Here is a 226637-nt window from a genome sequence, read left to right on the forward strand (position 1 = left end):
TTAATTTAAACATTGATCTAGGGATTTCCACCCATTTAACACGTTATTTTATTATATTTTATTTTATTTTTTATTTCATACATTTGATTTTGTGATGTGATTTTGAGCGCAGGTGCAACCCAACAGGCCCCAAACGTTCCTGGCAGCAAGTAAAAATGAAATATAAAAATATAGTCCAAACAGGTAAGGTGTAATTGTATTATGAGCCATAGTGCTTGGTCTGTTTGTCCGATGTAAATCAATTGCAGTTAGAGGCTACATTAATTTTCTTTCTGTAAGCACTTATTGAAATTATCTGAGCACATTACAAGTACATATTTGCTTACTCTGTATGCTCAAATGTGACCCGTTATAGCCAACAGAAAAAAAGCGGAGGCCCGATAAACAGGTGGGGGTCCTCCACCACCACCACTCACAGAGGCTGAGCAGTTGGCTTCCACATTTGTGATAATGTTGGCAGCATCACATATGATCTTCACAGTGCAGAGAACACAAATTAGCATCCATTACTATAATGAAATAATTTGTTAGTTTGAAATGCTACAGGGAACTATGTACCTGCACATTAATGCTGTGGAAAGACTTCCTGTTCACATAGTCTCCTTCATTTACTGAAGGAGCAATGATTGGAATGTGATTGCCATCTATACAGCCAATCACGCCTGGGAACCGTGAAAATAAATGTAAAATTTAAGTAGTAGTTCAAGTATCACCACATCATGAATTAAGTTTTGTTCATCCTGATACCTGCAATTTTGTGGAATCCCTCTTTGATAAATCTTGTGGGTCTATGACCGGGGAAAACCACAAACGAGTACAGGAGACGTTTCAGTGCAACTGTAACATTCCTGACTGCCCGACAGACGGTAGCCTTGGAAACGTGCTCAGCGTCACCAATATTATACAGAAAGCTCCCGTTTGCAAAAAACCGAAGTGCAATACAAATAATATGTACAGAACTGAGAGAATGTCGGCGATGTGTCACATGAGCAATATTAGGCCTGAGGATGTTATCCAAATCAATTATAGATTGTGCTGAAAAACGGTAACGTTCACACAGGAAATCAGGAAATGATAAAATTTCCAAACGCGCTCTAATCACTCTCTCCCGGCGGAGAGCTCTGTGGAGAATTTGGGCTTCAACATCTACTGGCTCTTCAAGGAAGGGACACGCCATGTCTGACACTTCCTACAGTCTGGTTTCCGACAAAGAGGCGGAGAAAGTTAGGGTTAGTTGAAGTAAACCTGCTAGGGGGCAGGTTAGCTTCACGGAGTGTGTTGTCATAGTAACTCGCTCAGAATTAATCTGAACTCGCTTTGTGAAACCGAAAACCCAGAGTTTTCGTTAACTCAGGGTATACTTACTCAGATTTTGCTCTAAACCGGCTTCCTGAAATAGGGCCCAGGCCTCCTTCTGTCGTCTACAGCTCGTCCAAAATGCAGCTGCTAACTGGAGCACGTAACTGCAGTTTTAGCCTCTACACTGGCTCCCTGTTTCTCACAGGATCCAATTTAAACTCTTACTTTTGTTTTTAAGGCACTTACCAGCCGAGCCGCCTCTCACTCGTCTGAGCTCCTGTTTATTTATGCTCCAGAGTTCAAAACAAATGCTATTCATTCCACGGACCAAACCTCAGTCTCGTGGTGACAGAGCCTTCTGTGTGGCAGGTCCCACACTTTGGAATAATCTTTATGGGATCAGATCTGCAAAAACTCTAACAGTTTAAATCATTACTAAAGACACATGTTTATGCTCTGCCTTTTAACACACTTTGACCTAAATATTTTGGTTTTGACAGCCTTGGTTGTTATTTTAGTTGTTTTTATTGACTTATTTCATCTACTTGTTTGTTTGTTTTTTCTATATTTTTCTACATCATTGTTTTATTTTTTTGTTTTGTTTTGTTTTAGTGGCATTTTACACTTTGAAGCACTTTGTGCAACATGGACTGTTTGGAAATGTGTTGTATAAATAAACTTGTCCTTGACCTGTACCTTTTAATGAATGTCCATCTATTTGTGTAGAAACTGTCACGGCTGGCGGAATGAGCCGTGTGGTGTGGAGGAAAGGGAGGACCCAAAATGCAGCAGTGACTGATGATACGAGTGATGTTTATTTACAAAGTGACAATGGCAGAAACAGGCAGTGAGGCATGACAAAACGACTGAAGAAACCTAAACTGGGAGAACTAAATGACAAACCTGAGACCATACAAAAGGGGTGCGGGGCAGAGAGACGCAGAGACAGGAACACCATAGAACGCAGACGAGCCGACAACGAACACAGACCGACACCCACTATACACACACACACACACACACACACACACACACACACACACACACAGGTAATCGGGTAATCGCACACAGGAGGGAAGAACAGCTGATCTGAATACACATGATGACTGGAGGACACAAGCTGAACACAATGACAACAGACACAGACTTTCAGAACAAAACAGGAAATCTAGAACCCGAACCGGACACAAGGGGGGAGGACACAGAATAACTAGAACAGAGGGAAATAATCACAAAACACAAAACGCTGGGTCAACGACCCAGGACCATGACAGTACCCCCCCTCCAAGGGCTGGCTCCAGACAGCCCAAAACAAAAACAGACGACCAACCCAGGGCGGGCGGCGGGGGCCCAGGACGGAGGGACCAACACAAGCTCCAGCGAACCGAGAGAATTGTCCAAAACAAAAACACACATGCTGGAGCACGAGAACAAAACACAGTTCAGGAGGCCGGCCCGGAGGCTGACAACTCAGAAGTCCAGGACAGTTCATCTTCTGAGGCCGGCCACGTCGGCGACGTAGATCCATAAGCCGACCGAGCGGAAGGCAGCGGTGGCGGAGTGGAGGCAGTTCAGGGGGCCGACCGTGCACACGGCAGCGGCGGCAACGGGGAAACCGTTCAGGCGGCCGACCGTGCGGACAGCAACGGCGGCGACGAGGAAACCGTTCAGGCGGCCGACCGTGCGGACAGCAATGGCGACGATGACACAAGTCTGGAGGCCGACCGCGCGGAAGGCAGCGGCGGCGTCTAGGAGGTCGTCCATATTGACGATGACGCTCCACCAGCGGCCTGGTAGATGACCGCCGATGTCGAGGCGGCAGTTCGGGACCCGAAGGTGGCGTGGCCGTTGCAGCACCAGACGAGACCGAAGCAGAGGCCGGACCAGACGAGGCTGAAGCAGAGGCCGGACCAGGCGAGGCTGAAGCAGAGGCCGGGCCAGGCGAGGCTGAAGCAGAGGCCGGGCCAGGCGAGGCAGATGACGATGCTGCAGCCGGGCCAGGCGAGGATGAAGGCTCGGAGGCTGCAGCTGGCGAGGACGATGAGGCTGCAGCAGGCGACGGCGTGGAAGCCGGAGACTGTAGCGCTGCAGGCGTGGAAGAAGCTGCTGCTGCCCGTGGCGTGGATGAAGCTGCAGCTGGCGAGGATGATGAGGCTGCAGTTGGCAGCTGGACGGGCTCCTCGGGCCCTCCAGCTGACGAGGCAGGAGGCTGGCTAGGTTCTCCTGAACCTCCAGCTGACGAGTCTTGAGGCTGGACGGGCTCCTCGGGCCCCCCAGCTGACGAGTCTTGAGGCTGGACGGGCTCCTCGGGCCCCCCAGCTGACGAGACAGGAGGCTGGACGGGCTCCTCGGGCCATCCAGCTGGCGAGACAGGAAGCTGGGCGGGCTCCTCGGGCCCCCCAGCTGACGAGGCAGGAGGCTGGACGGGCTCCTCGGGCCCCCCAGCAGGCGAAGCAGGCGGCTGGACGGGCTCCTCGGGCCCCCCAGCGAAAACAGTCTCTGGACCAGTGGGCACCGGGGCCCCTGGAACACACAGGTCAGAACCAGTAGGCGCACGGGCCTCTGGCAGGCACAGTTCAGAACCAGCAGGCGCACGGGCCTCTGGCAGGTACGGGTCAGAACCAGTAGGCGCACGGGCCTCTGGCAAACACAAGGCAGACTGCAGCTGCACAGAGCATTGACCCAGCTCGGGCAGCGACAGCCGGATACAGTCCTCAGCTGGCTTCTTAATCTCCAGGGGTCCAGAGTCGGCCGGGGGCTGGGACCCAGCCTCTGGGGAGGCCCTGGAGTGTGTCACAGTCTCTGGGCTGGCCAGCTTTTGAGGACTGATTACAATATTATGTGGTGTGTCTCTCTGCTTGACATGAACAGGTGAAAAATAGTTCTTTCCGGGTTGGATGGACTTAACTTGTTGTGCAGGAGGAGTTGGTGACAACGATGGCTGAATAGGTGATAATAAGGCGGATGAGTCTCTTGTCAACTGAGCTATTGACTGAGCTATGGATTGTAACCAAGTGTCTAATAGGTCTGGCTGTGACTGTAATGGGGGTGACGGTTGAGTGGCTAACTGAGCTAGTGGCTGCTGGGCAGCTAACTGAGCTACCGGCAGGGCAGCCGACTCAAAAAAACACAGCCCCGGAATAAACAGACACACAGTCCAAAACAGAAAAAGGGTCCTTTTCACTCACCACAGCTGGCAGTTCCAAAGTCCTAGTCTTCGGCTGTGGGGTGATGCGCCGACGGCGCGATCGTCGCTTCCTCCCGGGCAAAACCTCCGGCGGGCCGGGCAAAACCTCCGGCGGGCCGGGCAAAACCTCCGGCGGGCCAGGCAAAACCTCCGGCGGGCCAGGCAAAACCTCCGGCGGGCCGGGCAAAATCTTCGCCGCCGGGCTGAGTTGGGAAGCGGTAGCGGCTGGTGGGTGAAGGTGCAGTTCGTTGAGTATGAAGTCCTGTGCGAGCGGGTGAAGAGAGTCCAGCAGCCAGGAGTGAGCAGAGATGAGCTGCTGTAGCCTGGCTTCTACAACGCGGAGACACTCTTCCCCCTCATGCTCGAGCCATAGGTTAACAGAGCCAATTAGTTCCTCCCGAAGCTCCTCGGGAGGTGCGGATGCCGCTGGGTCCATGTTTGGTCGGCTCGTACTGTCACGGCTGGCGGAATGAGCCGTGTGGTGTGGAGGAAAGGGAGGACCCAAAATGCAGCAGTGACTGATGATACGAGTGATGTTTATTTACAAAGTGACAATGGCAGAAACAGGCAGTGAGGCATGACAAAACGACTGAAGAAACCTAAACTGGGAGAACTAAATGACAAACCTGAGACCATACAAAAGGGGTGCGGGGCAGAGAGACGCAGAGACAGGAACACCATAGAACGCAGACGAGCCGACAACGAACACAGACCGACACCCACTATATATACACACACACACACACACACACAAGGTAATCGGGTAATCGCACACAGGAGGGAAGAACAGCTGATCTGAATACACATGATGACTGGAGGACACAAGCTGAACACAATGACAACAGACACAGACTTTCAGAACAAAACAGGAAATCTAGAACCCGAACCGGACACAAGGGGGGAGGACACAGAATAACTAGAACAGAGGGAAATAATCACAAAACACAAAACGCTGGGTCAACGACCCAGGACCATGACAGAAACAGAGTAGAAATATTCTTTATTGTCCCTCATTGGGGAAATTGGCATGTTGTGAAGCGCTCCGACTGTTCCGGGAGAGCAGAAAAGTCCATTTACACAGAAGGAACGAATAAAGAACGAGAACGAACTGGGCAAACTTACAACATGAAAAAATGAATACTTATGAATAGCTTAGTCTGGGCCAAAGAAATGTGAAGCTTTTCTAAAGCGCTTAAAAGCAACAATAACTACTTACAGAAAATGGAAAAACTGCAAATACCAGCAGGATGTAAACAACTTATTGTGTTTGATGGTTATAAAGTCTAACAGGTACTGAGAGGAAGGACCTGCAGCGTGAGCATCAGGCGTGGGGTGGAGACACTGCCCGACCCCCTGCACTGGGTTGACGGGGCATCCAAGGACAGAGCCGGCCTTCTTATCCAACCGCTTCCTCTCAGCTGTAGACGAGCTGCTGTTCCAACAGACAACACCACGAAGGTAAAAAAAAAAAAAAAAGTCTTCAGGAGCGCCCACTGCAGTCCAAAGATCTCAGTATCCTCAGCAGGTAGAGTCCACTCAACACTTCCTGTAACGAGCATCAGTGTTTTACTCCAGTCCAGTTTGTTGTTCAGGTGAACACCCAGGTACTTATTAGAGTCCACTATCTCAGTGTCAGTTCCCGGGATGTTCCCCGGTGTGGGTGTGGTGGGTGTGCAGAAATCCACCGTCACTAATAAAGCACATTATCAAACAAACAGGCTCGTTATAAAAAGCTTCTGGTGATCTATGAAGTGAACAGCTGATAAATGTTAAAGTCATATAGCTGCTTGCTAACACAAACATGCAATCAGCCAATCGCAGAGCAGCAGTTCAGTGTCACTCCTGTAAGAACAGGAACTGAGGCTGAGGTTCACACAGGCTGTGTCCCAATCCAGCGACCGCACGCTTGAAGTACACGCACTTCGTGGACTACGTACGGCGCGTACTACGAAGTGCGGAAGTGAGAGGCTTGTGAAATGGGTCTGGCCTGCGTCGCGCTACTCAGGTTGCCTAGCAACCATGATACTAACAGCTGGAAACGTTTCATACAGCTTTGTGTGACAGAAATGAAGGAGAACAAAATGTTTTGTTGTTCGTTCATTTTTTTTATGACATCACTTTGATTAGTTGAGTATCTGAGGCTGAGACCACAGGACTGTGAAACATGATAGTTGGGCTTCATTTCTGTACTGAACAGTCATTTAAGATTAGTTAGTAAATAACAATTAGCTAATGTTGTTCATGAGACTAAAATCATCTCACTGTGGTAATGTAAATATAATATGGCCAATATTATAGTTATTGTCAGATTATTATGATATATTACAGCAGTGAACATGAACTCTGTGCCAAATACTGAGCTTCAGTAAAGATTCAAGTTGCAGCTATTTATATTTCCTGTCACCTTAAATCTTCACTCAAAGACACTCAAGTATCTTTGACAGTGTATCTATAGATGTATTATATATAAGAGACAAATGTCGTTCCTTCAGTATGCTGGCATTACTGAATTTGGCTCAATGCTTACATATATGTGTAAAAAGAAAATGTACGAGCTGTGATAACTGTGTCTGATAGAATGAAGAGTAGACTGATATATGAAATATTCCTTTATTGGGTGAGAAAATCAGACCATGTCATAACTGCTTTAAGTCATACAGAATAGATATCAGAGCCTTAAACAGGCTGACTTCTGCTAAATGGGTCAAACTGGGCAGAAAGTATCCGAACACATAACATCCTTATAGAATGTGATGTAACACTATAGATCAACTTACCTCAGAATATATAAAGCATATAAACAATTACAGCAATATGTATGTGAGGACTCAGGGCTGTGTGTCGGACAGGGTCGTCTGCAGCACGCGGGCCCCACAGGGAACGGTTCTGGCACCGTTCCTTTTCACCATCTACACTGCAGACTTCTCCCACAACTCCACCCAGTGCTTCCTGCAGAAGTTCTCTGACGACTCTGCAATGATGGTCCACTCCAGAGTTCTCCAGCTTGTCCTTCAGGACCATGGGAAGAATGGTGTTGAAGGCACTGGAGAAATCAAAGAACATGATTCTCACAGTGCTCCCAGCGATCTCGAGGTGAGAGAGGGAACGCTGCATGAGGTGAATGACAAGTTTAATGTTCAGAAACCTAAAGTATGTATCAGCAGCAGAATGGAGCTAAAAATAAATGTTTGTTTCAGTTCTATGAAGCTTTGAGTATTTTGGATTAGTAGCACTGCTGTGTTTGTTGCATGCGGAGAGTTCCGCCGTTTAAATAATGCCACGGAGAATGACCGTTACCCCATCCCCCACATTCAGGATTTTTCTGCCAATCTCGCCGGAATGTCGATTTTTTCTAAAATTGACTTGGTGCGGGGGTATCACCAGGTTCCCGTGCGCGCCGAAGACGTTCCTAAAACCGCTGTCATTACCCCCTTCGGCTTGTTCGAGTTTTTGCGCATGCCGTTTGGCCTGAAAGGTGCCGTCCAGACCTTTCAGCGGCTGATGGACTCCGTTTTGCGTGGGCTGCCATTCGTTTTTGTTTATCTGGACGATATATTGGTGGCCAGCTGCTCAGTGAGCCAGCACGAGTCCCATCGGCGCCAGGTTTTCCAGCGTTTGGCAGCACACGGCCTGATCATCAACCCTTCCAAGTGCCAGTTTGGGTTGCCTGTTCTGGATTTCCTCGGGCACCGCATTTCCGCTGAAGGTGTGGTTCCGTTGCCCGACAGAGTCCAGGCTGTTTCGGCTTTTCCACGTCCCACGTCGGTTAAAGCGTTGCAGGAGTTCTTGGGGATGATAAATTTTTACAGCCGCTTTCTCCCCAGAGCTACCCACCTGCTACAGCCACTCTATGCTGCCTTGAAAGGTAAAACAGCCAAAGATCCGGTTGACTGGCTGCCGGAACACGTCTGTGCGTTTTCCGCAGCCAAGTCTGCGCTGGCTGACGCCGCCCTGCTGGCCCACCCGCTTCCGTCGGCGAAGATCGCGTTGACCACCGACGCCTCTGACGTGGCAGTGGGTGGGGTGTTGGAACAGCGGGTTTCAGATCTCTGGCAACCGCTCGCCTTTTTCAGTCGTACGCTCCGGGATGCTGAACGCAAGTACAGTGTTTTTGACAGGGAATTGCTGGCCCTGCACCTCGCGACACGACATTTTCATTTTTTCCTTGAGGGTCGCAACTTTACTGCGTACGTTGACCACAAACCTTTGACGTTTGCGATGTCCAAGGTCTCTGACCCATGGAGCGCACGCCAGCAGCGCCAGTTGGCAGCCATTTCAGAGTTTACCACAGACATTCAGCATGTGGCTGGTAAGTCCAATCACGTCGCTGACTGTCTCTCACGTGTGTTGGTTTCTCCGGTGTATGTCGGCATTGACTACGCTGCCATGGCCGCCGAGCAACGTGCTGACCCGGACGTCCTTGCCCTTCAGTCAACAAAAACGGGCCTCGTGCTGGAGGACACCCCGGTGTGGGACGGCGGTCCGCACCTTCTTTGCGACGTTTCCACCGGCCACCCCTGCCCGGTGGTTCCCCTTTCGTGGCGTCGTCGTGTTTTTGACTTGGTGCATGCCCTCTCTCATCCCGGCGCCCGGGCTTCGGTCAAGCTGGTCAGCGTCAGGTTTGTTTGGCTGGGTCTTCGCAAGACGGTGAAAGAATGGGCGGCGGTTTGTTCAGTTCAGCCGTTCCAGCCGTTTGCTTAAGCCCCGGGTCCTGGACTAGTTCTGCTGGGTGTTCGGGGGGGGGGGGGGCGCATGTGTGGTGGACCACTAGAGGGCTCCACTCACACCCAGTGTATAGGAAGTATGTCCCTGTGTTTTGTAGCGCGATATGCGCAGTTGATGTTGGAGACGAATAAAGAAGGAGTGAGAACTGAGAGCTCTGTGTCGTTGATGCTTACCTCCACAAGCTCAGTATTTGACACAGAGTTCAGGCTCACTGCTGTAATATATCATAATAATCTGACAATAACTATAATATTGGCCATATTATATTTACATTACCACAGTGAGATGACTTTAGTCTCATGAACAACATTAGCTAATTGTTATTTACTAGCTAATCTTAAATGACTGTTCAGCACAGGAATGAAGCCCAACAATCATGTTTTACAGTCCTGTGGTCTCAGCCTCAGATACTCAACTAATCAAAGTGATGTCATAAAACATGAACGAACAACAAAACATTTTGTTCTCCTTCATTTCTGTCACACCAGCTGTTAGTATCATGGTTGCTAGGCAACCTGGCCAGCGCGACGAAGGCCAGACCCATTTCCGCGAAGTGCGCGTACTAGGAAGCGCTGCGGTCGCTGGATTGGGACACAGCCTGCCTGCCCATCTCATCCTCTGATGTGTCAAAGCTCAGATGGCCCCCTCAGTCACGGATCTCAGCCCAGCAGGATGTGGAGGAACGGGAGAGCCGTATTATTGATGCGGCAGCTCTCTGATGATGTCTGCAAGCAATGTTTCTACCAGTTTCTGGTGCAGGACACACCCGTTCTCTTTAACGGCGCAGCGACCCATTTGGGATCCCCTTTCCGGCGTATTGCTCGCGCTTCATAAGCTCGCATGCTTGGTGGGACGTCACCCTTTAACTGAGTTTTTATTAAAAGGAAGTGAAATTCTCCATCAGTAATAATAAAAGGTGTTTCTTTACCAAAGAATTTTCTCAGGTGGACCCGGGCGTCTGGTGGGAAGGAGAACCAATCAGCACGCAGGAAAAGAGAAGTTTGACTGCTTCCTAAATATGGGACGAGAGATGTTCATCTGACAGCTGGCACAGGCTGAGCAGTCATTAGCGCGGAGCTTAAACCACAGAGGGATTAACAGCCTTCTGCGTGTTAGTCTTCAGCATTTAAATAGACAGAAGAAGAAGACTTAAGATGAACTTCCTGCCGCGCACCGCACCTCAAAAATCAAACTTTACTGACTTTTCCATTACTGTCAGATCAGCTGGGCCAGTTAACATGAAAGGATCATTCTGTTTATTATTGATCATCTGATTAGGTCCTTCATTAGTAGTTTATATTGATTACAGCTGAGGAAACGGCTACTCAGACACAGAAAACATCTGGAAACTTCCAGCTGTTAACTCTTCACACACACACGTTTTGTTTTAGACGTCTTTAATAGCTGTTAATAATTAATAATCAATCAACCGGCTGCTGACATTTTACAAAGCATGTTTCTACAAGGTTAACTAAACACTTGCACTGTTTTCTCTGTCCATGACTGAGTGAACAATAAAGTTTGATGCAGTCAAACATGGCACCGGTCCTCTTCTTCAGTGTCGTGAAACCTGTCCTGTCTCCATGGTGCTCTGGAGGTTTGGATTTCTGGGGGGCGCTGTGAGGAGTCCCGGCTGCTGTAGTCTGGTTTCTAGCAGCAGCAGAAGCAGCAGCTGTGGGAAGTGCAGGGGTAAGAGGGGCGGAGCTTCAGCCGAGCCCACCTCCAGGTGAACCTCACAGATCCAGACTCTGCATTGAGGGTTCTCAGGCAAACTTCTTCTTTGTGGCCGTGAAACGCTCCATGTACTGAGGAGGAAACAGAGCGTCATCAGAGACCGCAGGAGGACTCGCAGCCTTGGACTCGATCTGGTCTCAGACCGCAGCACTGACCTGATCGTATCCCTCCAGGTCCCGGAGTTTCTTCACCTCAAACAGGTTTCCCTCCACCGAGAACAGGGACACCTGGGACTCGTTCAGGATGGACTGAGGGATGGAGGAGAGCTCCAGGCAGTTCTCCTCCAGGCGGAGGACCTTCAGACGGGGACAGCGGGAGACCTCCGCCGACACCACCGAGATCTGGACCGAGAATAGAGGACCGGGTTAGTACAGAGGAACAACACCAGACCCGGGCTGGGATTATCAGAACCTCCTTGGAAGTCTGTGGGATAGAAAGCTGTGGGAGACGTCATGGAGTGACCGATCAGTAATTATTGATAACTGATTGATTAAGCACCTTTGGAGAACTGTTGTTGTGGTGCTTTATAAGTAAAACTGATATTTAATACTGGGTGAATTGACAGCACAGGGTCAGCCCTTCCAGGCTTTCCTCCTGGTTCTGGTTCTTTGGTGGACTTACAGACCTGGTTCTGGTTGAGGTTGATCTCGATGACCTGCAGCTCGGACACCTCTGCAGGGACGTTCTGGATCTTGTTTCGGGACAGATCCAGCAAGTCCAGCTGCCTCAACGTTCCGAGTCCGGAGGGGAACTCTGAAATCTGGTTCCCGGCCAGGCTGAGGGTCCGCAGGGCTTTGAGCTGGCCCAGAGTGGGGGGCAGCTGCTGGATCCGGTTTCCATTCAGACTCAGGGTCTCCAGCTTCTTCAGCTTCCCGATCTCAGAGGGAATCCCAGCTGAAAACAGAACCACAACACAACCGGGTCTCACAGGTCTGAGCATCGGGGTGGATCCGGTTTGTTCTGCAGCTAAACCGGATCTAAAGACATACAATCTGGGGATTTTTAAGTCGTTCCAACCCTAAATTAAACTAAAAAAAGCATCCAAAGAGAACAAATCAAATGCTGAAACAATAATGTGGTTGCTTTTTGCTTAGCTTTAAAACACAGGTGTAAAGGTATAACTGCTGCGGGTGGAACACTCACCGAGCCGGTTAGAGTTCAGCGTCAGACTCTTGAGCTGGGGGAAGTTTCCGATGGTGGCAGAAAGGACCTCTATCTTGTTCCCGGACAGATCCACCGTCCTCAGGTTGGCCGTGAGCCTCTGCAGCTCCTCTGGAAACTGAAAGCAGACCGAGACCAGGACAGGCAACTCAGGACAAGCGGGACAGGCGACTCGGGACGCTGTCTGTTTTGTATAGGTTAAGCTTGGTATGATCAGGCCCTGGGGTGTCACACTCTAATGGTGGCGAGTGTAGGGCTGCTCGATTATGGCAAAAATGATAATCGCGATTATTTTCACTGAAATTGAGATCTCGATTATTTGACGATATTTATTTAACAATAACAATGTATTGAATAATGACTTTAAAGATTGTCAAAAAATAATATAAAATAGTGTGCAAATACTGATAACAGTGCAAATGTTTGCAATATAAAAAATGAATGAAAAATGTAAACATCTATGTTTAGTGAACTTTGCAGTGTTGCTCTGTGGTGCAGCTACTCCACCATAGCAAAGTTTACACACTGTGTCTACTTGATCCACGTCTGACTCCGCGAACCCATAATGTTTCCACACCACTGAAGTTTTCTTTACCTCTCTTTTCAACCAACGGCAGTCACTCTCCTCTCCAAATAACTTCTGCTTAGCTTTCCGAGCTTCCCTCGGGTCCTCTTAATTGTTGTGAGGCGTGTTCGAAATGCAGAGAGGTACGCTCGATTTGCCACACGGAGCAGCGCAAGAGTAAAGCACGAGGGAGGGGCTAATAATCGGCTCAGTCATTTTTAATGATCGTTGAAAGCCCAGATCGTAATCGTGATTAAAATTCGATTAACTGAGCAGCCCTAGGCGAGTGTACGCCTACATGCTGCAGCTCTGAGCTCTCCAGTTCTGTGTGTTTTTTTTTTTTTGTCATTTTGTGTTTTTTGCTTTGTGATTTAGACAAAAACAAATGAGGAGGTGCCAGATAGCGATCCACAAGATGGACGAAATCGAACCGCAGCTGGCCACCAACAGACTTGTCTGAAACTGCTGTGTATCGATCATAACGGAAACACGGCTCCCGATGCTACCATCCAGCTACTGGACTGGACTCTCCATCATCAGGACCACATAAAGAGTCAGGAAAGAACCAAGCGGAGGACTCTGCATCGTCACACATAACAACTGGTGGACACACAGCTGAGTCCTCGACAGCTTCAGTTGCCCGGACTTATCCTCTGTCAAGTCGGCTGCAGAGCTTTTACAATAGTACACATAGCTCCTGTTGCTAAGGTCAGCATGGCTCTAAGCTGCACAGTACCAACGGATGCAGATACATCCGGATCGGGCCGTCATCATTGCTGGTGATTTTAACAACTGTTTAAAGACGGTTCCTGACTTCTCACAGTAGGTGGAAAGTGCCACCAAAGGGAAAAACACAGCAGGCCATCTTCTTCTGACCATGTGGACAGGATCCAGGATTCCTGACTCCCAGGAACCCACACAGGAGCATCTCCTGGACTGCCCACACCACCACCACGGTGAAGAAAGCTCAGCAGGCGAAACAGGTTACAGTCGAATCCTTCAACCACTCCGCCATAGAAGGCCTGCTGTCATATTGTATCACAAGCTCCTCATACACGCACAAAAATAGACTCCAACGCATCATAAAGACTGCACAAAAAAGTTACAGACCCAGCTCCCACCCCTTCAGCAAATCGCAGATAAACACCATCTGGGCAGGTGTAGAAAAGGTGATCACCTGCTGATTCATTCGTTTTTATACATGTGTGAACACGTTTCTGTGTGTGTTTGTTCTGCATCCCGGCGATACCACTCCAGTTTCATGCAATGACAGTAAAGGCTCTGAACTGAAAGGAGAACTGTCCAATCACAGGCTGCCCGGACTGAGACGTCTGACGCGTCAAACGGGTGTTTAAATCTTTCTGTGCATGTGTGAGTCAACTCACCTCCTGCAGACCTTTCCCCGTCAGCTGAAACACTCCCGTCTTCTGGGAGGTTTCAAGGTGAGACTTCAGCGCGCTGTTCCCCATCTGCACCCGCAGCCAGGTACCAGCCCTCCACTTGCAGGGCCACCCGAAGTCCTTCCAGACAGGCTGATGGATCAGCTGACAGCCGTATCAGCGCTCCTCCTCGTCAGCAGGTATTGATGAGATCAGACAGTGAATCCCTGCAGGTGAACAGTCTCTCAGGTGTCCTCGCTCACAGACCTGTGAACATGTTTGTGTTTATTTATTTTTATTTTTTTGCCTTAGATACCGAAATAGTATTTTAATTTACATCCGAGTCATAAAGAGAGAATATTTACAACTATAGAAGCAATTGAAACAATCACATAATCCGAAATAAGAAAAACAAACAAAACCAACAAACCTACAAACAAAAAAAAAACCCAAAAAACCGGATGTGTTGGTAGGGGGTGATCCTATAAATATATACTCTCATACATCACAGTTATTGGTTTGTAAAAATAAAATCTGGCCTATGAGGCGTGATATATTTGACCCAGTTTTCCCAGTATGATGTAAATTTCTCCAGCTTGTGGTTAACAGAAGCTGTTATCTTTTCCATGTTATAGATTTCCATTGTGAATGTTTGTGTTTATTAGTGAGATTTGAACAGAGGCAGCGTGCAGATGTTTCACTCTGAAACTGAAGACTGAAGAACAAAGTGAATATTCAGAGAAAAGCTCTGCATGGGCTGCTGCTGAGCTCACAGACGTGCTTTGTCTCCACGTCCCGCAGCATCATGCCAACGTAAGGCTCCGAGTTTGGCTTGAAAACCCTGATTCTTTTCTCTAAGCGACCCGTCCTGACCTGAGCTGAGGGAAACAGTATCAATATCCACCTGTGCTGGGCGGCGTAGGATTTAAACTTTTTCCCATGTTGATGCACAGATGAACAGATCAAACACTCCCTGTGGATTAAAGGTGTTTTATAACAGAGAAGGCCTGCAATAACTCATTCACGTTAAAAATCCTCAGCTAACTAACATACAAACCATTAGCATCGTTAATAACTGCACTTCACCAAGCACCACGCTGACTCTGGCAGGCAGGCTTCCCTAAATTTACAACATTAATCTTCTAAATTTGCCGCTTTATCCCAATTTGACCATCAGTGGTCCTGACCCAGCTTTGTCAATAATGAGTGTGAGGGAAGAAACCGACTTATCATTGGCTTTCTACAGCACACCCCAGTAATGTGTAAAATGCATTAGTGTTGAAGCCTGAGCTCAGTAAACGCACTTGTGGGAAAACCTCCTCCTCTGTAGTGTTAAACACACCTGGAGTTCTCCACGGTCACCACAGGGGCCGCCAAATCCCCCAAACTGAGGCGTTCCAGATCAATGCTGTGGCAGCAGAGAGGGGCTTCAGCTTTAAGGTGGACTTTAAGAGGTATTTAAGGTGGTCAATTTCTTGCAGCGGGGCAACCTGATGCACACCCACACTCACACACCTGTCTCTCTAAAGCAGGCTAACGCTCACCCTTCAGCTGTTACAGGAGGTAAAGGTGAGTCACGTGTTCACCTGAGACCTGAGAGGTGACACACTCACCGTCAGCAGCCTAATCGGCCCCAGTCTCTCCTCACTGTAAACACACTGTAAACATTGATGCCACCGCCACCCTGCTAACAGTTGAGATAACCGGAAACGGCTCTGTTTACATACCGACACAATGTCGCCCTTTGACCCCAGTGTGCAAGTGTCGCGTGTCCAGGTGCTGTGCTTAAATTTATCCGATAAAAGGACAAAAAATAAAGATCAGTAGAAAAGTGAAGCTCGGAAGCCGCCCTGACTCTGCGCTCCTGCTTCTTCTTCTTCTTCTTCTCTAATGAAAGTCCCGCTCAGGGCTGCAACGCCGCCACCTGGTGACAGACGTCACTGAAATCCTGAACGACTTTCTTCTTGTCATGTGACCTCAGCAGGGTGTGACGTCAGATTTTGGTCCAGGATTAGGCAGAAAGACACGTTAGTTAGTTCCATCCAACATGTACATTTCAAGATTCTGCGACATTGATAGAAAATGTACCTTTTGTATAACTGAACTTGAAAGTGTTACTCATTTGTTTTATGGCTGTTCATATAGTGCCACATTTTGGAGAGAGCTTGAAAATTATATACTGTGCAAGACAACATACGAAATCAAAATTGAAGGGAAAAACATTATCACTTATTTTGAAACTAAAGGAAAAAAAATATGTGCCATTGTCAATCTTTATATCTTATTAGGGAAATTCCATATACATAAATGTAAATTTCAAAACTCAACCCCATCATTTAATTTGTTTTTGATTGAAATTGAATATTATTTAAAATCTCTTAAATTAACTTCCAATAAAAAAGGTTTATCATTGATTGAAATTCATTCAGAAATGTTTAACAAATGAGCTGTCACGACTTTCAAGTACTAAATTATGAAGTCTGTCACATTCCCCCCCCCCCCCCCCTTTTTTTCCCCTTTATTTATTTGTCCTTCTTATTTCATTGTACTGTATATTGTTACTTTTATTTGCCTTGTATGTCTACTGTTCACGCTGAACTGGAATGACTGGCTGTTCACTTTGTAATTTCAATAAAGTTTGAGAAAAAAAAAGATCTCTCTGGATCCTGAGGGGTCGCTGTTGCGGTCAGCAGCCGCCAAACGTTTTCGCTGAAGAAGAGAAACAGCAAAAACAAACGGTCGGGCGGGCAGCGGTGAGGTTCGGTTCTTCGGTTTTAACGGTAAGAAAAAGCTGGTAACCGACACTAGACTGTGTTTAACCGACCGCCAGAGGCAGCTGAACGGTGCCGGTGTGTCCGTTAAAAAAAGCCTTTTAAAGCTGCTTCAAAGTCCGTTTAAAAATGTGGAGATTTAGTTTGATGGCGCTTGCCTTCACACGCAGAGCTGTGAGCTGGAACCCAACAGGGTTCTGGTTCGGATAGATCCGGTTTCAGGTTTGAACACCTGGTCCAGGTGAATATCAGAGTCTGAGGCTGGTGTGGTTCAGGTGACGTTCCTGTCTTTCAGATGCATCAGTGGGATTTGTCTCCGTTCTCCGTGACTCCAGCTGCCAGCCTGCTTTCTAAGTGTGTCTCCGTGGGAGCACTGTCTCAGGTAAGGACACGAACAAGTGTTTAGGAGGCTGAGGCGGTCTGTCAGAGCAGCTTTACACTAGGGCTGCACGATTTTTTGGCTTAGAATTGAGATCACGATTCTCTTTTCCAGTATAAATATTTATTGCACTTATTAACTGCACATCAACTTCGTAACAGTTGAGACCGAACATAAAAACAATAAATAAACATTAAAAACAACAAATGTCTCACGTTTTGTTGTCGCCGCTAAATGTTGTACTGCTTGAAATTCCGTCTCCACCGTTGCTCGACACTGCGTGTATAGAGCAGGTAGTGCAACAATAGAAAAATAGTTGCGGGACAGCACTGTGTAGCGTTTGTCTAGGGTGTTGATCATTTTCCTAAATCCCTCGTTTTGCACAGTGTTGATGGGAGCCATATCTTTGGTCAGGTGATAAGTGATAGCCTCCGTAATTTCTTTGTGCCTGCGGGAGTTCGACGGGTATAGGGAAGCGCTGTATAAGGTTCCCGTTATTGATGTTTGGGTGGTTGACCGGTGTTCCAGATCTACTGGCGTTTAGATCAACTGGCGTTGGTCGAACAGATGTGTGGCAGTCTTGCGTTTCAGGAGCTCCTACCGACAAACCAGCAAAAAAAAAACGCCAAATGTGTCATCTGTGACACTTGTGAGGTTATCGCAAACACACTCCGTCAGTCTTGATGCTGTTGAACAACAAAATGTATAAAAATGTGGCGAGTTTACCTGGTGATATCCTCATGCGCGACGCGATCGCGAAAACAGCAAACAAGTAACACCACGCCGATGTTGTTCACAGGACAGCAAGAGTAAACGATCGGGAGACTCTTGTCGTCGTTATCGTTCCCCTCGCACGGTTTATTTCTCCGAATTCAGCGTTTTTGCTTCACAACTAAAGCGAGCAGTTTACTTTGTGCACTAACATGGAGTCGGGTCAACCAGCGCCACCTCTGGCCAAGTGCCACAGCCTACAGCCAGATCAACCTGTGACACATCTGCACCACGTTTGAATCAGTGTCATGCACATTTGTACCTTTCAATTGTGTCTGTTTGTGCGTCATGCAAATAAACCTTTGGAAAGAATGAAATGATATCATATATTCCTTATTGGCCTACATTTGTACAAAATTCCAAATTATATACACAAAGTCATAGAAATCACCACTCCAATTGGTCATCATGATTTTGATATTCTCTTTTTCCATAACAATGAAATACGCCTTGGACAAATATGACACATCAATATTTCATTAGTGTTGTCACATCACATCCTGTAAGCATCGTCTGTCTGTGTCTTTTCCCTGAAAATGAATATTTCCAGCCAATATAGGCAATTCATCAACATGGCTGGAGTTATATACAGTCTGTATAAGTGTGGTTAATCTAATGAAGATTTGTAAGGAGACGGCAGTTACTGTGAATTCACAGCAGTTACACAGTGATTAGTAATAAACAGAGCCAGTGAGAGTGAGTGGATTTAAGAAAGTCAGTGACTCAGGTGTGTTGCTTGGTTTGTCATCTGTTTGTGAGACTGGAGGAGACGTAGAAATCATTTGTTTTAAATCTTAGTTAGGAAGATTCCTGTTTGAAAACAAGCACTTTCTGTGAGGAATGCAAGAAGCACATCTGCAGAAAGCACATTTTGTCCAGCATGTGGACAAAATTGAAAATGTTGAGCATTGAAAAACTGAGAACGTTGGGCAAGTTCAAAATACGTGTTTGTAAGAACGAAAAACCAAATTGTTCCTAAAATAGTTATGGAAAGTCTAACTGTTGTATGTCTGTGTTCTACATGTTTATCTGATGGGAAAAAAAGTTGCTATTGTTTTATTGCAGTTTTTGGATAATTCTGAGTGGATTTACACAGTATGGATCTAAATGACCTGCAACAAAATCAATGTCAATTGTTTGTTCTTCAACATAATACAAGGGTTAATTTCCAAAACTTGCTTATGATCTTCAATTTGTAGCAGATCCACTATCACACAGCAGCTGGAGCAGTCTCCAATGGAGGTCAGTCCACTACTACCATAGCCTACTACTAGATTAACTTGTGACACATCTGCACCTGCTGCTATGATCACATTGAGTAGAGGCTGAGTGGCTGCACTAACCCCTGGTACATCCAAATCTGCCCACAAACATGTTGACAGGTGCAATGGCAGCAATGTGGATTGTCAACACTAAAAACAATCAGTAAGCAAAGACAACAGGGATCACTTTTTACTGTTTATTTAGCACCCACAACATTTGTCCACAACACTGCGTGGTACCACTTTCCACAGAAGGTGCATTCAATCTGCAAGATTGAATGAGATTGTCAGGGTCATTGTCTGACTGTTTATTACTAATCACCTGCAGTACATTCACAGTAACTGCCATCTCCTTACAAATGTTTATTAGATTAACCACACTTATACAGACTGTATATAACAACCAACTCTGAAATGTTCGTTTGCAGAGGGAAGACACAGGCAGACTATGCTAACGACATGTGATGTTACAACACTAATGAAATATTGATGTGTCATATTTGTCCAAGGCGTATTTCATTGTTATGGAAAAAGAGAATATCAAAATCATGATGACCAATTGGAGTGGTGATTTCTATGACTTTGTGTATATAATTTGGGATTTTGAACAAATGTAGGCCAATAAGGAATATATGATATCATTTCATTCTTTTCAAAGGTTTATTTGCATGACGCACAAACAGACACAATTGAAAGGTACAAATGTGCATGACACTGATTCAAACGTGGTGCAGATGTGTGTCACAGGTTGATCTGGCTGTAGGCTGTGGCACTTGGCCAGAGGTGGCGCTGGTTGACCCGACTCCATGTTAGTGCACAAAGTAAACTGCTCGCTTTAGTTGTGAAGCAAAAACGCTGAATTCGGAGAAATAAACCGTGCGAGGGGAACGATGACGACGACAACAGTCTCCCGATCGTTTACTCTTGCTGTCCTGTGAACAACATCGGCGTGGTGTTACTTGTTTGCTGTTTTTGCGATCGCGTGGCGCACGAGGATATCACCAGGTAAACTCGCCACATTTTTAAACATTTTGTTGTTCAACAGCATCAAGACTGACGGAGTGTGTTTGAGACAACCTCACAAGTGTCACAGGTGACACATTTGGCGTTTTTTTTTGCTGGTTTGTCGGTAGCAGCTCCTGAAACGCAAGACTGCCACACATCTGTTCGACCAACGCCAGTTGATCTAAACGCCAGTAGATCTGGAACACCGGGACGGATTTTCTCCTGTCACTCTCTCGTCATCCCTGACGTGCTCTCCGTTGTTTTTTCCCTGCTAATTTTAGCATCACACGGCACCGCTTCTGTATCACGTGGTATAAGGCTCCGCCCTTGTCATTTGTTGAGCAGGAAGAGTGAGCGCTTGTTTTCATGCAGATTACGTCCCGGATCAAAATGCGGTACAATCGTCGTCGTCTTTTTTTTTGTTTTGTTTTTTTTAATCGTTGTCATTTGGAAATGAGATGCACATAAGTATGAATCGAGATCGCGATTTTCTAACGATTAATCGTGCAGCCCTACTTTACACGGTTCAGAGGTGTCTGAGGACAGGTTCAGATCTGAGTGAGAGTTGACCTGTGTGATCCGGTTCTGATCCAGACTAAAGGTTGTGACTAAAATCTGAATCTGCTTCTGTCCCACCTGTCCTCAGGAGGAAATAGACTCCGCCTCCAGTGGTACAGGCCCCGTCTTTTCCTCTCATCTGCAGGAGGCTGAAGACCAAATCAGAATGCAGAAGCAGCTGGATGAGGTATGTGCATGCAGCTGTCTCGGGGATGTGCTGGGACGTTATGTCAGAGTGCAGAGCCCCGCCTGCTTCGATGCCTGAGCCGGATGTCGGCCAGATCGGATTTTTTAATTTTCTCAGGAGAAACGTTGTTTTGCTCTCCTGCCTGCAGCTCAGAGTGAATGATGTCATTCCTGAGGGATGACATCATCCACTCTAAGCTGACTGCAGTCTGTCACGCTCTGTCACCGTGAGAGACAGCCTCTGATTTGGGCCTAGTGCTGATGATGAGCACAGTCGTCATGTTTTTAAAGGCAGACTAAGAACCTCCACGGAGCAGCTTCGTGGATCCTGGTGTCTCTGATTGGCTGCTCACGGCGCCTTCACTTTGTTGTTTTCCTTTTCTAGTCGTGGTTAGCTAATTAAACTTTGGATTGTGTATCTTCTGCATTTTCTGAAGAAACTGCAGTGTGGATGCTGATAGCTGAATGTTAAGTTAAAAATGTTAAATAAACTGAAAAATACAGAATTTTTCACCTGAAAACAAAAGTTCAGAACTGCTGAAAGCTGACGATCACAGAGAAGAAAAAGTTGAAAAGTAGCCGAACATGTTTAAAATGTGCATTTGAAAAAGCCGAGTAATGACAGAAGAAAATTTAGAGTCAGAAAACATCTGAACGAATGTTAAAAGTTCAAAAAGTTTGAATCTGTTTGTTTTGAGAGTAAGTTGAATGAAAATTTGAAGATTCTCCCATTGAAATAGATTGTAAACTTTTGTTAAATAAAGTTGAATAATTAAACAAATATAAATGTTAAAGATGAGAAAAATACAAGTACACATGGTGGTTGAATGGTTTTTCTAAGTTGAGCGGCGTGAAGGAGATAGACGGCGAAAAACGTATGGAAGATGAAAAGTAGAAGAACAATACCGTGGATGCTTAATCAGCATCCACACTAATTACTAACTAGTCCCCTAACGCGCTGTAAGTCCCTCCTCTTGGCTTTGTAACTATTCCTACATTTCTGCAGCTTTCAGACTCATTCACAGGTTAATGACACCAGTAGCTAGTTTTGTATCTTGTAACTAGTCCTGTGCATCACAGCGGGTCTATGCTAGCATCTCCACAGCAGCAGTATCGCTTTATTAATAGATTCCTGTTTTGTACGTTGGCGTGCTCGGTGTGTCATTTATGAACACGTCTCACCAAACGCTTCCCATCGCAGAAACTCTGATTTGAGCACTGACGTCTTAAGCGCGTCGACTGCGGGCGGTGACAGGTGTGCGCTCGCTGTGGGTCCGGTCAGGAGAATGAGATGCTGTTGTGTGAATGAAACAGCTTTACCTGCAGGAGCTGTGTTAAAAAGACAGTGACTGCACCGGGGCTAGAAGTCATGTGACTGTGTCAGCTAACGTAAAGGTGTTTGTTTCCTGTTTGCTTCCTGTTCGTGCAGATGCGGCTGCGGCTGGAGCTGCTGCAGGTCGACGAGCAAAGCGCCGATGTCGCCCACAGCTTCCACCTCGGTGAGTCCAGGTGACGTCATCATCACATTCGAGGGGTCGATGTTTTTAAACCAACCTTCACTCCAGACCTTATTCTGAGCCACGCCCCCTCTGATCAGGTGCTTTTGTGTCCTGCAGCTCAGAGGTTCCAGATGCTGCAGATGCTCGGGGATCATATGCAGGAACTGCTGAGAGAGCAGAACAGTCTGAGGCAGCGACTCATGAAGCCGCTGGCTTGCACCAACCTGCCCGTGCACGCTCACCTGCACAGGTAATGCCTGATGCTCAGTGTGATTAAAGTGGTCCGTGGCACTCTGTAACGGTCTGTGGTGTGTTTCAGGTTCATGGTGGAGTCCCTGAAGCTGATGATGGACTTCATTGAGACTCTGGAGGAGAAGCTAAGCGCTGCCGACAGCAGGACCGCAGCCAGAGACCGTCTCGCTCTGCTGGTCAGTCACACGAACTCACTGGTTTGGGGATGGCAGTAGGCCACGCGGTACGCAGACAAACTAAAGCCGTGTGCCACTGTTCATTTGATACACCTGAGAGAATCTGTGTGTACCAGACTCCATTCACAAAAACAGGAAATTTACCTGAGAGAACAGGTGAGCTAGTGTCACCCTGAGGTCTGAACTCATTAGTTTGGATCATCACAGTCGAATGCAAACGTTTGTTTTCTGTGAGCTAAAAACCGATGTTTTATGAATGGAGTCTGGTGGGTTTGACATCAGCAATGTGGGGTATTGTACAGAAATGGGTCAGAGACGGGAGGCGGGGCTTGACTGAAAAAACTCTTTGTGCGATGCAGCATCAAGCTTTATTGATAAAAACAAATTAGTATTGTTGACTGGGCTCGTCTCTTGGCTCCGCCCTTGGCCACCTCCCTGTTCATGGTCATTTCCTGTCAGTCTCTCACACACTGAATAGCATCCTCCGATTGGCTGCAGAGTTCATCCCAGCTCAACTGTTACCTCTCTCTCTCTCTCTCTCAGGACTCCTCGCTCGCCCAGCTGCTGATCCAGGCCTCAGAGATGGAGACTTTGTCCAGTCAGATTCTTCAGTGGAAGTCAGTTGATGGATGCAACCTGGTGACCTCTGACCCCTAACCTTCATCATGTGTTGCACTTTGAATTTATTCTAGTAAACGTTTGCAATAAAATCTTTCACATTTTCCATATGCAGTTTCTGATTGGTTATTCAACACAGAAACAAGGTAACCTTTGACCTCTGCCTTGGTTTCAAAATGAGAGCTGAAACTCTGAGCATGCAGGAAGGTGTGGGAGGATCTGATCGGTTGTAACTGAAATGCATGTTTAAGCTGTGTGAGGTCATTGGGTGTGGGCATGTGATCTTCCTACCTAAAAACAAACAAACAAACAAACAAAAAAAAACGTGAGGGGGCTGAAGTTTCTCAAAGAGCCTGCACTGATGCTGCATAGGTAAAAGTGGACAGGTGAGGCATTTGTGGTGCAGACAGGTGTGTTCAGAGGGCTGCACTGATGAAATCATGATGCAATGATGAGATCATGGAACAGGCTCAGGTGGTTATCCACAGAGCCCCGCCCCCTCCTGTACACGTTTTTAAGTGTGGTTTCTGTCTGTCGTGGGAGCTGCTCACAGATCAGCTGATTTAAACCTTTAACGTCCATGTGGCTCGGTGTTACGCGATGACGCCACTACAGCTGCATTCATTTTAATCAATTTTAAACTAAACCATTATGGAAAAACTTCTAATAGACAACAAATTAAAGGGAAATGAAACATCTGATGTTCTGAATAAAGTTGTTGTTTTTTTTGTTTGTTTTTTTTAAATAAAGCCTGAGTGCTTCCGGTTGGGCTGGTGGAATGACGCGGTGTTTCCGGTGTTTTGGATAACGCGCCTGTGGTGGAGTCTTGGTCCTGCTGCCGTTTAACGAGCACACTCACGGACACGGTAAGACCCGCACCTCTCTCCGCTCCCGCGAGGCTCGGTTCTCCGTACCGGGCCCGCTGCCACGGCCGGAAGTACGTCTCTATCCGCGTGAGCGCACCGAGCTAACAGAGCTAATGCTAGCCGCTCGGTCCGTGCTAACTGTAAACAGCTGACGTGTTATTCGATAAACAGGCGATCGATCCGCGCGACTATCGATCACGTGATGAGGAGCTGATCGATGTTCTGATCAGTTCTGTGTGATCGGACAGGCCGAAGGGGTGAGAGGCACCGGTGAGGGCCCGGGGTCCCGCTCGGGTCATCCAGACCTCCACCTGAGTCCAGAGAGCCGACGTGAGGGGCCAAACGGGTCACCGAGAAGCTCCATGGAGGGGTTTCCTTTCATTTGTCACCTCCTGGCTCAAGCGTGAACATGTGTTCAGCTTCACATCTGATTGATCGGTGGCTCCAGGCAGCTCCTTTCAGATATCGGAACACAAAGAAAGGATCGACCCCAAAATCACAGATCGTGCGTCCGTGTACTGAACCAGGTGTGAGGACAGCCAGAGAGCTATGCAGGGGGCTGTTTTCCGCTCTTAGTGCCGGAGTCTCAGAGTTGCTGAGATGATGAAGCCCTCCATCAGCTGTTAGAAGCCATGAGACAGAAGCATTGATTGGACAGGCTGGGCAGCGTCCACGATGATGACATCTCGACCATCTCAAATTTAGCTGCAAATCTTGTGCTCCAGAGTTTGAACGTTTATGAGTTCTTCAAATATCAAAAACTTTCCAGGATGTTTTTAAAAACTTCCAGCAGGTTTCTTCACAACTGTCCTCACGGCTCATTCTCACCATCAGCATGAACAGCATCTGTAATCTGGGAGTTTGGCAGTTTCCAGATGTTTCTATAATTATCACTTAAAGCAGGGGTGTCAAACTGCAGGCCTCGAGGGCCGGTCTCCTGAAACTTTTCCATGTGTCCCTGCTGAAACACACCTGAATAACATTAGTAACAAGACTCTATAGAGCTGCATGCTGAGGTGGCAACCCCACCTCCACTCAAGTGAAGTAGTGCTTGGAAAAATGTACGTCTAAAAGTACTTTAAATGCATCGTGTTCATTCATGAGCGCCTGTCAGGTCTTGCTAATGACCTACTTGTGTCATTCAGGCGTGTTGCAGCAGGGACAGCGGCCCTGAGGACTGGAGTTCGACACCTGTGGCCTACAGCATTATTCTGTTAAATATGTGCATCATTTTCATTTTGAGAGCTGCTGCAGGAGTCTGAGGATTCACTTTAAATCATTTCATGCATTCAGATATATTTAACAAAATCCACAGCTCGTTCAGGGTGAGCGGGCGCAAAGGTCGAACTCAGAGCCAGTCTGAAGTGAGCAGAAACGATATGAACGAACGATCTGAAGTTTTGCAGTGTCTGATTTTTACAGTGAGCTTCGGGCGCTGGTTCAGATTTCAGAGTGGATGGTCTTCATCAAGGATAAATCTCTCAAATCTGAACAACTTTTATTTTCTCTCCTCTGGACAGGAAGAGTGAGGCTGCCACCACCACCTGTCAGCTGACTTGCTGAGCACGCTCAGTAGGAGGGGTACCCTCCGCAAAACTCTGATTAACACAGTAAGTAAGTGACTTGATGCATGCTCAATCATCCAGGTGAGGAAGTCCCAAAAAGTTGATTCTGTTCATGTGGACGTAGCAGCCGATCCCTACTCCCCATGAATGGTACTGATGGTCACCGATCAATCAGTAGTCATGACAATTCAGGATGATCATTAACATGATTAATGATCATAAACTGACTTCACAGCCTGTTGTTGGTCAGTGGTGCAGATGTGCTGTTTATAAGGTTGGAAACTGACGAAGTCACCTGATGATGATGAAACGTTTCTCCCACTGAAAACATCCTGATGAACAGAATCAAGTTTTTGGGAGTAAGTGTGTAAATGTCACTGACTCCTCTGCAAGTAAACCGAGATAAGAAGTGGCAGCGTGCCGCACACAAGCACGCCGTGACCACACTTTTTATTTTCAGGTCTAACTTGGACCGCCATCATGGTGCTCGCCGACCTGGGGAGGAAGATCACCTCGGCGCTGAGGTCACTCAGCAACGCCACCATCATCAATGAAGAGGTGAGTGGGTCGAATCTGAGCGCCCAGCTGACACCGCCATGGTCTGTGACTCACCATATGTGTTTCCAGGTGCTGAACGCCATGCTGAAGGAGGTGTGCGCCGCTCTGCTGGAGGCCGACGTCAACATCAAGCTGGTCAAACAGCTGAGAGAGAACGTCAAGTGAGTGTGATCGTCCTGATCCCGGCGTCCGAGTGTCCCGTCCAGGTGTGCTGAACTCTGCTTGTTTTTGTCCCTGCAGGTCTGCCATAGACCTGGAGGAGATGGCATCGGGTCTGAACAAGAGGAGGATGATCCAGCACGCCGTCTTCAAGGAGCTCGTCAAGGTCAGATCGTCTCGCTGCCAATGCTCGATCAGGTTAAACACCAACAGGAAGTTGTTGAGTCTAACCATGCAGTGTGTGTGTGTGTGTGTCATGTGACCAGCTGGTGGACCCCGGCGTGAAGGCGTGGACCCCCACTAAAGGCAAGAACAATGTCATCATGTTTGTCGGTCTGCAGGGCAGCGGAAAAACTACGACCTGCTCCAAGGTGACCCACACTCACCTGTCATAGACCCCCCCCCCCTTACACAGGCCCCGCCTCCTGCTGTGTTCTCACTGTGATTGGTGTGTTTCCTGCAGCTGGCGTATTACTACCAGAGGAAAGGCTGGAAGACTTGCCTGATTTGCGCCGACACTTTCAGAGCAGGTTAGCGTCACTTCATAGACTCACTTCCTGTCAGTCACATGACCGCCATCATCATCTCCTCTCCTCTCTCAGGTGCCTTCGATCAGCTCAAACAGAATGCCACCAAAGCCAGGATTCCCTTCTACGGCAGGTGAGTCTCGGACAGGCGGCGCCCCTGGTGTTACCTCTGGGTGATGAGTTCAGGGATCTGCCGAACGTGTGTGTGGTGCATTCACGTACCTCCTGACTGTCCGTGCTCCTCAGTTACACAGAGATGGACCCGGTGGTGATCGCCTCAGAGGGCGTGGAGAAGTTCAAAGCAGAGAACTTTGAGATCATCATCGTGGACACAAGCGGACGACACAAACAGGAGGACTCGCTGTTCGAGGAGATGCTGCAGGTCTCCAATGCTGTGGTGAGTCCCTGAACGCACCACCTCAGGTGCAGTCCTGCTAAGTAGAGCAACAGGAAGTGTTTGTGTGTGAAGGTGCCTGCCTGTTCTGGACTCAGGTGTGTCCCTGGTCCTGTTTCCGTAGCAACCCGACAACATCGTGTACGTGATGGACGCCTCGATCGGGCAGGCCTGCGAGTCCCAGGCCAAAGCCTTCAAAGACAAAGTGGACGTGGCGTCGGTCATCGTCACCAAACTGGACGGGCACGCCAAAGGAGGAGGAGCTCTGAGCGCGTAAGCCTAGCGTCCTGTGCTGCATGATGCTGTCATACGACTGTTACGGTTTACCTTCTTCTTCTGCTGTTTCCTGGCAGTGTGGCGGCCACACGCAGTCCCATCATCTTCATCGGAACGGGCGAGCACATCGACGACTTCGAGCCATTTAAGACGCAGCCGTTCATCAGCAAGCTGCTCGGTAAGCACGCGCCAGGGGGAGGGGCATATGCACGGACGCACGCTGAGCGGCTGTCATTGGTGGACTAACTGATTACAGTTAGTCCACTTTTTTTTTTTTTTTTTTTTTTTTTTTTAAATCTGACTGATTCTGGATATTTGAACTGAGCCGTTTCCATGGAAACCTGTCGACTCCTCTTCCTGTCAGGAATGGGTGACATCGAGGGCCTGATCGACCGAGTGAATGAGCTGAAGCTGGATGACAACGAGGAGCTGATCGACAAGCTGAAACACGGTGAGACGGCGAGCACGCCACCCACACTGCACTCTGGGTAACCTCACTAATCTTAACCTTTGACCTCTGACCCGCAGGCCAGTTCACCCTCAGAGACATGTACGAGCAGTTCCAGAACATCATGAAGATGGGCCCCTTTGGACAGATCATGGTACACACTCACCTGAAACTCACCTGAAACTCACCCGAGGCTGAGAGACGGCTTGATGACTGTGTGTGTGTGTGTGTGTGTGTGTGTGTGTGTGTGTGTGATGCGTTCAGGGTATGATTCCAGGCTTCGGGACAGACTTCATGAGTAAAGGCAACGAGCAGGAGTCGATGGCTCGACTGAAGAAACTGATGACCATCATGGACAGCATGAATGACCAGGGTAACGCGCGCGCACACACACACACACACACACACACACACACACAGCTGGTCCTGATGGATGACCCGATGTCTCTCCACTCTCTTGGGTTCTGCAGAGCTGGACAGCAAAGATGGAGCGAAGCTCTTTAGCAAGCAGCCCAACAGGATCCAGAGGGTGGCCCGGGGATCAGGGGTCGCCACCAGAGATGTCCAGGAACTCCTCACCCAGTACACCAAGTTTGCCCAGATGGTCAAGAAGATGGGAGGCATCAAAGGACTCTTCAAAGGTACCGACACCTGCTGAGGGGGTCTGAGAAGGTTTTCAGGAACATGTGAGAGGTCAAAGGGAACTGAGCGGGTCTGCAGGTGTACAGCGTCCTGCCACTGACGTGTTTATGGCGTGCTCGCTGTGTTTCAGGAGGAGACATGTCCAAGAACGTGAACCCGTCTCAGATGGCCAAATTGAACCAGCAGATGGCCAAAATGATGGACCCCAGAGTCCTGCACCACATGGGTAAGACCAGAACCCAGACCCAAACACAGGTTTGCTCGCCTGCAAGCGTCCTGGAGAGTAACACCTGTGTGTGTGTGTGTGTGTGTGTGTGTGTGTGTGTGTGTGCGCGCTCGCACGCAGGCGGGATGGCGGGACTCCAGTCGATGATGCGTCAGTTTCAGCAGGGCGCCGCGGGCAACATGAAAGGCATGATGGGATTCAACAACATGTGACCACCAACCAATCTGCTGCCTTATCTACAGGCTCCGCCTCCAGACAGTCGGAGGAGTGGGGCTTAGAGTTACCTGTTCTCTGCTGCTTTCAAAGAGAGGGGGAGAGGATGTTTCATTAATTTAAATGTGTAGGATGAAAATGGAGTGTCCTGATTGGACGAGCTAATGATGATGATGATGATGAAGATTAGTGATGTATTTTTGGTGTTTAATAAACGTTTGTATTTACACCATTTTACACCTGCTGTGTTTTGTTTGTTTGTTTTTTCACACAAGTAGTAAAGTCTGGGATTTTCAGAATAAAATCGTACTGTTTGCTTTGAGTAAAGCTGTAAAATAAATAAAGTGAGTTGTAAAAGTTTTCAGTAGAAAATAAAATGTGAGGTAAAAGTTTGAGTTTATTCCAGGAACTTTTAATTCAGTGAGAACAGGAAGTGTGTGGGCTGTTCTTCAGCCTGTTTAATGATGATTAATAAAAATATGAAGACTGAACAGAGACGTGACTGAAAACGGTATCAGAATTCAGGTAATAACGGGTAATAAATAACGGGTGATAAACAGAAGAGTGGCATCTGGTTTGGGTGTGAAGAGTGCAGACCCTGAGAGGTTAGAGCGGCTCCTCCCGGGCTGTGGGTCAGAGTTTCTCAGGTTTCAAGTTAAAGGTTGTCACAGTGAGATGAAACGGATGAGTCCTCCGGGCTGGAGCTTCATTGCGCCGCCCCTCTCGGGTCTGGTTCCGGGATTTCTGTCGGAGTGAACCCTCTGCCTGCGTTTTTCCTCTCTGGGTCTTGACGTGGCGGCCGCCATATTGTTTTGCTGTGTTGTCAGTGGAGAGCGGCGGCAGCTTCAGCAGCGGTGAGTCTCGTTTACCTGGAGCACGGACTCACCTGGGCCTGGCAGAGCTCCAACCTCAGCTGGCCTCTGTCCAGCCACCTGTGCTCGCGTCCCGTAACTGTCACCCGTGTGACGTCAGTGTCGCAGTTAGCCGTTAGCTTGAGTTAGCTGCTGTGTGATGTTGAGAAAACGGGGCTGACTTGGTGTTTGAGTCCTCGGGTTCGGCTCCAGGTGTGCCGACGCCAGCAGCTACCTGTGCCACACGGCTCCTGCTGTCACACACCTGCAGGTGTCCCACAGGTAGCTGCTGACGTCAGTTTTTTTTTTTAAAGTGTCGCAGGCGCAGCATCTCTGACCTGCTGGACTTTAAATCCTGCAAAGGTCGCGCAGAGTCGGTGGGTGCCGGTGAGGTCACGTGTTTAAGAGTGGCACTGTCTTGATGATGATGATTCTGGGATGAAGCCTCAGATTCAGGTGTGACGTTAGACACTCTCCCATAGTGAGACCAGAGCATCCAGCAGGACCACAGGGACCCGCAGCCCGCCCACCAGACTGTTCGGTTTTTGTAGGATTTTGTGTTCGGCTCGTTTTCGCGGGTCTCTGCTGGAGCAGCAGCTGGGTGTTCATTTCTCGGAGTTTCCTGCGAAGTTCGGCCTGAGCTGGACTCCATTGTGAGCATCGGGGCTGGTAGCTCAGTGTGCATTTTCTGCAGTTTTTACAAGAAATGAAGGCTTTCTGGAGCTTTTTCAGTTTAAGAGTGAAGTCTCACTGACCTTTGACCCCATATCAGCCTGTTTGTGTCAGCATCAACCAGACTAGGGAGAAACTTTTTTTCTGATTTTAATTCTTTCTGTTGGTTCGTTCTTATTATTGTTATTGTTGTTGTTGTTTGTGCTTTATGAAGGTTTAGCAGTGACTCGTTTTTCTGCAACGTGTTCAAAGAACATAAAATCATTTCAACGTCACCATAAAAATCCATCTCGCAGGTTCAGGCGCTGCCTGCTGTTTTTCTCTTTTAGTAACTGCTCACCTGGAGCTGTGCCTGTCTTTGGGTGTGATTTTTCTTACCTTTGAGACTCACCTGTGTTTATGTCTAGAAAGTAGAACCAGTGAGAATGTGGGTTGGGGGGACAAGTAAAATTGCTACCTGGTCGCATATAAACATGGACACCTGTTTGAGATAAACACCAGGATGACATCGCCTCTCACAGGTGTGTCAGTCTGGTGAGAGATAAAGCCTCACCTTTGAAACGGTGACGCAGGTGTTTGCACGAAAACATCACTTCAATCCGAACCAACGTAACTTTAGAAGAAAGTGGGCGGGGCTTATTCCCACGCTGCCAATATCACTGCACTACCCTCACACTGCCCACCCCCCACCCTCTCCTCCTCTCATCAGCTTATACCCAACAGTGTGACCCCCCCCTCCCACTTCCTGGTGGTTCCATGACGACCTTTCCAGAGTACATCGCTCAGAATGAGGAGCGCGACGGCGTCCGTTTCAGCTGGAACGTGTGGCCGTCGAGCCGGCTGGAGGCGACCCGGATGGTGGTGCCGGTGGCGGCTCTGTTCACTCCGCTGAAGGAGAGGACCGACCTGCCCCCGATCCAGTACGAGCCGGTTCTCTGTAGTCGCGCCACCTGCCGCGCTGTACTCAACCCACTCTGGTACGCATCACAGCCTCCAACACTCACCTGTCCGCCCACCCTTTACCTGTGTGCCCCGCACTCATCTGTCTGTGTGTTTGTAACTTTCAGCCAGGTGGACTACAGAGCCAAGCTGTGGGCCTGTAACTTCTGCTACCAGAGGAACCAGGTGAGTGCCGCAAGCCCCGCCTACCTGTCAGGTGTTCCGGGTGTCACGGGTGGAGTCTGACCTTGTCTCTGTCTCAGTTTCCTCCGTCCTACGCCGGGATCTCTGAGGTGAACCAGCCTGCCGAGCTGCTGCCTCTGTTCTCCACCATCGAGTATGTGGTTCAGGTGAGTCCTGAGGACAGGTGAGACAGGTAACGACCGTGCCGTCAGGTGTGTGAGCCGCTGTGCTCTTTGTCCCCAGAGGGGCCCTCAGATGCCGCTGGTGTTCCTGTATGTGGTGGACACCTGCATGGAGGACGAGGACCTGCAGGCGCTGAAGGAGTCTCTGCAGATGTCGCTGTCTCTGCTCCCGCCCACCGCGCTCGTCGGACTCATCACCTTCGGACGCATGGTTCAGGTGCACGAGCTCGGCTGCGAGGGTATCTCCAAGAGCTACGTCTTTAGGGGGACCAAGGATCTGAACGCCAAACAGCTGCAGGTACGTCACCTGCATGTCCCTCTGGGGTGGGGCTGGGGGCTTCCCGAGCGTCAGAACTCAGGTGAGTTAACAACACCTGTGCTTCCTGTAGGAGATGCTGGGTCTCACCAAACCTTCGGCCGCTCAGGGACGAGGGCCGCAGGCGGCGCCACAGCAGTCATTCAACAGGTGAGCCTCCTGTGAGCCTGAGTGGGTGTGGTTTAAGTAAAGGTGCTGTCACAGCAGCGGCATTCCTCACTGTGAATTTTCCTGCAGGTTTCTGCAGCCGGTGCAGAAGATTGACATGAACCTCACCGACCTGCTGGGGGAGCTGCAGCGCGACCCCTGGCCTGTGACGCAGGGCAAGAGACCGCTGCGCTCACTGGGCGTTGCCATGTCCATCGCCGTGGGGCTTCTGGAGGTGAGGGGGCGGGGCTTTAGGCAGACAGAACATGGCGTGGATGTCTCAAAGACTTTGATCATCGGTTTTGTTTGTGTTCTTTTACCCACAGTGCACCTTTCCCAATACTGGCGCACGCATCATGACCTTCATAGGCGGCCCGGCAACGCAGGGGCCCGGCATGGTGGTGGGAGACGAGCTGAAGACGCCGATCAGGTCCTGGCACGACATCGAGAAGGACAACGCCAAGTTCATGAAGAAGGCCACCAAAGTGAGTGCACGCCATTTACAGACCATGTGACCCGTTTTTTTTACCTGATTATTTTCATCATTACTTTATCGTTCTTTAAGACTTTTAATGGTTGTTGTGAGCTTTGCTCTCGTTGTTCTGATCGCTGGCTCACAGCACTACGAGTCTCTGGCCAATCGAGCGTCCAGCAACGGTCACATCATCGACATCTACGCCTGTGCCCTAGATCAGACCGGCCTGCTGGAGATGAAGTGCTGCACCAACTACACCGGGTACACACACACACACACTCACTCCTGAACCCTGTCAAAGGCTGGTGGGCTGTGTAGTGCCCTCTGTGGTCGTATTCGTGCGTGACGTGTGTCTCTGTGTCGCAGCGGTTACATGGTGATGGCCGACTCCTTCAACACGTCTCTGTTCAAGCAGACCTTCCAGAGGGTTTTCACCAAAGATGTCCAGGGATCCTTTAAGATGGCCTTCGCCGCCACGCTGGAGATCAAGGTATGAAGGAAAAGCACAGAAGAACAGGGAGGCGCCGCCCCCAGCACATCTCTATCACAGGTTAATGACCCCTGCTGTGTTTTTCCCATGCAGACGTCCAGAGAGATCAAAGTGTCCGGTGCCATTGGCCCCTGCGTGTCTCTGAACGCTAAAGGACCCTGCGTCTCCGAGAACGTACGTGAAGCTAAGACAGCGCCATTAACGATGCCCCCTGCAGGCAGAGACAAAGGGGGTGTCCAAATTCATGGGCTGCATCCTCCTGAGGCCGCATTTGTAGACCGATTACGTTACAGTGACGCGATGAAGGCTGTCCAAATTCGTAGACTCCTCCGAATGCAGCCGACAAATGCGTCCTCCTTTTCCCCGAATTTGAAGGATGGGTCGGGTGTGTCCTTCGTGGCCTACCATATCCCAGAATTCATAGCACGGCCCAGCCAAACTCCAGTTTTCAACAATGGCGGCCGCTACTAAGTTTTTAATATTACTCTTACTAATCTTTCTGGGTCACAAAATAAACTTTTAACATATGGTAAATGGCCTGCATTTGTATAGCACTTTTCTAGTCCATAGGACCCCAAAGCGCTTTACACTACATTCAGTCATCCACCCATTCACACACACATTCACACACTGGCGATAGCAAGCTACATTGTAGCCACAGCTGCCCTGGGGCGCACTGACAGAGGCGAGGCTGCCGGACACAGGCGCCACCGGGCCCTCTGACCACCACCAGTTATATATTTTCAGGCGAGAAAGTAGCTGTGTAAACATCAAATATCTGTTCGGTTTATCAAGACATCACATATTTGCAAAAGTGCTCAGACGTTTTCGGAGACGTCTGTTACCCACCAGCTTGATAGCTAGCCGGGAGCTCGAGGGTCACTAGAGCCGCCAAGAACGGCACAACACATAATTTTCAGATCACTGCGGTCTTTTGCTACTCGGGTTAAACGTAATGTATAAGTCACTTAGACAACCTAAAAATGTTATTCTTTGGCTTTTTTCAGTGTTTTGTTTGTTCGTGAGTAAATCGGTTTGGCTGAGATTAAAGTTATTAGATTAGATTAGATAAAATAAAACTTTATTAATCCCCCGGGTGGGTTCCTCCTTGGTTTTCACACAGCTGAATAAACATCAAACAGAAAACTGATTAAACAGAAGTGTGAGACAGTCGAGAATTTACAATAGTGTCCTGTTATATTTTAGTTCAATTCAATTCAATTTTATTTATATAGCACCAAATCACAACAACAGTCGCCTCAAGGCACTTTATATTGTACAGTAGATCCTACAATAATAGGAACAGGAAGAAAACCCAGCAATCATATGACCCCCTATGAGCAAGCACTTTGGCGACAGTGGGAAGGAAAAACTCCCTTTTAACAGGAAGAAACCGGCAGAACCAGGCTCAGGAAGGGGCGGGGCCATCTGCTGTGACCGGTTGGGGTGAGAGAAGGAAGACAGGATAAAGACATACTGTGGAAGAGAGACAGAGGTTAATAACAGATATGATTCAATGCAGAGAGATAGCAAGGAGCAGACGGCTGAGTTTATTAAACTCCACCGAGACAGCGGTGATGCTAATCTGAAGGCTAGACCGTCCAATTTCACAGCCGTTTACTTCCGGCCTACCCGACCTTCTGAGGACCCGGCCTTCGCGTTCTACATGGGCCGGGTCCTCAGGAGGATGCAGCCCATGAATTTGGACACGACCATAAAGTACACTAACACCGCCCCGTGCAGGCAGAGACAGGAAGTACGCTAACACTGCCCCGTGCAGGCAGAGACAGGAAGTACACTAACACCGCCCCGTGCAGGCAGAGACAGGAAGTACACTAACACTGCCCCCTGCAGGCAGAGACAGGAAGTACACTAACACTGCCCCCTGCAGGCAGAGACAGGAAGTACACTAACACTCCCCCGTGCAGGCAGAGACAGGAAGTACACTAACACTGCCCCCTGCAGGCAGAGAGAGGTAGTACACTAACACTCCCCCGTGCAGGCAGAGACAGGAAGTACACTAACACTCCCCCGTGCAGGCAGAGACAGGAAGTACGCTAACACTGCCCCCTGCAGGCAGAGACAGGAAGTACACCAACACTGCCCCCTGCAGGCAGAGACAGGAAGTACACAACACCGCCGCCTCAGAATCTTACTGCTCATATAAATGCTGATTGTGTGTTTTTGTCAGGTACAGGTGAACCCTCAGGTGGGTGTAATTCCTGTGTCCGGCCTGCAGGGGCAGAATTGCTTAGACTGTGACTGTTTGTGTTCCAGGAGATCGGCACGGGAGGAACCTGTCAGTGGAAGGTCTGCGGACTGGATCCGAGTACCACGCTGGCGCTTTACTTTGAGGTCGTCAACCAGGTATAAACACCTGACCTCTGACCTTTGATTCTGTCACTGTCACCATGAAGCTACTGAATTATTGATATCCACCAATTAAAAGAAAGTTCAGTGATCTGCAGTGATGTCATGGTACAGGATGATGTCATAGATCCTGCTGTTGAGAAAATAAGAGCTCAAGCTGACAAAATAAAAGCCCCACTGATGTTTTGATAGTAAAATGTTGGTGTTTAAAACAACAATTAGACCAGTGATCATCTGTTTGTAGTTAATTTTTTTAGTTTTTATTTATTCGCTCTAATTATTTTAAAAGTAATATCATTTTATTTTTGCTGTTTAGCGGGACAGCTTTCAAAATGAAAACGGCAAAAAACTAAAGCAGCCAAACTGACAGTCTTTCTAAGAGGATGCTCAGTCATAATAAGCAGGAAATGAGTTTGAATTTGAAGTGCACACATCAGGGCGGAGATGCTGACTTCCAGGCTCCGCCGAGTTTGTCCATCATGCTCGATCCTGCTGGGCTGCACAAGCCGCTCGTCACTCCCAGAGTCTCCGGCTGTTTCTCAGCTCTGTTCACGTGCAGCACGGCGTCCAGCTCAGAGTTTATACGCTCAGTGTAACTGAGCCCATGGAACAGTTTGACCTTCGTCCTCCGTCTACTCTGTGCTGATGTGGTCACGTCAGCATAAACACACCTCTGCTGAAATGGAGCTGAAAGAGCTCGGACTGTTTGTGACTCTGAGTGGATCAGGAAATGTTTCGTGTTCTGAGACTGCGGGAGATCATCAGCTGAACATCAGTGTGCGGTCTTCGAACACAACGTCACGTCAGAACTCGTCCACGCTGAAGAAGAAGATGAGAAGTATGGCCTACATTTCCCAGAGTGCACAGGTCCAGTGATGGTGATGGGAGGGTCATGGTCTTGTTAGTGTTTTGGGAGAAGATGGAGGATGTGTTGCGGTCATACTTGTTGTTGTTGTTGTGCTAGGGCGATTGGTCGCAGGTAGATGGAGGGCGGAGCTCTGGGAGTGGGACTCCAGGAACATCCCGGCACAAGGAACGAACCTGCGGAAACTTCGGCACACCGCCGCCCTGTACCTGCTGGAGTCACAGAGAGACAGACAGGAAGTGACGTTCCTGTTCACTATGACATCATGAGCGCGTCATAGTGACGTTTCATTACTGCTTCAAAACTGATCGGAGCCTTCGATAAAGAAAGTCTGACTCACGTCTGCGTCATGCAGGTGATCCACGGGTTGAGCGCGGCGCTGGTCAGAACCAGCCAGGAGGAGAGGGCGGCGGTCACGGACGGACTCTGCTGACCGCTCAGCGTCTCGTACAGACACACAGAGATGTAGGGCAGCCAGCAGACCAGCAAACACACTGCCAGGAGACAGGAAACAGAGTCACATGACTTCATCAGCAGCCCCTCTATGAGTGAGCTGGTGTTTGGAGACTAGTTATCTGTGGACTAGTTAAAGAGGCGTAGGGACTAGAGAACGGCCTTGAAGTTGCAGATCTGTCTACCAATCTGAAGGTGGGCGGTTCAATCCCTGGCCGCTCCAGGCTGGAGACACTCTCTGCATGAACAGGTGGACGTGGCGTGTAGAGTGGATGAGTGCTGTGTTAGAGCCAGTAGCCATTCACTCGTAGCGCTCTCATTGACCTTATGGCGAAAACATTAACCTGGTTTATCGGTCACTCAGACCATCTGCAGCCGGCTGTGGTGACCTTTGACCCTGTCTGTGTTTATGACCTCAGTGTTTGTCCCTATAATGAGAGTAATGGCAGTGAGTCACAAAGATAAACATGGACGCTGATCCTCAAAGACGGCCGCTGTGACGTCGAGGTTTTAGTTTAGAGGGTAAACGGCTGCGGCCCCGTGGTCACATGGTCCTGCTGTTTGGTTTGAGATTATGAGGACATTGGATCTGCCCGGCTTTACGAACGGGGAAATGTTTTCTGTCGAAGGAACAAAATAATTTCATGCATCAGACTGTTTCCCGTTAGGCAGGATGTTCAGTCCCAGTGGAGAAATACTGGAACTCCATATGAAATCACTGGTAATTACTGGGACTGTTGCACCAATTAAAGAATCTAGAGGACAAGTTTCAGACTACTTACTGAAGTTTAAGAGACTGCAGAGATTTTTAGACTAGCTGTAGATTTTGAGCGTTTAACAGGAGTTGGAGATTAGTTAGTAACATCTGTGTACTGAAGTTTGTTTACTAGCCTGAGCATTACTTTCACACAGCTGTAAGTTTGTAGCTGATTTGAGGAGTTGTGGAGATGTTTGTGGGCTAGTTACAGAGGTTGGAAACTAGTCGTCGGACCTCTGTGTGGGGGAAACTTGGAGTAAAACTCAGAGGACGAAGTTTTCACAAAGAACGTGAGTCGGTGAAGTGGAGGTGTAACCCATGTCCCTGCAACGTCAAGGAACAGCTTGAGCTCACCTGAGGTGGTGACCATGACGATGGAGCTCCTCAGGTAGTTGTTGGCAGGAACGTAGAAACAGTGCAGCTCGTTGCACATGAAGGTTCCCCTCCTGGCCTGCTTCCTGGCCACGTACACGATGTATCCGTACAGCGAGCACATGGTGAGGATCGGCGCTACGATGCCCGCCCCCATCCACAGCAGCACGAAGTACCTGTTCTCCGGGGTGAAGCTCGGGCAGCAGAGGAACCGTGACTCGCTGTAGGCGTAGCTGCCGAAACCCAGCAGTGGCATGGTGGCGTTGGCCAGGCAGAACAGCCAGACTGCGATCAGCACCGCCCGGCTCCGCCCCGCCGTCCAGATGCTGTGGAAGCTGAGTGCAAAGCAGATCTCCGTGAACTTGTAGATGGTAGCCCAGGCAAGCGAGTGCAGGGAGGCGGTCTGCAGTAGGAGGAAGATGAAGCCGCCGCCCTGACAGACGTCGGCCTCACTGGAGTGTCTGACAGGCTGGGAGAGGCTGTTGTACGCACTGAAGGGGATGGCGGAGAGTCCGAGAGCGAGGTCGCTAAGGCTAAAGCTCAGGGTGAGGCCCAGCGTGTCGGACCGCAGCTCCTTGTTCAGCAGGAGCACCAGTAGGAGGAGGAGGTTCCCACAGGTGGATGCCACGCTCGTCAGCAGCATGAGAGCGGCGTACAGCGTGCTCAAAATGTCCGCCATCTTCACATGGACTCGCAGGACAGGAACGTGCACCGTGCCGAAGTGATCCAATCACCTGCAGGCTCTCTGATCAGCTGATCGATCAGCTGTTGGTTTCTTCTGAAACGAGGAGCAGAGGACAAGCAGCTTCAGCAGGCTGTCGCAGCTGCTGAGAGCCCGCCGTCACCACGGAGACTGCTGGGATTACCTGAGGCTCTGTGAGTCACACCTGAGCTGCAGTTGAAAACAGAGAGAGCGCCTTTCAAGGACGTTTCCACCAATCAAAAACAAGAGCCAAGACCAGAAGAAGAGTCCACCTGAACCTGCAGCTGACCGGACCAATTGGGAGGAAGAACCATGCCGTCACCTTCATCGATTGATTATCAGCGCGGTCTGTGGTCTTCAGAGGTTAAAGGTCACACTGATGTTGGCTGGAGTTGATCAGTCGGTGTGTGTGACTCTGATCGCAGTCCAACGAGTCTGATCGGCTCAGTCTGAGCGGGGGAGGGTGGACCGCAGGGGGCGTGTTCTCCTGGGGGTGTGTTGCCATGGCGCACCTGTTTGACACCTGCTGTGACGATGATGAGCACACACACACACACACACACACACACACACACACACACACACACACACACACACACTTACCTGCTGGCTGTAAAGTAAACAAGATGAACATCCAATATCCTGTGTGTGTGTCAGTCACGCAGCTTGACTCAGGTAATAACAGGTGTGCAGGTGTGTAATCACCCTCACCACCTGCTGAACCTCAGACCGCTGAGGAGCTCAGGCCGGGGTTGGGTGTGAAGCAGCCAATCATAGCTCAGCTTTGTTAAAGAAAGTGACCTCTGAGTCACGTCTGGAGGCAGAAAACGAGCGTCAAACACAGAAACACACCTGAGCAGGTGCTACGGAAATAAACAGTCCAAGGGGTCGTGACCCTGACAGCGAGGTCTCAGGGGCGGGATAAATGCTGGAGGTGGGGTTAACGTTCTATGATGTTGATACCTGATTAACCTGACCTCTGACCTCTAACTTGCCTGTTTGCGGTCACTTCCTGCAGCACAACGCGCCGATCCCTCAGGGCGGCCGCGGGGCGATCCAGTTTGTCACGCAGTACCAGCACTCGTCAGGCCAGCGACGCATCCGGGTCACCACCACCGCCAGGAAGTACGAACACACCTGCCTCCACCCCATCACTACACACACACACACACACACCTGAATTAATCCCGGTCCCTTCTCTTCCCCTCAGCTGGGCCGATGCTCAGACGCAGATTCAAAGCATCGCGGCGTCCTTTGACCAGGAGGCGGCGGCCATCCTCATGGCGAGGTTGGCAGTGTACCGGGCAGAGACGGAGGAGGGGCCGGACGTGCTCAGGTGGTTAGACAGACAGCTGATCAGACTGGTAGGAGAACACACCTGCAGAGTGAGCGCCACGATTGATCCGAACAGGAAGCAATTGATACCTGTGTTTGTGTTCAGTGTCAGAAGTTTGGCGATTACCACAAAGACGACCCGAACTCCTTCCGGTTCTCCGAGACCTTCTCCCTGTATCCCCAGGTGACCCGACTCCCGTAACGCTCTGCGCAGACACACCTGTGACACGCACCGGGACACAGGGCTGACGTGTGTTTGTGTGTTTCAGTTCATGTTCCACCTGCGGCGTTCGCCGTTCCTGCAGGTGTTCAACAACAGTCCTGACGAGAGCTCGTATTACCGACACCACTTCAACCGGCAGGACCTGACGCAGGCGCTCATCATGATCCAGCCGGTGCTCTACGCCTACTCCTTCAACGGCCCGCCTGAGGTACCTGTACACCTGTGTGCACACAGTGCAGAGTAAGCAGCTGGATGTGCAGGTGTTTCATGTTTCAGAATCTGAAGCTCTCATTGGGAAACAAACTGTGAGTTATTGATCACTGATCGATTAACTGATCAGACTGTGTGTGTGTTTCTAGCCCGTCCTGTTGGACAGCAGCAGCATCCTGCCCGACCGAATCCTTCTGATGGACACGTTCTTCCAGATCCTCATCTACCACGGAGAGGTACACCCGACACCACCAATCACACCCCAGCACCGCGTGACATCACAGCTGTCTAAGCCAATCAGGGTCCAGTAATTTAATTAGGATAGAGCCACAATTATCATTCAGATGGTTTCTTTAAACATGATCCAGCTGTTTCCATCACACATGTGACGCTGAGCTGAGTTCCCACCTGATTTCAGTCCAACTCTCAAACCTGAACGTGCTTCAATCAGCTGTTTGCAGTTTTACCTGCTGAGCTCGTTCATATCCTCTCGTTAACTCAACAATTCACCTCACATGAGCTCAAAACACACAAATCTTTAAAGAACCATGATAATGAGCTGACCCGTGCAGGTGTACAGTTGTGTCTCACTGCGTCTCTCTGTTAGACTGTGGCTCAGTGGAGGAAGGCCGGCTATCAGGACATGCCCGAGTACGAGAACTTCAAACACCTGCTTCAGGCTCCAGTGGACGACGCCCAGGAGCTGTTGCACACGCGCTTCCCCATGCCGAGATACATCGACACGGAGCACGGCGGCAGCCAGGTGAGGGCGCAGGCACACACCTGAGAAACACATCAGCTTTATTTACATCACCTCAGATCACGAGGCGTGACATCAGCACAGCGGCAATGTGACATCATCAACAATTTCCCGGTGCAAACTCTCGTTTTTGCACCTGTGCCCACACCTATACACACCTGTAGACATGATCAGCAGGTGAAAGGTTTTCTTCTTCTGCTGTTTTCAGGCTCGCTTCCTGCTCTCCAAAGTGAACCCCTCCCAGACCCACAACAACATGTACACCTGGGGGCAGGTAAGACTTTAACCTGTAATCTTTAACCTTTAAATGTGGACCAATCAGACGCTGTGTTTACACAAGTCCGCCCCCCCCCACCGCAGGAGTCCGGTGCTCCGATCCTGACAGACGACGTCAGCCTGCAGGTGTTCATGGACCACCTGAAGAAGCTCGCTGTCTCCAGCGCCGCCTGAGTGTGCCATCGGCTCACCTGTCCTCATCTGTTTGCTTTTTATTTGTTTTCTTGCTGCCTGTGTTTCCATGGCAACAGTTCACAAGCACCATCAACCAATCAGCAGCAGGTTTAGAGTTGTAACCTCACAGTGTAGAGATGCTATTGTTAATTGGCCTTTTTAAAAAAAATTAAGTTGCATTTGATTGGTTGATCCTCTCAGACAGCGGCAGTGATAGCTTTCAAAATAAAAGCCACTGTGTAGTTTTAGTCTGTGAAGCTTTTATTGTGAAACAACAGCAGGAAGTGGTGGCCGTCGGGAGTTTTTCCCCCCTAAAAGGTTTCAAATTGATTTTAAAATTTTAACATGTGATTTTTTTTTTAATTTAGGAACAGGAAACAGGAAGTGAGGTGTTTTGTTTTTTTTAGAAAGCATGTGATGTCACTGAGCGCGCGAAGCTGTCTGCTTGTGTTTGAACACTAACCAAGAACGAGCGCAGAGGTTCACCTTGCCACTGTTCTCGTCTTTCTAATAAAATCTGCAGAATTTTACAGAGTTTGTCTTCTTCTGAAACGTGAAGCTCTGATGTCATCAGAGACGCAGCACCTATGCATGTGTGACTGAGCCCAGTGTTTTATAAAGCACTGTCTGACACCCTGCAGACGGTCTGTTTGTAACTGTAATCGGCTGTAGACAAGATGATCACAGGACTGAGGTCGCCTCCACCTCTGCTCAGACACCATCAGTCATCCCAGCAAATAGCACCACCCCATATTTAAAAATCCACTTTAGGGTCACACTTTTCCTTTAAAGTGTGAAAAGGAAAAGAAACCTAACAGACCCTCGAGGAGCTTCTGCTGTCAGTCGAACAGAGTCCGACTTTTACCCTGAATTAACCTGAGTGACCCGCCTCACCATCTGAGCATTCCCACTCACACAGGTAAAAACAATAAGCCAAGCTGTGGGGTCCTCAACATGTGCCACACCCACAGAAACAGACACCTCTGCTAAAACGCTGCAGGTGAGCAGGTGGAGTGGAGCTCAGCACTGTCTCAATTCAGGGGCTGCGTCCTCCTAAGGACCCGGCCTTCACAGTCTACGTGGGCCGGGTCTTCCAAAGACCGAGAAGGCCGGAAGTGAGAGGCTGTGAGATGGGACGGTCTAGCCTTCAGATTTGAGCCACCAGTGGAGTTTAATAAACGCGGCCGTCTGCTCCTTGCTATCTAAAATATAACAGGACACTGGAGTAAACTCTCAGGCATCTCACACTTCTGTTTAATCAGTTTTCTGTTTGATGTTTATTCAGCTGTGTGAAAAAAAAATTGGCTGGACCGCGCTATGAATTCTGGGATAAGGTGGGCCACGAAGGACACACCCGACCCATCCTTCAAATTCTGGAAAAAGGAGGATGCATTTGGCTGTATTAGGAGGAGTCCACAGCCTTCGTCATGTTGTCGTTGTTATCGGCAACGACAACAAATGCGGCCTCCGGAGGATGCAGCCTTGGAATTGGGACACAGCCACTGTCTGGGTCTGAGCTTCCTTTACTCAGGAGAGGAGACACAGCAGCATCCTTCTTGAAAGGAGGGGAGAGGTAAGTATAGTAAATTTGTGGTCCTCCTACCTAAACGTGGGACACACATACATACACAGAGGTCTGCTGCTGTGTTTCATAACTGAATCTGACTTCAGATCAGCGGAAAGATGAACAAATGTTTAAAATAAAATCTAAATAAAAAGTTTTTTTATTATTTGTGAAAATGAAACTTAAACTTTGATAATTGTTTACTACCGTTTTTATTCCAAAGTATCCGAGTACTCTTAATCAGGAGGCAGAGGATGAAACTACCTGAACTATGAATCCCACCAGCAGGTGGCGGTCATGCGCAGTGAGTAGACACACAATCCACGTGTCAGTCCAAACGAAACGGCATGAGACTGGAATCACATTTATCCAGTGATGGGATACGTTTGACGTTTAGCGTGTTTGGGGTGTGTAGTTAGTGTGTAGTGTTGTGGATAGTTTTGTGTTGTGTGTCAGAACAATGAGGCGACTGTTGTCTCCAGGTAGAAACAGGAGTGATACACCTGCTGCTGTCAGACCTGCAGGTATCAGGCTGTGATGTTCTCCTTTGGAGTGGCACAAATAATTTGTCTTATTAAATGCAGAACAGCTGATTGTTCTGTAAACAGTTTCAAGTGGTTATAAAAAAAGGGTAAAAGGTAAATTGCTGCAAATAACTTTGTTTGCAAAACTTGTGCATATGATTTTAAAACTGACAAATATTTGCATTTAAAGTTATGAAATATGATTCAACGAACTCTCAGATTTTATGTTTTTTGTCTGATTCTAGATCAATGTTGTTAATACAGTTTGTCAAAATGAAAACATGACTGTAAATTCAGACATGTGAGGTTGTGCTGAAAAGGATGAGACCAAACACGGCAAATAAACAGTTTTTAAAGGTGAAATGTGGAGGAAACATCAAAGTGGTTAAAATGGCCAATTATACCCTGGACCTCAGAGGGTTAAACGTTTATTTTAAGTAACACAATAGTTACTTTTCAAGTAATTAATTACTTTTAGAATCTTGTAACTCAGTTACTAACTCAGTTACTTTTTTGAAGAAGTAACTAGTAACTATAACATATGGAGCGCCAGGACTGCCATAATGAATTAATTAAATACACCATTAAATAATTAATTAAATGTGGCAATAATTAATTAAAATTGGAATTAATTAATTAAATAGTTATGATACATGTAATTAATTAATTATTGACACATTTAATTAATTATTGACACATTTAATTAATTATTTAATGATATATTTATTTATTTCATTTTGGCAGTCCTGACGCCTGGCTCTCATCATGAAATAATTTTATCTGTCAGCCTCACCCATCAAACTCAGGGGGCGGGGTTAACGCTGATCGAGTCAAAACCATTGCTTTGGCCTGGTGGCCATTGTTTCTAGCACACAACAACCGGCATGTGGAAGCTAACAGAACTGAACTTTGAAAAACCCTGTTTGTGTGTCACCAAATACCGTTTTAATATTTTTTTAGCCGAGAACGTAGTGGTTTAATCTTCATGTGTCGGTTTGTCAAGATACAGCCTCTTTGCAAAAGTGCTTCGATGATTTCGGAGATGTCTGCCCAGTCTCACGGCAAAGCGTGGGATAGACCCGTTGCCTCGCAAGCAATCCCACCGACAAAGCGCAGGCCCCGGTACACAGCTGTAGTAACCCCCGCTGACTTCTTTTACTGAGGTTATATTTATCAGTGTTTTATTTCCTGAAGTTCTTATGTGTCCTACGTGTTTCAGCCGCCAATTCTGAATTATAACTAACATTAAAAACATGTTTAAGGAGGAGAGAGAGAGCAAATAAATCTGTTTAACATCTGATCTTTGGGTTTTTGTTCAGTAATCAGCGTGACCTGTGTATAAACACATAAAAGAGATAACGTTGGTGTTTCTGTCATGTAGTAACTGCTGGCTTTAACTGTACAAAGGTTGTTCGACACTATGAAACACATACAGACTTCATGATGTTCGGCTAATATTTTTATTGTGAATATTAATCATGCTGACCTCGCTCTGTACACCACGCAGCGAGGTCAGCATATCCACGATATCCTCAGCTCCATGAGTTAACACAAAGTTTCCCAGCTGACTATCTAACTGCCAACTATTCCAAAGACGTGAAAATATACAGCATAAAGAAAAGTGTAAGAGACTCAGCAGCAGATTAGAATAACAGTTATACATTTAATAAATCACCAAATGAATCCAAGAAATGAGCAAACCTGTTCCGACAATTTGAGTTTGTATTCCCTCAGCTGCAGACTCGCTGCTGTTTAAATGTTTGAAAAGGAAGATTAGATATAAAAAACGTCAAACATAGACTCAGTCTGCCTTCACATTTGATATGAGGCCAGCACGTATAGTGGCTGTGTCCTGTTTTAAGATCATACATGTAAAATTGTCGTCTGACCTCCATCGATCCAGCCGCTCAGAGTCCGTGGTTACCATGGTTTCTGCATAAGCAGCTATAATGTTAACAGCTGGCACTGAGGAAACCTCCCGGCAGCATGGGTGTTTATGTTTTTCATCGCAAAAGAACTGTCTGAATGGTTAACTGAAGTTAACTTGGATAAATTATAGTTAAGGAGTATCACAGATAACACCTACGTGAGCTGTGCGACTGTTCACCACTACACTGAAATCAGCAGGCTGTTACTGAAATACACGTGCTATATCATAAACTATGATATAAACAGGGAGGTCCTATTAACATGTTTAGTTTTAAAGGACACCTTCCTGCCTTTAGTCTCCTTCATGAGCAGTATTAGTTTTCTTCTAACATCCAGAAGTCTGCACAATGTGTTTCATAGTTTGTAACAAGCCTTTGACAGGTAAACATAACATGACCGAAAAAGCAAAAAAAAAAAAAAAGAGAGAGAGAGAGAGAGAGAGAGAGAGAGAGAGAGTATTGACATAAGAAGAGAAAATGCTCTCAATTATGGAGACAGGCAAATGGTTCATTTATGTTTGATGTGTGTTTATTCCTCCCTAAATATCGTCGGTGAAGTTCGCCATGCACGTCAGATTTTCCTGCGCATTTTTATACGTCTGCCAACAGAGAGAGAGAAAAAAATCACATTCTAACAGACAGCTGGTGCTTAGAATACAGTTGAATAACTATTAAAAAACAGATGATATTTAGATGATAGTTCAGTCTAACACATGTGCCAGTGAACCATTAAACGTCTGTGAAACTATGCAGTTATGAAACGTAACTTTAACCTCAGCCAAACCGATTTGCTCAGTTGTAAATAAAACAGCGAAGTAAACGTGACCCGACAGACAGAACCTGAGTGAATGAAGTCCAGCGTTTAACCACTGAGAGCTAAAACTCAGCTGAGGTTTGAAAGCTGTGTGCTGGTGATTGGACATCAGCCGCTGATGAAGCTGGTTCGCCTATAAAGTGCTCTGTAAGGAAACAAGCTCCAGCAGCTCTGCGCTCGGGGAAAACACTATATTTACTTATCTTGTGCAGAAAAATGCGCTGACATTGCGTTATATCGAGCACCGGCTGCCCAGTTAAACTGTGACTATCACCAGGTAACTAGGCGTGTTTCTTGAATTAGCAGCAGGTGTTAAACAGCTGACAGATGAGGAGGATGCAGCATGCAGGTAAACTGAGGGTCTGTTGAGCTGATCGCTGGTTTCGTGAGAAAAATGTCAGCTCGTTCTTTATGTTACAGAAGCACAGAGACACAAGACCAGGCAGAAAGAGACGATCGTTCGGTGAAAATGAGAATCTGCGAATGCAACATGTGGAACACGGAGAGTGGAATATGTAAACAAACCAGTTAACGTAACCCCCTGGGTGCACTCTGCATGCTAATTGTTAGCAGAGCTAGTGAAATCTCTGAAAACATCTGAGCACTTTTGCAAACATGTTCTATGTTGACAACCTGACCAGACATACGTCGCGACATTCGCGGCTAAAACACTGTTAAAAGTGTAGCTGGTGACAGAAAAACGGGGTATTTTAAAACTACACCACCACCATTGCTGCGTGTGATTTGATCTGCATTCTGGGATACCTGGCTGCCCCAAGTCTACACAAGCAATCGATTATCTAGGATCGACCTGTTTTGACTTACTTTGCACGGCAACCAATCAAATGTTAGAGAAGCTGCATGGGCAGCGTTAACCCCGCCCCCTGAGTTTGATGGGTGAGGCTGACAGATAAAATTATTTCATGATGAGAGCCAGGCGCCAGGACTGCCAAAATGAAATAAATAAATATATCATTAAATAATTAATTAAATGTGTCAATAATTAATTAAATGTGTCAACAATTAATTAAAATGTGAAATACATAAATAATTAATTAAATGTGTCAATAATTAATTAATTACATGTGTTATAACTATTTATTTAATTAATTAATTCCAATTTTAATTAATTATTGACACATTAAATTAATTATTTAATGGTTTATTTAATTAATTCATTATGGCAGTCCTGGCGCTCCATAGGAACAGACCAAGTCTGGGGTTCGCAAACCAGATGAAAACAGAAACGTCCACAAACATTAAACCACAATACAACACATGAAACACATATTTATATTTGTCCTATAACTAATTCAATAACACATAGATGTCAACCACACTATTTAAAGTAAAACTCTCCCCTAACTCACACTTTGGTTCGCTCCAGGAGCTCACGAGCAGGTGATTGGGCTGCAAAGGAAAACACCAGGGAGGCGAGTACTGTTAGCACACTGCTCTTAAAACACAAAGAATTTTGGTTACAGACCAATGATAGAACTCAGGTTCTTCTTCCTGACACAAGTATGATGTCCACTCACTCTGTGTATTCACTTAGGCTACGTTCACTCTGCAGGTCTTAATGCTCAATTCCGATTTTTGGATCAAATCCGATTTTTTTTTTTTTGTCTGCTCGTTCACACTACAAAAAAATGCGACAGCAAATGCGCTCTAGTGTGAACGCTCAAAGCGGCCCGCATGCGCAAAACAAGACGTCACACACAGCGCGCTCTGTTTAGACCCAGAGCAACAGTATGTTTGCTGATGGCCTTAATATAAAGACTTCGGACTTTACGTTTCCCAATTTTTGCTTTAAGGTATAAAGTTATTTTGTTATCTACATACGTCCTAATAATGATCCTTATTGCTGTTTTAGAGGAGCGGTGCTTCAAAGGATAGCTGCAGATTTCTGTCTGAATCTGCAGGTTATACAGTACAAATAAAATGTTCACGTTTCCCCAACGTTGTCTTCCCAACAGTTTCACTGACATCTACACTGGATGGCCAGGAAGCGTTCGCGATGTCTTCTCGGCGCTGATAATCGGCGTCTGTCTTGTGTCAGTGACGTAAAAGACGGATTTAATGCGACATGACCATCAAACAGCAGCCGCTTTATAAAACATCAGATATGTATCGGATTCAGGACCACATACGAAAGTGACCCAGATCGGATTTGAAAATATCGGATTTGTGCCGTTCACACTGTCACACCATGATCGGATATGGGTCGCAGAGGGTCACAAAAGTCGGATTGGATGCGCTTTCGCCTGCAGTGTGAACGTAGCCATAGATACCAGCTAATGTCCTAATAAAGAATCACTACCACAAATGTGTTTCTTTTTTTATTTAGTTGTTAAAATATCAATCACTCAAATGAATACAAATACAGGTGCGTGATGGAACCCCTGGCCTCCGTTACACACCTGTATCATCTGAGCTTGTATATGAGGAGCAGGATTTTAAACTCAGGATTTAACAGGGAGCCTCAGTAAATCAGTAACAGTCATCCCAGCAACACTTCTCACCCTCCACTGAGGACAACTGCTTATCCAGACTCGTTACTTCCCCCAGGGAGCAACTGCATTAAAGAAAAGTAAGTCATTATATTACTTTGGTGCTACCGTGTCCATCTCTTCACGTCCACACTCCTACAGCTGCTCCACTATCGCCCTGCCCCTGCACACCACCAAAAACCAGCTGAGTACGTACAGATAACTGAAGAGCCTGTAACTGTAATGTGATTACCTAATCCATGCAGTAATCACATTACTGTTTTCAGTAATGTGATTACTGTGATGTGTTCTGTTCCAACACTGTATGAGTAATGAAATTAAATTAAATGAATGTGAAACTGAAGTCACTATTTTTTTTAACAGGAGAATAAAATTTGGATGAAAAAGTAAAACTAATGAAACTAAATGGAAATAAAATTAGTAAAATTAAAAGTGACATGAAAACTTTTCCAAAGGAAATTGAAATAATTTAGCAACTATGATGTCAAAGAAAACGGTAAAAAAAAAAAAACCTGAAGCAAAAATATTGCAATGAACTGTCAAAATCAATCGACTGAAACACACTGATCATTGATTAAAGCCGTTATTCCAAAGTATCCGAGTACTCCGCATCAGGCGGAAACTACCTGAACTCTGATGTCACACCAGCAGGTGGCGGTCATGCGCAGTAAAAAAACAAAACCCCACACACACCACCGGTATCATCTGTGAAACAACTGAAAGTCAGCTGCACTTCCGGTTTGAATCCCACTGATATGATTAAATATAATGACGCCCATACATATTTACTAGAAAAGAAATAAAGAAAACAACAACGAAACAAATGGAAAAATGTGTCATAATAAAAATGTTAAAAGAAATATAAGAAAACATGGAATGGGCTGAAACAAAGTAAAACAAAAATTATTTATAGATTAAAAGCAGAAAATATGAACCAAACTGAAGAAAAAGTAATTCTGGTGTTTTTAAATAACATCTGTAAGAATAATGCAAAAAAAGGTGTGTTTAACAGAGTTATTGTAGTGCCTAATTAGTTTTTATTCCGTTTTGACTCAGTTTTCAGTCACTTTTAATTTTAGTTCATTTTTATTTAATCATAATAACACTGCTATTTAATGAAACTGATTATTTATTTTAGTTAATTAGAATGTGTTTTTATTTTCATATTTAGTTTTATTTAACTATAATAACCCTGCTATTTAATGATAATGAAATTTTAGTTTAGCGTGTAACTTTTATTGTGAAGGCGCATCCGGCCCGCGCGACCTCGCGCTGGGTAAATTGGCGGGTCGGAGTTTGTGGGAAAACAAACGGAGGAGAAGTTTTCCCGGAGTGTCGAGCTATTCTCCTTTGTTTTCATGATCTTCATCAGTCACTCCTCCTCCTCTTGGTCCGCTGGGCAGTGAGGCTCCCGTGACGGACAGACCGAGCCGGAGGAAGAGGAGGATGCGGAGATGAAGCTGCTGCTGTGGATCGTCGTGTTATCCCTGCGGAGCCCCGCGGGGAGCTGTGGGAGCGGTGAGTGTCCCGGGGGTCGTGGGCAGTTAGCACAGGAGCTAATGCGACCGCTTTACATCCGCCGAACTCCGCCCGAAAATTGTCAGATTTAAAGATTTTACCGCCTGTCAGACACTCACAGGGTTAGGCTCACCTGACGCTCCGAGGTGATGGAGCCTCTCAGTAAATCGGCAACGCGAGTCACACCAAGCAGCGTTTATCTGAAGCTGGTTCGCTTTTTTTCTAACGTACAGACCCCTGCTCTGACCCGAACCCGTGACAACTTCACATTTTAACCGAGTTCTTTCTGGTTTGTTGCGTTCGCGACGATTTACCTTCAGGCTCGTGACAAACTAAAGAGGTCATGCCATGAAGTCATTTACAGCACGTGGAGCAGCTCGCAGACACATTATATCGGGCAGTTCTTAAATGGAGTTTGGTGTGGGGACTCGTAAACAGAGGTCAGGGGGCAAAGTGCAGCTTTCCGGGCTGATACTGAAGCCGTGGGCTTCGGGAAGCTTTTATGGTCCCCGAGTCATGATGTGAAGCTGTCAGTCATTTTATTCAGGACCCACGTCACTGCGGGTGTGTTGCAACTCACCTGTAAACATGCGCGCGCACACACTGCAGAATAACCAGAGTTCCTCAGGTTAAATCATCAGACTTCTCAGCACAGCTCTGAGTTCATGTCCTCAGGTTTCAAGTAAAAAATAATCTAAACTCTTTTATTGATATCACGTCTAAATCCCGAAGTTTCAGGTTCACATGAACACCTGTAGCGCCTCACCTGTTTGTGTGTCAGACTGAACCACAGAGTTAGTCTGCTCACAGGGGCGGAGCATTGATTAGTATTGGTTATTGGTATTTTTACTGATGCTTCGCCCAGTGCACCATTACGTCATCCTTCCAGGAAGTGATGACTGCTGCCTTGTGATGTCATCAGCGCATAGAAAGGCTTTCACCTGGCTGCTCTCTGATTGGATCTGATGTTTGATTGGGTTTCAGTCAGACTTTCAAAATAAAAGCAGTTGAACTGTTTGAGCTCCTGTATTTTCATGAACCCTTTAAATGTTCAGATTATTGATCAGTGATCGGGGAGAGACTGAAGGAAGATAAAATAATAGATTCTCAGGCAGCTTCTGAATGAAGTTCTTATGGAGGACGTCAGTGATGATGAGGCTGTTCCAGAAAGTTCAGAGAAGTGTGTTAAGTTTGAGATGAAACACTGCTGCGTGGAAAACACACACACACACAGATCTGCTGATGAAAACGTGTTAAACTTTCAGTATGACAAAAGAAATGATTCAGACTGAAGAGCTTGGGTGAATGGATCAAGCCGACTCCTCCTACTCCAGCAGGTGTGGTGTTCACAAAGCATCCGTCCAATCAGACGGTGTCTCAGGGGAACGAGGTGCGGCTGGGCTGTGCAGTAGAAGGCGTGACGGAGCCGGAGATCACCTGGATGAAGGATGGCGAGAAGCTGTACAGCACAGATCAGGTGTTCCTCACACTGGGAGAGCAGCACTGGGAGACATCACACAGGTGCAGAACACTCAGTCGATCAATGTTTTTCTACTAACGTTTCGTTTGATTTCCTGAAAGTGCTTTTCAGACTGGGGGGCGGGGCTGCCAGAGTGCTGTGATGTCATCGTACTGTCAAACCACGTTTGTCTCTTCGTTTAATTATCAGCCAGCGGCGCTCACTCCGCGGCTGCTTCCTGCTGACTCAGCCGGAGGTTATTCCTTCAGTGTGAAGCATCACAGTCTCCCTTCTAAAAGGGAAGAAACACAATATTAAAGTTTTTAGGCTAAATCCACTGTAAGAAAGCAGCTGGAGTTCCACAGGGTTCTGTACTGGGTTCTTTAGTCCTGATGCCTCTGGACCTTGTTAAGGTTCAAAATATTGGGGATGGACACCAGAGGAAAAACCCACAATCTGCTACGTGAGGTGCAGATGTTTGAAGCAGAGCCCTCAGCTCGTGGATCCAAAGCTCTCATGAACCTTGCTCTGTGCTGGGCCGGTGCTGTGTGACTGTTATTGGGTCTGATGTTGTGGTCTGTTTCAGTGTGAAGTCGGTCCAGCAGCAGGATGCGGGTCAGTACTGGTGTGAGGTGGAGTTCCACGGCCTGACCTTCTCCTCTGAGCGAGCCTGGATTACAGTGGAAGGTGAGGACCCTGAACATGGTCGCCTCCTCCTCACGTTTCCCATCATGCTCCAGGTTCACCTCCTCTTCTTCCTGCAGGAGTTCCTCACTTCACCCAGGAGCCTCAGGATGTGGCGATGTTCGCCGGCACACCCTTCAACCTGACCTGTGCCGCCATCGGCCCCCCCGAGCCCGTGGAGGTGCTGTGGTGGCTGGGGGGAGTCCAGGAGGGGGAGCCCAGACCCTCACCTTCCATCCTTCACGTCCCAGGTCAGAGAAAAATGACATCCAGGTGCATCATGGGAAAGGTCCTCAAGTATCAACCAGCCTGTGGGAGGAGCTACAGTGTGCCATTTAAATTCAGAAACGTTATTACTGAAATGATAAAACACACACCTGTTTGATAAATGAGTCAGACACAGCTTTATGACCCCATTATTCAGCAGTTAACGACACGCCAATGCGCGCACACACACACACACACACACACAAGCTGGATTTAATCCACAGGTCGGTTTAACTGGAGCCAGATCACGCCGTGTTTCTCCAGATTAAAGTTCTCCCACACAGCCTCAGCTGATTCATACCTAAAATATCTCTGATATTCAGAGTGTGTGGTGTGTGTGTGTGTGTGTGTGTGTGGGGGGGGGGGGGGGGGGGTGTTTGCAGTGGGAGAAACGTCATCAGCTGACCTCTTCAGTTTACAAACAGCACATGTGCAGTGATTCAGGCTACGTCCACACTGGCCCGGATGGATTTGAAAATGGCATTTTTGTCTGAAAGCGCTCCGCCTCCACACTATCAGTCGTTTTCACAGAGTTGTGCGTCCACATTGAAACGGTCGAAAATGCCTACGTTCCAGTCCTGCGCATGCGTGAAACGCAAGAAGACTCGACCTGCCTCATTTCTCTCTGCCGCCTATTTACTTTCCGGCTCTTTTGAAGTGTCGCGGCAAAATGTCGAGGAAAAGCAGCGAGTTTGTTAAATGGACTCGCAATGAGGTGGAGTCGTTGCTGCGAGTAACACAAAGGTACAAAGTTGCAAAAGCGAGTGAAAAGAATGTGAAGAACAGCTCTCTGGAGCACGTGCAGACTGATGTTCATCTTTAACAGGGCTGTCAGAGCAGCTGCTGTATAACGCCATCTTAGTTTAATTGGTCACATGACTGCATCACATGACTAACGTGTCATTGTTTTCAAAAAGTCTCAGTTTTCCACACTGTGACACGAAAGCACCGTTTTCAAAATGCTGCGTTGTCCTTGAGCCAAAACGCCGTCTCAGTGTGGACAGGAGGCCAAAACTGAGAGAAAATGATGCGTTTTCAAACGAAAACGTGTTAGTGTGGACGTAGCCTGATACTCGCACCACTGACTCACGATAGGCTGGGACAGACCTTCCCAAAGTGTGGGGCCCGCCCCCTAGGGGGGCGCAGAGCCATTGCAAGGGGGGGCGCGGCATGAAAAGGGAAAAAAAACACAACACAACGCTTGGACACTGCTAGCACGGGACGCCCACACAAACGCAAAGCAGGAGATGAAGCATCGCTGAATATGTTTCCAAACCAACTTCATTCTAAGCCAAAGACTAGAAAATATGGTGAAGCAAATCTGCCCTTTGGCTTCACCTGCACAGGTGCTGAGGTAGGTCTCCCTGCATTATTGGTTTTCCCTGCATCGGGAGCAGCGCTGGGCTGTTCAAATCACAGACAAACAGGATCCCACATTCTTGATTTTTAGTTCACAAACACTTCTTGTAATGACTAACTACTCCTGACATTTTGGAGATGTTAGCTCTTTACACAGTAAAGTTACAGCAGGTTACAAATAACATCAGGCTGATCCTGCCACAATTTGTTCCCCCGGTTCAAATCATGGACTAACAGGATCCCACAGCTGTTATTTTTTTGAACACATTTTGCACAGAGAGGCATTTTTGGAAAATGTATTGATGCAATGTTGAATATTATTACACAGGAAAAAACAACTACATGTAAAATAATCACACCGTGACGCCTCTGCCTTTGTGAATGGAGGGACAGTAACTGTGTGTGTATGTAAGCTGTAAAACCTGCAGACAGAGACAAAATACTGTTTATCTGCTATTCTGCAATTCCTCTCATGTAAGCAATAATGTGGTGCACAGCTGACGTGAAAAAAGGCACATACCTTTGACGTTGTGTGACGAACTCTGTATTCCTCGTCCACACGGAAACGCAAAAAATGAGTTTTAAAAAAAAATGTGCGCGAGCGAGGGGGGGCGCGAACATTTTTCTGTAAAACAAAGGGGGGCCCAGCGAAAAAGTTTGGGAACCACTGGGCTGGGAGGTCAGTTTATGATCACTGATATGCAAACTGATTTATCACTGATCAGTGTCCATGAGTCCCATTCACAGAGAGTTGAATGGCTGCAATCACAGCATGTAAGATGGTGACAGATGGAGCCTTAGGCCCCTCCTCCATTCAGAGATAGTCTTTCCCTTTTCACGTAAATGGCCTCCTTGACTCCGCCCTCAAACCAGCGTTCCTCTCTGTCCAGGATGTTACATCCTCATCACTGAAAGAGTGTCCACTGGCCTGTAGGTGTGAACAGACTGCAAAGTCCTGGCCTGATGAGGTGGCTCTTCTGTGTTGGTCCATCCTCTTCACCAGAGGTTGTTTGGTTTCCCCGATGTATAAATCCTGCCAATCCTCCTGCACTTAACTGCGTACACTATGTTACTCTGTGTCGGGGGACCCGATCCTTGGGGTGGACCAGTGTTTAGGATTTAAAATCCACAGAGATGCGGTGTTTAGAGAAAAAGTGTTTCAGCTGGCACGCACGGGATCACTGAGGGTTTTCAGGCAGGCAGCAGTTGTCCTTCTATCCTGGATAAACACATTTACTAAGGGCCTTCTGGATGTGCTGCTCTCCTGCTGTCAGCTCACGCCCAGTGTTCTCACACTCAGCTTCAGTGTAAATGGAAGCTTTACACACGCGCACACACAGTTTCTTGTGTCATCTGTGTTAAACTACATCACCCATAATGCGCCTGGAGCTCCTCTGTGTGTGCGATTAATGTGTGTGTGTGCGCGCAGGTGTGAACAGCAGCATCAAGTTTTACTGTGAAGCGAAGAATGCCAGGGGCGTCTCCGTGTCCAGAACTGGAACCGCTCACATCAAAGGTGAGGCCACACCCACACAGGTGTACGTTGAGCTGTGATTGCATGGCTATGTGTGGGCGTGGCTTGTAAACAGTGTGCCTTTGTGTCTCAGAGCTGCCAGAGGCTCCGGTCAGCCTGCAAATCGTTGGGATGGTGGATAACAACGTAACGTTGTCATGGAAACCGGGAGTCACTGGTCACTCTGAACTGTCCACCTGCATCGTCCAGGTAATGCACACCTTACCCTCATACCTCACCTGTAGGCCTCAAAAAGGTCCTCACTCCCCCCCCCTCTGAACCAGGTGTCGAGGCGCTCCACCCGCAGGTGGGACCTCCCACAGCGGGAGGTCCAGGTTCCTCCTCACCTCCACACTCTGACTGGTCTGAGGAGTCACGCCAACTACAGCACCAGGGTCTCCTGTGTGAACGAGGTGGGGGCGTCGCCCTTCTCACCCTGGCTGCACTTTCACACACCTGAAGCAGGTAAGACAGGTGCGCTGACCGTTACCTGCAGCAAACATGTGACCGTGTCATGTGACCAGCTGGTGTCTTACTACCTCACAGTTTAGTCAGTAAACACGAGCTACAGCTGTGTGTGTGTGTGTGTGTGTATTTGGGAAGATTCCAGTCCTCGGCGTACAATCAGCTTTTGTTTGTGTCCTAAATCCAGTGTGAGGCCTGCAGCAGGGCCAGCGGCGCCTCCTGCAGGCGGAGCTCACACTGGGCCCTTTGAGCCACAGTGACCCACATTCAGCTGCAGGCCTGAGCAGCTGAGCACAGAGACAAACACCCAGTAAAACACGGCAGGAGAATAGAAACCAATAGAATCGATAGAACCAGAGGAATCAGTTGATGTGCGGTCCGAGTTTTTGTTGGCTCGTATGTGCTTTTATGTACATGTGACTGTGAGTCTGTGTGTCCCGCCTCAGTGCCCTCCGCGGCCCCCAGGAATCTGACATTTGACCTCTCGGAGCAGCAGCTGTTTCTGAAGTGGGCGGAGCTTCAGGTGGACGAGCTGCAGGGTCGACTGTTGGCCTACAAGGTGCAGTGGACTGTGGGAGGAGAGGCTCAGGTGAGACAGTCGTACCTGTCTCTCCAATGTGATTGGAGGTAGAAGGTGACGGTGATGATGTCATTATCTCTGCCTGCAGGAGCCACTCCTCTTTAAGGAGAACTCCGCCCACCTCTCTGGAGGTGGTCGTTTCTTTAACGCGTCCTTCCAGGTGGCGGCCTGCACGGCGGTGGGCTGTGGGCCGTGGAGCTCCCCGGTGCTGCTGCTGCCCCCTTCAGGTACTCTCAGACATGACATCAGCTCTGATGTCACCGCGGGGTGTTTGAAGGACATTGATGGATTGATTGTTGCCTGGCTGCTCTCTCAGCGCAGGTCCGGGTCCCGCGGAGCCACATGTGGGTCGGTCTGCTGCTCGGCCTCCTGGTCGCCACCATCGTCGGGCTGCTGCTGGCTGTCGTCGCTCAGCGCCGCGGGAAGGAGATGCAGTTTGGGTACGAACGTGTTCACGCACACCACTGACCTTACTGCAGCACGCCTTCCTGCGTCCACAGACGCGCTGCAGCAGTTTATTTATCCACAGCTGAAAGTAGTCCCAAACAGACGCAACATGTGAACTTTTAAAGATGTTTCTGTACGTTTCCACGTGTGAACCAATGAGCTGCCAGCATCAGGCCTGTGGCTGTTTCTCTCATGTGTTTTCATGCTTCCAGCTCGGCCTTCAAGTCTCCGGGTGCAGAGACCTCAGTGTCCTTCACAGCAGCGCGGTCCTTCAACAGGAACGTGACGGACCTGCAGGAGTCCACCTGTGAGTGTGAGCACGCTCAGTGTGTTTGTTGATCGACACGATGTTGAGTCAAGTGACAGACGATGAACACGGGAATGTGTATCAGACCTCGTTGCCTGTGTCTCCCCCCAGTGGACGGTCTCTGCATCAACGACGAGCTGAAGAATAAACTGAAGGACGTTTTGATTTCTGAGCGGCGGCTGACGCTCGGACACATGCTGGGAAAAGGTATCGCTATGACAACAAATGAGACGTGTAAACAGGAACTGTCAGCAAACTCCTCACCTTCTCTTGTAATCAGAGCGACAAACACTAATTTATGAATTGATATGGGTTGTTTTGTTTTTTTTAAATGAAACTAAATCACATGATTCGCGCTGATGTCACCTGACCTTTTATATAGATGGGTGACAGTCAGGTGGTGGGAACACGACAGAAACACCTGTATAACCTCAGCTCTGTGTGTGTGTGTACAAAATACAACAGAGTGCTGAGTGTGAGGAAACTCCAAGAGTCAGGAGGTCACAAGCACACACACAAAATGTTTAAAAATATCAATATTCATTGAACGTGTCAGAAAATAATTTGTAGAATATGTTAAAACATAAATAAAAGTGCAATAAAATAACAAATGCAAACAGAAAATCACGGTGTGTTTACCTGTGCAGGTGAGTTCGGCTCAGTGCGTGAGGCCTTCCTGAAGACTGAGGACTCGTCTGTCCAGAAGGTGGCGGTCAAAGTACTGAAATGTGAGTTGTACTCTTCTTCTTCTTCTTCTCCTTCTTTAAGCAGCCGATGTGTTGAATAACCAGATCACGTGACTTCCTCCAGCTGACATCACCTCGTCAGGTGACATCGAGCAGTGTCTGAAGGAGGCGGCCTACATGAAGGACTTCCACCATCCCAACGTCATCCAGCTCATCGGTAACCCCGCCCACCACACAGTGGTTAACCGGAGGTCAAAGGTCAGGCAGCGTGATTAATGTGCCGATCTGTCCAATAGGAGTGAGCCTCCACCGGCGTCCCGGCCAGCGGCTGCCGATCCCGATGGTGGTTCTGCCGTTCATGAAGCACGGAGACCTGCACACCTTCCTGCTGCTGTCCAGGCTGGGAGACGAGCCGTTTGTAAGACACGCCCTGATCGATAGCTGATCAATAACCGCGCTATGCTTTGATCAATAACCAATGTGCCTCTGCATTAGGACCTGTCTCTGCACACGCTGGTCCGGTTCATGTTGGACATCTCGCAGGGAATGGAGTATCTGAGCAGCAAGAACATCATCCACAGAGACCTCGCCGCCAGAAACTGCATGTCAGTCCGCCAATCGCAGCCAACCAGTCGATCAATGATCTGATTCGCTTCAGATAGTCGTTGTTGTTGTGAGTTTAAATGAGGAGGAGGAGTGGCAGCAATCTTCCACTCCAGCCAAACGTTGAGAGTCTGCTGTTGCTGGTGCTCTGTCATGTGTGTCACATTCAGCGCGTCTACATGGAAGTGAAACTTTAAAGATGAAGGATAAAACTGAGTGTAGGGGGCGCTGTGCCGGCCTTAGCGAGCTCTGTGTGTGTGTTTCAGGCTGAACGAGGACATGACTGTGTGTGTGGCAGACTTCGGCCTCTCTAAGAAGATCTACAGTGGCGATTATTACCGTCAGGGCTCCGTCTCCAAACTGCCCGTCAAGTGGATCGCTCTGGAGAGTCTGGCTGACAACGTGTACACCACGCAGAGCGATGTGGTACGCACGCACACACCTGGGACACACAGACGTCTGTGACGTAGCTGTCCCAGATTACAGATCCTGATTCAGAGCAGAGGACATTTCAGGCTCTTTTCTTTTTTAGTTTCTGCTGATAGTCACGTTCAGACAGCCTGAAAACGATGCCTGGCGGCAGCTCGACACTGTGATTCATAAAAATCCATCCTGACAGATCCATGAGCTGACATGTCTCAGCACTTATTGTAAGTTTGCTGATCAAGCAGAAGGCGAGTGCTGATGCGAGCACGCAGGGACGCTTTGTTCTCTGCAAATGGTAAAAATGGTAAATGGCCTGCATTTGTATAGCGCTTTTCTAGTCCTTAAGGACCCCAAAGCGCTTTACACTACATTCAGTCATTCACCCATTCACACACACATTCACACACTGGCGATAGCAAGCTACATTGTAGCCACAGCTGCCCTGGGGCGCACTGACAGAGGCGAGGCTGCCGGACACTGGTGCCACCGGGCCCTCTGACCACCACCAGTAGGCAAACACGGGGTTAGTATCTTGCCCAAGGATATTTGGCATGCAGCTAGGAGGCAGCCTGAGATCAAACCACCGACCTTCAGATTAGTGGCTGACCTGCTCTGCCACCTGAGCTACAGCCACCCCACTGTAAAGACGATATGACCTGAGAGGAGGTGCCGCTGAGTTTGTGGCATCAGTGAACCTGCAGCAGCTTAACGCTGAGACGGGTTTAAACTAGAGATGGACCGATCCGATGTTACGTATCGGTCCGATACTGACGTAAATTACTGGATCGGATATCGGAGAGAAATAAAAAATGTAATCCGATCCGTTAAATATCAAAAAAGCACCTCACAAAACTTGCAACATGGCGTAACTCAGCACGTCGCAGCAGTGTGCTCACGTGATAGAGCAGCTGTGTGTATTTGTAGCCTCAAACCAGCATTTCATCTCCGAGGAACTTTTCCCAGAGAGAAGTAAAGCAAGTGTGTAAGTTCATCTCTGAATGTTTGTAAAGCATTCCAGCCTTAAGCTTAACAACCGATATATGGAGCGACTGCCTCTCCCTCTCCTGTTGCTACTTCAATCATGAAACTGATCAATGATCAGCTGATCGGCTTTTCTGTCGTGACTCCGTCTCTCTGGTTTGTTTTTGGCCCACTTTGCACCAGACAGAGGAAACCAGCGGCTGAACAACAGCAGCACGTTTAAGCTTGATCAGCTGTTGTTAGAATTTATTTAATATTACTTTCTACTCGAGGATCTTTTTCTACGTAGCTGACGGCTGGTAACTGTGCAGGGGCGGATCTAGCAAAGTTTAGCCAGGGGGGCCGATAGGGCATTAACAGGGAAAAGGGGGCACAAAGAAATACTTTTCTTTCTTGTTCTCATTTAAAATGTCTAGCTTTTAATAAATAATTATCTGAATCTTACACCCAAAGTTTTAATCTGATGTAAAATATATATAAGTCAATTACTGTATATAGTAACTGTTAAGTCTAATATACCCTAGTAAGCTATAGTACTTTTTCCTTTGGGAAGGTACCATCTGTGCAGTCTGCAGTTCTGTTGTAGAAAGATGTTGAATCTATTTAATTATTCTTGAAAAATAATTTATTTCTGTGCATTTTTTTTTCACACTGCATCAAATTAGAGTTGATTATGTCGATTAAGCATCAGGAGGTGGAGGGTGGTTCCCTATTTTTTTTGCTGGGAGTTTGCAGCCCTATTAGTTAGGTTGCTTAATATTTCTGCTAAGTACTCTTTAAAATACCAGAATAGGGAGGATGGAGCAGGTTTAAGTTTATTAGATTGATCAGTTTTGCTGAACTTTGAAATATTTTGGGTGCTGTGTGTTTTTTACAGAACAGAATAACAGAATAGCTTTAGTGTTGTTGTTTATTTAAACCTGAGTATGAACTTATACAAAATGCAGCAAGATATTAAGAAAACAGTTTGATTAAAAAACACTATATCGGATTTATATCAGTATCGGACATAAAAAAGTGGTATCGTGCCATCTCTAGTTTAAACACACCTGTGCAGGTGGTTTCTGCTGTCACCTCATCACAGCTGTAGTGCTCGTTACTGCCATCTGCTGATGAGGAGTGAAGCTGTGACATAAACACTACCTTACGTCAGCAGACCAGCTCTTTGTCACATGATTAGATTGTCATGGAAACAAACTAAAGGAACATGTTAGGAGTAAAATAATGACTTTAAAAGTTTCAGGTGTGTGCACTCAGCGAATGATGACCTTCTGTGTGTGTGTGTGTGTGTGTGTCAGTGGGCGTTTGGCGTGACGATGTGGGAGATCATGACTCGCGGTCAGACTCCGTATCCTGGCGTGGAAAATTCGGAGATCTACGAGTTCCTGATCAAAGGAGAACGTCTGAAGAAGCCGGCCGACTGCAGAGACGACATGTGAGTGTGTACACAACGACACAAACAACATACTGAAGAAACAACAACACAGAGAACGAAACCCCTTTCAAAATAAAGCTGATCACGTCAGCTGTGTGCACTCTTTAACCTCTTTCTTCTTCTGTGGTTGTCAGATATGAGATCATGCACAGCTGCTGGAGTCCTGTCCCTAAATGTCGGCCCAGCTTCCAGCAGCTGGTCGGCCAGCTGGAGGCGCTGTGGGTCAGCCTGTTGCCCGCCTCCCCTCAGAAGGAGCCGTTATTCTACGTCAACCTGGAGGGCGACAATGGCGAGCATGGGGAAGGAGCCCGGGCCCAAGGGCCTGAGGAGGCGGCGGCGGCTTCAAACTGGGGCGTCCCATGGCAGCGGCAGGTGGAGCATGAGGAGAAAGACTGGCTGATTGGGTCTGGGGCGGCGTTTGCCATCGGTGGTGACTACAGGTACATCACCGGCCCCTGTGGAGTCTCCGAGGAGGAGGCAGGGGGAAGGTGGCCCACAGACACGTTACAGGAGGAGGCGAGGGACGAAGATGACGACGACGTTGTCATCAACGTGTGACACAGACTGGCCAATCTCAGCGCTCCTCCGTCAGCTGATCAGACTCACTTTAAGGCACGGAGCAGCGGGCGGGTGGAGACGCACTGAGGGACAATCACGACCACTCCTCCCACTACGTTTCAGAACAAAGAGTCAAAGGATCCATTAAGGAGTCGATCAGCAGGTGAATCGGTAACGGAGGGAGATGCTGTTAGTCACCGAGAGGAAACAGAAGGGGGCGCCGAAACGCCTCACATTCATTTCATTAATAAACGTTTTATTTTCAGATCAGTAAATCAATAATTCACGTTTTATTGATCGATCAGCAGCCGCTTCTTTGTTCGATGATTAATCACTTGCTGTTAATTAATCGATTAATCAGCCTGGATATTTTCTTTGCAGCTTGTGTTTTAGAGGACATTACCATTTAGGTCTGGAGCTGTGCTTTTATTTTGAAAGACTGGGGGTTTCCTGAACACACCTGTGACCCTTACATGGGCCGGGAACCTCCAGTTGGACAACCCTGCACTGAACCTGTATTAACAGGGAAACATTTCAGGTTTGACCTTCCTGCTGAAGCTCCTCTCACAAAGCATTTTTCTGAAGCGCTTTGATTTTAGTTTATGATGTGTTGAGAAATTATGGGATGTGTGAAAGCTGCTGGACGTGTCCTGTGAGGCCTCTGTGACCTACATGTGCCTTCTATTGGTTTCTTCTTCACGGTGTGTCCCACCCTCTGTCAGTGTCTCTCTGCTGCCCCCGGTGGTGGCTGTTGCTGTAACAGTGAAGCTGTGTTTTGTTATTACTGAATTAACTTGAAGTTTTAATGGTGACAGACTTAACTGATTTATTGATTTGTTGATCCTGGTTTGCGTTCGTGTCTGCAGTGTCTTGTGTTGCTATGACGACACTCTTACCTCTGTGTGTGATGTCTCACTGACTTCAGGTCTGTAAGAAAGTGATAATTAAATAAAGTGTTTCCTGTTTTCTGCGCTTTGTCTTCTGATCTGAGGTCAGATTGAAAACAGCCGTGGTCAGTAAAAATCAGCGTCCAGCTCTGTGAAATCATTTCAGTTTCATCGTTTACGGCCCGTTTTCAAATTCAAAAATAATCAGACAAATATTTATCGACAGGTTTGCAGCTCTTCAAATAAAATGGATCAAAATAAAATCTTTACTAAGGAATAAATGTACTAAAATACGGGGTAAAGATCAAGTCAGGTATTTAAAATGTAAAACGAAAAAATGAGGTAAAAGAGACAGGAAGTGATGTCACACCACAGGGCGGGTTTGTTTCTTCCACATGATTCTTCGTACTTTATTTACCGCATGCCCATCAATAACAGCTGACAGTCATTTCACACCTCTAAACAGACTCGTATTCAGCCGTAACACCTCGAGCTGTGTCAGTGAGCCGGTGATGTCTTAACCTGAGTCTGTGGTCTCTGCTAGGGCTGTGCGATATGACCAAAATCTCATATCCCGATATAAGAATTATATCGTCCGATAACGATATAAATCACAAAAAATAAATTCAGTTCGACTTGCATGAAGTGTTTTCAGCTGGGCGTCGTGTACCTGGAGTCGGGCGTTTTAACAGATGCATGAAATGATACATTTTTAGACATAAGTTGTAACGACTGCCGTTTTCTTTGTATTTATTACACGGCGTGCTGCGGGGAAAAGCCTGTTCTAACGTTTGAGTCTTCCGTTTATTTTTTAGCACCTGGCGTCTTTTTTTTTACTTCTCATCCGTAAATAATCTGCTCTTTCACGTGATTCAGTTTATTTTGAAAAGTCTCAACAGGATCTTGAGCTTTATTGTGAAAGGTTTATGTGGAACATAAACAAGCGGACACGCGGTGGTTTTACCGCGTGTCCACCTGTGTCCGCTAATGACAACGCATAAAAACAGGCGCTTGTCCGTCCGTAGTGTGGTTATATTAAATATAAGAGAAAGAGAGAACTTTAAGAAATGAATATAGCCTCTACAGTGACCATCAAAACGATGAAAAAATATTGCCGTAAACAGTTTATTTTGCGACACCACGAAACAAACGATAGCGTAAAATGAAACGATAGACGTTCTTATATCGTCATCCGATATATATCGTTACATCGAACAGCCCTAGTCTCTGCCCCTCCCTGACTGCGGCTCTGCTGGCCAAAATCAGACTGTACATAAAGGATGGATGTAAAGGTAACACCTGCGTCCTGTTTAATCCGGGGCTGACTCTGAAGTCTGATTGGACAGAAGCCAGCTGATCTGTGAGCTCGCTGAAGTTTTTCCAGACGCGTTTTAGGACAGGAAGCGGTTAAGATGGTAACCTCTGACCTCACAGTTCAGCTCCATCATTCATTTACAGTCTGTGGTCTGAAGGACTGAGACTTGGTCCCTGGCGTTTATTCACTCCAGCAGGGGGCGCTCTGCTGCAGCGCCTGACATTTCCTCTGCTGACATGTCATGTGACAGGAAGCTGAAGGGCGTAGAGGCGACGGCTCAGGTTATTGATTATGATGTGACGGTAATCTGACGTGTGACACGGTAGAGGATGCCTCGTCATACATGTTCAGTGTTAGTGATGTAAAACCTTTTACTGTTGTCAGGTTTTAGGCTTACAAATATTTAAAATAACCTCATATTGGACAGATTTGTGATGTCATTCAGCAGGTGTGTGTATGTGAGTGTGTCGCTGTGATTGTGAACACTAAACTTGCAGGGCAGCCTCGCCGTGTGGCGCCGCTCTGCTTCCTGATAACTGTGATGTAACGGCTCTGAACATGAGTTATGATATCATCAGGGTGGAGCTGCTTCCTATTAGCTGATTGGAGGACCGTGTTGCTTTTGTTTAACATGACATTTAGAGAACACCACACTGCTCCACCTGCGCCTGGTCTCCAGGCGGCGCTCTGATGGAAGCAGAACGTTCCTGCAGGTCGGTGAGAAACGAACCGTGTGAATAAACGGGAAAACACATGAAGACCGTCACACTGAGCTTCAGCATCAAGTGCGGCACTTAGGCCCCGCCCATTGGTTAAGACAGCGATCCCAAGTCTCTGAGACGGGTCGTGGTTCTGTGCTGTGATTGGACGTTTCACTGCTGGGGCCCGTTCTTCGTACGTCGCTTACTACATCCAAGATCAAATCATCGCGCTAACCGTGAGCTCGCTAATCCGGTTCCCCGAACACACCTGCTGTTGACGATTACTACAGCTGGACGCAGGAATGTGACATCACTGGGTGTCGTAAAAGGGGCTACGCATCGATAGTAGAAACATTGATCGGCAACCCGCTGATTGGTCGGCGAAAATGTCCAAGGGGCGTGCTCGGTATTTTCCGGCAGCAGAGCAAGAACTCATGAGTGAGGGATTTCAGAAGTTTCAGAGTTTAATTAAAACGCAAGAGAACACTGCAAAGGCTGCAAAAGCAAGGAGAGAGGGCTGGCAGAAAGTTGCTGACAAATCAAACTCGTAGGTAATTTAATAATAATAATAATAATGGATTGGGTTTATATAGCGCTTTCCAAGGCACCCAAAGCGCTTTACGATACCACTATTCATTCACTCCCACATTCACACACTGGTGGAGGCAGCTACGGTTGTAGCCAGGCTGCCATATCGCGCCATCGGCCCCTCTGGCCAACACCAGTAGGCGGTAGGGTAGATCTATCATATGACACTATATTGTCCAATATCATATGGCATTATATTATATTATAATATGTTATATTATATCCCCTTTCACATTAGAGCCACAACAGGACCCACAAGAACATGGGAACAAGTAAAAGTGGAATACAGGAGTATTCTACAGAATGGTAATATTTATCTCTTAGATTGCTTTGCGTATCTTGGCAAGGTAATACTGGCCTGTAATACTCTGTTAGTTTGTTCATAACAGCAACCAAGAAAAGGGCAGAGGAAAAAAAGACAGGTGGTGGTCCTGCACCCCCTCGTCAACAAGTTGGTTAAGTAAATAATACCCTCACGGGAATATCGATATCTCTCTATGAGCACACTGTCGCGCTGAGCTAAAGGATCCTGTCTGTCCTGCAATATACGCTGAATTCTGAGGACTCTCCTTATCAATCTTGCACCTTCCGCAATGGGTTGGTCGCGTATACGGACAGGACATGGCTGCGACAGGCTTCCCAAATCCACCTTCGCTTTTATAGCCGTGGTCTCTCATCTTGATTACACGAAGTAATTTACAATTACTACTCTGAAATATGAATTACATCTGTAATAATCACATACATGTAATAGAATGTTAATAGTACATTTCCCTTTTTTAGGAAATGACCTGTATGTATCTGTGTGACATCAATAAAAGGATCAAGTGCTGCATTATCTTTAGTTACATTGATAATATTTATTTATGGTGAAACAGTGGAAAAATATCGCTGTTGCTTTCGTATAAATGAAGCGGACATACCTGCGTGGCCGCGATCTAATCCTGTTTACATAAAGTAAACCTGCTCCCGAGCAGGTTTACGCTTACGGCTCTGTTGCTATGACAGCAAGTCCCGGATGAGCTTCGGGGAACCGACTGATCCAGGATCACGCGAAATCGTCAACAATCTAATCCGGCTAACCTACTTAGCGAGGTACGAAGAACGGGCCCCTGGTTTGTTCATTGTTTACGTCGGTTGTGATGCAAACAAGAGCGGCTTAACTCTATGGCCAAAGCTATACTATGTTCTGATTTTGGATTTGGATTTAATGTATATAAAGGCTAATTCTACTCACTTATACATTATCCTGTTTTGAATGTAGAATTTTGTTTTTTGTTGTAAAATCTAATATTCATGCAACAAAGTAGAGCGCTAACTTAGCAGCTAGTCTGAATTTGCTTAGGTAGCAGGTTGTATAAACAGACACTATGGGTTTAACACAGGTATAAATATCTACTAATCAGTGTTAACATGAACTGAAATATCATTAAGATAATTTAATGGGTTAACTTAAAGGGTGACTTTATACCTAAATTCGACCTGTTGATCATACTACAGTGCAAACATGCTTATATCTGCCCTAAATCTGTGCAGTTTAGTCCTTTAGTCTATAGAGCTGGCCATCTTCTGGAGCCAGTCTTAAGTGGCAATGCATTTCTTTTCAGCTCCAGAAGTTGCTCTCTGTTTCTCTGTCTATACTAACGACTGTGACTATGCTAACTGGGATAATAAGGATGGTGGCTAGGGTTATAAGGAAGGCCAAAGCAGTCCCTAATGCTATGTCTTAAGTGTAACATTGCTATGTCTTGTCTTTATAGTGCCAGAGTTGGGAGGAATACCTTAACTCTAATTCACAACAGCAAAACTATGTTGGTTTACTACACAAAAGAGAAAAAAAAAAAGCGGCTTAACTCTGAAGGAGCAGCTGAGCGTGCCGACAGACCTGAAGACACAACGACACAAACCATAAACTGACCAATCAGGTCGCTGTGATGACAGCTGTGACATCACAGCAAGAGATGAACCTTCATGGTTTCTTAAATATGAGGATCTGGTGTACTGATGACATCACAGCGCTGCGATTAGTCAGTTTGGTTAACATCGGAAACTCCACGATGATCAGCTGATTACAGCGTTAATCCCAGTTCGCTGTGGTTCTTCAGACTTCACACAGAAACAGACGGTGTGGAGGAGGCCGCACAGGAGGTGGTGCCACAGGAGGCGGCGCCACAGGACAGGAGGAGGCGCCACAGGACAGGAGGAGGCCGCACAGACCTGTGGAGAGGATCAGGATGGAGGTTTTGGGAGGTGTTCAGCGCTGGGACAGAAGCTGGATATTTCACACTTTCATAGACACGCTTGTTCTCAGACTGACCCTCTGCATGTTTCCACGTGGACCTGATCACCTGTCAATGACTGTTATTGATCACTGCTGTAGAAGCTGAAGCCTCACCTGCCACCAGGGACGTTTGAGCTGCAGGTGAAGTTTGGCTAAACTAGAAGATCAAAAATACTAAAATACCTGCTCAAGGCAATACAACCCTACCTGTGCAGAAATGTTGGTCAAAAAAGAAAGAATAACGCAGCAAAAAAGTAGCAGATAGCTGTGCGCACCATCGACGAGGTTAAATCTCAGTTTTCCTCAGGTAAACGCAGAGTTTCTTCTTCTTTAAAACGCCAACATGTGACCAAAGGCCGACGCCCAGAGTGGCTTGTCGTGGGGAGCGTCAGGGAGCAGACTCTGGAGAAACCTCACTGCTGTTCCCGTGCAGACTTAAGCGCTGTCCTGACCTCACGGTTTCCTCCAATCAGGCTGAGAGATGTTTAAACGAGGTGTCAGGTGTTTACCGGCCAATGTTTGAACTCCAGGTAGAAAGTGTGAGCTGAGTTTACCTGACAGGCGCATTTCCCCAGGACAAACACTAACATTGTGGAGGTTCTGGTTCCAGCTACCTGTCACACTCCATGGTGATTGTTTATCCAGGTGTTTTACAGTCTGTCTTCGCGGCTGTGGTTTCCAGATATTTTGTGCTCAAAGGTCTCCAGAGTTTCAGAGCACACCTGTACTCGTACCTGCGCCATCACACGGAGATGCTGCAGAAACCTGAGAATAAAATTCTATACACACACACACACACACACACACGAGTGTTTTTCTTTTTACCTGTTCTTAACGCGCCCACACAGACCGCGAGATTTCACAGGACGCAAAATTTTGATGAAGCTCAACATTTGGATTTTTTTGGCTGTGAATAAACAGATCTGACCAATCAGATCGCTGCACTTGTACTCGTATCCCAAAGCGCGCACCGTCACTGAACACACATGCGACTCAGCAACACTAAAATAATCCTCACTCACCGCTCGCTGCTGCTCCAGACTGAAACGATCCCTCCTGGGATCAAACCAGGAAACCTGCTGCTGAACGCGTGAATCCAAAAATTCTGAATTTCCTGTTATCTTCATCAGGCTCCGCGTGTGAAGCCCTCTGCATCTACACCTTATAAAAGCCTCCACCCTTTACAGTTAACCACAGCCCGCTGAGTCCTTCACTATGTCCATGAAGCTTCACCCTCCTCCTCCTCCAGGCTGCAAGTCCGACCGTGCAGAGCTCTCATACACACCTGATCACCACGCCTGTACTTTCATTCTTCATAACAACGTTATGTTAAACTGCAGAAGCCCGGGGGCAGGTATGCAGGTGACACTGAGGTCAGAGGCACACACTTGTGCTTAAAACAGAGAGACAAAGTAATCAGAGGACTCCTATTAAACACTGGACACACTGTTACCTGCACTACATGTTTTATTGTAATAGATTACTTATTCACGAGCTGTGTCACGTGACTTACCTGTGAGTGTTATAAATGAGTGCATTTATAACGTGCCGGGTGGGCGGCAGCCACACCTGGCTAACTTAGTGTTAGCCGTGAGCTAACGGGGCACCTGGTGAACCCCGTACGCACAAAATAAAGCGCGCACACAGACACAGGAACGCGCAGTATCAGTGCGGGCTGAATGATCCAGCTGTGGTCACGTGAGTAGTGTGGCGGCAGCTGTGGTTCCCGTGCTGTGGCTCGGTTCCGCTTCGGAGTGTGACTAAACAGAGTCAGCTCGCCCCAAGCCCGCGGCCCGAGTCCGGGTCGAACCGACGGCACGGAGCCCCGGGAGGCGGCGGGCTGGCCGCCTGGGATCAAGCCGCGCCGCGGGGTCTCACCGGAGTCATCTTTGTGTTCTCGGAAGGCACGTTCGAGTCCCGCGGTCGCTCACGGGTCTCCGACGGCCGCTGCTCACGGGGATTCCTGCCGTCACAGCCAGGTTGCGGCCCCAAGATGGCGGCGGAGGCTGCGCAGTACTGGCGGAGGTGACGTGACTGCGGAGGACGCCGCGTGCGCTGTTGTTTGCCTCCCACCATTAAAGACTCTCCGCGGCCAGGCCGACCACCGAACCCGAACAACGGATCCACGGAGCCCCTCGGAAGCGCCGGGCGCGCGGGGGCGAACACAAGGTAACGATTGCGTCGGTACCGGAGCGCGTGGCCGAGCTTCGGGGTGACGGCAGCCACGGTGAGCTCGGTGAGGCCTGCGGCTAGCTGCTCTCTGAGGGCGGCACGGAGCACAACGAGCCCAGCGGAACCGAGACCGAACCTCCGCGTCCGCGCGCTGCTTCACCGGAACCTCGGGTGTCTGTGAGCACGTGCAGTTTAAAGGGCAGGTTAGCACGCGGCTCCTGCGGATGTGTTTATATCCAGGAGGCCAGGTGAGGGCAGATGGGTCATGGTTAGGGGCGGAACAAGGCCGAGGGCCTCAGTTTGTAGTTTTTAGTGTGGGGTTAGGGCGGGAAAGTAGCACAGAGCTAGCAGGCTGCACAGTGTCTGCGCCCTGAATGTTTCTGAGATGCTCTGACCTCAGCTCTGCCACATTCACGGGTGAGTTAAACTAAAGTCAGCAGCTCCAGCGCCCAGAGACCTCCTCAGTGTCCCTCAGACCTCCTGCTGCTACCCAGGGCTTGATGTGGCTGTGTTTTAGAGCTTCCTGTAAGAGTCTGCGTTACTTGTTAAAAACTGACTACTTGGACTTCATTGTAACACCTGCAGAAAGCACACCTTAGTATGCAATCCTGTCAAGACTTCTGTTTTCTTCAGGTGGCATAATAGCTGCAATGCTAACATGTTAGCAGATAGCAGCTAACCTGCCCAGTTAGCGTGAACACTACAGTGCTAAAGTATATGAGACTTAAGATAGCACAGTTACCTGTTACGAAGCCTGCAGTTTGACATTTTTGACCACACATGACTGCGAGTGCTAGCACTGGCTAGCTCACCAGAATTCGTTATTCACTCATTATGAGTGTTATACATCTTATGTGGTTAGCACAATGAAATTCAATTTAGTAGGTCGTCAGCAGGTTACACCTGTGTCAGGTAAACATCCTGCAACATGACATCACACACCCTGTGACCATACCTGACTGTATTTGGATGTGACGTGGCGGTAGGCATTATCAGCTAGCACTTTCAGGCTAACGTGATTGCAATCAGGATGTCAGTTTCAGCAATGATAACACAAAATGTTTCAGTAAATGTTCGTCCAGAGTAGAGCAGGGTGATATGACCAAAAATAGTTATCACGATATACATTTGAAAATTTGCGATAACGATATAACTGACGATATAATTGACACGAGACAAAATGCTTTACAACTCCACAATTTTATTAGTGCAAAACCCCCATCAATGTATTTTCACTTAAACAAGCAGCTGTTTTTTATATGCAATAAAGTTATATAAAAATGTAACAGTGCAAATGCAAATTCGTTGCTGACAGTTTAACCAAAAGGCATTTCCAGTGGAAACTGACCGACATATCCTCAGCATAACCATGTATAATATCCACAAAACTTAAAAAGAGGTTATACACACACAATACGGTAATATTATGTTGAAGCACAGTACGTATCACTCCGCGGTACAGCGGTGCGGCTTCGTAGCTCAGCAAAGTCGTACTGAAACCTTTGACAGATTTTCGAGCGCCGTGTACATAAAATTGTTTCAAGGTCAGTAAACACAACCAGAGTTCATACATAAGGCACACGGGATTATAAGGGGCACTGTCAACTTTCAGAAAAATCAAAGGATTGATTTTAAGTGTGCCGTATTTTCCAAACAACACGGTAATAACGACGGCCCGCTAGCATGCTCTACCGAAAATAGTGCTTTGTTGTGTATCTGACGGACGAAAACTAAACCAGTTCCACACCAGTGAAGCTGCAGCATTTTTACAAACCAGTTCTGGTTCATCTGTTTCATTCAATGATCCGCTTTCGCTCTTCTCATTCTGCATTGCCGCCATGTGCGTATGTAAACAAAGGCACTGCGCATGCGCGTTTTACACATATTCTATCGCGATATTTCGTTTTCCTATCGTTGCCCAAAATTACACCGTATTACCGTGAACGGTATGAGATAGCCCAGCCCCAGTCCAGAGTATTTTTTGTGAGGTTGAAGCTCAGCCCGCTCTGGCTTCTTGTCGTGTCCTTTGTGATGACGGGACATGATTTTGTGTCACGTTCCTGATTCAGCGTGGAACCCAAACTGAAACACGCACTTTTAAAATGAATGTATATAGAAACATATTTATGCACAGCTATTGATTCACCATAATGTCCACCATGTCTTGTTGTGTTTTTATAGCAGAATCTGTGATTTTGTTTCGTTTCTGTTGTTCATCAGTTAAAAATCATCTAGTTATTGAACTTAAAAAACGTCTTTCCCGTGATGTCTGGTCGCTGCCGCTCTCTCCCCGTGTGATCGCTAGCTAAGCTTACAGAGGTCTCCGCTGCAAGGGCCTGCCTCCACCCAAAAGCTTTAACAGACTCTGGTGTATATGAAGCATACGATGGATAAGAAAACCATGTTTGCGTCTAAAGATTCAGTGGTGATCGTGTTACTGAGGTCAGTGTTTGCTGATTTACAACAAGAAATAAAGGCCTGTTTAATCTGTGCAGCAGAGGAAAGAATAAAAATAACAGAGAAACGATTCCCCTATCAGCAAACTGGCAATACACATGCACACAGATGATGGTGCTTGTCTGATATTTTCATTGGTGCCTGCTCTGTTAAGTAACTGGTCAGTAACCAGCATTGAACTTAACGGTCTGAATTAGGGCTGCCACGATTAGTCAACTTGTCAAGATTACATCGACGATCAAAATCGTCGACACCTCGTTTGAAGCTTTGTAAGATCCCAGAAGACGCAGGAATAAGCAGACGTCTATTACCCACCAGCTCGATAGCTAGCCGAGAGGTCCGAGCCTCGAAAACAGTGTACTCCCCGCACATCGTTTTCAGACCCCCGCGGTCTTTCGCTACTCAGGTTAAACATGATATATAAACAGTGTAGGGACTAATGCGTTACAGTAACTACGTTATTATTGTGGTAATGAGCACGGTAACTAGTTATTATGCCAAAATCAGTAAAGCATTTATTGTTACTGGGATTTAGATGGGGTCGTTACTCGTTACTACTTGTGTTGCGTTCGACTGACCTCGGAAATCGGAACACCGACCTGGGAATGATGTCACACTCGACTAAATAGCGTTTTGGTTAGCGCCAGGGCGACACCCTCAAACATGGTTGTTTTGCTAACCCTCTACAAAAACAAATTACTACTAAACACATATGCAGCTCATCTGCAGTCTAGAATCTAGCTAGACTCATGGCGTCAGTCGACGACGGTCCAGTTGTTTGTTTTAGGATCCACTGCTTCTTCCTAGTGATAGATTAGATTAGATTTATAACACTGCTGCATCAACCCCAAAATGACGTGTTTGCATTTGTAGAGGGTTGAAACAATAGAAATAGATTAAAACAGACAGGAAAAAAAAGTGACACATAAAACAAACATCGTTAATTTCTAATTTAGTTTCATTAATTTCATCATTAACTTGCACTCACACTGCCATTAGGTGGCACAGTGCAGTGTGGCAGGATAGTGCTAACATGTAAGCAAGCTAGAACACTGGCATCCTTGCTGGAAGCAACACATTAATAAGAGAATTCTACGGTGGCCCTGAGAGGCCAAACGGACCGCAACTTCAGAAAACACTTGCAAAAAGAAAAATGCTGCAAAAAGAAAATGCTGCAAAAAGAAAAACGCTGCAAAAAGCACACACAACACAACGGAAATGTTTCTGGGGAGACAATAACCGGACGGACCAGTTGCACGAACCAAAAAATGCTAACAAGTGCACTGGGACTGGGAGACACTTCAAAGAAGTGGAAGCGGAGCAGCCGAAGAGTAAACTTTCAAAAGTAAGTAGTAAATATCATGTCACTTATTTATGTGCAAATGTTTAATAATGAAGAACATTAAAACATTACTGTTGGCCACATGTCGGCAAAGTTATGTGACATTAGTGATGTTTGTACTTTCAGCGTTTACTTTGTTTGAAATCCTGTACCTCGCTCTCTCTCTAGCTCTCTCTCTCTCGCTCTCTATATATATATCTATATATATCTATCTCTTACAGAGAATGTGATGATTTTGTGGATAATTAAAGTCAGTCATATATCCACAAACACAACAAGCTAAAAGTCAGTGATGCTGCTCGGTTTGCAGTCCTGAATATCGCGGCACAAGCAGGATTCACTGCACTGTTAATGTTAGCTATGTTATATTTCTGCCTCTGTTCGGTGGTGTCGAGCCAAACGGACTTTAACATGTGTTTGAACGAGCTGACGGTTCACTCGTTAAGCTGAAAGAAAGATGCTTTAATCACAGGAGTCACACATGTGTCCACTGTACCATCTGGGAACTCTTCTTGTTTCGTAATAACACACACAAATCCTCCTTCTCTGGTGCTGTTTTGTAGCAGTGTATACACCTGAGACTGTCACCTGTCTGTCTGTCCTGCACTCTCTCTGTTTCTTTCTCTCTGATTGTGGAATAAAAGTATGAACATGTGTTTATAAGTTACACTTGTGTTTGAATCCTGCAGCTTATCACACATTTGATTTCCATGTGTGACAACTGCAAGTGTCCAGAGTGAGGACAGACTGAGGGACCCACTGCTGCTCATCAGCTGTGAGGCTTTGCACCCCTGATGATACACCAGGACAAACTCAGCAGTGTGTGAGGAAGAGGAGGAGGAAGAGCCAGCAGCAGCTGACAGATGGAGAGCATAGACAGACTGTTCCCTGTTTGTGAAGGACTGCTAGGAAAGTTTAGAATAACTAATTGTCTGTCCTGAATCAGTCTTATTAGGTAATGTTCAAATAATTTTATCATTCCAGTGTTTTCAGTGTGGGAGAAAGTACTCAGGGCCTTCAAGTTACACACTATGAAAGGCAGCAACAAGTTTTATATTCAGAAACCTAAAGTATGTATCAGCAGCAGAATGGAGCTAAAAATAAATGTTTGTTTCAGTTCTATGAAGCTTTGAGTATTTTGGATTAGTAGCACTGCTGTGTGTGTTGCATCATATTGCTGTAATTGTTTATATGCTTTATATATTCTGAGCTAAGTTGATCTATAGTGTTACATCATATTCTGTAAGGATGTTATGTGTTTGTAGACTTTCTGCCCAGTTTGACCCATTTAGCAGAAGTCAGCCTGTTTAAGGCTCTGATATCTATTCTGTGTGACTTAAAGCAGTTATGACATGGTCTGATTTTCTCACCCAATAAAGGAATATTTCATACATCAGTCTACTCTTCATTCTATCAGACACAGTTATCACAGCTCGTACATTTCCTTTTTACACATGTATGTAAGCATTGAGCCAAATTTAGTAATGCCAGCATACTGAAGGAACGACATTTGTCTCTTATATACAGTGGGGCAAAAAAGTATTTAGACAGCCACCGATTGTGCAAGTTCCCCCACCTAAAATGATGACAGAGGTCAGTAATTTGCACCAGAGGTACACTTCAACTGTGAGAGACAGAATGTGAAAAAAAAAATCCATGACTTCACATGGTAGGATTTGTAAAGAATTTATTCGTAAATCAGGGTGGAAAATAAGTATTTGGTCAATAACAAAAATACAACTCAATACTTTGTAACATAACCTTTGTTGGCAATAACAGAGGTCAAACGTTTACTATAGGTCTTTACCAGGTTTGCACACACAGTAGCTGGTATTTTGGCCCATTCCTCCATGCAGATCTTCTCGAGAGCAGTGATGTTTTGGGGCTGTCGCCGAGCAACACGGACTTTCAACTCCCGCCACAGATTTTCTATGGGGTTGAGGTCTGGAGACTGGCTAGGCCACTCCAGGACTTTCAAATGCTTCTTACGGAGCCACTCCTTTGTTGCCCGGGCGGTGTGTTTTGGATCATTGTCATGTTGGAAGACCCAGCCTCGTTTCATCTTCAAAGTTCTCACTGATGGAAGGAGGTTTTGGCTCGAAATCTCACGATACATGGCCCCATTCATTCTGTCCTTAACACGGATCAGTCGTCCTGTCCCCTTGGCAGAAAAACAGCCCCATAGCATGATGTTTCCACCCCCATGCTTCACAGTAGGTATGGTGTTCTTGGGATGCAACTCGGTATTCTTCTTCCTCCAAACACGACGAGTTGAGTTTATACCAAAAAGTTCTACTTTGGTTTCATCTGACCACATGACATTCTCCCAATCCTCTGCTGTATCATCCATGTGCTCTCTGGCAAACTTCAGACGGGCCTGGACATGCACTGGCTTCAGCAGCGGAACACGTCTGGCACTGCGGGATTTGATTCCCTGCCGTTGTAGTGTGTTACTGATGGTGACCTTTGTTACTTTGGTCCCAGCTCTCTGCAGGTCATTCACCAGGTCCCCCCGTGTGGTTCTGGGATCTTTGCTCACCGTTCTCATGATCATTTTGACCCCACGGGATGAGATCTTGCGTGGAGCCCCAGATCGAGGGAGATTATCAGTGGTCTTGTATGTCTTCCATTTTCTGATGATTGCTCCCACAGTTGATTTTTTCACACCAAGCTGCTTGCCTATTGTAGATTCACTCTTCCCAGTCTGGTGCAGGTCTACAATACTTTTCCTGGTATCCTTCGAAAGCTCTTTGGTCTTGGCCATGGCGGAGTTTGGAGTCTGACTGTTTGAGGCTGTGGACAGGTGTCTTTTATACAGATGATGAGTTCAAACAGGTGCCATTCATACAGGTAACGAGTGGGGGACAGAAAAGCTTCTTACAGAAGACGTTACAGGTCTGTGAGAGCCAGAGATTTTCCTTGTTTGAGGTGACCAAATACTTATTTTCCACCCTGATTTACGAATGAATTCTTTACAAATCCTACCATGTGAATTCATGGATTTTTTTTTTTTTTCACATTCTGTCTCTCACAGTTGAAGTGTACCTCTGGTGCAAATTACTGACCTCTGTCATCATTTTAAGTGGGGGAACTTGCACAATCGGTGGCTGACTAAATACTTTTTTGCCCCACTGTATAATACATCTATAGAGACACTGTCAAAGATACTTGAGTGTCTTTGAGTGAAGATTTAAGGTGATAGGAAATATAAATAGCTGCAACTTGAATCTTTACTGAAGCTCAGTATTTGGCACAGAGTTCATGTTCACTGCTGTAATGTATCGACCGGGCTCAGGGGGTTGGGAAGCGTATCTGTAACCGGAAGGTCGCCGGTTCGATCCCCGGGCTCTCTGTCCTGGTCGTTGTGTCCTTGGGCAAGACATTTTACCCTACTTGCCTACTGGTGTTGGCCAGAGGGGCCGATGGCGCGATATGGCAGCCTCGCTTCTGTCAGTCTGCCCCAGGGCAGCTGTGGCTACAACCGTAGCTTGCCTCCACCAGCGTGTGAATGTGAGAGTGAATGAATAGTGGCATTGTAAAGCGCTTTGGGTGCCTTGAAAAGCGCTATATAAATCCAATCCATTATTATTATTATTATTATTATTATTATTATTATTATTATTATTATTATTATTATTATTATCATAATAATCTGACAATAACTATAATATTGGCCATATTGTATATACATTACCACAGTGAGATGATTTTAGTCTCATGAACAACATCAGCTAATTGTTATTTACTAACTAATCTTGAAATGACTGTTCAGCACAGGAATGAAGCCCAACTATCATGTTTTACAGTCCTGTGGTCTCAGCCTCAGATACTCAACTAATCAAAGTGATGTCATAAAACATGAACGAACAATAAAACATTTTGTTCTCCTTCATTTCTGTCAAACAAAGCTGTATGAAACGTTTCCAGCTGTTAGTATCATGGTTGCTAGGCGACCTGGGCAGCGCAACGGAGGCTAGACCGTCCCATTTCACAAGCCTCGCACTTCCGGCCTCAGCGGTCTTTAAGTACGCGGCCCTTGAGGACTGTTAAGGCTGCAGACCCTGAATTGGGATACAGCCATACATACATGTTTTGGTTTGTGCAACTGGTCCGTCCGGTTATTGTCTCCTCAGAAACATTTCCGTTGTGTTGTGTGTGCTTTTGCAGCGTTTTTCTTTTTGCAGCGTTTTTCTTTTGCAAGTGTTTTCTGAAGTTGCAGTCCGTTTGGCCTCTCAGGGCCACCGTAGAATTCTGAGTAAAACCAAAGTAACGAAGTAACATAGTTACTTTGAAAGTAACGAAGTAACATAGTTCTTTCAAAAGTAAGTTACCCAACACTGTATATATCACTCAGATAACTTAAAAATGTTATTGTTGGGCTTTTTTCAGTGTTTTATGTGTTCCTGAGTAAATCGGTTTGGCTGAGATTAAGTTCTGGTTTTCACACAGTTGAATAAACGTCAAACAGAAAACGGATTAAACAGAAGTGTGAGATGGTCGAGTTTACTCCAGCGTCCTGTTATATTTTAGACAGCAAGGAGCAGACGGCCGAGTTTATTAAACTCCACCAAGACAGCGGTGACGTAAATCTGAAGCCTAGACCGTCCAATTTCACAGCCCTTTACTTCCGGCCTACCCGACCTTCTGAGGACCCGGCCCACGTAGACCGCGAAGGCCGGGTCCTCAGGAGCTAAAGTCTGTGTGAGGGGGTCTTTGATATCCTCTCCAGGGCTCACGGTCCTGACAGCTCAGCTTTGTGATCCAGGTGCATCCTGTGGTTCTGTGTGGAGAATTCGGGCATTAACGAAACCATCGGATGATGTTTTAACACGTCACCGGACTCTGTTCGAGCATCTTGTGCAGCTGTTATTGACTCTGTGCTTCTTGTTTTCAGGATGCTGTCCTGACCTGTCGTGCAGATGAATAAACTCCAGGATCCTCGTTGGACCTGTTCATGGCTTCTAAGAAGAAGCAGAAAAACATGGTGTTCCATCAGGAAAGGGCGACCACCCCTGCAACAGCAACCGCTGCCAGCAGCCCCCCTTTGTCATGGTGCGTCACCCCGAAACCCGGGAAGGCGAGCGAAGGCGGGGTGGAGCAGGCTGTCAGGAGGGGCACTGAGCAGAAACATCCCGCCAGCGAAAAGCCTCAGTCGGACACTCTGCCACCGGAGAACACCTGCGGGGGCATCACAGTGACCCTGGAGAACCACAGCATGTGGAACGTGTTCTTCAGATGTGGAACAGAGATGATTCTGACCGAACAAGGCAGCAGGATGTTCCCCTACTGCCGCTTCCGCATCTCCGGCCTGCAGCCATCCAGGAGGTACACTCTGATGATGGACGTCCAGCCATTAGACAACAGTCACTATAGATGGACCGGCAAGAACTGGCAAGCTGATGGTAAAGGAACACGGCATGCAAAGAGTCAGCCTTTTGCTCATCTAGAGTCCCCGGCGACGGGCCAACACTGGATGCAGAGTCCGGTGTCCTTTTACAGGATGAAGCTCACAAACAACATCTCAGACCGAGACGGGAACACTATTCTGCATCCGATGCACCGCTACCTACCGCGACTGCACGTGGTCCAGACAGACAAAGCTGCTAAAGACATAAAACTGAGTGATCCCGGTGTCATTACCTTCTCATTCCCCCAGACTGAATTCATGGCGGTCACAGCCTATCAGAACGCTCGGTTTGTTCAGCTGAAGGTCAACTACAACCCGTTCACTAAGGGACTGAAGGAGGACGGGTCTGGTTCATGGGGAGGAAAACTGAAAGCGAACTCTGGGGATCCGTTCCATAAACAAGGAGGATTTGCTGAGCAGTTTCCTGTGAAGGAGAGCCTGAGGTCTTTGCTGGCAAGCCACAAACCTCGAGCCTCCAAATCAGTGGAGTCCAAACCTTCAGTGCCCGGAGACCTCAAAGACAGTTCCACTACAAACAGAGATCCGCCTGCTGCCATGCCCCCCGGGCAGATTTTGGGGTAAGACTTTGATTCTTTAGTTTCTCTGTACTGAGTATCAGGTGTGTAAGAAAGACGTGTTTCCAGTCAGCCAGCGGACTTCCTGTGTTTAGGCTCATGTTAACCGTCGGTGTGTCGTAATCGTTCTTCCACTGACGAGCACCTCCAGAAAAATATCTCTGTGTGCCACAGCAGCTGGGGTGGGTCTGTTAGGTAGTGGAGAGAGTGGATTACCTCTGAGAAACCCACCACCAGCCCAACTGCTGCTGTCCACCTCAGCCACCTGTGTGAGCTACACATCAAGCTTTAGTTTCATGCACAAACTACAAATCGATGGTGACATGAATAAATGTTTGATGGATCTCCACCTTCCTGCTGAAAACTCAAAAACTGTTTGCAGAGATTTTAAATTGGTGGAGAGATGCTGTACTTGTTTAGAACTAAAAGGGCCAGAGTTCCAGAGAAACTAGAAAGTAAAAGTTCTTCAATGGGAGCAGTTTTGGGGCAACGTTTGAATTTTGAGGGTCTTTGGTTCCCCACCGAACCAAGGGCGTCTTGTTCTGATTGTCCATCAGAATATTCAGGAAAGCGTTACACACCGTTTCCTGATCTTTAGTGTCTTACCTTGAACACACTTATTTTTTTATCTGTTCCATAACGACAGCACAAAGCAGTCTGTGATGGTCCCAGTTACTTGCTGTAAATGTTCAGCTCTGGTTCATGAAGCCCAGCAGGTGTTCGCACCCAGTACTTTAGCGTCTGAATTATGGGATGGTTTTTGGTTTGTTTTGCTCCTGGCAGTCTGTGGGTATCATAGAAGCAGTCACACATGACTGAATATCTGTTAATTCAATTCAATTTTATTTATACAGCACCAAATCACAACAGCAGTCGCCTCAAGGTGCTATATATTGTACAGTAGATCCTACAATAATACATGCAGACAAAAACCCAACAATCACATGACCCCCTATGAGCAAGCACTTTGGCAACAGTGGGAAGGAAAAACTCCCTTTGAACAGGAAGAAACCTCTGGCAGAACCAGGCTCAGGGAGGGGCGGGGCCATCTGCTGTGATTGGTTGGGGTGAGAGAAGGAAGACAGGATAAAGACATGCTGTGGAAGAGAGACAGAGATTAATAACAGATATGATTCAATGCAGAGAGGCCTGTTGACACACAGTGAGTGAGAAAGGTGACTGGAAAGGAAAAACTCAATGCAATGATTATTAGGACATCTAGAACCGAGCTCTCCCTGGAATTCTTCCCCTGGATAAATGACTGAACATTTATCTGCAAACTTGAGTTGCTGTGTGACCTGCAGACCTGGTTGTAGATCTAGGTCTGCAACCAGGTGCTAACCACATCTTTGTCCGTGTTCCAGCCAAGGAACTCAGAGACTACCTGGCAGGTTCTGTCCTCTTGATGTCGAGTTCTCCTCTTCACCATCAGCCAATCAGCTAACACAGCGGTTAACGGCAAATCAGACGTGTCACAGCCTCCATGATGGTGGTTGTTTGGTGCATTCAAAACTGAAGTTGGAGGAGATGTTTGTGACATCGTTACACTGCAGGAGAATCATAAAGGCTGAGGTGGCGGGTCAGTTTGCGGTTCTTCTATTCCCTGGAGAACCGTTCTGCATGAGTAAAAGTGAATAAAACCATGAAAATAAGATTATTAAGGGATTTTTAAATGCTTAAAAAAAGAAGAAACAGTGCTCCGAAGCCTTTACTTGATTTATTTTTTTTTTAAGTTAGACAAATACAACATCACAGAGAATCAGAGATCCCAAACCCCTTTGCACAGGAGGAAACGGGCTAATTTTAGCTCCATGTATGAAGCTTGATTGTAAACAGTCCTCTCAACGAGTTTAATGCTGCAGGTTTTGATTGACCTCATAAATAACACCGATGTCACTAATCCAGTGTTTTCGTTTGCTTTGCCTCAGCAGCGTCTCACGTCCAGCTCAGAAGTTGTTCTCGGAGCTGATTCGTGAAGCTCACGTTTCACTGCAGAGATGCAACCTGGAGCAGCTCGGCATCAATCACAGCGCCTCTCTCAGAGCAGAGCAAACCAACACTAAGAACTCGAGTGTAAAAGCTAAAGGACGAGAAGCCCTTAAAGACAGTACATGTGTTAAAGCACCTCCAAGGAAATGTGAAATAAGAGGGACCATTAAGGACGACGGGCAGTCGCTGAATTCACTAAACTGTAACGATGGTGTTGGGAGGGGTGGTCCTGGTCGTGCTGCTCCAGAAGTATCCCAGAACTCCTCTGAGGACTTGGAGCACCGACCTAACCCAGACGCTACAACAGAGACAGCCATGAAGCAGCACAAGCGGCCGGCTCGGCTGCCTCTGCCGGCGCTCGCTCTCTTTCTGAGGCAGCACTCTAAAAAGACAAAGAACAAACCGGACTCTCTGGCCCCGGCAGCTCCTCCTGAGCGCCTGTCCGTATTGGCCAGTTCTGCTGCTTCTTTTGCACATCCGCTTTGGGAAGGTACCGCTGGTGCAGCATATCCCTCCAAGGATCTCGGCAGCCTGAAGCCCGACCTCACGACCTCCGGATGTACAGATCCTCTAGCTGACATGGTTTTTAATGTCTCTGGACAAACCGTGTCTCCTCAGCAGCCCGGTCCAGCTGCTGCTGCACATCTGCTGGGTCCAAGAACTGACGACCGCTCGGCTCGCGTTTCCGAAAGCCCGGGCCCAGAGCCGAGAGGCCCTGACAGTACCCAAGTGTTACCCGGCTTAAACCAGCCATTCTGCTCCCTCGGGGCATCTCTTACTACCTCTTCACTGCCTCCTACTGCCCCCCCGCCCCTCCACACAGTGTTATGTTCCCCGAACTCACCACAAACACCACCTGAATCATCGACACCACCTTTAGACTCCCCCACTCTGAGGTCTTCGCTTCCTGACCCAGAGTGTTCGTCCTTCGGCTATGAGCCGATGTCTCCTGCGAGTTCTCCAGAACCTTTACCTCACCTGCCGGCCTCGATCGCTTTAGAGCTCGACTCTGCGGCCTCTGAAGCATGTGATGCAGCAGGACCTCCTGAAGACTCGCAGGACACCGAAGACCCGTCTGTGTTTAAATGGCATACAGTGTTACCTCCACCCGAGTCCTTCGTAGACACGTCATTCACAACATTTCAGCCTCCACCGCAGACTTTACCTGAGGACCCTGAACCACAGAGTCCAAACACCTCCATGCCTGCTCCTGATCCTCCGGCATCTTTCCCAGAGAGCGAACAGTCGCTGCCCTTCCCCGCAGAGCTATCCCCACTCGCCCTTCAACTGCCTCTGTCGCCAACCTTCTCGTCAATAGACGGCGACGGACTCTCTCCCACGCCTTCACTCGCTGACCTCGTGCAGTTTTTGTCCAATGACGTCGACCTCGGGATGGGGGTGGAGTTTTCGAACACTGAGGCAGCGGCTGTTCCCTGCTTACCTGTGACAGAAACACATGAACCTTCTCAGCAGGTCCATCCGCTCCCAGCCAGAAAACCCTGCAAGCGAAAGAAGGAGGTTCGGCAGCGAAGGCTTGGCAAGAGCGAGGTGGAGCAGGAGGTGGACAACTCCACCTACAGGAGCATGCAGCCGAACCTGGAGGAAGTGGAGGAGCAGTTATTCATCTCTTTCACTTCAAAGGTAACGTTGGATAGATAACTGATCATAAACCACCATAATACAGCATGCATACTAAGGGTTAACACACAGCCCCTGTTTCAGGAGGCTCTTAAGCTCCACCTGGCCGACTCCTCCGACAGGCCGGCTCCACGGCCCACACCTGACGGTCAAAGAACTGCAGACTCACCTGAGGGCGGTGACCGGTTGGACATAAGCGATGAACAAAGCTCCGACTTAAACCCATCCAAACCCAAAGCGGAGAGTCTGGCAGAGATGATCGCTTCCTTCCAGAAGATTCTGCTGAGAGACTTGAAGCTCATGAAGCACAGGCAGGTCATCCACCCTGTGCTGCAGGAAGGTACGATCCCCTGGTTCCTGTTTGCAGGCAGCAGGTAGAAGCTCTCTGTTCTGTCTCTGACTGCTTTTGTTCTTCTCTGTGAAAGTCGGTCTGAAGATGAACCTGCTGGACCCGTCTCTGGCCATTGACCTACAGTACCTGGGAGTCCGCCTGCCCTTCCCCCTGCCGGGCGCCAGCATGGAGCCGCTGTCAACGTCTCAAGGTGAGCATGAGCACGAACAAGCAAAGTGTCCTGACTCACCTGTGCCTGAACACCCAGCCTGAGCAGAACACCTGCGAGTCCGTTTACAGGTAACAGCTCCGCCTGTGTTCTCTTCTGTTTCAGGTGTTTCTGCTGCATTTGTGTCCCGAACAGGAAAAACCACAGACGTCACTCAGATTAAAGGTTGGAGAGCGAAGTTCACGTTGTCTGAGACTCCGCCCACACCTTCAGCCTGCAGACCTGAAGGTGCTTTTCTACGCCATGTGCTCACAGCTGGTTATAGTTTTGTTGTTTTTCAGCTCGGCTCCGGCCGCGCTGGGCCGTGTGCTGGTCTAACTGGTTTGTGTTGAATCCTGCAGCCGGTTCGAGTTCAGAGCCGCAGAAGAAGAACCTGTCGGCGTTCTGCAGCGACATGCTGGACGAGTATCTGGAGAGTGAGGGGAAGCTGATCGACGAGCGTGCCGCCAGCTTCTCCCAGCCGCCGGTGGAGCCGCTGGTGTACGAGCTGCCCACCAGGAGTACCAGCTACGTCCGGACCCTGGACCACGTCCTGAAGAAGCAGACCGCCGACCCCGCCTCCTCTGACCTCATATCTGGGTTCATTCCCCCTTCCAAGAGGCCCCGCTTCAAAGAGCCTAAACCAGGCCGGAGGGGTGAGAGGAAGCAGAAAGGTTCTAAACAGAGCAAACTCAGACCAGAACCTGCAGCTGCTCTGGGTCCTGAACCCAGTCAACTGGAACCTCAGCAGCCTGTGGGCCACGCCCCCTCAGCGCCTCCATCACGCCCAGATTCAAACCCCATCAAGAGGCGGAGGAGGCTCAAACCCAGGACCTCATCTCAGACCCTCAGTCCCTCTAGGGCCACAGTGCCCCCATCGGTTATGTCCAGGGACCTGGCCCCGCTGGAGTCGGACTCTGAGCTGGGGGGCGGGCAGAGCGAGGACGGCGGCAGGAGTCGGCGCCAGCCGATGACCCGTGCTCTGCAAAAACAGAAGGTCCTGGAAGACGGTGCCGTGTGGGAAGGCCTGCGCCGGACCAGCATCACTACGGAGAGGGCCGCCATCGCCCTCACGTCCCTCTTCACTCAGACGGTGAGCATTCATTGGCTGCAGCATCTCCTAGAGGGTGGGGGTGAAAGTGCAGCTCAGTGTAAAACAGCTGTTTGTTTTTGTGATAAATGATCATTTTAATGTTCTCTTTGAAAAATACTGCAGGAACTTTGTGCTGTGTGAGTTTAAATGATGTGAAGGGCAAACTAACAGGTGTTTATTACAGACCAGTAATAACAACCACACACTGTTAATAATCACGGACTATTAAAGATAATTAGACACTATTACAAGGTTACAACCAATGTTCCCTCTAAGCTGGCAGGTGTCTGCGCACAGAAAAAAAATCTAACCTGAATTGAAATTAAAATTAATACGTTAACGATTCTGTTCTTCAGTGTTAGTCAGTGAGTGTCTGGCTGCTCCCGTATGGGATCAGAACGATGCCACCTTATCCCAAAGTCCAGCCGATGATGCGATTCACATTCGTATATACCAGTTTTTAAATTGTGTTGATCGGCCACGTAAAACCAGAGTTACGATAAAAATATCTGCAATGTTTGGTTTTCTTCCTGAATACTGTCGTTGTTTATATTTACTGCGGGAAGAAACGGTAAAAACCGCGTTTTATAGGGAAAACGCTCGAAAGCCTGTGAGCAAAGACAAAACCCAAACTCCTCCTACCCTCCCGTTTGCTATTGGTGCAAAAATGTACCATGTCGACCAATCAAAAAATGATATGGCAACATGGCACTTAGTAGTTTAGGAAGGGGGAAGTTTTAGGAGTGACAGCGTGTTTGAGATGTGAGAGATTTGAGACGTTTAGCGTGTTTTGGTCTAAAGTTAGTGTGTTGTCTTGTGTAGTTAGTGTGTAGTGTAGTCAGTAGTTTTGTTGTGTGTGTCAGAACAATGAGGCGACTGCTGTGTTACAGGTGTTACAGCAGTGATACATCTGCTGTTGTCAGGCCTGCAGGTATCAGGCTGTTGTTCTCCTTCATCTCATCATCAATCATCATATAATTAATTGCCCAACATTGGTCATTATTTACTGTATTTTGCAGACAGTTGCAGACTCTCTCCCAGACCACAGACTCATAATACAGTCAGCTTTATACAAAAAAAAGGTTGTTTTCAAAATTGGAGTTAAAGTTATTTTTACTTCCAATAGTGTTAACATGCTACACAGGTCAGTGACTACATTTTTGTTTTACATTCTCATTGTAAGTGGGCTGAAGCAGTTAATTAAAAGTCGTCTAACATAAATGCTGTAATTTGATTATTTTAACCGTAACCTGGATGATTCGATGCCGGCGTGACTACAGCGCACACGTCCAAGAGACCGCTCAGGTAAAGTAATTACAGATTAGTGAGCAGTGGTGCGGCGCTCTCGTGCCGAGCCTTAAACAAACTCTGGGTTATCTGCGTTTATTTAAAGGTCAAAAACTAAAGTAGACATGTTGACTGTGTGACGCTGCTATCAACAGGAAGCACAGATGTCATGTGACAGGAAATCAGTGCAACACAAGCAAGAAAAAAAAAACGAATGCGAAACACTCATGAGGAAGTGGGCAGATTTTCACGCACGTTTAGAATAAACAGGTCTGACGTTCTTCTTCAGGGTTTCGTGAGCGAGAACCCGACGGCGCCGATCCAGCTGAGCCGCAGACGAGCGCCGCCGTGTCTGAACGAGTTCTGCCGGCTGGGCTGCGTCTGCCTCGGCCTCTCCCGCGACTCCAGGATCAGCCACTGCGGCCGGCCAGCGTGCATGTTCGGCTGCAGCTGCCTCAAACAGAAGGTGGTCCTCCTCAAGAACCTGGACGGGTCTGACTCCAGCCCCTCCTCACACCACGGGAGCACCAAGAAGAAGAGGAGGATGAAGATGGCCTACGGTGAGTCTCTGCGGTTCACGGTTTAAGCGTCAGAGAAGCATAGATAAAAATAATAACCCCGTGGTCATGTCGCAGTTCTGAAGGAGGCGGACAGCGTCTCCCAGCCTGCCGAGCGGGTCCGGACTCTGTGGAGGAGGGATCTCGGGCGCTCGGATCCAGAGCCGGTACGCATGCCTGAGGCGGCTCCACAGACCCGCCCTGCGGTAAGGACCTGTTTAAACATGGACGTAGCACTTTAAAGGCCGTTCCGCACATTTATCCGCTGCACAAACTACTCGTTTCTTTGTTTCCAGAAGGTCCGAGAAGATCACCGCAGCTGCGCCAGAGTCCGAGGATACTCCAGAAAGATCCGGAAACAGAAGGTAAGCCAGCAGTTCCTGAGGGAACGAGGCTCTTACTGTAAATGTTTGTTCTGCTGTGATTTGTGCCATTACCTGATTCATTGCCAGGTGAAACCGACACCGTCTGTCCACCGGGAGGCAACCAAAGGCACCGTCCGACCTGATCGGCCGAAGCCCCACAAGGTGAAGAAGCTGAAGAAGACCTCTAAGCCTCCTGCAGGTGCGTTCACGCTGCTGCTCTCCCATCAGCCCCTGCTGCCATGTTTTCTGTCCTTTCATGGAGGTTTCCTCTGCAGGTGAAGCCCTTCAGGCTCCGACTCCCTCCGAGCCTCCTCCGAGTCCTCCTGCTGAGCCGACCCCGAAGCCGTCGAAGCGTCTCTTCATCAGGGCCGACTTTAAGTGGAAGAGCGAGGCCGACCGGACCCTCGTGCTGATGGAGCTGTGCGAGGCGATGGCTCAGAACCGGCTAGACCGCCCGTTCTGGATCAAGAACTTCCTCATCCATCCCACCGGCCAGTCTGTGGAAGGCAGCGGCGCCGAGCGCTGCATCCAGTACCACGTCAAGATATCCAGATCCGCGCTGAAGGCGAGGAAATCGACAGCGCCGCGCAGACAGGTGGGTGCCGTCGCAGCCTCCTCTGTAATGGTGCATTTTCATTGATAAGTCATAAAGGTGGTAGAAATGTTTCTGATTGGTTAAGTCTGAGTTTCAGAAACAGTCCTGCCAGCTGATTGGTTAGCTGCTGGGCTGTTTCCACCAATCACAGCTGCGTTCACCTGTGAAACAAATGAGCTTTAGTTTATGTGGTCACCATTTCCTGTCATCCAGAAAATGACCGCAACGCCTGTAACCATGGTTACGCGTGTGTCACAGTGATAAACTCGCCTGACGTGTGATGGTTGATTACACCTCATGTCTTTCAGGTGGATGCAGCATGGGTGGGCAGGAAGGTGGAGCCTCTGAAGGAACGTAACATGAAGAAGGAGCACAGAATGCAGGAGGCGGAGCCTGTGGAGGACTGGCAGAGGGAGGTGGAGGAAGATGACATCACAGAGGAGGATGGCTTCACGGATCAACAGGTGGACGATTGGACAGAGAGCAGTGGACAGGAAGTGACGTCAGAGGCGAAGGTCAACATGGCTCTGCCTTTCCTGACGGGAATCTCGCCTGCCGGCTTCCTCTCAGCCAATAGGAAAGCGCCGGGAGGAACGGACCAGCCAATCAAGGTAAGAATGAGCTGAGCCCCTCATCTGGGACTCTCCTCAGCTCTTTCTGGGACAGTGGCGCGGCTGCCCCTCTGTTGGTCTTCCTTGGTCTCTTGTGTTCTGGGGGCCTCTGGATGTCTGGAGTCTTGATCTCCTCCATACCTGCTTCATGCCCTGGTGGACGGGGCTGTGGCCCCCCCACACCCTCTAGCAGGTCATTACATGAAGGAACCTTTTAAAAACGAGCGCATCCATGCTCACAGGTGTACACACGGGTGCTCACACACACAAACTACACCCTTTTTGGCTCCTACCTCAAAGCACACTGTGCGCTGTCGATCTTACGTGCTGCAAAAAATGTTTAATATTTAGTATTTACTGTTATATTCACATAGATCATTGTGATGTTGTTTATTCTATTACTCTCGTTTTCTTCTGCTTGTTTTCTCTTTTCTCTTTCTCAACAGGTGATCCAGGTGATTCATAGATGTATTTTGTGTTTTTTTTGTTTGTTTTTGTTTTTTGCCCTTTATCCCACTGGGGATAGGTTAATTGGATAACCCAAATTGTCACTAGGTGTGAATGTGCGAATGAAAGTGAGTGCGATTGGTTGTCTGTCCCTGTATGTTGGCCCTGCGACAGACTGGCGACCTGTCCAGGGTGTACCCCGCCTCTCACCCTATGACAGCTGGGATAGGCTCCAGTGCCCCCCGCAACCCTGAAAAAGGATAAGCGGAAGCGAATGGATGGCCCTTTATCCCCGTCCCTCTGCCCCGCTGTTTTTCTTTCTTTTCCCCAGTCAAGTCTGTCTCATATTTAGCAAGTGAAAATAAATAAAATAAACAATAAAAGGTGAATCAAATGGACCATTACGGCAAAGCTGGGATGGTCCATCTGGTAAAGTAAATCTGTTGGGCATCTTTATTCGCCTTTAGACAAAAATTCTGATGCAAAAGAGCCAAACGGGACAGGTGGGGAAAAAAGAATGAGCTGAGCTTCTTCACACGCTCGTCACGATGTCACCCTTAATTTCTATCTGTGTTTGCTGACCTGTGACCTGGGCGGAGCGTCACCAGCATCACGATTAACCTGCCGCTCGCCACTCACCTGACTCTCCCTCCGTGTTGTCCTGCAGGTGAACGGGAAGCTCTACCCGCTGGCTAAGATCCAGCTGGGGAGGATGGGGGCGCTCCACCCGGCCAACCGGCTGGCGGCCTACCTGACGGGACGGGTGAGCTCATCCCGTCAGCAGCAGCCATCTCTGCGACCCCCCTCCTCCACCTCTGCTCGGAGGTCGGGGCCGACGCCTCTTGACGTCTCCTCAGCTTCCTCTGTGGTCTCTGACCTTGCTGTGACCACCACAAGCGCAGCGGCCACTACAGCCTCTCCCACTGTCACCACCACTGCTTCCTCTTCTGTGACCCCACCTGGAGCGGTCCCACCGCTCACCCTCCTGACCTCCATCACAGGTGAGCGTTTCCGTGTGATAGTCTGCCTTTGATCAATAAATAATCTCTGTTTCTGCCTGATCGATCAATAAAGTATTGATGAATCCGTCTGTGCTCAGAGTCTCTGTCCAGCAGCTCGCCAGCGCCACCTGTTAATCCATCTCCAGGCACAGCGACCCCTAAAGCCCCTCAGGTAGTGCTGATTAAGGTCCCACCTCCCCCTGGGACGGTTCCTGTCGTGGCCCCTCGTCCTCCGGGCCCCGCCCCCGGGTCTCAGAGGATGCTCCTGAAGCCGGTCCAGATGGTTTCCGGCGTCCAGTTTTACCGCCGACCCGACGGGAAACTGGTCAAGCTGGTCCCCGTCAGCCAGCTGAGGGCGGTCATGCCCACTTCGCCTGCACAGCCAGGTGAGTCTGCAGACCTTGGGGATGGGCGGGGCGTATCTGAGGTTAAACTAAAATCTTGATTGTGATTCTGTCCCTGCAGGTCCTTCCTCCTCCTCGCTCCTCTCCCCTGTGGCCCACACAGTCAGTCCCCAGGCTCCGCCTCTGCCCTCCTCGCCGTCCCTGAGCTCTGGCTTCCTGTCTCAGAAGGGCACCTGTACCTTTAAGATCCTCCCTGCCGACTCCAGCCTGGACCCCATCATTGTCACTTGTGCCAAAGCTCCGCCCAAGACCCCGACCAAGGTGCTAACGGTGCCAGGCTCCTTCACCCTGCTGCAGACACACCCCTCCAACCCCCCCATGACCCCAGTGAAGCTCCTGTCGCTCAAAGCCCCCGTGCCTCATGGCGCCGAGAAGGGTGTCGAAGGCGCAACGGCATCTGTGGTCGCCACGGGAGCAGGGGGGCTGATCTTCAAATGTACACCACCTCAAATCTCGCCCACCATCCAGATACCCTCAGAGGGCAATCCCACATCCCCACTTTCGTTAGGGTTGAAGGTCATGCCTGCGCCACCGCCAGGTCCTCAACCTGAGGCGGCTCAGGACCCAGTGGAGCTGGACATCATCTGCGTGGATGAGAAGCCACATGTTACCACGGAGACACAGTCGTTAGAGGTGACGTCAAGCAGTGAGACGGAAAACTCGTCAGACTTCAGAGAGTCAGAGAGCGACGATGAGAGGGCGCCGCTCGCCAACAACACGGTAGGAAGGCGAAAAGGAAATACACACACATGAAGAAGATCTCACACACTTCCTGCTCACAGATGTGTCTGCGTGTGTGTACTGCAGCGCCTCCTCCACACGGCGTTGGAGCGGCTGCGTCGGGTGCGGCTGCGTGAGCTGTTGGAGCGTCTGAGGAGGACGGTGGGACAGTCGGGGGAGAAGACGTCAAAGGTCTCGACGCTGAAGACGGTCAGTAAATGAACGCTTCTGATTGGTCGGTGGATAGGTGGGTTGGAGGGTAACGAGTGGTGCTGTCTGCTTGCAGGCGGTGGAGGTGATCCAGGAGCTGAGGAGGAAGGAGTCACAGCTGAAGAGGAAGAAGAGGAGGCTGAGGAGGAGGCGGGATGAGTACCTGTGGAGCATCGCGCCGTCAGCAGGTGAGAGGCAGAAAGACTCAGGTGGGTCATGTGACCCTGACAGTGGCCTGGTTATTGGGAACGTCAGCACCGAGCAGGAGACGAGACAGAGCGATGTCATGTTCACGCAGGAACTATACAGCTTAGGGGGCGTGACCAGGACATGCTCTACAGCCAATCATGTGAAGATTAATCAACCGCTGCGTCCCGATAATGAATGAATAGTTTAGTACGCCCCATCAGCAATGTGCGCCAGAGGTCAGCTGACAGCCGCTGGACTTGGAAGTTGCTGGGGGCGTCGCCTAATGACTGACGAAGGATGTGATGCTGACAGTGTGCGCTCTCTCACCTGTAAAATCCACACGATCAATAAAACTGCGGTTAACACGACCACGTGACAGATTTAGCATCATGTTTATCAAAGTGTTTATTTATTCAGGTGTCAGACGGGTCCTCAGGGCGGCGCTACAGGACGCCTCTGACACAGTCAGGAAGCTGACGCAACGATGCTGTGATGATGCCGACGGTGATGATGGCGGTGATGAATCTGTGGCTTGGTGAACCGTAAAGCTGCTCTATACTCTGGCGAGTAGTCGTTCAGTTCTCTGATCGTCCCGGAGCGTTTCTGACAGCGAGCAGGCGGATGTCGCCTCCAGCGCGTGTTTTTTAAACTCTACTGAGAAACTGCGAGACAGGCATGCGATGACTTCCTGTTTGAAGATGCGTCTCTGACTCGTGTGTCTGCTTCTTATTTAGATCCGATCAAACCAACAGCAGCAGTGATGGCGGCGGCGCCAGAACTTTTGGATGAGCCGACAGTTATCTCATCAGATGAAGAACGAGTGGTTGTCACGGACAGCGATGTAAGAAACCATCATGGAAATTCATCTTTAACTCACTCTGACCACAGGAAGCTCCCTAAGTGTTTATTTTTTCAAAATAAAAGCACAGCTTTACAGGGAATAATTTATGGGAAAACGGAGATGAGGAGAGTGAGAGAAGCGAACTTAATTTATATGAAAAAGCAAGAAGTAGCAGGAAGTGAGACTAGGATTAAAAACCCTGGGATTAAATGTGACCCTGATCAGGTAAAGAAAAGTTCAGAATGAAGTTTAAAGAGTTTGATGAGATTTAAAATGAAGATGAGGAAACGAATGAAGATTTCAAAAACAAGCGTCAGGTGGGATTAACTGTCAGACTGTGCTTACAAAGAGCTTTGATTATTGATCGGTTGAACTTGAAGCCCGTCCAGCCATGCCTCACCCAAGGCGTCTGTGTTTGTGCCAGGTGGAGCAAGAAGATGATGAAGGTTGGGGCGTTGCCACGGAGACGGTGGGAGTGAACAGTTGGCTGGCGAGGAAGAGGAGGAGCTCAGAGTAAGAACCTTCCCTCGGCTCTCCGGGGGTCACCTGACTCCAAAAAGAACTACAGTAGAGAAAAAGGGGGCGGGGATAAAACCAAATATGAAACAACAACCACTGTGAGGACGCTGCCCCACGGTGGTGGAAGTTGTAACTGCTCACCTGGTGGAGGTCAAAGGAACTGTAGGTTAGTGGGCCCGTGTTTAAAGTGTCTCTTCATGTTTTCAGGCTGAAGGAGGTGACAGCTCCTCGCGCCGGCTCTGCCCTCCTCGCGGCTCTCAGATCGGCCACGAGCAGCTCAGACTCTCCTCAGGAGCTACTGCTGGAGCAGGTAACCAGGAAACACCTGTAAATCATCAGAGGTGCTCTTAGCTCCTCCTCCTCTGATCAGGAACCTCCCGGGTTTCCTTCAATTTCTTGCTGATCACTGCGATTTAAACGCAGAGGGGGAGGGGCTGTCGACGCTCCGCTGATGAAGACGAGCCTGACGTTTTCTGTGCTTTTCTGTGTTCGAGGCTCGACACGAGATCGAGGCGCTGCAGTCGGAGATGGAGGACCTGAAGAGTCTGAGGACGAGTCTGACGCAGCAGAGGGATGGACACGTCAGGGACATCTGCAGCAGAACAGGTGAGGCGTAGGTTCATCGTGTGAAGCTGAAAACTCAAAGAGCTCTATGAACCCCAAAGCCTCGAAGACCTGCCTGCTCATCTGGAGGCGGAGCTCTAACCCGTTGGTGTGTTTGGCTGCAGGTAAGAGCGAGCGGAGGATCCTGAGGAAGCTGCAGCAGTTTTCGTCCGAGCAGGAGAGGCGGCAAGCACCCAATCAGGTCACAGCAGGGGGCGGGACTTCTGCTCCTCCACCTGCGGGCAGCGATGGGTGTGGAGCAGGTGACAAGGTCGACAACATTATCGCGACAACAGCAGCCCAACAGAAGTCCACAGATGCCCCTCCTACTTCTGTTTCTGCCCCACCCACTCCTACACCTGTCCAAGTGTCATCGGCCCACAATGCACCTGTGGACACGAAGCGTTCAAGGACTATTCCGAACATCCTGTCTCGCAGTAAGACTCAGGCTCCGCCTCCATCTGTGATCACAAAGGCCGCAGAAGGTGAGACCAAGACCTGTGAGCTCCTAATGAAATGATGGATTATTCCACTGAGTAATGCAAATGTCTGTGATTGTGTTTGTGAAATATTCAGGTTTAAGTTTTTAAAGGAAATGTTTTTTTATGTGAAAAATGAATAATGTAAGATACAGTCAAAGGTCAGGTAACAGGAGGCAGGCTTCTGTGTCCGACCTGATGTCGCTCCTGTCATTGTGATTGGTTTGTGGAAAAAGCTTCTATTTTTATATTTTTAAATAGTAACGTAATTTAGTAAACAGTGTTTTTATCTTGTTTCACGTTTAAACGCCGAACGTGGTGCGTTAAAAAACAACGTGAGATTTTACGGATCTGGGGCCCGTTCTTCGTACCTCGCTAAGTAAGTTAGCTGGATTTGATTGTTGACGATTTCGCGTGATCCTGGATCGTTCGGGTCCCCGAAGCTCATCCGGGACTTGCTGCCATAGCAACAGAGCCGTAAGCGTAAACCTGCTCGGGAGCAGGTTTACTTTATGTAAACAGGATTAGATCGCGGCCACGCAGGTATGTCCGCTTCATTTATACAAAAGCAACAGCGATATTCCACCACTGTTTCACCATAAATAAATAACATCAATGTAACTAAAGATAATGCAGCACCTGATCCATTTATTGATTTCACACAGATACATACAGGTCATTTCCTAAAAAAGGGAAATGTACTATTAACATTCTATCACATGTATGTGATTATTACAGATGTAATTCATATTTCAGAGTAGCAATTGCAAATTACTTCGTGTAATCAAGCTGAGAGACCACGGCTATAAAAGCGAAGGTGGATTTGGGAAGTCTGTCGCAGCCATGTCCTGTCCGTTTACGCGAGCCACCCATTGCGGAAGGTGCAAGATTGATAAGGAGAGTTTTCAGAATTCAGCGTATATTGCGGGACAGACAGGATCCTTTAGCTCAGCGCGACAGTGTGCTCATAGAGAGATATCGATTTTCCCGTGAGGGTATTATTTACTTAACCAACTTGTTGACGAGGGGGTGCAGGACCACCACCTGTCTTTTTTTTGCTCTGCCCTTTTCTTGGTTGCTGTTATGAACAAACAGATTATTCCAGGGTCTCTTTCCAAGAGACGAAAAGCAATATAAGTGATAAATATTACCATTCTGTGGAATATTCTTATATTTCACTTTTACTTGTTCCCATGTTCTAGTGGGTCCTGTTGTGGCTCTAATGTGTAAGGGGATATAATATAACATAATATAATATAATATAATATAATATTGGATAATATAGTGTAATATAATAAATCTACCCTACCGCCTACTGGTGTTGGCCAGAGGGGCCGATGGCGCCATATGGCAGCCTGGCTTCTGTCAGTCTGCCCCAGGGCAGCTGTGGCTACAACCGTAGCTGCCTCCACCAGTGTGTGAATGTGAGAGTGACTGAATAGTGGCATTGTAAAGCGCTTTGGGTGCCTTGAAAAGCGCTATATCAATCCAATCCATTATTATTGTTGTTATTATTAAATCACTTACGAGTTTAATTTGTCAGCAACTTTCTCCCAGCCCTCTCTCCTTGCTTTTGCAGCCGTTGCAGTGTTCCCTTGCGTTTTAATTAAACTCTGAAACTCCTGAAATCCCTCACTCAAGAGTTCTTGCTCTGCTGCCGAAAAATACCGAGCGCTCTCCTTCGACATTTTCGCCGACCAATCAGAGGGTTGCCGATCAATGTTTCTACTATCGATGCGTAGCCCCTTTTACGACACCCAGTGATCTCACATTACTTCATCCAGCTGTACTAATCGTCAACAGCAGGTGTGTTCGGAGAACCGGATTAGCGAGCTCACGGTTAGCGCGATGATTTGGTCTTGGATGTGTCATTTGATCTTGGATGTAGTAAGCGACGTACGAAGAACGGGCCCCTGAAGCGTAACCTACATAAACGCTGAGCGTTCGTCCTCAACAAACCGACTGGAAAACAACGAGCTGCTGACACGAAGCGACGAGTAAGAAACAGTTTGTGGGTTCGTCCGTTGTCAGGAGAACGGTTTATTGTCCGGCCGCGCTCGTACTCGTGTCAGGATGTCAGGCGGGCAGTTTGAGCTGGGACGACATCAGCGCTCAGCTGCGTGTCTGACGTAAAACGCTATTTTATGATTTCATTGCATATTCAGTACAAGTGTGCGATTTGAGCTATAAGCACGCTGCCAAATGCAGTGATGTGATTGGTCAGATCTGTTTATCTGAAACATCAGAAAAATCGAGCTTGGTTCGTATTTTCCGCACTATAAGGCGCATTGAGACAAACCGCTGTTGCCTTGAGTGTGTAGAGACTGTAGAGACACTTCTACCTGCTGTGAATGTGACTGTAAAGTGCTTTGTGGTCTTTAGGGACTAAGTAAAGCGCTATACAAATACAGACCATTTACCATTTGTTCTCTGTCCAATAACCCACTGTTCAGTTTTGTCCTCTAACTGCGGCCATCGCGCCGTGTTCCCTCAGAAACTCCTCTTGTTCTAGGTCATCTTCTTGCTTCCTCCACTTGCACACCATCGACTCAATAATGCCGAATCGTCTCACAGCTGCTCTATTTCCATTTTCTACTCTGATTGCTCGGAGTTTAAAATCCGCTTCGTAAGCGTGTCTCTTCGCTGGTGCCATTTTGAAGTCGTCGTACACACACAACACGGTAATGTTGAGTTAAAGCACAGTACGTATTACTCTGCAAGGCTCCTGGCAATGGTAACCGTAACGCTCTGAGAAGTGGCACTACATTTTTATTTATTTATTTTTGACAGATTTTTGAGCATCGTGTAGCCATAAAATCGGTTCGAGGTCAGTAAGCACAAACCAAAACTCATACATAAGGTGCACTGTCGATTTTTGTGAAGATTCAAGGCTTTTACCTACGCCTTATAGTGCGGTAAATACGGTACCATAAATTCGTCCTGCGAACGGCTGCATTAAGAAAAGGTGAGTCTCACCCGGGGGTGCTGACTCCATGTAAACAGGGTGGCTGCTGTCGGCTGATCTATTCAATAGAATAGAATAGAATATCCTTTATTGTCGTTGTACATGTACAACAAAATTATGGGTGCTGCACGAGGCTGTGCAGGAGCAGACAAGAGGAAAGCCCCCAGTGGAGAGTCTGTGTGAGTGACCCGAGTGATGAGGTCACCGTCACAACAAAGCATTGAAGCAAAGACTCGACAGATCGTTGCAGATTAAAACTAATTAGTTTGTTTTTTAAGTTTTCAGATTAAACTTCCTGTTTTCCTTCACCTGTTCGCCCAGGTAATCCTCCAGGTGACCCGTCGTCCTTTCAGAGTCTCGTTCCAGCTGATCTTCTCTCTGTGGTCGGGGCACCGTTACCCAGGCAACCAGTCCTGACCCTGAATGCTGTGAGAGCGGGTTCAATGGTGCTGCAGCCGGCGCCGTCTCCAGGTACTGACACGTGGAGCCTGAACGCTCTCTGGTTGGCTGTGCTTTTATTTAGAAACTCAGATGTTTCTGTTTTGTGTGTAGGCTTGGCCTCAGTCACCCTAAACATTCCCACTCTGACCAGTCAGCAGATCCATCTCACCCCACTGCTCTGCCCACCGGCCAGGCCTCTCGCCGTCACCAACCTGACAGGTAACCAACACTCTCCTCCTCGGTTTTATTTGTCCTCGAGGCCAAACAAACATTCTTGGATATCATTTATACAGCAGGTGCGTCTAATGAGCGGTTGTGCAGGCGCCGCCTGTTCGTATCTGTGAAAGACGGCGTGAAGAGAAGTTCAGTCACGCAGGTTTTAAACACGAGTGTGAAAAATTCACCTTGAATCACTCAGCAACGGCGCTAAGAGGACGATAGCGGCGACCTGTCCAACAGCTCTGATCTTGCCGTGACGCCGCGTACAGTCCGCAAAGCTTCGCTCCGAATATCTCATAACAGGAAGCAGGACAGCTTACCGTGAACCGCTGCCCTTTGCGCCTAGCTCACACTTTTTTCTCTCTCTCTCTCTCAGCTCCACCCACATTCACACAGCATTGGTAAGCTCCTCCTCCTTCCGGGTCGGACTCATTAGCATCTGTCAGATGGACAAATTAAACCAAAAAACCCTCCGAGAAATACAAAAACGTTGTTATTGTAACGGCATATGATTGGTTGTTTGGCCGATCAGCTGATCATCTGTTTACTCTTCCAGGCTCCAGCCTCAGCAGGGTGCTGAAACTCATTCAGACCAACACACAACAGCAGGCTCCGCCTCCAACCCATCAGCTGCTCCCTGGTCTTCCGGCTCCTCCTCTAGAGGTCTGCGATGCATCATCTAAGTCCTCAGATCGAATCATACACCAGGACCAGACTCCACCCCTCGGTGAGGTCACACCTGCATCCTGGTCGTATTGCGGCTCTGACAGCCAAACAGAGGAGAGAGAGGCGAAGCCTGAGAGCAGGGGCGAGAACAAGAGCCTGCCGTCGCTCCTCGATGAGTTTGTCTTCCTTAATCAGCAGGTGGAAAAAAACCAGGACGCTGCAGCGGTGGATGGAGCTGACGAGGAAGGACACACCCACAGCCCCTGGATGCTGCAGCTGGACTCAGACTCTGACACAGATGGGGTTGGGCCTAACCTCAATACAGAAACGATGTTGACCACTTCAGGCAGTCCTAAAGGAGGCGTGCTGGCCCCGCCCCCTCTGCTGCAGATGAAGGTGGGCGGAGCCAAAGTGGCAAGCCCAGGCAACAGGGAAAGAGAGGGCACAGTGGCAGGGGGAGAAGAGGGGCAAGGGCACAGGGGCGTGGCCTGGAGGCCGATGCCGAGGCTGGTTCCTCTGGGATTAAGAGGAAACGCCCCCAGCTGACATCACACGCAGAAATAATGATGTCACAGCAGCTGCACCTTCCTGGTTGGGTCCTGATGGGAGTTGGCACATTGGGAGGAAAAAAAGAAAAGCATAGACTGATTGTGGCGCTTCTATGGTAACAATCAGTTATCGTTTGTGGATTACTAAGGATCAATATTCAGGTATTGATTGGTTTGGAACAGGGCGACGGTGTCCTGGTTTTCCGACGCGCTGACCGGAAAAAACGCAGACGCTGCTTCTGAAAAATATGGAAGTGCCTTAAACCTGCGTTCTACCTGACAGCCACCAGGGGGCAACACTGCAGTTCTGTCCTATAGAAGTCTGCAGCACGACGCTGCTCTGACCTCTGACCTCTGTACACGCTTCATGCTGAGTTCATGTATCTCAATCATGTCTTTCAAAATGGAGGATCAGCTGTGGTGTTTTGTTGATTGCTCATTGGCTAATGACTCGTCAGTCACTATGTTATCCAGTGAGTGAGCGGTTTCATGGTCAGACCCGCCCCTCTTCCTCGCAGCCAAGATAGTGGGGATTTCAGTTTTTAAAAATGTCTGTTGAACCTGTCACATCTGTCTTTGAAAGAGTTACTGTAGCATCCTGTTTTCAGTGGCTGCATTCAGAGAAACTTGATGGCGTGCTGAGGAAGAAGCCCTGTCCCCACAGAATGTTCTGATGTTGCGTTCAAATGTCTTCCTGTTTGTATCGGCGCCAGGTGAGCCGAGAGACGCCTTCACAGGTTGCAAGTTCATGTCTGAGAGTGGCGTCCACGTCACAAAGAGAGCGCATTCGGGCTACTCGCCTCCAAACGTTCATACTTTATTCTGAAGGTCCAGCTATTGTTTCCTGCTTTTATTTTTTTATTTAAAGGAACTTTGTGAAAGCGGTCAGTGTCTCACCATGGTGGAATGTTTCAGTTTCTTCATGTTTTGCAGGAAAAACGCAGTCATCACAGGGGACTCACCTGGACTCACCTTTTCTTTTTCTTAATGCCTATTTCTACATGTTTACCTCAGCTGTCCTAACAGCTGGAAGGAAAACAGGTACCAATAAAAGTTAAATATTTGAGTCTGCATCCTACTTTTATTCAACAAAAGGTTTCCCGGTGTGTTTGATGAGTTTCTCACCTGAAACTTTCAAGTTAAAGCTGAGTTTTCTGATTCAGAGTACCTGAACACATCATCCAGCAAACGAGGAAAAATAAATAATCAGTAAAAAAAAAGTTTCTATCCAGATGAGTTGTTTGAGTTTCTGATTTAAAGTGTTTGATTTATTTTGGCTCACCATCGATTTTTATGGCGTCATTACAGGTAAGTTACGGCTAATATAGGAAAAAAAGAAGCTGCGGTTAGTGTCCGGTGCCGCTGAGAGGCGCTTATGCTCTGCGCTAACAGTGAAGACGCGTCATCCGACTTCTGACACGCGACACCGGACGATGACTGTCAAAGTAAAAGCATCGCATCTTAAGAAAAAAACAACTTTCGAAAGAAAAATCTTGTTTCATGTCAATAAAAGTAAGTGATCAGTAAATCTTGCTTTTGAGGCATTGCTGTGTTCAATCCGAAGTAATGTCCATGCTAAATGAGCTAATGATAACAGCTGTGATTGGACTGTAGCGTCTAAATTATTTGAGAGAACGTGTTTATTTTGAAAGGTGTGACCGGAAGTGCGGGTGTCGCGTGCGGCATTGACACTAACGGATCGCCGCTCTGATCAGTCCGGTCCCGGTCGTCCCGTTTCCTCGCTGCGGGGGAGGACTACGATGCGGAACGGCGGCCCGGAACAGCGCAGAACCGAACCAGGACCGTGCTCACGGAACACCCGGTCCGGCCCGGCTCTGAAGGCATGGCGGCGCAGAGCAGCCGCTGAGAGCCGCAGCTAGCCGGCGGCTAACGGCGCGATGGCCGCGGACGGAACGATCCGCAGCCGCATCAGGAGCCTGCTGCGCTCCCCGTCCATCAAACTGCGGCGGAGCGGCACCGGCGCGCGGCACAGGCGCGAGCTCAGCGACAAGGTGCGCGCGACTGACACACACACGGAACCTATTGTGTTTCTGCTGGAGTCTGGTGGTTTTATTGTTTAATTGTTTCTAACTGATAAATAGAGCTTATTCTAACTGACATTAGCTGTCGTCTGTTTTTATTGAATTTTTTAAAATTGATTGTTTAAAATTCAACATTTTTATTTTCTCATCATTGCTGTTATCGGTGCAAAACACACACCTGAACTGGTCTGTGTGGAAAATAAGGACCCTCCCTGATGACCTTTCCTCTGATGGTCCTCATAAAGACCTTTGACTGGTCCTCATTTTGTTCTCAGATGCCAAACACTGTGCTAAACAGGCTCTCTGTTTCTGCAGATGTCCTCACGTTGTTCTCACTGTATGGAGCAGTCTTTGGTTCAAAGTGCCTCCTCCTCCTCCTCCTTTGTAAATATGGTCCTTGCTGTCTGAAAGCATTTTTGTGCACCAAACCATCCTGAATCACAAGATTTGTGCTGTAGACTTGTGCGGACGCTCACATTGTGAGAACCTGTCTGTCCCGTCCAGCTGGTCTATCACCTGCGGGCCCCTTCATCTGTTAGCAGCTTCACTTCCCACAATCCTTTGTGTGCCTGCTGATTTACTGGGACACGCCCCACCTGTTCTGGTCATGTTGTGGGAACGCATACTTGTTCACACAACTGCATTGTGGGGACTTTGCCGTTTGTCCCCATTGAAATGGAGAGCAGAGACTCAGCAGTGAGGCTGTTTGTGCTCCTTGGAGACGATCTTTGTTATGGGGACATTGCAGCCCAGTTTGGGCTTCACATTAGAATCATGTCGTGTTAATGCAGTGGTGTCCAGGCTGAGCTCAGCGGCCCTTTCAGAGGCTTATTAGTGTCAGCAGTAAAGTTTACTGGATGGATACACGCACATCCATGGCGTTTAATGGAAGACTAAAAGTTTCTGAGCACAGGCAGGAGTGAGAAGCAGTTGTAGATAAACTGAAATTACACATTAAAACAATATGAGCTCAAACCGAAAGACCGTGGCACCTTTGAGCCACTCGGATGCAAGCCTTTCCTGTCGGCAAGCTCGTCACGTCTCTGACGACTGACGCAGCGTCTCACTGTTCCTGAGTAGTTTCTCCTGAATCGCCATTCAGAGGCAAAGAAAATCACTTGCTACTTGCCCGGCGAGCGGCGTCCTGCAGACTCGCCTGATGATTCATCCTCGTGGTTTCTTTTAATCTGATTGGACGGTTTGGAGGAAAGCGTTCGTGCTGAGCTGAGAGGGCCAAAAACTGTGAAATCATGAATAGAGTTTGGTGCAGGGGGAGGGGAGTCATGTGAGGAGGACACACACACACACACACACACACACTCTCTCTCTCTCTCTGTGCTGTTAGTTTAGCATCTGGCCGCTCAGCAGTCAGACTGAGCAGCAGGACATTTTCTGGCAGCATGGAGGCAGAAGTAAGTGTGTGTGTGTGTGAGAGAGAGAGAGAGAGACTCGGTCTCTGTGCGTTGACGCTGGCGCTCCTCTCTGACCTCTGACCTGCCTAATTTCAGTCTGTCAGTGATCAGTGATCTGATCAATAATCTGATCACTGAAGGCTCTCTGCAGAGCAGTGCTGCTTTTGTTGTGAACAGAAACAGCTTTGTGTGTGTCCCAAAGCATCATGTGAGCTGTAGTGTTTAAATCAGCAGGTGGGGCCTGCCGCTCGCGGCGCTGTCACTCCTGTGAAAGAAAGATCAACACGAACACATTCGCAGGAGTTAACCTGTCACGTTCTGGCCTTTGCCCTTCAGGTGACCTTGGAGAAGGTTCTGGGAATCACAGCACCGGGGAACCGAGCGCTGGCCTGTGACCCCCGGAGTGGACTGGTGGCGTATCCAGCAGGGTGAGAGAGCACTGAGGGCTAATGGGAAAACGGTGACTTTAGTTATGCCAAATTTGGGTTTTTTTCTGTCACAGCTGATGATGATGAAATGATATGATGATGGTAGTCATGGCGATGGCTGACCTGACGAAGATGAGGTCATATTGAGGTACAAAGGAAGAGGCTCCTGCTCCTGAGGAGGAGGAGCAGCCAGCCTGATCAGGCTGTTAGGCTGTTCCTCCAGCTGGTGTTACTGGTGTGTTTCAAATGACTCCTTCATAATAAATACAAGCATCACACTGCTTATTCTTATTGCGTATTTATGAACGTTTATCAAACATGATGTAAAAATCTACATTTGAAAATATTCAGTCAGCCATCAAAAACAAATGTGACTGAAAATAACACGGCAGCTGAGAAAAGCAGATGCACTTCGTTTCCGTTGTTCCTGCTCCAGGTGCAGGAGTCACGTTTATGAGTGACGGATGGTGCTGCCTCTGCCTCCTGGCCCCGGATAAACGGAAGAAGATGGATGTTATTATCTATCTGTCTTACTCAGGAAGCCTACAGTGGCTGAGTCTCAGGGACTAAACTCCTTCAGCTCATTTTTGTAGCACGATTTTATTTCATAAACATATTTATTCACGAAGATTAAGGATGCAGGAATTCCCGTCATTTAAACACAGGCGCAAACACTGAAGCCTAGACCGGAGTCATTTTCCAAAATTCATCAACAGTGCTGCACGCCACCAACAACTCCACATTTAGTACCTGCCTGCAGCTCCACAGGACTCCACCCAGCAGCACCTGTCATAAACTCTTCATGTTCTGTGTCATGATTTACTTTTCCTGCCACATGTGCCACAAACCACCTCGGCTGCTTACGATCACATATTATCAAATGTCAGTCAGCTCAGGTGAGCCGTGGCGCATCTATGCAGCCTTATGTTGCATATCATTGTGACAGGTGGAAGAAGTATTTTTCACAATAAATAAGTTACTTTATGCTGTGTTCCTCTTAACGATTAAATTCAAATTCACCCCAAATTACTAAAATGCTGATATTTCAATAAGAGCATCGATTCTAGAACGTAAATATCTGACATCGTCCATGATGTTCAGCAGCATGAGTCCAGCTTCTCCAGCCCGGACTCCTGTTTGGATGTACTGCCCTGTGGTGCAGCAGTGCTGCCACCCAGACTGGAGCTGCCGCCCAGACTGGATGTCCTGGTCTCTGTGAGGCAGCTGCCAGTCCGGGTCACCGGGCAGGGTCCAGGAGGAGGATCCTGACTGTGCTGCTTTCTTATCGAGGTGAAACAGGTGGAGGATAGCATCCTCGACTCCAACATTTGCCCGATAGCCAAATTCTTGGGGTGGGCATGCTTAACCTGCGCCCCGAGGACGATCCACTGCACAGGAAGTGTGTGATAACAGGAAGAGGCCTGATGCTGCAGCATCAGCTAGGCTCTGAGTCGTTACCACGGCGTGAGCAGACACACAGAAGAAACAGTCAGTTTGAGATGATCCAGATGATCCTCAGGTGAAACGATCCACTAGCGCAGTGAGGTCATTAACACACGTTTAACAGCTGCTGAGACACGAACAGACTAAAGGAGGCGGTCAGTGTGAGGGGAGAGCTCTGAAAACACTTTTATCATCATCATTATTGCTTGTTGTTATAGATGGCAGATCTTAGAAGCAGACACAGCGTTCACACTGAAACGAGCTCACATGTTTATCTGCACTCAGTAAACTGCAGTAAGGTTAACGTGTTCATCCAGATCCTTCTCAGGGGGGTGGAGCCTATCCCAGAAACAACAGTCTCAGCATGTGATTGGATAGTGGGAAGTCTCATCTCAATCTGTGACTTAGCCGATGACATGCACACTAACTCATTTTAGGATTTAGACGTATGTCTGAAACCACGATCAGAAGACCTCGGCAGACGGCGATGAGCCTGTACAAGTGGGTGGAGCTGAGCAGCGGCGACGCCGTGTGAAACAAAACAGAGACGCATTTTAGTCACAAAAGAACCCAGAAAAACTTCCTTTATGAGAACAATCACAGGTCAGAGGTCACGGTGCTCTGTGAGTCGGAGTCCAGAGGAATGATGGGAATGTCACCGGGGGTCTGGGAAGGCGTCCAGTTTCCAGGATTTTATGCTGTGCAATCAGCCGCAGGCACGGGAGGAGGGGCTGCTGATTGGTCCATTTGTGTGGAGCTGCGCTTTCAGGTCACGGCTGACGAAGCGCCGTTTAAACACAGTGACAGGAAGTGGGTCAGTGCAGCGGCGGCGTGAATATGGGTTAATGTGAGGGAGTGCATGAAGGCCGGCGGCACTACAGAAGAAGAACACGCAGTTTGATTCTCTGCATCCACAGTACTGTGTTACTGCAGCTTGTACTGCGTTACTGCAGCTTGTACTGTGTTACTCCAGCTTGTACTGTGTTACTGCAGCTTGTACTGTGTTACTGCAGAATGTACTGCGTTACTGCAGAATATACTGTGTTACTGCAGAATGTACTGCTTTACTGCAGAATGTACTGCGTTATTGCAGAATATACTGCGTTACTGCAGCTTGTACTGTGTTACTGCAGAATATACTGTGTTACTGCAGAATGTACTGCGTTACTGCAGAAATTACTGCGTTACTGCAGAAATTACTGCGTTACTGCAGCTTGTACTGCATTACTGCAGCTTGTACTGTGTTACTGCAGAAATTACTGCATTACTGCAGAATGTACTGCGTTACTGCTCGCCCACATACGTCTACTGATTAAACCCAGTTGCTTGGTGCTGTGTGTGGGCGTGGCCACGCTGCCACGGCTAACAGCTACACAGCTAACGAGTACACGAAGGCTAAAAAATGTCCATCAGCATCTCCCGTGAACCTCCTACATGTTTCCATGACGATAAACTAAATAAACGCTCTCTGCCGCATCAAGCGCTGCCACCATCAGGCCACACTGAGAACTGCAGCAGCTTCACTGAGGTTTAACTGTCTTTATGTCCTCCTCTATCTGTGAAGGAGGCGCAGTCGACTCTGTGTGTGTGTGTGTGTGTGTGTGTGCGTGTGCGTGTGTGTGTGTGTGTGCGTGTGTGTGTGTGTGTGCGTGTGTGTGTGAGAGGAAGACTGTAACTGGCTGCTGATTCAGCGGCTTCCAGACGAACAGTCAGCAGCACGACTGTTTATCTGCACACACACACACACACACACACACACACACACACACACACACACACACACACACACACTCTCACTAGCAGGTCCGGATCCGCCTCAGCAACAAAGCTGTTTTGCTTTGATGAACTGATCCGACCAATAAGGCGTCAGCGGGTAGTTGTTCGTGGCTGCTCCTTTAATCTGCTGCAGGCTTCACAGCTGATCTCACACACACACAGACTCACACACAGACAGACACATGTATAATCCCTGTGTGTGTGTGAGTCATCTAGCTGTGTGTGTGTGTGAGCTCTCCTGGCTCTGTGTTACAGCTCACTCGTTGATCTCAGGTCTGTTTCAGAGCAGCCGTCTGCACGTGCTCATTGGCTCTCTGTGGGTTCCACAGTGACTCTACCTGCCGCTGACGTCCGCTGCACCCTGGTGACCTCTTCAGGGTCAAGTTTAGGTGAACATGGAGCTTTTTATAAACACGGGTGACGTGTTTGGAAGCATGAGGTCCTGATGGGGTCTCTGTGGATCTGCTGGATGAAGGCTGAGCTCGGACGCACACAGTCACCAAACAGACGCACATTAGAGCTGCTCTGTTTTACAGGGGAGGTCAGGCAGGTCCACACTGCCTTCGTGTCCTGTGGGAGAATTGAGTGCTCTGCAGTGTGACTGCAGGTGTGTGACCCACATCCATGAGTTTCATTTACAGAGTGTGTGTGTGAACGCTAAGGGTGGTGTGTGCGTGAGGGCGTGTTTATGGATGTCAAGTCTGCACAGCAGGTCTGACCGCCATCTTTAAACCTTCTCTGAAGCCATGCTGACACAGTCCTGTGTGTGAGCTGTGGGCAACCGCTCCCACACAGGTACCATCCAATCGGAAGAAGAGCTGTTCACATGTGAGCTCTTCACACAGGTGTGCCCTGAACACAAACCGCACAGACAAAAGTGTTTTCAGTGAACGCAGACAGAAGCTCAGACGGCTGACAGAGGGGGCGTGAGTGAGGGGAGGAGAATCAAACCTGCTGTTGCAGGTAACCGTGCACGGTAAAATTGATGCTTCTGAGTAACCACAGGTGCAGGGGGGGGCACTGAGTCTCATTTATTTAACATGAACATAAAGAGAACCACGGCGGGGGGGTTGACATAAACAATGGTCTGAGATAGTCACAGGGAGGAAACACCTGCACAGGTGTCTCAGGACTTGTACCGCCCACTTACTGCAGCACGCTGACCATCTCTGTTCATCAGCTGACAGGAAACAAAGCTGTTTACAGCAGGTGTGGTTTCCATGGCTACCTGTTCACAGGTTGTAGTAGTCTCCTCAGGATCATTGGCTGTATCCCAATTCAGGGTCTGCAGCCTCAACGGTCCTCAAGGGCCGCGTACTCAAAGACCGCTGAGGCCGGAAGTGCGAGGCTTGTGAAATGGGACGGTCTAGCCTCCGTCGCGCTGCCCAGGTTGCCTAGCAACCATGATAGCTGGAAACGTGTGGTTGACAGAAATGAACGAGAACACATTTTGTTCGTTTGTTTGTTTCTACGTGAGCTTTGTGTGATTTAATAAGTATCTGAGGCTGAGACCACAAGACTGTAAATCATGATTGTTGGGCTTCATTTCTGTACTGAACAGTCATTTAAGATTAGCTAGTACAGGGGTGCCCAATCCCGGTCCTCGAGAGCTACTATCCTGCAGCTTTTAGATGCATCCCTACTCCAACACAGCTGAATCAAATGGTTTGATCTCTTCAGCATGCCATCATGTTTGGCAAAGGCCTGATAACAAGCCATTCATTTGATTCAGGTGTGTGGGAACAAGGATGCATCTAAAAGCTGCAGGACGGTAGCTCTCGAGGACCGGGATTGGGCACCCCTGAGCTAGTACATAACAATTAGCTGATGTCGTTCATGAGACTAAAGTCAGTGTAAATATGAGATGGCCAATATTATAGTTATTATATTAAATCATTATTAGTTATTACAGCAGTGAGTTTGAACTCTGTGTCAAATACTGAGCTTCAGTAAAGATTTAAGTTGCAGTTATTTATATTTCCTGTCACCTTAAATCTTCACTCAAAGACACTCAAGTATCTTTGACAGTGTATCTATAGATGTATTATATATATAAGAGACAAATGTCGTTCCTTCAGTATGCTGGCATTACTAAATTTGGCTCAATGCTTACATACATGTGTAAAAAGGAAATGTACGAGCTGTGATAACTGTGTCTGATAGAATGAAGAGTAGACTGATGTATGAAATATTCTTTTATTGGGTGAGAAAATCAGACCATGTCATAACTGCTTTAAGTCATACAGAATAGATATCAGAGCCTTAAACAGGCTGACTTCTGCTAAATGGGTCAAACTGGGCAGAAAGTCTACAAACACATAACATCCTTACAGAATATGATGTAACACTATAGATCAACTTAGCTCAGAATATATAAAGCATATAAACAATTACAGCAATATGATGCAACACACACAGCAGTGCTACTGATCCAAAATACTCAAAGCTTCATAGAACTGAAACAAACATTTATTTTAGCTCCATTCTGCTGCTGATACATACTTTAGGTTTCTGAACATTAAACTTGTTGCTGCCTTTCATAGTGTGTAACTTGAAGGCCCTGAGTACTTTCTCCCACACTGAAAACACTGGAATGATAAAATTATTTGAACATTACCTAATAAGACTGATTCAGGACACACAATTAGTTATTCTAAACTTTCCTAGCAGTCCTTCACAAACAGGGAACAGTCTGTCTATGCTCTCCATCTGTCAGCTGCTGCTGGCTCTTCCTCCTCCTCTTCCTCACACACTGCTGAGTTTGTCCTGGTTGATCAATAGGGGTGCAAAGCCTCACAGATGATGTGCAGCAGTGGGTCCCTCAGTCTGTCCTCACTCTGGACACTTGCAGTTGTCACACATGGAAATCAAATGTGTGATAAGCTGCAGGATTCAAACACAAGTGTGACTTATAAACACATGTTCATACTTTTATTCCACAATCAGAGAGAAAGAAATAGAGAGAGAGTGCAGGACAGACAGACAGGTGACAGTCTCAGGTGTATACACTGCTACACAACAGCACCAGAGAAGGAGGATTTAGTGTTTGTGTCATTATGAGTGCTAAACAAGAAGAGTTCCCAGATGGTGCAGTGGACACATGTGTGACTGCTGTGATTAAAGCATCTTTCTTTCAGCTTAACGAGTGAACCGTCAGCTCGTTCAAACACACGTTAAAGTCCGTTTGGCTCGACACCACCGAACAGAGGCAGCAATATAACATAGCTAACATTAACAGTGCAGTGAATCCTGCTTGTGCCGTGATATTCAGGACTGCAAACCGAGCAGCATCACTGACTTTTAGCTTGTTGTGTTTGTGGATATATGACTGACTTTAATTATCCACATTCTCTGTAAGATTAAGGTCGACTATTGTATTATTATATTTTAATAGCTTTAAAAGCAAGTAAAAGCTGAACGTACAACCATCACTAATGGCAAATAACTTTGCCGACATGTGGCCAACAGTAATGTTTTAATGTTCCTCATTATTAAACATTTTCACATAAATAAGTGACATAATATTCACTACTTACTTTTGAAAGTTTACTCTTCGGCTGCTCCGCTTCTGCCGTCTGCGGCAAAATTATCCACACCGACTGCCGCGCTATGAATTGTGGGATATATGGGACCGTGAAGTCTACGCCGCCACATCCTTAAAATTCAGGGAAATGAAGGACGCATTTGAGGGCCGCATTTCGAGCAGCCTTTGAATTGGGACAGCTTTCGGCGCGCCACTGTGCCTTAAACCCTGGATTGGGATGCAGCCATAAACTGCTTATTGTTTCAGGGTTTTTAATCTCCCAGAATGCTCTGCTCCTTCTTCTTCTTGGTGAATTTTGCTTTAGAAACAGAATCGACGTGGGATTGTTGCTTGTGCCTGACTCCGTCTGCAGCTTCCTGCTAACGCTTGAAGTGGGGAAACTTGGGAGGTTTTTACTTTGAAAACCTGGCATTGCTGAGCATCCTGTTTATTTTATAAAATTAAGTCTGACCTTTTGTTTTGCAAAATTCACATATTTAAGGCATGTTGGTAACAGCCAATAGCTAACTGAAAGCTTTTATTTTGAAACTGTGAGATTTTCCTCCATCTCCAAAAGTTGATTCTGTTCATCTGGATGTTTTCAGTGGGAGAAACGTTTCGTCACTCATCCAGGTGACTTCTTCAGTCTCAGCTGACTGCAGGTTTCCACAATCTTATAAACAGGACATTTGCATAATGACATTGTTCCTTCAGTGGGCTGGTTTCAATAGTTCATCCTATTGCCCCATCCTCGGGCAATCTGGTCATTAAGTCTGATGTCACTAGCCGTGTCTTGGCCTAAACTCCGCTGCAGGTCCATATATCAAACGATCACTATGGCAGTGGTCCCCAACCTTTTTTGCGCCACGGACCGGTTTATGCCCGACAATATTTTCACGGACCGGCCTTTAAGGTGTCGCGGATAAATACAACAAAATAAAACTAGTACCGGTACCGAAAAAAAGAAGATTTATTCATAACACACGTGAAAAGACCAAGGAAAGCCGAGTAAACGATAAAAATGATAACAAAATAACGCTGAAAACCGATAAAAACCCTGAAAACTATACATTTCACACCTGAGCCTCAACTCTCGCAGCCCGGTACCAAACAACTCACAGACCGGTACCGGTCCGAGGCCCGGGGGTTGGGGACTGCTGCACTATGGTATTATGAGAGTTGAAAAACTGTCTAAATCCTTTCATCTTTAATAAAATGATCAGCGTTCTGCTCTACCAGGTGTAACAATTGAGTTTAACATCCAGGCATCAATGAAAACGGAATTTATGACATTTAACGGAGTTAGAAGTTAGCAGGAAGTTAGCTCACTAGCTTCTATCTAACTACAATATAGCATGTCCTGACTGCGGGGTTTTGGAAACAAATTCAAACGTACAGCTCTGTTATCACTTCCAACATAAATGAAGACAGAAAACTAAACAGCAGTGACGTTTGTAGGGTTACTGAAGTTAGGCTAGCTGGTATATAATGATGTGCTACGTGACCGCTAGCGACACAGCTATGTTAGCATAATATAAACAAGCTAACTTTTTTTCCACTCGATAAAAGTTAACGTGAGTGTTCTCGGTGGTCAGGAACAAATGTAATCGCATGGCAGGATGCTGTAAAAGGACCAAACTTCAGCCAGGAGAACAACTGAGATAATCCATCCACAATACGAGGTTAGTCATTCATATACTGCTGCATGGGCTGGGCTGTAGTTACATCCTAAGGTTTTAAAAACTGAGCTTAAATAAATGATTAGCGGTAATAAAAGCCGAGGGAGGTCAACGGTGATCACTGACTGTTTTAGGAGCTTTTTGAGATTAAATAGAAGAAAATACATAACATTAAACATGTTAACAACACAAAAGCCATATTAAACGCAGACTACTTTAGGCCCGGAAGTAGGATTCGTCACGTCATCACTTAACAATCGGATTGAAGGAAAACCGTCCCAGGTCTTTTATTTTGGAAACCAGACAACTTTCTCTGCCTTCCTGTTAGGGCTGCCACGATTAGTCGACTAGTCACGACTAATTTAATAGTCGACGCATCGTTTGAAGCTTTGTAAGAACCTGAAAGACGCAGGAATAAGTAGTAGGATTTAAGAGTGTAATAACGGACTGAAACAGAAGATGGCAACACTGCATGTACAAGGATGCCAGCTGCCGTTAAACCCCGAAGAAGAAGAAGAAGCTGTGTCCCAGAATTCATAGCGCAGCCCAGCTCAGTTTCCAACAATGGCGGCAGCTAATTAGTTTTAATATTACTCTTATTATTCTTTCTGGGTCACAAAATAAACGTTTAACATATTTTCAGGCGAGAATGTAGCTGTGTAAACCTCAAATATCTGCTCAATTTGTCAAGACACCACATATTTTCAAAAGCGCTCCGATGTTTTCGGAGACGTCTGTTACCCACTAGCTCGATAGCTAGCCGGGGGCAAGGCTCACTAGAGCCGTGAGAACACCGGACTCCCAGCAAATCGTTTTCAAACCCACCGCCGTCTTTCACTATTCAGGTTAAACATGATATATAAGTCACTTAGATAACTTAAAAATGTTATTGTTTGGCTTTATTTAGTATTTTATTTGTTCCTGAGTAAATCGGTTTGGCTGAGATTAAAGTTATAGTTTTTACACAGCTGAATAAACAGCTGATTATCAGAAGTGTGAGATGCTCCAGAATTTACTCCGGTGTCCTGTTATACTTTAGATAGCAAGGAGTTTATTAAACTTCACCGAAACAATCTGCAAATTTCATTAAAATTTAATAAACTATCATCTTGTCTTTATTTTTAGTTAGCACAGACCTTAAACACTTAAAGCTGTAAGCTAATAATAGTTATATAAGAGCTGGTGCAATAAGCTGTACGTTTTACATCCAATGAATGATGATCTGATTAGTCGACTAATCGCAAAAATAATCGGTGACTAGTCGACTATCAAAATAATCGTTTGTGGCAGCCCTACTTCCTGTGAATGAGTGTTTTGATCATGTTACCTGGCCGTGTCATTGCAGGTGTGTGGTCGTGCTGCTGAATCCACGGAAGAACAAACAGCATCACATCTTCAACAGCTCCAGGTAAGACTCCAGCAGCCAATCAGATCACACTTCTTGTCTGCTTCTGTAAGGAAAACATGGAATAAAGACCGTTTCCTGTTACAGGAAGGCAATCACGACGCTGGCATTTTCGCCGGACGGGAAGTATGTGGTCACAGGAGAGGTAAGCATGCCACGACAGCGCTCAGGTGTTCACCTGGTGCCTCAGGTGAGAGATGATGCTTATTTTTTTCCTTCTTGTCTTCCACAGAGTGGTCACATGCCGGCGGTCCGGGTCTGGGAGGTATCAGAGTGCATTCAGGTGTGCGAGCTGCAGGAACATAAATATGGCATTGCGTGCGTGGCGTTCTCTCCAAATGGGAAGTACATTGTCAGCGTGGGCTACCAGCACGACATGGTGGTCAACGTATGGAACTGGAAGGTGACGGAGGCGTGGCCGAGTGCACCTGAGAGATGCCACCTGAGAAAAGGTCTTCGTGCTCACCTGCTGCTGTCTGTCCGTTTCAGAAAAACGTAGTCGTGGCGTCCAATAAGGTGTCCAGCAAAGTGACCGCCGTCTCCTTCTCGGATGACAGCTCCTACTTCGTTACCGCTGGAAACCGACACGTCAAGTTCTGGTACCTGGACCACGCCAAGACCTGCAAGGTTCCCGCGTGACCGCCCACCTAAAGATTGATTGGCTGGGACTTCCTGTGCGGTTACTGATGGTTTCTGTGTCTGCAGGTGAACGCCACCGTGCCCTTGCTCGGGCGCTCGGGACTGCTCGGCGAGCTGAGGAATAACTTCTTCAGTGATGTGGCGTGTGGGCGGGGCAGACAAGCCGCCTCCACCTTCTGCATCACCTCCTCCGGCCTGCTGTGCGAGTTCAACGACCGGCGGCTCCTCGACAAGTGGGTGGAGTTAAGGGTGAGTGCGTGCGGCCTGATAGCAGGCGTCTACACAGTGGTCGCGTGATGTCACTGTTTCTGCTCTAATGCTCTGCTTCCTCCTCTGCTTCCTGCGCAGAGGGTCGACTCTGTCGCCGTAAGTCCTCGTCCCACCTCAGCCCGCCGCGAATACATCCCACACACACACGCCGCCACCAAACGTGTTTACGTTGTTTCATTTCAAACTCTGCCCTTCACCACAGCTCCTCCCACCACAGCAGCTGACTGTGTGACATCATTATTAATCACAATGTTCATTTGCTATCGATCCTCTCTGACACGGCGCCGTGGCGGCTGAATGGCGAGGAGCGATTTTTACAGCAGTAAAACGTTTCTGGTGACAAAGATCAGACACACCCACTCCCTTCATCTCACCCTCATTGGTCAATTTCAAACGAGGTCCACGTTTAACTACCTCATGGCTGTAACATCACCACACCCACTCTGGCACGTTACCCTCTCCATCGCAGCACCGTCCTGCACTGCAGTAGTATCAGCACTTTAGCGTTAGTACTGCAGTATTACTGCATTCTGTCACAGCTCAGGTGGAGGTGCGTGTACTTACCTGTCCGTGTGTCCTCAGACGTCTCAGGCCACCTGTCTGTGTGTCACTGATGACTTCATCTTCTGTGGCTGCTCCGATGGGACGGTTCGAGCCTTCAGCCCCGCCAACCTGCACTTCCTGTGCACCCTGCCCCGGCCACACTGCCTTGGCGTTGATGTCGCCAGTATGGTGGAAGCCAGGTAACACACACCTGTACCTTATTTTACTACAGCTTACTGTAGTCGGTATGTAGCCCCACTATAGTGCACGTTAGCCCGTAGTAGTCGTCACTGAGAATGCCGTCGCCATGTTTAGCTGACAAACACGTGTCAGAGGTCACATGGCGCCAGTCTGCACATCTTTGTTTAAACACAGAACAGGAAACCTGGTTTTTACTTAGAGCTCAGCTGATCGTGGAAACAGTTTCCATGGAAACCGCAGCTCTCATTGTTCTTCCTCTTTGTCTTCGTCAGTCAGCTGTTCTCCTGCAGGCCGGAGTCTCGTTACCCAGACACCGTGGCAGTGACCTACGACCCCGCCAATCGCTGGCTGTCATGTGTCTACAACGACCACAGCGTTTATGTTTGGGATATCCGCGATCTCCGTGACCCCCGCAAGGCGGGAAAACTTTACTCCGCCCTCTATCACTCATCCTGTGTGTGGAGCCTGGAGGTCAGTGTGCTGGTTTTACTGATGTAATGGGGCCTTGCTCATACATTGAAACCGTGGGGGCGTAACAGTGTGTCATCGATGTCTGTGTTTGTGAGGATATTTTGTGTGGTTAAACCTGTTGTTACTGACCTTGGTTTTAAGTTGGACAGTGATTTTAAATTGGACAACCAAATCAGAGCAGTGGTGAAGTCCAGTTTTTATCATTTAAGGCGACTGGCAAGAGTAAAATCTTTTCTTTCGAGGCAGCACCTTGAAACAGTGATCCATGCTTTTATTTCTTCTCGCCTGGACGACTGTAACTCACTTTATGTGGGGGTCAGTCAGTTGTTGCTCTCACGTCTGCAGCTGGTTCAAAATGCGGCTGCACGAATCCTAACAGGAACTCGAAAAAGAGAGCATATAACCCCCGTGCTAGCCTCTCTGCACTGGCTGCCTGTGTCTTTTAGAGTTCATTTTAAAATTCTTATGTTTGTTTTTAAATGCCTTCGCAGTCTTGCCCCGCCCTACCTATTTGAGCTTCTTCATCCCCACACACCCTGTCGGTCTCTCAGGTCAGCTGACCAGCTGCTCCTGGAGGTACCGAGATCCAGGAGGAAGCTCAGAGGGGGCGGGGCCTTCTCTATTGTGGCTCCAAAATTATGGAATAATTTGCCCTTGCACGTTAGAGAGGCCCCTTCACTGTCCACTTTTAAATCACGTCTTAAAACCCACTTTTATTCCTTGGCTTTTAACCTCAGTGAGACTTAGTTTCTCTTTTAATTGAAGTAGTTATTTAATTAATGATTTCACTCTTCTTTTATTTGGTTTTTACTTATATCTCATGTAATTTTATTTTACAGTTCCAATGTACAGCACTTTGTGTCAGCTGTGGTTGTTTTAAAGTGCTTTATAAATAAAGTTGATGATGATGATGGTTCTCAGACCGTCAGCAGCTCAGACTCGGCTACTCGTTGTGTAGTTTTGTGTCGGACGTGTTCATACTGCCAAACAAAGCTAACGAGTGTGCTACCTCACAAACAGAGCACAGCCTGGCCTCGGTCACGCCCTCCCGACAGGTTAAAGTTTATAGACGTGTGTCGTGAAGCTCAGCGTCTGAGGGGAAACGGGTACAGGTGTGGTGCACAGGTGTGAGCTCTAACCTCGGTAAAATTTTACTCTCCAACCACACTCTGAGCTCTGTGAGTAAATCATCCACCAGGCGGGGATTACTCTGCCTCCAGCTGTGCCGCCTCCACCCAACAGCAGGACCCAGAGTTTGGACAGTAATCCAAACTCTGGATTACTGTGCGTACAAAGTCTGCTAACCTGTGTCTCACCTGTAACTGTTGTGCAGATGTACCCCGAGGGTGGAGGAGAAAAAGGAGGAGGTGGTAAAACGTGCCTTCCCCGCGGCTCCTTCCTGTCCTGCTCCTCAGATAACACCATCCGACTGTGGAGCATTGACGGGCACAGCGCCCTCCACAGGAACATCCTGAGCAACGTAGGACAGCACGCACCTGCACATCGTACACCTACACCTGTGCTACACTGACCTATGGCCTCTGTCCCCGCAGGACCTGCAGAAGGTCGTGTACGTGGACGACAACGTAACTGGCCTCCTGGACACGGAGAGCGTCAGCATTGCTGCGGGTACGGAGAAGGCGGGGTCATCGGTGACAGAGGGGCAGCAGGTGGACCAGAGCAGAGCGGGCATTAGGACCCTGAGAGTCAGCCCCGATGGACATCACCTGGCCTCTGGAGATCGCACAGGGATCCTCAGGTGAGTGGAGGTGGGCAGGTCGCCACGGAAAAGGTGCGTGTGCGTTGGTGTGACGTTGGTGTGACGTCGATGTGTTTTAGGATCCACGACCTAGACGGCATGGCGGAAATTCTGAACGTTCAGGCTCACGACTCCGACATCCTCTGCCTCGAGTTCTCCAAACCGGACACAGGTGAGAAACCATCCCAGACCAGTGCGGGAACACAACGCAGCGCTGGAAACAGTTCAGTTTTTGAAGACAGTTTAAATATATCCTAAAGAAAAGATATAAATACTTTAAAGATATTTTCACTCTGTGAAACTAACGCTGTGCTATAAACCCAACATCCGTTTTTATTCCCTGATGGAAAACTAAAATATTCCATCACCGCTCTTATTTTGAAATGGGTTTTATTCATAGCTTTATTGTAAAAAATGTTCTCCTCATGCTAATGAAGCCTTGAATGTACAGCCAACGATTACTGAAAGGACCCCTTAAAGAAGGGGTTCCAACTCCAGGCCTCGAGGGCCGGTGTCCTGCAGGTTTTAGATCTCACCCTGGGTCAACACACCTGAGTCCAGCCTCTGGACACGAGGTCATTCAGCCATTTAAATCAGCTGTGCTGAATCAGGGACGCGTCTGCAGGACACCGGCACTCGAGGCCTGGAGATGGAGATGGACACCCCTGCCATAAAGGGAGGAAACGTAGACGCTTACGATACCTGACATTATCCCCGCCCCTCCCCCTGCTGGTTTGACTTGATTTTGAAGGTCAGAGCTCAGTCTTACAGATTAGTTGTCCTCTGACTCGAGGTCCTTTGTTTCTCTTCCTCTTGGAAAACAAAAAGCTCGTCCTTTTTGCTGAGTCGACATCTCTTTACAGGAAGTGATGCCACTGGAGCTTGTTAAATTGGTATGTGTGTAATTATGTGTTTCTGTGGTTGTGAGTGTTCCTTTCTGACTTACAGCCGGCTCCGTCTGTGGTTTTCAGTCATTTTGGACCGTTGGTGTCCCTGCAGAGAGAATTTCCTGTGTTCCACCACATAAACCTGCAACATCCAACTAGCAAGACTGACCTCAGATTTTCAAAATAAAAGTACTTGTGTTTCTGTAAATTGGCCCTTATTTTCAGGACGCGTAAAAGTGAGGTCATTTTGCTGTGTGTTTGGTTTTACACCATTTTCTGTTTTGTGTGAAAGGACGCTCTAAAGTTATAAAGAGAGTGGGAGAGTTTTATCTGTGAGAAGAGCTGCTGACATAAGCTAATGTAGTTAAAGTCAGCCGTGTGCTTCCATGATTTACACCCACACGGTGCTCGTTATAACTGACTTTACCATCGCGAACGGCTAAAAGCAGACGCTAACGTGGTGCAGTGGTGGCTGGGCCGCAGCGTATGCGTTATTTTTGTGCCACTATTCTGAGCGCATGTAAAAAAAAAAATTTGCAGGTGCACACACGTACACACACAATGTGTTGCTCGCGCTCTCAACATTTCTGCCCGTGTGCGCTCAACTCTTTCTCTACACCGTTATATTTGTGCCACAAAACCAGCCAATCACAGACTTGGATGCAAAAAAATCTGAGAAAATCAAAACAAAAGGGTTGAGCACGCACAGGCAGAAATGTTGAGAGCGCGAGCAACACATTGCGAGCAGGCGCAAATGCAAAAACTGAGCGAGAGGGGCTGCTGTTGTGTGTGTGTGTGTGTGTGTGTGTGTGTGTGTGTGTGTGTGTGTGTGTGTGTGTGTGTGTGTGTGTGTGTGTGTGTGTATAATAGCAAACACTGAAATACAGTTTTTGCACGCAGCAATGAATTTTATTCACTCAAATTCTTTTCTTTGCTGAAAATAAATTTCTCCTCAAAATGCAACACTTGCACCTGCAAACTTTTTTTTACGTGCACTCAGAATAGTGGCACAAAAATAACGCCATAGCAGCGCCATGCTGGCCTTCAGACATGTCTTCATCCTCCTCCAGAGGTTCATTAGATTATTGGAGTCACACAGATGAAGCCACAGCTGTGTGTGTGTGTGTGTGTGTGCGTGCACCCGCCTTGGCGGTTTGTGGGGACTCTATTTTTGACTGCAGCGAGGCATTGGGGGAGGGGGCGGGGCTCTTTTGTGCTTTGAGTCAGCTGATTACAGCAGGTCCTTTTAACACCGAGATAAATATCAGCGTGAAAATGTTCACTCAGACTTCCTATTGGCTTGTGTGATGTGATGTCAGACAAGGAGAAACGCAGGTTAGCGATAAAGGGCTAACGTTTCCCTCAGCTTTGTCTTGTAGGCGTTACGGCGATCAGACCGTTCACCGTTGTGACACTTAAGGGCGTTTAAAGAGAACGTTGGTCCAACCACATTTACGCGTCTCTCTCAGGTCTCCAGTTATTGGCCACGGCCGGCCGGGACCGTCTGATCCACGTCCTGGATGTGGGCAGAGATTACAGCCTGGTTCAGACTCTGGATGAGCACTCGTCCTCCATCACTGCCGTCAGATTTGCTGGTACTGTCTGACCTTTGACCTCTTTTACCCTCTACCCCTTGCTGCTGTAAGTTTGCTGCTAGCGTCTAACCTGTGATGTTCTTCTTCCTGTCTGTCAGCCAATGAGGGGAAGGTGAGGATGATCAGCTGCGGCGCCGATAAGAGTGTCTACTTTCGCACGGCTCAGCAGGTGAGACAGAGGCCCGTGTGAGTACACATTAGTACTTCTGAACATATTAATAGTACCTGTAGCGGAGTAATAGTACTGCTGAGTGTCGCGCTCGTGGCTCCGTCACTGATCCGAGGTCAGTTGAATGCAGTTTTCGTTCACGTGTTTCCAGGTGAAATGATGTAAAATAAACTCCTTCTGGTACTTCATGGTCATGTGGTGCTTCCTCTTCTCTCTGCTCCTCCTCAGACAGGGGAGGGATTGGAGTTCACGCGGACGCATCACGCCGTCAGGAAGACGACGCTGTACGACATGGACGTCGAGCCGACCGGGACGTACGCAGCGGTGGGCTGTCAGGACCGCAGCATCAGGTAACGGCCGACCGATGAAAGGTTGTGACCAACTACAACTCCCATGATGCAGTCTGCCTGCAGGCGTCTAGTCAGTGATCAGCAGAAGCCGTTTCAAAGCTGGAACTGAAAAGTGACTAGCAATCAGCCAATCAGACGCTGGATGAGCCTGGACTTTAATCCACCTTTAGCTCAGATCAGTCAGATTACCCAGCAGCCAGTGGGAGTAGCAGGATTAACCACCTCCTCCTTCTCTCTGGGTTCTTTCTTCCTTCTGTATGTTTACAGCACCTTCCAAAGTATTTCACATTAAAAGCAGCAAACCCAGAGAAGCAGAAACCAAATGACTTTCACATTAAAAGCCCCACTTTTAGGGGAAAGGCTTCATGTATTGATTATCTATCAGTGGGGACGATCCGACCAGTCATGCTGCCCCCTGCACTGGTGTTTCCTGTTCCTGTGAATGGTTTTGATGGGATTAGTTCAGAGTTGACTTGTTCAACCTTCTGCAGCTCCAAACGGAAGCGTTTCTCAGCTTCGAGCTGGTTTTCTGAACATACCTGCGCGTTGTGGATGTAAACACATGAATGTGTACAAATACACACGGGTGTATCACATGTTTGTTTGGATTTAAACCTTTACTGGCGCTCCCATTCACTGCCATGCAAACTTCCGGCAGCTTCCTTCCTGCTTTAAGGTGCGTTGCTGCCACCTTATGGCTGTAAGTGTCATTACATCCAGGAAGTAGTTTTATTTTTCTGGTGAGGTCTGTGGCAGCTGGTCTCCGGTCGCTTCATCCCCTCACTTCCTGTCTGTGGATCATGTTTTTAGTTTGTAAATACTGCTGCCGATGATGATGATAATCACGATGATGGTGGAGTGCTGTGTCTCACCCTGCAGGATCTTTAACATCAGTAACGGGAAACAGAAGAAGCTCTACAAAGGCTCTCAGGGCGAAGATGGGACGCTCATTAAGGTCAGAAAGGTGTGGGTACCATGATGATGTTTCCATGGGAACAGGGACATACAATAACCGACTCCTCTTGCGTCCTCAGGTGCAGATAGACCCGTCGGGGCTCTTCATTGCCACCTCCTGCTCAGACAAGAACATTGGCATCTTCGACCTGTACTCAGGAGAGTGCGTGGCCACCATGTTCGGACACTCGGGTCAGTCGCCGTCAGTTACAGACACGATTAATGACCGCTGACAGCAGAGCCAGTTCTTTCAAAGCTTTATTTAAAACCAGAGCTTTTACACACGGCTGTGATTCCAGTAAAGTTATTTCAAATCTGGCCCTTTTTCTTCCTGTTCCAGAGATCATAACGGGGTTAAAGTTCAGCAATGACTGCAGACACCTGATCACCGTGTCAGGAGACAGGTACGCCTCACCTGAACCCCCCGCACCCACCCACAGCCCTCCACACCTTTATTAACCCTCTGGGTTTGTTCAAAATCACGACCCTTTCAGCTTGTTCGTGGCCAAAAGTGGCCACCAACAGATTAGGTCTGTAATTTTTATTATTTTTATGTTTTTTTGCCATTTTTTCTGCATAAAGCTTTTAACTAACTTCAGTTCTTGTCATAAATATAAAATAATTATTACTTTTTAACCCTTTAAACACCAGTTTGTTTGCCCACTGCACTAGCTGGAAGACAACCTCAAATCTCGCAATTTTATATAATTGCATTGCTACTGAAATTTCTTGTATTATTAATAGTAGAGTCTGGGGCATGTAATTGATTCACATCAACACTGATTATAATGCATTGTTATTTTTGTGCATAAAAACTCCCTCTCAGCTTGTTCGTGGCCAAAAATGGCCACCCCTTGTTTACATTTACAAAATGCTATAAAATTCATATATATTAAGAAAAAATTCCACTTTTTTTTACTTGAATTTTTAGATTAGCATCAGTGCTGTTCATGATAATCTAAATTTTATTCAAATCCGGAATTTTAACCCTTTAAATACCAGTTAGATCACATAATTGTAATGAATTAAATAGGAATAAAAGCATAAAATCCCCATTTTTTTCTAAATAATACATGCAAACTGATTTATTTTCTAACCATGGTGGAGGTTAGATGCGTAGCAATAATTAAAAGTATCAATGAGTTTTATGCATCTTTGTTTTTTTGTGCAGTGACAGAAAAACAAAAAAACTCCCTCTCAGCTTGTTCGTGGCCAAAAATGTCCACCCCCTGTTTATGTTTACAAAATGCTATAAAATTCATATATATTAAAACATTTTTCTACTTTCATTGACTTGATTTTTTAAAACCAAAATATAATTCAAATTCAGATATTATACCCTTTGAATACCAGTCAGATTATGTATTATTATAGTAAAAATAGTAGAGATGGACCGATCCGATATTACGTATCGGTATCGGTCCGATACTGACCTAAATTACTGGATCGGATATCGGAGAAAAATAAAAAATGTAATCCGATCCATTAAATATCACGAAAGCACCTCACAAAACTTGCAACACGCCGTAACTCACCTCAGAAGTTAGCAGTCGGAGCAGTATGCATCACGTGATAGAGCAGCTGTGGCATGCCGGACCTGTCGGTGGTCTGGATAGCATTTGGAGCTTCGCTAGCAACCCGGCATTTCATCTCTGACAAAGTTATCCCGAGAGAAGTACAGCAAGTGTGTAAGTCCATCTCTGAATGTTTGTAAAGCATTCCCACGTTAAGCTTAACAAGCGACTGCCTCTTCTTGCTGCTACTTCAATCGTGAAACTGCTTAAATGATCAGCTGATCGGCTTTTCTGTCGCGAGTCCGTGTCTCTTGTTTGTTTTTGGCCCACTTTGCACCAGAAAGAGGAAACCAGCGGCTGAACAACAGCAGCACGTTTAAGCTTGATAAGCTGTTGTTAGAATGTATTTAATATTACTTTCTACACCAGGATCGTTTTCTACGTAGCTGACGCTGGTAACTGTGCAGGGGCGGATCTAGCAAAGTTTAGCCAGGGGGGCCGATAGGGCATGAACAGGGAAAAGGGGGCACAAAGACATACTTTTCTTTCTTATTCTCATTTAAAATGTCGAGCTTTTAATAAATAATTATCTGACACCCAAAGTTTTAATTTGATGTAAAATGAATAGAAGTCAATTACTGTATATAGTGACTATTAAGTCTAATATATATACCCTAGTAAGCTATAGTACTTTTTACTTTGGGAAGGTACCATCTGTGCAGTCTGCAATTTTGTTGAAGAAAGATGTTGAATCTATTTAATATTTCTTGAAAAATAATTGATTTCTGTGCATTTTTTTTCACACTGCATCAAATTAAGGTTGATTACGTCGATTAAGCATCATGAGGTGGCGCGTGAGGGGTGGTTCCTTATTTTTTATTTATTTCTTTTTGTTGTTGCTGGGAGTTGGAACCCTATTAGTTAGGTTGCTTAATATTTACGCTAAGTACTCTTTAAAATACCAGAATAGGGAGGATGGTGTAGGTTTAAGTTTATTAGATTGATCAGTATTGCTGAACTATGAAATATTTTTTTTGTATACAGGTATAACAGAATAGCTTTAGTGTAGTTGTTGTTTTAAACTTGAGTATGAACTTGCAGACTTGCAAAATGCAGCAAGATATTTTAAAAAACAGTTTTGTTGATTAAAAAACACTATATCGGATTCATATCGGTATCGGCAGATATCCAAATTTATGATATCGGTATCGGTATCGGACATAAAAAAGTGGTATCGTGCCATCTCTAAAAAATAGTAATAAAGTTCACATTTTTAGCATATGAATGATGAAACCTAATTTTTTTTTTATCATCATTGCAGGTCAGTAACAGTGATTTATTTTTACTTTTTTTCTTTTTGGAGGGGGGGGGTTGAATGGCCAAAAAGAAAATCACACATGGTGTGTTAGTGGCCAGAAAGGCAGTTTAATGACCAAATAACCACTGAAATGACCAATAAAATGATTGAACTTTATATTCCAGTGTGCTTCTGTGTGCATCTTCATTAGCAGCAGGATGTACTAGCCACAGTAGAGTGGTTTTTGTAGGCACACTTTCTGCACCTGGTGCAAGGGGCTGCTGTTCCAATCCTGGAGGTGCACCTTTTGCACCTTCTTCTCATTTCGTTGGTGGGGTGTGGGTCACACTCTGGGTCACACTCTGGTTCAGACTACTGTATCTTGAGATCAATGGCAGAAGTGGCTGAGAATCAGGGACAAGGGTGTCTTGCAGTTGTTGAGGTCACCAGCATGTGTCCCAGCTCTCCCAGGATCACTCTTCATCTGTAGGTTGTAGAGGACTCCCCCACTTCAGTGAACTTGTTTCCGGTGGGACAAAGGCATCGTATCCCGAGACATCCAGGAGATTGGAGAGAAGAGCCATCAGCCATCAGTTAGTTTTCCTGCTACAACTCGAGGTGCCAACACCCTCTAAGTTATCCAAGCAATATTTGTGCCTATTGTAGTCCAGGATTGCCTCTTGCTTTCACGCATCCTTTATTCCCCATCACTGACTGCTGGTTCCTTGTGTGTTGCTGTCAAATGAAGCACATTCCTCCGTTGCTTTGGCATGTGGGATATTGCTGTGGTAGTTTTGGTGAAGCCAAAGACAGACAACAAAATCTTCCTCTGTTGCAACTGGAGGAGCTGGGGAGGAAGCTCTGGGCCAGTTTTCATCTGAGGAGTTCCTCTGCCAAGGTGCCCGAAGGAAAGACGTTGTCCTCGGAGCTCCTCCGTCAGTTGGAGTCTGAACCCCATGCCTTTTTTTACTTCTTGAGAACTTCCAGTGTTGTCATCCAACATGCTATGTATTGCTTTATTCTGGTGTAGGCTCACATCTCCACTTCATCTATAATCCTCCAATCCTCACACCTTCACCTCCCGTGTAAGGGTGCACAGCAGCCAAAAGATCTCCTTTGTTATAAAAAAAGTCAAAAGTAGATCTCAGGCTGCTAATGCAGGAAACGGCATACAGGGTGACTCCTGGTTTGATACCAGTGGGTACTGGATTGTAGAGCAGTCTCTCTTCAGTTGTGGGACCCACATGGTTTTCCTTTCACGAGGGATCCACTCAGTCACCGGCTCCTCGGTCTCAGAAAATGCTCCTATGTTCTTTTCCATCAGCTGCTTGGCCTCCACCTCCATGCCCCTTGACCCCAATCCTCCCCCAAAGAAGAGGATTCAGGCAATAGCTAGTACTCAACATCAGTGGTGATGCAGTCAGCCTCTTTGGAGATTGTCCCCTCATTTTCTGGAGAGGAAGTTTCTTCATCTTGGGCAGATGTCTTTTCTTCAAGGACAGAGGACTGCTTGCTGTCCTTGCTCTCTGACCATCATACAGACAGTGCTTGAAGCAGTGATGACTTTCTTGCCATATAGCCAGAATAAATGATTTCTAGAGTTAATATTTTGGGTATGGTATCTTTTATGAAAAATACAAGAGTAAAAGTGCTTTTAACATGCGCTTCAAAGCTAAGTTTGACTGGGAACCTCAAAGCTCATTGTAATGTAAAGCTATGTAATGTTTGATGCATCATTATTTATTCCAGTCTATCTTGCAAATACATGTTTGTGCTGCAATGTCATGCACAAACACAAACTATTAGATCCTTAAGACCAAACCTATGTCAAAATTGTTTCATTATTCTGGTCCATTGGAGTGTGGTAGGCCATCAAAGGCCGCTACTAGAAACTCAGAATATTACATGAAATCGCTTGATTGGCCAAAAATGGGTAAATGATGTAATTTGGTAAAAAACATTAAAAACTACAATTTTTTTTGTGTTGAGTTCAGAATGAAAGCAATTTGACCTAAATCACATGATATAGTACTGTCAATAACAAGGACTCAATAAAGGTGGTTATAATGGGTTTCAATTGGCCAAAAATGGCCACGATAGAGTCAAGAGGAACAATTTGGTGTACAGTGAATATTATTGACATTATTAAGGAGCTGATGTTGAAAATTAAAAAATCTGAGAAAAATACACACCTGTGGGAAGTTTCATTCCATTAACAGAACAAAGATGGTTGAAAAAAGGTCACAATTAGGTTATGGTTATGGTTATGTTTAGGGTCAGGGTCAGGGTAAGCGGCTAGGGAAAACATTATGTCAATGAGGTGTCCCCACAAGGATATAAATACACACGTGTATGTCTGTGTGTGTGCGTGTGTGTAGCTGTATCTTCGTGTGGCGTCTGAGTCCAGAGCTCACCATCAGGATGAGGCAGCGTCTCGCTGACCTTAGACCCCCCTGCAGCAATCCCAGTTCCCAGAGTGCACCTCAGCAGCGAGCCGTGAAGCTCAGGTAAACGTGATGATGATGTTCAGACTCACCTGAAGAAAACAAACCAAACTCTGCGATCAAACGCATCCATGAAAACAAAAAACCTGACCCACAGTCAGCCTGATTTAAAATAAAATAACCTGCAGTGAGCTTGACCTCTGTGACCTCTGTCCTGAATCCTGGTGTGAGGTCACATGGTCGCGGCTCTGCGTGCTGACTTGAACTTAAGTGTTTGTGCGGCAGGGAGGCGTCAACGACTCCTGTGGTCACCATGTTGTCTGACAGTGACAAGGAGGAGGAGGAGGGGGAGGAGCTTGGCTGTCCGTACTCGGACACAGCAGGAAATGTGCAACAGGAAACAGGTGTGTTAGAAACTGAATGACTCGATGGATTTGTCAGAGGTCAGGTGACCTTTAACCTGCACTGACAACGTTTCTTGTTTCTTCCCCTCAGAGGCGTCTGATGAGGTGTACAGCAGCAGGAAGGTTGGTGCATGTGACCTTTGACCTTTAACTGATTATTTCATTCTGTTTCGTTGTTGGGATGAAGCAGCTCATTAAATGGTTTTTACCTGAAGGGGGCGCTCTAGCGAGTCAGTCCTCGTGAGAGAGAGTTGTTGTTTTTTTATATATTTGTAGTTTTCATTGGCGATCTTGTACAAAGAATTTACAGAAGGAACTTTACAACATGCAAATAGCCAACAGAATTTCAATTTCTCAAAACTGTAGTAAGATGTAAGTAATAGTTCCCAGTTGTATTTCTCTAATTTATTATTATCATGATTATTATGATGATGTCACCCTGGTTGGGCGGGAACCCTGTACCAAAAGCAAACCATCTTAGCATCAATTCTGCCTTGTTAAGCTTGTTCTCTCGGCACACCTCCTTCCAGATCTTAAAAGTTGATTTTATCCAGGGATCATCAGGATCTTTCAAACGCGACTTTAGTTTACCGTCTGCTACTATGGCTTGGATTGGAGGGCCATTAGTAGCTCGTTCTTCTGTGTCTTTCCACCGAGATTTAAACAAAGAATCACATAAACAAACTCATGGCCGTAGCCGGGCAGAATAATAACAGTCCTTCAGACATGGTAAATATGGACTGCCCCTGTCCTTTGGTAATTGTAGTGTACTGTACTGGGTTTTTTCCCCAACCATAAATAGCGGGAAACTATCTTGTCCCATTCCACGAATTGTTGTTTCGGGATTTCAGTGGGGAGAGTTTGGAAAAGATAAAGCAGGCGTGGTAGATCGTTATTGATTCTGTTCATTAGGCCTAAAGCTCCACCTCGTTAAATCCGACTTCAGATAAAAAGATAGTTTTTTTTTTGTTTGTTTTTTGTTTTTTTTAAAGTATCTTAAGCTCATCGGCAAAATTTGCATTTACATATTTATGTCTAATAAGCTCTATGACAGAAACAAGTTAAGCTCCTCTAATAAACATAGTACGTATGTAACAACAGGTGTGACGTTAGAACGAACACTCAAATGTATAACAGACAGCTGCTGGGTTTGAGAACTGAACTAATGTTTAAAATATGATCTGATGATGTAACCCAAGCAGATATTTGAAGGGCTTCTGTTTGTGACTCAGCAGGATGGGGGCTTATCTGGGGCGCGACTCCCTCGCCGGCGCTGGTCCAGGAGGATGTGCGACGCTGACGGGGTTCTGATGGTGAAGTCCATGCTGGACCTGAGACTGCTGGACTCTTTCTGCCCCGACAAGCAGGCGGAGGTCAGGACACTCAGAGACACTATTCAAAAAAAACACCCGCAAGTGATTAACTAGCATTAACGGTCCTGTTTATTCTGTGAAGACACGCCCACTTGATGTTAGCCACTCCCACTGCAGCAAGATGAGGAAGGGTCAAGGTGCGGAGGAGCTTCACAGGACCAATCAGGAGCTTGGGAGCACCATCAGCCTGCAGGTTTGTGTATGTCAGGGGCGTCTCTCACTGTGATCTGGGAGGGGCGCAGCTGGTAAAAAAAATTAATAAGCCCCTCCCCCACACTCTCTCTCTGCCCCACACCCTGTTTCTCTCTCACTCACACCCTGTCGCTCCCACACGCTGGTGTGGGGAGAGAGACGACTCCCACACCCTCTCTCTGCCGCACACCCTGTCTCTCTCTCGCTCCGCCTCGCCCTTCCTGTCTCCCTCCCTTATACAGTCACACACTTCCTGTCTAACATTAACACTCCGATGGATTCAGTATCTTGCCCAGTTATACTTGGCGTGCAGACTGGGATTGAACCACTGAGTAACAGCAGGAAGTTCTTCGTGGGTTTGATGCTGCTTTGTGGCTCCAGCTCTGAAGGGCACTGTGAGCTGAACCTTACTCAGATGTGTGATGTCATCCTGTACATACAGGTACACAGACCAGAGTTTATCCTCCTGTCCAATCAGAGCGCAGACAGAGAGAACCCAGTGCTGTATCCGGACCAATGGGAGGACAGAGTGAGCCTGGCAGGCAGGTAGGACTGCTTCCTGTCCTGAGAATTCACAGATGACGTTAGCTTTTACCAGCAAATAAGCCCCTCCCCCTGCTGTCAGTGAGTTCCAGGTGAAGGAGGCGTGTCCTGCTGCTGAAGGTGCACGGCCGGACAAACCAAGTCCCGACAGCGGCTGCTCGCTGGGATTCAGCTCCAGACTGTCGAGTCCCAGCAGACCTGCAGGATACGGTGAGATGCACTCACCTGTCTGTGAGCCGCCTCGCTGCTGCTTCCTCTCACCTGTCTTTATCAGCCCAACCCTCTTCTTCTGCCCATCAGACTCGGAGCCCACAGAGCTTCTCAGCATGGACGGAAACTCCTCTGAGCTGGAGGACGAGGAAGACAGAGGACCAGGTGGCGGGGAGTGCAGGAAACCCGTACCCCAGACTCCCGACCAGGAGGCGTTCCTGAAGGAGCACTTTGTGACGCTCGCTGACCTTTCTGCCTCAGGTACGGCGGCAGAGCTTAGCAACTGATTTCAGCATTTTTCCTCCCAGTCCTAAGCGACAGGATTTGAATCACAGCAGACTCACCTACACCTGAACATGTGACCTGTGTGTTGACAGGAAGTCCGAGCAGAGCGTCTCACAGCTCCAGTGAGAGTCTGAGCATCTCGTCCAGGTTCCTCACCCAAAGCACAGCCACAAGGTAGGATTACCGTCACACACAGGTCAATAATTACACACACACACACAGGTCCATTTAAACCAAACTTTATTGAAAAACGATAACAGCTTCCTGAATGCAGACGTGCAGCTCAGCTATGGGACAGGAGAATACTTGTTGTAGACACAGTGTGGCCTGAACACTGACTCTGTGGGGTCTCCACGCACACGTGTGGTAGATCACTCAGACCTTTTTTCTCTCGCTCTCTCAGCCGGACTGTGCTTCCTCTCCCATCTCGGACCTCGGGGGCTGGTGCGGGGGAGCCAAAGACTCGTCCGCTGGTCTCCGAGGTCCGACCTCTGATGGAAGAGAGCCAGAGGCAGGACGGGAAGGTGCCGTGGACCCAGGACCAAACCCAAAAACAGAACCAGGCTCAGGCCACCTCATTTCAGGACCAAGCCCAGCCTCCCCATGGTTCAAACCAGCTCCGCATCCTAGAGGAGGAGACCCCCTCGACCCAGCAGGTCCACCGACCCTCCCCGCTCAAGAAGAAGGCCCAAACTGCAGTGGAGTGCAGGAGGAACCAGGGACCGACAGCCCGGGCTGCTGCCTCCCATCTGAACTCTGCTGGACTTCGAAAGGCTCAGTCAGTCCACAGCCTGCTGACTGACACAGGTAACACTCAGATCACCACACAAACAGGTAAACAGCACAAGAACCAAAAGAGACTGTGGACCCCCAAGCAGCTGCATACACTGTACACCTGAGTATGAGCGCTCACCTGGACATAAAGAAGCTAAATTAAAGCTAGCAGGCCAACCACACCCACGTTGGCTGTGACTGTAGAAATTAAATGTTACGTCTTTGATTTGAGCCAGTAAAACCAACGCTGTTTGATATAAGTTAGCACTGTGGCTCTGTTAACTTCATTTATGCCACATGTGTCAAAGTCAAGGCCCGCGGGCCACATCACATCCGCGAGATCATTTTATACAGAGTTATTATTATTGTTATGCATGGCCCGGCGATATGAGGCGCTAATAATATACAAACTACAGATCCCATAATGCAGCGCTGCATCCTCCTTGACTAGGCTAACTGGGAACATTCCCACGTCAATCAAGTCAAACTTCTGTTATTGAAGCTAGCTGCTCACAATGGTGGAGAGAAAAGTTGATTCTGAAAGCAGAGCCTTTCAGCGCCAGTGGGAGGCTAAATATATGTTTACAGACAGGCTGGTAAACCCGTGTGTCTTATTAGTGGAGCTAATGTGGCTGTAATGAAGGAATTTAATTTAAGACGGCACTACGAGACAAAACATCAGGATAAGCTGTCTGTGAAGGTTCTCAGTCATCCAGGTCATCGTAGTCAAAGGAGCTTGCAAAGAAAAGCGTCTGGACTTCTTTAAGTTGCTTGAAGACGTTTCACCTCTCATCTGAGAAGCTTCTTCAGTTCTAAGGTCAAATGGTGGAGAGTCCCAGATATAACCTAGTGGGAGTGACCCCCCACAGAGGGACAAAAGGACCCCCTGATGATCCTCTAATCGCCTGACCCAAGGTGTGAAACTGGGTGTGGGTCCCAATCAGCCAGAGTTTCGGGTGAGTTCATTGTGAAACCTGGCCCCACCCTATCATGTGATTTCCTGAGGTCAGACGGCCCAGGATGTGAGTGGGCGTTAAGGCGTCTGGGGAGGGAACTCAAAACTGGATTATAGATGGCAGAGAGTTGGTGTCGTAAACCCCCGCCTCTGTTCAAAGATGGTCGCTCACAGTGGACATAGATGCTTCTTTCACTCCTCTTTCAAACCATCTGTCCTCTCTGTCCAAAATGTGAACATTGGCATCCTCGAAAGAGTGACCTTTGACCTTTAGATGCAGATGGACTGCAGAGTCTTGTCCTGTGGAGGTGGCTCTTCTGTGTTGTGCCATGCGCTTGTGAACCTTAGAACTGAAGAAGCTTCTCGGATGAGAGGTGAAACGTCTTCAAGCAAATCAAAGAAGTCCAGACGCTTTTCTTTCCAAGCTCCTTTGACGTCAGGATAAGCTGAAAAACCTAAACGCAGAAACTACAGGAAGTAGAAGAGCTAAAGAAGAATCTGACATTTCAGCAGACGTTTGTCACCAGAGCAAAATAACAAAGTGAAGCTGTCACAAATGCACCAGTGCAACCTGCCTCACTTTCCCTGTTGCAGTAATGTTGAACCAAGTCAGCGCACTTTGCTGAGCTGCACCTGTGCAGATTCAGATGGAGCTGCAGTGTAATGATGCACTCAGGGAAAGTACGACACTGAATGGCCCACACAGTTTATTAGCTCCACTCCTGCAGCAACGCCCAGCTCCGTCTACATGCGGCTCCAACCTTGTGTTTGCTCTCATTTATTTTTTCTAGGGTTTTGGCAGCATGTTCATATTTCTAACTTGCATAATTTTGACAGGATATATTTTTATGAAGAGCAAAATATTTAAAGTTAAAGTTTATTTTTTTAAATTTATTTAATCTGTAATAATATTCCTGTCTGTTTTTATTCACATTTATGTTTAAAAAACATTGTTTTAGTGTTCAATAAATGTTTATCTTCTTTGGCCCGCGACCTGAAGTTGGCCTTGAGTTTTGGCCCCCTGTGCGATTGAGTTTGACGCCCCTGCTTTATGCGTTAACAAGCAGCTCACGTTAGCTGGCAAGAATTTAACACACTGCATAAATTTGGTGGCAGTTCATGACGTTACCTGATGAATTTGAAAGTGTCCAGTTCCAGCTCTCAGGATAAGATGTTACTGCAAAGATGGCTCACAGCTTGTTTCACACTATTTCCTCCGACTCAAGTTTTGAAATATTTGTATATCAGCAACATTTCAGTCTGCAGGATCTTTTACTCTAAACGGGCTGGCTTATGGCTAGTGTTAGCTAACGTTAGCTTGCTGTGTGATGTCAGAGTTTCTGTGTTGTGACTCCAACTCGTTAGCTACTCCGCAGACTGTTGAACCAATCAGAGAAGGTCTCGACTATTCGTTAGAGTCAGTTCACACACTGGAGATTAAAAACACGGAGGGCCACGGGGGGAAACGGTCTCAGTGTTACTCTGAGTTTACATGTTTTGTTGGACCTAATTACATCACTTCCTGTCTCTCTCATCATCAGGTGACTCCGCCATCTCCCAGATGATCTCTCGTCCCTTCAGAGAGGAGGTGCCCCCTCAGCTGCTCCTTCCCCCTGAGCGTCCCGTCACCCTTCCCAGCACCCCCAGACGCCCCCCATCTACGGCACCTCCCCTTCAGAGACCAAGCCCTGCCTCCCCGAGGTCCCCATCACAGGAAACTGCTGCCGCTCTGGCCGCCACCACCCCGAGGAAGTCTTCGTCATCCTCCCTGACTGCATCGGGGCCGCGCTCCTACATGAGCCCCACCGCCAGCTCCATGGCTAAGATGTCCCGCTCTGTCTCCATGGGCGATGGCCTTAACGTCCCCGAACCCACTGACGACCTGGCAGTGACATCACCGACTCCTTCATCTCAAATCAAAGAGACTCCACCTCCTGTTGTCGCCGTGGTTCCCTCTGTTACTCTGGCCACGCCCCCTCACGCAGCTGTGGTCCCAGTTGTCGTCTCTTCGTCTTGCTCCTCGTTTCTGGGGAACCATGGTAACCAGATGCCCCCACCCACCCGCTGTCTCCAGGCTCGCGTCTCCAGTAGCAGCAGGCCGCTTCCTGACAAACCCTCCCTCCCCCCTTTCTCAACGGTGTCCTCATCCTCCTCGCAGCCTCCTCCGGTATCCGTCTCCCCCCTGACTCCCGTACGACAAGAAGCGGGGCCTCCTACAGACGGCGGCGCCGGGCAGATGGACGACGCAGGTTTGGACTCTAACCCTCCTCCTCTTCATCCCTTCATCCTGTCATCTCTTTGGCTCCTCCTCCTCCTCACCCTTCCTCTCCTGTGTGACGGGTGAGACGTTTCTGTCGTCTCTGCTTTCATCGCATCATTGTTTACAGTCTGTTTTTAAATAAATAAAATGACGCTCGAGTGACCTCACCTGCTGCTTTCTCTTTATGCAGACGAGCCAATCAGTGTGGAGAGCTGCAGGGCTCTGACCAATGAGCTGCAGAGCTGCTTTAAGAAAGCGACGCACCTGTACAGGAGAGTGAGTAACAGACTCCGCCCACCTTACCATCTATGTTTGATGGTCACAGCAGTATTCACCTCTCCTCCTCTTCTTCCAGGTGAGTGGCTCCTCCTCAGATGAGTCCGCCCTCGACCAGCACCAGATGTCCCGCGTCCTATCAGAGGCCTTCCAGGCGATGAAGGCGGAGCTTGACGCCCTGCCGCTCGGCATGCTGGCAGCGGAGGGGGGGCTGGGAGGTGTGGGAGAGGTGAAGACGGCAGCGCTTCTGGAGGAGTACTCGCTGCTACTCCTGCAGGCGGTTCACAGGAGGATCAACAGCAGCACCTGAGCCCCGTCCCTCTAACCCCGCCCCCCTCCGGAAGGATCTGAAGCCATTTTGTTTTTAAACTGATGCAATGATCTTATTCGTTTTTATCAAAGACGTTTCTCGTTCCTCGAACTTCCCAGCGGCCGTCAGTCTGAAGGAGCGATCGGATTATTGATCGCCGTTAGACTGAGCAATACCACACTTTGTGATCTGATGCTAGGACTTTGTATTTATTGTGATGATGAGCTGTTACACTACTGACTCCGCCCCCTCGCCTCACGCCGACCGGCCCTGCTTTTACCGCGGTCGTGCATTTTGATGTCTTCGGGTGTTTGTGGGGATAAATTTGTAGTTTGAAACGTTTTCATGTTTTTTTGTCACGTTTAATAAAAGTTTCAGACTCGCTGTGATCTCCGACTTTACTGCAGAACAAACAAGAATCAGCAGGTCTGTTAAAACTTTATTGATCGATAGCCGAGAACGCTATTTCACTGACTGCTACATTCACAGGGGCGGGGCTAAAATCACGCTCCTCCTGAGACTTTTCCATGAAATGATCACTGGAGCAGAAACAGCAGCAGTGAGACTCGTTAAACCTGTTTACAGGATCATTTCCTCCGCTTTACGTTATATTAAAGAGTAAAGAGTAAAGTTTGCGTTATTAAGGGCGTGGCCTCTTTCATCCCACTTCCTGTTCGCTCTGCCGTACAAAGGTTGGATAATCTGGGTGCATCCCAGGACGTCGCCATCACAGGTGGAACAGCAGGAAGCCGGAGAACACGCTGAAGTTTCGCGAGTCGTCATAGAGGCGGTAGCTGGCCGGCAGGCCGAGGTGCACCCGGTCGCCCTCCTCTAGCTGCAGACACACGGCGTTGCTTGTGGAGGCGTAGCCGCCGTGGTCGTTCAGGTCGAGGCTGAAGACGATCGGCTTGTCGTTCTTGTACAGGTACAGGCCCATGTAGCCTTTCAGGTAATCTGCAGCCGTGAAGCTGAAGACGTACAGTCCGCTGACAGGAGCCGTGAAAACACCTGAGGACCAGCACAGGTGTTAATCAGACAAGCACCTCAGGGAGGAGCTCCACCCCCTCCACCTTTGACAATATTAATATAATTCTGCAGTCAAACATATGTTACGTGGAGCTGAATATTTCAGCGTCATGTGGGCGGAACGCTCTACCTGCTGTCTGGTTGTAGGCTTCGCCAATGTTGGTGATGATTTTGGAGAAGATCAGAGTTGTTTCTTCATCAAACGGTCCCACTGACCCTGAATCGGTCAGACCGGCTGAAAACGCCACCCTGAGCTCACCTAGAAGAGACAGATGTGATGTTTAACCCACAGCTGGCTGGTGAGGACATTTAAAGTGCCGCAGGCGTGGCTGACCTGCTTCCTCGGACGAGGCGCTCAGCTGGTTCAGCCTGACCTGCAGCTCTGAGAGAAAACATTCAGATGTGATTCAAGTTAATCGGACGCAGAAAGCTTCGAGGTCGTTCGTTACCATCAGCGCGTCTCTGTGCCGCCGTCAGTCGGTCCGAAACAGACTCCAGCTCAGCGGCTCGCACTGAAAACAGAGCGTGACACTGTGAACTCGGATAAACGCCATCAGACCTCCCGACAGTCCGGCAATGTAACAGAGGTCACCTGTGTTTTGTGTCGTCAGCTCGTCCACCTGCCGCTTGGTGACGTTCAGTCTGAGCTTCGTGGCCAACAGCTCGATGTCACGGCCTGAAAACAGTTTTTATTTTAATGACCTGCAGAACAAATGAGACCCCGACCTTCATCTGCGTCTTCAGCTGTAAACATCTGCTCTGCAAGCTGAGCAACAGCAACAATAAACAGTGGTGTGTAGGGTGCTACGCGTCACCTCAGTGTCACTTCATGTCTGACTGAGAGCTTTAATGAGCGACTCTTGAAACCTCAGGTAGGAGCTGATGACGGTACCTGCAGCACGAGTGTCCAGCTGTTCCAGCTGTGTCTCAGAGGATCTCAATCTGACATCCACGGCTGCACAACAAACCACTTTGTCATCGTTCACACAGAATTTCTAAACAGGTTCTCAGTTTCCGCTTTGCTTTAAAATGTCTACAGTTGGTACAAAGGTGTGACGTTAACCTTCGTGTGTTACCTGTGTGCTCAGACAGCAGCTGCTCCAGCTGTTTGTCTCCACGTCTCAGCCTGGTGAACATCTCTAAACAGAAACAGCAGCTGTGAGCGTGCTCAGAGCGATTCTCACTGCGTGCTCTCTGACAGCTGTACCTGTGTTCAGGTTGCCCTGCAGGCTCGCGCTCGCACTCACGTTTGTCTGCAGCTTCGTCAGTTTGGAGCTTTGATCTGAAACGTGAACAGTAGACAAACAAAGGGCCCTCACACACATACGCTTCCTTTCACCGGAGATTTCATTCACTTACCTGATGTTTCAGTCTGCAGCTCGTGGATCTGATGCTCTGTGGAGTTTAGTTTAAGCTGCAGCTGCTTCACTGAGTCGGTCTGAGCTGGAAACAGCACAGGAAACACATCACAGGTCTGACAGCGACACATCGAGTGTGAATGACAGGTTAGTCTCTGTTTAGACGCAGACGACACTCCGATCTCTGTCCTGGGAGATGATCCTGAGTGTGTCTGGCCTGAATGTTGTTAAACTGAAACGGAGACAGATGCTGCAACAATCACCAGCACGTACGTGTCCACAGAGTGATCAACATGCTCAGTTTTCATCTCAGTCTGAATCGTCAACACCACACAATCATTTTTGTCAGTGTCGACCAATCAAAGCACTGGGAGGAGGAGCCGTTTGTTTTATCTCATCATTCTGTCAGCGTCCAAACTCACTGTTTACACCGACGGTAAATCAGAGGATTTTCAAAATAAATCTTATTTATTCATTACTGAAACTGTTGAAGCTTCCAGGGAAGCATTAAAATTTTCTTCAGTTTCAGCTTCAAAGTTCAGTGTTTGCTACATAAAGTTGCAACACTTCACTCTGTTTGTGTGGATGTAACGTTCATGTATCGCATGAGCATTTGTACAACATGCCAGTCTGAAAGCTTCGTGTGTTACCTGTGTGCTCAGCCTTCAGCTGTTCCAGCCGTTTTTCACCATCTCTCAGTTGGTTCATAATCTCTGCAAAGTAAAGTAAACACGGTTGATGGTTCTTCAGGGAACCTTGTTAGATCCTTACATGACTGAATGTTTCTCTCTGCTCTGGCTGTATGAAGGTTTACAATCAAAGGTGGGCACACATGACTAAAGTATCCCATTAAACTAAACTGATCCAAATAGCAACTTGTTCAAAATCGTTGTTGATCAGTGTGATCGAAGCAGCTCTGAAACAGAAGCGTCTGGACTTCCAAAAAGCTTCTTCAGTCCTAGGGTCAAATGGTGGAGAGTCCCTGAGAGGGTCGTGGACCAACTATTGATCCTCTACCTAATCACACAAACCAAGGTGTGAAAACAGGTGTGGGTCCCAATCAGCCAGGATGAGACCTGGCCCCACCCTATCATGTGATTTCCTGAGGTGAGGATGTGAGTGGGCGTTAAGGCGTCTGGGAAGGATCTCAGACTGGATTATAGATGGCAGACAGATGGTGTCGTAAGCACCGCCCTGCGTTCAAAGACTGTTGTTCACAGTGAACACAGATGCTTCTTTCACTCCTCTTTCAAACCGTCTGTCTTCTCTGTCCAACATGTGAACATTGGCATCCTCGAAAGAGTGACCTTTGACCTTTAGATGCAGATGGACTTCCATGTCTTGTCCTGTGGAGGTGGCTCTTCTATGTTGTGGCTGTTTGGTGGTGCCAGTGTAGGTCTGAGCTCCGCACAGCTACGTTGCTGAGTTTGTGTTGAACCAGTGTGTGTGTCCGAGTGTGTGTCTGAAGTACACTCTTCTGAGCGTTGCAGCGTCCCTTTAATAGCATCGCACAAACTCTCTGTATCTTTTCAGTTACAGCGCCCAGCCGGGCTGTTTCTGGGCAGACTTTACTGTTCCAGGAGGACGCTTCGTCCTTCTGCACCCCAGCAGGTAACAGAGTGAAACATGGTCAGGCCACGCAGCTTTCACCAGATCATGCTGACGCACGCACGCAGGCGCGCACACACGCTTTATCTATGCAAACACAAATCCTACAGTGAAGTTCGAACAGCTAAATCTAAATGTGAGGATAAACTACAGTTTTCGTACACAAAGTCAGATGTTGGATGAATATGAATAAGACGATATCACCAGACCAGGCAGGAAACTGTGTTTGCCGTACTGCGGCCATGTGAGATGAACTTGGGATCTCGTTTCCTTTGAAATGCTTCAAATATGCGACCGCTCGCAGTCAGCTGCCATCTTGGTGCATCAAGAAGCGCTAAGAGTTGCAATATTCAGCAGACTGAGATGAACTGGAAATAACCTTCACCAGTGTGATGATGACTGTGTCAGTCAAATCACGGTTGCTGGCTCCGCCCTGTGCAGTCACCTTGTGAGGCAAAGTGCTCGCACCGAGGCGGAGCACTCGACCTCAGGCTGACCAGTTTACAGCCACTTAGTGAATGCGACGTGGGCAGCACCAAATGTTCCCAGACACAAAAGAGTTCCGCCTTTTTTACTGTAGTGTGACGGAGCCATGAAGAGTTCCTCTGAGAACCAGCTCGGTTCAGGATGAAGTCAAAGTCAGAGTGTGTTACCTGTGTGCTCAGACAGCAGCTGTTCCAGCTGTTTGTCTCTCAGCCTGGTGAACATCTCTAAACAGAAACAGCAGCTGTGAGCGTGCTCAGAGCGATTCTCACTGCGTGCTCTCTGACAGCTGTACCTGTGTTCAGGTTGCCCTGCAGGCTCGCGCTCGCGCTCACGTTTGTCTGCAGCTTCGTCAGTTTGGAGCTTTGATCTGAAACGTGAACAGTAGACAAACAAAGGGCCCTCACACACATACGCTTCCTTTCACCGGAGATTTCATTCACTTACCTGATGTTTCAGTCTGCAGCTCGTGGATCTGATGCTCTGTGGAGTTTAGTTTAAGCTGCAGCTGCTTCACTGAGTCGGTCTGAGCTGGAAACAGCACAGGAAACACATCACAGGTAAACTGAGAGCAGCTGCATGCTGTCACATGTTGCACCCTCAGATCACCTGACTTGCCTGTGCCGGTCAGCTCCAGCTGCTGCACCTGACTCTTCACAGCCAACAGGTTTTCTTCCCACGAGGCTGTGACAGCTGAGAGGGGAGGAGACGATCCCAGTTATGCAGAAACTCTTCACCTTTACTGGATCAGAGCTCGTTTATGAACACAGGACTGGAGCGCGTCCTTCACACGTCTTCAGCAGCTGTCTGAGGGACACGCTCTCCAGTCGACACGGACGCAGTTTATCGTGTTACAGCAGACAGATCTGATCATTGGACACAACATCTGGATCCAGCCAACACCGATGAAACAAACAGGTTGGTGAACATCTGGAAAGGTGAGCTCTGAGGTCAGCTGCAGCTGCTGCAGGTAACTCACACCTGTGGACCGACTCACCTGAGGTTTGTGTGTGCAGCTCATCCAAGCGGCGTTCAGCCTCACTCAGCCTGCTGCCGAGCGCCGAAACCTCCGCCGACTCCACTGAAATGTGAGAACAAAAGCGATGGAGGGTCGGTGAAACATGTTTGATGACGAACGGCTTCAACAGTAATCTACGGACACGAGCACTCGCAGAGATGCTCTCCGTGAACGTGTTTGCTTCCTCGCAGTAACATAAACACGCTGGCGCTCGTTTCTCTGTGCGTCTTGCTGCATCAGACTATAAATCTCACGGCGTACTTCCGTCTCAGTTTCATGCACACAACGGTGAGAATTAACTTAATTTTGTTTTTCTAATCTTCTCTCCTGGCTCTCGGCGGAGGCGGTCGCATCTTCTCCGGTCTCCTCTCCCTTATCTTCGTCTCATCTCGGAGACGCTCTCCGCGTGTTCTCTAAGAATAACAAGGAATTATGGATTTGATCAACTGGTCTCTAAACACTACTAACACCCTCTCGATGAGAAACCTGGGTGCTGGGAGCCTGATCCTCCTGCAGGAACGTGCGCTGCCGGATTGGCACGACACCGGCGCATCGTGTGTCTGCCAACACTCTCAGAGGAGGACATTGAAGACATCGACCTGTTCTGGGCTGTGATAACGGGCTTCCTGCTGATTGGAGCTGCTCGGCCCTGGCGTATCAACGAATAATGAAAACCTGTTACAGCTGCTCAAAATCCCACGAGCACTCACACTGTTAACTGAACACAGTCTGGATAAAATCATGGAGAAGCTCACAACTCTGCAACGGGAGAGCTAGAATTGATAGGATTATGAGAGCTGCTCCATCCCACTTTGGACACATTTATTAACCCTCATAATGTCCTCCCGATTTCCACACACCTGTGGTCCCCAGGGGTCAAAAATGTCCCCATCTGCTTTGATTGATACTTAATTAATATGAAGTGGATTTTCCCCTACTTTTTATTAAAACTTAATTCAAACATTTTGACACATTTTTTTTTATTCCATTTCAAATTTAAATCTGATAAAAAACCTCATAAAAATGAATTTTTTCTTTGTTTTTGGGTAAAAAATAAATTAAATCATCAGTTATTGTGATTATTGTTTCACAACCAGAGTCGGTTGCTTTAACAGATGATCACAGACGGGTTTATGTCAAAGTTAATTTAGAAAGCTGTTTTTAAACTACTTCAAGTTTTTTACTGGCAGCAAATAATCACATCTGTTGTCCTCTGGGCTCAAAAATGACCCCGTTTGCTTTGACTGTTTATAAAAGCAACAAGTATAAAATATCATCCATCTCTGTGTTTCAAGGTTTTATTCAACTTTATTCCAACTCATTGCCTGACAGTTTTCTATATTTTGGCATGGTAGGAACACCAGGGCATGAGTCTGAGTGAAGGCAAACTTTCATGAGGACAAAGGCGTGTCCATATTTGACCCAAGTGCAGGAGGAAGCTCAGGTTCATTCCTCTGCACTGGTCCCATCATGGACAGCTTTCTTTCTGCAGTTGCAGGCCAAGGGTCATATACAGTAAACAAGCTGTTACTGGTGATTGTTTTCTTTTGGAAACCTGCAATGTTAGGGACAACTCGCGTGTCCTGACTGCAGGACAGACGGTTTGCCATCGCACACGAGCATGTTCCATGTACAGCTGGACCTGCATCACATGCTGCTCATGTTTTTATCTCATAGCTCCCTGGTTTACTTGGATGTTCTGTTGGACAGAGTCCTCTGAAGGGGACTTGGTGCTCATACAGTCACATCAGTACCAGGATCTTACATCACAGCAGGAGAAACACCCACTTGTTCCATACACCTCATGGGAGCACGTTTGTGTCATGAACGACGATCATCTATTGTGTCTTTATCAAGAAATGATGTCCTTTTTGTGCTTCTATGATTAATCTTGTGTCACCTTTAAAACTTCTCTACCAGACTCAGGATGTCATAAACTGGCCGTAGCGACTCTACTGGATGCGCGGCAGTAAGAATCAACACACCCACATATGCCTACAGCTGCATTCGGTCCATTTTTCTTCCTCTCTTGTTGTCCCTCCTTGTTCATCATTGAGTTGGCTGTAGAGCAGGTCATCTGCTAATTGGATGGTTGTTGGTTCAATCTCTGTGTGCTCTAGTCTGGAGTTCTTACCAAGGTGTCCTTGGGCAAGTTACTGAACCCCAACTTGGTCTCTGATGCATCTATTGGCATGTGAACGTTAAAAAGCAGAATACAAGCAGAATACACTGTGTATAATGCTTTCAGTACTCGAGTAGAAAAGCCACTGAAGGAGTATGGGACCTGGCACATGTGCTTGGACTGTGGTAGATCATCTTTCTCTGAGGCACATGAGAGAGTCATGCATCGTCTGTCACTGGGAAGGTTAGAAGACCAGATCAGTGTTTCCTCACGTTACTGCAAATATTCCTCTGTCTCAGCTGACTCCTCTTTCCTGCTTGATTCTTTGTCTTCATCATAATTGAAATGGATGATGTGTAGTCCTCTGACACATCTTCTATTTCAGTTTCACATTCTGAAAATTCAAGAAACTTCAAGAAGCCCAGTCACTTTCTCTCCAAGCTCCTCAGACTACCATGTCCTGGATGCCTGAGAACCTACTTGAACATAGTTCAGATTCTTCATCACTTTTCTTCACTTCATAGCCTTCTTCCACTTCTGCAGGTGGCTGATGTGCTTTTTCAGAGAAAGGGTAGCATGTGCTCTAAATATTGACAATATTTTCTATATCTTCTAACCCTGGATCTTCCTGAACATTGATTCTCCCTCCTCATTATACTAGAGGACAATATGTGCTTTGTCCTACTGGTCATTGCTTTGCACAACATGGTAAAAAAAAGTATGCTCATCAAAGTATGCAAATCTCCAGTGCAATGGAGGCTTGTGAGCATACTTTCTGTGTATGTATTATTGTAGGTTCAACCTTACAATATGAAGCACTTTGATGCGGCTGTTGTTGTGATTCGGTGCTGTATAAATAAAATTTCATTGAATATAGAGCACCTGCCTCCTCATTGTGCTGCCTGTTGTTGTTGTTGTTGTGGTTGTTATGACCAGTGCTTGACCCCACACATCAGTGATCCAAGATCAAAGATGTATGAAAGCAGTATGTTGTGAAAATACGGCTCTTTGCAACACTTTGTACTTTGGGGTCATTTTTGTCCTACGAGGACCAACAACGTTATAAAATCCAATAAAAATCCCATAAATAAATCAAATTACTTAAAACTTATTCCAATCATGCATAGCATAGTAATGAATAACGTCTGTTATTTTCAGACCATTTGATGAATAAAAAACACATTTTTGATAGCAAAAGATTTCTTTAGAGGACAAAAATGACCCAAGGACAACACCAAACCCCCCAAAATATGACTATCCAGAGTTGGGACCAGGAAGCAGAGTTGCAGTCTTACACGCCTCTCTGCAGCTTCTCTCCTCCTGCTAACCCCCAAAACCCATCTCCATAGTATGGAAGCCCGTTTCCGCCACTTAAAAAAAAAAAAGATCCATAACTCAAAATTTCGAGTTGCTTTTCTCAAAATTTTGAGTTAATAAATCGAAATTTCGAGTTAGCGCTGCCAATCAGTAATCTACGTGAATGATGTCATTTCCTTGTTACCTGGAAGCTGAAGCCCTCAGCTACAAATGCTACAGCTAAGCTACCGGTATTACATCCAGTCGTGAATGCACAGATTGCTGAGTGTTTTCAGCCTGGCTTCACAAATGATGAAATCCCTGTGTTATTAGCTGAATCACATGGTGTTACTATCAGCAAACGTACTCGCGAAAGCGCCAATTTGTTGGGATCCGTTTTTGAGAGCGCGTTCCTCTGCGCCATATGCTTCCGGGTAACAAGAAAGCGACCTCATTCACGTATATTTTTGATTGGGAGAGCTAACTCGAAATTTTGAGAAAAGTAACTCGAAATTTTGAGTTATGGATACTAGCTGTTTTTGTTTTTGTTTTTTATTCAGTGGCGGAAACGGGCTTCCATACCATAGAGACTGTGTCAGCTCCCAAACAGACGAAAAACAAACTAAAAACCAGCAACAAACAACTTAAACATAAACACAAAGAAAGAACAATACAGTATCCACATCTGAACCAAAGAGTAAAACAGTGAAATGTGGATGATTAAATATTAGGTCTCTCTCCTCCAAGTCTCTGTTAGTACATGACTTAATAATTGATCAACAAATCGATTTACTCTGCCTTACAGAAACCTGGTTGCAGCAGGATGATTATGTTAGTTTAAATGAATCAACACCCCCGAGTCATTCTAACTACCAGAAACCTCGAAGCACAGGCCGGGGGGGGCGGTGTGGCAGCAAAGTTTGATAGAGAGGTTCACTGTGAAATAATGTGTCCTAAACTAGCCTGCAAATTCTTGCACAGTGGGAAACAAAAGTGAGGCGACCGTTGTTGTGATTCTGCGCTGTGTGAATAACACTGAATTGGGACCAGTGATGGACATGCAGTTGTTCGCCCTAAACCCAAACAATCACGAGCTTCCTCCACCAGCTGGAAGCCCCGAGGCTGAAACTAGAACAACAATTGAGGAGTTTTTCCTGTTCTCCCTTCAGGAGCTCAGTCTGAGTTCGTTTTTCTCCTCGTCTTTCCTCATATTGTGTATTTCCATCATTCTTCCTCTCTGATCGGTCTTCTTTATGTGATGTTTGCATAATGTACGGTCTGAAGGGTAAGGTGGCGCTGGAACGCCGACACCTTAACCCGGTTTCCTTCGGGATCAATAAAGTTGAATGAAATGAAATCTCTCTGAACTCTGATGTGAAATCATTCCCTGCAGGACGAACGGATGCTGCACCTGGTGAGGAGCTGAGCTGCTGCAGCGACTTCAGTCCACCCCGCAGAGCTGCAAACAACACGCCCACCCGGCAGCGTCACTCTGCACATGAACAGCTGATCAGCTGACTCACCTTCAGCGTCAGCGCTCAGCTCCTCCAGACGGGCGCCCAGTCGAGCCTCCAGCTCCAACATGTCAGGCGTCAGAGACGAGGCGTTGGAGGCCGGAAACTCTGCAAAGTGTCGACATGCAACATTAAACGCTCAGGTGGGCGGGGACAAAATGAAATTTTAGTCGGAAAACAATAGCGCCCCCGGTGGTGATGGTTTAAACATTCAGCATCAATTATAAAAATCACCTTTAAAAATCTCAGACGGGAGCTTTTTATTAATTTTTTTAAATTTATGTTTGATTAGTTTTCTTATTTATACAACATGTACAACAAATTCAATTTAATCACCGTGAGGGGGAAAGCAAAACCAAAGCGAACAACAACAGAAGAGACAAACGGACCAAAACAAGACCAAACAAAACACAAGAACAAACAAACAAACCAAGAAATACAATGACATTATACAAAATCGGACCTCCCATTTTGTACATATTTCAACCATTTCAACCAATATTCTTCAAATGAGTCCGCCTGGCACTTTAGCCTAAAAGTTATTCTTTCTATAACAAAAATATTATATATCACATCAATACATCCATCTATGGTAGGAATATCCTCTTTAATCCAAAGGCGAGTTATGGCCTTTTTGCAAGCTACCGACAGCACACTGAACAAATACTTATCCGGTTTGCATAGATTAAGACTCTCTAGGTTGCCTAGGTACAACAATGCAAAATGAAATTGTATTTTCTTTTGGAAGATTGTTTCCATGACCTTGTCCTTATGTATTTCCTTCCAAAATGGAACCACACGGGGACATTCCCAAAAAATGTGGAAATGATTTGATGTTGCATGTCCACAATGCCTCCAGCATGTTGTATTCTGAGATTTTTGGGCTGGGGTAATAAAATAACGAAATACATTCTTCCAGCTGAATTCCCTCCACGAGGGGGAGCTTGTTACTGACCACTGCTGCCTACAAACCCATCCCATTCCTCTCCTGTTAGGAATAGATTGCTCTCCGTTTCCCATCTTCCTTTAACATATCTTGTATCATGACCCCATAGATTGATCAGTGAACAATATAATTTGGAAATAATTTTTTGATAGGTTGCATTCTCGAATATATTTATAATCTCTTCATTCCCAGTCGATAACTGAGAATTTTTTAGCTTTTTATTCAGGAAGTCCCTCAGTTGCAAATATCTAAATAAAGATCTGGATTTTGCAACCCGAATTTTTTCTTAAGGTCTTGGAAACTCATCACTTTTCCATTTTTCAACAAGGTACTGTATGTGGTGAGACCTTTATTTGCCCATGTTTTGAATGTCGAGTCGATCTTGCTAGGCAAAAATTCTGGGTCATATGCAAACCATTTAAGGAATCCGGCCCTCTGGTTTAATTGGTACTTTTTAAGTACTCTTTCCCATATTTTTATTGAACTTACTATCCAAGGGTTGCCCGGGTCTCCCAGGAGTCGTAACTCTGAAGGATCTCCTATCAGTGCCCCGACAGGAAAATTACCTCCCAAGGACAATTCCACTTCCTTCCATCTTGAACAGTATCCAGGTTTACACCAGCCCACCAGATTTCTTATTTGTGTTGCCCTGTAGTAGTCCTGTAGGCAAGGGAAGCCTAATCCTCCTTTATCTTTGGGAAGCTGAAGTGTTTTGAACTTAACTCTTGGCTTTTTACCCTGATTTTATCTGTTTTGATTTTATATACTGTTTTGTTTGTTTGTTAATTAGTTAAGCTTAAATTTCAAAACTTACATTAACTATCTACTGTTCTGATTTTATCTGTTTTGATTTTACATACTGTTTTGTTTGTTTGCTTGTTTGTTAAGTGGGTTAGAGCTCTGGGTAGCTCCCCAGCTGGGTCTAGAGAGTATTTTAAATTCAGGGAATTTAAAATAGAAAGTAGCTCGTCCACAGAAGGACTGGTAGCTCCCCTTATATAAATCATATAAATCTTGAGAGGGTCCTATCCCACTCTACAAAGTATCTATCAGGGTTTTCTATAGAAACAGACTGGAATAAGTACAATATCTTTGGGAGCATATTCATTTTTATGATGTCCACTCTAGAAGAGATGCTTAGATAAGGGATTAATGACCATCTGCTAATATCTAGCATGATATCTTTTTTAAGTAGGGAGTAGTTGATTTCTTCCAAACTGGTTATATCCATTGATAAATTTATGCCCAGATATTTGATAGTTCTTTTGTCCCAGCTTAGTTTGTATTTGTTGAGCAGATTTGGGGGGGGGGCTATAAAAGCTACTAAGAACTTGTGTTTTTTGTATATTCAATTTATATCCCAAGTATAGCCCATACTCCTTTAACACTGACATGAGCTCCATAAGTGATTCGGTAGGTTTTGATAAGTAAACCAAAATATCATCTGCAAACAAGGCCAATTTCTGCTCACTTCCAGCGATATTAATCCCTTTTACGTTACCATTCTGCCTAATCCTTTGAGCCAATGGCTCTATAAAAATAGCAAATAAGAGTGGACTCAGTGGGCATCCCTGTCTTGTGGACCTTTCAAGCTTAAAAGCATCTGAAAGTTCACCATTAATCTTTATTTTTGCAGTTGGGCTATTATACAAGGCCCTCAATATAGTGATGATGGACCCATTAAACCCAAATCTAAGCATTGCTTGGAATAAAAATTCCCATCTCAAGGAGTCGAAAGCTTTTTCAGCAACTAGACTCAATAATATAGCTGGTATTTTATTTAAATTAATATGTCTAATAATTTGCAGAGTTCTCTTAACACTATCATGGGTTTGGCGCGACCTAACAAATCCAGTTTGATCTAGGTTTATTATCCTTGGGATGATCCCTTCAAGTCTCCGTGCTATGATTGACGTAAACAATTTGTAATCTACATTTAATACACTTATTGGCCTGTAGTTGGAACATTCTAGTTTGTCTTTATCAGAGCTTTATCGGGAGCTTTTTAAAGGTGATTTTTTAAGCCGACCCTCGAGTCAGCAGGACAGGAAGCGAATCTGACCTGAGATCTGCTGCCTCAGCTCCTCCATCAGACTCTCGGTGTTACACAGTCTGGCCGCCAACACTGAAAACGAGCAAACACACACAGGAAGTTTACACACAACTGCTTGACAAAATAAAATGGTGGAGACTTTTAGTCAGAAATTTTTCTGAGGAAGTACAACTGAATGTCAGTGTGAGCAGCGCCCCCCAGTGGCCACACAGCGTCACCAGTCAGTAGAAACAACTTCCTGTTTTTCATCATAAGTCTGGCTCACAGCCACAGACTGTATATAAAAGATGTACACCCTTTATGTCCATCTTTAAATACCGTCAGTGGGACTTCCTGCTTCAAAGAAAAGTTGGTTAATCTATGAAATTAGAACTAAGTCACCAAACAGTGAGTGCTTGATGATGACCTGCGTTCTTCCTCCTCAGCTGCTCCACGGTGCTCTCGCTCGCCCTCAGTCTCATCTGCAGGAACGGCAGCTCCGCCGCCAGAGCTGCAGACACAGCAGTAACCCAGTGTAAGGTCCACAAACCTGCGAGCCGCTGCTCAGGTGACGACGAGGGTCCGAGACTCACCCGAATTCTTCTTCTTCAGGTCGTCCGTCGAGCGCTCGCTGCTGTTCAGCCTGGACTGAAGTGTCGACACGTCGGCGGCTCGAGCTGAGGGACGACACAGGACATCAGAACCACCTCGGACTTAGAGGCCGAAGAATCTGATCCAGGACCGAACCCAGGCCAGGTTCGGTCCTGGATCCATATATGTTAAAAAATCAAAAACGATTTTCAATTTTTTTGTAGTTTATTGCACTTTTTTGCAATTTATGTAATTACTATGCACTTAATGAATACATATTATTAAAATCTGGGCTATAATGGTTGTATTGATGTATAGCAACTTGAAATGCTCCCAAAAATGGCTCCACAGCATGTAAAAATATAATATAAGCTCTGGCGGACTTGGTTCTATGGTAGGTCTTAAAGGGTTAAATGCTTACATATACACACACACAGTTACTGTCCCTCCTAGGGATGGGTATCGTTTAGGTTTTATCCGATACCGGTGCCAAACTGGTACTTTTGAAACTGTGCCGGTGCTCAAACGGTGCTCAAAGAATGGAGGACACAAAATTGGTCCAAAAACCTCTCATGTTCAGCTGTTTTTTGTAAAAAGATAACAATGTTAGCCTTTTCTGCAGCTGTGGGGCATATATGGCATCACTCTTGGCTGGAAGCAGTGCTTAAACAATGGAAAAAACACACAAACTTTGTCCAAAATCCTCTCATGTTTAACTGTTTTCCACTTTTTCTTTGGTCATTTTAGCCTTTTTGTCCAGGGTGAAGGGAGCATCTGCCATCAAACAAGAAGACAGCTGCATGTAGCTATGATGATGTTTGCTAGTTCACCTTACATGCATTAATTTAATAATAATGGATTGGATTTACATAGCGCTTTTCAAGGCACCCAAAGCGCTTTACAATGCCACTATTCATTCACTCTCGCATTCACACACTGGTGGAGGCAGCTACGGTTGTAGCCACAGCTGCCCTGGGGCAGACTGACAGAAGCGAGGCTGCCATATCGCACCATCGGTCCCTCTGGCCAACACCAGTAGGCGGTAGGGTAAAGTGTCTTGCCCAAGGACACAACGACCAGGACAGAGAGCCCGGGGATCGAACCGGCGACCTTCCAGTTACAGATACGCTTCCCAACCCCCTGAGCCATGGTCGCCCCAACAACGTGGTTAGCCTACTCAACATAAATTACACACGAACAACATTAAGCTACTCCCGCAGAGAAGAACGGCTGCTGCTGCTGCCATCGTCATCCTCATCATTTCTGCTACACTGACAGGGCTAGGGGCCAGGACTCTCCTCTTCTGGTTTTTGGGGGACGTTGCTAACTCCGGGTCCGTTAACAGGCAACCCAACCGCAGTAGATGTGCTCGGTGTGAGGTCTCGCAGCAAGCTATCAAATACAGCGCATTTTTCGGCTTTAAAAAAAAAACGCTATGCGTCGCCAGGTGTTTCATCGGATTCAAGGTGTTACCTCCTTTGCACAGTATCACCTTAAAGCACTTGTTGCTGCTGAGTTTGCATCTTTTGCTGTGAAGTACAGCCAGACTTTTGACCGCTTCGCCTTGGGCATTTTTAATCTGTAGCTCTGCTCTAAAAGAACGTACGTACCTGGACCCGCCTACTGTCCTCGGAAACGTAAAATGATTGTGTCACAGCTCAGGAAAATAAAGCACCGAAATGTGCGCTGCTTTTCGGTCTGGTTACTACCGTTTATGTCAGAACCGGTGCCGTCATGGCACCGGATACCGGTACCCATCCCTAGTCCCTCCACACATACAACTCGGTTCTGCTTGTCGCTACCCGATCCGTACCGGAAACCTGATCGGTACCCCGCATGCGCGAAAGGTGTCTACTTCCAGTCGAAGCATTTTACGATAGTTACGGGTCAGAGTATCTGTTAAGATGTTAAGAATAACAAGTATCTCTTAAAATGTTTCCGATAATGAAACATTTAATATAATGTAGACAAAAACAAATAAAAAGATAGCGACAGATCAGAACTCCCGATCCGTACCGCGCATGTGCAGGGGTTTTCTTCTTCTTCTGTTGGTTTAATGGCAGTGTACTCCCCAGTGTACGAGGATACTGCCCCCTGCTGACCGAGTGAATGAACCCTATTGTAAACTGAATTGGCGTCATTACAAACGTGTGTTAAATTTGATTTAGTGATAGTCGAGTTTGTTTATGCTTGTCTGTGCGGAAAGGATTGTTGGAATAGTGATGATAATGTCCGCTATCACTGTCAATTGCCAGTAAACACTTCATCTGGCTGCTGAATCTTCACGTGACACATTACAAAGTCTGTATTATTAACTCTGTCATTAGGCACCATTCTTCTTGTTTTATGGCGCTTTTGTTTTTTACTTATTTGTCCCCACCCCCTCAGGTTTGACCTCTCATTCATTTAATTTTCTTTTAGTCTTAAATTAAACAAACAACATATGAAACAAAAGTAAAGCAAAACAAACCAAGCATGCAGAAATCAAAACAAGAAATAAGCAAGCCCCACCACAGTACAGTTTCTTTCATATGAAAAAGACAGAATGTGTAAATTTGCAGATTCACAAGTTATGGAAAAACAAACAAACAAAAAGAACAACAACACCATTACCAGCAACAGCACCGTCCTGGGTTAACCCCGTTTTCTTCATTCTTGTACTTATTTAAAATTAGGTTTTTATATTTTAAACTGTTTTATGTTTTTACTTTCTTTTATTTCTTCAGTTAGACTGTTCCATAATTTAACTCCTGCAATTGAGATAGACATCGTTTTTAAAGTCGTTCTAGCACTTTGTATTTTTAAATTCCATTTCCCTCTTAAGTTATACCCACCGTCTCTTTCTATGAACCATTTACAGATTTCTTTTGGAAGCAATTTATTTCTTACTTTATACATTATTTGCGCTGTTTTAAGCTTCACCAATTCTTGGAATTTAAAAGCTTGCATTTTGACAAAGAGTGCATTTGTATGGTCCCTGTACCCACATTATTATTAATCTAATGGCCCTTTTCTGTATTATAGTTATTGTTTGTGTGTTACTTTTGTATGTTTACCCAGACCTCGACACAGTAGCTCATATATGGCAGTAGTAAAGCACAGTATAACATATGTTCTGATCCAACATGTGCTTTGCTTTCCCCACGACGGCCCCGTGCCAGTTTCCCCCGAACATCAGTGCTGTGTGGCTTCCAGCTCGTGGTCAATGATCACCCCAAGATATTTTATTTCATTGACTCTTTCTAAACATACATTGTCAACACATATTTCTACACTGATGTTTTTCTTTTGGTTTCCAAACAACATAAATCTGGTTTTATCGAGATTCAATGATAATTTATTTATATCAAACCACTTCTTTAATATCGTTAATTCCTGTGTGATCATCTCCAAAACCTGTGGCAATTCCCCACCTGAACACAGTATATTTGTGTCATCTGCAAATATTACAAACTTTAACATCTCCGATACTCTGCAGATATCATTTAAGTACATAATAAACATTTTTGGACCCAGTACTGAACCTTGAGGTACTCCACAAGCTATATCCATCAAATTAGATTTATATTCATTTATTTGTACATATTGTTGCCTATTCCCTACATAGCTTTTTAACCATTCCAAAACCACTCCCCTAAACCCGTACTTTTCCAGTTTGTTATTAGAATTTCATGATTAACAGCATCAAACGCCTTCTTTAGATCTAAGAAAACGAGTGCGTACCTCTTATTATCCACACGTTCTGTCATCTCTTCCATTAAATCTATCAGTGCCAAAGCTGTTGACCTGTTGATCTGAACCCATACTCACCATCTGTCATTAATTCATGTTTTTCCACAAAACTGTCAAATCTTTTTATGAAGAGTTTTCCAGTATCTTAGAGAACTGGGAGAGTATTGACACTGGTCTATAGTTTGTAAAGTGATGCCTTTCACCAGTTTTGTAAATGGGAATAACTTTAGCAAAACCGCTGTTTGAAACGACAAGTTGAACATATATTTTAATGATTTTACAACACCATCAATCTTTACTGTTACCATATCAATATCAGTCCAGTCTGTACTGGTTTTGTTCTCTATGTCATGAATCTCTTTCTCTTCCACTGCGCTTAAAAACATTGAGCTTCTATTGCTTTCAGTATTTTCACCAGTGTCCCATCAACCTTTATTTCTTCTGCCAGTTTTGGCCCTATGTTTACGAAGAATTCATTAAAGCCATTTACTATCTCTTCCATGTTATTAATACTTCTTGTCCCTCTATAAAGTACCCATCGTTATTCCCTGATCCATCTTTGATTACACTGTTTAATACGTTCCAGATATCTCTTGTGTTATCTTTATTGTGTTCCAACCTTTTAATGAAATACTCTGTTTTACAGGATCTCATTATATTAGTTCATTTATTTTTGTAAGATTTATACTTCCTTTCAGTTTCCATGGTTCTCTTTTTTATCAATGCTCGATATAGGGGATTCTTTTTTTGCTGGTATTTTGTAGTCCTCCGTGGTCTTCCTGCATAGTTGTTTTCCTGTTGATTTCAATTACTGGACAGTTTTTATCAAGTAACGTGTTAAATGTTCTCAAGAATCCTTTGTAAGCTTTATTAACTTCGACCCCCCCGCTCTAACACGAAGCTCTCAACCTACAGCTCCAGCTTTGCCTCTTCTGCCTCTTGTTATGCGACAGCCTCTAGTGATTAATACACGAACAGGTTCCTGCTGTTTAGGCTCAAAACAGTTTGATGTTTTTCGCCTACCTGAGGACAGCAGGACTCACCTGTGCTACACCAGCTAAACTCACTGCACCACCTCTCAGTCTGAGGAGCAGCTATGACACTTAATGTGACGGAGGAGGCCTCACCTTTGCTTTGCTCCTCCAGCTCCTCCACCCTCCCCCTCAGCTCCTCCGCCTGTCGGAGCGCTTCCTCCTTCAGTCCCTCCAGGCTCCGTCTCTGCTGCTCGGCCTGCACCTCTCCATCCCTCAGCCAGCTCTCCACCCTCCTCAGGATCTGACGCCGGCCCACTTCCTCCGCCTTCAGGCTCAGCACCAGCTCCTTCAGCCCTCGCAGTTCATCCCAGAGGATGGGGAGGGCCTGGGAGATGACCGCCGGCGGGGGGACAGAAGCCTCCGACTGGCCCCGACTGACAGAGCAGCAGAGCAGCAGAAACAGAGCAGCAGACCTTCTCGCCATTGTCCTCCACCTGCAGAAATCCTTCAGCACAAGGGCGAGGGGGTGGAGTCTCCCCACAAACACGATTCAAAACAAACAAGCAGAAAACACAAAACTGCAGTTTGTAAAAGTGGGTGTTATTAACAAGAATAATAAGAGCGAAAGCAGAGCAGCTTCACCCGCTTCCTCCTGAACCCTGCGCTCCATAAGCAGCTTACCCAAAGAAGAAAGGCTGCTTGCACTCACTTGGCATCCAGTAATCATTCGCCTCACAATAAAAAGGCCTTTCTCAGTCACGGCTTCCCACATGCTCCAACCCAGATAATCATGCAAAGAATTCCAAGTGTGAAAGAAAGAACTGTGGTTCACCTTCAGCCTTTATGAATCCGAGCACTGTTTCAACAGCTACGCTCTCACGTCCTCCTGCGCGTCAGAAAACAGCTGACAGCTGCAATAACTGCTCACTGAGCCATAATAACTCAACGGTACCAGGGTGGGTAACCGGAGTAACGTTGAACCCGAGGGCGGGTAACCGGAATAACGTTGAACCCGAGGGCGGGTAACCGGAATAACTTTAACCTAGCATCCAAACGACAGCGGCCCTTACAACTCAAAATCGCACCTCAGCTCAGGTGTGTGCACGTTGTGTGATTTGCAAAATAAAGTGCAGCTGACAGGAATCGTGTTAAAACCTGATCTGTCGCTGCTCAGGGATTCATCCACATCAGTAAGAGTGTAAATGAATACAGACAAAAGAGCTCTCCATCAAAAAGAGAATGAAAGAGAGGCAGTCAAAGGAGAGAGCAGGGGTCAGTTAAAGTGTAGTTTAAATAAGGTTTAGTTTGTACTTACACCTGCTGAGACTGAAGGCTGCATGGTGCTCTCAGGGACACAGAAAGCAGATCTGGGGTCAGATTCATCTGATACTGGCTAGAAATAAAATAAGAACTGTTTAGTACACTCACAACGAAAGAAAACGAACACATGTAAACTCCGCGTCAGGGAAGGTAAACCTTCACTACAAGCACACCTGAAGGAAGCCCAGGTGGGTCAGGAGGACCGTGGTAACGGATGGTTGCACTCATTACAGTCACTCTGTACAGTTCACGATCCTGCAGGTGGGCGTCAGCAGCATGCAGTGAAGTAAACCTGCAGATGTGACGAATGCCTGTTGGATGAATGAACGGCACCACACATCCCAAAACATTTTCATTAACTTTGACTGTAACAAGCTTTGTTGGCCCCGGGCCGGCCCTGTTGTTCCGTCTCCACCCGTTTTGTTTTTCCACCAACCGTGCTGCTCGCCTGGTCTGACCTGTGCCACGAACACTATGCAGCCTGGGATCCCTGTGACATCACTGGAACTGCTCAGTCGTGTGAAATCATCACCTGTCCGTGCTCACCTTGTGCTTGCTGTGACAGCCTAATAAACAGACCCATCAGCTGGAGCCGTCCAATCAGACAGCCTGAGCTCAGGTGTTCACACCTGCAGAGCACAAGCAGCAGACGCTGACGTCCCGCCAGCATCGGCGGGTGAAGTCTTTAAATCTATCAACACAGCACGCCGTGGCGTGAATCGTGCGGTTACTGTGGAGATGCTGAGAGTCCTCACACACACGGCTATTACAGGTGTACACTCACCTGTGCTTCAATCCACCTGCAGGCACAGGTGAAGCTGCCTGTACAGCATGTGGATGTCAGCACCTCCTGTGGCCCATGGACCCTGAGGTTAAAGGTCAACGCACGCACACTCTATTAAAAACTCAACTTCAGATTCAAAAAGCAGAAACAGGATTTTATTTCAAACGTCACACAAACTGAAACACTTCAAATAAAACATGTTCGTCCATAAACCGCCATCATCATCAATCCCACTTCAGAGTCACCAGCTCAGCGAAAAAGCGTGAGGCGGCTCGGTCTAGGTTTGATTCCAGCTGCTCTGTGATGGCAGCTCGATTTTCTAAACTGGAGCCAATCAGAAGAGACAATGATGCACGCTCCGCCCACAGGAAGAAACTTTTTTTTTTTGAATGAGGCTGAAAATGTACAAGAAAAACTGAAAATAGTGTTTTAATAAAAATGAGTCAGGCTTGGAGTGGCCTCGGCGCCGGAGCACAATCCTCCAATCAGAGCGCATGTTGACCTCGTGGCATCCTGCAGTCTGCTGAATGCGAGCGCTTCCAGTTTCTCATCACGACCTTAAAGGTCACAAAGGACACGTCAGGTCACCGTGACGCCGACACGCTGGAGACTGAGCCACGCCTGTGCGTGGAGCTTACTGCAGAGAATTTATTGCAAAAGAGCTCCGCCCCTCCAGACTGCAACAACCTCGTCCAATCAGAGACTGAGCGGCTCCGCGATACGACCTCACAGTAGGAGAAAAAAAGTTAAACCAATCAAATCAGCAGTGACGCGTCAGCAGGACCTCTCAGCTCCTCAAACAGTACGTTTCTATTTGCAGAGTCTGAAGCGCTGATGGTGACCTCTGACCCCTGAGATCCAAACAAGCCCCAGGACTCCGCAGGGTCAGCGCTGGCCGGTGTAGGTTCTGAGCCAGGAGCTGACTGAGGCGGCGGCAGACGAGATCATCCCTCCGGTGTTGGCGGCGGGCTGCGAGACCTGCAGGGCACTCTGGGAAAGATCCATGGACTGCAGGAGGACAGAGGAGGAAGAGGAGAGGTTAGAGGTCACGAGGCGGAGCCCTGTAACTCTTCTGCACTGATGTCTGACCTATGGAGGTCAAAGTGACTCCTCCCCTCAGGCGCCCCCGCCCGCTGCTGCTCTAAGCGCGAGTCGTCCTTCACACCGAGTTAATAACCGATCGATAATAAGGGTTACGGATCTAAATGATCGAGCAGCTCGGCACAAACGCCTCAGGTGTGTTTACCTGTGAGGGGATATCACAGAACCGCGGGCTGGGCACCGTCTCCCAGTCCGTCCCCAGGTCTGTCTCGTCGTCCGTCACCGCTTCGTCTCCGCTCTCCTCCGCCGGCCCCTCCGCCTCCGGCTCCACGAACTCCATGGACTCCTCCAGGTCGGCGCACACCTCGAACGGACCCGTCCTGAAGCACACGGGTAAACACTGCGTCACTCTCAATCAGCAGATTGCACCCACATTTTCCTGAAATCAAACACTTCACCCCCTCACCTGCCCAGGCTGTCGTTGTCAGGGGCAACCAGAAACACGATGTTCCTCAGGGTGTGATGGAGGTGGAGCTTCTCGCTGTCAACGTGCTGAACACAGAGAAAGGGGGTGAGAGGCGGGAACACAGATGGATCAATCAATCAGAATCAGTCCTGCTGCGTCTCAGAGTCCTCTCGACACAGAAGACGGACAAACAAACAGCGTGCGAGTCTCACCTGAGAGAAGCACAGGTGGAGCACGTTGGTGTTGAGCTTGCTCAGAGCTCGGGTGAAGCGGTAGCGGCTCAGATTGTCTCCGCAGAATTCGCTGAGAAAACAAACAGCACAGAGCGAAGATTAAAGATGGACGCCGCGACATCGGCGAAATCGACCTACCGCTGAGTGGCGCCACTTTTCAAACGCTCCCACCTGTTGCAGAGCTTCTTGGGCAGGTTGACGTCCAGCATGTGGGACAAGATGGTGACGAGCTGCGTGGTGTAGCAGAGGGCGGCGCTGATGGTGTGAGCCGGGTTAATGTGGTCCAGCTCTGCGGCAAAAGGAGGTCAAAGGTCAGGACAGGGTCACCTGAAACCTTTTCAAATGAAAGTTTTCTGAGCACCCACATAAAAATACTCATTATTAAAAAAATTACAAGTAAATTAAGTATTTTAAAATAATTTTAAAATAAAAACAGACGAGTTATAATAACCATGATTTATATTATTATTATTATTATTATTATTATTATTATTATTGGGCGATCGTGGCTCAAGAGTTGGCAGTTCGTCGGAAGGTTAATCGGAAGGTTGCCGGTTCGAGCCCCGGCTCGGACAGTCTCGGTCGTTGTGTCCTTGGGCAAGACACTTCACCTACCGCCTGCTGGTGTTGGCCAGAGGGGCCGATGGCGCAATATGGCAGCCTGGCCTCTGTCAGTCTGCCCCAGGGCAGCTGTGGCTACAACTGTAGCTGCCTCCACCAGTGTGTGAATGTGAGAGTGAATGAATAGTGGAATTGTAAAGCGCTTTGAGGGCCTCGAAAAGCGCTATATAAATGCAATCCATCATCATCATCATAACAACAACAACAACAACAACATCATCAGATAAATACAAGAACAAACTTCTGGCTGAGAAGAAATCTGAACTCAGGGAAAAAATGAGATCAGTTATCAGTACGACCACTAAAGCTCCGCCTCCTCACTCTTCACCTGGGCCCTGATTGGTGCTCTTCTCCTCCACCCAGCTGTAGTAAGCGGAGCAGTCTCCGTTGCTGGGCAGGGCCACAGGGGGCCCCGTGATGCTGATGCTTGTCTCTCCGTTCTGGTCGTCCCAGATCCAGCGTCCCGACAGGTAGGTGGTCCTCCGGGCCTCGGCCAGCTCGCTCACCGTGCTCGAGGTCAGCGGGTCGCACTCAGCCAGGACGTCCGCGGGGTCTCTAATAGATACACGTAGGGGCAGAGAGTGGGATGACAACACGTTTGCTCCATCAGTCCCATCAGAGCGGTTCCTGAAACTCAGAAGGCTCCACCCCCTACCTGCTGCCCAGTTTCTCCTCCTGCATGGGGAAGATGTGGGTGGTAAGGTCGCGGATGTGCTCCCGCCGCAGTGCGGCGAGCTGGCTCAGTCGGCTCTGCAGGTCTCGACTGCGTTTCTCCATCAGCTCACCGAGGCGCCGGTTGTGGCGCTCGATCTTGTCGCGTTTCTCACCGTGGCGAACGGCCCGGCGCTGCAGCCGCTGGACGTCCTCCTGACACCTGGAGAGGCGCTCATTATCTGCGGCAGGAGGGGCAAACGGGTCACGCGACAGCTCACGAACCGTGTCAGTTTTAAACCTGCTGACTCTCACCGTGCCTCGCCTCCTCGTTGCCCCAGGCAACCGCCTCCTTTAGCTGCTCCACCTTCATCTTACACGACATGATCTTCCATTTCTGAGGACAACACACAGATACATCAATTTCTTCCGAACTGGCTTTTAATCAGATTTGAACTTTAATCTGAATGTTCACATTTTTATTTATGCAAACAAGTTAAAACATCTGAATTTATTTCTCTCGTTTCTGCCTCTCAGCTCTCGGCCGATGTTTGGAGGTCAGAGGTGCCACACAGATGCACCTGACGTGCTCTCGGAGAGGATGGGAGGAGCTACAGCGCATTAAAAACTGCAGGTGAGCTCACTGAAGGTAACATTACAGAGCAGAGGAGCGATAAGGAGGCAGCCACGTGCCTGAACGCACACCTATGCAGCTGTGAACTCACCATCTCGTCAGCCAGCAGCTTCCTGTTCATGGCCTGCACAACGCTGTGAGGACAGAAGATGTCACAGGTTATCGCCACAGCTGCTGTTACCAAAAAAACACAAACATCTGCAACACCTGCACAGGTGCTGCCTCAAACAGCTTCACTCGCCCTCCCTCAGTCCACAGCCGTTTGTGACATCACCTGTACCTGTGAGCAGCAGGTTTTACCTCTGCTGCAGCTGCTCCTTCTCCCCCTTCAGCTTCTTCAGCCGCTCAAGCTTCTCAGTGTACCTGCAGACAAACAGCAGACGAGTTCACCTGCAGTAGATAAAGCCTCACACCTGAGAGGATTTTACAGTTTCAGAACCAGAAGCTTGTGGGGATAGGTTAATTGATAAATCCAAATTGCCACTAGGTGTGAATGTGCAAGTGAATGTGAGTGCGAATGGTTGTCTGTCCCTGTGTGTTGGCCCTGCGACAGACTGGCGACCTGTCCAGGGTGTACCCCGCCTCTCGCCCTATGACAGCTGGGATAGGCTCCAGCGCCCCCCACGACCCTGAAAAGGATAAGCGGAAGCGAATGGATGGATGGATGGAGAACCAGAAGCCAGCAGAACCAGACAGTCTGATTAAACCCAGCACACCTCTGCAACAGCTGCAGTAACAAAGAGAAGGGGGGCCTGAGGTCATCTCACTGACTCCAGCCTGGGAAACGTCTAACCGGAGCATATGACCTCACTCCAGGGCTCGCAAAATCGCTAGCCCGACGTCCCGGGGCTAGCGATTTTTCCAGTCGGGCTACCAAAATCTATCTCTGCCCTGCCCATCGGGCTATTGTAGGAAAAATATATGTCAATGCTTTTGCATTCTTTCGGAAATGTAGCTGGGTAATTATGTCATTGGCATCGGTGAGCCACTGTCAATATGTGACATATTGAAGTCGCGTTTGAATTTGCGCTTGTTTTTTGCTTTCACTTTGCAATCGAGCGAACTGTGTATAGAGAGCGACAGCACTGATTGGTGAGTGGTGATAATTTCGCACCAATTCCTCTGACATCGTCTTATCAATCGTTAGCTTACTATGCAAACATGACAAGTGAAATCTCCCGCAGCAAGCTTAAACATGTGAGAGTTTGATCGCGCAGAGAATCGCTGAGCGTTATGTGAGTGCGTGTGTAAAAGCAGCAGATATACACTGAACAAAAATATAAACGCAACACTTTTGTTTTTGCTCCCATTCCCCATGGGATGGACGTAGAGACCTAAAATTCATTCCAGATACACAATATAACCATCCCTCCCAAACAGTGGTCACAAATCAGTCCAAATGTGTGGTAGTGGACACATCTGCTATATTGAGATAATCCATCCCACCTCACAGGTGTGCCACATCAGGATGCTGATCTGACATCATGAGTAGTGCACAGGTGTACCTCAGACTGCCCACAACAAAAGGCCACCCTGGAATGTGCAGTTTTTTGCGCTATTGGGGGTCTGGGGACCCAGAACCGGTCAGTATCTGGTGTGACCACCATTTGCCTCATGCAGTGCAACACATCGTCGCATGGAGTCTATCAGATTGTCAATTGTGGCCTGTGGAATGTTGGTCCACTCCACTTCAATGGCTGTGCGAGGTTGTTGGATATTCGTGGGAACTGGTACACGCTGTCGTATACGCCGGTCAAGCACATCCCGAACATGCTCAATGGGTGACATGTCCGGTGAGTATGCTGGCCATGCAAGAACTGGGACATTCTCAGCTGCCATCTGCCCTGAACAATGTGAACCATGATTCATCCGTGAAGCGCACACCTCTCCAACGTGCCAGACGCCATCGAATGTGAGCATTTGCCCACACAAGTCTGTTACGGCGACGAGCTGGAGTCAGGTCAAGACCCCAATGAGGACGACGGGCATGCAGTTGAGCGTCCCTGAGACTGTTTCTGACAGTTTGTGCAGAAATTGTTTGGTTGTGCAAACCAATTGTTCCAGCAGCTGTCTGGGTGGCTGCTGGATGTGGAGGTCCTGGGCTGGTGTGGTTACACGAGGTCTGCGGTTGTGAGGCCGGTTGGATGTGCTGCCACATTCTCTGAAATGCCTGTGGAGACGGCTTATGGTTGAGAAATGAACATTCAATGCACGGGCGACAGATCTGGTTGACATTCCTGCTGTCAGCATGGCAATTGCACGCTCCCTCATTGCTTGTGGCATCTGTGGCATTTTGCTGTGAGACAAAACTGCACATTCCAGGGTGGCCTTTTGTTGTGGGCAGTCTGAGGTACACCTGTGCACTACTCATGATGTCAGATCAGCATCCTGATGTGGTACACCTGTGAGGTGGGATGGATTATCTCAATATAGCAGATGTCCCCACTACCACACATTTGGACTGATTTGTGACCACTGTTTGGGAGGGATGGTTATATTGTGTATCTGGAATGAATTTTAGGTCTCTACGTCCATCCCATGGGGAATGGGAGCAGTAACAAAGGTGTTGCGTTTATATTTTTGTTCAGTGTATATTTTAGTTCTGCTGAGCCAAATAAGACAGGTCAAGGTGAAGAAGTAACAGCCAAAGAAAAGCTTACCACAAAACGGAAAAGTTATGACAAATCGGACTATAAGGCAAAAAGAAAGTGCAGCTTTATGGTTTCATGGACAAAATAATTTCTGTGGCTGCAACATGACGAGCTAAATAACCAGAGCTGCACATAAGTGGTCCGCAGGTGCGCATTCAGAATCAGAATACTTTATTGATCCCTGGGGGAAATTTTTTGTTACAGTGCTCCGTTATAAACAAACATTAACAAGACAGACAATACGCTAACTAAGAATAGTACAATATATACATATATACACGCACACATAAAGTCACTTATTAATAAATAGCTGAGAAAGAAACATGTGTAGCTATAGCAGTAAACAGTGTGTTGGGTGGAGGAGTTGTACAGGGAGCTACAGGCAGGAATGATTTCCTGTGTCGTTCAGTGGTGCATTATGGGTAATCTCAGTCTCTCACTGAGCGTGCTCCTGTGACTGACCAGCATGTCATGGAGAGGGTGGGAGGTGTTATCCAACATTGTCTTTATCTTGGACAGCATCCGCCTCTCCGACACACCTTGATGGAGTCCAGCTCCATCCCCACAACATTACTGGCCTTACAGATCAGTTTATCGAGTCTGTTGGCATCTGCGACCCTCAGCCTTGGTGCAGAATGTGCCGTGAAAATCCCACTCTAGCGGACAAAAACACTGCCTTTTATATGGACGCAAACGCGCGTTGCAACTTCTTATCTGGTGCGCGTCTTTTATTTTGACAGCGAATGCGAACATGTGGACCGCTTATGTGCATCCGTGTAAATAACAATGTTCTGCCGAGTGTGTTGTTGGTTTTCCCTCGATTTCTGAGTCGACAAGCGCCTTTGTTACTGGGACCAGTCATTTTAAGAAAGGCCCCCATTAGAACCCATGAGAAATGCAAGAAATGCATTATTGCTCAGTCTGCAATATCTTTCCCGGAACAAACACCAATTGCAAATAGAACAGCGTACTATGTTGCAAAGAGTGAACTACCACTGGCAAAATTTAGCAGTCTTTGCAAACTTCAAAAAGCAAATGGCCTAGATCTTGGTTCCACTTGTCTCTTACCCGTGACTTCAGTGGAAATTTCAAATTCAGGATCTGACACAGACTGATTCATGTCCTACACAGTTCTTACAAGTTCATAGAAATTTCTGTTCAATTAGAACCAAGTATTTGAGTTGATGATTGTAATTTTTATACAATGTTGTGTTTGTGTGAATTTGTGTTTCAACAATTTTTTGATTAATGGTTTGTTTCCGTTACAATATTATACTTTAATGTATAATATTGTAACGGAAACAAAACATCAATCAAAAAATTGCTCTTTTTTTATTCGGGCTACTTAAATTTATTTTGGGCTACCAAAAACTGAAGAGTCCCTGCCCGAAGGGCTACCAGGGATTTTGAACTTTTGCGAGCCCTGCACTGTAACACAGCAGCTAGCCACCAGGCTAACAATACCAGAGCAGGTCAACACACGATAACCTGAGACCTAGCAGACTTACAAAACTGAGCTAACCGGCCAAATAAAGCTTAAAAAGGCTAACAGGCTAACCGAGGCTAATCTAGCTGAGCTAACAGTAACAAATGTTGATACAAAGGCTAACCGAGCTAACAGGCTACCTGAAAGTTACTTAGCTAACCACCGTTAGCTGCTAATGCTAAGCGCCGTTTTCAGGTTAGTTTACACCTTTTTAAAGACGAGACGGTGCGACTGTGGAGTATTAGCGTGTCACACCTCCGGTCATTACACCGTAACTTCTGACGTTTGAGAAAATAAAGAAGAGTTTCTGATTTTAACAATAATCGCGCTTCGATTTAGCTGAAACACCTGTTTCACCACAGCAGTGTTATTTGGGCTCCAGGCTTCGGCTAATGTCCCCACCAACAGAGCAGTCAGACAAAGAAAGCCGTAAAAAGCGTTTTTTTAAGACGCAGTCGGTGCTCACAACGACGCCGAACGGCACCGACAGCTCCCGTTAACCCCAGGCGAAACGGAGCAGCTCCCCGGTGCTGCGTGTCCGCAGAGGAACGTAGGAACGGGAAACTTTGAGCGTGCGTCGGTGGAATTCGGCTCCGGTGTTTACCTCTCTGTGTTCCTGCCGTCGAAGTACACAAAGTCTCCGGCCTGCACGCAGCGAGCGCAGGTAAGCCTGCGGCGGGAGGTGCTGCACAGAGGGCAGCGCTCCACGGCTACGTACAGCCCCTCCGCGTCGTCCACGGACTCCAGCATAACGCAGCCTTGCGCGGAATGGGCCGAGCAGCCCTGCGCGGAATGGGCCGAGGCCGGCAGTGGAGGGCGCGGTGACGGCCGGGCCGCAGAGGCTGGAGCGGGCCGGGCCGGGCCGGCGGAGGACGCCATGCTAGCTGCGCTGTCTGCGGCTCCGCGAAGGTCGGCCTGCCGCTAACGTCTCATAGTTTAGAGCCAACGCACAGCTGTAACCCGAGGACAGACCGCCACTTCCTCTTTCTAACAGCGTGACGGGTTTGTTTATCTGATGGCGTCACGGGTGGGCGGGGTCAGGCATACGTCACCATAAAAACATGGGAGGTTGTTAAAAGTAATTCTGCTCACAGAGCTCAACGTGAACGACTCATCAGGTGATCGGAGAGTTGGTGGTTCGATTCCTGGCTTCCACATCTGCATGCCAAATATCCTTATAGAGGATACGAACCCCGGGTCACTCTCTGATGCTCCGTCGGAGTGTGGATGTTGTACAAAGCACCGAGTGCTGCATAAGAATCAGTCCATTTATTCTGTGAAGTTTTCATGAACTCTGCAGCCCCCACGGAGATTTAAACACGAGCCTCCCATTGGGTCATTACTAGGTCATTACTGCAGGGATTAATAGGTTTAACAATTTCTATGACTCTGTGGTGGCCTCAGCCATCTTTTATGGTGTGGTCTACTGGGGCGGCAGCATCTCTGCCGGGGACAGGAAGAGACTGAACAGGCTGATCAGAAGGGCCAGCTCTGTTCTAGGATGGCCTCTGGACCCAGTGGAGGTGGTGAGTGAGGAGAACGGCGGCTAATCTTTCATTCCTGTTGGACAACATCTCCCAGCCCATGCAGGAGACTGACAGCACTGAGCAGCTCCTTCAGTGGCTGCAGCACCCACGGTGACTCTACAACAAAGACTCCAACTGATCAAACACATCCACACATGTGCAATACTCTTTTCTGACAAAGTTGCATTTTTACTCAGTTGTTTAAAGCACTTGAATTTATTTATTTTTATCCTATTGTATATTTTATTCTATTATGTACAGTTGTGTATAGTATATTATTCTTATTGTATTCCAGTGTTCTTTAATTTTTGCTATACAACTTTGCACTGTCCACTTTTTGCTGTGACAAAACAAATTTCCCACGTGTGGGACTAAAAGTTTCTTTTCTTATCGTAACTGGGAACAGCCGAAAAGCTCCCAAACTCAGTTTCATCATAACAACAATTAACTCACAAAAAAAGTCAGCTTCAGTGAACAGGTGAGGATCTCAGAGAGGAGCACTCTCAGATGTCTTAAAAAAACCCCCAAAAATAAAAAAATAAAAACCTGTGGGGCGACATGTGCTGTGACTGTGGGAAATTAGAAGGATCCAATTATTGGTGCTCTTCGAGCAAACAAAATCACGAGTGAAACGTGGAAGGACAGAAGTGAACCATCATCTCCGATCGTCTCCAGGCTGGGAAAGGTTGCGTGGGCTGATGAGCTCCTGGCCGAGGTAACTCGTGCCTCAAGTCTACAGCGCAGGTTATGATCCAATCAGGTTTTAGTTCAGCCACATCATATGACCTACAAAGTTATTCGTCTGTGGGGTTTAGTTTACAGATGACAGACAAATGAAACGATACCACAGCAGTGCACGCCGTCCTCACAGCTACAGGTGGGCCAATGAACTGTCAGCGTGAGACTGAGGGTTTGTTGCTGCTGCGTGTTTGTCCAGGATCGTCAAAGACTCGAACCTGAGCCCAGTTCACAAAACGAAGGCCGTCTCTGAATGTCTGATCAGTCAGGTGAAGGCCTGCCCTTCAGAATAAAACCGCTGTAATGTTTTTCAGAATAAAAGTTTGAAAGCCATCTTGAAAGGTTATGAAGAGCAGTTTGTTGGAATAACGTAATCCAGATGAGACTGTCTTTTTGTATCTGGTGTGTTTCCCACAATTACAGAAGCTCAGGTGTGAAAAGCTCAGTATTAAATTTGGGGTTTTGAGTGACACCTTCTTCCAAACTGTTCCTGCGCTCCAGCTTCAACCGCTCAGTAAAGATGGTTTTAAGGGCCGTACAACGTACACAGAAACCTTGATTATTTTCAACAGCTGATGTCTCCACATTTATTCACTCAGTGGAAATGTGTGTATGAAAACACTGAAGTCACATGACTCTTAGAAAACAGATTCTCAGGATGGTGAACTCTTGAGCACAGACTAAAACATATCCCATCCCATAACTCTGCAGAGCGACTCAAAGTAAAACATATTTAGCCCAAATATCGAATCAGATATGTACACAGGAACAGGAAGTGCCGCTCTCACTGCTTCCTGAAGCCCTTCAGGATTGGATAAATGTTCTCGAACGCTTCGTAGATCTCGGCTCGCTCTTTGGCTCCTGGAAGGCAACAGCTCGGTGATTAGCACGGTGTCATTCGGTCCCATTTCATGATTATAAGAGTCACATTTCTGAGACATTTTCAAAATAAAATACAGCATGGATAGAAAGCAGCCGGTGTTACTTCATCATTTAGTCATGTTTCTACAGTTTTTTTTTTTTTTGCAGGAAGTCGTTTTTTTAAGATCAGATCCACATTTTGGACTTAGCAACAAATTGAAGACACGACAGATTTTCAGTTTACTTTGTATTTCAAAGATATTTTAAAGATCATATCATTTTCTTTAAATAGGATCGTTTTGGTCTCTTAATTGGATAGAGACAGTGGGCACAGAGCACAGGTCGGACTTGAAACCCAGCCGCTACTTTGTGGCCACGCCCCTCGCCGGTAAAGGTGAGCTGGTGCCCTTTAAGATCATGTGACTGCAGTCATTTTGTAAATGAAAGGCCTGTTTGCAGATCTGTGTTGAACGACAGACTTAATAATGATTTCATACGAAGAAGAGTTTTGTCTGTAATCTGGTGACAGATCAGTGCTGAAGCTTCAGTTTGTGTCTGTGCTGATGAACTCGGACGTGTGGAGGCGATTACCCGTCAGAACCACCTTCCCCGACACAAAGATGAGCAGGACGATTCGAGGCTTCACCATCCGGTAGATAAGTCCCGGAAACAGCTCCGGCTCGTAACTGTGGAGGGAATGCAGCGCCGGTCTGAGGAGCGCTTTAAATCAAGGTTAAACACCACGGGGATCAGGTGCGCTTCTTACCTGCTGAACTGCTGGTGGGTCAGAACCAGTCCTTCCAGTCTGATAGGGAAGCACACGTCACAGCTGGCCACCATGTTCTGGATCTTGAACTCCAGGAAGCGGGCGGGGAAACCGAGTTTCTGCACCACCCGGGCATACTTCCGGGCCGCCAGGCGCGACTGCTCCTCACTGCACGTGCTCAGACACAGACGTGAGGGAGATTACGCTTTAACACAGCATGCTGCTCACACCTGAACCATCTGCGTGATGGACTGACCTCTTGGCTCCTGTGCACACCATCTTCCCAGAGCTGAAGATCAGAGCTGTTGTTCGTGGCTCGCGGATCCTCATGATGACCGCAGCGAAGCGCTGAAATGACACGAGAGCGATGAACCCCGCTGGATGGCGTGGGATTCAGATCAGAATTTTCAGCGATGTCAGTACCTTTGGGTTGTACTCTGCGTTTCGGGCCTGCAGGGCGATGAACTTCAGATCCAGCGGACAGCCCAGATTCACCGTGGAGACGATGTTCCTGCACAGGAAGCAAAGCAGGAAGTGAAGGTTAACCCGTGCCCCATGTCTGAAACCCACCACTCACACGACAGTTCGGACGCCTGCGAGCAAGATTAGTTTAAAGGCACCTTTTGTTATTATCACCACCAGGGGGCGGCGTTTCACCTGTGGGCGCTGCCTCGGTGCTCTGTCACAGCAGTTATTTCTTCACTTCCTGCTGTACTCAGGACTTTACAGTCATGAGCTTTAACCTTGTCACTACCCGATCCGTACCGGAAACCCGATCGGTACCCCGCATGAGCGAAAGGTGTCTACTTCCGGTCGAAGCATTTTACGATAGTTACAGGTCAGAGTATCTGTTAAGGGTGGCTGTAGCTCAGGTGGCAGAGCAGGTCAGCCACTAATCAGAAGGTCAGTGGTTCGATCCCAGGCTGCACCCTGGCTGCATGCCAAATATCCTTGGGCAAGATACTAACCCCTAATCCTCGTACACTGGGAGTACACTGCCATTAAACGGTACGGATCGGGTAGACCCGATTTGCACGGTCCGACTTTGCACATGCGCAGTAAGGATTGGGAGTCCCGATCTGTCACTATCTTTTTATTTTTTTGTTTTTGTCTACATTATATTAAATGTTTCATTATCGGAAACATTTTAAGAGATACTTGTTATTCTTAACATCTTAACAGATACTCTGACCTGTAACTATCGTAAAACGCTTCGACCGGAAGTAGACACCTTTCGCGCATGCGGGGTACCGATCGGGTTTCCGGTACGGATCGGGTAGTGACATACCTGATCCGTACCGTGCATGTGCAGGGGTTTTCTTCTTCTTCTGTTCGTTTAATGGCAGTGTACTCCCCAGTGTACGAGGATACCGCCACCTGCTGACTGAGCGAATGAACCCTTAACACACTGTTTGCTGCTATAACTACACATGTTTCTTTTTCAGCTATTTATTTATGAGTGACTTGTGTGTGTGTGTGTATATATAATATATATATATATATATTGTACTATTCTTAGTTAGTGTATTGTCTGTCTTGTCTTAATGTTGGTTTATAATGGAGCACTGTAACAAAAAATGATTTCCCCCAGGGATCAATAAAGTATTCTGATTCTGATAATGTCCGCTATCACTGTCAGTTGCCAGTAAACACTTCATCTGGCTGCTGAATCTTCACGTGACATATTATAAAGTCTGTATTATTAACTCTGTCATTAGGCGCCATTCTTCTTATTTTACGGCGCTGTTGTTCAATCGGGGAACGCTCTCTGTTGAGGAAAAAAGCAAAAATTTGTTGCGGATACGGATTATCCATTGTTTAAATGTCCCGGTAGTCGAAAAGGAGGCAGAGCTGTTGAGAAATGCTAGGAGCTAACTGGGCGCTAACCGTATCATTCAAATATATTGAATGTCGCAATGTTGGCAAAGAGAGGAAGTGACGTAAGATTTGCGCATGCGGGGTACCGATCGGGTTTCCGGTACGGATCGGGTAGTGACAAACCTCAGTGACTGTTTTTCTCTTCCAGTTGTCATCAGACCAGGTGTGGATTAATGACATCACAGCCACACCTGTCTGATCCAGATTGTATTATTGCACAACTGGTTTTCAAAGCAATCCTGTTAATCATTTACTGCACTAAAATTCTGCTTTTTTGACCGCGTCACTGGAAAGAAAATCACAGCGCACCTATGCAGGTCACCCTCAGTTCTGATTGGCTGTCTCCTGGAAGCCTTCCGAGGTGCTGGGATTATGGGGAGTTTTAATACTGTATGAGAACACCAGATGAAGAACGGCTTCCGTGTTGTTCAGCAGTGACTTACTGTAACTGTGGGATGATTCCTGACCTCTCTGTCACAGGGGTCACGGGGGTCATAGGGGTCATGGGGGTCATGGGATAGAAGGGGGAGGCCCTGGTCCCCGCTCCTGATGTGGACGCCTCCTGTGTGCCCTCGGTGGTTGTGGATTCCTGGGAGTTGTGGTCCACACCAACACCGCTGTCCTGAGACACGTCCAGAGCTGCAGACCCGCCTTCCTCTCCTGGAATAACATGGCGTACAGGTGAGACACTAATGTCACTGGCTGCTAGGTCGTACACACCCACTGTCTGCTGATGTCATACCTGATACGTCATGTCTCGGTTCCTCCTGTGTGCTAAGTTCATCGGGAAGGAAACTGAGGTCAAGCTCATCACCGGCCTCACCGCTCACTCCAGACTTCTCTGATGGGTAGGCGGGGTCCTGTGCCAATTGGGAGGGGTCCTGTGGAATGAGGGCAGGGCTTTGAAGACCAAGCCCCTCCCCCAGCATAAAGCCAGAGTCCTACAGGAGAAAGAAGCCTGAATAAGAGTTTGATTATACATTTGTGTTTGAGTAATGCCACCTGTACCATCTGTCATTTTTTCCAGGTTCATCTCTTATTTAATTACCACCAGTTTCATTAATGATTACTAGGGATGGGTAAAGGTATCCGGTGCCATGACCAGACCGAAAAGCAGCGCACATTTCGGTGCTTTATTTCGGTGCTTTTTTTTTTTCCTGAGCTGTGATACACTTCTAGCCAATCATTTTACGTTTCCGAGGATAATAGGCGGGTCCAGGTACGTACGTTCTTTTAGAGCAGAGCTACAGATTAAAAATGCCCAAGGTGAAGCAGTCAAAAGTCTGGCTGTACTTCACAGCAAAATAAGCAAACTCAGCAGCCTGCAACAAGTGCTTTAAGCTGATACTGTGATACTGTCAAAGGAGGTAACACCTCGAATCTGACAAAACACCTGGCGACGCATAGCGGTTTTTTTTAAAGCTGAGAAATGCGCCATATTTGATAGCTTGCTGCAAGACCTCACACCAAGCACATCTACTGCGGGTGTAGCCGTAGCCCTGCCAGTGTAGCAGAAATGATGACGGATGATGATGGCAGCAGCAGCCGTTCTTCTCTGCGTGAGTAGCTTAATGTTGTTCGTGTGTAATTTACATTGAGTAGGCTAACCACGTTATTACATTAATGCATGTAAGGGGAACTAGCAAACATCATCATAGCGACATGCGGCTGTCTTCTTCTTTGATGGCAGATACTCCCTTCACCCTGGCCCAAAAGGCTAAAATGACCAAAGAAAAAGTGGAAAACAATTAAACATGAGAGGTTTTTGGACAAAGTTTGTGTTTTTTTCCCCATTGTTTAAGCACTGCTTTCAGCCAAGAGTGATGCCATATATGCCCCATAGCTGCAGAAAAGGCTAACATTGTTATCTTTTTTACAAAAAAAAAAAAAAAAAAAAAAAAAAAAAAACATAGCTGAACACGAGGTTTTTGGACCAATTGTGTGTTCTCCATTCTTTAAGCACCGGCACCGTTTCAAAAGTACCGGTTTGGCACCGGTATCGGATAAAACCTAAACGATACCCATCCCTAATGATTACATTTACTGATTTGTTCTCAGATGACTCGCACTAGTTTTTTGATAGTTGTGCAGCTCCTGTTCACTTTGAATGGGTTTGCACGTAAGGGTGACGTTCTTCCTCTCAGTTCAGGACTGTCTGCAGGATTTTGAACACACATTAACACTTTTCACAGATCTGAGATGTGAGCCGAACGAGCACAGACGGGAAACAGTCATTCAGTACAGAAGCTCAGAGGACCCAGAGCTGGCCTTCAGTACCAAATCTACACTCGACTGCTGGTTTACTTCATGTTTCATGGCTTTCGTTTTTACAGATGTGCGCTGAAGATCGGCTACTCTGGCTTTCACTGCACATTTTCTGTTTTAATGAGCAGAACAAACTTTTTTTAGAGGCTCAAGCGGAGGACTGAAGACCAGAGAGAGTCCAGACTCACCCAAACCTGCTGACATCACCTCTTTCTCACACTCACGTTTGCAATGGAGTCTTCAAAGTAACGCTCCAAAGCCGACTCGTCCATGACGCCACAGCATTTGACCTGATCCAGGTAACCATCGACAGCCTGATCCAGACCTGATCTCAGCACAGGTGCGTCCAATCAAGCACTCAGCTGCTGACAGCTTCCTGTTTGCTGCTCAGACTCAAACAGGCTCAGCTCCCAGGATAACAGCATTCACAGGCTGCTCCTGTCTGTCAAATTATCATGTTTATTTTCACCTGTGGGGGGTGGAGCCTCACACACAAACTTCCTTTTTGTTTCCTCTCACTTTTCTGCTTCTCCACTGATTTTTCTGATGAAGCAGAAAAAAAGAGAAGACACCCCCGACAGTGATGCATATTTCACTTCATTTTTGAATAAAGGTTTAAAGAAGATCACGTGGTGTTTCACTACTCTGCTGGGGGTCGTGCACATGCTCCCACCCAGTGGCAGTCCTAGCCCCCCCCCGAAACCCTCAAATTTCTTGATATTCACTTATAATCCCCTCTGTTAGTCCCTGATATTTATAATTGAGTGATCTCTGTATATTAGTGCTATTGCTTACATGTGTAAAATCTGTAACATAATGTATTGTTTGGAGTTTACTCTGTTACTGTTGCTATTTTTACCATTTCTTCTTGGAGCAACTGTAACACATCATTTCCTTAGGGATTAATAAAGTATTCTGATTCTGATTGTTTCAGGATGACCTGTTATTATCCAGTCACACATCTGCTTACCTGCATCTGTTGCTCGTTTCTCCGCCTCTTCTTTTCTCTTTTTTTTCTAAACTGAGCTCCTGATGGCTTTGAACTTTTCTTGTCCATCTTACATTGGTTTAATTTTGCACTCCAGTATGAACACCCATCATTGTGTGTGAGACTTTAAATCATCAAACTGTAAATTATAAATTTTAAATTGTTATTGATCCCTTTACCCCGAGTCATAAAGTGTATGTTTATTTTCTTACTCCTCTTATATTTATTGTTTGTTTACTTGCACTGCTGTAACTGGAGCCTCGTCGTCTCGTCTCTCTGGACTGTCTGTAGCGGAGATGACAATAAAGTTTACTTTGACTTCAGCAGCGAGCAGGCGCACCGAGGAAAAACATCGGTGCAAATGATAAGTCTGCATCATGATGTCTGGTGTTTTCATGTTTGTTGGTTTGTTTTTATTTTGTTTTATATTTGGCCTGGTTTGAATCCTATTTGCATGAACGATGCTTTTCTGTGGCTACCTCTACAGTTCCTCTTCTACTTTTTCTTGCCTATGGTGTGCCACAAGGTTCAGTTTTGGGGCCTTTATTGTTCTTGCTGTATTTACTTCCTCTTCAGCACTTATTGAGGACTTTTAAGGACATTTCTTATCACTGCTATGCCGATGATATTCAGTTATATACAGTGTTGGGACTAACGTGTTAAGTAACACGTTACAGTAACTACATTATTATTGTGGTAACGAGCACGGTAACTAGTTATTAAGCCAAAACCAGGAACACGTTACTCGTTACTGGGATTTAGATAGGCTCGTTATTCGTTACTTCGTGTGGTGGCTATCGCATTAGCATTAGCATTAGCAAGTGGTGGAGGCCAGCAGGTGGATGAGGGAAAAGGGAGGCAAGAGGAGAGACCCGAGGGATTCAGAGAAAATATTACGCGTTTCTTATTGAGGTAAAAAGGAACAGTTTGTCCCGGACTTCAGCTACAATGAAAAAGACACAAAGCTGGAGTTATACTGTGTCTTTGCTGCACAGCTGCCTCTTCTCCTCCTGTTCTCTCCCCTCCCTCTCCTGTTTCTACTTCAATCATGAAACTGATCAATGATCAGCTGATCGGCTTTTCTCTCTTGTTTATTTATCGCCCACTTTGCGCCGAAAGAGGAAACCAGCGGATGTCGCGCTAAACAACAGCAGCACTTTTAAGCTTGATCAGCTGTTGTTAGAATTTATTTAATATTAATTTCTAGTATCAGCTGATGTTTGCTGGAGCCACAGCTGTAAACCTGCTGGTCATGATATCGGTTTGGTTATCTGGTGAGAGGGAAACATGAAGATGAAACCAGGAGATGTCCTTACTGGATCATCAGAGCTGAACAGGTGATGGAGAAACAGGTTTACCTTTTAGGTGACATGAATGAGTTGAAGTTATGAACTGTTTCTGAGAGACAAATAACACCAGGATCCTTTTCTTTGTAGCTGACAGCTGGTAACTGTGCAGGGGCGGGTCTAGCAAAGTTTTGCCAGGGGGCCAGGTAGGGCATTAACAGGGAGAGGGGGGCACAAAGAAATACTTTCTTATTCTCATTTAAAATGTCTCGCTCTTAATAAATAATTATCTGAATCTTACAACAAACAAGGTTCAAGGTTCTTTATTTGTCACCTTGAACCGATTGATAGATTGATGCATATATACCATCAGAACAGTGTACATCACTGTCACAACAGTGTTTGATTTCATTCAAAGACTTTATGATTTTTCCTATAATGGCGGCCGGTCTCTAGTCAAAACGCCCGGGACTATTTTTTGTCCCAGTCCAGCCCTGTATGCAGCTCATCTGCAGTCTGGTGTTACCTACATCTTCCTATTCAGAAGGCAGAATTTCTGAGTTCTGAGTACAATCAAAAGCACCACGACTGCAGTTTTTGTGTTGGATGTAAAAAGCGCACATGACGCTGTGACGTAGGCTAGAATCATGGCGGCGGTCAACGACGGTCCAGGCGTGGGATTTCTCTCGTGGAAATATGAACATTATCTTTTCCTTTCTGTTGGTAGGTGGTACAGTGCACTGTGGCAGGATAGTGCTAACATGTAAGCTACAAGACTGGCAGTCTGGCTGGGTATCCAGTTACGGAGGCAACACATTAACAAGAGAATTCTGAGTAAAACCAAAGTTACTTTCCCTAGTAACTAGTTACTCTGAAAGTAACAAGTAACTTAAAGTAACAGAGTTACTTTTGATAGAAGTAACTAGTAATGTAACTAAGTTACTAATTTAAAGTAACTTACCCAACACTGGTTATATATCTCCTTTAAGCCCCAAGATGCTTCCAAGCTACAGATTTTGCATAAGTGCATAGACTCCATTAGATGTTGGATGGCTGGAAACTTTCTTCAACTAAATGAGGAGAAGACTGAAGTCCTTGTTTGTGCTTCTAAAAATTTGTACCTAGAGTTATGGAAAACTTGGGTCCACTTGCTACATTTGAATAGAATAGAATTCAACTTTATTGTCATTGCACATGCACGGGTACAGGGCAACGAAATGCAGTTTGCATCCATCCAGAAGTGCTTTAGTGATATAGATATATTACAATATATATTAGCAACAATATAGATATGTAAGTATATTACAGAAATGGGTCTATTATGGTATGTTATAATGTACACGGTTTGAAGTATGTTGTGAATATTCTATAACTATAAGTATGTACAGGCTGTAGTGAGTACAAGCTATGTACAGGATATGAACAGGATATAAATATGAAAAACTATACAGAATATGAAATAAATAACTTTGCAGAAATCTGAGATATACAGTTATACAGAAATGGGAACTATGCAAGTTGTAAACAGTTGTAGGGTTAAAAATTATCGTATGTACAGAAAGATTATTTACACAGAGCTATACAGTAGTGCAGTTAAGATAAGTGAGGGTGTGGATAATTTCTACAGAGGCTATATAAAGTGCTAGTGGTTGTGAGTGGTGGTTCAGTCCATGTTATTATTGTGTGTTTGAGGGTACAGTTGTCCATTGTGGGGGTGTGTATGTTCAGTCCATGTGTTAACGTGGGTCAGATGTCAGGAGGCAGAGTTCAGGAGTCTGACAGCTGTGGGGAAGAAGCTGTTCCGGTACCTGGTGGTCTTAGTCCGGAGGCTCCTGTAGCGCCTCCCAGAGGGCAGGAGGGTGAAGAGTCCATGTGATGGGTGACTGGGGTCTTTGATGATTTTCCCAGCCCTTTTCAGACACCGCTTCCTGTAGATGTCTTTTATGGCAGGAAGTGGTGCTCCGGCGATGCGCTGGGCAGTTTTCACGACCCTCTGCAACGCCTTCCGGTCCGAGGCAGAGCAGTTCCCGTACCAGACTGTTATACAGTTGGTCAGGATGCTCTCGATGGTGCAGCGATAGAAGTTCACCAGGATGTCTGAGGACAGGTGGTTCTTCCTCAAAGTCCTCAAGAAGAAGAGGCGCTGGTGAGCCTTCTTGACCAGCTTGGAGCAGTTGGTCGTCCAGATGAGATCCTCGGAGATGTGGACTCCCAGGAACTTGAAGCTGCTCACACGCTCCACAGCGGTCCCCTTAATGTGGATGGGTGGATGTGGGTCAGCATTCCTCCTGTAGTCCACGATGAGCTCCTTGGTCTTCTCGGTGTTAAGCAGCAGGTTGTTTGTGTCGCACCACTCAGCCAGACGATCCACCTCCTCCCTGTAGGCGGCCTCATCGTTGTCACTGATGAGGCCAATCACCGTGGTGTCATCTGCAAACTTAATGATGGTGTTGGTTGCTAAACCTTCTATCAGGAGCCTTGGTGTTACCATTGACTCAGCTCTGACTTTGGACGCTCATGTAAAATCTCTGGTTCGCTCCTGTATTTATCACTTGAGAAACATTGCTAAGCTGAGTCATATTGTATCGTGCTCCGAATTGGAAGTTGTCATTCATGCATTTGTTTCATCTCGTCCGGATTATTCTAATTCTTTGTTTACTTGTTTATGTAAAGCCTCTTTGGAGCGTCTGCAAGTCGTTCAGAACGCTGCTGCAAAGCTTCTGACCAAGTCCTCCAAGTCCTCCCATGTCACACCCCTGCTGATCCAGCTGCACTGGCTCCCCGTTAAATTCAGAATCCACTTTAAGGTTTTGACCTTGACTTTCAGGGCTCTGCATGGACAAGCACCAACATATATAAGTGAACTTTTACATCCATACATTCCCAGCAGGTCCCTGAGGTCATGTGACTAGGGCTTGCTGGCTGAAAACACACAAGGCTGAAAACAAAAGGCGACTTTTGTGACTGTGGCCCCCAGACTGTGGAACTGTCTCCCTTTGAGCCTGAGATCTGTGGACTCAGTGGTCGCTTTTAAAAAACAGCTAAAAACTCATCTTTTTAAACTTGCTTTTGGTTGATTTTTATGTTTTAGCTTCTGTGAAGCACTTTGTGATTTTTATCTTGAAAGGTGCTATATAAATAAAATTGTACATACTTATTTTGCGAGTTGGTTATTAGGCGCTGCTCCAGCCACCCAGAGAACCCCCCGCCGCCTCGCCCTCTCCTCCCTGCAGCGGGCGCTCCTCGCAACCGGAGGGCGCCCTTACTCCCAGCAAAAGGCCGTAAGAACACCGATGGGTGCCATTCCCAAAATTCGCTGGCATGACGTCGGGGCAGCATCAGTACGAGCAACTTTTTTTGGCCGATGCCCGTGATGCCGCCCTGGGCAAATGCCCATGTGGCCCATAAGAGAAACCGCTACTGCTCCCACCTGACAATAAAGTGTCTCAGGCAGCGAGCCTCAGCCTGAGCCACGGAGCAGCAGCTGGGACTGAATATTTTATGCCTGATTATTATCTGGATCATGATCAGCGGATTTATCGGCGCTCTGGATCAATAACGGCTTATGTGCTGCTGCAGTCCCTCCTCCCGCCAGCAGGGGGAATCCTGCTCTCACATCAAACAGCGCAGGAACCCTCAATCTCTGCGCATGCTCACAAATCAGCATGGCAGCACGCTGCTTGGAAAGAAGCGATCGGCAGTATTGATGATAAACGTATCGATACAGTTATTGTCGCTGCTGAGGGGAGGAGTTGATCATCGATCAACTGATGGTTTAATCAGTCAGCTGCAGGATGGAAGCAGTGAGGAATCGACTGGCCGAGTGTTCACAGGAGGCTCACGGTGAGGCTCACAGCACCGATCCGAGCATTGATCACAGATAGGTGACAGCTTCGGCTCTGGGACTATTTCTTTTGCCACAGAAAGTAGATCCGACTCAGAGCGGCTCACAGCGCATGCTCGTTATCGGGCTGAATGTTTGATGTTTACCTGTTTGGTTGAATTACACATGTGACACACCTGCCCTGCTGTGAGGGGAGGGGTCATAAATCTACAGACTGTATATCCAGACCCACCCATCAGCAGATTAATAACTAACCTGGCCGTCTGCTTCCTGTCACGTGATGCCGTTGGTCTCTTAAACACACCTGACAACATGCAGATCCTTCCACTGCTGAGAGGCTGTGCAGAGGTCAGCGAAAGAAGTCTGGATGATTAAAAATGGAGGGCAGGGGCTGAGGTGGGGCCTCCTTTTGCAGGGCAGACTTTGCTGAGTGAGTGGGTAAGATGTGTTTTTCATTCGTTTCCATGGTTTCAGCTTAAATGTCGCTGTGGTGACCCTTGCTGTCCTTACTGGTCTGTGTCAGCTTGTGAACCTGGAATATCATGACCAACCACGCGAGTGTGGGCGGGGCTTTAGAGTTCTCCAGACTGTCATTAGAGGTGTGATCATGTAGTTTTACCGAGCAAACAGGAAATAAGCTCACGTGATTATAATATCAATGACCAATGCTGACATCAGTGCCCAACCCACCCATGTATCTCAGGTGTTTGCTTATCAATCAGCATTGCTGATCACTGATTACTTTTCAGATCTGTACCTGAACCAATCGGTGCCCTACCTGGACGGGCCACCTGAGCCGCTGCAGTTCCACCGTGACTGGATCGCTCCAAACAAGCCCTGCATCATCCGCAACGCCTTCAGCCACTGGCCAGCCCTGGCCAAGTGGAGCCCTGACTATCTGAGGTAAGCAAGCCCCACCCACCCTTGTCACTATGGTAACAGGTCAGCTCCTAATAAATGAAGTCAGGATTAGTTCATCCAGATAAGAGAGAGATATTCTGTGGAGCTCGTGCATCATCATTTTCAGGCTCGAAGGCGCTCAGCTGTCCTCGTCAGGTGTAGATGTCACATGATTGTTTTTTTTCTCTGCAGGGAGAAGGTGGGGTCAAAGGTCATAAGCGTGGCAGTGACTCCAAATGGCTACGCCGACGCGGTAAATGGAGATCGATTTGTGATGCCTGAAGAGAGACAGATGAGCTTCTCCTCTGTTCTTGACATCATCGAGGGGAAGGTGAGACTGCACGCTGCTGTCCGAATGGCCCTGCATGAATGCCACCTTACTAATAAAGTTGTCTTGATTGAATGTGCAGGTGGACAAAGGGGGCGGAGTCTTCTATGTCCAGAAGCAGTGCTCCAACCTGCTGCAGGAGCTGCCCGAGCTCACTGCTGACGTACAGCCGCACATTGCCTGGATGAGCACGGCACTTGGTGAGCTGTTAGTCTGTCTGCGATGTTGACCAATCAGAGTGTCTCTCACAGATTTGCAGAATCCACAAACATCGCAGGAAGTCGAGAGCATCACAATCCAGTCTGTGAAAATGATGTGTGCGTGATGACGGTGATCTTCACAGGAAGCAGTTTCAGTGCGTTTCCTGTCAACTGGTCTCTCCATCTCCACCTTTGCGGAGAAAACAGGTCCAGCCGAACTCCATAATTAACCTCAGTGTGTGAAGAGGACTCTCCATTTACATGCACAAACTGGAGTCTATTAGATAGATATGATACAAACCACTGCAGCACAGTACCTGTAATACCTACAGCATGTTCTAATCGCTCTAATGGGATATTATGGTCGACAGTATCGAACGCTGCACTGAGGTCTAGCAGGACAAGCACAGAGATGAGTCCACTGTCAGAGGCCATAAGACGATCATTTGTAACCTTCACTAAGAAATTGAATTATTATGATATAACAATAATTATTGAATGAAATTAAAATCAATTATTAAATCAAAAAGCTCAGCGGAGCAGATCCAGCAGCTTCTGTTTTGATTAAAGAGGAAAATAAATCATCATGGTAGGGAAGGACCCCCCTCCCCGCTTTTGAATAACACACTGCCCTCCATGTTTCTCCTCCTGTCGTCCCTGCCGCAGTAACTGTGTGACCCAGAGGGGGACCCACCCCAGTTTGACCACCAGCTGATCTGACTGTTATCCTACTGTTTTCTCCTTTCAGGAAAGCTGCCGGACGCTGTGAACTTTTGGCTCGGAGAGGCGAACGCCATCACCTCCAGTGAGACCCACGCCTCACTCTCACTCTCTCACTCACACGCGAGTTGCGGCGTGGTGATGCTGATGCGTGTTTCTGTGTTTCAGTGCACAAAGATCACTACGAGAATCTTTACTGCGTCGTCTCTGGAGAGAAACACTTTGTTTTGATGCCGCCCACAGACCGCCCTTTCATCCCCTATGGTAACCATGGCAACCACCAAGTCTTCTCTACAGCAATAACCATCCACCTGTGGTAACCATGGTAACTATCTCCGCAGGTTTGTTCCAACCAGCCGTTTACCATCAGAGAGATGACGGCGAGTTCGAGGTCATCGATCAGAGCGACTCAGAGATGGTGCGTTCAGGTTTTCTTGTAAGGCTACGTCCACACTAATGCGTCTTCGTTTGAAAACGAACGTTTTCTCTCAGTCTTGGCCTCACTGAGACGCAGCATTTTGAAAACACGACAGAGCTGTCCCGTTGTAGTTGGACAACGCAGACTTTCTAAAATCACTTTGTACATGCTGCATAGCTTTTCTTCAGTTCCTTTAATTCTCACTCAGTTTTGTGCAGGACTGGAACGTAAGTGTTTTCACAACCCTGTGAAAACAACTGAAAGTGTGGGCGCGGAACGTTTTCAGACGAAAATCACGTTTTCAAATCTATCCGGGCTAGTGTGGACGCAGCCTAAGTCTCAGCACCTCATTTCAAACCACACACCTCCATGACTCCCCCTCCCAGGTCCCATGGATCCCTCTGGACCCACTGAACCCGGACCTGGAGCGGTTCCCGCAGTACCGCCGGGCACGGCCGCTCCACTGCAGCGTGAAGGCCGGAGAGATGCTGTACTTGCCGTCGCTGTGGTTCCACCACGTACAGCAGTCACACGGCTGCATCGCAGGTACCTGAACGTACCACGCTGTGTTTAACTTTACTTTGATCAATAATGGACAGACACGAGCAGATAATCGATCAGATAATCTCAGTGAGGCCTTCACACTAAACACATCCGCTCCCATTTTGTCTGCAGTGAACTTCTGGTACGACATGGACTACGACATCAAGTACAACTACTTTCAACTGCTGGAGGCTCTGTGTGAGGTCACAAGGTCCACGTGACATCACAGCGACAGTGCCACATGGCCAATGAAGTTTTGTTTCTGTGGTGTTTGCAGGTCAAAGTTGGTCAGAAAATACATTTGACTAAAGCTCCTCTCCTTCATCGTTGGAGTCGTCATCAGCAGCCCAGCCATGGTTTCCCACGATTCTTTATTCACTTTGAGAATAAAATTTATTGTTCTGTCACTGAAAACTTCATCAATAACGTTCACCTGGCGTGGATTGATTCCACTTCCTGTTAGTGCCTTTGAACGAGCTGCGGATCAATAAAAATAAAAGTCAAACTTTCTCTTTGTGAATTTAACATTTGAATTACGGACAGTTTCTTTCCCTGAACGGCCGCTGCCTGCGGAGGTCGAGAAGTTAACGAAGGAAGGACCGACACAGACAGGAAACAATGAAAAAAGCTCTTTATTAAAGCACAGAAAAATGGAGCAGACAAACGACACACTCTAAAACTCTCAATCACCGACTCCACGCTCAAGGCCTCGATTCATCAATGATTATCAATCAGCTGATCGCACAGGAAACAAACACTCAAATGTAAACAAACAAGGTGCACAGAGAGGTCGTCGACCCCTGAAGCTCCACCCACTCACCCATCTCTCAGCCTCCATCAGTCAGGTGATCATCAGGAACCTCTGCATCTCAGAATCAAAAAGATGAAGCTTAATCAATAAGCCAATCAGCTGATCGATCAGTAAGAGGGTCAGATAAACCTGCAGAAAGTTCAGGAAGCCAAATTTTATTTTAAACAAGTCAAAACAAGGACCCGCCCACAATTATTCCTGATCAGCTGGGCCAATCAATCAGACATAATGATGATCAATAAACTTCTTCTACTGTGATAAAACAAAGTTTCTTTAAAAACTGGCGCATGACCTCAGAGGGAACATTGACCATGCAGCTGTTTTAGGCTCCGCCCCTGAGGGAGGGAGGTGGAAGAAAAGTTTAGCCATCCTGATTGGTGCAGACGTGGAGGTGTCGGGTGGATTTCCGTCATGGTTACAGACGTCCGACTAATAAAGTTTCATCTGTTTTAAGAAATATATATTTATAAGTTTCTGACAACAGGAAACGGGACAAGGGGGCGAGACGCGTGATGACCACCTGCTCTGCTCCCACCAGACGCTGCTCAGACGGACAGCTGCTGAGTCATATTTTTACTTTTCATCACTTTGATGCTGCTATCAGATAACTCTGTGTGCCCTTATTTTGAAAGTTCAGCTGTTGCTAACCAGTTAGACCCACCCCTTCCTGTGTAAAAAAAAAAAAAAAAAAAAAAAAAAAAATCTAATTATCGGGTCATACATCTCTGCAAAAACATGAAGCAGTCTACTTAGCTTCTGTTTTCAAATTAAAAGTTGAAGGAAACCCACGGTTAGGACGTTTTTTTTCTGTTGGTGATCGTGATCAATAAAGTTCAGGATTTCAGGCCTTTTGACCAATCAATCCCTCTGAGATGCAAATTGTTTTTGTTATTATTTTGCATTATTTTGGAGGTACGGCTCCTGTTTGTAAAAATAAATGAATAAAGGCTGAATTTGAATAAATATTATCGATAACACAGCCTCATCAATACGATGATCAGGAACCAGCCAGTGAGGAAGAGTCCTGGCTGAGACTCCTCCTCCAAACCTGATCACTGATCAGTGAGTGATATCGATCTGCAGATCAGGCTGTGGGGGGGAGGGGTGAGCAGCAGGCGGCGCCGCAAGGCCAGCGCTCCGTCAGACGCAGGGAGATGCTCAAACATCTAATCGATCAGCAATCAATAATCAGAATCAGTCACTACGTCTGCCGGAGCACCGATCTTTAACCTAAACATCATCCAGCTTAAAGTTCCATGGCTTTTTGATTTGTGGGCGTGGTATCCTGCGTGAAAGCGTTCTGATTGGACGCTGCTGACATCACACACAAAGAGCACAAACAGCCTCTGCCCGGCACACACTCACAATCAGTCGTCATGGTTACTCCTGCGGTAGATGGGCACATTAATGCTGTGGAACGCCGGGACCCAGCGGTTGTCATGGAGACCCACATTGCAGCCAGGCGTGTCCCTGCGGGCGCCATGGCAGCACATCCAGTACCCTGGGCCATACGGCAACGCCTGGCAGTACGGCTTGTGGTGCCAGCGGCACAGCGACACATCGCCGCGCCCGTAACGCTTCTTGCACTGCTTGCAGGTATCGTCACGGTAACGGGGGTCTGACACCCACAGCGAGTCAGCGGGCCGCACGCCGTAGTTCTCGATGATGAACTTGAAGTAACTGCAGGCGCACTTGAGCGCGGCAAGGCTCTGCGTCGGCAGCAGTAGGAAGATCTTGACGAGCAGGTGGTGCGGCAGCGCTGTCAGGTACGGCTGCGGCTCCAGCAGCTGCTGCAGCCGCTGACGCTTCTCAAGGAAGTCCTGCGACGCCGACGCACGCCACACCAGAGGCGCCGAGGCAGGGTTGCTAACTACGCCAGCATCCTCAGTTCCTCTCCTCCTAGTCTTCTCTGATTGGCTGTCAGTACTGCAGGGGGAGGGCTTAAAAGGTTGAAGCACATAGGTGGCTCTGTGGCATGGGGGGTGGTGTGCCGAGTGTGTGGGGGAGGGGGTGGAGTCTTCGCATTTCTCAGGTGTTGGAGACAAAAACAATAAGCCAGGCACAGGCTCCTCCTCCTCAGAGGGCGGGGCCTTAAGGTGAGTCTCTGTTACAGTGCGCTCCCTCTCCACACCTGCAGCCTCCTCCGACTTGACCAGCTCACCTGAAAGGGGCGTGGTCAAAGCTGAGGCCGGAAGACAGCCGACTGGTTCCCTGCTCAGACACTGAGCTGCAGGTGATGATGGTGACGCAGGCTGGCTGGGGGTGGAGCTGTGACCTGTGGCAGCGGCGAGCAGCACACGCCCCGCTGTCCTCCGCAGGCTGTTGCTACGTGACAGGTTGCCCTCTGCCCGCCGCCTAAGACATTTAGACTCTAGTCTCGCCACCATATCTGACACTCTGATGCTTTCTGGCTCCTCCCCCCTGTGCTCCGAGCCGTCCCTGAGCTTGGTGGGCGGGGCTCTGGAGAGCATGATAGTGGTGCAGCTCCTCTGGAGAGCGAGCACAGGTTTGGAGTCCAGCTGCTGCTCACTTACTCTCTGCTCCAGAAACGCCACCATGTCCACCACTGACACTTTCAGGTCCGCCTCCTCTGCTGTCCCCAGTTCGCCACCACACTGCTGACCGGAGTTCGGGCGCTGCGGAGCAGGTCTGAGGTCACAAGCACTCTGGTCTTGCTGAAGGTTTTGGGTGTTTCCGGACCGGCGGCGCCGTTTGGCGGTACAGTTTTCATCCCAGCTGCCCTTTGCCTTCACGGCTCGTGACAGCCCCGTCCCAACGCTGTAGTTGGTGCATGGTGCCGGCGCCCTGTCCCTGCTGTTCGCAGCACACTCGCCACCTCCGGCACTATCTTCTCGTCCCCTCTCTGAAACAAAGATGGCGATCTTCTCGCGGACGTGTCCGGGTTTGATGACGGTCCAGACATCCAGCGGCGTGTCGGCATCCTCAGCGGCAGTCTGGAACAGTTTGGGCGTGTTGTTCTCGCAGCCTGGCGGCAGCAGTGGGAAGTGCTGCAGGGTGGTGCCGGACTGCGTCTTGAGGCAGAGCGACGTCATGCTGCTTGTGATGGCGTTTGCTGGGCATCGCAGCGTGTTGGCGGAGATTACACTGAATGGGAAGCGGCTGCTGCTGCCATGGTTACCAGTGTACGTCCTGAGCAGCCCCCCCTGCTGGCTCACAAACAGACTGCTCCGCTGCGTCCCCGTCTGAACGCCGGACGCATCGAGACGCAGCTCTGAACGCACGAGCTTCGGGTAAGACTTCAGGTGCATGAAGGTCCTGTGGGGAGACAGAGAGGTCACATGATTAAAACCCAACCGAGATATTGACTTATCAAAATAAAAGACCCCAGGAAATTATCGACATGTTTGGCATTCAGATTTTCAAAATAAAAGTCAGATAGAGGTGTTTCCTGTGGGTGCGTCTCAGATCAGAGCAGGTCAGACTCTCTCCGAGGTGATTCTGAGATATTTCATCACCCGATCGTGGTGTAAACATTTCAACACGAGATCACGTCAGAGCTGATCTGAGGTCAGGCTTCCTCTCCTCCTCATGAAGAACGCCTTATTAGTCCGAGGGAGGGCCACACTGGTTTTACTGGAACACTTTACCTCTGCTCGTAAAACTGGGATGTGGAGGAGGCCCATGGACTTCCTGTTACTCAGGTGAAGGCGGCACCTTTTTGCCTCAGTAATGAACAAACTCATGTGTGTTTATGGTCAGCGCCCTGACAGACTGCAGCTCCTCTCGCGTCCACCGGGGGCTGCTGTAACTCTCCTCCTTCAAGCGAATAAGAAAAGCTTGTTGCTTATGTTTGGTGGTGGGGGACAGCTGATATGAAGGGGGGGGGGGGGGGAGTCAGTTGCAGAGACCAAAAACACACATGTTCAGCTCCCTTTGATGTGCACACTGCCTCACTGTGGGCGTCACAGGAACTGCAGGTTTAAACCGGATAATTTGGATTTGTTTGTTCTGCGTTCTTCACTTGCCCTCCTCATGTTTCTTGACCACATGTACCGAGCATGTGCAGAAACGCATGTTTTTAACGTTTTGGGTGGTGGATGCCATCATGACGAAGGCTCGGTGAAGCAGCATTACCTCAGCGCTCGGCTGGGCCCGAGCCCGCAGACACGCCCGCACAGATGTGGAGGAAACCACGACAGCTTCATGCTCTCGGCTATCAGTCGCATGGACTCGCATGTGTGTGACGTGTTCAGGACACTGATTATGTTAATGATCGGTTATTGATTGGAGAGGACAAAACGATCTGTGCGCTCAGACACAGACAGAGTGAGAAACTTTGACTCTAATTTTGTCTGAATGTGTTTAATGAGTCATTTTACTTCACAGGGACTTTTTTTTTTTAACCTCCTAGGACCTGCGTCCACATATGTGGACATCACATTTTGGGTTATTTAGACTAAAATACTCAATTTTGCTCTACAAGGGCCTGATATCCACTTACAAGGACATTATACTGCCACTGTTCTATCAACATTTTAAACGAATATCCTCATATGTGCCTCTGATTTTTCTTAGAAACAAAAATCAGGTTAAAAAAAACAAAAAACAAACAAACCGTGTAATTCTTTGTTTTTACATTTATCGGGTCCCAATGAGCCCAAATATCAAAAAGAAATTAAAAATTAATTAATTAAATTTTAAAGTTAATTTATGAGGATTTTTTTCTTTTTCAGTGATTTTATTCTGTTCATTTCATTTTTTGTGTTTATTGAACATTCGGGATAAATAAAGTCAATCTCACCCGGCGCTGATCATTACTTGTTTTCAGTGAAGCCATGTCACCTGGCCAACAGTCACATGACCGGCAGAGTTCCCTGTCACGCCTGCGTCTCAGCCGTTCAGGGTGAGACACAGGGTTTTAATAGTTTTGCAATTTTAATTAGTTTTTATTTTGATTTAGTTTTGACTTCAGATTTTCAATTTTATATCAGTTTTAATTAGTTTTTACCAATTGTTTGCTAGTTTAGTTTAGTTTTTATTTTTTGAAAATCCTTAGTTTCAGTTTAGTTTTGATTAGTTTCAGTTATAGTTTTAGTTGTGTTTGCAATAATTAAGTGTAACAAAATCCCAGTTTCATCATATCAGTCATTCTCTTCTGCTTATCCTTGGGTATGTTGCTATTCCAGCTACCATACCCTGCACAGGTCGCCTGTCTGTCGCAGGGCTAACACGCAGAGACAGACAACTCACATTCCCACCTATGGGTTCTTTAAATAAATAAATAAATAAATAAATAAATAAATACATAAAGGCAGATGAACAACCATTGATACCAGGCAACTATAAAATGTATATCTTGGCCCCAATGAGACTATTAACTCTTGCACCACCGCGTGTTCGTAATTTTGGTTCAAGTGAATTGATAAACTTTTTGAAGGCAATTGACTCACATAGTTATGTAGATATCCCCGTCCTGTTGTCTCGGGATGCATCACGCTGCCTTGCCTGGGGTTAGCTTCTGTTTTCTGGGGATGAGGGTTGAGTGTGCTCCCTTACCTTCTCAAGGTAAGCTAGGTTAGTCTTCTTGTGTGAGCTTTTCAAGTGCACTTTAAGGTTTGTGGGATTTTTCCCTTTAGAAATGTCCCTCATAATTTGTCTCTTTCCACTACAAGACACTTGCTTTATCCAAAACACAGTCATACTCAAAGTAATCCCAAATTGGACTCTGGCGCTTTCTCCTGACTTTTCCTGACACGATTCTGCACGTGGACAGAGCAGCAACACAGAAACACTGGAAACTAAACTTCATTTTCTCCCTTGACTATTGTAGGACACGCACACATCAATGAAAACTAAACACATTTTTGCTATAAATTCAGTTCATTTTAGTTAGTTTTCCTTTTTTTGTTTTTATTTCCGTTAACGAAAATGTTTTTTCACTTCTAGTTTTCGTTAACGATAATAACCTTGGTGAGACTAGACAGATTAAAGGAGCGCCATCAGGTTTACAGCTGTGAGTGAAGGAGGACCTTCCTGCTCCCCGACGGCCGTGTCAGGTTCTTTCTGGGAGAACATAGTCTTCCTCGGGCTCAGCTGAGGGAACACCGAGGTGTTCCCAGGCCAGCTGAGAGACATTATGTGTCCAACGCGTCCTCCCAGTAGGACATGTCTGAACCCCTCAGCTGGACTCATCTCTGAACTGAACCCGCACAGGTGACGAGACAACGCCCGCATTCATGAATTTAAAGCAGGATTTTAATACTGCAGCAGCAGCAGCATCGCCGTAAGAACAGCTTTCCCAGCAGATAAAAGCTGTTTTAAAGCCCATTATGAATAAAGTTGGCTTGGATAAACCCTGCAAATACCAGCCGGGCCGTGCAGACAGCTCCGTGTGAAGTGTCCCGCGTGCACAGAGCTTATACAACCTTGTGAAGCTTACAGAGGCAGGACGCACTCAGAGCTCTGGGTTTGCAGGATGACCTCAGTGATGATGTAACCCGTGAAAAAGGTGTGTTTGTACGAACACATCACAGTTACACAACCGTGCTCAGAAACAAAAAGCCCGTTTGAACACAGTAGCAGTGAAGTCGGCTCTCATCCAATCAGATGCGGATCCACAGCGAGACGAGCTAAGGTTTCTGAGCGAGAGGAGTTTGGTTTCCAGGCCGTCGGCACTGCGCCTGAGAACAATTAGGATTACACAAACCGCAGCAGGGCGGCCAATCAGAGCCAGGTATAAAACACACTGGGAGCACACGGAGGTCAGAGGTCACACGCATGCAGCGAGGGATGAGGCACAGCTGTGTCATCAGCAGCGTTTCTGAGGTATTCATGTCCTGGTCAGCTCTTTAGATTCAAAACAGCCGCCCAGTGGTGTTTCAAGATGGCTGCCGAGGTGGTGATGTGAACAAACTGATCCAGAATCAGAACCCGGAGCTCTGATCTGTCGCACAGCATCTTGGGAGTTGTATTCATGTGTTTCTCTGCGTCACTTTTACACAATGCTAACTGTGTTTACCTCCACTCTGTGTGCTGATTGGCCGGTGGTGGTGCTGGGGGGCGTGGTACTGGTTTGAGTGACAGCTCCACTGATCCTTCAGCTTCACATTTCTCAGACGTTCGCCTTGACTCCTCCCACACAGGAAGCTAAACCAGGCGCTGTTTCTCCTGCGCCAAGGTCTCCAAAGGAGTCAGGATGTGACCGCACACACACACACACCCTGCAGGAAAAAACAAGCACACACCAACACATCAGTGACTCACACACACACACACACACCTGAGGTCACGGCCCAGGTGTATAATCCTCACACCGTAAGCGGCTTCATAATCATCAATATCTTCAAAATGAAATGAAAACATGTTCTACAACAGCTGGATCAGACATGCAGACTCAGACTGGGAGGACTGGGAGTGAACCAGCAGGGCCAGAAGTCAGTTTACGACACGCGGAGCAGCAGCGAGCTCACAGCCTGCAGGAAAAGCTCACCGTTCATCAGACAAACCTGCAGCTTGCGTCTATAGTGAGACACCAGCTCATGATACCTGACAGCCAATCAGCTGCCAGCTCTGTCCTCTCTGTCTATATAAGGAGCCGGTCACAGTGTGTTCAGTACACACACAGGCGCACAAACACAAGAGTGCGCACTGGTGTGCGTTTGTGCTGTTGAAGCAGGAAACTGTAAATATTTCAAAATAAAAGCTGACAGTTTAGTGACCAGCCGTTTCTCCTCACAGCTTCATAGCTGATTAATTCCCGCTACGTCTCCCAGCTGAGACGATCTGCAGGTGCTTCCTGCTCCCACAACAGGAAGAGTTCAGGAGAAACCTGAATGACATGGACCTGCTCACCTGCACAGGTGTGACAGGACTGCAGGTGTCCTGTAGCCTCACGTTTTCACCCCTTTCTGCTCAACACGTAAAAAAAGGACGGCAGGGATAGCTCAGTAGGTAGAGTGGGGGGCCCATGATCGGAAGGTGGGGGGTTTGATTCCCCTGAAGAGCTACCCTGAGGCATCCCTGAGCGAGGTACCATCTCTACACACTGCTCCCTGGGCGCCCAATGGCTGCCCACTGCTTCACTGAGTGAATGGGCTAAATGCAGAGAGGAATTTCCCCACGGGGATTAATAAAGTACACTTTGTTCTTTTTCTTTCTTGACTCTGTTCCTTCAAGCGTCAAAGATTATGATAAGAAATGATTACCGATCAGCTGATTGATTAACCACACACACACCGAGGAGCCCGAGCGGGGGATGGAGTGGAGGCATTTCCCTCCTCCCTCTCCTGAAACCACCTCCTGTTGCTGGATCTGCAGCTTCCTTCTCTTTTGTTTGACGTGAACCAGTCAGAGACATCCTGATCAGGATCAATACACAAGCCGAGTCAGTCTAAACAGGGATCATTTCAAAGCTTTGTTAATGCTAATGAGCCAGATGCTGACTCTGATTAAAGAACAGACAGCGAGCTTATGCTGGAGCACTGCAGGCCTCATTATTTACTGTGTTAACAGGAGATTATTGATTGTTTGGGGATTTTACGATGATACTGAAGTTTTTATATTCCACCTTCCCCTGATGGAACACTGATCCAGCAGCCTGAGGCCGTCAGGTCTGATCTGACACGGGCGAAAGTAAAGATAAACAAACACCAACATCTGCCTATGGTTTCATCTCTAAGACATGCTGCCGTCCACCGAGTGGCGTTCTAACTGTGTCCCAGCCTGTCCGACGCCTGTTCCCTTCAGGGTGAGCAGGAGCACTCAAGCACGTGACCTCATTTACATTTGTAACATTCATGATAATAATCTGTATGACATCTCCACAAAAAGTTGATTAGAATCCAAATAAATTGTGTCACACTGCAGATCTGTAACTCTGCAGTGTCCTGAGCCTTCAAATTAAAAGCTTCTTTAGATCAGTGATTAATCATTAGCATCTTTAGTGCTGAGTCACTGATCAGGAGCCTAAAACATTCTGTACAAATGACAGAGGTCTGTGTTTCAGGCCACTGATTCTTCTATTTACTTAACCAGGAAACCCCTGAGACTAAAGTCCATTTACAGCCAAGAAAGCACCACATTAACAGGTTATATGAGTGGTCAGGTTTAACACAAGCAGAGGAGGGAGCTGCTGAGGAACAAGGTCCTGATGGCTTCTCCAGCAGAGGCTCAAAGTCCTGTGAAGACCCCGAGGATCCTGAAGAGGAGCGAGTATCACAAAAACTGTGTTCACTCACATGCTGTGATCTCCACGGGCTGAAGACAGAGACACCAGCTGATAACGTCCACACACACACAGAGTGTTTGTGGGCTCTGACTCATCTCAGGGTGTGACAGAGTTTAGAGGAATGTGTGTTTCTAAAGTGATTTTATAATCATCATGAGGACATTAGACCCTGTGGGAGCTCAGTCTCAGATCAGACCGGGGCAGACTCGGGCCAAACCGACCGCCAGCTGCTGAGTCTGCACTCCGAGGCTAACAGCTAGCAGCTAACAGCCTGTAAACTTCCCACCCTCCTGGGCCTCCGCCCTGCTAACGGCGAACATTAATCGGTAACCCAGCTGGGAGCGGCTTGGAGCTCCGCCACACCCGCAGCCACACTCGGTAAACAAAGTGTCCTGCACAAGTGCGCTGTTTACAAACAAACAACCGAGCTACACGAAAACAAACTTCGCTGCCGCAGCGCTAGTTAGCATGCTACTAGCTGCAGCCGCTCGCTCTCATTAAACACCTGGCTAACTAGCTAGCGTCTGCAGCTAACTAGCGGGGAGCAGAGGAGGACGGAGCGGCACGTCGATACTCCAGAGGACACGGAGGAAGTTTGAGGAGACGCTGCGGGTGGAGATCGGATCGATTCCACCCCCACACCGACACCCAGCAGCGGCCCCGAGCCGCGGACTCTCGGAGAGGAGAGGCCGCGGGTCGCACTGACCTGAAGGAGGAAGCTGAGTCCGTCCACTGGGGAGCTCCGCTGGCAGCGACCGCAGACGGTGCAGTCCTCCGGTCCGGGGTGTCCTGACTGTCCGTAGCCCAGCTGCTGTCGGTGCCTTCGCTTCGCCGGTGCGTGGACCCACTTTTAAACTGTTTAACGCTTAAACGCAGCACGGAGGTGCGCGCTCCTCACCTAACTACATAGTAAAGCTCCCGATCGAGCACGCGCACGTCAACCTGCGGCTGTGCGTAATGACGTAGCAGTCCTAGCCTGAGCATCAACAACATGTAGGTTCGGTTTTAGCGACACCCAGAGGGCCGACACGCTTCATCAGTATGGACGATGATGGCTCAACGGCACGAAGGCAAGAAGGTCCCGGGTTTGAATCCGAGCAGGGTTCCAGGTCTGTGCTAAGCACCTCACAAGAACGGACTTTACACTTTACGTGTTGAGACTGAAAAGCCACGGAGTTCACCCGAAATAACCCAAAAGACTAAAGGTGTACATCCACAGAGACAGCAGGTCAGCTGATCACAGCCTGCACACCAACACAATCCTCTGCAGCTCTCAGTAGAAATGATCGTTAGTTTGATTGTTTTCCCCACACGGAATCATTACACTGATCTTCGGGTTGCCGGTTCGAGCCATGACTCGGACAGTCTCGCTGGTTGTGTCCTTGGACAAGACACTTCACCTACCGCCTGCTTTGAGGGCCCCGAAAGCACTATATAAATGCAATCCCTTATTATTATTAAAAGCGGTTTCCAATCAGTGCATCATCCATAAAAACATTTTAAAAAATCTTTATGTATTAGAAGTAAAGAGAGTCTGTACTTTTGCCACCTCTGTGAATGACTCAGGTAAACTCTTCCTCAGAGTTACTGGCTGTGCTGACACGCTAACTTTAAAGTAATTCTATATTTTTTCGAGTGTATGTAGGAGAACTAGGGACACATTTGTTCCTGAATGTAGCTCTGACAGTCCGTCATAGATTTCTTTCTTTGTTTGCATGTTTTCCCACGTGTCTGCACGGCTTCTCTCCGGCTACCTCCAACAGTCAGTTCCACACTGCTGGTCAGTGTTTGTCAAGTTACTTGAAAGAAGTAATCAGTAACTAATTACTGATTACTTCCCCAAAAAAGTAATCCAGTTACTTTACTGATTACTTATTTTCTAAAGTAATTAATTACTTAGTTACTTTTTAAAAACACGATTTACAACCTGAAGAGGTGATAAAGCGATAGATCTTTCAGCCCAGTTCTACTTTTTCTACATAATCCATCATACAAAATGTAATCAAATGGAAAAGTCTCTTTTTTTAACTTGTTTTATCAGTTTTAATCTTTTAACTTTATGCATCAAGCAAAAATTTAATTATATGCAACATTCTCTGAGTTGAATAAATTAGTTTAACATTTAAACCTATTTTCTGCACATTCCAGCACATAAAATAAAATATTTTTTATGTTTACACTCACTCTTTCAAATAGATGCAAGTAAAACACAGCAGAACATAAATAAAGTCAAAGACTCAGTGGTCCTGTTGCTCTATTTTCATCTGTAAAGCAGGACTGCTGTAGGCGGAGGTTTGCCCTGATGCAGGTGAAGAATCCGCGAGTTTTTCTGTGAGTTTCCCATTACGTCGTAGCGCACTCGGTGCCTGCTCGGAAGTTTAGGGGGTTTTTCGCTGTAAAAAGAAGTTTTCTTCCCACGCACGATGGACGCTAACGTTTTTGTCACTTTTTATGGAATCAAACTCAAAGTAAGGTCAGTACTTCCACGCTTTAAACGCTGCATGCTCATACTCTCTCCCACAATCGATATATGATCCACTGTTGATCTGCACACAGCTGTTGTCACTAACGGCGCACTCGCTTACGTCACTGTCATGAGACATTCTCGCAAAAAAAAATCACAGTTTTAGTAACGCAGTAACGCAGCGTTCCTACGGGAAAGTAACGGTAATCTAATTACCGTTTTTGCAATAGTAATCCCTTACTTTACTCGTTACTTGAAAAAAGTAATCAGATTACAGATTGCAGTAACGCGGCCCATCTCTGCTGCTGGTAGGTGTGAATGTGAATACCCACGGCGAACCCCGCTTCTCACCTTATGGGGTCGAGGATGGGCTCCAGGCCCCCTGAATTGGATAAGCTGAAGTAAATGGATGGAAGAAAAATGAATTTATTTAAATGTGAATCCAAAACCTTTGCTTGTCACTAAGCTGCCAGGCTCTGAAGCCACGATGCCATTCTTCCTCTCTGTAGTTGTTATAAAGGGGAAACGTCTCTGGACCAGTTTCTTACATTAGGCTGTAAACATGTTTATTTTAACATGGGAATCTGAAGGGACGACTCACCGCTGGACAGTGTTGGGGAGTAACGGAATACATGTACCGCCGTTACGTATTTAAAATACAAAACATGAGTAACTGTATTCCCTTACAGTTACCGTTTAAACAGGTGGTATTCAGAATACAGTTACTTTGTTGAAATAAATGGATTACACTGCGGTACTTTCCTGTTTCATTTTGTCGCGGGTCAGGACTGTTTGGGTTTTGTTTGACAGCTACGTGCTGTTGTTCCAGGCGGCAGCGTTACGGTTGCCATGGTTACAGGGCGACGCTCACTCTCTCTCTGCGACTGTGTGTTTCCTGGGTGAGAGAGCGCCTTTTCGTTGTTGTTGTGCTAAGCTAACAGGCAGAATGCTACAAGCATAACTCTAAAGAATGTAGCATCATGGGCAGTGTAGTCCGTGCTGCAGGGAGAATGGACTGCCATACACGTTATGTGTCTGTGAGCGCGAGGAGGGAGAAAAAGGGGAGTGGAAAGGTACGAGTTGTCATCGAGCAAAAACGGGAGCTGGAAGCATGTAAATATAATAATAACCACTGCAGCCAAGAAGAGTGCCTGACGAGCCCAGTTGTAAGTAAGCTATTAAGACTCGACTGTACACCGTGTTCGTGTTTTCCTCCGAAAACAATAAGTTCCGTTGGAGCAGTCTTTCAACGCCTCTCTCTGTCTCTCGCAAGAAAAGTTGACCCACACAACAAAGTAGAGCTATTTTTTGGCTACGAGCCGACAGGGACCCCGCCGTATTAGTCAGAGGTCCCTTTACTACAGTTCGGAGTCGCGGACCTTCAGTAATAGTAATAAATCACACAGCAATAGTACATTCACGTTGTTGTAAAAAGCATGATAATATATTAAGTAATCCAAAGTATTCAGAATACGTTACTGTCATTGAGTAACGTAACGGAATACGTTACAGAATACATTTTGGGGCATGTATTCTGTATTTTGTAATGGAATACATTTTAAAAGTAACCTTCCCAACACTGCCGCTGGAGCCCCTGCTGGACATTAGAGGAACTGCAGGCTGAACGTTTCTGTCAGGTGATAAATAAAACTGGGTATCATCCGCACAGCAATGAAAAATATGCAGTGTTTTCTAAAAGTGTTGTTCCCAGAACATAACCCCGTGGAGCTTCGTGAATAGCTGTTATGTGTAAAAAAACATTCCTTGTTTACGTGAACAAACTTAAGCAAGAGGAGGAAACAAAAAAGTGTCAGACTTTTTTCTCAGAATTCTGATTTTGAAAAAAATACGTCCACACTTTTTTTTTTCCAGTGGCCCTGATCCTCGTCCCTATAAACTGGAAGATTCAGCCACTCCAGTGCTTCCTGTAACACCAACGCTGTGTTGGAGTCTCTGTTTGAAGCTGCATTAAATGCTGCACTGACATCTCTGCTGTCAGAGGCCATAAGACGGTCTCTGGTAACGCTCACTCACTCCTCTGCAGATGACCCCAGCTGTTTTAAAACTCCTGTTTGAAGAGTTTGTCGTGGTTTAACTAGGCTCATCATTTTCAGGCATCCAGGCAGGACACAGAAATAAGCACAAAACCCAGAATATGAAGTCTTTATTCATTAGACACCTGAACAGAAACATGTGGAAGAATCAAAGCATCTGCTGATGATCACCTTCAAACATTCACTGATAATTTCCTCCTGACTGATCTCTGCTGGGTCAGCAGCCTGTCTCAGGGCAACATCTCCAAGTTGACCCTGGACAGCGTGAGGTCGTAGTAGATGCTGAGTCTCTTGATGTCTCTCAGGTTGGTGATACGATGCTTGAAGTCCAGCATGTGAGAGTTGTTGACAGCTACCTTTAACTCCGTGTTGGTGCACAGGATCTTGATCTGGAAGAGAAACATGAGAGACTGTTGTTGGTGTCATCTCCGCCTCACAGAAATCAAACTGAGGATTTTTTTTTAAGCTGTCTGACCTCAAAATTCTGCCCCGGCACAAACGGGAAGTGCTGCAGCTCCCTCTCCTCTTTGCCCCACTTTTCACCGATGCAGCTGTTTCTGATAATCACCTTCTTGCCGCCCTCGTTGAAGCGAGGGTTGAAGTGGAAGGCGATGTCACGAGCTGTGGCCAGGTCCACCGTGATCCTGATGAATCACAGAGACCTCAGTGAATTACTGACTCTATTAGAGCTTCTCCTCCATCAGGATCTGATTATCTGGATCAATCGTTTCTCTTTTTGGCCAATGTTAATGCGGCGTTAAGCGAAGCAAGTCTGATTTTGCTTCACTGAAACAAGCAAACGAATGCAAACAAATGAAAGTGTAGCTGATGCCTGACCTCGCTCATCCTTGTTAAGGTGAACGAGACACCAGCTGTCCTCACATCTCTCGTTGTTTTTTAATCATGTGTTCACAGCAAACATGAAGGTTTTGTGTGATTATACCTAAAGTTTGTCCAATGAGGTGACATGAGTGCGTTACTACGGGTAACAGCTCACTGTCTTCTTCTACTGCCCTGCTTTCATTACTGTTACTCAGTAATGACTGGATTTAACCACTGTCAGTTTATCGCTCTGTGCTTCCTGTTTACTCTGCTCTACACCCGCCCGCTCGCTTCGTTAGTCTGACCTCTGCTCTCTCGTCACTATGTGACATCACAGCATTCGTACTGACTTGTCAGCATTGGGTTTGATAGTTCCAGCGATGGTGATCAGCAGCTTGTCGTACACTCCTTGAGGCAGAGGCATATTGAAGGGAACCGTCTGTCAAGAAGAAAACAGCTGTTTACTACATCTGTCCTTCTGCCTGTCCTCTGTTTCCGTCTCTGTTTGGCTCACCAGATTCTGCTGGGGTGCAACAGGAGGAGTGGGTCCAGGTCCGGGTGAAGGGCCTGGACCTGGACCCCAAGGTCCGCTGGGCTGGCTGGGGCCTTGGGGCCAGGTAGGGTTAGCAGGCTGACCTCCAGGCCAGGCTGGAGCAGTGGAACCTCCGGGCCAGGTGGGCTGGTTGGGCTGACCTGAGGTTTCAGTGGAGGCAAAAGTCATTTCCACAAACATTCACCTGTTTATTTAACCTGCGAACATCCACCTGGGCACCACAGGCTAACGTCCACACATAACCCCAGATGGAAGCTGCGAACGGCAATGGCAAAATAACTGTAGGAGACTGTTTGACAGGTGACACCCCACCCTAACCTTAGACAGGTAGAAGGTGACCTGGTGGATGTAAAGAGGCTGCTATTAATGAGGCCTCGTGAAGACTGAAGTCCCTTCAGAGACGTGACTGTCAGAGGTCAGTAAAAGTCTCATTTCTCTACAGCGGAGGGTTGGGCTTGTGCTTGGGTTGATCAAGTCAAGTCAGGTGGCTTCATTGTCATTTCAACCATGTGCAGAGTGAAAGGTGTGAAACTCACCGTCAGATTTTCAAACCTCTTACCTGGCCACGCGGGTGCATTGGGCTGTCCGGGCCAGAGACCTCCTCCTGCTTGGTTGTTTCCACCACCGGGCCAGAGACCTCCTCCTGCTGCTGACTGGGTGGTGCCACCATCAAGAGCGTCTGAGAGCTGCAGACACCCAGAAGCAAAGAAACCCTGAGCTCGTTTTGTCCTCGGGACGGTTTCTGACTGAGCACAGTCCCTGAAACACGCAGGGCTAAGGTGCTTCCTTCATTGCCTCCTTTAGCAGAGGGGACATTGGAGCATCCTCTATGAGAGGAAAGGAGGTCATTCCATCCCATAATTCATAGCAGTGCACCGTCAGACAAGGACTGAGGTCACGAAAGTGTTATTAATGGGGTGTTTTTCATTTCATGCCGTTATTGTTTCACCTGTTTCTGTGAGAGGGAAATCATTTCAGTTTCAAAAACTTTTAGTCTAAATGTCCACAGAGTCAGGATTTGTACTCTTCAGCCTTCTTCTTCATCACTTCTGCAGATTCTGAGCCAAATCCTGCCTCACAGGTCTTAGCCGACTGACCACAGATTCTGGATGGGATTAAGATCTGAGGAGTCTGTCTCTGCCAACAGTCTCCTCCCAGTGCTTTAAACAGTAAAGACCCGAAAACAGTAGGAAATAACTTCAACAACCACACTATGAGCAGGTGCTAGGTGATACCGGGAAGGAAGAACTGCATTTTAACAGGAAGAAGCCTGTGCTGGAAAATGCTGGACTTTGTCAAACTGCTCTGGGATCACTGGGAGAAGAAGTCGAGGATGAATTCCACCGAGGGCTGCAGAGGTTATGAACAGGAAGAGTCAACACTTCACAATAAAAGTTTGTAAAACATATGAAACAGTGACTACTCTTCAGTCCGCCACAGAGACAATGTGTCTGAAACACGAGCTGAGACGCTGCCAAAGCTTTGCTACGACCCCACGTCAGTGGTCCAGCTTCACCTCAGCGCAGCAGCGCCCGCAACGCCAGAGGGACACGTTTAAGAGACGCTGTCTGACCTTCAGGCCAGAAGTGGCCGTCTGAAGTACCGAGTGCAACTGAACGCACCACGGTTCACACTGAGGGTGTGTTCAGTGACAGACTCTTCTGGAATGTTCTGTATGAACTGGCTCTAAAGAAGGAATAATAACGCCCTGTTCTCACACACACGCACGCGCGCGCACACACACACACACACACACACACACACACACACACACACACACACAACCCCATTCAGCTATCTTAGTGAGGACCTTCATTGACATAATGCTTTCCAGAGCCCCCACCCTAACCATTAAAGATGAATCCCTGACCCGTACCCTAACCTAATTGTAACCCTGACACTAAAACCACATTTTGAGCCTCAAAAACACTTCAAACTTGTGAGGACCGGGTTGTGTGTTTCACAAGTGCCTGTTGGTTCTCACAAGTATAGTAGTATGCATGTATCGGTCCTCACAAAGATAGCTAGACAGGAACACGCACGGACACACACACACAAGTTTGAGTTTTTCGTTTAGATAATCAGCTGCTGCCTCGTGACCACATTAACAGGACCGTGCTGCACGTTCCACCTAATGTAACCGAAGCATCGATAAAACCTGAAAGCTGCACATCAGGAAACATCCAGGTGAAAGTTTGTGAGAGAAGATGAAAGAGAAGAAAGTGACTCACGTCCATTCTGCTCTTCTGCAACCTGAAACACACAGACAGGAAGAAGCATTAAAACCAGAAGAAGAAGAAAATGAGGTCTGAGGGTGTGGTGGTGCGAGTCGTGACACGGAGCGCAAACAACATGACAAAAAGCTGAAAGTGATACACAAACTGCAAAAAAACGCCGCCCTCATCACCATCCTCTCCTCTCTGCTCGCGCTCACAGCAGGCGCTACACTCAGGTTTTGGTTTTTGGGGATTCGGCCCTTTAAGGCTCAGCTGCAGCTCGTTTGGAGTCCCTGAACTCGACCTTTGAACCGTGTTCGTGTCGTTTACATGGATCCCAGAAACAGACAAACTAACAAACCTTCACATTTAAACTTGTTTAAACATAGCCAGCTGACCTCAGAGTGGCTTCTGAATGCTGAATTTCTGAATGCAGAAATACAACATGATCAGAAATCAGTGAAAAGCAGCTGCTGCGTTAGTCACAAGGGGGCACCACAGCTAGCAGAGCAGCATGTCACATGATCTTGTCTCCTCCTGGTCTCAAACTGGGAACAGAACCACATCACCCAGTTTACGTTCTCTGAAGTCATCTGGAAGTTAAATGCTTTCTGTGTGTTGGTATCGATGTATTAGTCTATGCTGTCACTTGGTATCAAAAGGTTGCTGGTTCGATTCCAGCAGGAGACGCAGATCCCTGCAGGACTCTGTCAGCGAGGTGTGAAACCGCAAAATCAGACTGTGCAGAAGTGCCCTCTGAATGTTTTCCAGATGTTCCTGTGGTTTCCTGCTGCTGGGGGGTGGAGCAACGTTCTCATGCTAAACAAACAAACATGGCGCCTGCAGCAGGAGCAGACGCCGCCCAGGATCACATGGCTGTCAGCAGACCTCTCTGCTGCTCCTGAGCTCGAGTCAAAGAGGCGTCTGTTCCTCTGTGCGCTGCTCGGTGTAAATAAAGTTTGAATGAAAGCACTCACAGTCAAAGCTCCCTGAGTAACAGACACGAAACCTCACAGTTCAGCAACTTCCTCTTCTTCTGAACAACGAACCGAATCGGGGGTCTCGGCAGCTTCCTGTTTGTCTGCGTGCTTTGATTCAAGCATCAGAGGAAGAGACGCCGGACCGAGTCCAACCTGCAGGCAGAGAGCACGAGGACGGGAAGGAGACCTACCTGAGTTCACCTGAGCGCTGCTGATCACACAGACTCTGAAACAGGAGACGCGCTTTAAGTCCTGAGCCTCGCCCTGCTCCTGTATGCAGACCACACCCACACCCACACCGCGCGCGCGCACGCACACACACACACACACACACAGCTGGGTGTGTTTTTATTTTGAACCCTGCTGTTGTTTGCTGACAGCCGGATTTAGCACATAGTTATTGATGATGTTCTTTGCAGGTTTGATTGGTCTGTTTTTATGTTACCAGGAAACCTGAAGAGCCAATCAGACCACACCCTCACTACACAGAACACGATTGTTTTGGACAATATTCACCTGTTACAGCAGCACAAAGGGGACGTTAGAGATGTTACAAAAGGATAAAAGCAGAAACAAATAAGAAGAAACTGCAGCGTGTCACATGGTTACTGCACACGCAGAAACTTTCCATGTGGCGGTAATAACATTCCTTCGCTCTTTCCCAGGATCAGGTGAGCTTCCCAACCCTGATTCCTGGAAGTTCCCGCCCACCTCGTGTCATGGCTGTTTGTTTTTTTCCACTTGGTGGACCAGAGAGTCGAACATGATACTGATTACAGCGGGCCGTTGGAATACTCAGATTACTTTTTTGTTGTACTTAGTGATTTAAGTTTAAGTGAGATTGAAGTAAACGGGTGTTGACCCTGCTGTGGAGGGTACGACCCACAGAGGACGACGGATGTGCTTCACATGTGAAAGAAACACTCGGTTTGACGAGCTGGTCCCTCTGTGACTCAGCAGCAGTGATCGGTCTGCGTCTGGACGAGCTTTGGTCGTTGAGGTTTGCAGCATTCGTTCATGCACAGCTCTCTGAGCTCTGCAGCAGCTCCGTTCTTTCCCTTTTCAGCCGTTCTGTTGGATCTTTGTCCTGCTGATGACCCAGTTTGGTCCCAGCTTTATCTGTGGGACAGACGTCCTCACACTGACTCTGGGACAGTTTGGAGTTCATCGTCCCTCCTCCACCGTGCTCACAGCTGCTGTCAGGTGTTTGGTCAGAATAGAGCAGCCCTTTATTGTTATTGTACAAAGTAATCATGGGTGCTCCGTGCCAGGTGTGCAGGAATAAACAACAGACAGGAGAAACTGCACATTTCCTCCAAACGTGCTGCTGTGCATGAAGAATATCTGCTCCTCAGTCTCGTCTGACAGAGCACAGGAGGCTCTTTGTCCTGGTGCTTTACAAACCGGCCGTACTGGTTCCACCTGTTTCTGACTGTACAGGGTCAAAGGTCACAACAGTAGAGAGTGAGATGGAGCTCAGGGTTCTGACTAGGGTTGCCAACTCCCTGAAAAATAAATAAGGGACACCTCGTGGCCAGGGCCGGGCGACCCAGTTGTCTTCACCCTTCCCAGTGTGGTGAATTTTCTAGCTCTTTTTTTGTGTGTGAAATTATTTTTTTAACCATTTGACTTGAAGTTGATTTAAGTAGATGCATATTCTATTCTTTGTGATATGAACACATGTGAAACAAATGATCATTTAGCCATTTATTTTTAGCTCAAAATGACAACATTAACACAGTAAAACAGGTCTCTTTCTTAAACAGAAGCCTGTCATGCTTAACTTTTGAAAATATAAGTAAATCTTTCTTTAAAAGAACTCTGTCCTGCTTAACTTAAAATAATAGAAAACAATAGAAAGAAAAACATTCTTGTAACAGTGCACATTTAGTGCATTTAGTACAATTGGCTTCAGTTGAGGTATTATTTCAGCTTTTCTAAAGCTAATCAGCTGCTCCTGTTTGTAAACCCGCTTGTTCCCATGATTACGCATCTTAACTCATCATCATTATTCACCTATGTATTACTTTTATGTATTAGTCATCTATTTGTTGTAATCATCTATTCTTGCAGTTGTTTATTACACAAAATAAATTATATTATCACACTTCTGGCCACATAGCGCTGATATTCACTGCACATGCCCATATTAACGTTTTCCAGCCAGGTGTTTTCCTTTTCCCATTCTTCCCTTTCTCTGAGGGGAACAAACATTGCTGCTCTAATGCTGGGCTCACACTGTGTGATTTTTGGCCCATTTTGAGCCGATTTTTGAGTGATCGGACCGATTTTGGCCTTCATCGTGCGTCGTGTAGTATACGTGGGGTAAAGAGAAGTGATTAACACCTCACGACCAGCTCCCGATCATCAATCGCTCGTGAGGGTGTCACCACAGCCGCTCACACTGCTCACGCGCAAACACGTAAACGTTGGTGAAAAAGACGGAGCAGCACGGCTGTGCAGCGTGTGATCTGGACACAAGCGATGGAGGCACAACTTGTAGAACTTTGGAAAGCTCATCCGAGCCTTTTCGATGTGGCATCACAAAATTATCACGACCACAACAACCGTGAAAATAGTTGGATCTACATCGCTGCTCAATCACAGCTGCCTGATCAATGTTTTTCATTAGCAATTTAGCAAAGTTGATGGTGGTGGTGTGTCTGTGTGAGTGAAAGACAGAGAGAGAGAGCGACAGATTTTCTGTTATAACCTTCATGTTATGGAGGCACAGTGTGAGCACTCAGGTCGCATCAGAGCATCGGGCGGTATAGTGTGAGAGTACATCGTGACATACGAACTTCTAACCCCTGCGAGTCAATCGTGCAGTTTGAGCAGGAGCTGAATAACGTGACTGAAAAAAATCGCACAGTGTTTGCCCAGCTTTAGGTGTACTGTCATCCGAGACTTGCACCGCAGAGTCGCCGTTTGTTCCCCTGTTGGCCATGCTTCTTGTTGTGGTCATCTGTTGTCTTCCGGTATTTTCTCCGCAAGCGACCTTTCCTCGACCAATGAGATGAGCGGTAATCTGAATTGTCATACTCGAATTGTCATAAGTGTGCTGTCAGCTCATTGGTCACAAAGCAGGAGAGGGGCTGGGAATTATGTTTTCAAACAAAGTGTTAATTCCATAAACATTTATAGACTACTTTTGATTCTCACTGTATTACGGGACAAAGTGCGTCCCTTATTAGCTCAATACGGGACGTGTACTTTTGTTTCTAAATACGGGACGATTCCGTATTTTAAGGGACGGTTGGCAACCCTAGTTCTGACCTTGGGGTGAATTTTCCAGGACGTCCACTCTTTGAAAGACTGCCTCATTGGTTTAACACGGCCGAACGCTCCATACCTGCAAACTGGAAAGACGTCAGCTTTCATCGAGGCACTCACACTGATGAGTCAGTAAATGCACCTGGCCGCACCTCACACTCCTGTGGAAGCAGTGAGGATCAAAGCCGTCCTTCTGTTAATCTTCTTCATCCTCGCCTCAAACATGTCTCCTTTTTTATTGTAATGTTAAAGTTTCCCCTCACACCAGGGACATGGGTCTCACCACACCTACACACACCTGACACCGAGCACCAAGCAGGTGTGGTGGAGTGACTGCATGTCTGAAGCACTCAGGTAATCCTCCAGCAGCTCCGCAAACACGTCGGTGAACACCTGCAGGGACGCCCCCACACCATCCTTTACATTTGAACCGCAAAGTGCACTTTTTTTTTTAACCAGGGGTGTGTTCAAAATGAACCATTATATAGTTGTCAGTGCACACACAGCACAGAATCTGCGTCCTTGTGTCCACTTCCTGGTGGAGCAGTATCAGCAGGAAGTGACCTGCTTACTGCCGACCGATTACTGCTGCACCGTCTGAGTCACAGCGTGCGCCACATGATGCATTGGGTGTTTCTTCTTCACTCACTATGTGTTAATAGACCTCTCTGCTGAATCATATCTGTTATTAATCTCTGTCTCTCTTCCACAGCATGTCTTTTATCCTGTCTTCCTTCTCACCCCAACCAATCACAGCAGATGGCCCCGCCCCTCCCTGAGCCTGGTTCTGTCGGAGGTTTCTTCCTGTTAAAAGGGAGTTTTTCCTTCCCACTGTCGCCAAAGTGCTTGCTCATAGGGCGTCATATGATTGTTGGGGTTTCTCAGTATTATTGTTGGGTCTTTACAATATAAAAGGTTGTTTTTTAGTTAATGATATTTAACGATGATGTTACAGTTCAAGATACAGAGAACGAGAACACATCTGTGACAAGTTCAATGGATTTATTCACTCTCTGTGTGTGTGTGTGTGTGTGTGTGTGTGTGTGTGTGTGTGTGTGTGTGAGTGAGTGAGAGACAGAGAGACATGAAGCAGCAGGCTTTGTCACAGCAGCTGAACGACAGCAGGGGGAGCTGTGGATCTGCAGATTCATAACACCACATTTCCTGTCCTTGTTTTTCATAATAAAACCAAAAGCTGAAGCTCGGGTTTATTTTCAAGGTTAAAGCAGCTGATTTCCATCAGACTTCACCCTTTAACACCTACTTCCTGGTTTTCTTTAAAGAGCTTCAGTGATGTTAAATCATCTCACTGGTTATGAGAGCAACATAAACTGAACACGTGACACATCAAGTGGAAAAACTTTCCTTAAAGACAAGAACAGTTCATAGCAACACAGAACTATAACTGGAGCCACTAACAAAGGGACATGAAACACAATAAACACACGACTATGACGGGAATATCCAGAAATCAGCTCAGCCTGATGGTGAGGTCAGGTTTGCATTCTGTTTTCTTAAAATGAAAGTAGTGAAACGTGTGTGTGTGTGTGTGTGTGTGTGTGTGTGTGTGTGTGTGTGTGTGTGTGTGTGTGTGTGTGCTGCCTGCAGACTGGGATAATCCCATCTGAGCTGCTGACCTCGACACAAAACCAGTCCAGCAGGAGAGTAGAGACCCAAACAGACAACCACTCTGTGTGTGTGTGTGTGTGTGTGTGTGTGTGTGTGTGTGTGTGTGTGTGTGTGTGTGTGTGTGAGTGAGTGAGTGAGAGATGATTTAGGTTACAGACTGTTTATGATGATGATGCTCGTCTTATCACCGCACTCACATAATAAACGGTATTTAAGCCCCTCCCCCCGTAGTTTGATTATTTTTGTATTTCATCCTTAAAGAATATCGAGGTTGCCATGACAATAAAGTTTATTATTGTTTATTATTACGTCGTCTGCAAACTAAGTGTTAGCTGTCAAACATCAGGATGAAGGACTGACCCTGAGCGAGTCCTCTTATTCCTGTTTCTCATTTTCTTTTCAATATAAAGTTAGCCGTAGCTAACGCTAACAGCTAGCAGCCAACGATGGAAAGCTTGTTCATCCTTACGCAGAGTTACGTCATTAATCTGAGCTCAGTCAGAAACGTAAAATTACCTTTAAGCCAAAACTCTGTTTTTATTAAATCATTACAATTTCTGAAAGTTCATGAAAAGACCTGAAGAAACCCGTCGTAGTGTGAAACGCTGCACTTGGTAACGGACGGGTCAGTGTGGAGAGAGCGGAGGTGTACCTGCACACACACCTGCGGTTTGTGGCTCAGCCACGCAGAAACCTGCAGCGAGGAGCCGCAGATAAACCTCCTCACAGCGAGGCCCCTGGCCCAGGCCTGCAGCTTATCCGGTAACTAGCAGGAAGTGGCTGTTAATGAGTTCCTCGTCGGTGTCTCACGCGTGAGCGTCTGACAGTTTTTCACCTTGGAATGAAAGAACAGTGAGATGTACTGATGATGGGTCAGCGCGACCACACAGGGCCTGAAAAACAACAGCATCAAAATCGGCCGTGCAGGGAAACATCACTGTAAAGAATCATGTGGCGTAAACGAGGATCCTGCCCTGCTGGAGGGGGTGGATGTGTTAAATACCGCAGGCCCAAAGAGCTGAACGCAGATCTGATCTGGTCTGAAGCCGTCAGCGAGGATGATGAGATCTTCATCACAGTCGTTATGTTGGTCTCAGTCTTTACTGCGAGGAAACCAGACTGAAGAACAAAAACACAGAAATCTGCCGAAACCCTGCAGATTTTATTCACGATAAAGCAGAAAAAAAGTTTTCCAATCATTTATTTTTCATGTTGACATCAAACACGCATCAGCTGCTGAACACAGAATAATCTGCGTTTCCGGTCTTTCGGTTATGACGGGATTTCCCGCTGACGCGTAAAAGTCTGTTCACATCAGGCCGCTGCGCTCTGTATCTCTCTGACGTTATGTCCTCTACGACGCTTTGTGATGTTTAATAAGTATCGCTCACTCATAAACAACAAACAGCTGTTGGAGGTCCCCATACATGCATGTAAACCAGTTCACCAAACTGGGACACAGAATGATTTTCTTCACCGTGTGTTTGAACTCAGCGCCTCGTTTCTATTGGTCATGTGCAGAGATGGGCAGTAACACGTTACTGTAATCCGATTACTTTTTTCAAGTAACGGGCAAAGTAAGAGATTACTATTGCAAAAAAGTAATTAGATTACTGTTACTTCCCCATAAGCACGCAGTGTTACTGCGTTACTAAACCGTGATTTTGTTTGTCACAGTGTCTCATGGGTGATGTACGAGCGTGCGGTGGCCGTGGTAACAGACGTGTGCAGATCAACAATGGATCATATGGCGTGATGGAGAGAGTACGATCATGCAGCGTTTAAAGCGTGGAAGTAATCACATTACTTTGAGTTGGATTCTGTAAAAAGTGACAGAAACATGAGCATCTGCTGTTCACTCTGCGTGGGAAGAAAACTTCTACAGCAACAAATGAAACTTCAAATCTGAGCGAGCAGCGAGCACGCTGCCACGGGAATGTGACATTCGCAGAGAAACCCCCGGATCCTCCCACTGACATGACCGCTGTGGGCAAACCTCCACCCGCCCCACTCCTGCTCAACAGCTGACAGTAGATTTAAGAGCTGCTGAGTCTTTGATTTTATTCATTTTCTGCTGTGTTTTACTTGCATCTATTTGAAAGAGTGCAAACACAAAACGTGATTTTATTTTATACGCTGGAATATGCAGAACATACAGTAGCTTTAAATGTTAAACATTTCTTCCAGTCAAAGACAGTTGAAATAATTTAATTTGTGCTTGAAGCATAAAGTTAAAAGATTAAATCGATTAAAACAATTTTAAAAAGAGACTTTTTCATTTGATTACATTTTATATGATGGATTATACAGAAAAATAGAACTGGGCTGAAAGATCTATGACGTTATTACGTATTCAGGTTGTGTATCAAGTTTTAAAAAGTAACTAAGTAATGAAGTAACTAATTATTTTTGAAAATAAGTAATCAGTAATTAGTAACTAATTACTTTTTTCAAGTAACTTGACCAACACTGCTCATATGAAAGTACGTCGGAGCGAGTAAACTGTTATTGAGCAGCACATGAACGGGCTTCAGAGGGTTGCACGTCTGTGAAAGGACACCTCAGTTCAGCCTCACTGGGGAGCAGGGCTGGGTTATATCGATTTATCAATTGAAATCTACCTTGGATAACGTAAAATCGATTAATTAAAAGCCTGAATCGATTTTTAAATATAATTTTATTTTGCCAGAATCTCAGGTTAAACCTCACAAAATTTCAACAGTGTCATGGCGAGTGGGATGAGCTGTGTGGGGAAAAATAAAGGAGGATCCAAATGCAGACACTCGCTGATATATGAAGGTGGTTTATTGAAAATATAAAGCACGGGGTGAACAATGACAGAACAGAACAAAAGCTAAACTAAACTGGGAAAAAACTAAACTACAAAACTGCAAACCTGAACGTGAAGGAACGTAGACAAGGGTAGATGCTGGTTGATAGCAGGGAAAACACGCAGTAGATTCACAGACAGACCAGCAACTACAACATAAGAAGACACGACTTAAATACACACAGAGAAACACGGGGAGATTACACACAGGTGGGGGACACAGCTGGAAGTAATTGACGAGACGAGACAAGAGAGGCAAATCTGAATACACTCACATGAGAAACAGACTTTCACAATAAAACAGGAAACAAGAAACCACCACACAAAGACGCAGACTAGACACAGAACTGAACCTACACTAAACATGAGACACAAGCCCTAAGAACTAATCCCTAAACACGAATAGAACAGAAACATAGAATTCTAATAATAATCAACAAAGCACAAGAGGATCAGAAAACAATCCATAATGCAAAAATAAACGAAAACCTAAGAAACTCAAAATGCTGGGTCAAAACGGCCCAGAACCGTGACTGTGTCTGCTTTGTTTTTATAGATATAAAAATATGGAAATGTACTGATGCATGATCAGAATTATAATATTTCTGTCTGAGGCAAAATTTCTCAGATTCAAATCAAATCGATTCTAGAAATCAGTGACGATACCCAGCCCTACTCTGGAGCCAAAGCTGCAGTTCCTCTCCTGTCCAGCAGAGGCAGCAGTGAGACCGTCCCATATAAACATGTTTACAGCCTGACACACAATAGTGGTTTTAGATACGTGCGACCCGGGGGTAGCATCGTGGTGGGGGGCAGCATCACGGGCATCGGCAAAAAATTGCTCGTACTCATGCTGCGTGACGTCAGCCCGTGCATATTGGGAATATCACAGGCACCGATCGGTTTTCTATCGCCCATTTGCTGGGAGTAAGGGCGCCCTCCGTTTGCGAGGTGCGCCTGCTGCTTGCCGCACAGAGAGGAGAGGGCGGGGCGGCGGGGGAGTCTCTGACCGGCTGGAGCAGCATCTAATAACCAACTCGCAAAATAAAACAATAAAAACAAACTAATAAACACGAAAACACCAGACATCATGATACAGACTTATAATTTGCACCGGTGTTTTTCCTCGGTGCGCCTGCTCGCTGCTGAAGTCAAAGAAAACTTTATTGTCATCTCCGCTACATACAGTCCAGAGAGACGAGACGACGAGGCTCCAGTTACAGCAGTGCAAGTAAACAAACAATATATATAAGAAGAGCAAGAAAATAAATATACACTTTAGGACTCGGGGTAAAGGTATCAATAACAATTTAAAATTTGTATTTTGATGATTTAAAGTCTCACACACAAGCCGTGGAAAGGGGAGGGGCCTGCTTCCAAATAGAGCACATTTCATTCATAATGTTGTAAATCCAAGCACATTATGTATTCATGATTTGAATCCTGGGTTCAAAGCCATCAGGTCCTCAGATTAGAAAAAAGAGAAAAGAAGAGGAGGAGAAACGAGCAACAGATGCAGGTAAGCAGATGTGTGATTGGATAATGGCAGATCATCCTGAAACAATCAGAATACTTTATTAACCCCTAAGGAAATAATGTGGGTTACAGTTGCTCCAAGAAGAAATGGTAAAAATAGTAACAGTAACAGACTAAACTCCAAACAACACATTATGTTACAGATTTTAACATTAATTAGTCATTGTCAGTTGTCGATTTGACCTGTTCTCATTGTATGACGAATTATGATGGCTGTTAGGTTTACTCTCTCTCTTCATATCTGTGTGTTTCTCTTGTGAAATTCAGTGTGGTTCCGACAAAAGTTCTGTGTTAATGTACAATCCTGTGTGTCTGTGTGTGTGTGTGTGTGGGGGGGGGGGGGGGGGGGGGCGCTACACAGGCTAGGACCGCCACTGCTGACTAGGGATGGGTATCGTTTAGGTTTTATCCGATACCTGTACCAAACCGGTACTTTTGAAACGGTGCCGGTGCTTAGATGGTGCTCGAACCGGTGCTTAAGGAATGGAGAACACAAACTTTGTCCAAAATCCTCTCATGTTTAGCTGTTTTCCACTTTTTTTTGGGTCATTTTAGCCTTTTTGGCCAGGGTGAAGGGAGCATCTGCCATCAAACAAGAAGACAGCCGCATGTAGCTACGACTGTGTTTGCTAGTTCACCTTACGTGCATTAATGTAATAACGTGGTTAGCCTACTCAACGTAAATTACACACGAACAACATTAAGCTACTCACGCAGAGAAGAACGGCTGCTGCTGCATCATCATCCTCATCATTTCTGCTACACTGGCAGGGCTAGGGGCCAGGACTCTCCTCTTCGAGTTCCTGGGGGATGTTGCTAACTCCGAGTCCGATAATAGGCACCACACCCGCAGTAGATGTGCTCAGTGTGAGGTCTCGCAGCAAGCTATCAAATATGGCGCATTTCTCGGCTTGTGTTTCATCAGATTCGAGGTGTTACCTCCTTTGCACAGTATCACCTTAAAGCACTTGTTGCAGGCTGCTGAGTTTGCATCTTTTGCTGTGAAGTACAGCCAGACTTTTGATCGCTTCGCCTTGGGCATTTTTAATCTGTAGCTCTGCTCTAAAAGAACGTACGTACCTGGACCCGCCTACTATCCTTGGAAAGGTAAAATGATTGGCTAGAATCCAAAGTGTGTGACAGCTCAGGAAAAAAAGCAGCGAAATGTGCGCTGCTTTTCTGTCTGGTTACTACCGCTTATGTCAGAACCGATACCGGTACCCACCCCTACACATCATCTGTTCTGGTCTTTATAGATTATTTTACCTTTGTAACATTTTCATATTCACATTCACATTAACACTTTAACATTAACACAGTTTGCATGATTAGGGGCGTGGTCTCACAGGTGCATGGTTACACAGGTGGCTCTAGCTGCTAGCTGTCTGCTAGCTTCACCTGAACTGGACCTCTGGACTGTGTTTGTGCTGTTGGAGCCTTTTATTTGTCATTTTTAAAGACAGAAGGAACTGATGAGGAGTAGACTTCCTGTCTGAATAATAAGCACACCACGTCAACCCCTCAGGTGGAAACAGGTTTAATTAAACGCTCTGTGGTCAGACTTTGTGGTGCGTGTGTGTGTTTTAATCCGCATTTATTTAACACTACAGACCCTTATACACATTTAATTATCCCTGCAGGGACTGAGCACACACACACACACACACACACACACACACACACACACACACACACACACTGACTCAGAGTTATTGGGCTTTAAATCTCTTGAATATTAATTCTTCTGTTCATTGAGTTTTCGTTTTATTAAACTCGTTTAGTTAAAAATATAAAACCTGCTCACGCGTCTCAGTGGGGGGAGATGGCTGAGTCTTCATCACTTCATCTTCATCCTCAAGCCTTCATATTAAATTTTAATGATCTGCATTATGGGGATATTATCTGTGTGTGTGTATGTGTGGGGCATGAAGATAAACCTGCTCCACGGGCTCATCTCTGCAGGACCATTAAATCACATCGGATGGAGCCCGGGGCCACCGTCTCCTTGTGGCTCCTCCCCCTCTGCCACATCATATAGACCCTCTGAGCTACAACAGCTGACCTCATCATGTTTGTGTGTAAATCTCACCGAGGTGTCGATGCAGTGACGGGGGGGGGGTAAACCACTGAGAGAAGGATGCCATAAATCAGGGGAGATGTAATGAAGCTAATGGCACAGAGCAGGAACTTCATCTGAGCAATGAAGAGCATCCAGCACAGGAGGTGTGAGCACACCGTTAAAGAAGTTCTCCTTCCACACCTGGCAGGTTGAGTTGAAGCTGAGGGTTAAAGGCTTCCCTGATCACAGTGCATGGGCGGACTGCTCCTCCTCTTATTTTGAAGGTTTGGAGCTGGTAGCGTGTAAATCACAGAGGCGTCACTGCAGCTCGGTGAGGACGGGGAGAGGACCAGAGTCCCAATAAACACCAGAGCTCACCTGGACCTGCTGCTGCCACCTGAGCGACGCCACCATCAGCTGTGAGCGACGCCCTTTATTATTACAGTCATCACTGGGTTCATTTAAAGTGATGTCACTCACAGTAGAGCAGGGCGATATGGCCAAAAATATTTATCACGATATATATTTGAAAATTTGCAATAACGATATAACTGACGATATAATTGATGCGAGACAAAATACAACTCCACAACATTACTAGCGCAAAAACACAACCTTCCATTTATTTTCACTTAAACAAGAAGCTGGTTTTTATGTACATTAAAGCTTTATAAAAATTTAACAGTGCAAATGCAAAATCCTTGCTGAAAGTTTAACCAAAAGGCATTTCCAGTAGAAATGGGCTGACATATCCTGAGCACAGTGTTGGGGAGTAACGGAATACATGTACCGCCGTTACGTATTTAAAATACAAAATATGAGTAACTGTATTCCCTTACAGTTACCGTTTAAAAAGGTGGTATTCAGAATACAGTTACTTTGTTGAAATAAATGGATTACACTGCGGTACTTTCCTGTTACATTTTGTCGTGGGTCAGGACTGTTTGGGTTTTGTTTGACAGCTACGTTCTGTTGTTCCAGGCGGCAGCGTTACGGTTGCCATGGTTACAGGGCGACGCTCACTCTCTCTCTCTGCGACTGTGTGTTTCCTGGGTGAGAGAGCGCCTTTTCGTTGTTGTTGTGCTAAGCTAACAGGCAGAATGCTACTAGCATAGCTCTAAAGAATGTAGCATCATGGGCAGTGTAGTCCGTGTTGTAGGGAGAATGGACTGCCATACACGTTATGGGTCTGTGAGCGCGAGGAGGGAGAAAAAGGGGAGTGGAAAGGTACGAGTTGTCATCGAGGAAAAACGGGAGCTGGAAGCATGTAAATATAATAATAACCACTTCAGCCAAGAAGAGTGCCCAGTTGTAAGTAAGCTATAAATCAGGGGAGATTAAGACTCGACTGTACGCTGTGTTCGTGTTTTCCTCCGAAAACAATAAGTTCCGTTGGAGCAGTCTTTCAACGCCTCTCTCTGTCTCTCGCAAGCAAACTTGACCCACACAACAAAGTAAAGCTATTTTTCGGCTACGAGCCGACAGGGACCCCGCCGTATTAGTCAGAGGTCCCTTTACTACAGTTCGGAGTCGCGGACCTTCAGTAATAGTAATAAATCACACAGCAATAGTACATTCACGTTGTTGTAAAAAGCATGATAATATATTAAGTAATCCAAAGTATTCAGAATACGTTACTGTCATTGAGTAACGTAACGGAATACGTTACAGAATACATTTTGGGGCATGTATTCTGTATTTTGTAATGGAATACATTTTAAAAGTAACCTTCCCAACACTGCCTGAGCATAACCATGTATAATATCCACTGAAGTTAAAAAGAGGTGCTTTGCAACATTAAACTGCAGTGTGCAGTACGTATTTTTCGGACCATAAGGTGCACAGGATTATAAGGCACATTAAGCGAAACAAAGCAGTCAGATAAATCAAACTTTATTAAACTCATTCTTCTTGCTTCCTCCACTTCTGTACTATTGATTCATTAATGTTGAATTCTCTGGCAGCTGCTCTATTCCCATGTTGTTGCAGTAGATTAATAACTAACCTTGTATTGTGGATGGATTATCTCAGTTGTTCTCCTGACTGAAGTTTGGTCCGTTTACAGCATCCTGCCATACGATTGCATTTGTCTCTAACTATCAGGAACCTTAACATTAATTCTTATAAGTGGAAAAGTGTTAGTGTTCGTCCTTCAGCTTCACTGTTTATATTATGCTAACATAGCTGTGTCGCTAGCGATCACGTAGCACATCATTATATACCAGCTAGCCCAACTTCAGTAACCCTACAAACGTCACTGCTGTTTAGTTTCCTGTCTTCATTTATGTTGGAAGTGATAGCAGAGCTGTACGTTTGATTTTTTTCAGAAATCTCTCAGTCAGAACATGCTATATCATGCTTAGGTAACTAGCGAAACTAGCGAGCTAACTTCCGCTAGCTTCCTGCTAACTTCTAACTCCGTTAAATGTAATACATTTTGTTTTCATGGATGCCTGGAAGTTAAACTTCATAGTTACACCTGGTAAAGCAGCAATGCTGATCATTTTATTAAAGATGAAAGAATTTAGACAGTTTTTAACTCTCAGTGATGCTGCAGTGTTCGTTTGACCTGAAAAAGACCGAGTTTAGGACCCAGATTACTCCCAGATTTAAGAGCATCTTAGTCCGACAAATACGACAATAACGACGGCCGCTTGCATGTTCTGCAAAAAAATGTGCTTTGTCGTGTATCTGACGGACAAACACCAACATCACTGAAGTTGCACCATTTTTACAAACCAATTCTGGTTCATCTGTGTCACTACCCGATCCGTACCGGAAACCCGATCAGTACCCCGCATGCGCAAATCCTACGTCACTTCCTCTCTTTGCCAACATTGCGACATTCAATATATTTGAATGATACGGTTAGCGCCCAGTTAGCTCCTAGCATTTCTCAACAGCTCTGCCTCCTTTTCGACTGCCCGGGACATTTAAACAATGGATAATCCGTATACAAAGAAATTCATGCTTTTCTCCTCAACAGAGAGCGTCCCCCGATTGAGCAACAGCGCCGTAAAATAAGAAGAATGTGCCTAATTACAGTTAATAATGCAGACTTTGTAATATCTCACGTGTAGATTCATCAGCCAGATGAAGTGTTTACTGACAATTGACAGTGATAGCGGACATTATCGTCACTATTCCAACAATCCTCTCCACACAGACAAGCATAAACACACTCGACTATCGCTAAATCAAATTTAACACACGTTTGTAATGACGATAATTCAGTTTATAATAGGGTTTATTCGCTCGGTCAGCAGGTGGCGGTATCCTGGTACACTGGGGAGTAAACTGCCATTAAACGAACAGAAGAAGAAGAAAACATCTGCACATGCGTGGTACGGATCGGGTAGACCCGATTTGTACCGTCAGACTTTACACATGCGCAGTAAGGATCGGAGAGTCCTGATCCGTAACTTTCTTTTTATTTTTCGTTTTTGTCTACATTGTACTGAAATGCTTCATTATTGCAAACATTTTAAGATATACTTGTTATTCTTAACATCTTAACAGATACTCTGACCTGTAACTATCGTAAAACGCTACGACCGGAAGTAGAAACCTTTCGCGCATGCGGGGTACCGATCGGGTTTCCGGTACGGATCGGGTAGTGACAATCTGTTTCACTCAACAATCGACCATGTGCGTATGAAAACAAAGGCACTGCGCTTGCGCGTTTTACTCATTCTATCGCGATATTTCATTTTCCTATCGTTGCCCAACATTATACCGGTATTACCGTGAACGGTATAATATGGCCCAGCCCTAACTCACAGGTCAGGTGCACACAGCCACTTAATCAGGTGTAAAGACTGAGCACACGTCTCAGGGTGACCTGCTGTCCTCCAGCCAATCAGAGCGTGACGTCTTGGGCTCTCTTCATTAAAGGGCGTGCTGGCTCCGAGGCGTGCTGGCTCTGAGGCGTGCTCTGCATTTTTAATCTTCTTTAACTCCGACTTAGTTTGAATTTCAGGGTTTTTACTGAAATCAAATAAACATTAAATGACCTGCTCAGAATCAGTAGATCGCCCAGTCCAGGTCCGTCACATGACTTCCTGTGTGATTCCAGCCTCATTTATTATCTGTTGTATTGATAAGTTTGTAGCCGACCTGATTCCTCTGTCCATCCTCATCTGTTCTGCTTGGTGTGAAGGTTAACGTGTGATTGGCCGATTCCTCCCGCAGGGATTGGTTCACCTCCTTGGTGGGAGGGTTAAAGCGTCTCCTCTGGTTGCATAACGAGGTTGGGGGGTCATCTGAGACTCTGAGCTTAGATCCTCCCTGATTCGGACTCTCGGTATCTCACGCTGACGCAGATCTGAGCCGAAGCCTCCCGAGGCTCAGGCTCCGCCCACACAACCTGCATCTCATTAATATGCATGAGACCAAAGCACCACCTGGGACCACGCCTGGCAGACATCCTTCCTGCTCCGCCCACACACTGTGCTCTTCATCATCATCATCATCATCCTCCTACTCACTGTGGATGAAGACATCATGTCTGAGCCGGACTCACTGACCCTCAGTGACCTCTGACCTCTGACAGTCCTCCTCTGGGACTCCCTAAAGAAGAGGAGAGATATACATGTGAGCACAGCTGAGCGGCCCCCTGAGCTCTGAATAAATCACCGTGTTCATCAGCAGGAGCGCGAGGTTCCAGACGGCTGGATCTATTTCTCTGCTGGTTTAGGCACTGGAAACAGACTCTGTGGTGTTTGCTACAGGTTGGTGTTGATGCTCTTTGGGTGAAATTGGCCTCTTTTCATCAGGAACCCTGCACGCCAAGCTGGAGGGAAGCCCGGTGCTGTTGCCACGACAGCAGCGGGTCTGAAGCTCTGCAGCATCCCTCCAACCTGGCGCCGATTAACGACGCAATGAACCGACAGGTTCGTCAAAGGTGTGTTATCAGCCGAGGTCGTTACACACACACGCACACGCACTGTACTGACAGGGACTACAAAGAGAGAGAGCCTGGTTCTGCAGGTTTCTTCTTGTTAAAAGGGTTTTTGCTTCCCACTGTCACCTGTAGGGTCCACCTTATGAAGTGCCTTTATGCAACTGTTGTTGTGATTTGATGCCGTATAATAAAGATTTAATTGAAGCTCTGCAGCTGCAGGTCATTATGAAACCTTAAGGTGGAATTTCTCTTCTGTCGTGCCTCCTTAAACACTCGCAGCATCCAGAATAGATGACCTGGTTTGTGAAACAGGGGCAGAGGAAGTGTCCTCCAAGTCTGAGCCGTCAGGCTGATCTGGGGTTAGTTTTCGTCTTTCTCTTCCTGTTTCTTTGTGTTGCCTGCTGCAGATTAAAAACGTTCCTATTGGCTCTCTCTGCTGCCTGTCAGCCAATCAGATAATTAACCTCGATTCTTCATTTTCTCCTCTTTCCTCCATCAGTGCGTGAGTTCATTCTTTCTGTCTCTCTCACACACACGCGCACACACAGGGTGTTACTCCACTGTGATGGGCGGAGCATCAAAGTGCCTCTCTCACCTCTCGGCTGGACTGTCACTCATCCCTGCTGTGCAGGTGGTTTCCATGGAAACGGGAGGAAACTGGACTCCAGGTCTGTGATGATGAGTTTTAAAGCCTCACTACAGCCCATTAAATACAGAAATCATGAAGAAAATGTTTTATTTTGGAAAAAGTTTTGAACCATTTATTTATTTAGTGATTATTATTATTAAATAAATTATTTAAAGGAACTGTGGTCAGTAGTAGGACCCTACATTCTGTTTCTCTTAAATACTTTGTTGACAACTGGAGTCTTCCCTGAAAGTTTTAAATCAGCTGTGGTATGCTATGAGGCGCGCACATAGTAACATTGTGTGGATTTTCTAAAATGTTTTGTTATATTAATTATGTTTCTCTTTCTTTGAGTTACCTGGGTTTGGGCGGTGGCTGTTTCCTGTCTGGGCAAAAGGCGTGGCTTAGGACTCTGGGAACAAAATGCCTGCTCTGCAGGACCAACCATGGGCTTACCAGGTGCAGGGGTGTTTTAGGTTTAGTTAGGTTATTCTGTGCTTAGTTAATATTAGTGTGTTTTTGTTTTTCCCCCCTATTGTGTGTAAATGGTTTGGCCAAATCATTATAAAAGCTACCCTCATGTGTCTTTGTAATTAGGTCAGTTTGTGAGTTAAGTTGTGTCTCACTTTGTTTTGGTTAAGTTTCTGGAAATTCCTTTTTGTAGAGTTATAGTTAGTTGGCCAGGACTCTGGCCTTCTAAAGGTTCCTAGGGACAGAAAAAAGACAGTTGGAGAGCTTTTACTTTTCGTGCCCCGTTTCTGTGGAACAACCTCCCTCAAGATATTCGGCAGGCTGCTCTGTGGAGGTTTTTAAAACTAAGCTGAAGACACATTTGTTCACCCCATCCTACAGGTCTTAATTCTGTGGCTTTTAGTTTTTAAATTCTTACTGTTTTTAACTTGTATAGTATTTTTTACTTGTATTGCTATGTATCGCTTTTATTTATCTTTTTAGTTTCAAATAACCTTACAGTTATTTGAAAGTGCTTTTTATAAATAAAGTTATTATAATGGCAGGGCTATTATTATTACCAAAAATTACTTTATTTTGAAAGTATGCTATTGCTTCATGCTATTTTTAAGTTTTACTTTTCAGTGTAAAAGTGTTTGTGTGCTTTTAAAATTTAAATAATTTTTATTTTGAAATGTTGTGCTTTTATTTGAGAAACAAACACAATCAAATCTAAAGATAAACAAGTGAAACTCTGATGTCGCCATTCTCGCAATGTAAAGTGACTCATTAACTGTCATCAGGTCGTTTGGGCGTGATCACTTATTAATAGTTAATCAATAATCCCAAAGGACACAGTAGTGCTGCTGCTCACCCCTCTGTGACCTTTGACCCCGTGGCTGTGAAGCAGCTGATTTCATTTATTGATGGTTCGAGCCTGAGCGGCTGTAAAGCAGCCAGAGGCCAGTCAGCAGACTTCCTGTGATGTCAGCAGATCTGAGGTCAGATTAATGCGACATTTGACCTTTCACCCTGCATTTAGGGCAGAGGTACAGAGTAGTTCAAGTCGGATCCATGCAAAAAAAACAGAACATAAGCTGTTCAAACCGCTGCCTTCAGGAGGCGCTACAGAGCGCCGTTTGCTAAGAGTGACAAAGCGGCATGAAGTCATTGACCACTTGTCCTTTGACCATATTGATAATTTATTGCTCGTTATTTTACAGATGACCGTAATGCTTTGATTTAGATGCTGCTGGTTAACACACTATCCCGGGTTTGTCTGTGGCAGCAGTCGTTACATCCATACATGTTTTTAAAGCAAACACTACAAACCATCAGGTCATTTCAATTTTCTTCTGTTCACAGGCAAAAGTCTCCTAAATGATGTTTCTTCACGTTTGGTTATACTCACCATGTTCGCCCATTTATTCAGGTCCTATATTTAAACAGGTGTGTGGGAGGGGCCGCCCCAGTACTTCCTGTTTATATAGGGTCATGAGGTCACGGATTGGCTCATTGGGTGCAACCAAATGAAGGGTTTTTCATTTTGTATAGTGTTGTTTACTTTCTTTAAATTAGCCTTTTGAGTTGTATTGCATGCAGTGTTTTACTTTTCAAACCATTTAGCCGAGTAAATGAGTTTCATGCATAATCTTATTGCTTTTCTTTGTATTGTTTGACCTGTTTGTTTCAATGGTAGAGCCTAACGAGGCTCAGGTGTATGTCGAGTCCCGTACAAAGCAAGTGGGACCAGGTTGGTTGTTTTATGGTCGAATGGAAAAATAAAGAGAAACTTGACTAGTATGCTGATGCTGGCCACTTATCACCTTCTGTGGTAGGACTCGACTTAAGCGGGCAAAGAAGTGCAGGAGACTGATGCTGTCCAGTGTAGCCAGTGATTTATTCACCATTTTGTGACCCAAACAATATTTACAAAGAAACAAATAAGAAACTCAACTCTATAATTAACTCAGTCAAATAAACATAACTGAACTTAAATCAACGGAAATTAAGGTCAAACTGCACACAGCTACACTGACCTGAACCTCTTGAAACACCCGAGTTCTTCTGCTTAAATCGTCCACTTAACCAAACACTTTCTCCTCTGGACTATTTCACTCAGTAGGTAAGATGAACATGATTATATTCAAACCTCTGCTACTCCTCTTTACTGGCAACATAAACTCTGTGGTGTAATCAATACATATTCAATACACTATTTCTCCATAAACCCTCTAAAATCAACTTGATTAAATTATAAGAGTTCTTCCCCTTCTCCACTTGGTCTCTTCCTGTGACCTCAGATGAACCCAGAAGCTATAAAGCAGGAAGTAAAACTACATTTCCTCCTTTTGTTTCTGGAAGACAGGTAGGTAAGGTAAGTTTAAACAATACAAATTAACAGTTGAAATAAATAACATGTTAACTTAACAAACTTGTAGGGATTGATTTAAACCAAGATGTTATATAATCTGTTGAAGTGCAAAACATAAACAAACCCGGGATAGTAGATGTTTGCCTGTTGCAGACGACATGTGAAATATGGTTCAATCAAAACAAGAATGTTAACTAAGAATATGGACAAATGCTCTTCTCACCCACTTTGTCACACCTTCCTTGCTGCGTGTGTTACCTTGCTGTACGCTACCTCACAGGAGACTGTTTCTTCCCTCAGGCTGTTGCTCGGTGATATCAGACATTTACATTCACACGACTGCTCAGTTACAGCTTCATAAGACTTGGTGCAGCTTGTTGTTTCTTACTTGTTATCTCTCTCTCGGTCTGTATCTACCTCTGGAACGTATGCACAGCTGTAACTGATCTCAGGTCAGCAGCCAGCGTGTCCCAAAGAACAGAGCACTGAGATCTGACCCCAGAACAGTTCAAAGAACTGCAGCTGATGGCCTGAGAGGTGAGATGTGCTGAACCACTCACAGCTTTCTGAACTAACAGAAGGATTTAAAGGTAACTCTTCAACACCGGGGTAGTGTGGTCACATGACTGTGGTCACATGTCATGCACCTGTGAGGTCGACCGGCTGATGAGTCTGAGGGTCCTGCAGCGTTACAGTAATCTGAGCTGTGTCAGAGGCAGTGTGACGTTAGAATTCGTAACCTCGGACATTTTGAAGTGACAGAAAGCAGTTCTGGCAACATCACCGATGTGATCATCATAACTCACATCATGTCAAAGTGACTTAAATATAAACAGATTTACATCAGAGGAAACGATAAGTACGCCTGTGTGTCATCCTGAGGCACTGAGCATGAGCAGCGTGCCTGCAGTCAGAGGAGCGTGTCACAGTCTGAGGGGGCGGGGCCAGACCTGCTGCTCTGCGTGTGCGTTCAGTCAAATCAGCTTCACCTTTACTCTGAATTTGAATGAAAACAAAGCAGAACTTAAAATACCAGCATGACACTCACGCATGCACGCACACACACACACACACACTCTGCAGGACACAAGTGAGTATTTCACTGCAGTTTTGTTGTACTTGTACTTTGATTTCTTATTCTGTACTTTTGAAACATGAAGCTGTTCTGCTGTGTACGAGTCACAATCATCCAATAGGACTTCCTGTGAGTCCACGGTCTGATTTGTCTCTGTGTACTTTGTGAAGCTCGTATTAACCAACCCGGATACCTGCGATCCGTCTGTACGAGCCTCATGTCTCTGTCCTGGATTCCTTCCTGCTCAGATGTTGTGGTTCCTGTGGACGCCCTGATGTGGACGCAGGCCCCACTCACAGGTCATGAACTTGAACGTGGCCGTCTCCTCACTTGGCAGCCGTGGGGGTAAAGCCTCTGGGCTCTTATTTTGAAGGTAAATGTCTGATGTGACCTGCAGCGCATGTCTGAAGGTTCAACCTTCGCTGCTCAGGCTGCACCTCTGATCTCTTTGAGGACGCGTCTCTATCAGACACATGCTCCTTGTCTCCATGGTGACAGAGTCACGTGTTTGTTTGTTGAGCTGAAATATAAAGTGTGTGATGTCATCGTCTGGAATCTGACTCCATCTCAGCCCACAAGCACCGGAAAACATCAGGCCCAAACTAAGTGCCCCCCACAAGGTATCCAACTCAAATAAATCCTCTCTCACACACACACAGACACACACACAGCTGCTGTGAAGGGCAGCAGGGATTTGCTGTATCTGATGGTGTTGAGGGAGGCGAGCAAATGGTTGGAGAGGGGGTGTGTTTCTGTGTGTTTCTCTCTCTGCGTGCGTGTGTGTGTGTTTAAGGGCACTCTCAAGGATTTTCAGTGTTTCCTGTGAGCAACACTGCAATGATTTATTTCTCTGTTCCCTCTGAGCCGACAGCCTGATCCTGTGTGTGTGTGTGTGTGTGTGTGTGTGTGTGTGTGTGTGTGTGTGTGTGGTCTTGCAGCCAAACCTGCGGCTCAGATGGAAAAACAGGGAAAAAAAGTGAGCTGGTGCATTCAGGCTCCTCTGGAAAGCGTAGCATCTTCTTCGTGCTGTCAGTGAAGCTGCGGTGCAGACTGATCCGTGATAGGTTCATCCTGGGGACACTGTTTTCAGCATCAGTGCTTCCTGATTGTTCCCCCGGGAAATTCTCCAGAGTCCAGAGGGAACGTGGACAGATTAGCTCGAGTAATTTCACACAAAAGAGACGAAATCTGCTCGCCTGCGAAAGCATCAGAGGGGAAGAGCAAGCGCTTCTGCTGCACCTTTGAAAAGACGCCCGAACGTTTCATTTTACCTTCTCACAGCTGTTTCCTGCAGTTTAAACATGATTAGTTGTGTTTTTGTAGATTTGACTTGTGTATACAGTTTTATGTAACATGAACTACAGCCGCCTACGTCCCCGTCCGGCCGTCATTCAATGAGGCCACGCCCCTAAAAACTTAAACTTCAAGCCTTAATGTGAGTTCTAAAACCATGGTGGGCCCGTGATGCCGTGACACCATCTGCAGTTTGTGTATCAGGCTGTAAACATGTTTATTTTAACATGGGAGCCATGAGGACCGCCGGAACCCCCGGTGGACATTAGAGGAACTGCAGGTTCTGGTGATTAAATAGTTAATTTGTTAATGATTTAATTTAATGACGTGAAGCAGCTTTAACGTGAATCTGCAGCTGGACTGTGTGAGCGTGCTCGCTGTGCGTGCACGTTAATGCAGTTCTTATCAGCCGAGTCTTCAGCAGTCGACTTCCATTACAGTAATGATCAGATAAAAGCCATGAGTAATGACCTCACACACACACACACACACACACACACACACACACACGGTAAGAATAACAGTAATGAGGTCGACCCGCCCCGTCAGCGTGCAGTGTTTGAACACGTGCACGCTGCCCTGAAAATGCAGACGTGTCTGGACATTCGTCTTCATTTTTCCTGGCATCTGACTCAGCTCTGCACACAAAACCAGAGGTCAGCACACACAGGCAGGAGATGTGCGGACACGTTCAACTTCAGGCTTTTTAGACCTTTTAAATGAAATGTATACAAATGCTTCACCTGCCTGTGTCTCACCTGGAAGCCCACAGGCCTCAGTCTTTCACAGTCAGTCAGTGCCGCTGGACTCCGTCTCTGGCTGTGTGCCCGTGCAGAGTCTGCAGCAGCAGGTTGATGATCCCGTCAGAGTCAAACAGAGCCTCAGTCTGCACATAGACTAAGTGCTGAGGACAGCGGTTGCATGGAAATGAGTCTCAGGAGAACACACACAAAACTCCGCCTCCTCTTTACGTTCAGAGGAGGGACCAGCAGGAAGTCTGCAGACTGATGACGCCACGAGGAGAGACAGACGGACGTTTGCAACACGACATCGTCACAGAGAGGAAATCAGCTGAAGCATGCAGACTCTGTGAGACCATCTGGACAACCATATGTGTACACACACACACACACACGCACACACACAGACCTGTGTGTGTGGAGCTCCATCTGATCCAGGATCAGAGAGCAGAGCGTGAAGAAACCAAACTGAAACATTGACTCACACCTGTTCTGGTGTCTGAAGGTCTGAGGACGAGACCTCGGCGGATCCTGGTTCCTCGCCGTGTCGAACGCTCAGTGAGCACGCCGACGACTCACTCAACATGTCACGTTTCGAACCACCAGGACGGCAATGACAAAAACACAAATCAGCGGGTCCAGTCCATGGATCTCTTCCTGTTAAGATGGAGTTCTTTCTTCCCACTGTCACCATGTGGTGCACGCTCACGCAGACTTACCCAGAGTGCTTTGCCCCTGCTGTACAGACCCACATGATGGCTTCTCCTGCATGGCTGTTATATTTATTGTTTTGAGCTGCTTTCTTACCCGGCTGTGTAAATAAAGCTGAGTCTAAATGAAAGTGTGTGTGTGTGTGTGTGTGTGTGTGTGTGTGTGTGTGTGTGTGTGTGTGAGAGAGAGAGAGAGCAGAACAAAGGTTTGTTTGAATAATGAAGCTCAGATCAGACGACAGCGCCGGAGTCGACATCAGAAGAATCAGATCAGAGCCGCAGATTAAATTCTTCAACTTTCTCTTGAATCCACGCACTCAGCTCTCGCTTACATAACCGATTCATGCGGTGGAGAGCCGGCGTGTGTGATGTGACGAGCTGAACTCGCTCTGAACTCTCTCTGAAAACAGCACGAAGATTTGTGGTTCCACTAATTACAGCCATTAGTCATCGCTCTGAAAACACGGAGCCGGTTACAGCCTCCGTGGTGAGGAACAGTCAGGCAGAGCCACGGCAGCTCTCTTTAACCAACTGATGAGGCATCCCGAGAGCGAGGAAATCCTGCACAGCCTTCAAATACGGTTCAGACAAGGATGCATCATAAGAATCAAAGGCGATGAAACAAACCCGGACAATGACGCTGTCTTCATGTCCACCTGGCGCTTCACAGGTGTCTGCGAGGAATCTCTGACTGCAGCCGGAGATTCTGCAGAAACAAAACGTCAGCGTTTACAAAGAAACAGGTCAGAGATCAGTTTGAGGAAGGAAATGACACAAAAATATGGGCATCGACCGGTTGGCAACAGGTTGCCGGTTTTCTCCGGGTGAAGTCTGCAACCAACATGTTTCAAAAGGCAAAATTTCCACGTCTCGATTCTCAGTTTCACTCGTCAGCGTCTTCCATGCAGACGTCAGGCGACCGCACCAACAACCCATCAGGGAATACAGCGACCGACTTTCTTAACGTTAGCCGGCAACACGAAGCCACAAACTTGTCACTGTGTAAACGGCACGCTCACTAATTAGCAGAGCAGGACTAGGACTACCCACCAAGCCACGTATGCACATCCTGGGACGATAACAAAGCAGGCCACGAATAGTCTTCATCGCACACAGTGTGAACATTGCATTACTCACATTAAACTGAGGCTCTGACCCGAGTCAGACACGTTAGAGATCTGCAGAGTTCAGCTGTTCAGCTTCACAGCTAATTTAATTTTTTAGCCATTCACAAGTTTCCACCTTGAAGGCAGCTTCTGTTGGCAGTGCCGCCGTCAGTCGCACAGACACATAAAGCAGTGTCATCAGTGTAATGATGAAAACATCCCACCAATACTGACAGCTGCATCCTGCCTGTGAAGCCGGACGTTATCCACGACGTATGCTGCATCGGCGTCAGCTCATTGACGAAAGGTCCAGAGCTGCATCAGGATCACACGCTCCGTCACGTGAAGCACGGAGGTCGTTTACCATCACACTTTCTGTGCTGAACAGACTGAAATATCTCAAGACGCGTTCGTTTTTAGTGATCCTGAAGCAGAGACGCTGCCGTCCTCTCCAGGACGTTTGGAGATCACAAGAGTTTCCAAAAAAGCTTTTGGCCAAACCTTTTCTTACTTTAGCTCATGTGTCAAAGTCAAGGCCCGCGGGCCACATCTGGCCCGGCGTACATTTATATCCGGAGATCATTTTATACAGAGTTATTATTATTGTTATGCATGGCCCGGCGATATGAGGCGCTAATAATATACAAACTACAGTTCATGGACATGTATGATGCGGTGAAGGCATTTCACGTGAAGCTGTCACAAATGCACCAGTGCAACCTGCCTCACTTTCCCTGTTGCCAAGTAATGTTGAACCAAGTCAGCGGACTTTGCTGAGCTGCACCTGTGCAGATTCAGATGGAGCTGCAGTGTAATGATGCACTCAAGGAAAGTACGACACTGAATGTCCCGCACAGTTTATTAGCTCCACTCCTGCAGCAACGCCCAGCTCCGTCTACATGCGGCTTCAACCTTGTGTTTGCTGTCATTTATTTTTTCTGGGGTTTTGGCAGCATGTTCATATTTCTAACTTGCATAATTTTGACAGTATATATTTTTATGAAGAGCAAAATGTTTAAAGTTAAAGTTTATTTTTTAAAATTTATTTAATCTGGAACAGGGTTTTAATAGTTTTGCAATTTTCATTAGTTTTTATTTTGATTTAGTTTTGACTTCAGATTTTCAATTTTGTATCAGTTTTAATTAGTTTTTACCAATTGTTTGCTAGTTTAGTTTAGTTTTTATTTTTTTGAAAATCCTTAGTTTCAGTTTAGTTTTGATTAGTTTCAGTTATAGTTTTAGTTGTGTTTGCAATAATTAAGTGTAACAAAATCCCAGTTTCATCATATCAGTCATGCTCTTCTGCTTATCCTTGGTATGTTGCTATTCCAGCTACCATACCCTGCACAGGTCGTAGAGACAGACAACTCACATTCCCACCTATGGGTTCTTTACATAAATAAATAAATACATAAAGGCAGATGAACAACCATTGATACCAGGCAACTATAAAATGTATATCTTGGCCCCAATGAGACTATTAACTCTTGCACCACCGGGTGTTCGTAATTTTGGTTCAAGTGAATTGATAAACTTTTTGAAGGCAATTGACTCACATAGTTATGTGGATGTCCCCGTCCTGTTGTCTCGGGATGCATCACGCTGCCTTGCCTGGGGTTAGCGTCTGTTTCTGGGGATGAGGGTTGAGTGTGCTCCCTTACCTTCTCAAGGTAAGCTAGGTTAGCTTTCTTGTTTGAGCTTTTCAAGTGCACTTTTAAGGTTTGTGGGATTTTTTTCCCTTTAGAAATGTCCCTCATAATTTGTCTCTTTCCACTACAAGACACTTGCTTTTAGAGCAGGGCGATATGGCCAAAAATATTTATCACGATATATATTTGAAAATTTGCGATAACGATATAACTGACGATATAATTGATGCGAGACAAAATAGAACTCCACAACATTACTAGCGCAAAAACACAACCTTCCATTTATTTTCACTTAAACAAGAAGCTGGTTTTTATGTACATTAAAGCCTTATAAAAATTTAACAGTGCAAATGCAAAATCCTTGCTGAAAGTTTAACCAAAAGGCATTTCCAGTAGAAATGGGCTGACATATCCTGAGCACAGTGTTGGGGAGTAACGGAACACACGTACCGCCGTTACGTATTTAAAATACAAAATATGAGTAACTGTATTCCCTTACAGTTACCGTTTAAAAAGGTGGTATTCAGAGTACAGTTACTTTGTCTAAATAAATGGATTACACTGCGGTACTTTCCTGTTTCATTTTGTCGTGGGTCAGGACTGTTTGGGTTTTGTTTGACAGCTACGTTCTGTTGTTCCAGGCGGCAGCGTTACGGTTGCCATGGTTACAGGGCGACGCGACTCTCTCTCTCTCTCTGCGACTGTGTGTTTCCTGGGTGAGAGAGCGCCTTTTCGTTGTTGTTGTGCTAAGCTAACAGGCAGAATGCTACAAGCATAGCTCTAAAGAATGTAGCATCATGGGCAGTGTAGTCCGTGTTGCAGGGAGAATGGACTGCCATACACGTTATGGGTCTGTGAGCGCGAGGAGGGAGAAAAAGGGGAGTGGAAAGGTACGAGTTGTCATCGAGGAAAAACGGGAGCTGGAAGCATGTAAATATAATAATAACCACTTCAGCCAAGAAGAGTGCCTGACGAGCCCAGTTGTAAGTAAGCTATTAAGACTCGACTGTACACCGTGTTCGTGTTTTCCTCCGAAAACAATAAGCTCCGTTGGAGCAGTCTTTCAACGCCTCTCTCTGTGTCTCGCAAGCAAACTTGACCCACACAACAAAGTAAAGCTATTTTTCGGCTACGAGCCGACAGGGACCCCGCCGTATTAGTCAGAGGTCCCTTTACTACAGTTCGGAGTCGCGGACCTTCAGTAATAGTAATAAATCACACAGCAATAGTACATTCACGTTGTTGTAAAAAGCATGATAATATATTAAGTAATCCAAAGTATTCAGAATACGTTACTGTCATTGAGTAACGTAACGGAATACGTTACAGAATACATTTTGGGGCATGTATTCTGTATTTTGTAATGGAATACATTTTAAAAGTAACCTTCCCAACACTGCCTGAGCATAACCATGTATAATATCCATTGAAGTTAAAAAGAGGTGCTTTGCAACATTAAACTGCAGTGTGCAGTACGTATTTTTTGGACCATAAGGTGCACGGGATTATAAGGCACATTAAGCGAAACAAAGCAGTCAGATAAATCAAACTTTATTAAACTCATTCTTCTTGCTTCCTCCACTTCTGTACCATTGATTCATTAATGTTGAATTCTCTGGCAGCTGCTCTAT

The 226637-nt window shown here is 46.9% G+C and overlaps 15 protein-coding genes across 36 annotated transcripts; 7 read left to right on the top strand and 8 right to left on the bottom strand.

Annotated features, from left to right (window-relative positions):
* Positions 1-2359: 2359 nt before the first annotated feature.
* LOC146551681 (uncharacterized) lies at positions 2360-4922 on the bottom strand. Its single transcript, XM_085257481.1, has 3 exons — positions 4488-4922; positions 3725-4240; positions 2360-3559 (listed from the first exon to the last, which is right to left on the bottom strand). Exons 1-3 carry the CDS (start codon positions 4920-4922, stop codon positions 2510-2512), a joined length of 2001 nt encoding a protein of 666 aa, XP_085113607.1. The 3' UTR covers positions 2360-2509.
* A 5669-nt stretch (positions 4923-10591) lies between these two features.
* On the bottom strand, positions 10592-17120 carry lrrc57 (leucine rich repeat containing 57). Of its 3 annotated transcripts, none has more exons than XM_085256447.1 (6): positions 16980-17120; positions 14057-14317; positions 12089-12224; positions 11571-11839; positions 11101-11286; positions 10592-11016 (listed from the first exon to the last, which is right to left on the bottom strand). In XM_085256447.1, exons 2-6 carry the CDS (start codon positions 14138-14140, stop codon positions 10975-10977), a joined length of 717 nt encoding a protein of 238 aa, XP_085112573.1. In that variant the 5' UTR covers positions 14141-14317; positions 16980-17120; the 3' UTR covers positions 10592-10974. The 3 variants fall into 3 exon arrangements, with proteins under 3 accessions (XP_085112573.1, XP_085112572.1, XP_085112574.1); XM_085256446.1 differs by lacking the exon at positions 16980-17120 and adding an exon at positions 15778-15959; XM_085256448.1 differs by lacking the exon at positions 16980-17120 and adding an exon at positions 15393-15676.
* Positions 16678-23635, top strand: haus2 (HAUS augmin like complex subunit 2). The gene is made up of 7 exons (XM_085256449.1): positions 16678-16830; positions 17117-17203; positions 20885-20983; positions 22412-22481; positions 22599-22731; positions 22801-22909; positions 23453-23635. The coding sequence occupies exons 2-7, from the start codon at positions 17117-17119 to the stop codon at positions 23564-23566; spliced, it is 612 nt and encodes a 203-aa protein (XP_085112575.1). The 5' UTR covers positions 16678-16830; the 3' UTR covers positions 23567-23635.
* A 607-nt stretch (positions 23636-24242) lies between these two features.
* Positions 24243-29638, top strand: srp54 (signal recognition particle 54). 2 transcript variants are annotated; one of them, XM_085256445.1, is made up of 17 exons: positions 24243-24393; positions 25914-26007; positions 26419-26516; positions 26586-26677; positions 26757-26841; positions 26942-27046; positions 27139-27205; positions 27278-27335; positions 27449-27599; positions 27721-27869; positions 27950-28050; positions 28237-28323; positions 28401-28474; positions 28585-28693; positions 28791-28961; positions 29093-29188; positions 29309-29638. In XM_085256445.1, the coding sequence occupies exons 3-17, from the start codon at positions 26439-26441 to the stop codon at positions 29398-29400; spliced, it is 1515 nt and encodes a 504-aa protein (XP_085112571.1). In that variant the 5' UTR covers positions 24243-24393; positions 25914-26007; positions 26419-26438; the 3' UTR covers positions 29401-29638. The 2 variants fall into 2 exon arrangements, with proteins under 2 accessions (XP_085112571.1, XP_085112570.1); XM_085256444.1 differs by having other exon boundaries at positions 25914-26003.
* A 431-nt stretch (positions 29639-30069) lies between these two features.
* sec23a (Sec23 homolog A, coat complex II component) lies at positions 30070-42684 on the top strand. 3 transcript variants are annotated; one of them, XM_085256435.1, is made up of 20 exons: positions 30070-30255; positions 31634-31901; positions 31992-32049; positions 32127-32213; positions 32290-32526; positions 32618-32694; positions 32782-32926; positions 33018-33176; positions 33312-33427; positions 33533-33656; positions 33750-33830; positions 35934-36023; positions 40195-40301; positions 40387-40540; positions 40618-40695; positions 40781-40942; positions 41094-41180; positions 41552-41707; positions 41913-41978; positions 42065-42684. In XM_085256435.1, exons 2-20 carry the CDS (start codon positions 31681-31683, stop codon positions 42152-42154), a joined length of 2295 nt encoding a protein of 764 aa, XP_085112561.1. In that variant the 5' UTR covers positions 30070-30255; positions 31634-31680; the 3' UTR covers positions 42155-42684. The 3 variants fall into 3 exon arrangements, with proteins under 3 accessions (XP_085112561.1, XP_085112563.1, XP_085112562.1); XM_085256437.1 differs by having other exon boundaries at positions 31648-31901; XM_085256436.1 differs by having other exon boundaries at positions 30070-31901.
* On the bottom strand, positions 36303-113764 carry LOC146551686 (histamine H2 receptor). Its single transcript, XM_085256450.1, has 4 exons — positions 113064-113764; positions 38456-40330; positions 37232-37385; positions 36303-37103 (listed from the first exon to the last, which is right to left on the bottom strand). The coding sequence occupies exons 2-4, from the start codon at positions 39150-39152 to the stop codon at positions 36917-36919; spliced, it is 1038 nt and encodes a 345-aa protein (XP_085112576.1). The 5' UTR covers positions 39153-40330; positions 113064-113764; the 3' UTR covers positions 36303-36916.
* Positions 50759-63754, top strand: tyro3 (TYRO3 protein tyrosine kinase). Of its 6 annotated transcripts, none has more exons than XM_085258041.1 (19): positions 50759-51012; positions 52347-52533; positions 53058-53158; positions 53236-53406; positions 56211-56297; positions 56389-56504; positions 56579-56768; positions 57206-57348; positions 57428-57566; positions 57656-57779; positions 57999-58099; positions 58205-58300; positions 58741-58821; positions 58904-58996; positions 59076-59197; positions 59275-59384; positions 59649-59808; positions 62088-62224; positions 62359-63754. In XM_085258041.1, the coding sequence occupies exons 1-19, from the start codon at positions 50949-50951 to the stop codon at positions 62780-62782; spliced, it is 2646 nt and encodes an 881-aa protein (XP_085114167.1). In that variant the 5' UTR covers positions 50759-50948; the 3' UTR covers positions 62783-63754. The 6 variants fall into 6 exon arrangements, with proteins under 6 accessions (XP_085114167.1, XP_085114169.1, XP_085114171.1 ...); XM_085258043.1 differs by having other exon boundaries at positions 57999-58093; XM_085258045.1 differs by having other exon boundaries at positions 56579-56759.
* On the top strand, positions 70358-100499 carry mgaa (MAX dimerization protein MGA a). 3 transcript variants are annotated; one of them, XM_085258038.1, is made up of 26 exons: positions 70358-70723; positions 79420-80510; positions 82436-84137; positions 84219-84474; positions 84560-84676; positions 84800-84922; positions 85036-85766; positions 87343-87613; positions 87689-87816; positions 87907-87975; positions 88063-88174; positions 88251-88570; positions 88879-89181; positions 90296-90629; positions 90728-91015; positions 91095-91753; positions 91841-91963; positions 92040-92151; positions 92887-92993; positions 93418-93506; positions 93720-93822; positions 94007-94118; positions 94241-94600; positions 97881-98030; positions 98112-98219; positions 98776-100499. In XM_085258038.1, exons 2-26 carry the CDS (start codon positions 79480-79482, stop codon positions 99429-99431), a joined length of 8364 nt encoding a protein of 2787 aa, XP_085114164.1. In that variant the 5' UTR covers positions 70358-70723; positions 79420-79479; the 3' UTR covers positions 99432-100499. The 3 variants fall into 3 exon arrangements, with proteins under 3 accessions (XP_085114164.1, XP_085114166.1, XP_085114165.1); XM_085258040.1 differs by having other exon boundaries at positions 87910-87975; XM_085258039.1 differs by having other exon boundaries at positions 82439-84137.
* Positions 101113-134200, top strand: mapkbp1 (mitogen-activated protein kinase binding protein 1). 4 transcript variants are annotated; one of them, XM_085256431.1, is made up of 32 exons: positions 101113-101445; positions 103224-103315; positions 113082-113144; positions 113229-113286; positions 113374-113544; positions 113631-113768; positions 113847-114029; positions 114129-114146; positions 114633-114793; positions 115067-115265; positions 116599-116745; positions 116819-117024; positions 117105-117196; positions 119381-119506; positions 119605-119675; positions 119904-120025; positions 120905-120980; positions 121060-121171; positions 121320-121383; positions 126169-126297; positions 126520-126638; positions 126730-126761; positions 127871-128011; positions 128094-128204; positions 128646-128749; positions 128829-128956; positions 129047-129217; positions 129334-129415; positions 129645-130048; positions 132512-133219; positions 133421-133506; positions 133586-134200. In XM_085256431.1, the coding sequence occupies exons 1-32, from the start codon at positions 101332-101334 to the stop codon at positions 133814-133816; spliced, it is 4659 nt and encodes a 1552-aa protein (XP_085112557.1). In that variant the 5' UTR covers positions 101113-101331; the 3' UTR covers positions 133817-134200. The 4 variants fall into 4 exon arrangements, with proteins under 4 accessions (XP_085112557.1, XP_085112558.1, XP_085112560.1 ...); XM_085256432.1 differs by having other exon boundaries at positions 127874-128011; XM_085256434.1 differs by having other exon boundaries at positions 132512-133310; positions 133586-133725.
* Positions 134201-134242: 42 nt separating this feature from the next.
* Positions 134243-153737, bottom strand: LOC146551690 (uncharacterized). 5 transcript variants are annotated; one of them, XM_085256438.1, is made up of 20 exons: positions 152670-153737; positions 147813-147896; positions 147647-147730; positions 147250-147312; positions 144251-144349; positions 139289-139372; positions 138910-138984; positions 138739-138822; positions 138587-138661; positions 138462-138518; positions 136851-136913; positions 136202-136285; positions 136050-136124; positions 135919-135981; positions 135735-135797; positions 135435-135518; positions 135292-135354; positions 135177-135224; positions 134973-135101; positions 134243-134824 (listed from the first exon to the last, which is right to left on the bottom strand). In XM_085256438.1, the coding sequence occupies exons 1-20, from the start codon at positions 152998-153000 to the stop codon at positions 134544-134546; spliced, it is 1989 nt and encodes a 662-aa protein (XP_085112564.1). In that variant the 5' UTR covers positions 153001-153737; the 3' UTR covers positions 134243-134543. The 5 variants fall into 5 exon arrangements, with proteins under 5 accessions (XP_085112564.1, XP_085112565.1, XP_085112566.1 ...); XM_085256439.1 differs by lacking the exon at positions 138462-138518 and having other exon boundaries at positions 152670-153736; XM_085256440.1 differs by lacking the exons at positions 138462-138518; positions 138587-138661 and having other exon boundaries at positions 152670-153735.
* Positions 153738-154753: 1016 nt separating this feature from the next.
* Positions 154754-163415, bottom strand: atg14 (autophagy related 14). The gene is made up of 11 exons (XM_085257548.1): positions 163008-163415; positions 158567-158629; positions 158358-158400; positions 157948-158029; positions 157637-157874; positions 157310-157536; positions 156532-156649; positions 156340-156430; positions 156128-156213; positions 155867-156041; positions 154754-155628 (listed from the first exon to the last, which is right to left on the bottom strand). Exons 1-11 carry the CDS (start codon positions 163280-163282, stop codon positions 155506-155508), a joined length of 1521 nt encoding a protein of 506 aa, XP_085113674.1. The 5' UTR covers positions 163283-163415; the 3' UTR covers positions 154754-155505.
* A 755-nt stretch (positions 163416-164170) lies between these two features.
* tbpl2 (TATA box binding protein like 2) lies at positions 164171-170824 on the bottom strand. 2 transcript variants are annotated; one of them, XM_085257591.1, is made up of 8 exons: positions 170662-170824; positions 168915-169113; positions 168616-168832; positions 166718-166805; positions 166551-166642; positions 166295-166462; positions 166120-166214; positions 164171-165528 (listed from the first exon to the last, which is right to left on the bottom strand). In XM_085257591.1, exons 1-8 carry the CDS (start codon positions 170707-170709, stop codon positions 165452-165454), a joined length of 984 nt encoding a protein of 327 aa, XP_085113717.1. In that variant the 5' UTR covers positions 170710-170824; the 3' UTR covers positions 164171-165451. The 2 variants fall into 2 exon arrangements, with proteins under 2 accessions (XP_085113717.1, XP_085113718.1); XM_085257592.1 differs by lacking the exon at positions 166120-166214.
* A 5544-nt stretch (positions 170825-176368) lies between these two features.
* On the top strand, positions 176369-181438 carry jmjd7 (jumonji domain containing 7). Its single transcript, XM_085257070.1, has 9 exons — positions 176369-176554; positions 177305-177458; positions 177648-177786; positions 177866-177983; positions 178732-178788; positions 178872-178967; positions 179045-179121; positions 179508-179667; positions 179797-181438. The coding sequence occupies exons 1-9, from the start codon at positions 176506-176508 to the stop codon at positions 179883-179885; spliced, it is 939 nt and encodes a 312-aa protein (XP_085113196.1). The 5' UTR covers positions 176369-176505; the 3' UTR covers positions 179886-181438.
* fbxo34 (F-box protein 34) lies at positions 180279-190610 on the bottom strand. Of its 2 annotated transcripts, XM_085257068.1 has the most exons (3): positions 190369-190610; positions 187455-187656; positions 180279-183751 (listed from the first exon to the last, which is right to left on the bottom strand). In XM_085257068.1, exon 3 carries the CDS (start codon positions 183742-183744, stop codon positions 181843-181845), a length of 1902 nt encoding a protein of 633 aa, XP_085113194.1. In that variant the 5' UTR covers positions 183745-183751; positions 187455-187656; positions 190369-190610; the 3' UTR covers positions 180279-181842. The 2 variants fall into 2 exon arrangements, with proteins under 2 accessions (XP_085113194.1, XP_085113195.1); XM_085257069.1 differs by lacking the exon at positions 187455-187656.
* Positions 190611-194275: 3665 nt separating this feature from the next.
* On the bottom strand, positions 194276-199048 carry lgals3b (lectin, galactoside binding soluble 3b). The gene is made up of 7 exons (XM_085257400.1): positions 198943-199048; positions 197787-197808; positions 196115-196241; positions 195517-195695; positions 195353-195441; positions 194656-194824; positions 194276-194569 (listed from the first exon to the last, which is right to left on the bottom strand). Exons 2-7 carry the CDS (start codon positions 197790-197792, stop codon positions 194411-194413), a joined length of 729 nt encoding a protein of 242 aa, XP_085113526.1. The 5' UTR covers positions 197793-197808; positions 198943-199048; the 3' UTR covers positions 194276-194410.
* Positions 199049-226637: the final 27589 nt, after the last annotated feature.

The sequence above is a fragment of the Mchenga conophoros genome, linkage group LG19, assembly GCF_057382185.1.
Source record: "Mchenga conophoros isolate Kocher_MC1m ecotype Shallow Benthic linkage group LG19, M_conophoros_male_GT1.1, whole genome shotgun sequence".
NCBI lineage: Eukaryota > Metazoa > Chordata > Actinopteri > Cichliformes > Cichlidae > Mchenga > Mchenga conophoros.

Bases quoted from the DNA above. Each gene is read 5' to 3' on its own strand.
- LOC146551681 (XM_085257481.1), bottom strand. From the start codon at position 4,922: ATGGACCCAGCGGCATCCGCACCTCCCGAGGAGCTTCGGGAGGAACTA. The intron at 4,241-4,487 runs GTGAGTGAAAAG...TCACCTATTCAG, and splicing joins CTTTGGAACTGCCAGCTGTG to CCATCGTTGTCACCAACTCC. The intron at 3,560-3,724 runs GTCCAGCCTCCT...GGGCCCGAGGAG, and splicing joins CTGGGGGGCCCGAGGAGCCC to CCCGTCCAGCCTCAAGACTC.
- lrrc57 (XM_085256447.1), bottom strand. From the start codon at position 14,140: ATGGGGAACAGCGCGCTGAAGTCTCACCTTGAAACCTCCCAGAAGACG. The intron at 12,225-14,056 runs GTGAGTTGACTC...GTCTGCTTTCAG, and splicing joins CGGGGAAAGGTCTGCAGGAG to TTTCCAGAGGAGCTGCAGAG. The intron at 11,287-11,570 runs GTCTGTAAGTCC...TTCTCGGTCCAG, and splicing joins TCAACCTCAACCAGAACCAG to ATCTCGGTGGTGTCGGCGGA.
- haus2 (XM_085256449.1), top strand. From the start codon at position 17,117: ATGCATCAGTGGGATTTGTCTCCGTTCTCCGTGACTCCAGCTGCCAGC. The intron at 20,984-22,411 runs GTATGTGCATGC...CTGTTCGTGCAG, and splicing joins TGCAGAAGCAGCTGGATGAG to ATGCGGCTGCGGCTGGAGCT. The intron at 22,482-22,598 runs GTGAGTCCAGGT...TGTGTCCTGCAG, and splicing joins CGCCCACAGCTTCCACCTCG to CTCAGAGGTTCCAGATGCTG.
- srp54 (XM_085256445.1), top strand. From the start codon at position 26,439: ATGGTGCTCGCCGACCTGGGGAGGAAGATCACCTCGGCGCTGAGGTCA. The intron at 26,678-26,756 runs GTGAGTGTGATC...TTGTCCCTGCAG, and splicing joins CAGCTGAGAGAGAACGTCAA to GTCTGCCATAGACCTGGAGG. The intron at 28,475-28,584 runs GTACACACTCAC...TGATGCGTTCAG, and splicing joins GCCCCTTTGGACAGATCATG to GGTATGATTCCAGGCTTCGG.
- sec23a (XM_085256436.1), top strand. From the start codon at position 31,681: ATGACGACCTTTCCAGAGTACATCGCTCAGAATGAGGAGCGCGACGGC. The intron at 31,902-31,991 runs GTACGCATCACA...TGTAACTTTCAG, and splicing joins GCTGTACTCAACCCACTCTG to CCAGGTGGACTACAGAGCCA. The intron at 33,831-35,933 runs GTACGTGAAGCT...TTTGTGTTCCAG, and splicing joins GACCCTGCGTCTCCGAGAAC to GAGATCGGCACGGGAGGAAC.
- LOC146551686 (XM_085256450.1), bottom strand. From the start codon at position 39,152: ATGGCGGACATTTTGAGCACGCTGTACGCCGCTCTCATGCTGCTGACG. The intron at 37,386-38,455 runs GTGAGCTCAAGC...GTCTCCTGGCAG, and splicing joins CGTCATGGTCACCACCTCAG to TGTGTTTGCTGGTCTGCTGG. The intron at 37,104-37,231 runs GTGAGTCAGACT...CTGTGACTCCAG, and splicing joins ATCACCTGCATGACGCAGAC to CAGGTACAGGGCGGCGGTGT.
- tyro3 (XM_085258041.1), top strand. From the start codon at position 50,949: ATGAAGCTGCTGCTGTGGATCGTCGTGTTATCCCTGCGGAGCCCCGCG. The intron at 53,407-56,210 runs GTCAGAGAAAAA...GTGTGCGCGCAG, and splicing joins TTCCATCCTTCACGTCCCAG to GTGTGAACAGCAGCATCAAG. The intron at 59,385-59,648 runs GTCAGTCCGCCA...TGTGTGTTTCAG, and splicing joins CTCGCCGCCAGAAACTGCAT to GCTGAACGAGGACATGACTG.
- mgaa (XM_085258038.1), top strand. From the start codon at position 79,480: ATGGCTTCTAAGAAGAAGCAGAAAAACATGGTGTTCCATCAGGAAAGG. The intron at 91,016-91,094 runs GTGAGTCTGCAG...CTGTCCCTGCAG, and splicing joins CACTTCGCCTGCACAGCCAG to GTCCTTCCTCCTCCTCGCTC. The intron at 98,031-98,111 runs GTACTGACACGT...TTTTGTGTGTAG, and splicing joins GCAGCCGGCGCCGTCTCCAG to GCTTGGCCTCAGTCACCCTA.
- mapkbp1 (XM_085256431.1), top strand. From the start codon at position 101,332: ATGGCCGCGGACGGAACGATCCGCAGCCGCATCAGGAGCCTGCTGCGC. The intron at 115,266-116,598 runs GTCAGTGTGCTG...ACTGTTGTGCAG, and splicing joins CCTGTGTGTGGAGCCTGGAG to ATGTACCCCGAGGGTGGAGG. The intron at 130,049-132,511 runs GTAACACTCAGA...TCTCATCATCAG, and splicing joins CAGCCTGCTGACTGACACAG to GTGACTCCGCCATCTCCCAG.
- LOC146551690 (XM_085256438.1), bottom strand. From the start codon at position 153,000: ATGGCGAGAAGGTCTGCTGCTCTGTTTCTGCTGCTCTGCTGCTCTGTC. The intron at 147,313-147,646 runs GTCATCATCAAG...GCTCGTTTTCAG, and splicing joins GCTGAGGAGGAAGAACGCAG to TGTTGGCGGCCAGACTGTGT. The intron at 139,373-144,250 runs GTGAGTCAGCTG...CTCACATTTCAG, and splicing joins GCTGAGCGCTGACGCTGAAG to TGGAGTCGGCGGAGGTTTCG.
- atg14 (XM_085257548.1), bottom strand. From the start codon at position 163,282: ATGGCGTCCTCCGCCGGCCCGGCCCGGCCCGCTCCAGCCTCTGCGGCC. The intron at 158,630-163,007 runs GTAAACACCGGA...GTTTGTCTGCAG, and splicing joins GACGGCAGGAACACAGAGAG to GTACACTGAGAAGCTTGAGC. The intron at 157,537-157,636 runs GTAGGGGGTGGA...TGTATCTATTAG, and splicing joins GAGGAGAAACTGGGCAGCAG to AGACCCCGCGGACGTCCTGG.
- tbpl2 (XM_085257592.1), bottom strand. From the start codon at position 170,709: ATGGACGAGTCGGCTTTGGAGCGTTACTTTGAAGACTCCATTGCAAAC. The intron at 169,114-170,661 runs GTGAGTGTGAGA...TTTCTCCTGTAG, and splicing joins TTGAAGACTCCATTGCAAAC to GACTCTGGCTTTATGCTGGG. The intron at 166,806-168,615 runs GTAAGTCACTGC...CTTCCTGTGCAG, and splicing joins GGAATCATCCCACAGTTACA to GAACATCGTCTCCACGGTGA.
- jmjd7 (XM_085257070.1), top strand. From the start codon at position 176,506: ATGGAAGCAGTGAGGAATCGACTGGCCGAGTGTTCACAGGAGGCTCAC. The intron at 178,789-178,871 runs GTGAGACCCACG...TCTGTGTTTCAG, and splicing joins GGCGAACGCCATCACCTCCA to TGCACAAAGATCACTACGAG. The intron at 179,668-179,796 runs GTACCTGAACGT...TTTTGTCTGCAG, and splicing joins GTCACACGGCTGCATCGCAG to TGAACTTCTGGTACGACATG.
- fbxo34 (XM_085257069.1), bottom strand. From the start codon at position 183,744: ATGCACCTGAAGTCTTACCCGAAGCTCGTGCGTTCAGAGCTGCGTCTC.
- lgals3b (XM_085257400.1), bottom strand. The intron at 195,442-195,516 runs GTGAGCCAAACA...TCTTCTTGACAG, and splicing joins TTGCACCCCAGCAGAATCTG to ACGGTTCCCTTCAATATGCC. The intron at 194,825-195,352 runs GTCAGTACGAAT...GTGATTCATCAG, and splicing joins ATCAAACCCAATGCTGACAA to GATCACGGTGGACCTGGCCA.